Source organism: Harpia harpyja, chromosome 7, assembly GCF_026419915.1.
Source record: "Harpia harpyja isolate bHarHar1 chromosome 7, bHarHar1 primary haplotype, whole genome shotgun sequence".
Classification (NCBI taxonomy): domain Eukaryota; kingdom Metazoa; phylum Chordata; class Aves; order Accipitriformes; family Accipitridae; genus Harpia; species Harpia harpyja.
The window spans coordinates 21,265,061-21,553,418 of record NC_068946.1 but is presented as its reverse complement, the minus strand read 5'-3'; the positions used below and the strand labels follow the sequence as shown (position 1 = coordinate 21,553,418).

Below are 288,358 nucleotides of genomic sequence, written 5' to 3'. Positions count from 1 at the left end.
AATTTACAGTAAACTACTCATTCAGGAAGCTCAAACCCACAAGTAACTTTCTGTAGCTCTCCCCTCTTTACCTTCTTGATGTACACAATTGTCAGCTGTAGGCAACGGAATGACCACATTTATGAATAATTTCATAGTAAGCAACTAGAATTAATAATTCCTCCACATGCCTAATAGGCTCATTTATGCTTCTCTCCCCCTTCCTCTTGTACTGATTGTGGGCTATTCAAACCTTAATCTAGAGCTGCCCACTCTCCAACTCAATTTAACAGAAATAATGCAAAATGCCGATGGAAATGATGCAGAACAATTGTTCCAGTTTCCCTGCTTTGATTTGAATATGCATTTGAATGAGCATATTCAAATAAATTGGTATTATTGCTGTTTGTCCAAATATGTGTGACAAACTATTTTTAAAATGACTTCATGGGTGGACAATATTTGGATTCCTTCCAATTAGTTGAAGTTTTTGTCAATGCATGCCAATTATTCGTCATAAATCAGGTTTGGCCTCATTTTAGGTGAACAAGGAAGTCTGTACTTCAGCAGATGAGAACAAAGCTTTCAAGGACATGCCAAAGAACTGTGTCTGACTTATACATGGAAGGAGGGCTTTATGAAAAGTAACTTTGAAATATACTTGATAATGTATAAAATCCACCAGTTTTAATTCATGTCAGCAATTTTTGACTGATACTTCAGAACAGTTATTCTGACTTTTTTTGACATACTGACTTAGCACATTCTGATGCATTCTGAAAAAAAGAACATTTTCATTTGGCTTTTTCAGAAAGCCTGAGCAAGAAGAATAATAAAAAAGTGAATATGTTTTTCTTTTTTTTTTAGCTGCTGAATGGAAAATGATATGTAAATTAAAACATTCCACAGACATTCTTTGAAATGTTTACACTTTTATTGTTGTGTTCTCAATAACTGAAAAGCTGACAGTTTAGTTAAACATCATAAACAGATTAACTCTAAATATTATCTATAAAAAAGTTTGAATTAGATTAGATAGATAAATTGCTCTTAATCCAGTGATTATATATACATCATGTCTTAAATATGAAAAAGCAAATAAAATCTGTTTGGCTTCTTGTAGGCCAATGTTTTATATATTCCAGTCATATTTCACAAACTTCTTGGGCCTAACAGGTTTTTAAAATGATACTTTAAATACCACTAATTTTCATTCATCAGGATTTTTTTGATATCTGAGGGCTTTATACTAGCCTAACCATTAAGATGCAGCTGAAGTAATAAAAATTAGCTTCTACTTAAATTGAATATTAACATGTACAGAAGTTTTTTTATGCCTAAATCGACATCTCGGCTTACCTGATCATTCTGTTGAACAAATTGTACTATGAATCAAGCTGCTAAACCTGCTGTACTTGATTTCAATTTCTTGAAGTCTAGACCTGGGTATTTCTGGTCTACACAAAAACTGCAATCTGTCCTGTAATTAAAACAAAACAAAACAAAACAAAAAAGCAGTGGTATTGACCTTTGATTTCCTATCACGCTGAGCACAAAACTACAGTAGCATCAGAAACAGTTCAGGGGAAGAAATAGAATAGATACCAGTATTCTGTAAGAAAAAGGAACAGCTTTTCTCCCCTTAGACCAAAGACAACTACCATCTGCACATTGCTTTTGAAGAATCTCACCTATATGTCTGTCTCATACACAGAGCTATCTGTGTCAGGGTAGTTGTGTCAGAGCAAAAAAAAGAGCAGGAATTAACCCCTTAAATTTAAATATGAAGGGAGCCTTGAACTTGCAATTAAGATGGTTACACTTTAGAAACAGAAAATTGACTGAGCAAGGAAACCACTAGTTCTACATAGAGTGCTACCTTACTAAAATCCAGAAAAATCTCAGTTTTAATATTGTAAGCTTTATTTATAGAGGGAGATAGCTAGTTGAAAAATCTTATAATGAAAGAAATTAACTGCGATAGCAACAGGACTAAAATTAAATACAAATTTATTTTAGTGATGGAAGTTCTTTAATGATCCATCAATGATGATTAATTTATGCTTGATTTTCCTGATATTCATCAATTTAAAAAGATTTCCTTTCCAGTCTGCCAATAGTCATGCACACTATGCTCTTTAACTTGCTGAATATATCATCTTGGAATAAAAATAAAGCTTATTTAACAACAAAAATAAAGTTCATCTGTGTCACTTAGAAAGGTTTTGATTTGACAGTATAGTGAGACTGTCTTAGTGAGAGAATTATCCATTTTTACAGTTCTTTATCTTTCTGGAAACATTGTGATGTTGTTACAGAGAACTTTTTTAACTTCAGTTATCCATGACTCTTCTGCTTACTTTAAGAATCACCACACAAACTTTATACCTTTTTTCCCTTTGAGCACTTCAGAAGTATCCAGGGTCTGTCCAATTTTTGAGACAACAGATCAGAAGTCTACACATACCTGTTCAAGTCTCTATTGAATTGGTGGTAACTTTCAGGATCGTGATGCCCTGGTGCAGAAGTGCAATTCAATGCCTGATGCTGGACAGCACATGAATCATGATGTGAGAGGGGTTAGGCACAGAAGATTAAGCACAAGAACTGGGAATACTCTCTTAGAATTAGATCCCTACTGAGAGAATTCATTGGTCTTTAAACTAACACCAACCAAAACCAGCTAGTATCAACCATGCAGCACAGCATGAATGCAGTGGTACCCGTGCAGGTTCCCAAACATGGCTTCTTTCAAGAAAGGTGATGCCAAAACTAAAAATAGGTGCTTTTCAGCAAAGATAATTAGCTTGCAAGCAGCATCACAACCATGCATCTTGATGACTTTTAGTCATCTTCAACCTGGAGATCTCTGCCCAGCTTTCTCTTGTGAACCGTACCCATGAATACACAGCATATAGATTCAACATGGAGTCCATGGAATCAGGGTGTCAGGGGAGGGGAAAAAAAAAAGCAGTAGCTAAAGCTAACATTAAAATGTCCTCATGTCCACCTGATTATGTCTGTCTCGCCACTGCAATGTAATTTAGACAGTTCAAAAGCCTGGGCCATATTTCAGCCTGTGCAAGTGGATTATAGTGCCACTCCAAACATCTGCACTGCAGTAATGCAAAAGCTGTGCTCTTAGCATGTTCCTCCAGCCTTCATCCTTGGCTCCACTCTCCGTTGGTGTGCTGGAGCCTAGAAGGGGTTCTCCAGGGAGCAGTCTGCAGCTGTCTTATGGAGATCCTGTGCCAAGGCAATTTTCTTTCAACAGGAAGCAGGCTTTGAGAATACCTTATGCATCTCTTCAACCTTCTACTCAGCATAAAGACACTGGAACAGACCTGGGGATATTACTCAGCCACTCTAATAGCACTGTTTCCCCTAATACCATTCTAAAGGGTAACATTTTAGTGCTGACTTGGAAAGGCAATTGATATATATTGAACTGCCAATACTATTTCCTCTCCAGTTTTCTCTCTAAATGTCCTTTCCAGGCGTTGCCTCTTGCTATGGGTTGACAGATTGGAAGAGATTATAGCGTTGAGTATAGAGACTGAAGGATATCCCAGATGAATGACATCCTAGATGCAGTATAACTATATATAACTATGAAATTCATTACTGGAAAGTGGATTCTTTTTTTCTTTATTTCTGCTGCAACAGTGGTTATATACACACCGATAATCAAGAAAGGACATAGTATAAATCACAGATTACTTGAACAGCTTCCCTAATATTATTCTATTTTCTCTTCCATGTTAAGACAAAATACTGTAGAGTAAATCAATTATCAAGAGGCTTAAAAACTATCAGTGATATGACTAGACTAGAGTGCAAATTAATAGGTGTACCCATACCACACAACGGAACATTATACAGAGACCCCTGAGTAGGGACAACCAAACTGATTTGACATTTCATTACCTCACTAAAATATTAATGTTCTTGCCTAATAGAATATCTTTAAAGGTACATCTTGCTTTTAAGAATAGACTGATTATCATTTTTGGTTTTGTAGAAAAAGTGTGAAGTGATGGGCTTGGCCTTTTCCTCTCCTCCACAACTTTTAATTCCTGTGTTTTTCCTGTTTCAGTGCCCAAGACTATCCCCTAGCATCTTAAGCCGCTATAGTTGCTAAATTGAAGAGATTACAAGAAAGCATAGATCACTTGCACATACTTAACTGGATATATTTCATGTTATTTAGGAAGCAACAAAAGCATGGACACCTTTTTATAAAACAAAACAAACAAAAAAATCAAAGTACTTCTTTCTAGAGTGACTAACATTGACTTACCCATTATGAATTCCTATGAAAGAAGTATTAGAGATTGGACTTCAGCTTGTTTTGCCACAGTAATATATCACCCTTTTCACTGTGTTTCCCAAAGACTCCTGTTCTGGTGTACTTTTACTGAAAACAGAATAAAATGTTTCCTCCAAATTCCAGTCTTCCCAAGTATGTTTCTCCAGGGCCTTAAACCTCCTTCAGAAAATAAGGCATCCATATACTTCCATCACACAGCAGTGGCAGGGCACAGAAGAAATGTCCATATTTCAGCAGAGCGGCAAGTTGCCTGCATATCCCCCCTGTCCCTGAAGCCAGGTGTTTTCACTGCTATCTGAGGCATTTGATCCAAAATCCACTAATTAATCTGATTAAATAGTAATGATCTTGTTCCCTTTTAATCTAATGCTTGTGAAAAACCCTGCCTTGTTCTAGTTTAGTATTAGTTTCAAGGAAAGGTAGTTTACTAGCTATTCACTGTCTTGAAATGATACACAAATGTGAGGGATTCCTCTGCATATCCCACAAATGAGGGCCAAGAGTAACAGAAGCGTTTCAGTGTATATACTTTTGAAAGTAGTTTTCCACGTTTTTCGTGCTGATAATCCAAGCCAAATATTACATGGCTGTTAGGAGTGATTATTTTTTTCCCTCCTTGCCACCATTGTGGGTATTATTCAAGAAAGTAAAAGCAAAATTCTGCAATGCAGTTCATCTTGCACCTGTCCCCCTTCTATAGCATTTCCTTCTGAGAGAGGAAATGTTATGAGTGCATGGCTTTTGCTTTGAGTCCAGGAGGAAACGTCATGATGCAGCTTTTCTGGAAATCTATTCAGGGTAGACTGAACAAGCTGGGCTAAAAACGTTAGGAAGTATGTTTTTCCTGTCTTAAGAAAATGACCCAAACAGCGCCCTCCCAAATAGTACATCTGGAGGCTGGAACTAGAAGTATTGTTGAATGGGACGTGCTGTGAGTAGCAATATTTAGGCCTGCAGTCTATTTTTGGATATTGGTCACCAATAACAATAGACTGAGAGCTCAAATTGATGCTGCAGGTTGCCAAGTAGCACTCTTCGGTGCCACTAGGCTGTGATGGTTTTTGCATTACACTTAAAAGCACTGCTGGGAGAGACACCACACTGCTGGCTAGTAGCGTGATTTCTGCAAGTACTGGTTCAGAAATGGAGCAAGCTGCAAAATGCCTCCAAGCATGCCAGCACTATAAAGTATTTGATTTCCCTGCCTCTCTGGCTCCCCCATTCCTCCCTGAAATCCTGTTTCACCTCTAATAACAGCAGTATATGCATTTCCCGTATGTATCTGAATTTCCAGCTGCTCCTAGCACATGCTTTCTGTGCAACAGTACTGGATGCCAAGAGATTCTAGGGACAGGGACATAATGCTACTCCTACCCATTCCCAGATCTCTTCCCCATCTTCCTCCCTGCAAACAAGCAAAAGAATGGCCACCCATTTTCAGGGAAGATGGCCCCTGTATCTTTTGTGGAAAGCACTAAAGATAAAAATGCTTTGGCCACAGCGGAGAGAGGAGTGCAGAAGCTGGTGTTGTGCTCCTGCACTACAGACTGCTGTGGCTAGCCAGATTTCTCCCTGTACTATCTTACCTCCTCTTACTCAGAACTTGTACTGGAATATCTCTGATTAGCACAGCACTCTCAGGACAGTCTGGAGAGCATAAATGTTGACTCCCTCCTTTTGAAGTGAGCCTCCAACTAGCAGGGCTTCTCACCAGCTTACCCAGATAAGAAAACTGTTGCTTATCCCCAGCATCCTGAGCTACTTCTTGTAGGTTTATTTTGCCTGTACCCTCCAACAGAGCAGCCTCTTTAAGCTCGGTGGAGATGCTGCACAGCCTCGGAGTTGGGCAGGGGTTTCTAGCCTCCCTGGGCAGCTGCAGTTTTTGGTGGAAGAGCCTGAGTCACGCAGGAAAAGCTGCAGGGTGGTAGTGCAGCTGGCACCGGTGCTTCCTACCCAGGCCAGATGCTGGATGAAAGGCAGCAGCCTCCACACACGGGAGCAGCTTCCCACTCCACACCAGTCAGCACAAGGCAGCATGTCATTTTAGGACACCAGATGCTCATTTTTTAAGACTTATTATCTGACCACCACTCTCATCTACTATTTTTGTGGTGTTTTTTTTTTTTTTCCCTCCTTCATCTGTTTTGGCCACATAATGACTCTACACAGATTTAAATCCAAGGTCAGTTGTCCTCAGTTATTCAGGCAATGAAACAATGAGATTAATTCACAAGAACAAAAAGAGGATCCAATTCACCTCCTGTGAGCAACCCGTGCACCAGGCAGCAACAACGGCTGAGCTCAAATTTAGAGGGCTCATTAACAAAACAGCACGAACACGGCATTCATAGGCTTGGGACATCTTGCCTCCTTCAAGCTGCAGCAATGCACGCACAGGAGGGCAGCTCACGGGCAGCAGGGACCACGCTGCCTCTGGCCGGAGTTGCCGCTGCTGCCCCGTGCCCTGGCTCCCTCACTGCCAGCCCCTGGCAGAGCCTTCTGTGGTAACTCGTACCGAAATCCCTGAAGATTCAGGCTTTACCTGTTGCAGAGGACACACCGGTGCGGGCAGTAGCATTTGCTTTCCAAGAACAGAAAAAAAACTTCAAAGGCCCTGGAACATCCCATGTAAAAGTTAGGTAAATAGTTGTTGGTTTGGGACTTCTTTTATGACATACCATAAAAGAAAATAGCATCAGTGAGAGGTGCTGCAATTTTATATGATGCAACGAAGAGCAATTTATTACTTTGTGAAACATAACATTGCCTTTTTGTCTGAAAGTATGTTCATCACATCAACAGTTGGTCACGGCAACCCCATGCAGCGCTACAGGCTTGGGGAAGAGTGGCTGGAAAGCTGCCCGGCAGAGAAAGACCTGGGCGTGCTGGTTGACAGCCGGCTGAATATGAGCCAGCAGTGTGCCCAGGTGGCCAAGAAAGCCAATCGCATCCTGGCCTGTATCAGGAATAGTGTGGCCAGCAGGAGCAGGGAGGTGGTTGTTCCCCTGTACTCGGCACTGGTGAGGCCGCACCTCGAGTGCTGTGTTCAGTTTTGGGCCCCTCACTACAGGAAAGACATTGAGCTGCTTGAGCGTGTCCAGAGAAGGGCAACCAAGTTGGTGAGGGGCCTTGAGCACAAGTCTTATGAGGAGCGGCTGAGGGATCTGGGGTTGTTCAGTCTAGAAAAGAGGAGGCTGAGGGGAGATCTTATCGCTCTCTACAACTACCTGAAAGGGGGTTGTAGTGAGGAGGGCGTTGGTCTCTTCTGTCAGGTGTCTGGAGATAGGACAAGAGGAAATGGCCTCAAGTTGAGGCAAGGGAGATTTAGGTTAGATATTAGGAAAAATTTTTTACTGAGAGGGTTGTCAAACATTGGAATGGGCTGCCCAGGGAAGTGGTTGAGTCACCATCCCTGGAGGTATTCAAAAAGCGAGTGGATAGGGTACTCCAGGGCATGGTTTAGGGGGCATGGTTAATGGTTGGACTTGATGATCTTGAAGGTCTTTTCCAACCGAAATGATTCTATGATTCTATGATTCTATGATTTTACAAGCATTTTATGGTGACCGTAGAGCTCGTGCTGCTTAGGATAGACACAATTCCTGCCCTCTTGTTGCCTTTCTGTTTTTTCCAACCCTTTTATGGAGGAAGGTAAAGGTATAGTGAAGAGGAGAAACACTATTTCTGCCCATCCTGTCAATTCAAGTCATGTCATTTTCAAAATCTCAGTATTTCCACTGTGTTAAAACTGCTTTTCCTTTTTCTTTTTTTCCTGTTACAGTTTTAACTTCATAAATTCAGAGATATATTTTTAATCTCTGTAATTAATTTTACATATTTCCACCTGTGCAGTTGTGCATAGTTGAAATGCATAAAAGCTTCAAGCCGTAGCTTGTGTGAAAATTATTCCTCACCTGTGTCTTAATTTCTGAGGAATTTGGGATTCCTCCTCCAATAGTTGTTGACATCAAATTCAAACAGTAAATGCTGCTTGAAATCACCTCATCTAGACAATCACAAAGGCCTAGATATGTTATAAATGGTAGAGAAAATAGAAATGATATGAACAAAAGAAGTGTTAGCCTCAATCATTTCTTCATTTTAGCCTGACTTGAGGGAACCGCATAAAGTCCAAACCCAAACAAAATCTTGCATTTATTTTCTATTCCAGGCTTAATATTCTTTCTTAAAAAGCAGGACAAAGTAAATTTATTTTAATCACTGACCTTACATACAATAGAAGGGTATACATTCATTAATAAAACCCATCATGATTATAACCCCATTTTAAAAATTTTAATCAGGGAATTAAGCTTATAACAGGTTTTCTAGCTGGGAAACTTAGAGCTCCTGGTTATTCTGAGACAATGTGCTAGAATAAAGGTACGTGGTGCACATTCCTTGTGGTAAGCTCAGCGTCGCGAAAGGCTGCCAGCCCATTTTGGAAATGGTCTGGCAAATCCATTCTTCTCTTCTGGATTTAGAACAATTTACTCCACTTTTGCTTTTTTTTTTTTTTTATTGTTGTTCTGCATTGTATGAATGCCAGATATGAATGCTGTCTGAAAGGTTAATCTAACTTTACTTGATCCATGTTTTTCTTAAAGTTGCTTTCCTTTCTGTCTGTTTTGGACAGCTAGCAGACATGAGTAAGCAAATACTTCTGCTCATGGAAAAGTGACTTTTATGGCTACTTATAACTTACAGTCTTTGATACAGTGAGTCAAGTATTCAAGACCTGGTAGCACAATATAACTGTTCTGGGATGAACATTCCTCATTTTCTCTGTGTGTCCTGTCTCCTGTAGTGAAGAAGTCATTAAGATAGACAGATATGACTGAATACAGTGGTAGGCTACCTTCTGCATTTAAGAATTGAGTCCTGTTGAATTCTTGTCCTTTCTCTTATGAAATCTTTATTTATAAACACAAGTACAGCATCAAAAGAAAGAAGAAAGAATCTCCCAAACCATGCCCAAAACTCAAGGCCTGACATTAAGTCTCCCTACTGGGTAATAGGAAGCATCATTTCAAATCCCCATATTGGGAGAAAAATTTATGCATAGCTTCATAAGATAGTTTCAAGATGAGAGAAAAACTTTTAGTTATTTAGTTAATTCAAACTCAACTGTAGCTGCATACTTTATGCCATTTTTTTCTAACCCACGTGGAGTAGGAAGGAGAAAATAAATGCCAGTTGTTATTCATCATATGCCTTGCATAGTTTAGTACTTGTTTACTTGTAACTTCAGAGATGATTGGTGATGATTGAAACAGAGCATGTTTGCTCTTGACAGTCATGCTGCTTGCTCTTGACAGTCATGCTGCTTGCTCTTTTTGTCAGCAGAGCTACTAGAAATATCTTTTTAGTTTTACCACCTGGGCAAACCTTACCACAGACGGAAAACAAAACTTATGCAAGAACATTTTTAGTGCTTTATTAGGCCTACTGAGCCAAAAGGCTGTTCTTGGTGTGAAACGGGCAAGTTCAACAAGAGAAGCCCCCTTGGAGCTCAGAAGCATGAATAAAGAGAACAGAGGAGAACTGATGTGTGGGATCAGGGCCCAAGTCTGCAGTGGCACACTGTATTTCATTTCAGTAATTGCTGAAAGCAGGACAACATGGACTGAGTGAATATCTACAGGACAACTTAATTCACTTTTGAACTCTATGAAAAAACTTAACTTGACTTGCATCCATTTACTTGCTTAATTTTGCAATATTGGGCCAGATCCAGCTGAGATCTTGGCACCTTGCATCATGTTGCCGGGATGTAATAAATAAAAAGCATGCAAGTCCTGAGCAAAAACATTTCTCAACATACTCTGTATATGCAAAAAAGCAGAGCTGGAGGCAAAGCCTATGGAAAAAAATACATTTATCTTTTGCTTCCAAACTCCTGCTTCCTTCTGCTACCTTCACTAATGGCTCGAACTTTCAACTTCGGAGAGCTCTGCTAATCTATGAAACCTTTCTGTCAGGTTTTTCCTATTTTCTAGGTATTCTTGAAGTTTTCTTTCTACATTTGCCCACATTTGCTTCAAAAAATGCCATGGGGGGAAGGGATGTTCAAAACAAAGCTTAAGAAAGAAGAGCCCACATTATGAGAAGTGCTGGCTTTCAAAGAACTACATGGCTTAAAATAAGTGGAAAGATCCTGAGCAGAACGTGATCCCAGTATGAGTGCAAGAAACTGGATCATTTGGCACTGATAACCTGTGACTTTGCAAGTTCTAAGCATAAGTCAGGCCATTAAACAGTGCCATAAAATGGTTAAATGTGAAACATCACTGTGAGTAATACAGCATTACAGAGTATAGTATAAAAAAAAAAGTTTTCCAGACCAAAAAAGGAATAGCACGAAAAGTGGCATGTTGTAGACAGTTGGCCGTAAAGCTCTCAGAAGTAGTTGCATAAAGGAAATAGGAATGCAAAGAGAGTCAAGTAGGAAATATTCTTCCTTTGTGGAGGAGACAGTGCTAGCTAGCCACATACATTTTAACACTGAACACTTCAATCAGCTCCAAAACACTATCCTCACTATGAAATAACAAGCTAGACAGGCCTCTGGAAAGCAGCATGGCAAATTTAGCATGTTAGAAAATATGCTTAGGAACTCTGTAGCTAAAACCTGCTGGCAGATCCTTAAAAATGTGAGCCGCTTTGTTAAAAAGGAAGAAAGGTGTGAAGTCTCCTCAAGGACTTGCAGCATTGGGCCTGATAACAAAGCACTGCATTCATAAAGATACCCAAGTCTTTAAAGAGATGCCTCAGAAGTATTTCCAAATCATGCAGCTAACTAACCTCTCAATTTTAGGGCAAATAGGCATTTACTATTACTAGATTCCTTTATGGGATTTTGATTGTCTCCACAGCCCATAACAATATTAGTTTCTTCCAAACCAAAATAATTTCATTTCCATTTCCCTCAAGGCCCTTGGTTCCTTTCTAGAGGAAACACCTTTTTCTGTTTTGGCTTGTCTATGGATATTTATTTATTATTTTAGGGCAGAGGTTTTACTGGAGGCATTGGAGATGGAAAGGACTTAGTCGTTTAGGACTGACTTAGTCACAGGCATGGTCTTGCAGTCCAGCCCATTATCAAGTGACCTTGGTTCTTGCTCTGTTTCCCCATGTTGCTGTCTCCTGGCACTCATAATAGGGAATTTCCCCCAAGATTTACTATGGAGTCTCCTTTCTCATCTTTTTCCTTCTGGCCTTTGACATTGACCGTTTGTACCTTACTCTTTTCTGCATGGTTTCATCTTTGAAAAATGTTATTTTACATATTCAACTTCACTTCTGCTTTTCCTGATAGATGTTTTAACCGTGTAACACTTTCCCTCCATGAACAGATCACTGTTTGGGAAGTAATACTGAATGGTACCCGCTGGTGTTAGTTTTCATGTAGCTGCCTGAGACTCTATTACGCAATGAGGATACCTATGTCTTACAGGGGAAGACTAAGACCTTCGGTACTGTATACGAGAAGTTTCTCCTTATATAAACAGGTAAATTCAGAGGGAATCATTCCAAGATCTCAGTGGTTTTTCTCTTTATTTCTCTTTAAGGAATGCAAAATGCGATCAAGTCCTTAAAATTGGGGTATTAAAGTCTTACAATTATATAATGGTCTGGAATTAGTGGTGTGGAAAGAGACTCATTAACAGACAGTTTGCAAGTTATTGCTGACTGGTGCATGTTTTCCAAAATGTGGGCTACAACTGGCGCTTGACCCTGACTGAGTCATCGGGATAGCACTGAAATGCTAGTGCTAAAAAGCAGTATAATGTACCAGTGAGCAGCAATACAAAATCTGTCTCCACACTGGTGATGTTTACAGACTTAAGAAGTTTTGAAGAGAACTACTTACTGTGAACAGCATGTGGACCTTTCAGTCTGTCTCTTTTGCCTCTTGGTTGCATATTCTGGCAACTCCCGAAGCCTTTATTGATAGATCTGAGAAAGAAAGTCCAAAGTTAATCCAATTCAGAATTGAATTCACAGTGAACAGTAACCTATTGGTCCAGTCAAGCAAACTGTTTGCCTTTTATTTTCTATTGTTTTAGAAAAAGGCTATAGCTTTTTAAAGTGCAATTTGATTTTATTATGGCAGGCTTTGATGATTTTAAAACGTATTTCAGAGACTGAAGAAATGGTCTATGTCAATAGCTTAATTGATTAGCTGAGTGATAACTGAACAGTTTAGTTTCGTGTTTATCAATTAATCTTTTTCTATTAGGTTTTTAAGTGTGGTATGTGTTCAATTTGTTCTTCGTTTTGCACGTATGTTTTAAAAATCCCTGCCATATTTTCCTTCCAAATGACATAATTACTTCAGGATGTCTTTACTTCTCTCTTGTTATTTTTTGCTGGAAACAGTGAAAATATACTTAAACAGCTCCCTGGCAGCCATATATATCATACTGACCCAATTTATAGCATCTGCCTTGCGACAGCGTATACCATCATTTGCCAAACGTTCTGTAACTGCAAAATAATAAGAAAATAGTAGTGGAGCGTTCCTACCCTTTCATGCTCTATATTCTGTATCCCACATGTCCCACAGAGCCTAAATAATGAAATGTTTTGTTTGATAGGTTGTTGAGTCAGCACAGAGAAACAGTGTCAAACCCATGCTGGAAGTATTCATTGAGCAATGCTCATGGCTCCCCAGGCCAAGGTTCCTGCATCAGCTGTTAAACATACAGTGCTGTATCTGTTATTAAAGAAAGCTGTTGAAGAGTAGTGATTAACTAGCAAAGTTTAATGGGAGAACAGAATATCCTTCTGCAGTCATGAAAAACAAAAAAGCAATGGAAAACAAATGTATAAAATGGTTCCTAAATTCTTTGAATTATGTATTGCTTTGAGATATGTATATGTCTCTTTCTTCTGATTTTAGCACACTGCAGTTAACACTAGGGGTTTTTTTGGACTTCTAAACCTGTATTTGTGAACAGCAAGGGTCCAATTCAATTTGGTATACTCAGATTACTATATAGATGGCACTTATGCAGCCTTCTTCTAAGGCCTTACTGTGCATTTTGGAACATTAAAATAATAAATGGGTGAAGTATTCACTGAACTGTAAAATTACCCTTTTCTCTTCTTAGCTCCAACTCTGGAAAATTAACGTCAAATGAATTAGTATGTTTCTTTCTGAGAGCTGTAGGTAGAATACTTCCTTTTCTTCCTCCTCTGTTCCTCTTATACCTTCCCAGAGAGAGGTTGACAAAATTTTATTCTGAGATCTGCAGAACAGAATTGAAGAATTACACCCTATTGGTTTCTGAAAGCTGACCCCTTCATCTTCTCAGCTGTTAGATTTGTTTTGTGCCTTTTTTCTCCTGGTATAGCTTCCTCCTCAATAAGTTTCTGTGATTTTTCCAGTACAAAATGTGTTAGCCAGATTCTCAAGATTTTCTTCATTTCCCTAGACATTCTGCAGCATGGCTATTTTTGCTGGGGCATGTTAAAAATAATGTTCTATATAGCCTCAAACAGGAATGACCTAGTTGAAGCCTCAGATTAGTTCTTTGGAGGGTATCACTTGTCCTTATTTTGAGTCATACTCTCATTGCATAATTAATGAGAACCAGCTATCTGGAAGAAATAGAGAGATGTAAAAACTGTAATAGATAGGAAAAATTCAATAGCAGAAAAAATCTTTTCAAATGGGCAAGCTGTGGGGTAGGCAAGCCTAATGATATCTTAGCTTTCTTATTCAATATACATCTATTTTTTAGAGAGATGAGTTGCAAGAGGAGAAGCAAAGCATGACAGAAGCCCTGAGTCTGCTAGTAGGAAAAGTCTTCAGTTCCAGTGCCAATCTCTTGCATATGTCACACTGTCCTAGTTTTGGCTGGGATAGAGTTAAGTTTAGTTCTAGTAGCTGGTATAGTGTTATGTTTCGGATTCAGTATGAGAAGAATGTTGATAACGCACTGATGTTTTCAGTTGTTGCTAAGTAGTATTTAGACTAAGTCAAGGATTTTTCAGCTTCTTGTGCCCAGCCAGCAAGAAGGCTGGAGGGGCACAAGAAGTTGGGAGGGGACACAGCCAGGGCAGCTGACCCAAACTGGCCAACGGGTTATTCCATACCATGTGATGTCATGTCTAGTATATAAACTGGGGGGAGTTGGCCTCGGGGGGGGAATCGCTGCTCGGGAACCAACTGGGCATCAGTGGGCGAGTGGGGAGCAATTGCATTGTGCATCACTTGTTTTGTATATTTCATTTCTTTTATTATTATTATTGTAATTTTATTATTGTTATTATTATCATTACTACTTTATTCCTTTCTGTTCTGTTAAATTGTTCTTATCCCAACCCATGACTTCTACCTTTTTTTTTCCCGATTCCCTCCCCCATCCCATTGGGTGGGGGGGAAGTGAGTGAGTGGCTGCGTGGTGCTTAGTTGCTGGCTGGGGTTAAACCATGTCACCCACTAACAGCCAAATCATTGAAGAAGGCGCAGAAAACATCCTTGAGGCTGAAGCTGGCTCAAGGCTGCCCCTCTCACCATGACGATGAGTGCCGTCACTTGTGGGCTGTAGAAGCATGGTTAGCCAACACTGCTCTTTGTTCCCCCAGATCTTGCATTCCTCCTTCAAGTGGTGTCACTGTGAAACAAGAGAGGTCAAAGAGCTTTACCCTCCCTGGCTTAGGAAGGTAGTCAACTGGTGTCTCCTACATCCTGCCTCTGATTCACTGGGCACCATGCCAAAGGCACATTGCTCCTTCACCACTGCTGACCAAACTGTTCATACCAGAAGGAATGGCTTCAGGCATAATGCTCAATTTCCCAGATGGCTTGTGTCTGCCTGCCGTTTGCATATGCCCTAAATAAAATCTGTTTTCTTTTCAAGGGGGCCTATATACACCATAGCTTATACAACCATATAAGCATGAATGTTAGACCTACAATTCTCAAATGGATATATCAGATCCCTTACTATTTTATTTAATAGAAAATGTTTTGCCATCCAAACTGTATCAAAGTTTCACAGCACATGTTTAGCAACTTAAACAGTCAAACAGGACATAAAATGTTTGGATAATCTTAATGGTTTTGGTATCCTAAGTAAGCTGAGTCATAACAGGTGTGGAGAGGTCAGACCAGTAGGGCCATTAAATCAAAGTTAAATCATCAGGTTTCCCTGAATACACAGAAAACAACATAACATTTTAAGTCATGGACCTAGGCCTAAATAAATGTACTTTTCTTTTTCTGCATGAGTTGGACCTGCAGCAGACTAGCTTGCCATGGAAGCCAAGATAGGGTGGGAGAAGTTGGCGTCTTGTAGCTCTCCCACCCACACTGCATCTCATCTCTGCCCTAAAATTGTCCTCTCACAATAGTCTGGCACCTCACACAATCTGGAATTGTGAAGTGAAGAAGGACATATATAATCCATTTTCTTATCAGCGTATTTTCCCCCCGTTCTTCAGATTTTGTTTCCATGCACATTTGTGTCTTAGAAGTCCCGGCACTGCACCGGCTCGACTGCTTGCATGGGTGTTGCTTTGTGCCTCCTCAGTCTTTGGAGGAAAGTAAGTAGATCGGTAAAGAATAGGTGAAGGGAGGTAAATAATAAGAGTTTCACACACATAGATACTTGGTCATGTCCATTCAAAGATGCACTATCTCATAACTACTGAGGAAATGGATTTGTCATATGACAATCAGAACAGGGAAACTGATTCCTGCAGTGCTAAGATCCTGAAGTATTTTGAAACCAGTTTTATTCCGTTAAAGCAATTAAGCATTTGAAGCTATAACAGATGACTGAATTCACTCTTTAAAATCATGGCTTTCAAATCACTGCTTACTAGGTGGAACATCATATAACTGCATGGTGAGGATGGATAAAACATGCAGAATGTGCTAGGTGCATTCCCAAAAATAAAAACAGTTAAAAAAATCCACCCTCAATTAAGTAGAAAAATGCTGGTTTAGTACTTAATTTGAAAACCTTTCTAATTAGTTAACCCATAGAAATGCTCCACACTGAGACTACAGAAATAATATAACACTTCTGAAAATGAACAGAACACACAAACTGACATGAATATATCCTACAGCATACAGTAAGTATTATAAAAAAAACTAGTGAAAACTGCTATGAACATTAAGTCATGTTCTGCTATAGTTTTGCTCTGGAAGTAATAAGTACCCATATCTATTAATGCCTTTGCCTTTCAAGCTGAAGACTCACTACTCCCATGTTACATTTACTTTTGCTGTATACTTGTGAGGTTTGAGAGACTGTAAGAAACCCTTGGCTAACATATATCCTTTCATTCTACTGTGCACTGCAGTTGCGTTTAGAGTTGGTATCAGTCATCAAGCATTTAGACACTATACAAACAAAAAGCACATTTTTGGATGTATTTCTGTGAATACCTCTCTAAGCTGCGAGAGTTTGTTTACAGAGTTGCTCAGCAGCTTCACTTTCCATTGACTTCAGTTGCTGGCTCTTCAGGTCCTTAGTTTACAAAGGGAGGAGAGAGAGAAAAGAGAGTATGTATGCTATTTCAAGAGCTATACTGCTAGATTTTTGTAATATTTAGGTCCATTCAGAACAGGTGTTTCAGTTCATTTCTAAACATTTCACTTAAAAAGACTGCTATATTTACTTAGAAAAAGCAAAGAAAGTTATAAGCCTTTTAGGATTTTTCAAAGCAGATGAGCCAGTTTTGTGTCCAGCATCCACTGAAATTTATTAGGATTTGACTGTCTAATTCCGCTAAACTTTACTGAAAATAGCAGCTTTGTGTGCAGCTATGGAAAAACTGAAGTCATTACTATTAGCCCTGCCATCATCTTAACACACAATTAAAATAAAAAAAGGCAGGCCAAATGCCACAAAATTGCTCAGAAATGAAGGGAGCTCTGCATGCAGGGAGCTTACACGGTTGGGAGTAAGGTAAGGAAAAAAGAAGTCAGGTCCTAAGGAAGACGAGTGTATTTTAGCATCATCTGAACCATTTTGCACCAGAATGAAATACAGAAAATTCTAAACTGTTTGATTTTGAGGAATTAGCCTGTATTAGGACCTATTTTGTAATAATCATCTATATGAATTTTCGCAACATTACAATTATTTATCAGCCACACTGATACTTTATGACAAAAATCTTATACACATGAATGGTTCCACTATTATCAGCAGGAGCATTATTCATGCACGTGTCTAAAAATCTTATCATTTACTTCTTCATTTCACTCTCAACAAATTCCTTTTTTACCATAGTGTCATCAAAATGATAAAAGGTTTCATCCCAAATGAAACAGAATAAAATTATAATAGATACCGTAAAAAGTAGTATTTCCCCTCCTTCAAATTTTTCTAAACTCTGACGCTGCAGATAGTTAGGAGTATTCTGGACATCCTTAGGGTTAGAAACTTCATATTAGAAGTGAACCTTAGAAAGTGATATGTTATTTTTTTCTGAAATAAAGAGCCAGAGTTAGTCAATGTTTGGTGAATGTTCTGAGGACATACAAGAGTGAACACAATCAGAAATGCCATAGTAGGAAACATGAAATACATAAGAGTTTACAGGAGCTGACGTGAATTATTTTTTTTTTTAGGCAGAGAGACAGTACCCAAAAACCTGGGTCAAACTGGAATACTTCAGATTCCACTGATTTATGAATTAACATTGCCTAGTTAATATCAACTTTGGCCTTCTTGGATAAACATGAAGATCTACCCCAGCCCCAGCGCTAGAATTATCAGGAACATGTTTTACATGAGTGAGAGAAAGGCCTCAAATTATGTTGCTGCTAATTTAAAGACATTCATGTATTCTTTTAAACTGGGTGTCATAGTAGGGAATCTTTTGCTGCTATCGAAAGTAAGTGTGTGATAATGTAATATTTTACTGTCAGATGTGAAGATTAAATAAAATGGATACAGCAAGGTAATGGTGAGATGCTTGGTGATATTTATGAACCCCAAACTGCACAGCCCTGGTCTCTCAGACCTTACTCAGCAGAAATTCTGAATCTGTGCTTTTCATCATGTGCTTCATAGGAATAATAAGCTTTGCACATGAAGTCACTTACAGATTTATTTACCTACAGGAAAGCCTCCTACTTCCCAGACTCATGCTGAATCATCTAGAATCTAAACAATCTCCAAAATTACTCCTCATTTGGTACTTTAAACCAAGGCATAGCAATTTATAGATTAAGGGTTTCCAGGGTACATAAGCACAGGGAGGCAATAGTCTAACCCTGCCATAAAAGACTTAGAGGACCAGTTACAAACATCTGTCAGGGTAGTTTGGATGAACTGTTGCTCTCTGAAGTCCCTTGAGTCCATTTGATCCAGAACATGAATTATTTGGAGTCTTAAATGCCTACTCTTTCTGTGTATTTGCACATAATATATTGTTTTAAGGAAAAGCAAAGACAGAAAAAAATGAGTCATTTATTTACAAAACATTCATGAATTTGCTTTCACCATTTTTTGGCCAGTTCAACTTTTAAGCTTAGTGGCTATAAAATGTCAGTTTCCCAAGTGTGAAATCATAATAATTACTTAAGAGTACTTGCACCCTTCATCTAAACTTGACCGCTCTTCACAGGGCGAGCTGCAGAATTATGTGAAAATTTTCTGTGGTATAAGAGAATTATTATGATTTATAGTTTTGTTCATTTGGGATAGAAACAAAGTTTGCACTTAAAGAGAGCTGGAAACATATCATAGAAGAAAAGAACATCATTTTTACAGGGTACCATAAAGATTGCTTTTGATTTGACATCCTCTGCTTGCAATCACCTTTACCGAACCATGCAAACTTTACATCTGCCTGCTATTCAGTAACAAAAGTGAGGCTCTCTGTAGGGATGGGACACTCAGGTACCTTTTTTGAAAGTTCTGTTTCAAAATTTGTTTTTAGCTCCAAACATGACACAGAATAGATGAAATGCTATAGCTGTGATTCAACCAGGACCCACAAGATAACAACATAACCGAAAGCGGGCATTTTTTAAGAAATAGAGTTCACGTGCTGGTTACTGAATCATTAATTTAACGTAAGCACAGGCTGGTGATTGTAGCAACTGGATAAGTAGATCTTTTTTGGGCTAATCTCATCCCATCCATTTAAAAAAAAGATAGAAAATATTCTGAATGCTAAGGCAGATGATTGCAAACTGCATCTATTTTCACTAGAGGACTTGAAAGACTTGATCCATACCTAGTTTCAATGCAGCCTACTGTCAATACTTCAGTTAACACACTTCAAGAAAGAGCTGGCATTAAAGAAATCATCTTTATCACCTCTCCCTCCTGACAGGTCTTGTACTGATTAGAATGGAGCAGTATCTGGGCTACTCTACTCTTGGATGCCTAAATGCCTCCGGGTCTCTTTTGATAAAGACAATTTGGACATACCGTAGTTTTTTTCCAAAAGGAATTTAGGCTGCAGGACAAGTACAAAGAGCTCAGAGGTCTCTACTGCAGGTCTGATAATTCCTGTACTCTGGGCATTTTTCAGATAATTTTTAGGATGATTTTTAGACTGTGGAGGACTGCCTTGGGCATGTTCTTGTGGGAACTCATAGTCTGTTTATTGGTGCAAATTTAGCTCATGAAACATGATAACTCTGTTTATTGTGAGAAGATTATGGTGAGAAGTCTTCTGCTGCTGCTTTTTAAATTACGTTGTTTCTCTCTATTCCAGGAATAGGAAGAGGGTATACATCCAAACTTCTTTCTCAAATTTGCTTCCTGAGCCCATGATTCTTCTCATATGGAAGCAAGAGAGTGCTCCATCACCCATCCAACACAGTAATTCTAACACATCCACATAGAGAAACACAGTACCCATGCAGAGAATCTAGGAAAAAACAGAGAAACTTTTGTCCCATGTTAGCACTACACAGTGTAAACCTGCCCCTAATGCTCTGTGTTAATAGATGGTATCTACTCTTAGAACATGATTTAACTCTGTAAAAACTGTAATACTAAAAGTCATACATAATTATTTAATACCACAGAAATTTTTCACATAATATTGCAACTGACCCTGTGAAGACCAGTTACGTTTAAATAAAAATTACAATCACTGCTTTGTGAAGGGAAAATCACATATTCAAACCAGCAATATTTCTAGTGAAAACGCTAGGCACTTTCTTCTAGATTCACTGAAGAAATTATAAAAGTTGGCTACATGCATAAAATGGCAACTTTTGCTAGCCCAGCCTGACACAAATATGCTTGGCCCTCTCAGCACCACTCCTAAATCTCCATTTTCACTAGGACAACATTAACCCATTGCCTAACATTAGGCCCCATCATCCCCTTTACTCCAGTTGAGAGAGACTCTAGATATCTGAGACCAGTGTGAATCACAGAAACTCCCTCCTGCATGAAATCCTCAGTGCTAGCTGCCTAGTATGCAACACTGATTCATAAGCCCTTCTCGGCTACATGCCAGCCTTACCTCTATCCTTGAGCTTAAGATGTCTGGTTAGCCAGAAATGACCAAAAAGAAAAGCCAAGGAGTTATGACTAAGCTTGCATTAAGAACATCTTTTTCGCCCATGCCTAACCCTGTAGCATCAGCCCTTACTGAGACTATGTGTCGACCTACATCCATTACCACTTTAAAACTCATTAGCTACAACACAATGTTGCTAATGCAAAACTTAGTTCTTAGTTCTCCTATCAAGTGAAATTCTGACCCGTAGCTGTTATCCTGTATTTATCCATAAACCAGTTACTCTGTCTGTCATGAGACCCAGTTTCAGCACTGGCTCAAATCCACCTCCAGTGCCTCTCCAAGTCTTTTGCAATACTAGTTAGGTTGTTGCTGTCCTCAGTCTTTAACCGCTGCATTAAACGTAAGCTAGAGAGACTGGATCCACTCAAGGGGTCCTTGCCTGATTTATCTATGTGGAAAGCTTTTCTCTTGTATGGAGTTACAGTTCTGTAGCACTTGACATGTCTGAACCCTAATTTCAACCCAGCAATAAACTGATTTTTCTCTGATCTGAAATTCTTGGCAACTAAAAGAACCTAATTAGGGTGTTTCTGTTGGCACTAGTTCTTTTTCTGCGAGGGTGAAACATATTTCAACTGTATGTAGTTCAAGCTCCTTAAACACCACCAGCTAAAACACAAATTTGATCCTAACTGAGCATCCTCTCTGGGCAATGGAACTAATTTTGAGTCCAACATTTTGACACTGTTAAAACTAGGCAAGCATCTTCATATGGAGCTGCTTAATGGCTCTTATCTGCAGTAAACTTAACCCCAACATTAATCTTAGCCTTAACCTTAATCACAGGACAGCAACTGCTACCACTACAGACAGAATAAACTCATTGGGTCCTAAATGAAAGCTGTAATCTCATCCTGAAAAAAAAATATCTAGCTTTGAGACCTCCATCAGTTCAAGCACTGACCCTGATTTGATCACTAGCCCTAACCTGAAGCTTTTTTTCACTAGTCCTTTACAGGACATAAACTAGAACCAGCCCTACAATTGTCTATTTCCAAACCTATACAATGACCTTATCTTATAATCTCCTGTCATCTGAATCCAAAACTTCAGCCAAATCTCACCCACATTCATTGAACAATGTGTGTTAAACATCTTTACCCTTGGCACCTCATTAAAGCAGCTGAACAAATTGACTCAAATCAAAAGAATTATTTGTTTTGAAGAATCTGCCTTTTAGACTCAAAATCATAAACAACCTAAGCAGAGGGAGTAAAAGAAAATTTGCATTTATCTTACTAATTCCCCTTACCCCAGCAATATTCCACCTCTGACTGAAAGACACGGGTTGTCCTGCTGGAATAAAGTTCTGTCTGTGCATCTCAGCCTGCTGAGACTTCACCGTCAGTCAGCTGACAACACGCTCATTGCTTCTCCTGGCTAAGCCAGCACTGGGAAACGTTCAGATTTGCCTTTTAGCCTTAGGCAGTGCAGCCTTACAAAGAATGAACGATACCAGCCAGTCAGGGTCAAATAGATAACTACATGGCCATTTTGCTTGCTGTGGTGACTTTCTGACTACAGGTGATTTCGCACTGGAATTTTTTCTCCCACTCCTGGTAATTTGGCTAGTGCCAAACACACCAGCTGAGAGACACATGGCTGTATTTTTTTTTTTAAATATAAATACAACTTCTTCATTCTTTATACAAAGTAAAAATCCAAGTTAAAAAAGGTCAAGTGAATCATTAAACAGGAGAACCACAAAATATAATCATTACTGCAAAAAGTATCTATCCTAGCATATGCAGTGCCATTTTGCACGTTTAACAGGAAGCTTTTAGGTATAAGATCTTCCAGGCAGCTGCACTCACTAAAGTAGAATCAACTTCAGGCAAGTATACAAGCACTTTGAAGTGTAAGATCACCTGAGTTCAACAGAGAAAAAATAATTTAAATAGTAACAGTCAAGCCAAGTCAATTTGAAACGTGGTGACTGGGGGAAGGCAGGCTGTATAGATGGGATTACTGTATTTGCCAGGGAGGGATAATGCGAGGCCTGGCAGAAACTACAACAGCATTTAGCTGTCCTTAACTACTGCCCAGCTCCCCATAATCCTAAGGACCCATTTGGATATCTCAAGGTACAGATACATTTAGCTCTATCTCTATTACTCTAGGAACATTTCTGGTTACTGACTATCTCCGGGATAGTTGCATTGTCGTGGGAAACCCCAGAACTGATGGCGTTACAGGTTTCAATGATGCCAGAACAGAACTGTCTAGACAGGGAAGGTGTCAGTACCCTATTTGGTCAATACATGGGACCTATGACCTTTTCATAGGTGGGGTTGTTGCTCTCTGCATCTGATGCCCAGCTGTTTTTTTTGAGGTGTATCATGGTTTCACTTGTGGTAAGGCAAGAGTTGGGAGTTCTTGCCATATTTCCTTTGCTGTAGTTCCTTTTCTTTCATTTGTAACTACTCCAGCCATTGACTCAAAAAATAATAATCATTTTACAGAGATAGTGTTACACACATGGAGAAATGGTTTATTACAATAGCAATACTAAGTTTACTTTGACCTAGTATCATTATTGAGAAATGCCTAAGGACAAATTTCAGTACTGTTTATGACCATCCAACAGAAAGGTGGTAGGGAGCACAAACCTGAAAGTTAAGTAAGACTTGGTAGAACTTTAGGCCATTATGGACAGCCAATCTATTTAATGGGGTGTGTCCTTTTTGGTACTTCTTTCATCTTAGAAGTGGAAACACTTCCCATTTGGATCGAAGGGAAAAATGTTACTGGCATTCACTATATGTACCTAACATCAGCAGAACTTCAGGGTTTAATTACATGAAGAATTTTGTCCACATGAAAAGCCAGTAGTCATCCAAACTATGGTGTGTGTCACAACTGTTTGAAAACTCTCAACAGTTTCCTGGATATTGCTGAGTTCAGTAGCCAAGGCCAAATGCTTAGATAAATACCAGATGCCAGGTGCTTGGTGTCTCTGGACTTAATACAGTCCAACAATATTCACTCATACAGGGCTACTTTTCAGTTTGTGGTTTCTACTCAAGAAGGTCACATTTTAGCTTGCATTAGGCAATACACGAGAGCTGCTTTTAATAAATAACTCCCACTTGGAAAACCACCATCATAAAGCTCAGTTATCTCAGTTTCTCCCTTCTATTGAAAACAAAACTCATAGGATAGGACAATACCTATAAGGTGCCTATTAAGCCAAATCCCAAGCAATGGTTTCTCTTGTGCTACAGTCAGTTCACATCAAATGTTGTGACAGACCCCTTAGACAAAGGAAAGATCATCTCTCTATTGCATTGGAGCAAGCTATGTACCATGAATGCCACATTCCAGTTTTAAGAGGCAACAGATATGCTAGGTCATATGACATGCCCAAGAACACATTCATAATGTTGCTCCTTTTCAAAACTCACGGAGTCACTTCTGACTTATTCCAACACGTCATTAACCACCATTCTGTTAGTGAAGACCTCAAAAGAGATTTTGCATATAATTATTTTTTTTAAAAGAGAGATTATACAAAAGCACTTATAAACTAAATAGACAACAACAAAGAGTGTGTGTGTGAGGGAAGAGGTAACATGGAAGACAGTAGAATAAACGATTTACAAAATATTAGAACAAATTGTTTGAAATTTCTTTCATTTCTTTTACTTATGAGAAAGGAAACCTGGATAAAGAGCTCTGTGAGGAAAAGCAGACATGATGGGCCCAGATTAGGGGGAAGATAGGAAAGGAGTTATGGAAGAGCAATTAGGAAGGGAGGAAATCATTCTCCTGGGAGAAAAAAGAGAGAGTTACAATTAATAGGAGTAATAAAAGACATGAAGGAGAGAAAACAGTGAAAGACACAAATCCGCAATCCTGACGTATCCTGAAAACAAGACACGGCAAATTGGCAGAAAGCTGTCCAAAGTCGAAAAAAATAAGGATCGAATACAACGCTGCTGAGAAGACCCAAAAAGACCTTTACACTGTTAATACTGCTATTGGCCCCAGAGTTTCTGACTCCTGCTAGCACCAAGTGAAGGAACGGGAGGAAAAGGCATCTGACTGCTCCTTGGCCTGGAAGCCAGCCAGCAGCACTGCAGAACTTCTCTTTTTTTAAAAAATTTTTGCTACTGATTAAAAACCTTTCTCGCTGTGTCTTTTCTAGGAGAAAGCCTGGCGTGAGCAACCCACTACTTTTGCTCCATAAATTCTTCCTCTTATACTGATTATGTTTTGGCTTTTCCACTATCAAAAATGCCTTTGCTAATTGTGTCAATCTCTGAGGCACAAATTATTTCACATCACTACACTGGATTTTAGTTAGGAATTTTGTATATAACAAACATTTTGAATTATTAATGTATAAATCACCATCTTATACCTCCACTTTCCTTCATTATATCAAAGACTAGATTCTTTGCTTATTTCTGTAAGTGTTTTTTCTTGTTTGTTTATGACATAAATTCATAAGTGACAAGTCTGTTTCTTCAACTGTTTCTTAATAGGAGTAGAAGATGTCCTAAATCAACTATCAGTGAACATTTTCCTTCTTCCTGAGGATCTGTAATAACTTTGTCAACCTCCAAAATTCTGTTAAAAACCTTATGTGATTTTCATGCTTTCCAGCACTCTGTAAACCACCCCTTTGAGGTCCAATGCATAGCCAGTGTGGTGAGTTTCTTTTTCAAACACATCTCGCCTGAAACTTCAGGATAATTGTAGTTTTTCCAGTTACTCATTTGCAACAACAGAGTAGCTCAGAAGGTCTGTGGGAAACCTGAAATAAACTGGGACAGAGGCCGAGATGGGAATATTTCAACTGAAAATCTGCTCTCAAAATTGAAGAATCAGTTGTAACCAAGTTAGAGATATATCAGTCCATTAGTTCAGTATGATACCTGCTATTTTAAAAATCACAAATGAGCAGATGTTCCCTATCTGAGAGAGTAGGGGTTTTTTTTCCCAAAATATCCTTCCATGACAGCACGAGGTCCAGTGAAATAGCAGCTTCTACTGGTTCTTATAGTAGTCCCTCTAGCTACGCCTGCTCCGGTAAACAAACTTTGTCTGAGAAAGAATGTGTTTGGGCCCTGAGGCCAAGTGGACTGGGATGGACTATGCCAATGCTAGACAATGGCTTTCAGTCCCCAAAAGGAGAGGTTCCAGGAGGTCTGCTTACAGGGAACGGCCACCATGACGGTTAAACTGCCAAAACACCAAAAGGTGCCCAGGAATTGTTGGGGTACAGCATTGTTTGGAAAATGATGAATTCATGCCAGGTTAAAGTTCTGTTTACTAGCACAGACATTCACAGCCCAGTGCTTGGAAATGTTCCCAGTCATGCTTGGATTTACTCATATAGACACAGCTCGTAGGTATAACAGCATTTCAAGGCGGCCCATGCATTACAGATATGTTTTATGGCCCATATTTAATGTAGATCTTCTCTTACTGGTGTCCTAGAATCAACATGGGAGAATTTAAAACTACAACAGCACTGTTCTATCTTTGTGTAACACAGAAAAGAGGGAACAGATGCAAGGCATTTGGGCTTTTTGATAAATCACTAGTTTTCATGAAGCATGTTCTAGCTAAGCCACACAATGGGCACATTAGAGATTTGCAAAGAAAAAAACATGATTGACAGTGGATATTAAACAGGTCTTTTCAATCATTCAAGCAATAAGCTAGTTCCTGCTCACCTTCAAAGCATTTCTAAAATTTATCATCTTATATGTACAAAAGTTTCCTTTTCTGGATCAAGACAATATTGCTAAGCCACTCACGCCACACATAGGCTTACAGGCACACAGCCCAGACTCCATAAATTTTGGGAAAGTGCAAGTTCAGACCCACTCCAGTTGCCAGAAAAACACACCAAAAAAAGAGCAGCAAATATAAACCAGAACAAAAATCTAAATAAAATACTTCAGAAGGTTCTCTTATCCTGTTGTATTCCAATAAATTATGCATGCTTTCCTGTGTGTTTTGGCACTAGAAAAAAATACAAAGCTGTCTCTTAATTCTGCAAACATGAGGAATATACATGTCCTTTACAACAAGTTACTTCAGCTCTGCTATGAATTTTTTTAAGCAATTCATGTCATTCTGACATCCTGTCACTTCAAAGCAAGAATGTAACATTTCATCACAGGAAACCCGATTTGTTGAATTGGGCTTTACAAGGTATAACACAAGCAAAATGCTGTACAGCATCTTTCAGGGTTTACCTTGATTTTTGTTCATAAGTGGAAACACTTCAAAGAAATGCTTTGGCAAATATCTCCTTTATGCAATTCTCAGTATCTTCAAAAAAAATCATAGAAATTTTCTAGTATGAATAAAGACATGTGCATATATATGGTTTGTGCCTGAGTGAGGGACCTATGGGAAGTGGCTGAGGAAGAAACAGGATTTGCTTAGTGGATCATCATACTTAAGCTCATTAACAACAACAACAAAAATTATTTTCTACCTGCAGCCTGGTCAATTTGAATGTTCTGCTAAATGCAATCGTCAGAAAGATTGGCTAATTTTTGAAAAACACAGGCTGTAATCAGTCTGGCTGCCATTCAGATGTATATAATTGTTTCAGAATGAGCAAAGAGCATGATGCAGTCATGTGAGGCCAGCAAAAGGAGAGGTGGGAAAGCTTGGATTAGAGGCTTCCTGTATGGAAAACATCTGCACTGGAGCCGGAGATACTGCGCTTTCACTGTAGTGTGGCTTAGATATTTACAGAATTACACGGCCAATGCACCACCCATTGCTCACCCAGCCTGCCCAGGTATGCTGCTTTGGGTGATCCAGGGATGCAAGAGCATGTTCAGAAACATGTCCCCTTTTCCAAAGGCAGTTGCTCTATTTAGTGCTGGTTACTCAAAGCAAACTTTTGAAACATCTGTATTGTGTCATCAGTTTGAATGTCAGCTTCCCCCTGAAAATAAAATCTTGTAAATTATTCACCTTATATTTCACTCAGAATGGTTGGATGCTTGAGCCATGAAGGTCTGTGTTTTCACAAAATGTAATTATAAACTGAAAAGGAATTTTTTTGGCTAAAAATTGTACCCTGTCGGTTCTAGTGACCTTCTGGGGAAAATGGCGTAATTAAGTCAACGTTTTTAAGAACTTGCTGCATATATGTCACACACCCAAAGTGGATCAGCAAAAGTCAACTCATGTAACTAAAAAGAAACAGCAGCAATAGAGGCCATAAGAGCAGAAGAAAGAGACATACAAATCCAACAGTTTTCCAAATTTCTCTTAAGAAAGTGTTAACTTATTTTAAAAGATAATAGTCCTTATGTTTTTCCATTTCATAGATAACAGATTTCTTTAGTGGTATAAACACTATTTAGTGAGCATGCTTGGGAGGAGCCCAAGTGAAAACTAAAGTGATTATACATTATACCTCACCCTGCTGACATCCTGCAGGAATCTGTCCTCCTAAAGATCATTTTAGTGTTTATCTCTCTATTAAAGCACTTCTCACTCATGCGCTCTCCCCCTTTCACCCCAGCACCTCCTCCCCCCGGCACTCTATACGCAGGCTACTGACGTAACAGGAACAGAAGGCAACTTGTTCAAAGTTATGCAGCACATAATTTCCAGAAGACTATCCTCCAATTACATAATTAAGGATCAACAGGATAGGCAAGACACTCCTATGGTTTAGGAATTACATTAGGAAAAACATGACTCAGAAAGGCTTTTATGGTAATAACAGGAACAGAGGCATAGAAGGGAACACAGAATATCAGGAGAAGCCCTTTCTGTGGCTGGATATGATAGTTTACCACTGTGTTATTACCACTCTGCATGCGGTTCTGGCATTTATCCTACCAAAAGGATCCATAAGAGAATTACAACAATGTTTCAAGAACTGGAAAACCTACCTTACAGGATACTAATGGAGATCCAGTGAGTTGAGGGATCAAAAAATATGCTTAGCTGGAGATTGATCATGGTCTGTAAGAAAGAAAGTAGCAAAGCATTCTTAATATATCAGATAAAGGCAAAACAAGATCTAATAAGTGACTGTTAAAGCATAAAAAAATCAAAATAGAATAAAAATTCATAATAAGAATTAGCTATTAGAACTGTTTTTCATTTTATGAGATATGTTCAGGTCTTTGGAGACTTTCCAACAAGGCTCAATATCTCTTAGAGCTCATAAAGCTCTAGCACGAATCATGGACTTGCTGCTAAGCTCACTCAGAACAGATTGCAAGCCAGAATTATCCCATTATTTACTTCTGACCTTACTCTCTGCATAGACAGTGAATCCCACATAAACAGCAAGATGCAGTCTGTCCAACAGATGGACCATGTGAGCCAGAAGGAACACTACACACATATGGAAGGATAAGGTCACACCATAAAGAACAGCATTAAGAGGGAGCAGGACAGGTCTGGCCATTCCTGCCCTTCTATCCTCCCGAGGTATTAAGAGATGTGGTAAAGAACAGATGCCTATTGCCAGGGGAGAATAAACAAATGGTGAGAGGAGGCTAAAGAAAGGACGTAAACAAGATGTTTCCCCCGAAGCCACAGGGTCACAGTGGAAGGATAGCTGCTTTCTCCTATGCAAGCAGGGTACCGGAGGGCCTCTCCACTCTTTTTTCCCATTGCAGTCAAGTGAGGCAGAAGCCTGTTCTGAGCCAGCTTCTGCTGGCCTCGTGTGACCCTGGTAGGAGAAGATGATGAGAAGGAGCCTAGCTAGACATAGCTTGCCAGTGGGTGCAGTCACTGAGAAATTCCATGTCAGACTCAGTACCTTGACTGTCTGCCAGTGATCCAGCATGCCTGAACGTTGCTTCAGACATGTATATTGCTGAGTGACTTCAGTGTCTTAGGAACTAAGATTGATGCAGCAAGCGATGTTATAGTTCTCTATTATCCAATTTAATTTGCATAGAACAAACACTTTTCTATGAACACTGCTGAATTCTTTCTAGCTGAGACAAACTATTTATATAAGTTGTATTGTTCTGACATAATGCAGTTACTAAAACCTATTCTATTCTATTTTATTTTATTATGTATGACATTTACATACTATACAATTTCTGATTAGTAACATGAAAATAAAATCTAAGATTCATTTCTACTATAAATCTTTATTTCCATTTGCCATTTTGGGTTCATCATTCTACAAAACTGATACACATGCTCTCAGGCTGGAAGCAATTTTGTTTATATGGCATGAATTGTTGTTCTGAATCATAAAATCCTATGAGGAAACCTCAATTTCTGCTACAATTGTTTCCACTTTAAAAACCAGGTCATTTCCAATATATAAACATCCACTCCGACTTTGGTACTGCCTTGTAGGATGAAATAATACCTTGTGTGTTTGGTAAGAAAAACACTTCAATTTCAAATAAAGGACAGAGCACCGTGTTCCCCAAACACTGGCTTACTGGAGACCAAACTGAAATCCCCACTTGAATTACCTTTGCATTTAAATTCAAATTTATCTCCTTAGGAAGACACAATAACAAAGAATGGAAACACAACATTGCATCCAATTTTTACTTTATTAAGAATCGATACACATTGGTTTGTATCTGCCATCTTAAGATCTTTCTTTATGTACCTGAGCACATTACTTCTACAAATCTAGGGACTTTTGATTGCTCTCCTTGTGCACAAATTATAACTCTTGTCTTGAAAAAAAAACAGGAGCAGATGTAAGAGCATTAAAGAGCTGCCTGATGATTCAGTGAAACTTTTATTTGCTCTACAGCTCCTCCATATGCAGCAAGTGTAACTATATGATGAGATTTCCTTTTCTGGCAGTCTCACAAATTGCAACCAAAAAGGAGCAGACAGTTCTTTGCCACCTGTACTCTGCAACATGTCATATGCACTACACAGATTTGATTTGCTCTGACTCTTCTTGATCACATCTGGCCATCTTCTCTGGGGTGAAAAACACAATCCTGGAGAAAACAGATTGGTAAAACTGGAATGGAATATCACATACGATATATAACTGTTTCTGAGTTTAATCATGGTGGGATGAGAGTTGAAATTTCTGCACACTAAGAAAGGACATTATTTCCTTGATCAGAAAGAGGAAGACTAAAGAAATAAGACTGGATAAGTTTTTATAAAAGCATATTCTTTAATTTACGTTAACTATAGAGAGATGCAAATATTCTTTGTTTCTTTCTCTGATAAAAGAGGATAGCCAGCTTCTTTTCTGAAGCTTCTTTATTTACTGGTGTCTCTTGTTTTCCATGACAGGTGTTTCCCTGTCTATTTCTCATGGAAACCCTTATTTTCTGCAGCTTGCTCTGTTTTATGTGGAAGACTGAAGTGGAATTGTCAGTGATCAGCAGACAGCAGCAGGAGGAAGACCTCTACTTGCTCATTCTCCATTTGTAAATCAGACCTATTCATTACAGTTGCAGCCTGGGAGGTGGGACTGAAGAAAATACGGATTCAGAGTCAAACCCAAATATTGTGCAATCTGTCTCAGTCCTTAAAGAAGCAAATTCCTTAAAAACTGTCAATTGTGATGATAAAATTCTTGTAGAGATTACTTCATTGGATTTAGCCTACCAAATCAGTCATTAAAATGCATTGTTCTCTTGGTGAAGCTTTGCTACCTGAAAAAAAACATGCAAGTTGCTAAATAAGGCATACAGAGTAATGAATAGCTGGGTAAACAAGAAAGGTGTTCTAACCATACTGGCAAAGAGGGTATAAATCATTAGCAAGAGGCTATAGGGCTAGCAATTACTCTATATAAGACTACATCACTTACTTAAAGTTGCCCTTAAATAAAAGCAAAGAATGAATACTGGGACACAAAACACACGGCCAATGCTTTCAACCTAATACAGCTTGGGAAAGTGATCTCAGCCTTCTTACAGTAAATGTTTTAACAAAGCAAAGCAATGGCCTCTCCCTGTGCTAAGAAGAGCAGACATAGTGAGTAAGAGAAAGCAAATGCAACACATCAGCAAGATGTTGAAATAACCTTTCCAATGAGGAAAGAATGTGACCTTAGAACAAGTTAATCTGAGCGAACATGTCTGTTGCATTTTCATTCTTGGCAGTGGGCAGTTCAAGCCAAAAGGCTAAAAGCATCCTCGACTCAACAGTAACTCTGGTCGGCAGCAAGCATAAAAGTGCATAAAAGTTGCACAGCCCAGACAAAGCCAAGCCACGTGTCCCACCTGAAGCCCAGCACAAGGCACGAGGCTCACGGCTTCTTTGGATTTAAGCTAGCTCATCCGACACTATTGCGTGACAACTGTCCCAGCTCAGATCAGAAGCAGTACAGCCTAATTCATGCAGTGCTGTGCCCAAACTCTGCCTTTTGGCTGCCTGAGGACAAAGCTGTACTTTGTCCTCCTGCACTTCATTTGCTTGTCTGGAACCACTACACGGGTCACTGCATTCTCACTGAAGCTGCATCTTAAGTCTCTGAAGACCTCTGAAAAACCCTCTCAATGCAAACACGCTAGGCATTTAGGGACCAGGATAGGTGCCTGTCACATGACGATTATTATGCTCAGAGCACTTAGAAATGTCCTTCAGCATTCATTTGGGTTGAGGTGGAAGCTTCTAAACCCTATTACCACAGGAAGACTTGGGAGGCAGGGCAACATCGTTTTTACTACAGAACTGGGCTCCTCCGCACTCCATTGCCTCACTTTCAAATTTTGCAGGCACAGCACGCCTTACGTACCAAAATCTATTAATTTTTTTTCAAATAGAAAAGAGATAGGAGTAAGTGTCTCCATTACAGTGTTGTCTGGCACTGCTTGGGTAGCACAGCCTCAAATTGAAAGCAGAACATTTACATTAACTGTGTGTTTCACTTTTTTCAGAAAACAGGGGCTATGGGAGTTCACATCCTCTGTAGGCTATTGCAGGGAAAGATACCATTAAGTCCAAAACAAAGTCCCATTCACAATACAAAGAGTTATTTTGCTTGTGTTCAGCACTTCTTGTGTTGATATGGACAGTTGGATCATATTAGTTATTTAATAAAATAAAGATGAGTTGGAATTTAATGTGTCTGGAGGGATTTCTAGTTTCCAGGAAGCGTCAACCCTATTCACTCCTCAAAACTGAAAAAAGAATGACATTCATGATCCTATTAGGCTCTGCCTTATTCAACACAAACCAGTATTTTTCTAATAGCACTCCACCTCTTTATCTTGAATTAGTTTATTCTCTACAGCGGTGCTTCATGCTCACGTGTCACTTTAAAGAGTCTACGTGATGTTTTCAGGTTGGAGAGAAGAGAGGTGTATTGCTTGGGTTTGGGATACTCCAGACTGCAGCAGGTAACCATGCATGCCGACAAAGCAGTTGCTTGATCTGTTGAACATCATAATGTGATCTCTCTTCACTGGAAATGTAGAAGCACATTATGGCTGTCCATGCACAAGGGTCAAATCCACCCAGACACTCCTGCTGTGTAGGTGGGTGGGTGGATGCAAGACAGTTTTCCTGAGACCCAGTCATCTTACAGCTGCCACCTCTGCAGCAACACCGTGGAGAAGACGCTGTCTGTACTCTGTGACCCTTCTCCACTGCTTTGCCATTGTTAACAAAGGATGAGCTGTACATGGTACAGAAAAAAAACAAGCCCACCTTCACTAAGTTACCAAGTAAATGTGTGATCAGACCAGGGGAAACACGAAGGCACAGTAAAGACCCAAATGGCTGGAAACTTAATTTAGCTAACAATGGCTATCAGCCCTATGACTATCATGGATGCTTTCCAACAAATGCATGCCTTTTCTTCTTCCTGAGCTACTGTGATTAATTATAAAAGGACTATTAAAACTGGTATCATGATTGAACATCTTTTAAAATAGCATGTGATTTTTCAGTCACACATTATTTCAATAAATGCAAAAAATTGGTTAATAAAGTCTATAGCATTTGTCCTGTAAATTACATGAGATTATTTTAATGCTATCTTAAAGACCTATGACATTTGCATAAACTAATCTACAAATCATGGTATATATGTGTAGGTTGCACTGGTTTTTTGTTCATAGCCCACATGAAATAGCATTAGTGAAAATAGGATAACAGAGTACAATTTAAAAAAGTATATTCCTGGAACATGATTCCTTTTTTCCCTAATTCCACCTCAACTAGTCATCTCTACTTAATCTGTCCTTTTCATGAAAATCCTGGTAATATGTAGGAAGGACTTATGTTTTCCAAAACTTGGACATATACTAGACCATATTCTAGAGAGGACGTGCTCCGTAGTTTTCTGTGTTACTCCCTGACAAATAGACACAAGCTGTATGTATATGTCCAGATTTCTAACATTGCCATGCATTACATTTTTTTCTCCTTTAAAGGACATTTCAGCTAACAAATTGATGTGTTACGTAAGTATTTAGTGCCATCATGTAAATATGAGACTGCCAAATAAGTGATTAAAAAAATAAACTAACACCAAACAATACTTTTTTTTTATCTAAAGATCAGGTATGTTTTTCTGAAATAAAGCAAAGTTCATGTAACTAGATCTTCTGTTCGAGAAAACTGCATCACGAGGATGTTTATGACTTCTGAATGTTGAAAATAGACACAGACACGGACGTGGATAGTTCCCACTTTCACACTGTAGTTATTCTTCTGTTTTGCACATCCAATGGCTATACCTAATTTTGTCTAACAGTCTTCTTTCTTCTGCTCTCAGAAATGGAGATGGTGCTGCTGACTTTTTGATAAAGGAGCTGGAAGGAACTAGCTATTATTCTTTTCATCAATAAGCTTTGTAATTTTCAAGATGCATTATCGAGTCCTTTTGCTGTATCTGCCTACAAATGCCAAAATATGTTCAATGTGCCATTTCATGGAAATAAGTGAAAAAAGAAAAATACTTCTTCCTTGTTTGCATGATTTTGGGGGTCAAATATGCAGCAGCATTCATAATATGCACTGACAACTTTTATAAAAAGATTTAGTTGCATGATAATATTATCAAATAGGTATGGAATTTCTTCATTATCATGAGCAGTTATATGATTCTGTAAATGTGTTTTGGAAAGGCGCTGGAAGCTTCATGAACTATCATGCAACCAGGAAACTAATCTCTAGTTCTACAGAACAAATAGGTAATTAATGTTACTCTTTTGTGCACAGGTGTTCAGTATCTACTCTTGCTTCCATTTGGCCATCTATTGTACATAGTATACTCATGCCATCCACAACAATGTATTGACTTTTCATACTAACAGCTCATTCTGTATACCTGTAATAATGGAAAAATTGTTTGGTTTTATTTTTTAAGTTTCTCTGTGTGCACAAGGACTAACATCAATATGTAAATAGTTTTGTTCTATCTCAAACATGCTTGTACTCCACACATTGTATAAGACAAGTCAGAATTAATAAGGGGCACTTTTACGCTAGAGTGCAGAGAGCATTTTCTCTTTTAAAAAGATATAAGAACCCTAAGCAATTAAAGATACTGCTATAGTGTTTTAAATATTGTAACACAGCCCTGAAGTAGTTGAATAGTGCTGATACCAGGTGCACATTCCCCACATATCTTTTTGATTTTTATTTTGTTAGCCTGGTGCTTTGTCCCCTGGGAAAGCCTATTTTATTATATTAATCAGCGAATAGTTGCCTTAATCAAATAGAGATGCATAGAATGAGTCTCTCATATTTCTCTTTTTGTAGGGAGGAGAGAAACCAAGCAGACACAAGTATGAAGTATGTTTTCATTTTTCCTGACCCTCTCTCTGCTAGTTAACGGGTCTTGTTTTTATGTATGCATAAGGGAAGAGATAAGAGAATTAAAGTTCTGGACCTCACAGCTCTTGACTACAGAGGGTTGGTGGAAAATATATTAAAGAAAAAAAAAAGCTTGGAGTTGCAGGATAACTCAAATCCTTTATAAGAAATTTGACAATGGGGAAATAAATGAAGGACTAGGGAAAAAAAATAAGACATACCTGAAAATAAAAGATGAATATTTGAAATTATGATCTTTCAATGCATCATTCAAAAACTCTATACCAGGAATAACAAAACCTGTGCCACATCATTCACAGAATGCCCAGAGTTAGTAATTAATTCATCTCAAAAAGAATTGCTCTTTGACTTTACTTCTAAAGAGTGCTGGGAAATGCACTCCAGACATAGACTACTTTACTGGATTAAATTAATTTACAATGTATGTCTTTAAGGATTTTTTTCTTCTTTCAGAAGGGGAAGTGATTTATGAAGTATTTATATGTTTTTATGTAATTAACTGAGGTAGTTCTCACTGAAGGTTCATGCAGGGATTCCTTGTGGATATGGAATTTTACCTGATTGTGCTTTAATGGAGGCAGCTTGGTTAATATGCAGAGAGTGCCATTTTCAGTAAAGCTGAGACACAAGGGGAGCAGTACATGTCCAGACCTGAAATATATTTTATATACCATATATATTGCACTTAAAATTGTAACTTCTTAATTTGGCAATTACTTTTCAGGTTTTTAAGGGTGTACCTCTCCTGAATTAGTGTGAAAAGCCTGCTTTACCCTTATTGCTTACTTTTTACTCTTTAATCCTTCACTTTTTATTTTATTATGTCTTAAAATGTACAGCTAAGGATAGCCTCCCAAGCTTTTTCTTCATCACTTACTTATATTAGGATTCGCCTGTCTCACTTAGCAGCACCTCGGAATATAGCTGCAATGCCCCTACAGCAACCCCTGTATGTGACTTCTCATATAGGTTCTCTGTGTTGGGCCCATATGAATGTAGGTTCACTCTTCTACCAGTCAAAGCTGACAGCTCTGAGGTTGTTGGGGCTTAAGTAGTGTCTCTTAGGAGTAATTTGCTTGCTAAAAGCAATCCAGACTGAAAAGTGGTTTTCCCCTTGTTTGCATGACTAAAACTTCCTCACCAGTTGGAAGCTCCTGTGCTATATATAGCCTATAAAAGTACTTAAACCATGTGCATAGTCTTGCATCAAAAAAAAACCCCAAACAAAGCAATGCAAAAAAAATTAGACCATATCTATCTTGCCTATATATTATCCTCTTGGATGGTTTTGATAGATTGTGTCTTGGCTGCCTGGCTATGTTCATACTACTAAGAGCCATGTCATAAGTGTTTATGGGAAGTCACATAGGTACACAGGAAAAGGATTCATGTCTTTTAGCATTTATATTCAGATCACATTTTTCTAGTTCAAAATACAGATGTATCTCAACACATGAGGCAGAGTTAAGTGTTTCTTTGCCAAATCCCTGCTTCTGTGAAGCTTGCCAGACAATCAAGTAAATGAGAACAGTCACACTGAAACAAATTAAATTTTTCTTTTCCTGTGTGGAGGGCTATCATACCATCAGAAGCTTAGCTCAACACAAGCCCAGAGGTGCTTGTCCAGCCAGAAGGATCCCCAGGGCTTGGAAGCACATGCAGGGATGTTAAGGCTAAAGGGAAGCTTATCTGATGAACTGCTCTGATTGTCCAAGAACTATTATTCATCTCACAAAGTTGTGAGATAAATAAAATTGTCCATAAAAGGTAAAAATGAAGAGTAGCCTTAACTCAGATGACAGAACAGAAGGAGAATAAACCATGTAAGCCAAGGGCCATGAATTCTATTTTGGTACCATAATTGATTCAAACAGTTGAACAACACAATTTAGAGAAATTCATAGGATAAGGGTTTTTTTATAGATATAATTGATCTCTGAGATTAATCTCTGATCTCCAAGATCTCTGCTCATTTTAAGAGGAAATTATAGACTGGAGAACCCAATTATCTACCACTAAAGATCTTTGCAAAACAATTTTCTACTGTGGTGGCAGAACAAAGGAGAGAGCAAGTGTTCTCCTAACTGTGAAAAGTTCACAGGGGACAAATAGATCTCGTAAACCACAGCTCATAGACTGAAACTGTTTATTCTTTAATAAGTACACAGTTCGCAGGATTAACACTAGTATAGAACTGTCAACAAATAATAGCCCTGGCACTATTAGATAATGGATTTCACTGTCTCACTCTTATTAGGAAAGAACTGTATTTTAATTAAATTAGCGCTCACTAGCAACTAGAGGATGTCTGGAGAAACTAAAATTGCAATGAAACGTTTTTTAGAGGGGAAACTGCGAGAGTGATCTAGCCAACTGCACATAAAAATGTAACATTTTGGCCCTTCACATGCTCTGGAAATAGGCAGATATGTTCTGCGCTGATTACAGCATTACAGATTACAGAACAATACTGATAAAACTATCACAGATTTACACCAGAGAGTGGAATGAAGCAATTTCACTCATCTAATTAGGCAAGCAAATAGCAAAAAGTACTCGGTAAAATGACTGTATGCAGTGGTGATGGGTGCTCCCACAGAGTGTGATCATATTCCTGGGACAAGGAGTTCACCAACTGAAGCTGCCTTGCGTTTTACCTCTAGCACTGCCGAGAGGATGCTGTGTTAGAGGTACAGGGTAGGAGGCAGCACATTTCTGTCCCAAATAGAAAATTGAAGAACAATCAGCAACTGGTACAACCCCCACTATCCAATATGTCTAATTAGTGCTCTGCGGATGAACAGAGAAGATTCCCATCCTAAGCACTTCTCTGCCGTCTGTCCAGAGCTCCTGCCCCTGTATCCAGTGGATAACTTAGCCATTGCTGCCCGCAGTCTGGCACAGAACTGTTTGCCAGATGCTTTCACACCTACCTGTGTGAGGCTTTGTTGGCTGACTTAAATCAAGAAATTCAGGATGATGAAACTGCCTTCCAGGTGATCATCTTGTTTTAGGGAAAGCAAGAAACTCCCAGCTTCAGGACCTATTCAGTTACATGAGGCAACAGAGTATGCTGATCCACAGTCATCTTTTTGGCCACCAGACACCTGAGAGAAACACAACTGCTGTGAAAAAGTCAAGGATCATGCAGAATTTAGCTGTCCTATGCACGTCTTTGAGCAAAATATCACCCAAATGAAGAATGGATTACCTTTTCAACTAGCAGCCTTGCCGTGCAAGATGTCAAAGACCTCCGATGAAACACTGCTTTACCAAGGAGGCTCTGGAATGGGATTTGTAAAGGTTTAATGTTGTTAAATGTTGCTGGCAGCAATTCAGTATGTAGTGGCCATAATGGAAAAGTAGCATACAGAACAAACTCAGGATCAATGCAGTGATCGGTTCATCCCGTGGGACCTCAGAGGTGGCACAGATATGCGAGACTAAACAGTCCATTTTAAAGCATCACTTCAAGCAGAAAAACATGCACAAGTTTCATAGGTGAAAGCATGACATCTAACCACTAAACAGGGAACCTACAAACACAAGGAACTTAACCATGGCCTCAGACTAGCAGTCACTCTGCTGCAATCCAGAAAATTCAACTGCCCCATTGAGTGACTAGGTGAATAAACCCAAATGACCTCTGTGGCGACCAGGAGCAGACATCTAGCACTGGGGCACCGACAGCTCTGCTAGTCCGTGCTCCATCTCTCATGCTTGCCAAAGCCAGCATCTGCATGGAGCTTCCAATGCACACCTTTAAGGAAATTGTACTTTTATGCCTTATTTTTGTAGCCCCCAAATGGAAAACCTCTGTCACACACAACAGAGAGCTAGAAGTAGCAATAAGCCAAATTTCCTACGAATATGCCAACTGTTGTTCTTTTCTTACACTATTATTCATTCGGGTTGGTAGAGATTATTTGGGGAAGTGGATGACTTTACCACACATTGTTACATACTCAGCACTCAGCAATCTGCTCACTGATGCAGTCAGTCAATCCCATGTTCGCCAATTCCAGGAAAGAAAACTCCCTTGGGTCAGCTTGTAATTCTGGCTATAAAGCTCTGCCTTTCCCGATCCCCTTCTCTCCTAAAAGCCTTGACCTAGATATAAGCTATGGAAGATTTCCTGAAAGGTGGGCCATCGCAGGCCACAGATGGGTCTGTAGATCCATCCTTCATAATAGCTCTTTCTCTCTTAAAGCTTGTTGGATTTTACTGCTGCATGTCACCAATCTGTGACAGGATTCAGTCTGAAATGGAGGTGGAAAAAATGACCAGTTCTATCATCATAATGCTTGAGCAGATCCCACAAGTGCCCTCAATGATCCAGTTAGCCTTTCCTGTGTGTAATGCTGCTTAATCTCTTCTCTGAGTGGGAAAGTGTGTGTGGGGAGGCCAGTAAGTGTATTTGCATGCATCAGTGTTTTGCAGTGTGGTTTAATCACAAGTAATGCACAGGATAAACAAAATGTTATTTTTCATTACCAAAAGCAAACAAATCCTGATGTCCTGCTCTACCATGTGATAGAAGCAATGGCTGGATTATCCATTTTATATCTTTATAGTTTGTCATTCACATTTCTTTGCACTTTTAACAAAACAATGAACAGGAAATGAACATGTGAATTTTGTCATGAATGGAACACAAACATGTAGAGTTTTTCATCGCTACTGAAATCCCCTATACATAAGTGAAGTTAACTAAAGGAGATTCTGATTTAGAGGTTTTAGTGTGTAGCCAAGACTTCTCTCAGCTCTAGGACAGGATTTAAACAAAAGAAGAATCTAATTGGCTCTTACTGCACTAAAGTACTTAGATTTTATAAACAATAATAATCATGTCCCAGATGGCAGGTTTGCTTTTTGTTTTTTAAGTTAAAGAATAAAGCCAAAGTATTCAGTTTATTAGTAGAATACAGTTAAAAGAGAGTATTTTTATATCTAGCAAATTCAATGCATCCACTTAAAATGTGAATTAAGTAACATATAAAAATGAGCATAGATGGAAAAGAAAAAGATGGGATTCACTGCTTCAGGATGTTTTGTTAAAAGGGATCTGTATATATCCTGAGCTTTCAATAGGAGTGTTTTCTAGAAAGCTGTCTGCAGTGAATTGTGACCCTGATATATGCAGGGTTCTGGTGATGAGGAGGATTTTCTACTTATCAGGAGTTGTTGCATTTGGTGCCAGCAACCCCAGTTGGCACCAAGTAACTTGGCTTTCCCGTCACCAGGTCTGGCCTCCTATGCATTGAGGAGAATTATGGGGTTTATTGGTTCAAACTCTTGCCCATTTTCCATAGGACCTGACCCTCTTCCACAAGGCTGGAATGTTGCGGGTGGAACTCCATAAAGAGAAACTTCTTGGATGTTTATACATATCTACTCATAACAAGGTTTAGTGCCAGAAAAGTGTTTTATATTTACTCCATTTGCCAGTTTTCTATAAAACCCCAAAGGATCTGGAGTTAAATGATCTGCATTCAGTACAAGCCATTAACGTATGCAAGCACTGTTGGATGTTGAAACAGAAAATAATAGCTTTGATTGATAAGAACGTCTTTCACAAAATAGACACCTTATTTTACTTAGCTGTGGTTGACAGAAATAATTGCTATTCTCAATATATTTGACTTCTCAGAAACACATTTCCTTTTATCAACCTTTTTGCTTTTATAAAACTTTGAGGAAAAGATTTTCCTGACCAACAATGCTTCCTACCTCTAAGTCCTCCTGTAGCTTAATAAAGTTCATTAAAGGTTTTAATAAAGGTTAATTAAAGTTTTTAATAAAGTTCAAAGCTACAGGCTTAAAACCATGGAATCACTATGTTCAGCACAAGTTCCTTTTTGGTCACAGAATTCTGATTTACAAAAGAGAAATAGACCTTTTAAAATCCTTTACTCACGTGACTAGCATGCACACAAGTGAACGGTCCTTTTGCTTATTCTAGTCTTCAATGGAAAAGCCTCAAAACTTCAAGAATGTGCTTCCAAACTGACCCCTAAGCCAAAAACATTTGCCTTAATCCTCCAAATGGTGTTGATGTGAGTTGTGCCAGTAATAAAGGTTTGGACTAAGCAGGAGACAAAGCTGTAAGTGGCTACAGTTCACTACATGGAATACTATAACTGAAGATAATAAACACTAGCCTATTTTACAAATAGGAACATTTATACCTTTAAAAACTTTTCTGTTCCATTAACAAAGAAAGGAAATAAATTGAGCTGAAGAACTACTCTGGCTTATGAAATGAGAAAAACAAAACATAGGAAAGGAAATCAGTCTTCAAACAAAACAAAATTAAAGAATAAGACACCAAGCCAGGCTGTCAGTAAAGCACTGCAGAGCTCAAAAAGCTTTTTCAATTACAGTCTGGAAGTGATACATGTGTCTTGCAGAGGATGTACACCAGGTCTTTAAACTTGCAAATATGCATGTGTTCTTGAGATGGCCGTGTCAGCTAAGGTTAAACAAAAGCATTCAAAACATACGTCTCACAAGTATTTTCCAGAAAGAAGTATAGTTGAGGGGGAGTAAATAAATAAATAAATAAACAACCCAAACAAAACCTGACTGAGAAACAAAATGGAAGAGGCTCATTACAGATTCTTCTTGATTTTTTTCCTTAAAAAAGTATCTAGATATAGGGCCACAAATTATAAACACACAATTTCTAATACTCTCATCTACCTATTTTTGGTAAACAATAGACTAAATAGCAATGAAATAACTAAATACATTTGTGGCTAGCAGTCTTTGGACACATTAGAAATGCAATGTACACTTCTTTGTCTGTGGACAATTGTCTGTAGATAATTTCTACATCTGCACTTGTATCCAGAGTACACCCAAGATCCTATTTAGGCCTTCCATCAGCAAATGCAGAGATATTGCAACAAGCAACCTGCAGTACAAATACTCGGATTATTTGAACGTTACGAATTTGAAAAAAAAATTTTTTTTTCCTTCATTTTTGCCAAACTAGAACTGGTGACCCTCCCCTCAAAGCTGCCTGCTCCCTATTTGAAACATAACCAGAAACAGAACCAGGTGGTATTTAACTTTGTGAGTTGAAGATAAGGGTGTTTTATTTCTGGTATTGAAAACGCTCTGGGCTACCTGCTACAGTGCTTAATCACTTCAGCTGCGGCTTCATATCCAGCAGGGTTTCCCAAGCTGCAATTTCTGACTTTGACATCTCATTCTTTTGCTTTGCACCTCTGAGAAGAGTCTGGCTCTGTCCTCCCTGCAACATCTACCCCCAAGGGAGCTGAAAGCAACAATGAGATGCTCTCTGCCTTCTGCTCTCTGTGCTGAACAAACCAAACTCCCTCAGCCCCTCCGTACGTGACACGGTCCAATCCCAACCACCTTGGTGGACCTCTGCTGGACCCCCACCATTTGTCAGCATCCCTCTTGTCCTGGGATGCCCAAAATGGGACACGCTACTCCAGGTGTGACTCCACCAGTGCCACATAGAAAGGAATAATCACTTCCCTCAACCTGCGGGCTATGTCTATGCTCCAAACGTTGCCTGTTTATTTTAGGGCCCCTTGAGGATCTGGGAATCAGTGTGGGCCACTGTCCAGCTTCGGTGCTCTCAGCCTTTCTTTCAGACTGTCTTCCAGTGTTTTGAAAAAAAGAAGCTTCTCCCTATCTGCCTCCTGCCTTGGCGTTCCTGTAGGCATTTTTCTTCCTCCAGCCTGACCTCTAGCCTGTCCTTTCTGGAGTCGCTCCCCAACCACACTTGTTTTTTAGATTTCATCTATGTGACCGGGTCCCAGCCCCATCACATACTTCATAGTCATGCTGTGTAGCCCAGAAACTGTAAATTACTGATGTGCTTGCTTTATGGCCACACGGCACGTCTTTGTGCTAATGCATGGAAGAACTTAGTTCAAAATCCAGACATAATACAGGGGGTTCCAGTACAAAAAGACTGTTCATCAACAGCTACCACAGAATCCCCCTGCTTTAGGAATAGGAAACACTGTGGTATCTCAAATATTGCCATACAAAAGACTTTTCTAAGCTCTTAATTTTTATTACTCTTGGACAGTCACCAAGTTGCTATATTCATCCTGGCAGCAAACCACAGAAATTCCCTTAGTCTGGTACATCTGTTTTCTTGTCAATATGGAAAACCTCAGGAAAGATTGACAGAAAATATGTACTGTGCTCCTATGTGTTGATGTTGCTTCAGAAAAGTCTTGCAACAGAAACAGATTAAATGTATTCATATATTACTATGCACAAAGTACATCTCGGTTGTGTAGTAACAGCAGAGAAATGCAATCTTCTTGTAATGCATCCTTGCTATTGGTACTGAGATCTGAACGAAAACCTTCCCTGTTCCACCAGAAAGGCATGTTTCTTTATTAACTAAAACATGCTGCTTCTAAATGCAGAAGCACAGCTATGCAAAGTAATTGTAGTTTTCTTGTTAACAGTAATGTAACAAAAGCAATACCTACATATTCACCCCTGGGCTATGGACAGAAAGGCTAGCCCAGTACCTCGTGAAGCTTCATTTTGTCCTGCACAGGATGGACATGTTAATCATGTTATATGTCTTTCCTTTACCAGGTTTTGCCATTATTTTGCTACAATGCTGGCACCGTAAAGTGCTGCTGATGGAATCTTAAGCCACCAGAGTCTTGGTTTAGTTCAGAAACAGGCATGCATATTTATAAGCATGCTGTTGGGGTGAACTCTTGCAGAGACAATTGTGCTGGCTTCCTCCACAAGATTTGATATATTAAAGCTACTTTTGTCTATCAACTATATCCGATACCTATGCTCCAGTTTGTAAATTGTGACTGTTCTCCTTTGTACTAGCTGCTTTCATGCTGTGTAGAAACATAGATGTGCACTTTTTTTCCTAAATACTCTTTGTTCCCAGACACAAGAGTGCCATCATACAGGTCCATACAGATTAGAGACACACATGATCCAAGCAGGAGCTGCTCGTTCATACCCGAGTGGTTGAGAACTGCCTCCTTTGTCCACATTTCGCCTGTTGTTTTCGAAAAGCAGCCGGTAAGCGAGAGGAACCCAGGCAATTTACTTCTCAGTAATTAAGCCCCGAGAGGTCACATGACTCACTCTCTGCTTTCCCGCAGATGATTTCCATCAGCGGTCGGCAGGGATCTGCCTTTCGGAAGGCTCCCAAACAGATGCTCCGCGCAGACTGTTTCTGCTTCTCTGTCACGTCTTTGCCTGGAAGGGTGTGTTGGGCTACACACGCCTGAAAGGAAAAAAGGGGGCAGGGGGGAGAGAGCTAGGAGAATATATCAAAGCCCCAGTAAACTTCTTTAAACTAACGGCTAGCAGATCTTACACGGAAGGGAGAGGAAATCACAGGTTGGCTTGGAGGGACAATCGGGCTGCTGGTTAGAATCAAAACCCCAGGGATATTAAGACTGTCATGAGAAAACTGGAGAAAAATGAAAGATTTCTTCATCGCATTAGTCAGAGTCAGAAAGCCTGTACTGCAAATTTTACTGTCGTTAATGCCAGGTTTGGTTTTGGCTTAGTTAGAAACAATCATCTCCGCTCATTACATATTTGAGGTGTGATTACATATATAGCAAAATGTTTTTGAAATGTTTTTTGCTTGACCTTTGCTATAAAATGTCAGAACCGTCCCTCAAGCTGCATGTTTTGGCACAACCTGAACAATACAAAAGCATGGATTAGTGCAAGCTGCGCTTCCTCCTAGAAAAGCTTATATATCTATTTTTTAAAACTTGGACTTCTTGCTTTATTTGAACTTGCAACATCTATGAATGAAGCATTTTATAACAGTTTTATAATGAGAATAGGATGCTTCAGTAATGGAATAAATAAATCTACTGCTGCAAATAGATATAATGTGAATTATTTTGCATTTCTGTATTTTATTTAACATTACACTATAGGCTAAGCTTGCTAATTAAGTTCCAATAGTAGTAACACTTTCAAAAAATATGCTACATAATTTAAACACTATTGAAAGGAAATAATGTCAATATGACATTAGCTTTTATGTTCCCATCTACTAATGTTGATTTTTCCCCTATTTTAAGCAAGATTTGCAACTTAAATGGCACAACAGCAAATATTTGCCAACACAAGTTTTTATATTAAGCAAGACCATTTCACTCAGATTTTTTCCCCTCCGATGAGTCTTACTACAATGGTTTTATGTTATAATTGATTGCTTCAGCTTTAACCCTCAGAAAGCAAAAACTGCTGCATCTAAATATAACACCATAAAGTCAACAGAAAAAGTGTCATTGGTATTGAATGATTTAGGATTAGTGCCATTCATACCTTCTTGTAGACATTTGACAGCCTTAAATTTCATTGATCTTGAGTAAGACCACTTACAAGATTTGTTATCTATATGCTATTTTCTTTTCAGGGAGTGAAGAACTGATTTAAGTCTGAATTATTTGAAGGCACTTACTTGCTGCATTTGATTTTGACCACAGTTCTCCTATCTGCCTCACAAAGTAAATTAGAAACTTTCTCATGTCTAATGACCTTACGTAAGGCCAGTTTACAGTGAGTTGCTATCTGCATGACACCACTGTCATAATTCAGTTTATTTGGCAATGCTGGTTTGGACAAGGCCCAGATGAACTCGCCCTTTTTATGTAAAGCAACTACTTTCTTGTAAGAGTTAAAGTTGAAAGATAGGCCAATATGGTCCAGATAATCTCTGTGCTATCACACATGTCATTAATTATGCTTCATCCTTTATCTCATATGTGATATGTTCATTAGGATGAAGCGTGTATTGCTTAATGAGACATTTGACTTTATTATTGTTTCCCAACTGTTCAGGGTAATTTATATTTGTAAGTTTAAAGCACAGCCAAATTGACAGTGATAGACGGTTTGGCATTAGCCACTTTTTTCCAAGATTTAGTCCAACAGTGTCTTATTGAATACAGCTGCAAAATTCAGATCTTACAGACAGTCACCACAATTCTCGGAGACTAAAAAGCCAAGACATTGGTGCCAGCTTATGTAATGACCCTTAAAGTACTGACATGTACAAGAAAATCCACGTGTCTTTACTGTGACTTTTTTCATAAGTAGGCATGGTTGGAAAGGGTACCTTAACTGTGTGATGTTCACAAAGAGGTTGGTATTACCAGAGATGAATGTGAGTGTATATGCTTTGATTTCCTGATTGGAAAGTAACAAAACCAGATTGTTAATGATGGCTTTTTCCCATGGTGGTGGGAAAGAAGGACACCAGACAATCTTTGCTAGCTTAGTTTCTCTCCAGGGCATATTGACTTTCTCACAGCAAATAATGATAATTTTTTTTCATCTGAACAGATAAACACTGCTTTTATTTTGTGGGGGCTGTTCTGCAGGGAAAGGAAAAAAAAAAAAATCAAGCTGCAGTTAGTAAACCAGGATTTTTTTTCCTGCCTTTTTCTGCATGGCTAGCTCCTATGGCTATGAAATGTACTTATATTTCATGGAAGACATAGGTTAGCCTGTAATGGATTGTAACAAGTAAGAGGGGGCGTTGTTCCAAGGCTTCTCGTTTTTGTTCACTACAGTTTGGAATCCATCTTCTCCATTTTAAAGAATTGTCTAAAGCAATTTAACATTACACTATAGGCTAAGCTTGCTAATTAAGTTCCAATAGTAGTAACACTTTCAAAAAATATGCTACATAATTTAATCACCTACTGAAAGGAAATAATAATGTCAACGAGCTCTAAAAGCATTACATAGAGAGCTCTGTCCCTGTTATTTAAATACTTGCCTTCCAGTGCTAGTGGTCCCACTTCTTACTCAGCAACTGACACCTTAACATGCAGTTGATTGCTGATTTTGAAGTCACAAAGCGACAGTTATGGACTGAAATAGAAAGTAAGAACTGAAAATGCACAAACTTTGGTTACAAAAAGCAGATCCTATTCTTACACAAAAATAAGGGTTGCTGAGCATTTGAAAGGGACAGAACTGCCTCCTGTCAAAATATAATGATACTTCTTTGAGGCATCAGCACCTCCCTGAGAAGGAGGAGGAAACTGCATGATATTTTGAAGTTTAGATGATTCAGCAGGCAGTTACACTAAGGGCACAACCCTCTCCTACAACCCCATATAACACTTTGTCAAGATTTTGGCTAAGCGAATTGTATAACTGTAGAATTTATTTCAACATGATAAAATTATATTCCTTTTTTTGCCCAGTTGCAGAGATCACTTGTTACAAAATTCTGAGAACTGAATTTCTTGAAGTGTTTTGCATTGATTAATTATGTGCTTTAAATATGATTAAATAAGATTTGAAGTATTCTGAAAATGTTATATTCTATTTTAATAACTAACAAAAATAAACAATAAAAATGTCAGAATTAAACATGACATGGTCCCTTTCTTCTTAATCTTATCTGGTCTATTAATTGGAAAATATACAATTATATATAACTATATTTTTACAGATTAATGTTTTGATAGCAGGAAGCAGGGCATAGAGATAGTAAGTTCTAGATGCACAGCTAGACCCTGTTTAAAACTCAGTTGAATAAAATAAAACCATGCCAACTTAAATCAGCTGCAAATCTGGCCTGTGACTACGTTATTTTCCATTTGGACAGAGGGATGTGCAATGCATCAACAGGTCATATACAAACAAAAAAAGATCCAGGAATTATTCAGCCAGAGAAATCATTAAGCTGTTTGATTTTGCACTGTGTCCATGAACTTTGCACCCCATTGTGGGTGAAGATACAATTTTTCTTCCCAGAAAGAAAAGAAGAAAACTGGCCTAAATGCTATAGCCTCCTCTTCTGCCCTATTTAAAAGAGGTTAGTAGCATTAAAAAGTCACCACTGAACTAAAAGTCACTACCATGGTGCAAAGCTGAAGGCTTTGAGGAAATGACCGGTGCCTGGAGAAGTGGAGATAGTTTGGGAGGGGAGAAGAAAGGGAGGTGGGAACAGGACCATTCCAGACAAGGGTAACCCAGACAAGGGAAGAGAGACATGAAAGCACTAAAAGACATGAAGGAAGGGAAGGAGGTTAGATGCAGAAGCAACACACTTTTTGTGCATAACAAAAATTAGACCCTAGAAGAATGTGCATTCAAGAAATGTTATACACATTCATATACTGACTATGTTTCTTCTTTTTTTTTTTGTCTGAAGGAAGTTTTCCAGAAGTTCGCCGGAACCTTGAGCGCTTTCTGTTCTGTTCTCATTGCTCTTCCACTTCTCTTCCCCCTTCATCACCTCTAAGCTCGCTGGTTCCACCGGCAGCCACCCGCACTGGGAAGCCTGCCGCACTTTGTCACGCATCCAGTCACCCTGCACCACCTCACAGAAGACGTTGAAAAACAGGAGATGCGTCCACCTGGTTCTTTCCAGTGCCATTCAAAAGGCCCAGATCCCACATGTCCTGGTCCTCGCCAAACATCACCATAAATATTTGGGTTACCAGTGTACCAGAGTCACCACAGTAAACAACCTAAATACTCATACCCACTTGGCTCCGGGCAGCCTCTGCAGGGCCCCTTAGCCTCCCAGCCCCAGGAGCCCTCCAGATGCATCACCATTTCAGGGGTCCGCTCCAATGGCAGCCTTGCAGCTGGCAGGCTAGCCCTTGGGACAAAGCACAACCGCTTCCCACCAGGCTAACGCAGACGACAACTTTCATAAAATACAGAAGAAGCTCCTGGACCTCAGCCTCTTGTGTTTTCTGCTGCCTGATCTGTCTCTCGCTGCTGCACTCCCTGGGGATTGTACAGAGATAGTGCTGGCACTGTGACTCAGTACTAACCAAAATATCCACGTTGCTCTGCCATCTTTTTTTTGGTAAACAATTATTTCAACACCTTTTTCTTACCAACCTGCTGGACTGAAGATAGAAATACTTAGAATTTGCCCCATACTACACAGAAAACTGTTGAGGTGTTCATTAAACTATTGCCATCTGCCAGACACTCACTTGAAATACATCGCATCTAGGAAAAGTGGATTTGATTAAATGAGATCTCACAAATGTATTCTTACTGTCTGAGATTAAGCCAATTACCTCTCTATTTTTTTTTTTCCCCCATCCCTAGCCTAAGCTTATCTGTACTTATTCCAAGGAGCTGATTTTTCTATTTTACTGACATGATCTCCTTTGAGTTTTTTTATAATCTTTGGCACTAGCAAAAGCCTTAATGATTTCCTTGATGTTTGCTGTTTATTTAGGGCCAATGTAAACCACCTATTATATGTCCCAGTCCTTAAATGACCCTTAAATGTCAATTTAAACACATTTTTCTTAGAATGAATACTGTTGATAGCAAAATATCCATCTTGGATTGCTAAGGACTAATATTGTGCTGTAACAACCATGCTACTCTAATAAACTCAATCCATTTTACTGGGTCTCATCCTTCATGGGAGCTCCAGAAATTGCAGATCATACTCTTTTGGAGTCTAGACAGGTTTATATTTTTTGTATAAAGTTGAAATATGTAGTTTCTTGCTCTTCACATCAGTGCATTTTTGCCATAGACCTAGAACAGTGTTTCTTCAGGCATCAGATATCTCATGCTTGTATTCAACTTGAAATTTTCACAATTGCCGCTAAAAAGCAATCTTTTTGAGAGCTGTTTGCCAGGTGCCCATTGCTCACCAGGTCCTGTTTAAAGTCCCTAGTCCCTCTGTTCCACTGCCGCAACTCCCGCCCTGTATCTGAGCATCTTCCGATTGTTGTTGTCCTCTTCCTTTTCATTGTTCACTGCATCACCGACACCACTTTGGGTTGCGAGCCTCTGTTCAGTTTGAAATTAAGAAACTTTCCCTTTTCTCCTGGACTGACAACTCCACCACCCTCTGGAGCTCTGGTGCCCATTGACCCCTGCAGATACTCCCGTTGCGGCGATCCTGGTCCCTCCAGAGATGTGGAGGTGGGTGCAGCCTGCTCACTGCTTGCTGCCCGCCCGGGCAAGTCAGGAGACACGTAGCAAAGGCAGGATGCTGATCCACGGCAAGGTCGCAGTGGGGATAAAGAGAAACTTTTTCCCCTAGGCGACTGAGTAAAATATGCTGCAAAGTAAAAAGCAATAGAAAGTTTCTTGACTGAGAGCGAGAAAAGGGAAAAACATCCTCTCTTTCAAAGACAAAGAGGGCTGGCAAAAGTTGTGTTCAGATCCTTTTATTTTCATCTGCTTTCTTTTGAGTTTTCATAAGTTTCATAAGTTACCTTGTTCCAGATATTATGCAAACAAATCTGAATTTTTTTTTTTTTTGTATGTTTGCTTTGAACAAGGGTGCAGACAGTTCTCAAAATCTTGGCTGACTTGGGATCCTGTCATCCTTCCTAAATTAATAGTGCTCTTATCACCCTTTCTGCCAAGGCACTGATCACTCTTCTGGCACTTTCAAACCAGTGCATGCTTCCTACAGAGGCTGACCACTGTTCTGGTTTGTATATGCTGTGACAAACATGACAACACGATATGCTTTTTGTTGTGTACTCAAGTTTCTTCGACTGAACTGTTTTGGATTCTCTATCATCTCCTGGATGTGAGAAGATAATCTGCTTTCTACACTTTCCATCTGAATTGCACCAACTGGCCAACCTCTAATTATTTTATCAGGGTTTTGTTCTGGTCCTGCAGTAGTCTCCAACAAAGTTTTGTCCTGGATCCCAGTTCCTGTCTTTTATTACATTTTCAGCACCTTCTTCTCACATGGCGTTCAGAAATCTCTGACTGTATTTCATAACTTCCCTCTTCTTCTTTCCCTCCCCCGATCAACATCACTTAATTCTTGCGCAACACACAAAACCCCAATATCAATGTACTTAGGAGAAAGTCTCTAAAAGTAGAGATATTCAAAAAGAAAAATGGGCTGGATTCATTTGTTAAGTAAGGAAGTCCCACTTCTGGAAGATGATCATTGCTTTCATAAGGAATTAGCTTGATGATTTTCATGAACATAATTTGTTAAGAGACAAGAGAAAACTGGAAAAGAAATTATTCAGATTGAACCATGCGAACCAGAGAAGAGAAACCATGACCCAGAAACTGCTGATTTTCTTTATAGCTGTATAAACTTTTCCAAGTATTCAATCTCTAAATGGAGATCTGGATGATGATGAAAGATTATATAGGATCGCTATTATTTTCTGTGGATATCTACAGTAATCTATACAATGCTATGGGGTTTTTCTAGAATTGATCCCCTATGGGAACTTTCTGCAGTTTTATTAAAAAAATGATAAGGTTCAACAGAAATGTTGTAAGAGACTACAGAATTTAATTTAGATAGTCCTAGAGGATTTCATTCTTGCATATTTTTACTGACATATTTGAATACACAATTATGCAGAGTTCCTGTTTTAGTTGTAAGATATTACCTCATAAAATAAATATAGGATAACAAGTACAGAATAGTTTGCTAGAAGCATAGAAATGTAAAGGTCCTTGGAAAAACTGTATTTATTATCTCTTACCTGCAGTTTTATTTACTTGCTATATTTATTTCCAGTACTTACAGTTGCATCTGCTTTCAACTTAAGACCACAATCATTATATATACTTACCTACTTTTGCATCATCTATTTTTTGGTACTTTCTAGGTACCACTCATCATTGCACATGTTTTCTGTTCACATTTCTCCCAGTATGTATACTCTGGTCATCAGAGTCACTCACATGCAATACTGCAGTCGCAGGTACTTTAAAGTGATTTAATGGGACATCAAGTCACATTACTTATGGTTTTCAGACTGTAAAACTGTCCTGGTTTCAGCTGGGATAGAGTTAACTGTCTTCCTAGTAGCTGGTACAGTGCTATGTTTTGAGTTCAGTATGCGAAGAATGTTGATAACACACTGATGTTTTCAGTTGTTGCTAAGTAGTGTTTAGTCTAAAGTCAAGGATTTTTCAGCTTCTCATGCCCAGCCAGCAAGAAGGCTGGAGGGACACAAGAAGTTGGCACAGGACACAGCCAGGGCACCTGACCCAAACTGGCCAAAGGGGTATTCCATACCATGGGACGTCACATCTAGTATAGGAACTGGGGGGAGTGGGGGCAGCGGATCGCCGCTCAGGGACTAACTGGGTGTTGATCGGCGGGTGGTGAGCAATTGCACTGCGCATCATTTGTACATTCCAATCCTTTTATTATTGCTGTTGTCATTTTATTAGTGTTATCATTATCATTATTAGTTTCTTCTTTTCTGTTCTATTAAACCGTTCTTACCTCAACCCAAGGGTTTTACTTCTTTTCCTGATTTTCTCCCCCATCCCACCGGGTGGAGGGGGAGTGAGTGAGTGGCTACGTGGTGCTTAGTTGCTGGCTGGGGTTAAACCACGACAAAAACAAAGTACGGTCATGCAGTAGAGAGCTTTTAAACATAATGATTCATAAGAATGGACTGGGTTAGCAAAGTGACTGCTAGATGGAAATGGAAGGTCAGAGTCCACACACAACCTGATTCTTAATATCCTTTAAAAAGAAACATCAGCTGCACTGCCTCAGCCTCTGCCTCACCTGGACCTTTATTCTTGCAATGGCTTTTATGTAGGTATGAACTCACAAATAATGAAGAAAGCTTTACATTTGAACTAAGTCAGGCTTACAATACAGACTAAGCCTAGACAGGGGAGTGAGCCCAGTGTTATGTATAACCAGTAATGTTTGGCACGAAGTCTAAGAGGCTGGGAAGAGAAAAGGATATTTGTAATAGATTCAAAGGCAGTTCAGAGAAAAAGTAAGATGAAGAGCTTGACACATCAGGTGATGTATACCGAGTCAGGCTATATAGGAAAAAAAGATATATGGAAAACAATGAGAGAACATTTGAATCTTAGTACCTGAGCAAAATTATTATTTAATGGCTATGTCAGGTACTGGTAGACTCATGCATGTGAGTGATATATTGATATAAAAATGGTACAACAAGTTCATTAAGACAATAGTTTACACTGTGAGATTCACAATATATAGGGAAGACAGAATTGCTTGAAGCCTCTGAATAATGATTGAGAAAAGAAATTGGGAATTATCATGGTGGATTTTTCTTCTACAGATCTCCAAATCAAGAAATCCGTGGTTAAGTCTCTCTCAGCATAACATAAGTATTTTATTATTACACTTTTTACTTTTTCTCTTTTTTTTTTTAATGCCATGAGTTGTTGCCTTTAAAAAAGATTTTAAAATCTCTTGTTTAATAGCAAGGTGGTTTAAATTATCTTGTTTACAGTCCTAGTGAGAGGTACAGATGAGTGGGAATACTGTTTTTTGAATTACACTTCAGTAATCTTATTTGTGGCATAATATTCCATCTCTGCTTCATGACAGAGGGAAAATCCACTATTTTCCACAATAGGTGGAAAAAGACCCTTTCCTCAGCATGGGTTAAAAGCAAATAAATAACTAAATAATCCCTTTTTTGGTACAATCAGGAAAACTCAACACTTGGCACCACATGGCCCACAAACGTGTCTCAGAAGACTCGTTATTGCAGGTGCCCATATTCTCTGAAGTTTTCACTCAAAATCAAAAATCTGTGTCCAGTTTTTTCTACTCTCAGTTGTATTCTTTACATGGGAACTAATTTTTGTTTCCAGTGAGAAAGCGTGCATCAGATACAGGAGAGTTTACATCACCTCCAGCAGTTCTAGGGGAGCCTACAGATCCTGAATCTTATAAAGCGACCCTCAAAGCTTTTGTACAAATCAAAGGACACTTCCCTCTGTTCAGGCATGGAGCGAGATGGCCAAAAAGCTTGACTGCGAGCATTTCATTGGAAGGCCTGGCATGGGGTGTGAGCTTGCAGTCAGCACTGGAGAAGAGGATGGTGATTAAATCCCCAGTGCAGAGCACCGAGGGAAAAGACTGAGCATGACGCAGAGGCTGCGCAAGGGCATCTTTGAGTCGGTCAAATTAAATTGAGGGATCAGGCAAGGACTAATAGGGATCAAGTGGCTCAAAGTACCCAGAAGTACTCAGGTCCTTCTTGGCAGACCTCTGACTTGCATCTCTCTCTCTCCGCTGCCACTATCTAAACTTACAGTAGGTTGCATGAGCTGTTATTTTCCACTTAATTTCTGTGGAATTTGGATACTGAATTCCCCCTGAGTCCTGAGAAAATCACTTTAAAAATGTTTGAAAATCAATCTGCATGTAAGTGAGGATATCTAAGCGAGGTTACACCTACACAGGGTATCTTTTAACGCAGTTTTGACGATGTTCAATTCTCAAATGTCTCAGGTTTGTAACACAAGGACTCTTGCAAACAGAAAATTTTCAAAGTAAACCCCATAATGTCAATGATCAAGAAGAAAAGCATTTAGTTGCACTTTCTATTAACAGATGGAAACAGCAGACAAGCCCAGATAATTTAATAATCTCTGGCAATATTAGCTTTAGCTCCAAAACATTTTGAGAAAAAAACATGTTGGATTTTCCCCAAGGACATCAATAAAACCAATATCAACTAACTCCCAAATAAAACAGTCTAATAAGCAAATCACCAAGTTTTTTGCTAATTCTTGCTGTAATTTGGTACAGTGTCACCTTGACACAGAATGCTGTTGCAGGAAAGTAAACCACACAAAGAGAGCCATCTGCATGTAATAATAGAAATTAAATCGACTACACTGTGGTCAGCATTTCACCAGGCAATCATTTGGAAAGACTGTTATGAAACATTGCAGGCTTCTGCTGGGATTGGGTTTCTATAAATATGCAGCCCATGTAATTGTTTAAAATCATAGTTGTGTGATATGCTTTACTGAAGAGAAGTACAGCAATGGAATTAAATGGGCAATACATCCAAAGTAATAAACAGAAACAACTGAAATGAAGAGCCTTGTTCTGTTTAGGATTTAGCAAGCAAACCTGCCAGCAGTCTGATGACTACTCCTTCCACTTCTTTCCCTGCTATCATTCACAGCTGCATAGCCTGTTACTGAGCCTGCAATACCGTTTCAGTGTGCAAATAAGCTGCACTCAGCTCACATATTACGTGGATTTTATACCCATAGTTTAAAGTGGTAGGACAAAGTGGCCTACATATCTTTCAGTGTCTTGAAAGAACCACTGAAATATAGTGGACTCTTCTTATAGAAGATATTTCTTACCAATTCCTGTTCAGTCTGTAGTAAGATAATGACAGGAAACACAGGTGTTTTAAAACTGCATAAAATAGTAAAATATTTTGTTATTACTTTTTCTATTTTCTTTCTTTTTAAAAAAAATTTAACTCCATGAGCTGTTGTCTTTAAAAGGATTTAAAGTCTCTTGTTTAACAGCAAGGTGGTTTAAATCATCTTGTTTACAGTTCTAGCGAGAAGTATAGATGAGTGGGAATGCTAGTTTTTCCAGAGCTGTCTACTAGCTAACTTCTCCAACTCTCATCTTTCATCATTCCTGTCCTCCCTCCCTGTAAAGGAAACATTCCTGCCCAACCATCCTCCCTTCAGACTGCTTCACTCCTAATCCTCTGGGAAGTACTTCCTCCTCATCTGTTCAAACAAACAAACAAAAAACCCCTGAATTCCAAACCAACCAAGCAAACAACCCCCACCCCCCACCCCCCCGAATTAGCAAACCCGAATGACAGACGGCATCACCGTTTCCCAAGGTACCACGAGGCGCTCACAGCAGTCATACTGAACCATGGGACGTCGAAGCCACTTCCTGGGTGACACACTCCATACTGGCGTGCAAAGGTTGGGAGTCACTAAAGCTAACATCTTTCCTCACCCCCCTTCGCTTCCCCTGAACTCCCCTGTGTTTTTGACCACTCTTGCTGTGCTCTGGACTAACACAAAGCTGCCCAGGTTTTTACATGCTTGCCACAGTCCAGTCCTGGGAGGTCTTCTACCCTGTCTCAGCCTGGGAATGCCACACGGAGGGGAGATGAAACACTTCTTGCTCGGCTCAGGCATGGTTATTTCTGTCTTGCAGACATTTGAAGGCACAGATGCTGCAGCACCTATGTGGTTTGGAAGGGTTTCTGTGGGCTGCTCTCTTGGACATAGGTATCTCAGCCCTCTTTAGCCCCCTGCCGTATGCACAGGTAGGGTGGGACATCCCTAAAAGTAACGAATCACTGCTATGGTATGGCCATAGAGTAAATGATTACAAATTCAACATGAGCTTCTCCCTCTCTGCCAAGCTGCTAAAAGAGGATAAAAATGGGACAGGCCTGATTCGACTCCCCTGTTGTGCCAACAGCAGTGAAGCTAGGCCAGTGACTAAAATTAATCTAAGATTTTGGTAAGTAAAATGAAGCAGATGGTTGCCAAGGTTTTCCTAGCAGAGCAGCCCGAGATATGCAAACTGCATGTTCAGACTTAGATCAAAACCACAGAGCATGTTGGAGTTCAGCTTGGATTTGAGCTTTTCCAGAAACAACGGAAACTTGGTATCACTTCAGATCAGGGACAAAACAAAAGAAGTAAACTCTTCATTGCAGAGTTCAGCTTGTGGTCACGTCATGTGAAAGGAGGTCAGGTTACTAGTGACTAGCTTTACTCATAGATGAGTTAAGATATCATGAGAAGTAAAAAACGTTCACTAATATTTGACCTAAAAACATTGCAGCCTATTAGTATTAATGAAATTAACTTTTGTTAAAGTTTGCTAAACGGATAGATAAAGATAGCTAAAACATCAACTCAGAGAACAAAGTAATTCAGCTGAACAGAAAAAGCACCAAGAAACTCTTCCATCGCTTTTAGTAGTTTGGGCTTTTTTTTGCCTTGGAAATGCTGGCTGCATATTCATCTACAAAATTTCATTATGTTGTTCTAAGTGCAATATTTTTTGGCTTAAGAAACACAATATTTGTGAAGAAGAATAATATAACTTATTAATAAACATTTAAACTCATTTTTCCTTATGAAATAAGCAGGACTTTCTATTTCCACTTTCATGTATGCTACCATGGCATTTGTTAAACACATAAAAACTTTCTTTATAATCTGTTCATTTTGATAGTAAGCTGAAGGCCATGAAATTGGCTGAAGCCTGCATCAAGGATTATGGAGTGTCTGTCCTCAGAAGTGTGGCACATTTCTTCAAAAGCCTGCAGCCATTCCTGTGAAATTTGATTGAGGATCTAAGATAAAATCTGACTGAGTGATTATGGCCTAACCTCTGAGCTAGTGCCAGTTTTATCTAGTACAGAACGGACAACCATAGACTGAATCAAAACTTCATATATTAGAAATGTAGTAATATCAGAATGTCTCTTACTATACATTATCCTTCTTTGCCTACTTGTCAGGAGCAAAGCTCTGGGCTTTGTGGATAGATCAAATGTATTGGTAAGCACAGTAAGGATAAAATAAAAATGACGTTAATGTCCTTAGATTAAAAAAAAAAAAAACCAACATAAATATTCTGAACAATTTTTAACCCTTTGTATGGTGGCTTTAGAGGATGTTGCTCTGTACATGTTTGAAGAAAGAATAACAAAATAATCATGTTATTTCCCAGTTTTCATCTCATTTCCCAGAAACACCCCTTCCTCCCTTTTCCACCTCAAAGTTTGCTCTATAAACCTGTCCTTTCAGTGGCAGCCCTGTGTGAATGAGAAAGAACCACCATAGTTAAGGAGGTCTACTGCTTACAACATGGTACCTTTAGAAGATGGTTCTAGCAAATTTAAAAGTCAGTCATTGAAAGCTGTGCTGGGCAAAAGTCTTCCACAGAGAAGATGGTCTTAAACTACGGAGGATCAGCAGATGTGGGGAAGGAATAAGACTGGACTCCTGAGGAGTGTACTCACTCCTCTGTTACACCCCATTGCTTTACCACAATACAGGGTAGCTGAACCATCCAACCCACAGGATGATTTGGGCGAGAGAGAAAATTAACCAAGTAACTCTTTATATTGCTAACAATTTGTTTAATAAAAACCAAGTACTAGGATGTATATATCTGAAAACACAGACATGAAGAGGGAACACATCCTGCACATAATTATAGCTATCTTTGCTTAAGTTGTGAAATGCAGTTATTTTTCTTCTAACAAAACCTCTTCAAAATGTGTTTGACAAAACTGCCCTTCCACTTCAACTCTCTGACATGTTGTAATACTTTTTTTTGTTTCTACATAAGACTGCCTTAGCCATTTTAGAATAATAGCACGTCACACATACCCAGCATCATGAGACGTCTCAAACTGTAGCAAGCCAACATCTTTTTAGTTTAGCAAAAACCTTACATTCTTGATCACTTTTTTTGAAACTCCCCTTTATTCTTCACTGAAAATGCTAGAGCAAATAAAAATATTGCTATTTTCTCCTACTCCTTTCAGATCTCCAAAGCAAAGTTGGCATAAACTATGTATCCTATAAATCGAGAACCATTGGAGCTTGTAGATTGCAGTAAAAGTCTGGGTGGACAATAGTATTTCACAAGATTAATAGCAGCATTAATCATTAATGATGAAGACCACAGCTCTTACACCTAATTCATCTGGTTACTTACTGTGCTATTGTGGGGTCTTCCAGAAGATCTTTGGGGTTTTTTTTTTGTTTGAAGGTATATATAAATATACCTATAAAAACCATTTGCATTTAGACACACACATATATAAATATTCACATGGTTAAAGCCAAGAGCTGGAATTTAATGTGTTTGTTGATAAACCCTCTTGCCATATCCATAAAAAGGCAAAAGGTTTGTATTCTTTTTCAAACTGCAGGTTGATTTCATATAAACATAGATAATTATATTATTATGAACTTTATACTTAAACATTACTCCACAGGGGGAAAACAAGAATTAACTAGATTCCCTAGAAATAGGATTAGAAATAGGTTATGCTAATTATTATAGGGGAGGAACAATGTCTGCCAACACTGGAGGAGATAAGTGCCTACGTCACCTGGCAAGTATTTAGGGGTACCTATGGGACAATCACAGGGAGAACCACTGTCAGCTTGAAATAATTTATTATACTCCGTCAATAAAGGCTATTATGAAACAATACCAATTAAATCAAATGCATAATAATCCATGAAAGGATCACATAAAAGCATACTACCATGCACCAACCTTAATATATATCCCTGCAACCAAGGAATTCTTTGCTGTTCGCAGTTAATAAGTTCCGTGATTTTGAAACATACATTGACTGGAGGAGGACCGCTTTCTCCATGCATTATCATGGGCTCCACACACATTAATCATTGGGTATGAAGTCAGGCAGCAAGTACTTGGGAAGCCAAAGAGAACCCTAAGTGTCATAAAAGATCTAACATACGTGCGCTGTGCACATGTACACTGACACAAAATGTGCTTCATTGCTTCTCTGGCAGCCCCTGAAAATGCTGATGCAAAATAGAAAGAGCGATTGAACAACAGAATTATGCAGCCTCTCTCTCCTGCCTTTCCCAGCACTGTCCTCAATTGCTTAAGGCTCTCCCCTGCCTCTCCCTTTTCATTACACGAACAGGCTGCTAATGTGAAAGCTCGTCATTTTTGTCCCCAACCCAAACCTTCTCTCCCACCAACCTTTGTGCTTATGCTTGTTTGCCCAGCCAGACTGTCCAAACACCAGCTCCAGGCGCAGCTTCCAAAGGAAACTGATAAAGCTGTCATAACCTGGCCTGGCCCAGCCAAAGGCTTGGCCGTCCCTGCACGGACAGACTGCATCCCACAGTTCCCACAGGATGGGCTGCAGCACACACCGCCCTTCTCTCCACCAGAACCATCGCTGATGAGAGTATTCTACCCGCAGCGGGAGTCAGGAAAGCCCCTGGCCACACTGGCAAAAAATCAGAAGAAAAGCTACTTGTATCTAATGAAGAGGAAAGAAGTTTGTGGGAAGACTTTGACCACAAGAACCTTCTAAGAGCCTGCCTTTTCATTGCTGCTTGACGTGTTTCCTCTGCCCGTCAGGGAAAGCCCTCGCACAGGATCCTGACTGTGCCCTGGAGTTCCCAAGGCTTGCGACGGCTAACTACGACAGCCAGAGGCAGTGGCCTGTTTGGGAATTAATCCATCAATCAGTGGTGGAGACGAAGCTGGAAGCTTTACAGCCTGCTTGGATGTGTGGTCTTATCCTGAGTTAATGTACAAATTTGGAGGATGTACTGCCTTGGGTCCCTTTTTTGGAGTTTGTAACAAATAGCACATGGGTCTTCAGCAACACACAGGAGGATGAAAATATTAACAGGAATATTGGTCACAGAGAATTGTGTGGGTGGCAGAGTTTGGATAGCCAAGGCAGCCAAGCCTGTGGAGCAGCGATTCACTTTTCCGTGTGCATTTAATCTGCCACAGACCAGTCCTGAGAGAGCACTGTGGAAATCAAGAGTACATTTGGCTTGGCCCCAACCAGCATCTCCTCACCAAATGAACTGCTGAGGACCAAAGAAAGTAGTTCCAGACAGACTTCAGTGGGAAGCTGGGACTGATTCGTAAGAAATATCTAGTCTGCCTTTCATGAGGTTTAAATACTTATGCTTCAAACAAGTCCTAGAGCAGTGGTACTTGGAAGCCTGGTTTCTCTCTCGGCAGACGCTCCACAGGAAGCAATTAAAGCTTGTGGAGGAAAAACAATTAAGGCCTATCAAGTGAGGTTCAATACAGGATTTCTTTTCAAGAGCAGAAAGGAAAGTCCTCTATAAACTAGTCAAGAGACAAGATTAATTAATGTGGCTGTAACTATGCAAGAACAATTCTGGTGCCTGCACAGGGACTGCCAGGGTGAGGAAGGGGGGAGCTGGAAGAATAAGGAGGACTCCAGAACTGAAACATCAAAGACTCCTTTAATGCCCTTATCCTGAACTTCTGATGTTCTTTCAGTTTAAAGGAATAAGGATCACAGTGGTGGAATGATATAAAAAGATACCATTTATACGTATAATCTTATTTATGTCTACACCTTGATATGCAGATACCTATGAAGAGAAAGGAATGGCCCGCCAGCCAATGACACTAAGAGACAGAAAAAGAGGCAGGGGCATCTTTCTGACTTTATCCCACCACACCAACAATGGTAAAGAAACTGGGAAATGTCCAGTACAGCAGTGCAACTGAAACATAAACACACACTTGCCCTAACAAATCAGCTTGGAAAAGTTAGTATGTAGAAGCCAATCCTGGAGCAGCACATGAGACTTTTGGTCAGAAATTATTTTTATAAAACAAAGGTGTGGCTCTGTTCTCTTCTCCTGCTTTATAAATTTGGCAATCTTTTTCTAGTATATAATCATTATGCATTGTTAGGACATAAACTATAACACCAGAATAAAACTAACAGTCAACAACTGGCTGGATAAAAAAAGGTATGACTGACTACAAGGTGGTAGCAACGTTGCCCTAAGAAGCTGCCCTAAAAAGAGAATTAGAGACATTACTTGGACTACAGAAAAGAGAGGAGGAGAAAAAAAAACAACAAAAAAAGAGGTCTTAGCATATTGTGCAGAATTCAAAACATACTATACAAATAGTTTCAGATGTGGCTGCATCAAGTTGTGGGTTTGCAGTGACATCATCTGCCAGTTTTTACTGTCCTGCCCCAGTCTCCCAAGTGGAAATGCAGCTGTAGGCAACCTGCACAGGTGGTCTCGGCACTGGAAGTTATTGCTTCTGGTATCTTGGGTCAGAAAAAGTGGAGCAGGGCTCGTCAAGCAGTTTGCAAAACTTCAAAACCCTCGAATTGTCCCTGCCTTTCGGCAGGTCTCAGTACACACAGAACTTGCTTTTCTGTACGCTCGCACCTGAATAGGTACAAACTCCCCATTAGCTCGTGCTTAAAACAGTGTTCTCCTGGAAAGCAGCCCCATGTGCTACTTTTCCAGCATGTAACACTGGATCATTTTCAGTCAATGCTGAAGCCCTGTAATGCTGTTGCATAAGGTGTGGAAAATAAAGCATGACCGTAAGGAGATATGGAGCTGGAGATTACAAACTAATTCAGCATTCTTGGAAGACAGCATGCTTCTTGGGGCCAACCATAGTATTTTTTCCAACTTTCCTTGGTAGGCTTGCTTACCCTTTGAAACATCAACAGACAATTTGTGATTCCTAGGAAGAAGACTGGCTATTAAGTTTTAAGAAAGAAAGGTGTCTTGCCGTTATTTCTAGGCAGAAACGTCTGAATATTGAAATATATATACATAGCCTGTGTACTTCACACTTATCCAGAAAGTCCTCTAGGAAAATTAAAATAGTGAAAAAATAAAGATGAATTCATAAAATCTAAGCAATTATAAGAAAAGTAAGTAGTATTCAAACAAACAGAAGCTAGAATGCTCTATGTACAAGTAACTACTCCAAGTTTCAAAAGCTTGCATTTATAAAACATAGGGGTCATCCATTTTTTATATGTACCATTAAACTCTCTCTTGTTTACTGTCTTTTTGCCTTTTAATTAAATATGGGGAGTCAGAATGTGTCCCTACTTAATTTAAATTCTGCCGGAACGCATCTGAAAGTACCTTTTCCCATGAGCTTACTCTCGGGCTACGAAAAAAGAAAACTTCAGATGCTCTCTGCTTTAGAACAGCTGAGAGAGGAGCCAGTGTCTAGAATGCCTTCGACATCTGTCTGTCACTTACTTGGACTGTGCTCGAAATCCTGATGGACATCAACTTGACATTTCCACAAACTCGGTCAGCTCTGGCAATCTGTATTCTCATCCAGAAATAGCGGTGTATGAAGCACGTCCCCATTTAACCACCTCAAACTCCCCTCCTGACTCCAGAGCTACATTTTGAAGCATCAGTCTCTGCAGGAATAGCATTCAGCATACTCGTTTGCATATTACTGTCTGCGTACCACACAATGCCATGTGTACAGCAATAGATACCAGCTTTCCCGTTCTAACGCAAATAGATCAATGAGCAAGTGTCACTTCAGATACTGTACGCAGTTTGTCCACATATTTTTCTGAAAAGCAAAACTTGTCAGTAACACAGTGATACAGTAGTAGTTAGACACTTGATAGATACTGCTCAGTAGCATTTTCTGAATCAGTTAAAAGTTCACAGATGCTCAAAAATTTATCTTTCCAGAGCAGTTAAACGTCACGAGTGTTTTCTGTGGTCTGTGTTGTCACGCAAATTCAGGTTTTTCCTGTTGATAATCTCAGTTACATCGGCTTTCTCATTTTACACCACCTTTCTCATTGCTTCCCAGTACCCTTTGTGACCATAAAGTTTGCTTATGAACACAACAAGAATCCAGGTGATCCCTCCATGCATATTTTAAAATAAGACTGCTAAAGACATAATAATCGTCTCTTACACTTTTTCAGTGGCGAATGCCTTTTACAAGTGATGCTATTATTTCTAAATGGTTGAACTCTCACAATATACAGTCTGCATTACTGCTTGTGATGAACATGTTCCTAGTTCAACCTTGATGTAAACTTATCTACAGCAATACATTGGATCAGAGTCAAATATTGTTTGGAGTATCTTGTGGGATTTTTTTTTTTCCCCTTTGGCATTCAACTTTTAAGGGAGGTCTGTGAGATACTGAAGCTGTGGTCCTGAGAAAACAAATCCATGTTTTCCTAAGTTTCAAGTAAATTCATTACGGCTATATGACTCATGTGGCTTTAGTGGCCTTACTGGTTTATTTACTAGAGTGCCAAGAAGCAATTTATCTTGTTTACTTAGGTCTCTAGTCACATATTTCTGACTGTTAAATAACACTCGGTTCTTTTAAAATACTTACATTTTAAAAGGACTATTAAATAATGGAACCTTCTATGACGTTATATTACTTCAGCTTCATACGTTAATCCATCGTGCTGTTACGACAGCATCCAATTGTGATGACAGAGATCACAGCCTTGTCTAATCTTTTTACAATGTACATTAAATACTATGGCAATCTACAGGTACTATCAAAATACACACAGTGAATGCTAACAATCCTTAAACACGCTGAGGGACAGATTTTAGTGGAGACTCACAACCATAAAGATGAGAAAACAGACATGCAACTTCTAAATTCAAGATTAAAACTTCTGATCATTAGACACTTCCATTGATAATCTGGAAACAGCATCAATCATTTTAATTATTTATTTATTTTTTTGCTTCTCAGAAGCAGTATGTGAGACCATCAGTTAAAACTACATAAATAGTGCCTCACTTGGGAATAGAGCATGGCTAAGCCTGGTCAGACAAGCAAACCCATAGAGTCCTTTCATTCTCATGTAAAATTTCTCACTAACTCTCACTTATCTCGAAAACTCTCATACCTTTCTTTTAAAATGTAGTTGCTCATTTTGCATCCCAGGTTTATCTGTCACAAATTACACATGATCATGTCGTGATTTTACAGGGTTGAAGTGCTCAGAAGTTGAGATCTATTCTGGCTTCTTCATAGTATTTTAATACATGTAAAATTGTAAAAACATGGGGAACTCATTCCTGCATTGTTTAAACTGTAAGTGACTTTGATCTGCCATTATAGAAGCTTTCTTATGCTACAAAAAAATAGCAAAGTATGTATGTGAAGGATAATATTGTTCTAACATACCCTAAAAATTAATGATGAGCATGAAAAAAACAGATTTTTACAGTCTAATCAAGGCCCTTCAAATAGGCTTTGTTGTTGGTTTTTTCTCCCCCCAAGAACCATATCTTCTTTAGCATGTTATCCCAATGCAGCACACAGGCTAAGTACTTTCTCAGTCTTTCCAGTGCCAAGGATCACTTTTTTGGAAAACAATGAAGTTCCTTTAAAAAAGCCAAGAACACCAGAACATTTAAAATGCACAGTAGTTTTCAAAAGCAAACCAGTAAAGATTCCTAGAGAACTCATGTAGTTATTTTCAGTGAAACATGCTCAAAATATTCCAATTCTACTTTTTGTGCAGAAGCTTCAAAAGGCATCTTGTTTTTACTGAATTAAATGCTTACAGAATACAATCATACAAGAAATAAAACTTGCAACAATTCAAATGCACGACATGGTAGAGCCCCAAGGAGCTTTTACAAAAGCTCAGTTGAATAGATTTTCTGAGTTGCTTTTTAGTCAGAAAAGCTCGTGTGTAGGATGAAGCTGCAAAGGAAACGGAATTGATGAAAATTCTTAAGGGTGTATCCCAAGACTCCTGTTTCAGGAAAGCTCTTATCATAAGAATAATTTATATAAACAATTTATTAATTAGCATTTAGAAAACATGAATTATCATTATTCTTATTGTCATGCTTTCCAATCACTATGGGAATAAGGACAATTAGCTAAAGCACTTTTGTAATGGTTCAGTACAGAAGACAGTCCTTCTGGAAGTCTTCATCAGATAAACAACTTAGCTAGGTCTTTAATATGGTACAAACTACCAGAAATTAGGATAAATGGATGGAAACTGGAGCCTGTGACAAGCAGGCGTCTTGGAAGAGGCTCACTGTGAGTTAACCTACTCTGTAAAATGAGGCTATGGCGGCGCAGGGGGAAAGGGCTATAAGGGGGCAGGAAAAACATTCCTTGTTTCTGGCTAGCTCAAATAGCTCCAATAGCAGTTCTTGTGGACAGCAAATATGGCAAATCTGCTTCCTGGCAGCCCTTGCGCAATCCTGAGATAGGCATACAAAGTGATGGGCCAGAACGGGATAAGTTATCAAATCAGATTCTCAAAAAAATTACATCACTAAATTGTGTGATGTTGGCACAAGATGACATTTTTTCCCCCTTTAATTTTCTTCTAGACTACCTTCCTAACCTATTTCTGCTCCTCCTTATTCTTTATTGCACGGCATCAGCTTTGCTGAAATAAATAGTGGAAAATGTGGAGGGGCAAAAACCAAACCAGGCATAAGCTTTGCTGAAATAAACAGTGGAAAATGTGGAGGGGCAAAAACCAAACCAAACCAAAAAACCAAACCAAACCACCAACAAAAAAGAGTCTAAAGGCTCAAATATACTACTTTTGGTTGCTGTCACTCACATGAGCCTTAAAAAAGGTTCAATCCATTCCAGAATTCAATGCAGAAGACCAAACTTGCAGGGTTTATTATCCCAAACCACATATAAATTAGACTCTCAAGAAATTTCTTAAACACATAAGGTAAATTGCATACTCATGTGTTTGGAAACCTTTACCCCATCACACACAAATATTATGTATGCAGTCCATGAAATCCACTGAAAGAGTCTTGCAGTTCCAGGAAGTGTTTTGGTCTCATGAATAAATAGATGTGCAGTTTCTTTAATCTGCACCGACACTCACTGAATGTTGAAGCTTCTGAAGAAGGCTGCATATATTACAAATGTCAGACTTTCATTTTGACAAAATTTTGCCTCATTCTGAAATAACTGAACAAAATGATATATTTGAAATCCTGTCCTCTATTTTGTTGGTGAGAACTGCTATGTACTTTTCACCAACTGACAATGCAACATATGGCTCAGTCTCTCATTAAGAATATGACTTAAAGGGGGGGGGGGGGGGAGGGAATGCAGGCTAATTATGTACCAAAGCTTACTTGCTGTCTTTTAGCTGAAGCTTACAGAACATCTACTAGCAGGCATTTTTGGTTGCACTTTAAAAACATATGGCCAGTTATTGAGATTGCTTTATTTTTCTATAAAGTGTGACGTGACTTCTGCATCCTCTAATTTTAAAAGCAGCAACAAAACCCTAAAGTGTCAAATTTTGTCAGAGTTGAGAGCTTGCCCGGCATTATTAAAACATTTCTTTTCTTAAGAGGGTGTCCAAAGGATGACAATCTCTAATGACGGGCAGGATATAATGAAAATAGGAGCTCTGGATGTTTAACTAGAGATTTCTCAGGCAGTGGCACTCTCTTCCTTTGCAGAGGGGACTCTTTTTGTGAAGCAGAATTGCTCAGTGAGAATGAGACCGTGCTTAGTTCCACAAACTGAAAAATAATCATCATAATGAGGTCTCAGAGCCAGCCCCATTCCTTGGCAAGTGCAATCACCTCCGGGATTACACAACCACACTTCTGCAAGTGTGAGAATTTTCTTTTTCCTTTCTTCCTTTCCATAAGTGAAGCCAAAATGAAATGCAATTCCTTTTGCCACATGAAGGATTTGATCTTTGCCAATTTGAACAATTCAATCAATTATATGTTTAGTGCAAATCACATCTGTCATGTGGAAGGACAAAGAAAGCCACTTACAAACCCATCTGAAGACAATGGGTTAAGCCAAGAACATCCTGCAGCGATGCTCAGTAATTTATCAAAGTTTAAAAAGAGAAAACACACAAGCTTACTACGTATCTGACTTAAGAAAAATTCTACCCCAAGCACCTCAGTTACACAGGCATGCGGTAATAAGCAGGTAGGAAGAGAAAAATAGTCCATATCGTACAAAAAAAAGGAATAGAAAGTGAGGCATCTTGCTTCTAGGCATTAATATAGGTTGGTATCACATGCCAGCGCAGTAGCAAGGCAGCTGACAAGTGGAACTGAAATCTAGTATTACACATCCATAAAGTGATATAGTCACAGTTAGCATGATCAGCAGTGTGATCACAGTTTAAAGACGTTTAAGAAAAGAAAAAAGGGAAAGAGAAGATATGCAAAAGAAAGAAAAAAGTGTGGACAAATCTGATAGTACCCAGTTGCACTGGTGCTTTTATTTTTCTTGGTGGGCAAATTTACAAGTCCAAAAAAAGTCTTGTTCATGACTCATTTAGCACCGTATCTCTAACCTAGTAGATGATGTTACTCTCTTTTTAGAGGCTTCTGTCAAGTGAAATACCTATGGTCACACAATTAGCAGAATCACTTCACATTCTCAGTCCAAACACGCCATCAAGCTTTTTTTTTTTTTTTTTTTTTTTTTTTTGCTTAGAGACTATGCTTTTAATAGATAATTGAAAGGGTAGGAATTAGTAACAAGACAGCTTCCACAGACAAAATTCAGTTCTGAGCAAGAGGAGCACTCCTGTTTACTCTAAATGGAGCAAGAGCAATCACCTACACTCCTTTTACTGCTCTCAAATATACACTTTTAAAGTAATAGTCTGAAGATTTAGCACACAATGTTATTGCACTGTCTGTAAAAGAACACCGATAATAGCGGGAACATGGAGACATGTTCTGAGAAAAAATTGCTCATGTTCATAACTCACAGGAGATCACACATACCCCTTACTTGCTAGCCCTGACAGTGTCCATTACCATGAACTGTTCAAACCCCATTTCCACATATGGAAGAGGTTAGATGGGTTTTCAGTATTAGCCTGAAGAGAAATTTCACAATGGAAGTAATTACCAGGTCGTTTAAGATTAGTTTTCTCTTCTCAAAAGCTTCAACACCATATGCAGCAGCCTGTCCCATTAACATACCTGGTTTACAGAGCTTGCCTTCTAGGATTCAGAAAGACTTCAATTACATCCTTTACTCCTTAAATAACCATTAGGGTAATTTAGTAGCTAAGTATATTGAGCAGCTAAGTATTATTAAAAAAAAAAAAAAAAAAGGCAATAAAGAGTCAATTAAATCCATGAAGCACTGTGGAGAGAGTTAATCCCTAATTATTAGTATTAGGTAGCTGCATATAGAACAAGATTTTTCTCTGCTGATTACAGATTAGACCAAACTCAATAATAAAGGTCAGACATTGGAGTTACTCTATACTGTCTGAGATCAGATTCTTTCCAGCATATAAGATGACTTCGACACATTTAAGCACCCCCCCCCCCGCCCTCCCTTCCACTGGGCATTTTACTGAATGAACATTGTGTTCTAGGAGGCCATTTATTTAAAAACATTTATTTTAAGCAAAATCAAACAGACATTTGAGATTACATAGAAATACAGTTTCCAATTGAATCACATAATCTTTTCATTAAAAATGCACTGTTGTGTTGATTTAAGTATTTTTGTATGGATTGACCAGGTATGTAATATTTAACCACGCCATTTGCAGTCAACTATCATAAAAATCAGTAACGAAAAAGGTTTCTTAAAATGTGCAAATATTATCTTAGTGTTACCATTGATAATAAATGACCACTAAATAGATGCTTATTATGTAAAGCTTTTTAAAGTACAATAAAAATACAAATTCTATTTGTTAAAAAAGGCCATTGCTATGGCTACTAAACATCCTCATTATACAAATTCCAAAATACTATATGACAAACAAAATTATAAAGACTTTTCTTTATGAAACATATACTATTCTATTTGTTAGTGATTTTATATATATTTTTATATATATATATTTATATATAATACTCTATATGAATGTTGAACACAGAATAAGAGAGAGGAAGACTAATGTAATGTAGGACATTAAGGTCCCCATTCAGCAACGTACCTGAGCATATGTCAAACTCAGCAAAGGAATAACCCCATTCATTTCAGTGGACTTCAAAGGTATATGCAGAAGTACTTTGTTGAACAAGGCATCAAGATATGCATGTGATAACAAATTTGCAAAATGCACTTTTGGTGTAAATTATAACCGTTAAGGACAAACCATAAGTATCACAAAAAGCTCTCATGAAAAAGGAAAGAAAATATGAAAAAAAAAAATTCTGAAATTTTGTTTTTTTTCACGTCTGTATGTTTTGAGGGGAAAATATTGGAGTTTTTAAAGTTTTTGAATTGATTTAAGGTGGAGTTTGGGCATCAAAACACTAATAATAGTAATTTTTCTAAGATAGGTTTAGGATGGAGTTTTATTGCTTATGCTAAAAATTAATGTAGAGTATGCATAGACAGGTCGGCATTCAACTCACTAGCAGCTGAAAATTTTGGTGTGCAGTTATTTCTGTAACATAAACAACCAGTGGGTATGAAGGACTTACTAACATATATTGAATTCTTGCAGCAAGCTTCGAAATTATAGTAAGACATGTAACATTAAAGCAGACAGTGAAAAAAATACTCAACAGAGCCTGACTATAAACACTCAGGTCTCAAACGTAACTTACAGAATTGAGGCCAGTAAACAGAGTGCCTGCTTATACACAAAGTTGCATAAATTCCTAAGCAAATGCAAGACCATAATCTTCTTTTTAAGTTATGGTTATCATGTAATGAATTCCAAATTACATAATTTACAGTTCAGCTATAAAATATCAAAACAAAGGGCAGTTAATTTGTTCATTCTACAATTCAGCAGTTCTTCTATGCTCATTAAATGCTAATTAGCACACTAACAATTTGTTAGTTTCTAAAACATGAATTAAGGACCTAAAAATCTTCCAGATTTTATAAACTAATAACAAGATATATACAGCATAGTAACCATACACAGTAATGGAAATTAATTACACGGCATCCAGATTTACCTTTTAAGCATACATTAATGGTTAGTATTTGCTGCTTTTTCACTGCAATTTGAACTTTCTGTACTAGATATTTTACTGCTTGAATATTAAATAATGGCTTAAAAACATAGTTTCAAAATGCTGCCAGGTAAAGTATTACGTAAAAATCATGCTTGCACATCTGCAAACTGAGAGGTATCTGTGAGCTTTCTGAAGAACTTCTCCAGGCTAATAGTCATAAAGCGTAGTAAACTTGGGCCAAAATGTGAGAGAAAAACACAACAGTGTAATTTAATTCATATTTCATAAACAAATACAACTTTTTACATTTGTACAGGGAAAGACTGGCACTAAGTTGGATTTTTATAGAAGCAAACCTCATAAGAGTTTACATGTTGAAAAAAGCAATTTTTGGCACATGAATAATATCTGTGAATACATGTTCAGAAAGAAAAAAAAAACACTGCGTAGGAATTTCACATTTAGTTTCTTGGCATCAGCACCTGCTGTCTAGTGGATCAAGACAAAATACTGTGCCTTCAAGAGTTAATCCCATTTTGAACCCCTCCTGCAATGAAACAAGACATAGTTAATAAAAAGGAAAGTGGTTTCTGGAGGATTAAGCTTGCTTTCCAAAACATCTAAATCTGAGCTTATCTTTAGGCAGATAAACCATAAGGATACTTCAGACATTTACATTATTTGGTCAGCTGGTTTTTAGTAAGTCTTAGTGGTTAACTTATAAAAGGATGTATCTTGTACAACAAAAGAAATACAGTATGTATATATAACGAAGAAAATATTGTAGAATAAAAATATTGAATATTCATATACACAGGCTGACAGAAAAACAAACAAGCTTGACTTGCACGATGTTATTCCTGAGTAAAATTCAACATGATTTATAAGTAGGAAAGATTAGGGCTATATGAGCAAAGAGTTTATTATATTTACACTTTAAAGATTCAGGTAAGTCACGGACATTGTTACTAATACCCAGTGTCTCATACATTCAGTGATCCTGTATCTTAGAAGTAGTCCAACAAAAAGTATAGTACTCAACCACATCTCAGAGGCTTGTTCTGAATCAGTCCCTATGCAGTTCAATTGACAGATGTATGCTTTACAGCCTACTGCCATCTGAGCTTCACTAAAAAGGCAAATAAAGTCATACTTGCTCTATTGCAAATGAACAAACTGTGCATTTCAAAGGCAAGTAACTCAGTGAAATAAAATACAATGGTCTTTAGAAAGTGCAAAGAATTTCTTTAAAAGTTTGGACCAAAATTCCTTTGTTTACTCACATTAGTTTGATTAGTGGAAACACAAAAATGATTATAAGCTAGGTGCTACCACCCCCTCTATTGAAAAGAAATTAATTCTACAAGTACCTGCGTTTGGTTTACAAAAAGTACTTAGCTTGCACCAGTTCTAAAATAACAACAGCATTTTTAATACAGGCAAAGTGCTCTTGTTTCCATTTCTCTTTTTGCTTTAAAAGAAGCTGAATAATTGTGGCTCGACTTTCAAGAGAAAAGTCACCTTTGAGTCAAGAAAATTTCAGTCTGTTAGGTGAAAGTGCCATAAAGCTATAAGCAATTGGAAACAAGGGCTGTGAATAGAAATGCCATGAGAACGTCAAGTCCAGTGGCAGCTGTCAAATGTTCAGTTCCATGTTGTCTTAACATACAGATCACTTACAGAATGTTGATCGTATGCTATGAAATCAATAATATGTGCTTTCATGAAGCAAACATCTTGTAAACAAAATAAATCTTTTTGTAAAGCAATCTGTATTGGGCTTAAGCATAAACTCAAGCCTTTTCTCATAATGCGCAGCAGTACCTCAAGAGCATACCTTCTGGTTTTAAAAGATAAAACCCAAGTCAAACAAGCTTAATTTCAAACAGATTTAAACCACAGGCTAGAATTTTAAAAGCATATGAATATTTAATAACCTCACCAGCTACTGCCGTCAGAAGGGTAATGCTAAGAAATAGAATAAACTTCCTGGCAATAGTGACTAAGTGATCTGAGATTTTCCAAGCAAAATTTGAATTTTTCTAAAGGCAGATCCATACTATGACAGCCAGTAGCAGTACTGTGGTGTAAACATTCTCCAACATTGCTACCCATTTTGCCTTACCTGGGTGACATAGTGCTGCCAAAGCTCACTGGTGTATTCAACTCCCTACCACCCCTCGTATTTTTCAAAGGGCTATCAGGAAGAGCATTCAATGCAAAAGATATTTCAAGCAAACAGTATCTGAAGTTCCAAGTCAAACATGTCTTGTTATAAACAGACTTTGTTCACTTACCCAAAGGATGCTATTAATTGATGTAACTGCAGTCAAAGGAGGACTGCTTACACAGAAGGAGAATTCAGAGAATTAGCCCTACAGTCTAGCCTGTTAAATTGTAAACCCCACAGTTACATGTCTGAAATGCTAATCTTCTAAAGTATTTCAAGGCTGCTTCCAGGTTTGAGGTTGTAAAAGGGATAGTTTGTGCTTCAACCTGAGGATGCTTGATACAGCTGCAATAGTAGAACAGCTACAGCAACTGGTTTAACAAGGACAACCAGCTTCGTTCTTAGCAATCCAGAGAGCCCTTTCACCAAACACGCATCCCATTCATGTCCTGCATGCTCTTGTCTTTCTTCTATACATTTAAGCACCTTTTGTTGGTGTCTTACGTAGCTGCACTTTCAGTGCCCTTTTTCTGGCTAGCTAAGAGCAAATCAGATGACGCATTTTGGAAGGGCACACATCACACTGACCGTGTGGGGTTTTTTAATTTTTGTTTTAGTCCATACAAACTGGTATTTTGTCACTTAGCTTGTGTTTGCTATGACTTTACTTTGAACTATTTCTACTACTTTCTTGAAGAACAGTGGTCTCCTTGACCCTTCCTTCTGCAACTTCACTCCAGACCTGTTTCTCCCCCATTTAGTCCTCCTCCTCTTTTAAGCTGTGATATTTTCCACTTAAAACAATCACATTTTCACATATTTGCAATGTGATCAATGTTAATCCATTAAGAGATTGCTGCACTATATGTTTCATAATTCTTTAAAAAGCCTTTTAACTTTATTACCATAATGAACTATTGTCCTAAAAGAAAATAGTGATGTGGTTGCCAGGTGCTGTTATCAGTTGCATACCTGAGAGCCTGGCTTCTATTACAGGCAAAACTGGTAAGGAAGTAAAACCTCCTACTACAGTGCCAGGAACTGCAGTGTTAACACATGCATACTTTAAAATGGCTCACGCACATAGCTGTCTATAACAGGAATGTGACATTTCAATGTTCACCTGTTAAATCACACAACCCCCACTGTTGTCAAGTGTCAGATACTACAGTTACTAGTAGGCTTAAACTTTCATGCCAACCACAGGGTCAAAAAAGCCCAACAACATAAAGAGGACATCAAGGCAATCTAGACAGCCATCTGGGCATTTTTCAGATTTTAAAAGAATGTAAAATCCAGATTCTTTTTCTTCACTAATATTTAAGTGGAGGACAAGAAGTGCGTAGGAGTATAAGCCAAAACAAGCTGTATTGTCTCAACTGATATTCCCATTAAATTAAGCGCAGCCCTCAAAAGAAAAAAAATCAGAACACCCTCAATCCAGCAGACTCTTTGGCAAAGTGATTGCAATCAAATTGCCGGAAAGCATGGACTTCGGATCTCCCACAGCCATCTCCATTCCTAATCCCTCAAGTTTTGCACAGTAACTCCAAATTCTTAAATAATTTTTGGAATCTCCAAAACTATACTTTGGTAAATATGCGATATAATTAAAAAAAATTCCAATCAGCTGTAAGCAAGCAAGCCGTGGGAAGACACGGTTTTACGAAAAGATTCTTCTTTACGTCCAAACACAGTTGAACTGTGATTGATGCAGATAATAAAGTATCCTATGCTGTAGTTCTCACAGCAATGCAGAACACCGTAAGCTTTACGTCCACTTTCAGGAATACAGTTTATATATACACCTGAACTGCATACATGTCTCAAGTCTTATGGCTCTTACTTGAAGCTATGCCTACTTCCAACTCTCCACTCCAAAACCCAGCATTCGCAGCTGTAATAATAATGAAGTCAGTTGGAATGACCAAGCAGATTACAGATTATGATTTGTTTTTATCTTTTTTCTGATAAACTTGATTAATGTGTTAGGCAGAATATTTTTTCTTTAAAAATGACATATATAGTCAGGACTTCGTACACATTGCATATATATAAAAAATGCATCATTAATTTTAATACACAGTTTAAAATATTTTGCCTTGTGAAATTCAGACATTTCAGCTTCTAATAATGTGTGTTCCTAGCATAACACACTGCCTGTTCATTAAAAAACATGTGTGCTATGGCTTCCTGTACTTTACAGGGTCAGGAAACAGTAGCTCCTCATGTGGTCAGAAAATCTCTCAAATCCGCTGATCTACAGGGAATACAGAAAAAGGCCAAGTCCTGGTACTGGACAAAAGTGGGAACAGGAAGGGCTATGAAGTGTGCATCTATATTGTGCCTTGTTTCTGTGTTCATATGCCCATGATGACAGCGTCATGTAACTATTTTACTTTGGAGGCGATTTAACACAAGGACTGAACATCTTAGTTACCCAGAAGAATAATGGTATTGTACTAAAGGATATGATTGGTCACTTAAAGAAAGGAACAAACCTTGTTTTCACTAGAAAAAGTAACCCGAAAACAACCCCTCTTCCAAAACTCCCACTTTTTTTGTGTCTACAATAGTAAGACATGAGCTATTCTGGTTTAAAACAGTAAACAGTGAAAGACGAAGAACTTCCATTTTATCAGAAGATAAATTTGCTAAAGTCAACCTTACGGCTCTGAGGTTAACTTACTTATCGCTTCACACTAACTTCACTCAATGAGCTTAAGTCAGCACAAACCCAATGAACCAATGATAAATTTACAGGTTTCTGAGAAGGTAATTTAGAGGGCTGAGCATAACTTATTTCAGATGGAAAGATGACAAGCCTACTGACTGCATCAGGGCATGCAGGGAGAATGGCTTGCAGCTCCTGGAAGCTTTATGATATCAACTACCTTGAGATTTTAATAAATTATAGCAGCTGTTGCTGGTACAATTCATGATCCAGGGAAACTTCCCCTCACTGCAAGATTTCTGGGAAAATAGACAGATTCGTGTTATTAATGTCCAGATACAGTGAAAATAGAGAAGATGAAAATATGTTTCAGCATAAGGGTGGGGGGAAACAGGAGGTTGGATAGTCAGAGAGAGGCCTGAGCTGTAAAAGTCACATCTCGGCACATGTTTGAGTTACAAGCTCTCCAAAGAGATCAATAGAGATTGGACTGAGAAATGGAATGGAAAGAGCTTAAGTGTGAAAGTTGGATCCTCACTAAAGTGTAAACATAAAAGTGTTCCCCCGGAGGTCAGGGAACTTTATCTGATCTCATTAGGTTCAGAATATCGGATGCAAAGGAAAGACACCCACTACTTCAGAGTTTATTCTCCAACGCCTCTTCTGCTGTGCTGTGCTCTCCTCTCCCACTTTGCTTATGCATCACCTTCCAACGCATGCATATGCCGCGACAGCTTTTCTGCAGACTGGGGCATGTTTGCCGAGGCATCTGACACAGCTCTATGCGAGAAATAGGAGCAGAGAGTCTGGACTGAGCTGCTCCAACCAGGCTGTCACCGAGGCAGCTTGCCACTCTGAGTGTAGGAGAAGCTGTATTTAACACCCTCTCAGAATAAGTTTGTATTCTGAACTATTAGATGTGTTTGCAAACAACTTACCTTTGTATATTTAATGGAATACATATTTACTGAAACTGAGGCTGTACTTTCATAATGTGAAGATAACAGATTCCTTCAATTTGCATTCCAGAGAAGGAAAGAAGCCTACATTTTTCTTTCATGTTTCTTAATGTTGGATTTCCCAGAGCACATTATATGTTCTGTGCTTTTACCTTTTGTAGCATCCATTTCACCTTCCTTCCTTATAGGCTGTGTATCTAACAAAAGTTTACTTCTAGCACAGCTCTCTTCTGCTCATTGCAAGTTTTTAAATGATTACTTCCAAATAAAAACGTATTCATAAATGTGATTGTACTGACACAAAAATCTATGTATCAAAGGTTTTGCTTAAACCATTTCACTAATGACAATCTGATAATGAAAACTGGAGATTTCACTAGTACACATGGAAAACAAACAGCAATGAAGATGCAGGCTTACTATTAGCAGCTGGTAAGACAGAAGAAAGATAACTAAAATCAGCTGTCCCTACCTTCAAAATTGTAGGCCCCTAAAAATTGAAATGGCCCTGACTTAGAGTTGTATATATAAAATATAAATCTTAAAAGTTTATATATATATATATGTACACACATATACATAAAAATAAAAACACCAGACATGAACACATGCACACTTCAATTGTAAATGCTTTAAATACCATTATTAAAATATGATATACCAACCATCGCTGACGCTAGGCACCCAGGAAAGCACAAGAAAATAAGAGAGATTAGGGAAAACATGTTTCAATCCGTATTTTGCACCAACCACCTAGTAAAATAACTGCACATAGCTTTTGCTTTGGCCAAAGTTAGAATACTATTTTTTTTTCTCATTCTGTCAGCTTTACACTTGTTCTCAATTGGATTATACACGAATAAGTTTTGAGCCTACATAAAGACCCACTAATTAATTTTCAGTGGAAATATCAGGGTATGCTAAGACTGATATGCTAGACTCTCTAATTGTGAGATCAGTTTATAAAGCATACAAAAAAGTTGGAAAAAATACAACCTGTATGTGCAGGGGGGAATACCCGACCAATGGAATATTTTTTGCAACAGGACATAGTAATGCCGTAGGCTTTGAGGGGTTTGTTATTGGTTGTTTGTCTGCTTTTTTAGATCAAGAGAGTACAAACAATTATATGAGTTTTTCATTTTGAGACTTCAAAAATCTTTGATAAAGATTTCTACTGTTCCGTTCACTTACGTTTTATGAGGTGATAGCACTCTGCAGCCTTACATGCTAACAATTAAAAATTTTGTCAAAACATTACCTGTAATAACAACTCTTAGTGTGTGACAGTTAGATATTTTCATAGGATTCCTCCTAGTAGCCACAGATGCTACAGCATACTTTTTCCTAAAATGGGCTACAGACAATGGAAACATTGATATATGTCAACGGGAGATGCTAAAAGATTTGCTTTTTTGTGCCAAGGGGCTTGGTAATAACATTATAGCATTCACAAAACACAAGCATTTTTACTGGAATTGCAAAGAAGCCAGTTTTGGCTTTTAGCTGCTATCTGAAATCATATGGGCCAGAGTACAAGTGAGCAAGAATCTAAATTTCTTCACAGTAGTGGCATTTGCCAGTGGCACCATCCTAAACTGACATGGAAAATAAAGTTTCACAATGAACAGGAAATAGAAATTTTACTCAGGAAAATTAAATGGTATTTAAATCTTATTTCAGCCACTTTGAAATGTTTCTGCTGCTCTTCAGGCAGAAGAGAGGAACTGAAGGAGGCTGAGAGCTAGCTCTCTTGGCCTTTGTGGGCGCTTGAGATACAAGAGGGCTGGAAACCCTGGGAACACTTTCTGCTGAGGATCCTAGAAATTCAAGTTCCCAGTATTTTCAGCCTTCCATTTTGCTGGCAGGCTGCTGAAAACAAAACAGATAAGCAAGCTGGCAAGGAACTAGCAGTCTGGAAAGTCTGACTGAAGAGTGATTTATTCCAAAACTTGAAGGCTTTCTCCTAGAATTGCCTCAAAATTGGGTCAATAACTGAACAGATACTGTTGAGTGTTTCGGAATCAACAAACATCTTCTAATAAAAACACATCAGTTTAGAATTCTTGAATCAATTCTCAACAGTTTAATTGTCCCAGAGTGCCATAGTCAAATACAGCTATTTTTAAAAGCAGCAGAAAATTGCCATGGCCTCCTAAGCACACACTTTGCCTATGCCAATGCTATGAAAAACCAGACTGATGCTCCTGAGGGAAAAATGAAGGTATACTGGGATGGTGGTGATTGCTGGAACTGAGGACTAACAAGATCAGTGTATCTGTAGGGCTCTCGCTTCAGCTCTCTTTCAGGTGTCTCAGTCCCTTCCCAGGCAGGAGTAGCAGTATTCATTTTGATTACACTGCTGAGAAACCCTAAATTAGTGCAGGTGTCCATATTAATACCATGTAAGGATCTTCAGTCAAATTCAAACTCCAACTCAAAGACCTTGAGACATATTTGCAAAAGGAATAGTCAGAAATAGGGGTTTTTCTGTGTATTTGCATGTGCAGTCTGGAATATGTTTTCAGAATACTGTAAACATGTATTGCAAGAATAGTCATAGAGCCATAGAAAACTGCATAATTGATAACTCAGTAGTTACCTGCATCTCATCTAGTTTGGACTGAATGTCTGGAGGGAAATCTCCTGCTCCACAGCTAAAAGGGTCAAAAGGTTCTGCTCCAAAAAGGTCTCTCTCTGGAACAACAGAAAAGTGAGTCACCAAGAGAAAAGGTATGGGCTACAACAATAGCACTTTGAAAAAGTCAGCTTACATCTCCTTACAAGCTGAATAATAGCACCTCCAGATATGCAACTGATTAACCCCAACTTTTAACATCCAAATTTGAAAGCCAGGTCTTGATTAGTTTTCCAAAGTTTAATACTCAAATATTTCTCCAAGAACACCATGAACTTCTGTTTAAGCCTCTATTTAGCTGTCATTAATGCTTGTGCCTTCTAGAGGAATTTTAGGGATCCGAGGAGAAAAATTTGCAATTTGAAGAGGGCATCTCCTACTGAAGTGCACTCTGGAACTGATGTGTAGGAGTTTCATAAGTGAGGGAACAACTGGACATCAGTTGTCAAATGTCATCTTAACATTATGTCAGAAACATATTCTTGCAAACAAACTAGCTTCATATCCCCTGCCTGCCACTTCTCACCATCAGGTTAAAGACGTCTTGGTAAGGACAAGCAACTACTCTTACTCATGGAAGGTAAGGCCTTCATTTGATAGAGTTCCTCAATGCACAGCTGGTAGTAACTAAAACTAATTGTCAGAATTTTAAAATCTTGGATAAGATCAAGTCAAGAACGAAAGAATGAAAAAAGCATAGGACCATGACAGGTCACTTACCCTGAAATTCCACTAAATCTGCATACATAAATAGAATGATTGCAAATTTCTCTCTTCAGATGCAATACTATTTCTCACTTTTTCTTAACTGTAGTATGCTTTCTAGTGGTCACGGGGGTTTTTTTTGTTTGTTTATTTGTTTCTTTTTTGTCTGGACAAGAAGAAACACCTCCAAGAGATTTTTTGTTGTTGTTGTTATTAGAACAGTGTAATGCTAGTTCTTCACATCCGACAGCCCAAATATTTTGGGTTGGGTTTTTTGGGGTTTGGGGTTTTTTTCCTTCTCAGTAGCAGGATTTCTTTTTTTCCTCTACATGTAATGGTGTCATCTATACAGTCTTTTTCTATCCTACACTGGGTTGAACTAAAGCAGTAAGAAAATCATTTTGCTAACCCAACCACATTAATTGCAAAATTTACAGAACCAAGTTAATACTGTCTTGTCATCAGTGGAGAGAAAATTAAAACCATATCCTATATCCTAACTTTCATGGTTGTCCAGCAAGAAACCTGGTAAGCATACTACCAACCTTAAAACAATGTTAGCTTAAGAGCATGAGAGTAAAAGAGGCCATTAGTATCTTTGAAATGACTAGCTAGTTTTCTGGTTAAGCACAAAATATTACCCATAACATCCAAGACATGGAAGCTGACGACTGACTACTTGACACAAAATCCATGTTGCAGTGTTACCAGTCATATTATCAATGCTGAAGCACAGGCATATAGCTAAACAGATGTCTTTATTCTGGCATCCCTGGAGTCAGAATTTTAGACCTGTACTTGTCTAGGCTCTTCAACATTTATTACGCATATCAGTCTCCATGGGTTTTGACCCATGGGATCAATTAGGTGTTATCAGGCTGCACAATAGGCATTTTAAATAATTAGCAGCTACTAGCATTCACTCCCATAATAAAGTACAGAAACAAGCAGGAACTTGATTAATTACATATTTCAAAAACTGTGGCTAAACAGCTACAAACTGTCACATGGGACCAGGAGATGGCCCAGATCAGAGCGCATTATTCCAAAAGCCCATTTGAGCCAAAAAAAAATCTAGTCTTTCCTGGCAGAGGCAGACCACCAGCATGCGAAAGAGACTTTAGCTAGGATAATCTAATGTAAAAATTAGGATCTACCTCATCCCTTGCCTCTTTCACAGCCAAAATGGGTCTGCTCCAGTATAACCAGTGTCCTTACATGCTCCGATGCTCCTATCAAGTAACCTTCAGATGTGTAGGAGCTTTGACTTTCCATCTAACCTCGACTGGGCAAAAAGTGATTATGCTTTTTGCTCCTTGTAAGTTTGCTCATTATGTAAGTCCATTTTCTTTCTTTTTCTCCCCACTGAGGTTCTTTTTACCCTTAAAAGGAGCTGACAGTTTTCTGTGTGGTCAGACAGCTAAAAGCAGCCAATTTCAACACCAAGGCTTAGCAAACATTCAAGGAATGTATTTAGGAAAAAAAAGTAAAGAACACAACTCTTGCATTTCTTAGTACTGAAATATGACTTATCATTATTTTTGAAAGCAAGTATTTTGTACACTATTATGGATATTATCTCATTCATGCCTTATTATTGGTCTTTTATTAATGACAGCACTTCTGAACTCATTAGCAGGAGAATGGCAGAAGCTTTAGCTCCTTTAATGTCACGTGCCTTCAGGTGAAGGATTACTTCATTTATATTGTTAATCAAGGCAGACTTTAAAATTAACCAGAGTGTAACTTATTCCAAGTGACAGAGCCTAATAAACCCTGTACGGAATCAAATTCAAAATAGAGAAGTATCTCCTAGCTGAGTTTCTATGAAAAATAATTGTTTGGGGAACTATCTCTATACTTCCTAACTTCTCTAACTTCCTAACCATTTCAGTAAACCAGCTGAAAAAGTCCATAGTACAACTGCTTTTCTGCATTTAAAATTCCTGTGTTATATGAGAGATTGCACTGCTAAGAGTCAGGGAGGAATAAAAGTTCCATGAAATATTTTCAATAGCATCATCAGTATTTCTCTTTTGAACAGAAGCTGAAGAACATGTGGAAACTGGACAAGGACTAAAATTTAGTCACTGCAGAGCTGCACTATTGCATGGGATCCCCATAAGCTTATCTGTTAGTGTTCACTCCACTGCTCACAGCAGGGCTCCTTTTTAGCAGAGATAGGATAAATCAGTAATTTTTTATTTCAGGCTACAGTATTTGCATGAAGATAACCATAACAAGAATATCTTGCCTGGCATACTCCCCCAAATAATTTTAGCATAAACAGGCATTTCTTTCTCCAATACACAGCAACCAGGAAGCCTTTGAAAACGATCCTTTCAAACAGCTCATATAATTTCCCTTCCCTTTCCCATTCCTTTCTGGATGGAAATAAATTCACAGCTTGGGAAATCAACCAACAAATTCAAAACCATGATGTTTTACATAAACAACTCAAATCACAGAAGGACATGAACATGTAATAAATTCTTGTTGCTGTGACCTTTCTGACATTCAGGACAAGAAACATGCAATGCTGGAGAATAGCAACCTACACTCTGTAATAAACTCAAAGCTAGCAATTACTAAACAAAACTACAAATGTTTGGCTTTTCTGCTGCATTTTGCATCCTAATCTTCTTTACCTTAGCTATCATTCAGGCACAGACTTATGCTGATATATGCTTTGCCCAGATGTCCTGGAGCAGCTGTGATGACAAATAAAAATTAAACTGAAGACAAGGACCCAAGAAAATACTTGGAATAAGCTGAGGTAGTGAAGTCCAGGAAGCCTTTCCCTTAGCTGCTCCATATTTTTTTCTTTTGGAATTATTACAGCATAAAAAAATGGTTCCACCATTATTCTGACAACATACTCTTGAATATCTCTGGAAAGATAGCATTTCAGAGCAGATTTCTACATCTGCCAGTTGTGACCTTGGATTGTTCAAGATGCATTTGAGTAAAATAAACGTTGAACAATTTGATGAAGACTGTTCCTCTCCAGTTCTTTTCTAAGATATAACAATAAGGCTGTGCCAACAGGAAACACATAAATTAATTCCTCCTTTAATTAATTAAAATTAATAAGTTAATGCTGTCCTTTAAGATAACTTACAAGAACGTTTGCAATCCTTTACTCCACAAGGAAGCAGCAGCATGGTCTTTAACACTGCATTTTTGGTTGCGCTTACTATTTTTGGTTGCGCATTGGTCAATTGTTCAATTTGATTGCATTTTTGTTCAATTTGGTTGCATTTTTGGTTGTGCATTGGTCAATTGTTCAAATAAGCAATCACTATACTGGGCTGCAATGTTTATGTTTAGCCTGCAAGCTGGTTACCGCAAACATAGTGTTAAAAGAAGTATTTCTCAGCAACATTTTGAGTAGAAATACAATTCTGGAAAGGGCTTTTGTTTTTGAAAGAATCACTTCTTTGCAAGTATTACCTAAAGAGACACTGCGTACTTGTCCAGTCTACAACTTCCTGTCCAAAAATCATGCAATTGTCTCCTTTAAAATAGGTAAAACCAATCTATTTGCTATCACTGACAGACCCAGTAGTGAGCAGACATTTACTGAGAAACCATATTGGTATATTGCTGAGCAAGAACTCAAAATTTCAAGAATCTTCTCCCTTTTTTAAAGCTTAAATGCTTTGGAGATAACCGCCTTTCCGAGAAAAGGTCAGTGTTGCACTCTTCTAGTGTTAGAATGCTGGGTTTCTTGAACTACATGCTGTGAACTAGTCAATGCAAAAGGTATAATTTATAACCCCCCAATTTTTGCTGGGGAAACTACCCTAAGGAGAGCTGGCAAGCAAAACTCTAACTCTAGGCATTTCTCTTTATGAAAAGCTGAACTGTCATCCTGGTGCCAATTACCATCTGTGAAGCTCTTGGTCTTAGAAGAATCCAAAGTGCTTGGTATTGTTACCAGTTTCCTGCAAATGAGACCTGTCTTTCCTGTGCAGTGTTATTCTTGGGTAATTTGTCAAACTGGCCAGTTGATGAGTAAGATGAACTTTGGCTTTTAAAAGCACATTTTGCTTAAGCAGCACAAGTGCCATCCCTAGGTAACAGGCAGATGAACCTGAGACAAATGAAGCAACTGAGGTTGACACTAGCAAATAGATGGTGCACCCTTATCTTTCTCCTTGTTTACTACTGAACGTGATAAAGGTGGAAGTTATAAAAATTATAAAATCCAACAGAATCACCCTGTAATTTCATCAAAAGGGATGGGAAAAAACCACTCAAGTGCAGTGACAAAGAAAGGAGAGATAAGAACATGAAAAGATGACCTCAGGAAATGGGAGACTCCAAGCATCAGCTCCTCTTGGTTGCCACCTATCTGACTTGTATTAGAGAAAGAAATACCAGCTTGCTTGTACTGGCAGTAATAACATCATATAAAACAACATATTATTGTACATTATTACAGTAATGTAACATTACACAGCTTGAATGAGGTTCTTACGGGATCTGAACTTTCTCATCTATAGACAGTAAGTCCTTGTTTGATTATATAATATTCCTCTTCTGTTTCAAATTACACTTTTGAAATACGCCAAAATGTGTTAATAGCTGACGAATGCAACAATTTTCAACATTTAAAGTACCATGACATACACTGAAAGAGGAGGGATCAAAAGTATAAAGACTATGAGGTACTTCTGTAATCTCTCTCTGAAGCATGGCACAGAGAATTAACAGACACTGACTGCCACGTCTCTGAACTACATCACCTTAATTTAATGTAAATGAATGAAGTGCAGAAGAAACAACTATTTTCAACAGTACATATCACCGAATAAGCAACTTATTTATAGTATTTTCTATATTACAAAACCCACTGATTAAACGACTATGAAACTTACATAGCTGGAATTCTCAAGACCACTCAGCACTGAGTGCTGACTGCTACAAGATTTCTAGCCACAATTTCAACGGAACCAAAGTGGGACAGTAGCTAAAAAACCCTATCTCTTCCTATAATTCAATCAAGTTATTACTTTTGAAGCTGGATATTCACATTGAGATCAACTTTATGGCATGGTCTGTAGTTTCAGAAGAAAAAATTGGAAAAAACAAAATGAGTTCTTGGAGGTCGTGTCTTTGAAATATTTTTTCATTGTTCTTTACAAAGCCATAAAAATTCTCTTAATATAACAGTTCTAATATTCTATTAGAATATTCTAATATTCCTTAAAGTTATTTAATAATAGTTAATATTAACTATTCCTAGTAGAATAGTTTTAAATTCTGTTAATATACTCTTTGAGAAACCCATAGAAATTCATCTAAATTAATTAAAAATCTTCTCTAAAAAAGAACAGATTTTTTTTTTTTAACCAATAGCCTCAACATCTACTTTCTCTTTAGACGGTGACAGTCATTCTGAGCAATGGAACCGAAAGGTGTGTAGGATATGGTATTGGGGAAGACATTCACTGACAATGCATTTTTATAATTGTGCACAGCTCTCATTCATACCTGAAAATTCTACATACTAGCAGCATTCCCCAAAACAGGCAGAAACTCTTCAAATGTGGTTTTACATGGTGGCAGGCAATAACATTAATGTTCCTTATCCATACTAAAATAGACATCAGAAATAGAAGATACTACGCACAGACTGATATTTCTACAACCTCCACCATTGCTTGTGTATGCTCCACTCTCCTCTCCCCCAAGGGATTTCCAAAGCTTTTAAAAATACTTTGTGGACTCCTAAAAGATTTCCAGTGAAGCCAAGAACCTTACCCTAGCTGCTTTCAAGCCTTTGGAAAATAAAATTGCTATTGTTAATCATTTTTTGAAGATCTTTTAGGAGTGGTTCACAGATCTGGAGAGGTTCATCTACTATAACTGAAAAACAAAGCTGTAGATGATATAAAAAGTAGTATTAAAAAAAGCATTCCAAGACAGTCTACATCTTGAGGAATTTCTTCAGCTCTCCGTTCTGCATCATCATCACCATACTTACTCCACCTGCTGTCTTCCCCAGAAATGTAGGCTTTAGATGCTACAACTGTGGCTTGACAAGGAAAGAACTAACAGAAGTAAAAGTATTTCTTGAAGGAAGTACAAAAAAGATACTGTAAAAGAAAAGCCAAGTTAAAATCCCCAGCCAAACTCGTTCAAACTGTGTATTTAATAGTTTCAAGCAAGTAAATAAATTCATTTATAATGTAACTTGGCACAACATCAATGACTTTGGGAAGATGGTGAAATGAAATGGCATTATTGAACGTGATTTACAAAAACTGTATTTGGCTTTTCATGCAAAATGTACGTAAATCTTTAAAGATGCTTCATTAAAAAAAAATATAACGTAAGCAAAAACTAGGTCAGTTGTTACAAAACTTACTGATCTCTGTAGATCTACTGGGTACTGGAGGAGGCTGCGTACCATTGCGAGTAGGTGTTGATGACTGAGGGGATATGGGAGAAAAGGGAACCATATCAAAGATGTCAGTGGAGGGTGATTTAGGTGTCACACTGCCTGCCTACAATAAGGACAATAAACATTAGGGCAATATTTCACATGATAAAGATCACAATACTGAATTCTTCAGCATGCAGGTAAGAGCCACATATTCAAAAAAGTTAAAAATAACCATCAGCATGCAAAAAACAGCTCCTGACACCAAGCAAATGGCATTTGCAGTTCAGAGTCTGAGACATGCTAAAACTCTCCAATACATAAGCAGCATTGTAAATTTTCCATTTTCAGTCCACCTGGTACAGCCAGAAACGTATCACAGTTAAACCTGAAAAAGCTGGTGACAAGCAGTTCTCTATTGCAGATGTATAAATACAGATGTTCAAAAGACCCATTTAAGGTAATACTGCAACAACAATATGCTATGCTCTGGAGTGCACAAAACAAGTAGCTAAAATTAAAAGATACAATCCCAGTATTTCTTGGTTACTAGTTCCTTCCTTACATGATCACTTATTTGACAACCTAAAAAACCTGGTGCATTCAAAGCTTCAAATGTATTTTTCCATAAGAAACAACCTAGACATGCAATACACTGAATATTAATATCCAATATAAAACTCTCACCCTTGAATATGAAACAGAAGAGATTTCATTAGTAAGGCCCAGGAATTTGGAAGTGTTCAAAAAGATACTGGATAAGCAAAGAAATCCCAAACCCAACAATTACCATGGTTCTACAGCCATATTTATTTTTGAATGATTCATTCCTCCTGCCATCAGTCCACTACTTCAAGGACACAAATGAGGCACAGACAAGTCAGAATAAACTGAACATTAAAGACAGATGATGAAATAGATGAAAACTGAGGTTGACAAGCCAAAGGCAGAATATATATGCAAAACTAGTTTGCATGTTAATGTTATTACTTAGACAATACAAAACCCCCTACAGTGTGTGTATTAGAAAGACTATACAGCCAGGCACAGGGAAAGGCTGCTACTTTTAAGTAAGATTCAATTTGACCAATATATTCTCATGAAAATTTTTTAAGCACAAGTTAAATTAGTCACATGGATCCTTTTCTTCAGAATACATTAATACAACAACCTGGTAAGCAGGTGGTCTTTAGCACTCCTGGTCCATGAGTTTCATGGACCTAAATCTTATTTTGGAATGCTACTTTCTTTAGTGCCTCTGCTGCAGCAACCGAAGCTGCCCTCTGACGGCACACGCCACAGATTTCTAAGCCATGTCTACAGGTAGCCCTGAACTACCTCTGTTTCCCTCTGCAGGCTGCAGTGGCTGCTGAGAAGGAAAGGATATTGATCCACAGTCTTCCACTGAATACACTGCTTAAAAAGAAAACTAGACTCTGAAGTCCTATGTTTCCTATTTCTTAGAAGTTTTGAATTTGTATTTTAAATTTGGATTAAGTGAGATCTAGAACTGGTCAATATCTTAAAAACCCTGGGATATTTCTACCTAGGTATACTGAAGTATACCAAGAAAAAAAAAATTCCACATTTAACATGCTGCCTTTTTTTTTTTGGTTCTATTTAAACAAAATGTTCTCTCAGTCATGTTATTCCCTGGTAAGACCACAGCTGAATTAACTTCACAAAATAACTAATTTTTAAGATTTTTACACATACAGAACTCTTACTGACCTCAACATGAGTTAGCATTGCAATTTCAAAGATCATCTGTTGTGAGGACATTTCAGTGCAGTGTTTAGACACAATAGGCTCTTATTACTATGTTCGTGGACCTTGTATTAACCTCCTGGCACCTTTGTGCATACTCAAGAGAACCAGTATAATTTAAGTCAGGGAGATTGCTGGATGTCATCTGCTCCCACTCAAAGCAGGGCAACAGATGTGCTTGACCCAAAGTAAACATATAATGAATCTCATATCCCTTTCCTCATACAAACAAAACTCTCTCTGATTGTCGATAGGTTTTTGTCTGCATCAGGAAGGTGGGATCAAGTTTAATGCATAAGTGCATGCCATGTATTAACCTACATTTCCCATCAACGTTGATGGATAATCCTAGAATGCCTTGGAGACAGTAAATGCTGATGTAGATTCTCCTTATTTGCTAAGTGTTTATGGCTACCTAGAAGCTGGATAAATAAACAAACGGTATTTATGTTTAGTCTTAAATGAGTCTTTTAGGCAAAAAAAGCAAACCCAAACTTTACACTGTCATTTCCTGCCTGTATGCCATTTTGTTGAAGTTACTGGCCATTTTGATACTACCGATACAGATAGTTTAAGTAAAACTATAATTTAGTAATTTTAAGAAATGTATATTTTGAATACATGAGCACAAGAAGCATTTTTATTTCGTGAACACATGCAGAAAGCCAGGATGTTTGCCAAAGTACAGCCAAATGTTACTTGCAAATGGAAGAAAAGTTGAGAGTATAAGCATATTGCTATGAAAAAGCAGGCAATATGCTCATTTCATATTTAAGAATAATTTTCAACCTTCATTTTGCACAGAGTTTTTATAAAGAATGCTAAAACGTATTTAATGGCTGATTGGTTTTCTATTAATTCATGGGGGGGAAAGCCCTTGAAGTTGGACCTTAAGTATTGTTTGTTTTGAATAACTATTCTTAATAATAACACAGAGGTAATTAATTAATGGACTAATTTAAACATGTTGGGAAAATAAGAACTTATGTTTTGGGGGTGGGAGAGAAAAAGCTATGTAGAAGTAAGAGTAAATCTTCACAAATTCCGTATTTTAAGAGCATCCCTAGAGAATGTAAGACACATCTGCTCTGTCCTTTAACCGCTGTACAAAATGCACATTTTTAATACAAGTTAATCACAACAGAGAACAAGGAAAGCCAAAAAAACTGAAAAAGCTTTTGCACAGCAGGATTACACGAGGTCTTGGGCAGCTGTATTCACTGGTTGGCTTTGGAAGACCACTTTTTGAAGGTGGTGGTATTAACAATCCAGATGGTAGTCTAGAGTCAGGAGAACTCCTAGGAGTAAGCGTAATGGAAGAGATATCTAAACAAGGAGGTGAATCCTCACTGTTACACCAGAAAAAAGTAGAGGGTCTTTGAAACATATGTTCATCATTATCACACTTTATGTGCAGCAGCTGAAAAGGAATCAGAGAAAGAGAAAACACTCTGAGGAACCGAACGTGGTAACATCAGGGAAAGAATTGTCAGCAACTTGTGGTTCAGTGCTATAGTTACAAGATACAGAACTTGAAAATATTGTAAACCAAAAATCTAAAAATATACCACAGGAAGAGATAACCCAGTATTAAGTGGAATGAAGACGACTTGCTCCTTGATAAATACACCAAGTAAAATGAAGACAGGCATCTTTCCAAAAGTGAGTGTGTCAGATGCACTGACAAATGTCTAAATCCACCAGCATATCAGCAACATCTCATATCTGCACATGTAAATTAGCAGGTAAGCACATATCTGGGGAGAAGAGTTACTCTGGTGGTTAAAGCACAGGACAGAATTTTCTTTCCCCGAACAAGGAAACATCTACCATTTATATCCCACCAATATTTAAAGAACATTTAATTATTTAACTAAAATCTTCTTACAGTACAAGCTCTCGGTGCACAAATTTTAATGTTTACATTAATACTAGACTTTGTTTCATTTCCCTGTCTATAGAATTTGAGCACCTAAGTATTTATGGACAATAATACCCTTCTGCCATCTTTTCTGTGTGGATAAATAACTAATTGAACTTGGTATTTTCAGTAGGTATCTCAAAAGCTGAGACTCATTGTTGCAAAGCAAAGGAATCCTCATGTCCCTACAACAGCAGCACAGGATGCAGGTCAGAGTAAACCTTTGCTGCTGGGAAAACAAAAAAGTTGAGGATTGTAAGATTCTCTGATCTCTTAACAAATCCACAGAACAGCTTTGAACAGAGACAAATTAGTAAAATCCACACCAGAATACAGATGGTAGAGGCGTTCACCCAAGATGACAAAGTGGTAACTGCAAGGTTCTGGTCTGAATTAGGCAGACAAGAATCTGAAGCTAGCAGCCTCATATGACTGGGGAGTATTTAACTGTATATTCCAGCAAGATTCACTGTGTATCGAGAGTGAAGCTGAGGGCTTTGTGTGCTTTGATAAAAACCAAAATCCCTTTATTTTTTGCCCGAATGGGAAATATCTGCAATCCTGAAAGGTTTCAAAAGAAATGGAGCTTCTCTAGGTGAAATTAGAAACAAAGAGCCTTTAGGACTGATCCTGGAAAGAAAAGCAAAAAGGAAATGTCTTTAAATATTTAAGAAACATGCCCAACCAATGTTTCTGTTGGGGCCAAGTTGTAATTCCTACCTCAAAATCTGAAGAAAATAGCTTTGGACAATTAAGGCTTCAGAGGACAGATTCACCTCTGAATCTTAACAGAAGGGATTGAACTCTTGTACAGACAGTTCTTGGCTAGAGCCAAGAGTTTATACACTGAGAAGGCAGGAATTGGGTCTGTGCTGTAGGCGTCTTGCCTAAAAAATCCTCCGACTTGCCCAGGCTGAAGCAGTGGTAGATAGGCACAGCAAAAATTTTGAAGTTTGTTTTTACTCTTTTCACACAGTGTTACACAATCAATATGACATGATTATTTCATTAGAAGTTTGCGTAACTCCAATAGAGCAGGATTTAATCAATGATTTTAAATCATTTTTTCAGAGTTATGTAGAAAACAGAACATTTCAAATCCTATTAAACTGAGTCTTAGTTCCTTTCTCCACTTTCTTTACAGATGAGCCAGGTTAAGGGTACAGGTATCCAAATGTAGTAAAAATGCCATACTTATGAGAACACCAACGAACACCACAAAACTCTCAATTGAAAATTTGCAATTCATAAGGAAAAAAAAAAAAAAAAGTTGTTTGCAATTGCAAAGAATTTATCTGTTGCCAAGCTGGAATTGTGAAACAGAGAGTTTGGAATGGTAATCAATAAAAATGAAAGCAAAAAATGACAAGACATAAAGTTTTGATTATTATTTCAAGAGTATCACTAGACTACAGGTGGAAGACTTGCAATGCTATCTTGTAATTACTACCACGTAATACCTGCCGCTATACATTTATATGGAAAAAATAGATCTCATAATAGTAAACACTGGAAGATACTAAATACAAACAGTCAAATTAAGGAAGCAAAATATTTCCCTGAAATGCAAAACAGTGAAGGATGAGTAGTTTCCATAGGCAAGCATGTATATCACATGAAAAATCATACAGAAACCAGCCACAGGCATATAGGATGCAAAGCAGCAAAAGTATAAGGATGATGAACATATATCAAATCCAGGCAATGAAAGGTTTCAGTACAAAAACAGAATATACACTATTTGTATCATTCAAGCCCTGAACATTGAGCAGTCATGTTTCCTCCTATTTACCTGAACAGCGATAATCTTAGGACATTTCACACCATATAAGGTGTCGAGCTTTACATGACAGTTTTGGGAACGTGTCTTGATTTTCACTAGTAATTCTTCATTTGCAGGGCAGTACAGAAGCCCACCAGCGGGCGCTGGGACCTGTGCTGTGAGCGCTGTTCCATGTGTTGCATCCCATGACCCAGAAAGACCTGTGAGGCTGACAGTGGCTTTCTGCTTACAGCCCTACATATTCAAGCAGCCCACAGACAGGACAGGTAGAGCAGGTAAGTGTATTCAACAATGGAAAATAATAATTGGAAGGTCACAAAGATAAGGATTGCACAGAAGGCTTTTAAAATGTAGGAAATATCACCAGATTCAGAAAATGCAGGAGGAGAAAGGAACAGACCCTTACTCTAAAGAATAGAACCTAAAAAGGGTATAACTTCTGAAACTTAATACTCTTACACCAAATCATGAAGGAAGAAAATATAGTAAAAATATATTAAATTGCCATTATATGTGGCAATTGTATTTTGTCTGAGCTTCCCACTGCGGAACACCGAACACGTAGTATTGGTCAGGTTGATATATTACTTTCCAATTCGGGCCCCATTTCATCAATGCAAGAAAACAACATGAAATCATTCTTAATGAAATTAACATGCTAGTTCAGTGGACTTGGTCTCTAGTATGATTAGATGTTATTATGTGCCTGTCAAAAGATTTATTTTTGCCTCATTCTACTTAGCATGATGCTGAAGATGCGCTGTTTGGCTGCATCATACTGGAAAATGTAGCATGATTGAGTTTTTGCTAATCAAGAAATCTTTTCAAAATTGTTTGTTTTTACTAGGTGTCTCAAGACATTGATTGCAATCTCTGTGTCATAGCCCCATAGGAATCACGTAAGTGTATTAATGAATAAGAAAATGTTTTTCTTCCTTAGAACGTTCAAGTTGGTAATATACATAACAGTCACAGTGGATGACTGCGGTGAATGTTATAGGGAACTGTGAGTGACCTGAAGTGGAAATTATGCAGTTAGTTACAAACCCACTGATTACAAGCCACCTGAGATTTGGGACTACTAAGGATATATTAATTTACTAATTCATAAAATACTGTATAAGCATTAGCAGTTTCATTAATTAACTGCTACATCTTCGATTCATTTAGTACTTTTTCATTAACATGAAATCTGACATATGCAATTTCAAATTTATTTTTTTAACATCACAAACATAATAGAATTTTAAACCCTCATGAAGAAGTGCTCACTGAACTGAATACAGGGTATTATAAAATTGAAAGAGCAGAAGATAGGCGAAGAAAAAACATGTGCATTTTCCCACTTGGCAGTCTTAATGGAAACATGAATTAAGTGATATGGCTAAACATATTCCAAAACTGTTTTCTGAAATATGCATACAGTTCCAATGTCTATCCTGGGGTTTTCTCATGAGCGTGTTAAAGCTTTTTAATGAGAGTAGTAGGTGCAGGTGGCCTATGCTTCTAGGTCACAATTAAAGATCTTTAAAAAAAGGTCTAATCAATCAGTATCTTTAACACTCCATTTCAAAATGGTGGGTTTTTGCAACACTGCCATGATAGGAATATGTATTACGTACTGCTACTTTGACAATACTTATGGTCAACGGAAGAACACCGTTCCTTTTGGGCCTGTTTTTCCCAATACCTTTTCCTGCTGCCTTTCAATTCTGCTTCCCTCATATTTCATCATCCTCTCTTTTAAGTTATTTTCCTGAATATTCCTGTTTTCTTCTATCTAACCTCATAGTCATGCAGTTGTCACAGTTTCCTTCTCTGCCTTAAACATGTTGCTCAAAGACAAAAACCTTAAAGGCATGCCTGATAAACTTCAGCCAAGCCCCCACAGATTAAAAACCTCTTATCTCAACAGATGTTCCTCAGTGGTTTACTGTTTACAATGGTTTACTGTTCATTCCACTATAAAAACTGAGGGTGCTAACTGTATCTAACTGCTAACCCACAAAGGCTGTGTGTACAGCTAACCCATGCTGCTTTAGGTAACACTAGCAATATAAATAGCAAAAACAGACGTCATGTGAAACACCATTCCCAGGGATGCACTGATCTTTGGAGGTTGGATTTATACATAGCAGTAGCATCCAAAGTCTTATTGTGATACAAACTTGAGCAGTGTCATCACAAGCAAACAACAGAATGAAAATCAGATTGTCCTCATAAAATCAAGACCAAATGCAAAAAAGACCAGTGACTAATGTATTGCCAAGCCACTAAAACAGATGAAAAGTAAACAGCACAGATATAAAAGTAATGGAAACTTTAGCTGTACATGCAAGGGAGCGAGAGACAAAAGAAACATCCCATGCCAACATTTCCCACAGCACATGTAAGTGCAGCTATAAAGGCAAACTACTCTAAGGAAACTCCTAGTTTGGTATAGTATGTCCTTGACAGATCCATTCAGGAAATGGAAAAAAGTGACAGTTTCTATTGCATAACACTTCTGCATTGGCAAATACAGACATTTTAGGGACTAACTTTTTAAACTTTTAGCAAGACTAGCATACTTAAAAACATCAACCCAAAAGTAGAAAAAATGATGACTAACCAGTTTAGTATTTACTGAATGTGCTGAACAAATTTAAATAGTTACAATATCCTGAGAGAAAAAGTGTGCAGATTGATAATTTGAAGTTCAACTTTCGCAATACATTTTATGCATAAGTAATTGATTATACAACCTAGTTTTCTTTTTTTCATTTCCAAGTATGATCTCATTGCTTTTAATGGCTTCTTTTATAGGTTCAGAAAGAAATTTTATCTTTCCCATACAGTTTATGAACTGATAGAAAAAGCACCTAAATTAGATTGATGTTGATTTGGCCATATGGCTAGATTTAGAACAGCCACAGAAAAATTTTGATAGTGACACTAATAACCAAGCAACAAGATAATTTTGACAGCAAATGTATCCTTCAAAAGCAGAAGCCTACTGCTGTCAATGCTGTGCACCCACTTACTCATTGCAAAAATGTAAATGGTACGTAATTGCATTATTCATGGATATCGTTTACACCCATCTCAGTCTGCCAGTATTTTAAAATGAGTCCTCGAATAAACCCTTACATGGGCTGCTAAAAATCTGCAATATAAGCAAGAAGAATCAGGAAGGCAGTTTTAGATTAGATTTCCCTTTGTATTTCCCAAACAAACCTATAACTTGCACTACTTATGAACTGGAGAGAGAAAAGTCATCCCTAATTAGTTTTATTATTATTATTTTCAATTTTCATGTGAGTGGATTTTTCTTAAATAGAGCAATTGAGGGCTCTCAACAAAACCCCTAATACTCCAATTCATTATTACTGCCTAAAAAAGAATTTAATGAAAACAATTAGTAACTGGTGTTTCAGATGGAAAAATATTCTCTTATATATGAAATTAACCAATCATCCAAAATATTTTTAATTCTGTGCTGAAAATGAAGCTTCAGCTTACAATTCGCTGCTTGCATTTTCTTCTCCTAGACCACTGATGGATTTTGGGTAAGTCACCATGTGTAACATTCTTTGTACCCATTTTGATGTCAGAGATGAGCAAATTAAGATGTTTTAGCACAGTGTTTTGCAAATAAAGTGTTCTACATTATTACCCAGGAGTTCAATATGTGAACACATGACTGACTCCTTTTAGAGAAGTAAATCTCTCAGTAAAGTCACATATTGCAGTCCAGCCTGGTATGTCTTATTTGTTCTTGAGGATCACATATATGAAGTACCACCTTTGATAAACTATAGACAAAATATTTTAAAAACATTTTGGAAGTAAAAGTGGATCTGAATTTTAAGCCTTGATACTATTACATTTGATCCTGAGTATGAATTCCAGCAATGGCTTTATGTATGTCTTCATATTTATTTAGCAAGCCCATTTTAAACAAGAGGAAGTTAGAAAAGTTTATTTTAAATGATGATCTCGATGTATCTACTTAGAACTGCAGCACGCTGAGACTAGATTATTTTTTTGTAAATGTGCAATGAGCCAAACATTTAAAACTATATACATATTAAGTTATCCATCCACAGTTTAAAGATGCTCTCAGATTCTATTGTCTTTTTGATACTGAAGTGAGAACAGGAGATGCAATCTGGTCCTGTTCATGGGAAAATGGTCTGGGAATCAGAAGACCCGAGCTTTAGCTTCACTGTCAGAAAAAGCAGCAATGGATTTTTTGGGGTTTTTTTTGTTTTTTTTTTTTAAAAAACCCAACAGTGTCAAGGGTCAGTGAAATAATACAAAAAGAACTGAGCTTCAAATTTCTGAAGTTATTTTCTACCTACTTCATTTCATTTAAAATTAATAGGAAGACTAATGTGTCTAAAATAATTAAAGACAAAAAAATCAATCAACTTCAGAAGGAAGAAGTAGGAGTAAAGAAATTATAGACTGGCGCTGCATACAAATGATGGCAAGGTTTCTCAGTTACTGAGAGTTTCTGTTACTTGTTCCCAAGGGAACAAGTGGGAAAGACATTCTGTCCTAGATCACTATTTTAACAAATAAAGCATGACAGTGAAATCACTTGCTGTCTGTAACAGCACCGTTTCACACTACAGGTACAATAAATACTAAAACCCTTAAGTCTTCTCTCATGGGGAAGGAAAATACACACCCATTGTCAGCTTGAAATTATGCCTGCTTAGACAGCACGGCTTGCAGTCCCCCTTCCATAGGGCTGGGGATTGAAGGAGAAGAGGATGTAGCACACAACGTGATTTCAATGTTTGTATTTGTCATGTTCTGTGAACTGTCATCATAGGCCCTTGCAACATCTTCTGCTTCTTTAAGTATATACTTGTTTAATCAGGTTGCTAGTGTTGTATTCCGAAGTGCTAAATCAATTGCTGATTACCAAGTGTTTCTGTGACCATGCATTAATGACTAAAGGAAAAGCGCAGTCAACAACCTATAAGACAGGAAAGCCATTTCAGCACGTGGCGAACGTGGAGAAAGTACAAACAGCATGCAAACAACCAAATACAAAAAGGAAAGCATAAGACCCCAAAATCCAAGGTACTATTTAAGCATAAACAGAAGCAACTTTATAACCATCTGTAGTTGCCTCCTGTGATGCCAGTTAATGGCACATGTACTTTTATCATATTAGGTATCAAGCATAAGGGCTTAAACTTTCCATTGATCATTAAATGATCCCTCCCTAGACCTCAGTACACAGCATAACATCAAACTGGTCTGACAGATAAGGAGTTATAGCTGTATCAAATTAACTAAATATATATAAATCAAATCACTTATTGTGTCTTAAAAAGCTTCAGAAAGCTCTCCTATGGCACTGGCATCTCTTTATAATTCAATAGCATGGATACGAGAGCTGTGAGAAAACCTAAAATTTATAGTTGAACAAATCTGTTTTAAATCACAAGACTGATTGTGTTATATTCATAGAACATAACAGGAAGAATATCTTCAGAGAAGCAAGTTTCCCCCCATCTAACCAAAAGTGTTTAGGAAGTGATTCAGATGAGGCATTATTCCCCACGTTGGATATTCTGCTTCATTTATGTAAACTATTTTATTTCAGTATTTAACAAAATACTATCAGCAGATTTGAAATTTTTACTCTGAAAAAATGATCACAAGATAGAACTACTATTTTTCTTTTCTAATTCTGAAGACATAGAGCAGCAATAGTACAGAAATTTTAAACAATATGGTACTTTAAAGTTTTAAAATTAAGTTCAGCCAAAAAAAATCTAATAATTTTTTTTGAAACTAAATTGATCTTTTTCATCACAGAAATTATGTGGAAATAGAGGAAAATATTCTTTGCACCACTTCTGCTTTTTTCTAATAGAAGTTCAGACTTTGCAAAGCCATGCTTGAAATGATAGCTGATTTGAATTAAAAGCATATAAAATTAATTGCAAACTAACAGGCAATCGTCTTATGAGTTGTCTGCGATTTCCTTCTTTCATACGTATTTGTCGCTCACATAGTAAAAGAAGATATAGGTATCATCAAATCATAGGCACTGCTATTCCAGGCACTTTGACTCATGACTCCTTTATCAGACTCAAACTATCTTAAAAATATTTATGCTTCCTTCTCCATGCACTGAAGTCACTTCATAACCTCAATATTCCATTCCTTCATTTATTTTCAACCTAACTGTTGCATTTATATATATTACTCTTATGCTAGCACAATTAAGAGCTCTGATTTACCATGTACACAATCTAGTTTAAACCAGACCTACTTCAATGATGTCTCTGGGTAAGGTACAAAAGTTGATAGGGTTTGGTGGATACAGTTATGTTCCCAGATTTGAGAAGGACACTTTTCTAAAAATGTGTTTGGGTTTTTTGTTTGTTTGTTTTACTGTTGGCTGCACAACTGATCGAAGAATTATGTAGGAGGAAAGTGGCTTAATCTAAACTCCTGCCTGAAGCAGGATCCAATTAGCTGAAGCTGCTCAGGAGTATGTCCAGGGAGTACAGATAGCTCCAATCTCTCTGGGCAACCTGTTCCAATATTTATTCATTTATATAAATCTGTTTTGGGGCAGAATCTATATAGGTATTAAATAGGCTGCTAGATGCCCCTTACTGCCATTCTAGTCATGAGGAAACTCAGAAATTTGTGACACGAATTGTTTGCGGTTTTCTTTTTAAAGATTAAGGAGTAAATAAAGCAATAAAATTATACGTGAAAACTGATAGCTGGTAGTGATTTATCAAAATGAATTAATGTTTCCATATGAATAATTATCCATATTATAAAATTCTGTTGTAGCATAAGTGCTATTTAAGCAATATGCATATTCATTGTACCAACAGTAATTAACAATAAAACACCATCTGGGGAGAGAATTTACAAATGGCTGGCAAATTTACAAACTTAGATCTTAACTCTTTAATAAGGAATGAGACACCATTGTCTTAAAAGATAAAACAAATCACAAACTACAGGATATTTTTTGGTCATTATTAGTAATATTCTTTTTTGCTAAATGCAATTACCAAGTTCTTCATTAATTTCAATGAAAGAGAAATGTATCTATCACAAGACTTAAGAGCCTGTTTAACTGAATTAGAAGATACATTTAGTTATTATATTCATAAATAAAACCAAACTAGCTGTCATCCCAATTGAGGAAAACAAAATATTAAAGAATTGACTAAATTGACTTTAAATCTAGCATTAAAGTTGATTAGCTATCACTGAATTCTTTGTAAGTGAGAAGACATCCATAATTTACAATTTTCACTGTGGTAGTTATGCAGTATTTATAATTTATGGTGCTCTCTCCTCTAAACAGATTTTAGTAAAATGAAATGACAGTTCCTCATGGGAACAACCATCTAATCAATATCAAGTGCATAGACACTACTGAAAAATTGTCATCACCATAATAAACATACTTTTACATTGCCCAAATTTCTAAACATCCATTTAAAGTGAAATGGTGCACATCCAGAGCAGGAACAAGGCAGCCCAAAATGCACAGCTTAAAAGCAGTCCATCATTTTCTAAGATTTTGCTATATGTACATTAAGAAATTCTATTTATTTTCACAGTTACCTAATGCTGTAGAGATAGAATACACTCATAAGAAGAGGGGAGTCATTACGATCAGTCTGCAGCGCAACCTGCATTTTTAGAGGTCCTGCCTAGATATAAGTAACTGTCAGTCATTTAAAAATACTTTTGTCGTGATCATCCATAGGAACTGCAGAAAGCATTAGAAATTTCCAATGAAGAAGAACCCGCGCTTGCTCCTTTTTACCTACCCACCCAATGTTAGTTCCGGAGACCTAACGACTCCTTTGAAAGACAGACAAAATTTTTTAAAAGTCATTTAGAAAATGTCAGTTGTAAGTGACAATATGTTTGTGACAGAAAGTTCCTAGAAAAATCCCAATTAGCATTCGTGAACCAGACGCTTTAAGTGCAGAACAGAGTTCTTGATCCTTAGCTGGCACGCTTAGATGTCTACTAGAATGAGTATTTACTGTCTTTATGCAGCAACAAATAGATATGACAAGGGAATTAAAGAACCACAATTTAAGCGACTGCAATTTGCACTTCTGTTGGCCTGTCACAATCTTACTGTTACTTCAATACTGCATTTCAACAGATATGTTACATGATCACTGTATGTTAATCACAATCACTGGAAACACCATGGATGCTAATAATTATCATAGCACAATGATTATAAACTTAGAGTAACTTCAGATATAAGAGTTACGTTCATGTACTTACTGGAGATGCATGTACTTGTGTTATTCTTAACTGGTTTTCCAAATCTTGAACTTTATTTTTCAGTTCTGTGTTTTCAGTTTCTAATTCCTGAATCTACAAAGCAAGTGGTTATTGCAACAGCTATTGAGATATTCATTCATTTCAACAAGGTCCACTGAGAATAAGTTTTATCTGAGATCTGGCGATTTAGAAGCAATGTTTAACTAGTTATCTGATTACAAAAAACAATTAAACTTCTGTATCTTCCATATTTCAACCTTGCTTTTCTCTTTAATGACCATGCAAGATGGCAAAACATAAAATACTCTTTCACAGTTACCAGGTCTTTTTTCAGTTTTCTTTTTTAAGTATCTGCTGCAATTCTTAGCAACCTGAGAATAATGCTAGAAATTATGCTGTCATAGAAAGCAGATAACACAAATAAAGTAACATGTTCTTTTATTTCTTTAAAAAACATAGTTCAGAACTTACTCTTTTCTGTAAACCTGCAATTTGTTTCCTTGTTTCAACGTCTTTTCCTCCAGATTCCAGAAATTTCCTGTAAGCTAAGTCAAATGCTTGACCAATTGTTAAAGTTATCTCTTCTGCCTTTACATAAAAAATAAGATTGAAATTAGTATATTAAGAATATTTTATCTAATTACTTTCATTTCAGATGATCACAAAATACTTCACACCATGTATCAGGTTCAAAGGGTTTGCTTCATCCATCTTGAAGTCAACACTACGAAGGAGCATGGCAAACACTCTTCAGCAAAATACCTTGACAGAAAATGCCATGAAAGCAACTTAAATATACTTTGGATAAAGAAGGGAGACTGAACAGGCAGAACACAATTAGCTAATTTTTAGTATAAATTATGCCTCTAACTTCTGTAAATACAGGTAGTATGCTGCAGTATGTCTTTTCGTGATGATTTCTGAAGCAAATAAAGGCTTTTCAACCATTAAATGAGTTGTTTTAGTTTTAACGGATTAATGTTTTCATGTTAATGGATGTTTTGACCCCTATTGCTTTTAAATTTGGATTTCAACACTTATTTTTACAAGTCCTATAAAATCTCGATCAGCATACTGTAGATAAATGTATTTATCTGCGCAAGTATTTCTGATTACAAAAATCCAACCAAACAGAATTTGCACTTGTATGTGCAAAACAGAGTAATTTAGTAGTTCCATGCTGATTCACGTCATATGTTGTGATATGTATATACAGTCAGTGCAGAAAATCTACTTTAAACATAACAGGGGTAAAAATAAGTGTACAAGAAGTTGATTGAGTGCACCAAGCTTTCAGAAAAGAATGCGGACTTACAAGAGGCACCAATAAAAGGTGAACATACGGATATGCCATTTGCCTTAGAACTTTAGTAGAGAAAGTAAACACAGTAATAACTTTTTTATTTTTTTAAACAATTTGGCAGTGGACCAAAAAAAAATCAGAACTAACATTAATCTGGCTAATGCTTTACTAGAATTTTCTCTTCTTTATTGAAATGAAAACCTGGACTGGTTGTTTCTCATGGAAGCAGAACATTCCGCTTAATGTGAGAACATCTTTCCTTCACTAGCTGTAAGAACATGAAGGGCTGCATGCACAAAAATGGTACAGAATGTGACGCTCCCAGCCTTTTATCCATCAGTGCAACAGTAAAGTCATTCAGTAGAGGTGTGTGAAGACCTGAGTTCTACAGGAATGGGGAATTAACCCCTCTATCTTTTTACTGTGAAAAAAACCCATACAGCCACCTTTATTAAAAAAAAAACAAAACAAAAACAAACCAAACCCAAACCACACACAAGAAATTATTTCAACCAAATTAGACTGAATTAGACCAAGAAAACTGAACTAGGACTGCTTTAAAGAATAACTGTTTATGTTAGTAAAAGAGAAGTGTAATGGACACTGAGAGTTATGTAGTCCTATCTTCTCAGAAGGATGAAGGCTGGCTGAAATGAAAAGTGCCAGCTGAGGTGGGATCCTTTTAAATCTGAGAGTACTAATGAACAAAGAGTGAAACAGAGGAAAAAATGACACAAAGTTAAGTATCAGGTTAGAGAGAAGAAGAAACGGTGCATTGGTCTGGAATAAAAATGGTACTAGTGTGCAGAGACTGCAAGGGCAATTTAAAATCACAGGAATGTGTGGAAAAGAGGCTCAAGATAGAAATTTGAAGAGAAATGAACAGATGTGTATAGCAATTCTGAACAATATCTACTGAAGGCACTGGAGCAATGCAGGTGAACAACAAAATCATCAGAAACACTGTAAAGTAACGCATAATGCTACATAATTGCAAATAAATAGAAGTGAATATGCATCTTTTTCTAAAAAAAAATATTGTTGCCTTAGTACTTCCTTTGTATGATATCTCAGCTTCAGAATAAAACAAAAGAGAGGCTCCAGATTATAAAAAAACCTGAACATCCATTTTTTGTGTTGATTCCAGTGTTTTTATTTGTTAATTACTTTCTGCCAGGGTAAACACATGACCGTGTTTCAGTTAGACCCCATTTTCTTCCTTTCCTGTCCTAAAGTGTTTTTTTTTTTTTCCTGCTATTGCGCATTTTTGAACAGTTGCCTTGTTCTATCTCAGACACAAGAGAATATCAGTGGTTGGTGCAATGAATTCTCTGGTAGTGCATCATGCATTAACAAACTTGATAGACTCGGGGGGGGGGGCAGGCAGAGAAGGGGGAACCTTGCTGTAAAAAAAAAAAAAAAAAAAAAAAAAAAAAAAAAAAAGAAGTCTGAGGCAGACACATCAGCAGAAGAGCCTGTGAGGGTATCTCAGCCACAGGGTTGCAGCAATATCTGCAAAACAGCTGTGCAAACATTTCAAGCTTAGTGGGATGCACTCTGTTCTCTGAGAGTATTGCAGATGCTTGGCCTAGGATATCAAGCTGGGTAGTAAGAAGAATTGTCCCAGAAAACCATCGCAGATCAATAATGAAAAAGGCTCTCCTTTAAATTAATGCATCTAAGTTACAAGACACTATACTGGCATGAAGATTATATCAAAGTGACCTTCCAATTATTAGGGCAGGCTATCTGCCTTTATTAACTATTCCTGTTTTATTTCAAAGCAGACCAATCAAAGTCTGTAACAGTCACCCAAATTCTTTCAAAGCTTCTTGCATACTTACACACTTTTCACTGTCAAATACATAGCACAGATGCTTATTTGATTCTGAGTCTTTGCATATGAAAGTAAATATTCTCTTGTCAGTTTTATCATCAGCACAAAATGATATCCTATGGAGTTGACAGTTATGCTGGACTTCCTGCAAATAAAAAGAAAGATTATTTTCAAGAAATTACAATACTTGCTTAGGATATAGATGCACAAAGTAAATCTCTGGATTTCCTTATGTACCAAAGAGCAGGCAAGTTGCAGTAACATTTTTGAATGTGTCTCATTGTACACAAGAGCGCTCAAAAGTGGACTTGAAAGTCTAACAGAGGCTAGCAAACTCATCTCTTAACAAATGTTCCCATTTTTACTGAATGTAAGCAGGAAGTTTTTATTTGGACAGCATTTATCTGGAAGTGTTTATTTGGACAGTAATTTCTGTTCTAGAAAACTGGTTTTACTGTTGCTTTGCATCCCTGTGCAATTTATTTAGGGACTGATTATGTAAAATAGTCTGTTCTTTTTCCAGGTGCACACCACCTTCAGATTTCATCATCTCCCAGGGTTTGTTAAAACGGTTTTACTGAAATAAGCCTTTCTATCATAAATATAGAAAACAGAAATAAAATGACTGTGTTATCCAAATACAGGGGCACAGAGAAATAAATCAGACATCTAAATAATTGCTTACTTAAGGTGCAACATAAACAGCTTTTAAACACTATTATTTGCATATTTTCAATAATATATTTTACTTTCCATTAAAAAGCATGTTCCAGCTATTTAAAAAGTTGCAGTGGCAATGCTCTTCAGCTGAGAGCACTTGACAAGACTGAAATAAACTATCCCAACTATTTTTTTTGTTGTTGTTTTTCTTCAATAAGTCTCTTCTTGGTATTTTATTTTATTTGGCTTATTACATGGGAAAGCAGTATTTGCTTTAAAGGAAAATATGCAGTTTAGATGTGAACTATTATCTATTAAAAAAAAAGAAAGTTTCTGTGCAGCACTGGGGTTCCCAGATTGCTATAAGCTCATAAACAATGGCGTTCCCTCTCTGCACACAACCATTTATCAAAAAAAAAGTACCATACGGCAATCTTTTCCCCTTGCCCCACCTAGGTCCTTCTCTCAGTCTTTACAGCCATTCTGTGTATCCTACTTCATCCATGTCCCCAAATGTCTCTCACATTTCATCTCTTTCTGTTGTAGCTCTTTAACAGTTACATGTAGTAACACATGCTTGTTCTGGCTCTTTTAGGTTTACAGATCCATATACTCACTTTCTATCATTTAAGGACAGAACCACTTTTCTATAATTCTCCTTTTTTGAGTGCCAAGTACAGAATCAAATCCTGATACATGAGCAGGCCTCCTGTTCCTACCACAATTAATAGTCATCGCATGAATATAAACCAATATTCCTCTGTAACAATACTGAAGTGATTTGTTTCAAAAACACACAGAAGAAATTACTGTCATCAGTGATGATAACATTGAATTTAAGTAATTTCCTAAAGCATCTGTAAATTGTGCAAAAAAAAGGAAAACTTGATTCAAATTTACATTTATATGTAGCTTTAAGAAACGAAGTGGGGGAGATAAAAAGACTACTCATAGCTGATTACCATTTGAGTTGTAATAACAACATTGCTAAGAGATTAGAATGTTCCTATTCCCCCAGGAACTTCAGTCCCACAGCTTTCTGCTAATCTCTGCAGGAAGGGTTAGGAAGACTAACATATTTTGGCATTTAAAACTATTATTTTAAAAGTTTTTGCCCGGATAAGGGGTTTAGTACCCCTTTCTGGCGGCCTATGACATAAGGAAGATGCAAAAACTGCAGTTAAAGTTGACATGGATACTTCTTGCCCCCTCTGCTTATGAACTGTTGAATTGTGGTTGTACCAGGAGTCTGAAATGAAAATGGGTTGCAAGTGGATACAGCCTTGAACTAAAACTACCTTTTCTCAAAAGGCAGTATTGCTGCCTGAATGGTAGCAATTACTCCAAAATTAAGAAGCAGTAACAAACAGTTCATTCAAATCCAACATATGTATAAAAGATTTAAGAGCACTCAGATGTTAAGAATTGCTGACTGTTGAATAAATACTTTTTAGCTTGATTATATTTATCTCATTATTCCTCTTTGAAGTCTGTCAGGAGGATGTTTTGCTTACTATGTAACCCCTTCCAAAATGCCAGAGCAAACAAAGGAACAGAAAACCCATCCGCAGGATGACTCAATGGACTTAACTGCTGAAAAGGCAGGAATTGTCATGCTGTGCCAGATCAAACACCTACAAGAGTGCTTTTGGCCTGCTACATGAAGTTTACAGAGAAATGGGTAACACACCTGAGAAACATAAGCATTCTAGGGAGGGGGCATACCATAAAAAAAAGATTTAAAGACACAAGAAAAGGAGGAAAAAAAATGAACAGGTTAAGGAAAGAGAGGTGCAAGCAGCATGAAGAATGGGTCATTGCAAACAAATTGTCTCCTCATTCACCTGCAAACACCTACAGGTGGGCACACAATGGTGACCATTTGGAAAGGTGTTTATCATATGCAGTGTTAACATTTATTTACCACAGTGTTTTCACCTTCCTTAGAGTTTAAAAGTTCTGCTGTGAAAAGATTAAAAAAATTATATCCCACATTAGCTACAGTCTGTATTTTGGAGTATCACGTACTGGGAAGATGTCACCCGTGTGCTGTAACAAGAAATGGTATTTTAGAAGAATTTTCCATCAACAGAATGGCTTTCATTATAATACTTTTTAAAAACATAAACCAATAAAAACATTAGAAACAGTTAAAACAATATTTAAATACTAGTTTAGCACCATAAACATATACGTCTGTTACCTTTGTTTTTGGATCTAGAATTTTTACACCATAGATTGAGATTTGTAATTCAACTTTGGGTGTCTTCTGGCCTTCGGACTTCTTGATATGTCTTGCAAACTGTAAGATGAAAAATGTAACAGCAATCACATTAATAGTAAGTTTTCTTTATTTACTACTTCTCATTTCCTCTCAACTCCTTCCACTTGAAGTTGTTTCCTTCCTTCTTCAAAAAGCTCTTATAAACAATGCTAACCATTCCCAAAGTCACAGTTGGGCACAGAATAGCATTTCTGACTGCACACTATAGAATATTCCTATAAATCAAGAAAAAATATTTTAAAATTACTTAGCTGGTTGTCTTGAAACTTTTGTCTGCTGTTTATGCACTTAATTTAAGCGTTTGCATGAGATTTCTAGAACAGTAGAAACATGAACATTTTCAGACAGTTTGTCAACCGCTCGGTTGTTGAGCAGTGAACATCATTACATTTTCCACATCCCACTCTATTTCTACGCTCACTTCTGTACATGTGCACAGAGGGTACTTCCCATATGTTCCTCTAAGGAAATCAGTTCTTTTAAACAGGTTCGGTGTGAAAGCACTACAGCTGGCAACACCTAAGAAATACTTGATCTCTTCATCATATTCTCTGGATTTATTTGCTAACAGTTCACTAGATAATGGCTAGACAACACTTTATATGACTGGGTTGGGTAACATGTCCTATTTCAATATACTTTCCATCCTTTTATATCTCCTTTTCTAGCTGTTAGATCTGACTTGTCTTTCTCTCATGAACACTGCATATAAAATAAGCACAGTATCTAAAATTTGCTACTGCATGGCAGTTAAGAAGTGTCATGTATTTTGGTAACTTTCTTAGCAAAGATACAGAACTGCTCTATATTTTGCTCTGTTACAAGCCCTTTTCCTCTCAAGTCTTCGACAGCCTGGAATGGTATTTTCAAATGCATAATTAAGGACGACAACTCACTGAAGGCCAGCGGAGTTGGAGTCTCTGCTTCACAGCTATATGTTTGAACACATCGTCCTCAAACTTGCTCCCACTCAAGTATAACTAAGTGCATAATTCACCATCAGTACAAATAAACTACATAAAAAGTCAGTGAGGACAATGACTTTTAATGGCATAAAGAGTCTAGGATGTCAACAAGGGTGTTAACCTATCTTAAGAAGGGTTAGACCTGGAAGACAGAAGCCTGAATTACCTTGTGACTGTGAAGTACTTGGCTGTAGCCAACTGATACCTCCCCTACAAACACCTAAACCCCTGATTTTAACTGTTTATTTAGGTGATAGTTGAGGGTTTGGGTTTTTGCTCTGTCCCTATTCCTATGCCAACTAGTATTTGGGAAATTTCTCCATGAACAAAACTGCTTTACACGGTATGACTCTCTCCACATATTTTATCTCATTCTGCTTGTAGGCAGTTCTGTTCACAGCAAATTATTAACTAGTTTTAAGAAGCCCCCTAAAAGCATGTAATTAACCTGTTTTTCCCCTCCTCCCAATTTTATTCTTCATTCTGAAAGCACACTTATTGAAAATTTTAGTAGCTAAACATTAATTTATAAACAATCCTATTAACTTCATACAGTAACATGACTGATCCAGTTTATTACTGATTAATCTACCACATTAGCTGATAAGTATCACATGCTTCACAAGTTAGTTAAAAAAACCCAGACAAAACATGAGCAAAAAACCCACCTAAAACTACTCTATGCCATTCTTAAAACCAACTCTTAAATCTCAATACCCATTTTGTATTTCAACAGCTAGGATTGCTACAGTCACTGGCCAAATATTTTATCAAGGTTTGTACATGATGACTTACTAGTGAAAACCAACTAGTCAAAAGTCAAGCGAATCTAACATAACTTCTAGTTCTGTCTCTCTTCAGTATCATGTATATAGCTCCTGCAATATACACATCCTTTTCCTGTCCTCCTATTTATCTTCAAGCCTGTTTCTCGAATAGTTAGAGTATACTTTTAATAGAGTTTAATGACTACCCCATCCCTTTAATTAAGGTGGGTTATCTCATACTCATCCTTTTATTTAAGAAGAAAATAATTTTCTAGAAAATAAAATTAAAAACCCTCTAATCACTGGTTTACAGGCATTTTGGCCAACAACATTTCTTGACTTTCTAGAAAAATTCAAATTTGGTACAGGGAAAAAAAAACCTTTTTCTGTAATAAAAATCACTAATTAACTCCTCCCTCCCCTCCCCCCCAAATCTGACTTAAATTTTATACTACCAATTTAACCGATTTTAAGTCTCTGGTTTAAAAATAGGAAAATGATAGGCCAATCAATGTTTTATTAGCACAGATTTTTTTTTTTTTTGCCAAGACGAGTATTAAATTGTCTTTCAGGTCATTTTCATAGATTTACTCAATAGCCCCACTCCATCAGCCTTCCTTTCTGAGTCATAATTTGATTATGTCCTTTTATTGGATAAAACTTTGAGGACATGTGTGATCCCTTTTCATAGTACTACAGGGTTCTGCACTTGGCTCACTTTGCTATGCATTAAATTGAATGACCACAAAAACCACAGGCCACCTGGACAGTTTGGGTGTCTGAATTTCCAGTGTACTTTACACTGCACAGAAACATACCTATGCAACAGATAATCCTGGGGTGCACCTCGATTTGGAACAGCCTTGAGCTTGAATGAACCCTGGCTTTTTTGAAATGTCCCTTAATAAACAAGATGCGCACAAGTATTTTTGTGCAGTAATGAAGAGGATGCATAAACGATGATTTGATTTTACCAAGTTAAAGCTATAATGTGTGTTGAGCATGATGACGAAATGCTTGTTTTTCCAACTGTAATCATCTCATCGGAGTCCCAAACAACAGCTACAACATGAAAACTTTTTAAAATAAGTAGATCTGAATAACTTGCACGAGTTTTAAAACAGCTGGCCAAAGCTTACTCCAAGTAGTCAAGAAGTCTTACAACACTGAGGAGGTTTCAGAAGATAATTCTGTGCCAATACTAAAAAAAGGTAAACAAAAAGACCCTACTGTATCTCCACTCTCGAAAGGCATAAAACAAGTTCAAGAACTAGAGAATTCAAGTGAAATGAAATTAATGATGATCAATATGGATTTCACAAAAAATGCAGCTTTTCAAAACAGACAAAGCATTTGACTGAGTTTTGCATGCCATTATATTTAGGAAATGAAGCAATACAATGAAAATATTAGTTAAGTTAGTTACATTAGTCTCCAGATGCAGTCATAAACAGGAAATTGTCATTGGGAAGATATGTTTCTAATGTATTCCAGCAGGGTTTATTTCTTAAGCATGACATTATTGAACAATGACCAGGATGAAAATAATTACTGATAAAATCTGCAGGCAGAAAAAATAAGAGGAAAAAACCAGGAGAAAAGTAACTAATTATCTGACTTCTAAAATCATTACAGAGGAAGCTTGCAGATCGTGAAGGCTGACAAATAACACAGAGAATACCTCACCAACCAGAACACCACAGATTGCCTGTATGCAAACAACCCATCTCTGTCGCACTGCCAACTTTGCAAATCATACATATGGGAACAAACTTACTTTCTTGGGAGACTACCCTGTGAAGATGGAACGAAGAATGCCTTGATGTCATGGGAGGCTTTCCGCTAACTGTGGACCTTCTCACAAAACTATAATTCAAAGATTAATGCAATCCTTGGATATTTCAAAAAGACCCCTAAGGAGACAACAACGGCTGCACTGCATCAGCTGCTTGTGAGAAACTACTCAAATTTTATGTTCTGAGGTTTTCAAATGCAGAAGGATGTTGACAAAATGGAGAAAGATCACAGGACATTTGCAAAAGCTAGCAGAGGACTGGAAACCCACTTTGTAAGAAACTCCATCAAATCAAAAACAAGCTAATGGTGAAAGAAAAACACAAAAGAGTCTCTTCAACACAGACATCCAGAAAGACAAACAAGTTTTTTAATCAAAGGTTTACTGGGATACAGTGACTGAAAACTAGTCGCAGATAAATTCAGAAAATCTGGTCCAGTTCCTTTCTTAATGCTTTTCCTGCCCGCTCCGTGTTCTGTGTAATAACAGATAACGTACAGATACCGATCAGTAATTTCTTTCATATCTGACCTTCTCCAGAATGCCAAGTTCAGTCACCTCCTAAACTTGTCCAGGGTTTGAACAGCAGATCCTAACACCAGGTATCAGCCAATTTACCTTTTTTCTTCTATTCTTTCTACTCATTCCTTCTATCTAAAGATGACCTTGAGGGCCCTCTGGACAGGGGAGATTTACAAACATTATTTTCTCCTTTCAGCACACATTTGAAACAAAGTTATATTTGTAGCTCCCACAGTAACAAGATTATTTAAGAGAGTAAAAATCTGTAGCCTCCCATTGGCATCAAAATGGACAATGATATAAAATTATAATGAATCACAGCATGGCTTGGGAAGAGATACAACGGGCCAAATTCTTAAGCTGTTAGTTTATACATGTATTGCTCTCAGGCAAAACACCCAGATTTGGCCCAATAATAATATGTGCAGCTCAGTAGGATGGGCTGGCTTTTAACTGCTTTTGAATTAACATTGTATTTTTCTTGAATATTTCACGGAAAGCAATAGACACAAATAAATCTATTTTCTATGGTTTAATTTAGCTTTAAAAATAAAAAAGAAAAAACTTCCATATATCTTGCCTTTTATTGCAGTAACAGGGAAAATTTGCATACTTTGAGACTCTTATTAAAATTACATTTGAAATGCTTATGCATCAAGTCTTAACAAACCACAATCAGAGGATTAATCAGCAAAAAATAACATGAGGAAAAAAACCAAAAAAATCATGTTTTAAAAACATCCAGAAGCTTTAGTTAAAGAAATAATGGTTAAAACAAATTCTATCAAAATCAATGTAAGTTATGCAAATCAAAACTATGTACTTTAATATTTACACCTCACTGCACAATTCAAGAGTTCATTAAAAAAAATTGAAACATCAAAGGTAGACGTTTCTGTGATTTGGGTGCTAATCTTCAGCCCAGGAAACAGAGGTTCAACTACCTCATTTTATGCAGGATTCCAGTGAGACATCAGACATTGCACTTCATATGGACATCTTAAAAGATGTCTGTTTGAGGGCAACGTAGTTGTCTAAGCTGAGACACAGCTTTATACCTGGCTTTGAGAAAATGCTTTTCATTATAAGGAAAGATGCCTGGGGGAAAAAAAAAAAAAAAAAAAAAAAAAAAAAAAAAAATCGGCCCTATTTCTTTTGCAGTGACTACATATCTTTTTGGTCATATTATGGTCCAAACTCTCATGCCCATTTTATGTGGGTATAATAAAGTTATGACCTCTGAAAAATAGCTGTCAAGAAGAGGAAAAGGATAAAAAGGCCACAGATATGCGAACCTGAATCTCTCGATAATCAGCTGGGTAGGGAAAAAAGCTGTCTCAGAAATCCATTTCTATGGAATAGGTTCTATTTTATTTCCCAAACACACACTAGACTGAGAGGAAGGCTATTGATCTATTAACCACAGTATGGAAGACAATGCAGTACAGTCTTTTTTCCATCTCTCACTCCCTGAAGGTTTGGTTTTTTGTTTTGGGTTTTTGGGGATGGGGTGTTGGGTTTTGTTTGTTTTGGGGGTGGTTTTTTTGGTTGTTATTTTCTTTGGTGGTGTGGGGGTTTGTTAGGTTTTTGGTGGTGGATTTTGGTTAGGTTTTGGTTTGGTTTGGGGGTTTTTTTTTGAGAGAGCGCGCGTGGGTAAACAGGTATTCTCTTCTTCAACTCTTCTCATCTGATCCGCCTTGGTCTTCAGGCTGTCCGCGGCTGGTCCTGAACCACGCATTCTGCTTTCTCCAGTACTTCAAAGAGAACAGACATGACTGTAAGGCTTGACTGGAAACCTCTTTATCCCAATATTAAAAGGTTTTCTGTACTCCACCCTTCTCTGTCCTTTCAACAGCAAATGAAACTCAGCTTTAACACAAAAGGCAGCTCAGAACAATATCCACTGATGGTCCACAAAGGGCAGCAGCAGGACAGCATCACAGCATGTGTGGAGATGCGTGAAAGAGCGTTCTTCACTTTGTGTATCCTTACGGGTCAAGGAGCTGATGAAAAGTATTTCAAGTGGCTTCAAAGTGATTAATTCTATTTACATTATCTCTGGTCATCTCCACTTACAGAAGAACAGAGGAAGAGAAAAAGAGGCTGAGTTGGAAGCTGGGTAAGAGAACAGCCTTAAGTTTGGTCCTCACAAAAACATCCCTTTGAAGACTGTAAAAGGAACAGCCCAAAACTCAAGTGTTCACTTCTGGTTTCTCCCTAACACCCCTCCACGGCATTTTCTTACTAGTGGTCTGGTTATGCTGCCCCTTCCACCTGTTCTCACCTCTGGCAACCCTTCAAGCACTTTTTCAGAAGGACCAAATTCATTGCTACAGTCTGATTTAGAAGTTATATCCTTCATTAATCAAGGAAAGTAATCATTTCACTTTATAAAATAAAGTGTGATTTGACAACATCTACACATTCGAATAATGTGGGCATGTTCTGATACAATGTCTTGGTACCATTTTCCTTAGTTTTTAATTCATTCTAGAAATTAGTTTGACTAGAAAACTGGAAGGAAAAAATTGTTTGTAATAAATTATGAGAACAGTTCACCTTAACTTAGAAATAAAAATAAACATTTTAAAACATTAGTGTCCAACTTTCTTCTTTCTCCTGCAGTACAGCTCCAAGAAATTTGAAAACACAAGGGGAAATCCCAACTAGATAAAACCACTGGACAACCCTCTAGAAAAATTAAATAGAGATGCTTGAAAAAACCGTACAATCAAATTGCAACTGACCCAGCAAAACTGTCAAGTGTTTACAAAATGCAGTAGTAGTATTTGGGATAAAACAAGTACAATGAAGCACCAATAAAAATTTCCTAGTTACTGTATTTTACTGTAGAACATCAGCTCCACCTGCTGGTAAAAGTAAGTTCATGGAATGGACTGCTACAGCTTTGCACAGACCCGTTTGGCCAGTGAAGGTCTTCGTGCTGTATGAGTTAAGAGCTTTTGATTTAAAGAAGTAAAGAGTTGTATATCAAATGTCTATTCTGACACAGTTTGATGACATGATGGCTTAAAAAAAAAATAGTTTACAGTCCCAGTATTTTATGGTCTGTACATCACTGTAAGTACATGACTTCAAAAGGTTATTAGTGCAATGCACGCCAGTTGTAAAAATAGCTCCAAAGATTAAGAAAGTCAGCTGTTTTTCTGCTAGCTGTTAATTTTCATTAAAAACAAATTATGATAAACAACATTATGATTAAAACCAAATCCATATAATAAAAAAATATAAATATAGCATCACAAGCTATACATCTTTTAAAAACTCTCTTACTCCAAAAACCACTATATACATTTTCTTTCAATATAAGACATTAGTTTTCAAGCTGTTTTCACGGGTTTAAAATTTTTAATTAACATTTTCTAAGAACAAGCTAGACAATGTGGTTGATAATAAAATCCAGTACCTCTAGGCTTCTCTTCAAAGATTTCAGATGCACAACATAAATCAATGTTGAACTGAGTATTCAATTAGTTGAGGACTGTTTCAAACATAAAACCTCTTTATTGCTTTCTGAATTCTGTTCCAAGATTTTTCAAGTCTTTCCAAAAGTTGCCTTTAATTACTTTGTGAGTTTTCTAATAAACTTGTGATTATATAAGATCCCATGTAATACTTGGCATCTAAGCTCCAAACTTTCAAGCTTGAAGAAAATAGTGTAATTCTGGCAGCAACAATTCAGACACATATCTCCAAGGCGGTTTATTTAGGGAACACGTGTAAAAAGTTAGAGCAGATATCTACATACTCTAATGACATCACAAGTATATACAAAAAAATTCTACTTTTAAATTTTAGTGCTAGGCTTACAAATGTTTTTTCCCCAAGAAAGGAAAATAGTTCTGGCTCTTCCTACACTTCAGAGAACAGTTATTTGAAATCCTTTTTGGACCTACTTTCAGAGCAAACTATTTGAAGGTACCAAATCATACAATACAACCCACCAAAAGCCTCCAGTGGTCAGTGAGAGCCCAGGTTAGCCTGGACTTCCACCAGTGAGACAGAGACACTTAGCAGCTGCTTTACTTTGGAGGAGTCTGATAAAACATCATTAAAATAGAATCAAAACTTCTCCATAGCAGGATATTATCTTGACAGATTTCTGCACAGAATTAACTTTGCTCAGGGTAATGGAATTTTATAAACATAAAACATCTAACACAGCAGGCTTCACTCCAGTATTAACTGTAAACTGTACGAGGTGCACGCAAAACCATACATTTTGTTTCCACTGGCAGCACGCTGCAATGGTTAAAAAAGGGTCATACTTATATTAGCCTAAACCACTTGAAAACAACTAGGCAATAATGTCTCTGAGGAATGGCAGCAGAGTAAATCTTTTTGGCATAAAACATTCTAAGAATTGACTAAGTGAATCTTTAAAGGCAGCTGTACTATTTTGGTAGACTGAAAATAATGGCAAAGAACTTCTGTTTCAATACCTTAACACAATTACTAATCAATCTTGTGAAGATGGCTGCTTCAAGGGAAACCTCAGTCTTAAAAGCTGAGCTACATGAATAGTGTTTCATGCCTTCTTTCTTTCTTTCTTTTTTATTATAGTAATAACACAGAATCAAATTTTTCAATATTGATTCCCAAAATTTTCTGTCCATTTCCGAGGAAGTTCTGTTTAAATGAATAATGAAGACCATGCAAAAAGTTATGGGAAGTACAACAGTAGGCAGAACAATTTTTACATCTAAAGAAACTAATGCTCCAATAGCTCTAAGCAGCTAAGCATGAAACAGGGCAATTCCACAGCAATGTGAGTTAGCAGACAAATCAAATCAGCATTCCCTACCACAGCTCATAGCATTTGAAGAGCTTTAAGCATATTAGCTGTCACTCCAGCAGTCAAGTCAAAGCCGTGTTATCAGTTAGCAACCCTCAACAAGTCATTTCACTAGGATACTTTTTAATTGTTTACCGAGTCCCTCAGTGCCCAAGGACATATAACGAAGAAGAAATTGTAAAAGTCTGATTTTCTCAGCCATCTACGTGCACCAGCACATAGATGGTGTTTGTGTGCACAGACCTTTTCCAACAAAACATAAAGACCTGGAGGACAAGGCAGTAATGCCCCTTGTCATAAACAGGCTTGGTTTGTAAACCCTAATCTATCACCACAGCTCTATTTCCAGATATATCACCAATTATCACAGCTGGACAGTCAAAGACATTCCAGCTGTGTGCCACAAACCTTCACCTCCAGTCTAACAGTCAGTTTTCGTGGATCAGACATGTGAGCTTTAGATGAAGAGCAGTCAAGGACAGCCAGTACCCACAGAACTATCACAGCCCACTTATGACGTGGTTTGACATTCTTACTTCTGGTCTCTGGTACCAACAGCTTACCTTAAGTGGCTGGGTACTCTGTTTTTTTGCAACAAGAGGCAACTCACCTAACTGGGGCTCACAGGAAGCAACGCAGAGCCCAGAGAAATGCAGGACAGGCATTACTGAAGTCACTACTTTTTGGTCAAGGAAGAGTTCATTTGCTTAAATTCTCTGGCAACACTCTGGAGTGCCACAATTAGAGGCATTTAATAGCCATAAAGTGAGGATGGCAGTTAATACAAATTGTTGCTACCTAAGTTAGTACTAACGAAGCCCTAAAGTTTCCAAAGAACAAGCATTACATGTTGAGGTACTTAAACTTTATACTATAATTAATTGTATAATCTAGGACACAACTAAATATTTGTACAGCAGAACATCTGATAGTACAGGCATAATAGGGAAGGGCCTACACACCAGTGAAGAGATTAGTAAAAGCAACTGCTTCTAGAATGAATGAATTTACCTAGAAACACTTACAAAGTGTCTTAGCTGTGAAAACAGGTTAAGAATACATTCCATTTACATTTCACTAAAGAAATTCTCTTACCTTTAATTTTCTAACAGCATCTCTTACAACTTCTGTACCTTTGGGCTGCTCCACTTCCGTACTGCCAAGAAACTGAAAGGATTGTAATTTGTGAGAAATAAGTTATGCTTTGAAATGCCTAATTAGCTCAAGAAATCTTATTTTCCAATTATTTCCAAATAACATTTTGCAAAGACAACTGTTTCAATAGTTGATAAATAACAAATCTTCATACAGCTATTTCTAATCAAGAGAATAATAAGGACTAAATTCTAATTAGACAAATATAAGAGTTATCAAAAGCAGCTTTTAAAAAAAACATTTTCTTTATCTTGATCCTATACAACTCTGTAAATTAGAGGTTAAGTACCTTTTTCCACTGGGAAATTGTCATTTGGAAAATAATGAAAAAAATGCAAAAAAAATACTGATATAAGATACTTCCCATGAATCAACATGAGCCAATGGTTTGGACTATGTTACTAAAACTTTAATACAGTGATGCAAGATAAATTAAAAAGGCCTGATTTTGCTCTTACAGCTGCTTGGTACAGTAATTTCATAGATTTAAAGGAACTAGGCTCCAACTTACATAAAAAACAAGGCTCATATTCAAAGAATTTCTACTGGAGATCGCATTTTTGCCAAGTAAGGTTTTAATGAAAACCAAACATACACCTGTTAATATACAAAGCATGACACTTCAAAGAGATCTTACCATTTCTTTATTTGTACACTGAAATACCTTTACATTCTTCCGTACAATTTTGCTTGCCTTCTACTATACTGTGATGAAAGGTACAATAAACCTGCCTGAACCGCAGCTGTGTAATAATTAATTTTGAACTGATTTTCACATTGAGGTACCATTGATTTAAGTCACACCATGTACCTGTATATGCCAAAATAATGCTAGCAAGAAAGAACAAAGCTCCTTTTCTCTCTAAAGAACACAATTTTCTGTGTAACATGCCGCACAGAGATATGTATAATTTTTAAGTCTTAGCAGTTTCAAAAGGAACTTAAATTTGCCAAGCTACAGATGCTTTCAACATAGTAACTCTCAAGTGTTTATTAAAACTTCAAAATGTGTTTACTGTAGTCAGTGTGCTCAAGCTATACTCCTGCAAAGAAACTTTGCAGCTCTAGCAATAATTACGTCTCATTAGAAATTTGCTACTGACTCTGAAATATGGTATGTCATCTTGAATACAACAGTGTGTAAATCAAGACACCATGCACATCTGCTGTCAATATTCTCCACTATTACAATTCTCCAGCTAGAAGACCAAGGTTTTGTAATAACAAAGCAGAAACCTCTTATTATTAATTTGATGTCTTTCATGCAACATCTCCGATGACTTTATAAATAGAGGGTGTGTTCTTCCCTGGAAAAGTGACAGTTGCAGAAAATGCATGTAAAGAAAGAAGAATGATACTTGGACATTATGGATACTACATGTGACAGAAAGGGAAAGGTGAGTGAATATATGTGAGCAAATGTATGTGAGTAAAAAAGAAAAAGGAACCACAAGCTTAAATGGACAAGAAAGTAGATAAAGTCAGATGAGAATCTAAGAGGAATGCCAATAATACCAGATACTGTACACAAGCATATTTATACACTACACACTTGGCACAATACAAAACGTGGAAGTATAATTGCTGTAAAGTTTGTGAGCAGGCCAGGGTATGTTGTACAAAGTACAGGAATCCTGCATAAACACAGGAAATAACAGCTGCAAGAGTGGACAAGGCTCAAGGAACAGAGAACCCAGGTCACTGCTGCCCATGGTAAAATGGAAAACATCTGAGCGTACTTCATCCACACGTGCTTCCTATTATTGGTGTACTTTTGAAACTAGCAGCTCCAGAGGCATTGTCAGTATAAGCAGCCTGGTACTTCTTGATACAGATTTAGGGCCAAGCCTTGGGTGGAATCGCGTCGAGTACACTTCTAGATGCCCCGGAGTACGCTGCCTCGCCTGCAGCCACTTCCCCAGAAGGGCACAGGGCTGCCCTATGGTTCTTATTTGCTTACTTCCATCCAGATGGCTGAGATCTGAGATGGCAAAAGACATCTCAAAAGCAATAGAGTCATTTCCCCTCCCCTTCCCTCTCAGCTATCTCGCTCAAAGTGCAAAAAAGATGAAGGTATCTTCACTGTATTCAATAAATCCCAGCAGCAGACCAGTCTTTCCATGAACAATAACTTCCATAAATACTGTTTTCCCAGGGGCTTGTACCTCATGCTAATTGACATTACTGCCTTAGAAAGTGTAAGCAGCAAATTAAGCTTCTGCCACAGCTGGGGAATCAGTTAAATGTCACTGAATTTTTAAGCCCGTAGTAATGTTTCCCAAATCAGAAATTACCATTTCTGATCATGGAGGGGAGGCAGTAGATGACATCTAAATAGAAAGATAAACTGCAGAAAGCACAGGTTTAAATGACTGGCAAAACCTGAAGAAGCACATACTAATCGGGTTTGCTCAACAAGTTACAAAAGAAATAAACAACCAAGGCCCGAAGTATGTGGAAACGTCATGAGCGTTGTATCAGTATTCATGGAACTTAACTTAACCAACCAGAATTCTACCAGTCATTTGCAATGCGTTGTCTTCCAGATGAGTATCTGTTTTGACTTTAAGCATCACTACTGAAATTTTTGTTGCTCTCAGCAGTTTTGAACTGGATGTGGAAATAGAACTCATGCTTAATAAACTATTCAGCACAGGAAAATATAGTGAGATGCATTTAATCCAGAAATACAAAGAAGATTTGTATCTTAAGTGTTAATATCAGAGATGACGAGAACATGCCATGCGTTGCATTGTTTGATATATTTGTATCTCTGTTAACTGCAGTTCTATTTTTTTTCTCAGCTAAGCTCAAATTTTAGTTATAACTGCTTACACATTTCATGCCTGACCTTCATAAGTTTTCTCATTTAATTTATTTTTTGTAAGAGTAATAAAGAGAAAATCAGGAATTAAGAGCAAATATTCTGAATATTTGTATTAATTAGACTGATCTATTTGGGGGCAAAATATTAACAGAATTTTAAATCAAGACAAGTTATTTTCTAATTATAACAAAAGAATAACTATGCAATATAGGTTTAACATATAGCTAACATATTAACTGGAGGCTTTTTATTGCTTGCTTTTTTCATCTGCTCTGTACCGTTTCTGTGTGATCTGCCCTATCATCATATTTTGTTTAATATTAGGTACCAATTACTATGGCATTACTCGTAGTAGTTAAGCTAAGCAAACACATATATATTTGCAAAGCTGAGACTTTAGATGACAAGCTCAATGTGACAAAGGCCTCTATGTTTGTATAATCTCTAACACAATGGATGCGCTGCCACCTCTGGGATTTATAAAGTAAATAACTAACAACTAATTCACCATCCTCATGAAATGGGGAGATGGCCATTTCATTATGGTCTTTTCAGCAGATTTTTCTCACCAAATCGCACACAAACACAGAGAACAAGTATTTGTTATATCAGGAATTCGGTACAGCTGTGGCATGAATAGCATAAATATTCATCATGGAAGAGTTTCTGCAACAAAAATTTCAAAGCAGAAGTGGTAAATATGAAACCTCCCTTTTCAAGAGCAGGCTCCTTTAGAAAGCAATAGTGATGCAGAATTCTAGACGGGAACTTTAAAAGTCAGTGATTGCTTTGATCACTTCAGGTTCCCTCCTGCAGCTATGGTTGTTTTGCAGACCTGGCTGATGAAGAACAACAACAACATGAAATGTAACTGTTCCTGAAAGTCAACAAGCTAATACAACTCCTACACTTAATTGCAGAAGACAGAAACAGAAAATAACGTAGCAGTTCCCCTTCAGATCATTCAGTACTAATCCTATATGCAAATTAATAAATGCATTAAATTCTTAAGTATTCATTAACATCAAATACATAATACAGATGAAAAATGTTTACATAACGATTGTTACATGAATTTACTGTTTGCAACTAGTAAGAGAGCTATTCCTGAAGTTGGTGTACTTCATGCATAATAAGCCAATTCAAACAAAAATGATCAATAAGTTAGGCACACCACTAGACTCATCCTTTTAAATATTTATGTATCGTTAAGTTTAGTGCTAATGAGAAGTTCACCAAAATCATACTGAGTTTCAGCTGGATACTTTAAGAAGTTCAAAGAGGATGACATTTAATATTTTGCATAACATAAAGCAAGCTAAGGCAATGTTTTTCTCATATAAATTACTACACATTTTTCATTGCAGTCTGCGCTTCTTCCAAACACGCTCCCTACAAAATGGATGAAAGGATATTTTTCTAATACATTACTTATTCTGATCTCACTTGCAGCTGTCTATAATCAGAAATAATGTTTTATGAGGTCAACAGATCTTATCACTCAAAACAGTTTAACTGTTCCTTTAAAGTACATTAAAGCTTGTTCTTCCCTCACTGATGTTTGCCATTAAGAAAGTGAGCTGTTGACCAGCCATATATAAGACAAGCACCTCAGATCAAACTATTTATAATCTAATATTAGCAGACGACCAGATGTGCTCACTCCACATGCAAAGATTTGCAAGATAGTGCAGCTGTGGAGGTTAACAGACACTATTTCATCATATTAGAATCAACAGAATTTTTATCATTAACAGCAACTGGGAGAATAATTCAGCCCTGTAATGGCCAGGAGGGCTGTCTTACACAACCAACTAGTAAACAGACCCTTTGTGGGGAATATCTCTTCCTTCAGAATGTAGTTGAAATGAAAATTTTCCTATGCATTAATGTGAGCAAGACACTTTTTGGTCCAATTCCACAGTGAAATTATTAAAAATGCTTTTATAGTTGTACTTTGGCTGGAGAAACTATTAAAATAAAAGGCAAGTCTTTTTTACTTTTATTTTGCTGGCACAATTAAAAGTCAATTCAAACATAGGGCAACTTCAGGCATTCAGAATCCTTTACAGTTTTGACAAGTCTATTACTGTTATCACATGCCCAATAGCTATTAGTAAGGTCAGGTGAATTGTTAACAGTTTACTTTTTTTCCTTGCCATTAACAAGACACTCTCCAATAATTCTTCCCCGTCAGCTTACATTTTGACCCTCAACTTTCTACTTTTTATATATCCAGATGCTCTTCTTCAAAACTTAGGGGAAATACAAAAAAACCTATCCATCCTTCGGGAAAGTTAATTTTACCAGGGTCAAAAAAAAATCATTAAACCTAAAACTTGACTAAGAGGGAGTTTTAGGTGCACTTTTTAATATTTAACGTAGACTTCTACTCTCCCAGTAGAGAGCAGTGTAGGATATTTTAATAATAAAACAACATCTGTTTTCTTTTGTCATCTTATTTCAATCTTTAAAAAAAAAACCTGTCTTTCACAGTGCCACATTTCTTTATTACTCTGAAACCCCTCAATATTAAAAGTTCTTTTATGCAGATTTAAATGTAATTACGTGAAAAAAACACTTACCAATAAAGAAAGGAAAAAAGCAATGCAAAATTACTGCATACCTGCTGCCAAAATTTGACATATTAGCTCCTTCTACAGCAGAAGTTGAAGGGATGTTGATTTAGTGATGAAAGGAAGACAAATGTATCCACATTCTGATAACATCAGAATGACAGTATATAATATAAAATGAGAATGAAAGAGAAGTGGGACCAGTCTTAAAGCTATGCAGAAAACAGATGAACAAATGTCTAAGCTGTTAATCACTTCCTAAGACATGAACAGTTTTTGCTCAGCCTTGCATACGTGAGTCTTCTCTGTCAATTAAACAGCAGAAGTACAATATGGACTATAAAATACACACCTCTTCCTATTTTTGGTTCCTTCTCTTTCCCCACCCTACAGTCCAGTTCTCCACCTGTAACAGCTTCCTTTGTTCTCTACCAATACAGGTTTTTGCCACAGTACATAAATGTGTAGATTTTTCCCTTTTGGGGAGCACTTCTCTAGTGACACCTTAAAAACAACTGCCTCTTTCAAGCATGATTGCTGCTCAAATGAGAGCAGAAATCAAACTCACCACATGAGTATGAAAGAGAAAAGTGCCACAGACATCAGCACATTCCCTGAATATCCCCTGCGTCTGACATGCAATGTTCTGCACAAATGGTGACTCTGACACAGGAAAAAATTCTACGCATTTTTCTACGGGACTGTTAGAGTACTATTTGCAAAAAAAGGAAGGAATGCATGAGTAAAAATATAAAGAAAAAACAGAAGGGTCTTCTAATAGAAATCTAATGGAAATCAAATATTGCCAGGTATTTCATCCCTCAGTAGAATTAAGGCGTTATTAAGAATTAATGTGAGAATATGAGAAAAGAGAAAGGTGAAAATATTACAGTAAGATATAAAGAAAAAAAAATCTATTTGATAAGCTATTGAAATGTTGGGGGGAAAAAGACAGCATTAGAGAAAGGACCATAAAATAATTAGGTAACAGTTAACAAAAGAATCTTCCAGATCTAGTGACGTAAAAAACATACTGTGCTTAATTTTAAGCAACCTCTCAACAAGCCACATTGGTTTAATTTGTACTTTCTTCTATTCTCTATAAGTGCAGTAACTAAGAATGCTTCACTATCAAATGTGTAAGCAATCATCTCAGTCTTTAAATTTGGTGCTAAATAATACAGAACATAATTTGATAACTAAAGCTTAACATATCTTTGAACGGTTGATGCGACACAGACAATATAGACATTTCTTTGCAGCAGTACACCTCACCAGGCTCTGGATGTGGTTCTTGCCAGGAACCCAAATGTCTGGAAGCAGGAATATCTAGAAACACTCTGGTAAAGATGCCTGAGGAACTGAGGACATACAGCAGTCCTAATCCTGCCTACACCTGTCTTCTAACCCATGTTTAGATTTGATGAGCAGAGAAATTATATAGCTGCTCACTGGGAAGAAACCTGAAGTGTGGTCCAAGTAAGATGAATCTAGCTTGGTGTAACTTTAAAGGCAAAAGAATGAGAATAATTACACCAGGTCATATTCTTCCTCAAGTCCCACGGCATTTTAAACCACAGCCAGATGGCAAAAACTAAAGGGCACAGAAAAAGGAAAATACAAGAGGAGCATACATTTATGTTAACATAACCAGTTTGTTTGTAAGTAGAACTTGAGGAGAATTTAGGACACATTTTGTAAATGGTCAAAACTGAGACCTTCTCCAGAGAGATCAGTGTGGTCATATGCCAGGGGGGCTATTGACAAGGATATATTTAAGACCAAATCAGATTGCAACACAGCTATCAAAGCTGTTCTCTGCCTCTAATCCTAAAGGTAAATTAATGTTAAGAAATACAGCTAGTACCTCCACAAAGAAGATATGAGCAGGCTGGAATACAGAAAGCAAGCAGAAAAGGTAAAAAGCTTACCTGGTCAAGACTGTCGCTATAGGAAATACCAGTTGTACAAGAAAAAACATTCAATATTTCGTCAGTCCATCAATCTACACAGCACTTCAGAAGCACATCTCGAAACTGTATCATGCCCTGAAGAGTTGTCAGGCTGAATCTGAAGATTATTATGGAGCTGGGGTGGTGCTGGGAGGGTGTACACTGCTCTCCCATTGCATACACTGTTACCAGCCACCTTACAGCTACCCAGATTTTAGCCACAGGCTGAGAATAAACACAGCTACCTGCAGATTTACTTCCACCTCAAACAACTAGATGAGGACAAAGTGGTTCTTTGGCTCTGCTCTGCAGACTTGTTAGCTGGACCTAACAGTTCACTGCTGGTCTAAGGGAGCTCTACATTCCCATCCAGTGGAAGCACAGAGGCAGCAGCAGGAGGGTAACAGCAATATCCCCTAGGGATACTCCAGCTTGGAGCAAAAGAACCAGCAAGCTCAAGGAATTTTTAGAGAATTCTTTAAAAACTTTTGGGAGAAGGACTTAAAAAGGAAGATTTTAACAATGCACAAATGACAGCGATGCTAATAATAGTAGTATATCATACTGAAGGCCTGTTTTTCTTTCAAGCCCAGGTGCAATTCCCATAGCTTATAAATAAACAAAAAAAATCAGAGATAATATTTGGCATGAAAGAAACAAGGGCAGGGGAAAATGGCAGTGAGAGCAGATTTATCACTGGAGAAAAATAATTTCTTATTATAGATTCTCTGGTTGTGATTGGGACACATGCATTCTTTTGACAGCCTTCTTTCTTCACATGTGCCGCAATGTTCAGTAGCTTTCACATGCAAGAATCCTGTGCTCAGAGATGGGATAAAATGAGGGAGTAAATTAAATAACAACATGCTTCCAAACTTTACCCTCTGGGTTTCAATTTGGACATGCTCAGTGTTTCAGTTTTGGCTTCTACACATGGGAACAGATTTCTCTTTTTTTTTTTTCTTTTTTTTTCCCCTGGCAGAAGCATCTGTCAGCATCTTTTACTGCAACAGGAGATGTCTGTGAGTAATCCAAAAGCACCATCTTAAAGTTATTATAACTCCTTTGCTTCAATACAGAAGCTATTAACACTTAACACAGAGATTCATCTAACATCAAACAATAGCATCAAATTACTATCTTCTGTTTCTCTACTGCTATTCATCAACTGCAGAGCCTCCTGTAGTGTATCATTGTTACTGCCTGGAAGTTTTACGATAACAAACAAGAGATAACTCATCAAATGAGCATACTGTTGACTATGTTCATGGTCTTTACAAGTTGCTTCTGACTTGCCTAGAAAATGACTGAGACACCTAACTACAGATGCTGCATAACATCCTTGCCAGTTCCTGCAATCCTCTATCATTACTCTCATATTAGTTTAGATTTTATTTAGTCTCTGATCTCCAAGAACTAAGAACTAGCAACTCTAAATTCACTGTTGAATCTTAAAATATAGCACCTCTTTATTTCTGTAAGAGTTATCATTATTGAACCAACATTCAGTGAAGGTGATAATTCAAATAGATTATACTTCTGATAATGTGGGTACCCAGGGAAGGCTACCTGTACAGACACAAGGACCATTCTGTAGTCAGACAGGGAAAACAGAACTAATTATCAAAAGTGGCACTTCCTTTACAAAGGTATATTCCAAACATGAAGCATCTCTGATACTCACTCACTGAAGACATGTCATACTCCTTGAATGCCTCAATTCAGAAAATTTGTATTCTTGACTGGATTGTTCCCAGTAAAAAATGTTTACTTTACCTTAACTGAAGAGAGTCCACCTAAAAATAATTCATATTCACTATTTTAAACATCAAATTTTCAGCTTTAGAAGTGCATAATAACAGAGTGGACAGGTTTTTCAGCTTTACAAGTCCATAATTAGACAGCAGACTTAGTTCTGCACCACAGGAATTGGATGCAACCCAAGCATCATTTCTTTATGGAAATAGTAAAGTCAAACTAAGCCTGCAAATTTACTTAAATATTACTTTTCACCATGTCCTAGTTATTTTCAAATATCTTAATATAAGAAAGTTGACATTTTTTTTGCATTTTTTTCATAAACTAGATGCCAATACAGTGATTTAATTTATATTAACTGTAAGACACAACTTCAGCAATTCCTATGTTCCACTCAAACGTACTGAAGTAGTACAAACAGTTCTATGTCTACAGACTCTCTTGCAAAGATGTCAAGTGTACTGTTAGAAGTTTTAGAACACAGAGACCACCTTTGCTTTAATTTCTACTTAATCTCCACAGACGCTAGCTAGCAACACTGGCAAGTCTAGAGGGAACTTCACTGTACTGCAGTGTGAAAAAATGTTTTCATTGTTACTACTTGTATAAACCCACTAGTCTACCCAAATTGAGGTTACAGTTCATTTTCTTTAGCATTCCCATAAAGCTAAGGGACAGACCTTCCCTCACCCCCTCAAAAACCCCCAATCTACTACAATGCTACAATTAAAGGAACAGCAAGGTCAAGATTCCAGGTGCTGGTATTCTCACAACAACTGTCTTAAGAGTTACTACTATAACACCCCGCATAAGACACACAAAACTGTTGTCCTAGTTTTTGGCTCTGTTTTGCCCTGCTGTATCAACCCACTGGTTTTCATAATGCCACTGTTCCTTTAACTATAGCATGTACTGGTCTGCTCTGTATTAGCATTCTGCAGGCTATCTAGCTTTCTTCACAAAATACAGCAAGTTAAAGCTTGAACTCAGTGTTCTCAAGCTCCATCTGTCCTGCTGACTTTTTTTTTCTTCCTGTTGCAAATATTCAGCTTATCAAACAAAACCTCCCCCAAAACAATGAAAACTGAACCAAAATGACAAAAAACCCTTATGAAGAAACAATCTATGTTGTCAAGTATGCAGTAACAAAACCAATTTTAGTTCATAAAACTGGCAAAAACATTCTGTTTTACCAATAAGATGAAGCTTTCTAAAATTTGGAGCACTTTAACTCAGAACTTTTTTAATGGAGTGAAGCTGCTGAATTAGGGGTGCACCCTTGAGCCACTTGAGTAAACAGGCCATGATGTCATTCAGAAGGCGGCTGTTCCTTCAGAGAGATATTTCCCAGATGACTTCATTGTTAGGCATGAATCTGAACGCAGGCTTCAGATTCTTCCTTTCATAACAACATGTACAAGAACAGCCAGGAGTTTCCATGTGCTGTTTCAAGGTGGGATTGTGCAATTCTGAACGTTCAGCTTGCAGTAACTTCTTCAGACTGAAGCTGTACACAAAATCATTAGAGCCTTCCTCTGTTCAGTGTAAGTAAACTCTACAAGTTGTGGAAGAAATTGTGATGGAATTTTATATATATAGTATATATATTAATAAAGAGAACTGGAAAAGTATTGAAGTTACCCTGTCGTACTGGAAAATATTAACCATATCTTCTAAAAGCAGAGATACAATTCCACAGACATTTTCAATTTTGTGAATCAAGTTTATTTTGCTCTAAACTAATTTCTACCTCCTTTGTCCTTGACTAACATGATACTGCTGAACTTGTATCATCACACTCTTTTGCCATGGCAACATGCAATGACATTGTAAACACAGAAACAGGAATTCCCTGTGGGACAAAAAACAGAAGAAGTCACAGTTAGGAACAAAATTCTCATTCAAACAGCCTTAGTAATAGGAACAAATAACTATTGGCCATTACCCTCAGTTTATTAAAGCCCTTTTCCAGTTTAATGTGAAATATGAAATTGCCTATTTTAAGGACATTGCATCTCTTCTGAATCAGGACTTTTAATACTGTGAGCCTTACTGCACCACAGATTAGAATAAATGACTCCTGTTTTAATTCTCGATTCATAGAAACACTTGGCTGTCAAACGGAGGACAAGCAGTGCACCAGAAAATAGTTATTCTGGAGAAACAATCACGAATGTGTGGACCTAGTGCTTTAGCAGCCTGGAAATTTAATACCACTTTTGGTAATTTTTTCATGCAACACAGATTTTGAACATAATCTGAACATTTTCTTTTAAACTAACTTTACCACAGAAGATCACCTGCTCTTTAAATTCTAGTATTATAACTACTTTAGTGTGTAGCAAATAATCTATACATACATTCTATGTACAGACACCTCAGGACAGATGTAGGTCCTGAGGTACATCAAAGGACAGGAGCGTGAAGTGTGAACTACCGTTGTTGGTTTTTTTGGTTTTGTTTTTTGTTGCCTAAACTGTAGAATTCCTATACTGAGAACCACTACATTTGTAAAAAAAGAATAAGCCTAACATTTTCTTAGTAAAGCAACTTCAGTAGGGAAATATGCTGAGTCAGTATGTAAAGCGTAATCCATAATCACATGGATAATCTACAAAAATGTGCTAAAATAAATGCCATATTCACATCAATTAATAGCAGTATTTTGATATAAGTGGCCAAGAAAATGTCTGGTTTCTAACCAAGATTGTCATTTTTCTCTTTGCTCCTGAAAACTACTTCCTAAGCTCCATCTACTACTCTAAATGTATTGTTAATTTTACACAAATGACACCTGTAGACATCTTGCTGAGTTACTGTATTCACAGAATATGCTCAGAAATTTTCAGAGAATATTTGACTGGGGTAGCCAAGTGAAAATCAGATTAGCTGTCTATCTGTGAAAGTTAAAGAGAGAGAAGCTCCATGCAGCAGAGAAGAAAAACACAGAGGACAAAGCACAGTAGTAACTGTGACCCCAAAATTGCATCACGTTTGAATTTTTGAGAAAATATCTTTAAATAAAGTGGATATCTTTTGGGAAAAGAAAAAGGACAGGGAAGCCAGCACTGGTTCTGGGTGCTTTCATTCTTTGAACTGAAAAGAGGTACTAGCATAAAGAAAGCACACCTAGGAGGCAAGCTGAAAGAGCAAATGAAGAACAGTGGCGGGAGTGTACTGGAACATATGGAAGCTTAAGACTAAATGGGTGGCACTTAAACACAGCATTTGGATAGCTTTTTCATCTACTACAGGTTCGTGACCACAATACAAGATCAGCTGGTAAAGAATCTTCAGGAATCACATTTAAGATTTTTATGGAATAACATAAACATATTGGAAATCTTTCAAAGACCAGGAACTTGCCCTTAACATAGCTCTGCCTCATTATCTGTGAATGTCCTGCCTGCATTAAAGTCAAATCCTACTCTGAATCCCTCTTCTTCAACTCCATCAAAGATGCTGGAAGCAAGTACTACTTAGGCAATGAGCCTTAACAAGAAAAGCATTTCTTACATTGGTTTAGCTGTACTGTATCTTTCACTTTTCCTACATATAACTGGAAGTGTCTCCTCTGTGATGATTATTGTTTTATGAACTTGTTTATATTCTTTCTTGTTAATCTCTTTTTTTAGAAGAAACTGTCTTTTCTTCACATAATCTCACATGAAAGCCAGCTATAAAATATATATGATCACCATAATTCAACACTTGGCCTTCAGGCACTTCAAGAACATCACTAACAGAGTTTTTCCAAAAGCTAGCTAGAATGAGAATCATTTATTTTAAAATAATACTTGGAACAGAAAGAAACGCCTCTTTAAGCTACCACTTTGTAGATATTTAAAAAAAATTTGCAGAGCACTACCTAAACATAGGAAACATTTTTCCTTCTAAAAAAAAACAAATTAGGGAACTAGATTTTTTATTAGAAAGATTATTTTAGCAAACTGCAAAAATGTTTAATAGTGACTACTTCAACCTGACAATAACAGATACAAAATGAAACCACTATTATCATGACCTTAAGATCCATCAGCAGATGAGATGGACATCTCAGATGAACTGTTCTAAAAGAACTTAACTGAGTTGGAAAGTAATATATAAATTATTTTACAATGGCAATTAATCCAACACTAACGTTGGCTGTCACTTCTTACTTCATAAAAAAAATTATGCTTTTCAATAAAAGACCTAAATTCTGGTGCTAAAGTAGTAAAATTAATCTAGTCTAGATCATTATAGTGATACTCACATTGTTAGGTGAACACAAGCAAGCAGTGTATTTTAAAATCCTTCATGTAAGGATTTAGAGTCTTCCCTAAACAGCAACATAATCCTTTTTAATACGAGAGCAGGTATTGAGAACACATTTAGTCTTGAGCCCAAGGCACTGAAGTAGAATTCAAAATTTGGGATCTGATTTGAGAACAGAGATTGGGGGCAGATTTGTGGAAAACCTCCAGTATTACCTCAGTTGCGTATCTTGAAACTGAGGATAATAATTCACCCATTTCTTGTCTGCATTATCACTCAATTATTCCAACTGAGAAGAAAGCTCTTGAGAGTCAAGTCCAAAGTCTTCTGTGGCTTACTTATTCTCAACTTTGATCTACGACCATTTGCATCAGGGTAGCACCTAGAGCCTCTGTCTCATTATTCTAGAGGCTGTATAAACATCAAAAAGATAGCCCTTAGCTTCAAAGAATTTATGATCTAATGAACTGTGATAATTCACACTAACCTCTTGGAAAAGCACAGCACAATTTCAGTTAGTACCTCTGAGTGTTACCAATAATCAATATAAAACATTGTCATGTTTTAAGCCCAGCCAGCAATTAAGCATCACAATGCTGCTCGCTCACTCCCTCACTCAGTAGGATGGGGAAGAGAATCAGAAAAAAGAGTAAAACTTGTGGGTTGAGATAAAGACAGTTTAATAGAACAGAAAAGGAACAGGAACAACAACAACAATAATTATTATTATTACTACTATTATATACAAAACAAATTATGCACAACACAATTGCTTTACCACCTGCTGACTGGTGCCCAGCCAATCCCTGAGCCACAGTGCCCCCTGGCCAACTGCCCCGACTTTATATACTGGGCATGGCACCATATGGTATGGAATACCCCTTTGGCTTGTTTGGGTCAGCTGTCCCAGCTGTGTCCCCTCCCAGCTTCTTGTGCACTCCCAGCCTTGGCTGGCAGGGCAGTATGAGAAGCCAAGAAGTCCCTGATTTAGTATAAGCAACAACTAAAAAAATCAGTGTGTTATCAACATTCTTCTCATCCTGAATCCAAAACACAGCACTATACCAGCTACTAGAAAGAAAATTAACTTTATTCCAGCCAAAACCAGGACAAACACTGAACCCCATTCTTCCTTGTACACATCATACTAGCAGCAAAAAATAAAAAGCAAGCGAAGAGGTCCAACTTTCCCACCTCCCTGTCTTCTGGTTACCCAAAGACAAGAGAGGGAAGATGGCAAGCCCCTGAAATACATCACTAAAGGAGTAAGGACGATTCACTTGACCACATACCAAAGAAACACCATTCATACTGTCATTCAGACATCTGTTAAGAAAACAAACAAATAAGCAAACAAAACCCAAACAAAACAAAACTCAAACCCCAAACCTGTACATAGTTTTACAGCTTTTAAAATTGTTTTGAACATTAAGTATGCACATGCAATTTTGGTGAATGCTTTTTCATTTTGAGAATGGATTTGGTTTTAATAGTTGGAGCTCCTCAAAGCCTCAAACTGCAAGTTGGGATATGGCGTCTAAATTCTGACTTGGGAAGACCTACACATTCCTGACTTCAATGGATTTTCAGCAATAATCCAATATTCATGAGTAGACAAGACTTCCCTCCCACCTAATCTTATTAACAGAATGCTCTAATTAATGACATTTGCTGAGTTACTTTTATCTGTCTCCCTAGCACCTCCCTTTCAGAAGCACGTAAGTGCTACAGCAATAGGAAGAGATATGGCTTAGGGACCTTTTTAGTCCATGCTTCAAATTATCTGTGCCTTCAAATGCAACCCTTGGTTCCACACAGATCATTAAGATTTGATGTATATCCCTGTTTCTACATTCTCCCTCTTTTCAGCAATACTACAGCAACAAATTGAAAAACAACTTTTATAACTACAGGAATTGACTAAATGTGATTTCCCTTAAGGATTCAGAATGAAGAAAATATTACTTATGCAAAAGTATACAGTAGGAAAAAAATTTTAAGTTTAGACCAATGTAACCCATCGCTCTCCCCCTTTTAGTGGCCAATAATAATTTCTAGTGAAAATGCAAAACATTTTAACAAAGCTTTACAAATTAGTTTATGCAAATATTTTTCCTTTGCTATGTCCCAAACCAGAAATGATTAGTTCCTCTATTAAGTTACACCTAAAATTCTCAGGTTCAAAGGTCAAAATGCTTTTTAAAATAGGCCAAGGTTAACTTTACACTTTCTGAATCAGAGTAATCTGAAGGAGGCATTTCTGAAAGAAATATTAATTACAGATCAGGTTCCACAACTGACTAGTGTACGTTATTATTTTATTAAAGTTAATAAAGTCAGAGAGTGCAGCTGGTGACTTGTCCAATTGTTTCTTGAGGATCCTCATGGAGATCAGTATATGCGAAACTTCTTTCCTGAATGATGAACAGCCTGGCTGTTGTAGTCCTGTTTTTGTTGGTAAAATTGTATGTCCTTGTAGAAGTTTCTGTTCAAAAAGTTGTGCCATTCTCTTTTTTTTTATCACCCAGTTCTATTTATTTTTTCTAGTTTATTTTGGGAGAGTTTCCTAATTATTTTTGGTGAATAGTAGATGTAAGAAGGCAGCAATAGCTCCATAAACATAGCAAAAGTTGAGCAAACAGAAATACCCAGCTTTGTCGAAAGTAAAAATGGGAGATGAGGAGTTAATTCATCTGAAGGCCTGATTCTAATTTAAAGCAAGAACAATCTATCTGCTGTGGGCCACCTAGCCCACGAGTCCAATAATCCAGATGTTTGAACTCTACAGCCTGTTAGTCCCAGTGTCAGACATGCAACTCGCTTGACACTTAATGGTCCAGAGGCCAAAAAGCCTGCTTAAAGAAACCTCACATTCTCACAGCTGACAGCTCACGTGGAAATATAACTGCGCAGAAAGAATCCCCAGAGGGCATGCTAATGAGGCTAATAGTAGCTTCAAGCACACTTAAAGAGAGGCAAGGGAATAAATATCAGCAACAGAGAAGGAACAGAAAGGGACATGGAGAGCTGAGTAAATCTTTGCTGACCCTAAGGTCTTTGGAAATTCCATCCTTTTTCTTTGCACACTTTTTTTTTGTTTTGTTAATTCTGTTTGGACAAACCTCTGGGTTTTGTTCAGCTGTCTTGAATGAACGTTCATATCACTCACTGCCTATCAGTTAATTGGTGCCTGCTCTTGGCCAATGCTGGAACTCATGACTCTGAGTATCTTTCACAGTAGAGTGAAGATTTATACTCAAATACTAATTTATGCTTTTTCTAAAGAATAAGAAAATAACATTATAAAAGTTGTTACAAAGCTTCTAATGATTGAGTCTTTTGTCTCAACAGTCTCATTGCTCAGCTCTTTTGAGACAGATCCTGGAGAAGGGTAGTAATGCATCTGTTTAAAACTTATTTTAAAACTTTTAGTTAACACAGTATCTTTAGAAATATGCTTTAGATGCTGTGTTCAATACTAAATGCCAAATTATGAAGAACTGCTGTTGAAAGAGAGTTGCTATTACCACTACAGAAAAACTTCTACTTGCCTTTTCTGTATGTCATATATATATATATACACACAAATATATTCTTGTACTTTCAGAACTTGTTTGATTAACAAGTCAACATATGGCTGTCCCACATTCCAAAAAATAGCTCTTCTACACCAAGACTACTGGAAAGAATCATAATTTATACAACCAAAATAATCTAAAGAATGTACCTGGCACAGATGCATCTCAGGTACCATGTTGTTAAACCAGTGTACTCTGTCAATCATGCCACCAACATAAGTCTTCCTAACTACAGACCATGCCAAATAAATCAATACTACAGAATCCCCTGCTGCAGATTTTCAAATTTAATCAAAACAATGCACATACTTAGGAGATCAAATCTTACAGTACACATACATAAACTATGCCTCATAATCCAGAAGTCATATGAATTCCAGAAGTTTCACATTCCAGCCCTTTTGCACCTCTGATTCCAAGATGAAATAGACCAACAATATCCCATTCTTTAAGTAAAACAAAACATAAGGCTTAAAATGTCATCTAGGCCTGATTCCTCCCCATATCTAAAGAAACTGAAAAATCTAGCAACAACCTGTGTTCCAGAAACTTTAGAATCCCAGTTCCAAACACTAGCCACAGCCCTCTACAACCAACAGACCAGCTCTGTAGTAAGCAGAAACGTACAGCATTTTCCTGTATGGGCACACCAACAAGGCTAACTCTTCAGGCCCTGCAGAATAAATTAGGCTTTTGTAGTTTGTTTCCCTTAAATGGCATTCACACTTTGAAGCTTAAACTAAACCTAACTTGAATGTCAAAGACGGCTAGACCAACCACTATGGTAGTAGAAGCCTCTTAGTAAGACAACATCAACTTTCCTCTTAAAGCCATGGGCCATCCAGCAGTTGGCTAGACTGCATAACTCCCGAAAGGATTCCTGCATGCCTTAACAGCTGATTGAGCCATCAGCTGGACTGCACAATGCCTGGTACTTCTCAGATACAAAAGGGAGCCTATGGACAGTGGACATGGGGACAGGCTACTTAGGAAGTATACAGAAACATTTTCCAGGCATGCAGGGATGAACTTAAGAAAGCCAAATCTTAGCTGGAGTTGGAACTGGTGAGGGATGCGACAGGCAACGAGATGGTTAGCAAAATGGACCACAGTGTATGGCTAAGGGAGCTGCATTTGTCCAGCCAGAAGATGACGACGCTGGTGTATGTGTGTGCACGCACGTGTAAGGCTAGGAGTCACAAGCTGCAGCAAAAGAAATTACAACTAGAAATGAGGAAAAAAAAAATCAAAATGACAGGGATTAAGTACGGGAATGGGCTGCCCAGAGGCTGCGAATCTCTACCCTTGCTGGTACTTAAAGCTCGATTGTATGAGGCTCTGTTGTGTCTCGCCAGATTTTGAAGTCAGCCCCATTTTCAGATGGAAATCAACTGGATCATCTCCAGACATCCCTTTCAACCTAAATTGTTCTAGATTCTTACATTCAATTCCCAAAGCAAATCCTAATACAAGCACAATGTAGCCAAAGGACAACTCTAATATTCAAGGAATCATAAGGCATTCCATCTTTCTAAAATTGAGGGTGTTTCAAAGTCTGACAATGAGCTAAATTCTCCTGCAGTTTTGTATTTTCAATCCAGATTACAGTTGTTAGATATTATATATACAGTGCCACATAACTGATTCTAGAACTTTCTACCAAAAAATGTGTCTAAAGCTGTTAGCTGTTTAAAAATAATTTTTCCCTGATGAGAGAACTGAAACTTAGACTACTCAAAGTCAGAGATGAGGAAAAAGACTGTAATTAAGCAGCCAGGTTGCTAAAAAGAGTAGAAGTGAAGGCAATCTATGCAAGAGAAACAAACTGCTTGGATACAAAGGAAACTTAAAATTTGCTCACAACAGGGAGCACTCCAGGGCTGTGGTACGTTACAGACCAACTTCAATGCAGACTAGGGGTTGTGTCCCAATCCTGCTTCACCACACAGTTTTAATATATTCCTTAATACATTACTGAGAAAGGGACTTAAAATACTTCTCAGACCCTATGCTGCACACACTGCCATTAATTGGTGTGATCTATTTTTAGTTCTTGCCATGAAATCATACCTTCCATCTCTTATTTGCATTGCAAATTTGTTTCACACTTGTAACTGAAGTATGTCATCCAGTACTTAGACATTTCAAGCAAAATGGAACTTATGAAGAGACCAAGGGATCAGAAGCAGAACCTGAGAGATGAGAGCTCTGGAGAATAGATCAAAAGCTACTGTTTGGGCTTTCAGCTGCAGTTTATAATGTATTGAAAAACATGACCAATATTTTTTATCTCACTCCCACAATTAAATTCACTGTTTTTTGTTGGTTTTTTTTTTTTTACTAGAATCTACCAAAAATATTTCACTAAAACACATGTGCTCTATTGATTGATTTTCCTGAGAGAGGAAAAGAGGTGAAACATTATACATTATATTAAAGTGCCTTACATTATTTCAGTTTGAAACATAAATTTTTTAAACCCTTTTTGGTTTTTATTAGTGCTGAGTGGTCAAATGATGATGCCATGCCAGGTACAGCTGTAGAGTGGGCGCAGCAACCAGGCTGTTTTCTGTGGTAGCAACCACGCTATTGCAGAGTCTTCCCACACACCTGGGGAGGACCTTGCAATAGTACACTGCAATTGTGCTAGGTGGACAAAACCAAAAAGGGTATCAGCCCTTACACTCATTGTAGTTCATATTTGCCTGAAATTAGCTGTAATATTTGTAAACTAAAAGTTAGGCATTATGTGAAGTACCTTTATGAATCCTGTCTCTGCTTTCAGTACACATATGTACTCATCTACTACACTGCAGAATTAGCAGTATGTGTACCTGTAGCATCCACATATAAACCACTTCTCATCCCTACCCCTCCACTCTGCAAGTGTTTACCACCTTGCCAAATTTTAATTACTTGGATCTAAGCATTCTGTCTCATGTATATGCCTCAAAATTATACACTTTGCATTTATGTGACACTGAGCGCTTCAGTCAGACCTAAAACTCTCTGTGCAGGCTACACACAAATGGAACTCAAGAAAGAAAACCTGATTACTTTCTTGAAGCAGGTCATCTTCTGCAGAATAAGAGTGATCCGTAGAGCCTAAAGTTATGCAGCTGGGTATTTTACACATAATTGACAGAGGGCTATAGACACCTGGAAAGAGACCACACACACATCAAAACCATGCTGTTGCTATTCTGCAAATTCTTCTAAACTTCTCAGCCAGTGTTCAGTCATAAAAGATACAAGTACTCCAATTATAAACAAGTCACATTTTTGAAAGCTTTCAGATAAGCAATAGTAAATGGACATGAAAGACAAAACTTTAGGTGCAGATGCACACAGATACCATAAGCCACATGCCTACTAATTCTTGCAAAATGATCTTGACGTGCTGACATGTAGGGGCCATTGTGGGCTACTTGAGCATGTGCAACATGCATTCATACAGTCTTTGAACTTGTGTGCATTCATATGCAGATGAAATATAAAATTGTCTGCAAATACTATTCAAGTTCCATCACTGTCCAGTGATACACTATTGACGGAAAGTGAGGGGTGGGATTGTGCTCAAAAGACTGGACCAAGACTCAGGAGGTGCAGAGTTAATTCCTGCCCCTTTACAAACTGGCTCTGCAACCTCAGGTGAGACAGACTGACAGCTTTTCAAAAGCACTCAGTACCCCACAGAGCTTTCTGAGGAACTAACAAATGTTCAGATTTTAAGGAAGCTGAAATACTCACCAGTTTTCACAGAGACAAATGACAACAACTGAAACTACTTCATGCTGAACAGTTAAAATGCAGCTCCCCTCCTTCAGCTACTTACATGAGATGATGTTTGCTGCTGTTGAAAGTTTAGATACAATCCTTCTGCATCACAGTCATTTATTTTGTAGGGTATTTGTGGATATAATGCTATCCTCTCCTACCCTTCTCCCATTTTAAGTATGTAATCCTGTAAGCAAGATGGAATAGGTAGGTCCATTTCCCTGAAGCAGGGAAGTCTGTTGATGGTACCCCTTGCAGACTCTAAATATTTTAGGTTTTATTTACATGGTGATTCATCTTTGGTATAATGAGCCCCAAGTTTAATGACTGTAATGTATCAGAAATAACTAAGAAGTTCAGATATGCATTTCCTTGTAAAATTATAATTTTCTGCTTTCATATTTCATTTGGATCTTTTTACAATACTCATTTTTCTTGTGTTTAAACACTAAATTAATTATGATTACATCCAAGATTTTGATACTCTAATAAAAGTTAATTGGAATTAAGTTATTAATTCTAATTATAATAAATTAATTGTAGGAAAATGAATTATTTCTTGTAATGCCCTCTTCTATTTCATTAGTTTCTAATTTTCAACATTTTCACGCTCCGTTTGGAATATCTCGCTATATCTAACTTCACCACATAAATTTAAGTATACTTTTCAATACCGTGCCTTGTATCTCTGTTTACTTGGCAAATCTATACATAATTTTCCCTTTGATATTCTTTCATTAATTATTTTTACTGATACAAACCCATAATCATTCTGTTGTATGCTGACTGGATAGAAAAAGAGAAATTGCTAGTATAGCTATAGCAACAAGAATTTGTAGTAGAAGAGCAGTTTATGCCATGAAAACATGGCTTTGATAATGATAGCGATACACTAATGATAGCGATATGCAGATATTCAAAAGACATAACTGCACCTAAAGCCCTGCTATGGTAGTTATATCAATTAGAAACATCACGGTATTTTTGACCTAAAATTCTTTTCCAAAATGCCTGCTCCAGAAAAGCACGATCTGCCATTCCTCAATGATAAAAAACTTTGATGAGGGAATAAGAAATTACATAAAGTTGAAAACCTAACTAAACTCTGTTTATTGTACTGCAGTGAAGATTAATACTACTAGGTACTGCCAAGTGACGTCTTTTTGCAGGGTATTTATTACTAATGCCTCGCCCCCCCCCCCCCCCCCCCCGCCGCTCCTTGCCTACAGTTGCAATACAGGTCCAAGATATATATTGAATAATTGAAAGGAAAGATCATCCATGAAACTGCACAACAATTTACAATTAATTGTCATCAAAACCCCACAATAATACAAAGTAAGGGATGTTTAACAGTCTTTTTTGGGAAAGCTTTGCTCATTTATCTTCAAAGTTTCAAAATTAAACTTCATCAAGAATCACAGATATGTATATGACAATACAGAAAGTTTTAAAATAAGTCTAAAGTAAACATTAGGACAGTAGCTGTCTCAGCACTAGGAAGCCATCACATCTCTTGGTAAAATAAACTCCCAAGGGTTTAACATGCCATCATGTTATTATGTAAAACAGCAGCTCTTCAGCCTCGTCTAAGGTCAAAGCTACCGACTCCATAGTATACTAGTAGCCAACATAAACACCAGGCTTGCAAAGCAGAACCTCTAATCTGCAAATTGAAAGACGTGCATGTGAAAATTAGATATAAGCCAAGAAATAGCCAGGTGACTATAAAAGGGAATATATATATATATAATTTACTACAACATATTAGACATAGTAAACATTGCTGGTTTGGGCAGTGGCAACTTTTTATTAGCAGAAAGACACCCCTCAGGGTATCAGTTATGCGATGACAATAATCAGTCCATTGTTAAGGTTGCAGTCAAATTCCATTATACAGTCAGACTTTGATCACTTTTCTTCTGGAGAAAGGAAACTGGCCTAAAATCAAGAGAATTAACTTAAGGGCAAAAGAGAACTTTTTTTCCCTACAGTATGGAAAATAACAGAAACATCTGTTCTTCGTTATGGAACATTATAGAAAGAAGATGACACAGAACAGAAATTTCAGTTTGCCTTAGCATTTAATATCCTGGTAACATGAAAACTGCCATGCTACTACATCTAAATGAGTCCTATATCTCCATATTTGATAATATACTACCAAGATTTTAAATTATCTTTTTTGAAAAAAATTACATAACCAATAGCATAGAATCATAGAATAGTTCGGGTTGGAAGGGATTATAAAGATCATCTAGTTCCAACCCCCCTGCCATAGGCAGGAACACCTTCCACTAGACTAGGTTGCTCAAAGCCCCATTCAACCCGGCCTTGAACACTGCCAGGGATGGGGCATCCACAACCTCTCTGGGCAACCTGTTCCAGTGCTTCACCACCCTCACAGTGAAGAACTTCTTCCTCACATCTAATGTAAATCGACCCTCTTTCAGTTTAAAGCCATGACCCCTTGTCCTATCACTACATGCCCTTGTAAAAAGTCCCTCTCCAGCCTCCTGGTAGGCCCCTTTCAGGTACTGGCAGGCTGCTGTAAGGTCTCCCCAGAGCCTTCTCTTCTCCAGGCTAAACAACCCCAACTCTCTCAGCCCGTCTTCATAGGAGAGGTGCTCCAGCCCTCTGGTCATCTTCATGGCCCTGCTCTGGACTCGCTCCAACAGGTCCATGTCTGCCTCATACTGCGGACGCCAGAGCTAAATGCAGTACTCCAGGTAGGGCCTCACAAGAGCAGAGTAGAGGGGGAGAATCACCTCCCTTGACTTGCTGGTCACACTTCTTTTGATGCAGCCCACGATATGGTTGGCACATTGCTGGGTCACGTTGAGCTTCTCAACCAACATCCCCAAGTCCTCTCCTCAGGGCTGCTCTCAATCCACTCATCGCCCAGCCTGTATTTGTTCTTTGGATTGCCCTGACTCACGTGCAGGACCTTGCACTTGGCCTTGTTGAACTTCATGAGGCTTGCATGGGCCCACCTCTCAAGCCTGTCCAGGCCCCTCTGGATGGCATCCCTTCCCTCCAGCATGTCAACTGCACCACTCAGCTTGGTGTCATTGGCAAAATTCCTGAGGGTGCACTCAATCCCACTGTCCATGTTGCCAATATGCTTTCATTTGGAGGGATATATTCAAGAAAAATATAGGATCACAAACTGATGGCAAAATTCTGACTTCAGTAGGCCCAGATTTCACCTACAGAGCATACTGAAATGTGTGGAGTCTTATTATCAGTGCCTTCTGCAAGACCAAGACTGGGGACATCAGAAAGATTTAAAAAACCAAAAAACAAAAAACAAAAAAACAAAACAAACCCAAACCAACAGTAGTAACAACAACAACAACAAAAAACCCCAAAACAACAACAAAACCCACAAAAACCCCAAACCCCAGACCTCGATCAACTTACACCATACACTAAACCACACTAAACCCCAGCAAATTTCAAAATAGCAAGTACCATGGGGACTGGGTATGCTGGAAAGGAGAGAGAAAAATCAAGATGCTTTTACATTTAAGAGCATCCTTATGAGACTAGTGGCTCCTGGATTTTACTTCCAGAAGAAACAACTCTGCTCATATTTTCTTGCAACGAGGATTATTGCCATAAATTATCCTGAGGGTGTCCTAAGAGACACAAGACATTACTAATTCTCTATTAAAAAGTCCTCTCCAGTTTGTAGAAAAAAGGCCAGTTGTCTATATTGTAGGGTTCTTCAAATTTCCAGTTAACTTTGCTAGGATTTTTTTTTTTTTAGTAAGCTAACAGTCAACTCATGAACTGTAATTTATCAACAAGCTTTCTTTAATTCTTAAAGATGTCTTAGGAATCAAGTAAACAAACAAAATCCTATCTTTTCCAGTTGTTCTTAGTAAGCTCTCCTTTTTCTGATCATCTCAGAAGATTAGTGTCAGAGAAACGATTTTTGTGTCTTACAAAGAAGAGAAAACACTATGTTTCATACACAGTAATTTGCATTCAAAAAACTATGTAGCAGAACACAGCTCACTTGCCCATGGAAAAAGAACATCTCTGGTATTGCTTTCCATCAAATTGATTTCATTTTCTGAATATGTCATTCTTCACTCACATAATTACCTTGTGAAATAAATCAGATAAAGTGTTGCCTCTTCCTCCCAACAAATATAAAAGTTACATGAATAGAATGTCACAGAATTGGAAGTGGAACAATATGAACATTTGAAAAAAAAAATCAATGAGTCTTTTTCAATACTTGCTTTATGAATGCTTTCTGAGTTTTTAATCATTATTTCACAATGTAGTTCCAAGATATGAAATCAATGGGATATTTTAGTTAAAAATCAAAACATTACAAAACTCAAATGAGGTACTAATAGATACATGCTTTCCTCTTAAAAAGAAAAATATTGCAAAACTTAATGAAAATGGTACTTGAGAGTTGAGGTGGAAACATCATCTAGATTTAATAATGTTGTTATGTCTGCATATGCCAGCTAAGCTCATAAAACCTATGCAAATTTATGCCAGGTCTCAATAAAAAAAGCAATGTGGAAATCCCACACCCTTTAGACTCCATTTACAGACCAGAACAATTTTTTACTTGCTTTGGAATAATGAATCAAATAATTGACAGTTCTAAATAATAATTTTCTACTGTGATCCAAATAAAAAATGGGTAACTTTTTTTTCTTAAACATATATACTGTAGTACATTGCAGCTTCCTGGAAGCATTCTGATACACTACAGCTTCCTGCAACTATTCTAACAGACCTTAGAGGCAGCAACACCGAGGTCGAGGAGGTCCTGTGAGGTCAGAACCCACATTAAACAGGAGCAGACCTAGACAGGACACTTGGGCATATATTAGCCTAAATAAGAAGAAAGACTTTTTTGGACCAAGAGTCTTTCTAGTAAGACTGAGAACAGACTTCCTTTGAATAGGAATCCCCTATTCCTTTCTTCTCCCCCAGAAGCTGTTGATGTTGTTTCTACAGTTATCACCATCTTATCACCGTCGTCTTTACTCTAAAAAATTTTTCTGTGTATCTGAACTGACACTTATTTATGAGAAATGCTCTTAAAAAAGACAATGAGACATGAAAGATGAGGGAGGTTTCTTTTTTCTCTTCAAGACCACAAACAAATGGACATTGTTCAGTGCATTAACAGAATTCATAGCTTCAGCTTACTCTTAAAACAGATGGCACAGGCACTCCAACAATTATTCCTCCCTCTCAAAAACTGCAATATAAAAGCCAAGGTGTCTGGCAAGGCTATACAGTTAAGTGGTAATACATCCTTTGGTCAAAAATTCAGTCTGAAAGCACACAGAATAAAAACACGTTCACCTGGCAACTAGAAGAATGAGACTGAAATTTCCACTACAAACACTTACTCACTTTGCGGCAATACTAAGCAAAAGAAAATTGCAAAAACAATAGCAGAGAATAGCAGCATAAGAAACCAAGTCCTGAGCTGTGAAATAATAATATTAAAAAATACCAATCATAGGAGAACTTTATCCAGAACAGACAACTATGGAATCTTACTGAATTATTCTCCCAGTTTAGGCAAGCAATAGCCAATTACTCAGTTTACTCTTGAATTATGCTGATTATTGTGTATTCCCTCCTCCTTTTAGCAAACCATTTTCTAAGGTGTTATTTTTAAGACGATGCATTTCCTGTGAACAGATGTCATTAGACTAACTGAAATACTATTGTAGAACTATGTTGTAACTGGGATAAGAAAGCATGAGTAAGACTTCTGTTTTTACTGTGCAAAAATTCCATTATTCTTCCACCATATTTCCAGAGTATTTGACGTTTCAATAGATCCAGCAGATCTCATTGCCTTTGCTGTTGTTCAAAAGAAGTTTGTGCTATTAATTTTAATTTTTATAGCACCATAAGCATGCAGCCTGATGTTATATTCCTTTGCACTCAAAATTTCCATCCCTTTAGCATCCATTAAAAGGAAACAGGGCATCAAGCAGAAGAAGAACACTGGTTTGCTTTCTAGAAAACCATCAAATAATTCAGAACAAGAATCAATTTGCCACTATTTAAGAAACAGAAATTTTTCATCTGCAAAACAGACATTTACCAAGTTTTTCTTCACTACTTCATTTGGCTAATACATGTTTCTGTAGTTTTCAAATAACAAGCAATATAGAACATGGCGTGTTCTAAAGGTAAGAGGACAAAATAACTTCATATTTTCTTACCTTTGCATTATAGGGAATATAATGCTTTGATAAGGCTTCAGGAGTGTGCATCCATGTTTTGTCTACAGAAAAGCAAAACAAAAGCAGCACTGAATAGGTTATTCAATTGTTAATTTAACTATTACAGTATCTATCTGGAAAACATCAACAACCCTCCTTTTACTCAGATAAGTATCTGTCTGAAATAGTTATTGGGGCTGGAGGTAAATGCAGTATATCTCACAACTTCCCAAACATTTACAGGAAAGGACCGGTTACTTCTCTTGGGCACACTTCCCATTTTAACCAACTTGATTTACCATAAGAATTCAAACTCCTCCCCCCAAATATATTTATTGGTCTAAGGCTGCTTGCTGTTTCTGCCTCAGATGGATATTTTCTGTATCCTGCTGTTGTTGTTCAAAGCACTGACCACATGTTGTGCTTCTAATGATGTTTTTTTGATTAATTATGTGCTTTTTTGATGAATTATCAAGAGATTAAAGGGACAAAGGAACTTATTTTGGAAAAATTATCAGAGCGATAACTGATAGAAAAAAGCCCTAATCCTTCTACAAGAAAACAGAAGTAAGTTGGATTGTGGTAACTGATTCAGAAGTTCAGATCTTCTTTAATCTTTCTTTACATATCCTAAATGATTTTGCATATTTTCCTTTTAATGATTTTCACATCACAAGACTGCGCTATTGTCTGTCTTTTCCCACCGTATGTTTCATATGGTGACATGATGAGTTCATTATTTGTGAAATACATCTTCCCTCCTCCTTTTTATGGCCATTTAGTGTTCTACATAATTTAAGGTGGAATTCCAAACATTAGAAAAAAAATCTTTTTATTAGAAGTTTAGAAACCAGTTTTTAAAAGTTTTCTGGTTGGAAAGCATTTATGAAAAAAAAAAAAAAGTAAGATATTCCAAAACACTAAATTGTATTACCAACCGCATGAGGGATTCAGTTACACCAAGTAGTATTTTACACTCCACACATTCAATATTTAGTAGTAGTTTCTAACATGAGACTACTCCTCTTTTAATTAGCATGAATTAAAGTCACAAATCTGGAACTTTATTGAATTAAGTAACAGAATAATAGCTCAAAGCAAAATTCTGCCCTTGGATATTCACAGACAATTCCCTTCGCCTTTAATGGGAGTTGCAGTTATAGCAGCTACTAAGTTTTTTGTTAGTTACACAGAACAACAATAAAACCCTGTTCACTTCAAACTGTGCATGAGCAAAAGCTGTGACATTTGTTGACACTAAACCAATAACTAAATATTTCTGAATATACAGAAGCAAGAAAACAGTTAAACAGGATATTCACCATAGTCACCACAGTAACAGGATGAAAATTGCAAAGATGGAGAGAATTTTTTTCTTTAAGCAAATTTCATTCTAGATGACAGTAATGTTCAGCTCCATTAGTGAAAAGTGATATTATCACTTTTTAATTAAGGAAGCATGATTTGTCCATTCAGCAGCTCCCAAGAGTACGATTATGCACTGAAGTGGCTCTTCCTTTCAATTGTGGCTTGTGATTGGAATACCAGAACAGAGAACCACACTCATTTTCCCAGAATGTTTTAAGACCTGAAACCTGATCTCTATTTTGAGTACAATATCAAAAGCTGATGTTACCCACAAGTAAAAAATAACAATCAATGTCAATTAGGAATGTTAGAATAAAGCCTGACAACCCAAAAGATAACCATAAGCATTCTATTTCAAGTCAGTGCACCGCTGAAGGCCAGGCGAGCAGACTGGTGGTGGGGCTTGACTGCACGTCCCAGACACAGAGGAAGCTGGCACGTAAGGCAGGACTGCTCTCTGTCCCACCATGCTTACTGCAGCAAAGACCTGCACAGTGCAAATTTAACTCCGAAATATGCATTCACATTGTTAATGTCAGTGTTTTATTTCCCCATTTCTTACACATCAACTGTTTACTAGCTTCAGCACGATACTGGCATATTTATAAAGACATAAAGGAAAATCTAATAAAAATGCTCCAAAATAAAACATTGAATCTCTTAAAAAATAACAACAAATAAACCCAAACCAAACAGTTTTCTACTGATTTCAGTGTCCAGTACTAGCACAAACAAGCAATAGGGCTGTAGCTTCTACAGCAATTCTACAGGCAGACAATTGGCTACACAGGTACCAGTAAAACTAACTATTCCTTGCAAATGTTTCCTCCTCCGTTCTTCCCATCCCCAAGCAGGGCAAGTTCAAATCTGAAAAGAAGTGAATTAATTTGGGAGCCAAGTTTGAAATGTTGGTCTTAATTAAGCAGCTGGTAATCTTTCCAATATTATTATTAGGTACAAAGCTTTACTTTAAATGTTTTTGTGAAATCATCCACTTGCCTACCAGCCTCCAACTGTAATGCTATAGGGATTCCAGCAAGGAATAACGCTGCTAGGAAAGTGTTTCTGTAACTGTTGGTACCCCTAGTTAGGGGGAAGATTAGGAAATATGGACAGGCACTCTCAGCTCAAAATGAAATCAGTAACTTAGTAGGGTACCAAAAAGATGCCTGGATTCTATGAGTCTTGTGCCATTGATTAAAACAAGTCAGCAAACAGCATTTCCAACATCCAGATGTAGATCTGCAGACGCTGTGACATAGGTATTAAAGTTTTCCATTGACATTGGAAGCCCATTTCCCACAGGCAGGTAATAATTACAGAGCGCTGGCACTTTTGAAAGAACTCTTAACACTAAACAAAATCAATACAAGGTAAAATTCACATCGATAGCTAAGGTATGCAAAAAATCGTGCAAGCTATTACAGGGAAGTTTGGTACCAGCATTCCCTTCTGAATTGTAAGCTCTGATTTTGGACTTACGCCACTCTCAGCAGCTGCTTGAAATACTGCTTACAGTTAGTTTGATTTCACAGCAGTTGAGAAATACCAAGTATCAGACATTTTGCATCCAATAAACCAGAAAAATACGAAAAAAGAAAACCTATAAAACAGGTATTCGTTTAAATACTTGATGTAGATGTGGCTTGTGGTTTGCGTGATCCTTCACTTTTTAAATTAATTTTAAACGGGTTTTCACAGCTTTGTACTTAATTATTCATTCTAAAGCAACAAAGAAAATATGAAACCCTACAGTGAAAATCACAGTTCATATTATTATTTTATTAGTTACATAGCAGCAAGAGTTCTAGACACTTTATAGATAATTAAAACAGTAAGTCCTAAAGAAAGTACCAAAAGCCTAGATAAAACCAAAACTGACAACTGCATGCATCTAACAGTAGTAGAAAGTGAAAAGAGACTTGTGCTATCATACCACATGAAAACTACAGTTATTTTAGATGTTGTCTGAAGCTCTTAATCGAGGTTGCCTTAATATTTACATTAAAGTTTAAGGAAGTGCCCAATCATTTTTTGAGAATTATGAATCTGAGCCATCCAAAGTCCATTAACACCCAAGTAGAGTTTAGCTTAAATGAAGTATGCGAGATTCTAGGAGGTAAAACCCTGAGTATGTGGTGGTTTTGCCAAACATACTGGCACTGTGTGGGAGAAAAGGTGGGGAAAAGGATCACCATTCAGAATTCAAGGGCACAGGGTAAGCCACAGCCCCGCTTAAACTGAGTCAGTAACCCTGTAGCCTTACAGAACTCCTCCTCACGTGGATGGCATGCTAACTGTGCAGCACAGGCTTTTAGAGAGCCCCTGTAGCACCAGCACAGCATCCCATCTAGTTTTTGAGAGAATTGGACTTGGGTGAGAGCTTCTTAGGTTTTGCTCCCCGCCAGCATGCACTAGTCTGCTAAGGGCACTGGGAAAACTGCATAAAATTAACATTTGGAAGACCCCAGGGTTTGACAGACTGAATTGCAAGGGTAGAGGCAGGGGGTTGGGCACTTTCATGGTCAGAGGATTAACTGCTTGGAATTGCGACTTCATTCTTTTCTAGTCCCCCTTGAATCACACCAGCCCCTTTCCATTATAAAGGAAAGATTCTTTTACAGTCTGCATTTCACATCAAATGCTTGGTCATCACACAATCTAGGAGCACCGGTGTGAGCCATATCAGAGGCCTCAGCGGTGTTGGGGAGAGCTGGGGAAGAGGAACGTGCTGACAAATCACACGCTGAAGTCAATAGACCTGGGGACTTCATAAAGTATCCAGAACAACTGTGCTGCACTTAGTGGAGGATGACACTAGGTTAGATAACAGCACAGCTGACCATTTATCTACCAAAAAAGGAAAGCAATAACAGTGCCAAGAAATTGTTCTCCCTTTGAAATTAATTTCTCCACACATTACTGCCCGCATATATTACAGAATGGATTTAGTAGAGAGGCATTGATGAACTACTTTCTAAATGGCAAAACAATGCTCAACATTGTACAAGTTTAGTTAACTGCTTCCCTAAACCCCACTCTCATTAATTCATGCATGCTAAAAGTGGCTCTACTTAACTATGTTTCCAAAGCGTTTATCAAAGCATATGAGACCTAGTGGCCATTCCATTTAATATGATGAACACAGAAAGACTCTGATTTAACTTTTTTTTTTAGTGCCACAGTGAAAATACAGTCATTTCTAGAAGGTGAAAACTGAAGTCTTTATTCTTTACTGAATCAAAATCTTTTTGACATCAATGGATGTTTTCCTTGCTAACAGAAGAGAAGAAATCTTGGAACTGTCTTTTCTTCCTGCTTTACAAAACTTGCTATGGAAAGAAAGATCTTTTATGACAAGCAGCCTAATAACAGTCACCTGAGGAAGACAGCATCCCACAAGATCAGTGCTACATCTAAGTATAAATGCCTCAGGGAAAATAGCTTATTTGCTTCAGTGTGTGCATATACATATCTATGTCTTTCATTTTTCCTAGATCATCTATTTTTGTATAAATAAAGAAAACCTTCACAATGGGACATACAAGAATTGTCACCCTGTTAAATCATTTCCTTTACCCTGCACTGCAACAGAAACAGGCGTGTTCTCACAAACCTCACTTATGCTAGTCAGACAACAAGCTAGAATCTGTCTTCTTGACTACTGCAGGCAACGAATGAACTGATACGCTGAGCCATAAGACTTAATGCTAGACTTTTCATCTAAATGCAATACCTAAACATCATTAACAAACATAAGTCTACCCATATTCTTCTACAATTCAGCTACAGTTTTGCTCCAACCACCTTCTAGAGGAATGACTGAGTACAATCTGTGTGTCTAATAACAGTAATTTCTTAAACTTATTACCAGGTTACTATGATTAAGCAATTGAAATTATGAGTCAGGTTCTGCCCTAAGCACATATATGAAAATATCCATCAATATACATAATTAAAAAATAATTACTTTTTTTATTTCTTTTTCTTTCTTTTTTTTTTTTTCCAAACATAAAATGTTCTTTGGAGGCATATTTCGCCTTTGCCAAGACAATGGAGCTGTATCTCCCTAGAAGAGAGAGAGCTTTGCAGAACACTGCCTTTCTGTGTTCTTCTCTCATAATATTTAGGACCTTGTGAATGGTTTTAAACAGCTGATTACTAAAATAGCAAAATGATATCATAGAATGCTGGGTTCGCATAGTTACAAAATGAAAAAAAGTCTAGTATTTGCATTTCCTCCAACAGTAACTGCATAACCTACGCATTTTATAGCATATATTTTTAAGATATAGATGCTAGTATGTAGGTTTTGACAGGAAAGGAAAATAGGATCAAAATAACGTATTAGTGCAACTAACCAGTGATTAGCAAACCTTTGCTTTTGCACTTCTAATTTGTTGTTGTTAAGAACTTTTAACAAGTTCAGCTTCCTAAATCAAAGGGAAAAACAAGAGAAAAAAACCCCAAACCTCTGAGCTATTTAGCCAGTACTTCTTACATCTTCTTGCCACAAGAAGAGCTACACTGTGTCTTTGATAAAAGCTTCTAGTTGAAGTTGAAAAAGAGATTACTGATATGGCATAATTTATCTTAAGTGATCACACTTTCACAAGTTTTCACTAAAAATTATGTGCAGATCAAACCTCCAACTCCACCTTTCACTTCTGGAGTCAGAGTCAGTCAACTATTCCAGTAAAACTATAAATAAATTTGGAAAAGTATCAATTAAGCTTGTCAAAAACTGTCAAAAAAGGCAAGTTTTTGAAGAATTTCAAACTGTTAAAGTATGAACATTATGTGTGTCACTTTGGTAGAGCAAAACAAAGGAAAAGGAACAGAAATGTAAATCTCATTACAGTTAAAATAGAATTTTAATTTTCTAATTCAGGATGATTAAAATAATGTAATAGAAAAGTTTAATTGGAACTTTTTTTTAAAATGCCAATAAAGAGGAAAGAGTAGAAAGGAATAGCAGCAACCATTCAGAACAACTACAATATGCATCTCTGTAGCCTTCCCTTGCTTATGTACCTAACGTACACCCTTTTATGTACTAAAGGATTTGATTTCACAAAATAGTATTTTCCTGAGTGACTTATTTTGAATGTTCTTTGCCATTTTCCAACAGTTTTATATGACAAAGGCCTATAAAATGAAGCAGTCATTGTGATTCCTATCAACGTATGGTTGGTACACATCCAAATTTATTTCACACAGAATAATACAACTTGTCTTTAATTAGACATTCAGCCAGTTAACTAGCAACGTACCTATGTAACTCAAGCATTTAGGTTGTAGCTTGGGGAGGTTACTTGTAATAGTACACTTGGACAAGAACTCTACATCGTACACTAGTAACAGCTTCAAGAATTTATTAACTTGTAGATCTCAAAAAGATATGCTTGCCAAAGTACATGTGAATCATTTAACATTCTGTAAATGAGGCTGCATACATTCTAATAAGGTAGAAACCAAAAAAGCTTAAGATACCTTCAATGCTGTTCCCATTCTAAAGTCAGTATTTAGGGCTTTATGGTTAAGCAGTGCACATACTTTCTTGAAAGGAGCTCCTTAGGTTTTGCAGAAGCAACGAATAGTTATTGCGGTAAATACCGTCGTTAACTTGCCTAAAATATTCCTTAAAGGCGGCAATAGATAGATTATTTCTGCAATACCTTTCCGAAGATAATGCAGATAAAATAGCCAACAGGAAATTATCCTCCTGTTCTCATGTTAACAGGAAGAAAAATTAGGCTTATCTGCGCAGACCCAACGTGAATCCTATAGAGAAATTTTCCAAAGGGTACTCCTCATTTGTAGCTATGCAACCTCTAAAGACATACTGTAATAATTTCTTCCATAAACAATTAGATCTGTTCCTTCTGCTTTCAGAATATAAATGAATACATACACAGCTGCATACCAACGCATGCAAACACACACACGCTGCAGGACTGGCCACTTCCTTGTCCCACCACCAGAAGAAACTTTGGTCCTTGCCCAATGAGGGTACCAACCCTTCAACTCTCATTGTTGGCATACTTGAGAGGGTACCTCCACAGCCTTATGACAACAACATAATAGTCAAACAATACTTAAAAAAAATCATATTCAGTTACCAGTCCAAAAAAGGGACATGGTCACTGAATATTGGTTTTCCATATGATCCTGCATTTTGAAACCCAAGGAGCAGTATTTAGAACACACAAAACCTCTTTAAGGGGAGGTATTACAAAAGTATTAAAATAACTGATTTTAGTGTCAAGTGAGACTAACTGAATGCAGAAATATTTGGTATACAAACAAGCGCCCTTTTTTACTCCCAAACTTTGCTCTTGAAAAAATTCTTATTTAAAAAAATCCTACAAACATCAAGCAGCAGCTCTTTTGGGGTGGGGGCAGAGGAGGAGATTTAGACCTAGTTTTGTTTTTTTCCTGGAAAGTGATGAGTGCTTTCATGAAAGGACAAAGTACAATCACAAGAATATCTGAAGACCACAATGAGGAAGATTGTGCCTACTTATATGCCTTTAAAGTCTATGAGTATCTACTCTTTCTTTATATTTTTTATCATTATTGTTGATGTGGAGTCCAGCACACAATAGCCCGTTTAAATAGCTGATGTGAAACACACTCTCTGACAGAATGAAAGTATTTGCTTTAGGACTATACTTATCCCCTTCACCCTTTTGGGGCTTCACCTGTTGTCTACTCATTCAGGAGAAGAAATATAAAATAAAACATTTGTCATCTCTGGAATGCAGCATAAGTTTACAATAAAAATAGAGATCATATTATAGCCAGTCCATTCACATAAAAGAGCATCCTATAATCTTTGATTGCATTTTTTAATATGTCAGACCCTGCCCATCAAAAGCATGTCCTACGCTTTCCTAAATGAGACTCATAAAAAGCCATTGCACAGAAAAGTTATTGCTGAAACTTATGATTTATGACAGGCTATTACTTCAATATATTCCATTTAGCATTATGAATACCATGTACATCTCATGAGCTGATAACGTGGCACCAATTACCAATTTTATGAACTGCTATCGTACGGAGAAAAAACATTAGAAAACTCAGATTCCTGCATACAATAGCAGCTGTGGCATTGAACTTTGTGCCATATGTTAACTAAGGCTGACATTTATTCTGGGATGAAGGAGGACCATTGGGGTGTAATAAAGAACAAACTAAATTCAACTGTGATTTATACCCTCCACAACCTCACAGAAGTCCACTGGATTTCATGCATAATTCAGTACTAAATTTAGCCCGAAGTAGACATACGTACCTACATTTTTGTCAGTATTTTGAGACACTCAACAAGTTTCACTCTTTTACTCCCAGCAGATTTGGGTTACAGTCATTCTATATTTAGAAGTGCCTCTGTCTAGGATGAACAGTAGTTTTCTTTCACACTTCCGATGAGGCAAAAGCCCACAAATACTAGTTAATTTTTGTTTACTTATATGCAACACTTCTTATACTAATGGCTTTGAATGGAAGGCCACAGAATCAGTAAAATGTGCCAAACTCATCCAGGAGAGGCACCTCCATTCACTAAAAAAATAACCAAACGAAAACAAAAACCCCCATAGTTAACGCTTTCTGTTTTACGTATACAAATTACTTGTACACACAATCATGTATAAATTAAGGACAAATAGCTAATTCAGTTTAGATACCAAAACACTTATAATGAGAAAAATTTACATGAAAATACAGCATTTACAAAGATCTCTTACAGGCAAATTACATTAATATCCCTAAGCTACTTAAAAGAGAGACTGAAATTATCAAGATGCAAACATATTTCAAGACGAACAGACTTCGATCTGCCCTACAGACTTTTCGCACTACATTTCAAAGTGAGCATGCTACCACACCTGACATTAAAGGAAAAATTAAGAGGACTCTTCAGAAATCATGACCCAATCCTGGATCACATACAAGAGCAAGCTCCTGATACTATGATAGATACATAAATGTTTTCACTTTTGTGGGAGAAGGAAAGAGATCCTTAGAAAAACTCAAACTATAAAAACTACTTCAACAGAGTATACTGCACTCGTTGATTAATGAACAGAAAACAGAGTATGCTTTTGTACAGTTTGTTCAGTCATATAATATTTCTGCAACAGAGATTTTTCTCCATAACACATGTAATTGGTAGTCCCACCAACCTGTACTTAAGTCAAGAGAAAGGCTATTTTACTTTGAACAGGTACTAAGTTTTTTCATATTAAAACATGCAACTTCAGCAGGTGCTGATATCAGCTTTAAACCAGAAATTACCTTTTTTGTTAATATTGACCCATAAAGTTTATTTCCCTGTTACACAAGTTCATGGTTAACTGAGGAGAATAGATATTGCAACTCAGACTGCTAAAAGATTCCATTTATTTATGATTACTTGTGCAAGTACTTCCTGAAACAAGGTGAATTTGTTTAAACTTCACATTTTCTTCTATTTTTCATTGTTTCATTTTAATTGTCATTATTAGGATGAAAGATGAACAGCTTGATTTCATTCAATTTGAGTTTTAAGCATATCATTTAAGCTTTCAACTAAAATGACTATCAGACAAATAAAAATAATTACAACTAAAATACAAACATAAACTATCTAGGTTAGAAAGTCTGGTTTGTGCTAAATCTCAGGCAGTCAGAGAGGCAATGACTGTACCAGCTGTTTTTAAGGTCAGAGCACTCAGCACACCTTGTCAGTTGAAGTGGCTGTTTCGTGCCCAAACCACGGCCCTCAAAAATAAACTTACACTAAGTACTTGCTCCAGACATGATATCTGTAGTACAAAATTCTCCTGCAAAATGAAGTACTGGTAATATTGAAAATGGAGGTCTGTGCTCTAAAGAGCATTGCTCTGATTTAGGACAAACATGCTGTTCCCATAATACAGACTCTCTCAATACACACAAACACTCATGTCAGACATCCTATCTAGGGGAAACATTTTTCTTTAAAGAATCAGGGTTAACTTAAAAAAATAACTCATTTCCTTTCTCTCCTAGTGACCCACATTCCCTTTGCAATTCTTTTGTGAAAGCACAGGTTGCTATCCAGGCTCCAACAGCTTTAAAAAGAAATAAAAAAAAATAAAATAATAAAAAAAAAAAAAAAATCGAGAAAGCTTGATTTTAATGCTTTCTTCTCACTTTCTCTACCAATGTCTGTCAACGATGAAATCACTTACTGAACACTTAGAAGGAAAGTTTTATTGCTTGAATCAGGTGATGGCACAAGAACAGATCTCTTCAGCAACTACAGCGCAGTCCTAGTCACTCCAGTCACCAGCTTATCCAGTTCAAGAAGATATGGAGCTATGGCACTAGCTACTATCCTCTATATGCATCGTATTAAAAGGCTAGTATAGACTGATCGTGACAATGAGGATTAGGGGACACTTATTCTATAAATCTGCACAATTCAGACAATCTTTGGCTATTATGAAAGTACCACTGACATCTGTTTAAATTCCCCTCACAATCCTATATATTTGAGACCGTTGTTTATGTAGCTCCGAGGTAACAGACTGATGCAAACTTGTGATTAGCACAAACTCCACCAGCACAGCCATCAGGAGACTAATCTGGATTTAGAGAGAACTGCTAGGGAAGTAACGGCACTCACGTAGTTAACTCTTCAAAATATCCATGCTCTTGTGAACACAAGAAACCCACAAACAACCCCACCAAACACAGGCATGGAAATTGTTTTCTCTCTGAGGTCTCGGAGTAAAATCAGGAAATACCATAAAGGAAGTTCAGCAATTGAAAGTGTTTGAACCTGTTCTTAAATGCAGTTATTACACACAAATGCTGATACAGCCAAGCTTTTCTGAACTTCAGTTGGCATGAAAAATATGTATTTTTTACTTATTCTTGATGATTGCTTAACTGAAATCTGCGTTCTTCCTAGGATATGAGAAAGGAAATGTCGTGTGCATTATTATGAGTAAAAAAAACGGATGACAGTATTTAATTCTTCTGGTTGCTCAAGTTCTAAATCATTTTTAAGAATCCACAATAATTGCATTTCATTGTGCCCGACAGCTTCTAGCTTCTTTTATGATACTTTTTTCTTGTTGAGGTAAAGAGAACAGCACACAAAATCAACTGAACAACAAAGCAAATGTCCTTGAATACACTGAAATTCCAAGAATTTAGGTGAGGTCAGTAAAAATTTTCTTATGAAGAAGTGAAAACAGAAAGGAACGAACCCAGACCCCTCAAATGATCCCAGATACCTGAGGATACAACTTCACAATTTGACCATAAAGGCAAGATGCAGACACTGGCAAGGGCAATGAGAATTAGTGAAAGAGCATTTTAGTGCTCTGGGTGCAACTCAAAACACCAAGGAAATATCCCATAAAACACAACTGGTCTGTTTCTGAAACATGGCAGGCCAAGTTTCAAACATCATCAGAAGTCATTAGAAAAAAATGGAAAAAAATTACATGGTCACCTAGACAAAACAAAATCTACAAAACCCAAGCTTCTTTCCCAGTTGTGATAAATTATTCTACAATTAAACAATATTGAAATGGTCTCTCAAATTATTTGCAAGAACCTAGGCAACACCGTTAAGCTCGTAGATACAGATCTCTTGATAGAGGTGTTAGAAATATCTACACAAGAAAATACATCAGTGCTTTAAGAAGAGCACGGGCTATGGATTTTAGCTTATTTCCTCAGCATCCATCATGCTACTGGGGTTTTAAATGATCTTTCATCTGCTTTTGTAGCCTTCGTGAATAAGTGTCTTCCTTTTGCAGCCAAGCTACATGTGCTGATATTCTGGACTACTTACGTTATCTCAATTCATTTGGCTTTAACAAATAAATGCACTAGACGTGCAAGGATGCAGTGATGCTATCATTTCGTGTTGGTATAAGGTATGGCAGATTCCTTTTATTTCCAGCTTTGATACTGATACCAAAAGCAGGAATTCTTGTTACATAAACAAGACACACTTACTCCAATTGAATTTACACCTATTTATTAAAGCAGGAGCTCTAGCTCAGTGTGTATCACACTTCAGGATTGTTAGAAGAAAACATGAAAAATAAAGAAATTGGACTGAATATTTTCTACATTACAAACAAATGGGGAAAAGAGCAACAAAGCTATCAGTTAAAAAAAGCTGCATCTCTAATGCTCCATCTAAAAACTTATGTTTAATCATAAACATACCATGAAAAGCGAATAACCTAGCCATGCCAGAAGAGCTTGAATCACTCTGAATATTTAGCAGTTTGATATTCTTTTGGAAAAAATACCATTTCAGATTACTACAAATTCAGAATAGCATCTTAAAGGTAAGAGATATTCTGCTGCATGAGATATTTCAAGTATATTAAACACGGTTTTCTAAAATAGGTTTTCGAAAAATAAGAACCCAATGAATATATATAATAAATACAGAAGTCACTAACTCTTTAGAAGTTCTAAAACCCTCCAGCACATACTTTGGTGTGTGAAGGGGCGGGGGGGGGGGGGGGGGGGAGGAAGTATGTGTATATTTTATATATATATATATATACACACACACACACTCTCTCTCCAAATAAAGAAAATATTATGAAATTCAACATGAGTCTTACAATCCAGAAAGCTCTATAACTATCAGGCAACAATGTTTTGCTCTGTACATCTTATAGAAAGCTGCCCATTTCTACCTAGTTAATTAGATGTGATTATTTGTAAGTACTTCCTTGTATAATTCTTGATATTCTAAAGAAATTATACAGGATATTTATGTCTGCCATGGAACATAAGCTAAATTACTTACCTTTCTTCCTGCTAAAAGCACGATTCATGTTGAAAAATCTATTCAGGCAATGAAGTTTCAGGGTCTGGTTTTTTTCCCGCACTTCAACCTGCAGAACAATACACATAAGAAAACAGAAGAGTCCATTATTATATTTGAAGTTACGTCATTATCTTCATATTAAAGGCAATGTAAATGATTTTAAGAATTGTGAAATAATTCAGAGAAATGAAAGGGAGATGTGCTTTGCTGAGGAAGAAATTGTAGAATTGCAATTTATGTCCAAATGTCCAGTGGTGCTTAAAACAGAAAGACATTTTAAAGTTTTCTATGAAGCTCTTCTCACTGAGATTTCATAGACACAGAGCAGATGGTATACGTACACATGAAGACAAATACTACACACAAATACGCTGGAAAGAAAGCTTCAAAATGAATGCTGACTACAAGACTCCATAAAAACATACAGTTCACATTTACACTGCCCTGTTTTGTGTCATTTAGGCTGTCAGATTTTTTCAGGCTACGCTTTCATCTTCACCTGGGCTTGACATTGAAAACAAACAAACAAACAAACAAAAATCACAATATAAAGACTCTTTTTCACCCAGGGATTTAATACTGAAAAAATTGCCTTCTATCAGTGCAACTACCTCCGATTACACCTGACTGTAAAGTAATTTCTGTATTTTCGTCACTTAAACATACTGACACGCTCTTAAATTCTTATCTTAATTTTTTATTCACAATATTATTTTAGAATTTTATTCTTTACCAACATTTTGCAGCCAAAAAAATTAACATCCAACTCATCCAACGTTGTTCAAAACCATCCCATTTTGTAGTATAAAGATTTCCCTTTTTCAACTATATGTAAAGATATTCCCACCACTCCTTTCCATTCCGTTCAGATCTCCCAGCCAAGAGCTGCACCAGTGCCCGTTCTCTTTCACTGCTCTCAAAGCAGTCCAGTCAAAGAAAAAAAAAAAAAAGGGAAAAAATTTAAAGAAAAGAAGAAATTTTAAAAAAAGAAAATCAAAGCACTTGGTATCAGATTATCTTTGAAATCAGTTAGAACATTACCTTTGCTTTTGTTAAAAACAAAAGTTAAGCCAGTATTTCAAATATCGGTATCGAGATGACTGACAAATTCATTTAAAATACTATATGCAGCTCATGAACACTTTTTGTGGTGCTTGCCCCTCTTTTTCAAATAATCAAGTTCAAAACAAATTAAAGCAATTATATCCCAATTTCCATGTAAATAGATGATATTTTTCAGATTAGAACATGTGGGCAATTACAGCCAAAAAACACCTCCATTTTCTTTTCAAATAATCAGTGATGTAGGTAGGACTTCTCTTCCGTACAATCCTGTGACAATGAAGGAATAATCTCTGTTTACCTAAACTACAGTGTAGTACCCTAAATGTGCAACCAACCAACACTTGCTCTTCCAAGTACATGTAGCAGATCATTTTTGTTTTACAGATTTTACTGAGTATTTAAGAACGGAGGATGCAATGAAATAAGCAAAGGTAGCAGGATATACTTTCCATCTAGTTATTTCGATACGAAGTCAAGAAACATTTGGTACACTAACACAGTGGCTCTTAACAGCAAAACTGCAGAAGCCTTACACACACCCACGGCCATTCCCGCTGGCCGTCTTCACTATCAGCAGTGCTACACAGAAAACCGTGGATACACAGAGGTCAGTGAAGACAGCCAACACCCATAAGGGCTCTGAAGTCCTAGAAATGATTTCAGCAGCGCCAGTGGAATGGGCGATGGCATTACTTGGGGAATTCCAGTAAGTAATAGCTCAGTCATGAGGGAGTTTCACCAAAAGCTGCCAATGTGCAAGTAGTTCTCTTCACAGGGAAGGCACAGAGTAGGACTTTCAACAGTGTAAATGACGACAATCAATTCAGTTTAAATGAAGAAACAAGCAGTGAAGAACATTAGAATTTCAGCTGTTCAAGCAACTGACAAATTGTTTAGCTTAAAGGTTTACTTTCACAGGGAACGCAGGCAGCCTATTTTATTCACTTAAGATATATAAGCAATGGCAGAACTTTGTTCAGAATGTTCACCTTGTCAGTGAAGAAAACAGTTTTGAGTAAAAAGACAGAGTTATGATTTCGCTCTCACATACCTCTGGCAGTTGTCTTGCACAGCACTAGACCAATCACTTCAGTTCTCCTCCACAATAGAATCATAACATATCCTTTTTTGGAACCCTTTTTTTTTTTTTAAATGGTGTATTCCTGTCCTCATCCAAGAGAATACTAAGTAACATATTTGAGATGGCTTATTGAGTAGAGGATCTCCTAAATAAAGACTATGAACACATATCGTGAGGCTGTTGGCTGGCCACGTTCCTAGACATCACTGTTCAAGTATTTTGTTTAAAACACAGCATAACTCAGTATGTGTTTTTTCCTCATGTACAAGGACATACTACCATCAATCTACACTAATAAAAGCCAAAACCTGTTGACTACTTAACTAAAAATGGTCAGTAGTTTGCCAAAAGTGTGTTCATAATTTCAGTTCCAGCAAAACCTCAATAGAACAAAATATGGAAATGGCTCAGGCAACAACTAGTATTAAAACACTTAATCAGTGTATGTCCATTTAGCACAGAAAATGTTATTAAACAGGGAAAGAAACACACTTAGCTATATGTAACTGCTTTTAAAATTCCTTCAAATTCTAATATGAACAACTTCTTCAACCTCTCAGATGCAGAAAAAGCAGATGGTTAAATGCCCCATAAAATTTTGCTATTTAAAAAAACCAACCCAAACACCACAAGGCTAATATCAAATTCCTCGGTTGGATTTGGGGCAAGAGGCTATTATCAGACTGTCGTAAGCAGCAAAGTTACGGTTAGATCTGTGATATCTTTGCTCACAATATTCCAACAGAGAAAACTATTAGGAGCAAGTGAGCTGTTCTGTGATCACAGATGCTAAACAGGTTTTCTGGTAGAATATGATTTTGTTTCTGACAATGCTTGACACACAAAGCCACTGGAAAAAACTGAATTGCAAAACAGTCTGTTAAAAGCTTGTAATGAAGTCGAAAGAAATGTAAATCAGAAAATCCCATTATGGTACAGGGGACCCTGTGCAGAAGGGAGCAGTCCTTCCTATGAAACCACTTGTTCAGAAAGGGTAAAGCAGTTGTAACAATCAGAGGCATTCAGGAATAGGAATGTGAACCAAACCATTTTGTTACTCATCACTTAGGAAGACACGCCTATATAAAGAATGTTCCTCCACCTTACTCCTAGGACTTTTCTCCAGCTTTGTCCAGAAACCAGACCCTACTAGGAAGTAACAAACCTGCATGTGATTTCACAAAATGGTTAATTGACAAAATATGAAGAGATCTGACAGGTATAAACTAGGGAAATTTTGGGTTATATCAGGTTATTTCCTCTGGGGCAGAGAGAAGAGAGAGACAGAAAGAAAAGAGAGAAAATTCTTAGAAAACCATTGTATTAAACTAACAGTAATAAAAATACAAACAACAACCAAACACCCTAGGCACACAACATTGTCAGTCTGAACAGCAACATGGGCACGTGGCATGCAGAGTTGAGTATTTAAGCTGCTGTATCAAACTTTAAACAGTAACAGGGGAAAGCAAACACCTTCATCTCCTTTTCCCTTTGTCTCCACTGTCATTAACCCCTTACTTTTCATGGCGAGGTGCTTCTCGCTGTGAGGAGAAAACTGCAAAATGGCAGGGGTTGCAAGGAAACAGCAGATTTGGCGACTGAAGCGTTTGCAGGTATTTGGACTGGGGGGTGCAAGGGTGGTAAGATTTGAAGCTGAAATCATCATCTCCATAATTACTTTTTAACACTAACGATAACGTTGGTTGCTGTCTTCTATGCTTTATGCAGCAAAGGAAGCCAAACAAAGGAAGTGGAGTGGCAGGCTTCCGGCTTCCAGCACAAGCAACCGCAGTCCTCCCTTGGCTGCTGAAACAACACCGAAGCTTCCACACAGACATCTTTAAATGCCTGTGGGCTCCTTCAGAAATGTTGTGTTTTGGTATGTTTTCTAAATTTAGAGCCGTCTCAGACAAGCCAAGAGAGGGAGTACTTAGGAAGGGGATGAAACAAACCACCAGTGTAACTGGTCACATTTGTCTCTTCTTTACTCTTAAAAATTGGGTATTCCTCAGGATTTATTTGGGGTTCCCCCCCCCAGCCAGTCCCTTCGAATGGCATGGGCTATAACAATTACCTGGGCTGAACCTTTTTTCACGTACCTCTTTTGCATTCCACAATTAATTCTTCCAACAAAACCTCCCTAAAAGCCCCAACTTGCACCCATCCACTCCCTTTAATAAATAAATAAATAAATCTAACAAAAAAAAAAGTCCAATCTGTCCCTTCCCTCTCAAAACACAGAGTTTCCATACAGAGCCAAATTTAGCTTCAGAGGATCTGAAGATTCAGACTCTTTCCCCTCTCAGACCCCAGCCTTTCAAGCATACTGTATTAACGTTTCTTAAAGAATGAAGCACAACATGTCTTAAACTCTGTTTTCAAAAGGGCCGCAGCACACAGGAATGTGTGATTCATTGACTTGCAATGAAACTTAGGCTTATAAAGTTACTTCTGAAGGTAAGATGAGAAACTTCGGAATATGGTTAACAGCTTTAAAATTCTTTTTCTGAGTCAGACCAAAACACGATGAAAATATTGTCCTGATATGACTTGTTACATAATGAAAGAAAAAATTATGATAAAAGGCTACATTAAGTGATATACAAAACCAAATAAATATCATCATATCATGATGTACTTCCCTTCCTTTTGTATGACAAATAACTGAAACACTAACTTGCCACAACGTTTTCTCCTCTGAAACAGTAACATTGTAAGAAAAAGATGTTGACACCTCAATGGACTGAAATCAGTGCAGACCCAAACCTGCACTCACATGCAGCCTTTCTTAATGTTCAGGAAGCAAGCAGTTCCATTCATGCTTATGAAAATATGTGTGTCCTTTAAGATTGTAAGCGATAATAGAATAGTCTATAGGAATATAAACCACAACTGCATTTAAATAGAATTTTGTGCTAGAAAAAATTGCTGGAAAAATATCTCTTCAAGATCTTCAAAAACAGCACAGCTCTATGGGCTTCACCAAAATTGAATAACTTTGTCGGCTGGGTTCTTAGCCTGTGCTTGGGCTTTTTAATTGCACAAATGGAGTATAAAGGAGAACGTTCAGTCACTGAAAAGTGTTACTTTTAAAGTTTTATTAATCTCCGCATTTTCAAAAACATTCATTAGCCAGAATCAAGTGGCAGGCATACTTTCTGGCTAGAGACAAATCTGCAGAAGTCCAAAGTTAATTTTTGTATTTTTTAACACGTGCAGAGGAGGGGGGAAAACTGGTCAAGAACTGCTCTTCTATCTAACGCTCTCATCTCCCCACTACCAAAGGACACCTTGCTGTTGAGATGATGATATTCTCACTAGGGCAGAGCTCAAACAAGAGCTGTCAGCCTGCAGAGCTGGGCCCTAGAGCCTGCAGCGAGGGAGACACAAGAGTGAAGTGACCAGAGCCATCACCGGGGCTCACCGAGTGCAACTGAAGAGATGACAGAAGTGGTCTGGCAAATACCAAAGCAGCTGGAAACCACATCCCTAAAACATAGCTCACCTTCCAATATGCTCAACCTCCTACTGTGAATGGGATGGGCTGGAACACCCTAATCTGAAGGCTAAAAACGTTCCTCCAGTCTGACAGAGATCACAGCCCCTGTTCTCCGCAAGCTCCTGAAACCAGCTGGAAGGTACAGAAGAATCACACGTGCACTTTTTTTTTTTTCCTCTCTCAACCAGTATAAGCCTAGCACCATTGTGACAAGTGTTTTTCCCCCCACAGCAAGAAGTCCTTCACAGCACAGGTAAAGCATTTCTCAAACAGATCAGCCAAAGCTAGAGGATTATTTGCAGAAACTCTGAGGACAAGCAGACAGTAGTGTTTTGCTATAAATACCAACATCAAAGAGAGGCCAGGAACCATAAAAATCTATATGAAACTCATGCAGTTCATACAAGTTTCCAAAAATTTCAGGTAAGTGGCTTTTTACTCTCCCATTTCCTAAAAATAACTTGCTCCTTTCAACAGGAAAAAAGAAAATACAGATGAGTAACAGGTGACAAGGGGATATCACCAAGACATCTAACAGCAAAAATAACTCCTTAGGCAAGGTTACTACTAACTTTTGTTTTACAGCAGGAAAAAATATCAACATCAAGGAACATAACAAGAATAAATTTCACTGTTAAAGTAGAAATCTGAAGAAAACATGTTTAAAACTGCTGCAAGCACCAAGAAATCCTCAGACAAGTTGCTAATGACACAATCTTAGGGAAAAAAGAGAAATACAAAATTCACTTATTTCACAAAAATATTTCTCCAGATATGGCTTTGAAAGCATCAGAAAAGATATTAAATTTTAAAAATATTTCATTTTTTCAGCATATTTATTTGTAAACAATTATTTTGTATTATGCTTATCAATGATTGTGCTGATATGTATTAGTGGATTACATTAGTCACGGAACAAACTGAAGTTTGTACTGTCCAAACAAAAAGAGTAATTTTAAACACAGCAATATTCCCTTCTTCCCCAACTTGTTATATTTTGCAAGAAAAATCAATACTCGTCTCTTGTTCACTGTGATAAAATAATCGTAACAGGATACAACAGGAGCTTCCTTTTTCCTCAAATCCACAAGCACCAGTGTCCAGTGAAACATGGTAAAGGAATTCAGTCATGTCAGTCTAATTTTTACTCTGCTGTACAAGAACTTACAGACGTCAGACTCTTAGAGCCAGTAGAAAGGCTTTATATATGTTCTCTCTCAAACAACTCAGGCACTTTGATCTGCTTCCAGAAGACAGACAGATGGCAAACATCTTGCTCACTTGCAGACAAAAGAGTCTGTATTTGACATCCCATTAGCCATTTGATCATCTACATGGAATCTGAACAAGATTTTTGCCTGTCCCACTACTTTCAGATGGATGATGGAGAGCCTGGGGAACGTTGTTAGTGTTTTGGTTTCAACCGCAACAGAGTGAGATTCAGCCACGGGGTCCAGCATGAAAAGGTAAACATAGAACAGCTCTTAAAAACAAAACAGTTCTGGTAGAAGGGATACTGGATTCTAGAGCTTTTTGACTTGCAGCATGAATAATTCTCCAAAATTTTACACACAGTTGTTGCTTGGATGGATATATACAGTTACAAGGAAAGATATGTCCCGACACTGAATATGGTTACTTCTGTGTTGGCATCATCCTTTCTGCTCTAATTGCTCCATACACAATCTAAAGAAGCTATTTATTTAATTACTGGCAGATTATTTTCAAACCTTTCATTTCATTTTCTTGGGGGGCTGGGGGGGTGTGTCGATAAAAAAAGTATTTGAAATCTTCAGGTTTCCAAACAATAGCAAATTCTTGTTAACCTTCTGAAATTTTTAAGGTTATGCTTATTGTATTCATTGCATTTTCACAATCACATTGTAAAAAGTGTCACTGACAGAAAAGGCAGAGATGGAAAGACTCATTAGGTATTCTAAAGGTGATCTCCAAAATAAAGCACAACAATTTTAGAAATAACTTAGTTCAGTTCCGCTTACAATGAAAAGCTCATCATATTTAGCACATCCGTTGTAGAGGTACAACAGTTTAACAAAAGGTATTTTACTAATCTACCAAAGTATATTTGGCCAAACTTGAAAAGTGCATTAGACGTACCATGGCGCACACATGCTGAAGAGGTCCCGTAAGGCCACTCTACGTGCTTCCCTCAATGTGCATTAAACTTAACTGAAGTTCAAAAGCTGATTACTGATGTTCAAAAGATGATTAAGAGGAAGTGAAAAACCCAGATGTCTGTTTAGACAGAAGCAACCAGGGAACAACCAGTAAGAGAAGAACAAGGAGAAATGTGCCTGCGTCCCCCCCACCCCCGTATTATCTTTGCTCCTGTACAGGCTTCACAGTACACACTAGATGTTTTCTCTGCTGCAGTCCTCTCTCCAGGAGGTCAACAGGCTCGCTCCCATTTATTATAAATGCAAAATGAAAGAAAGAATCACCCTTTCCCCATGAGCTCTGAACTACGACACTACAAATGGTTTCGTAACTATTTGAAGTCATAGTCGGGGGGGGGGGGGGGGGCAGTTAATTCTTAAAGCTTTTTTGGTTTGGGGTTTGGTTTTGGGGTTTTTTTTGTGTACAAGATCAACACAAAATTAACAGAGATCATCCTCTTATGGAAATGAGGAGTACCTGCTAAAAAGTTAAAATCATGTCAAAAGTGGGGGAAAAAAAAGATGATACCATTATTTAAACCTATTTATCTGCAGGACTTCAAGTCCGTACTTTTATACCTTAAGTAATTTGAGGACACTTGTTCCGCAACTCTCCCTCAAAGGAGAACCAGAACCCTGTATAAATTCTAGGCATATATACTTGCTTTCTCATCTTTCACAGTGCAATTCCTATGATCACTTCCCTCACAGTGCTGAAGGTCACATGTTGAAAAAAATCACTGCCACACAAGTTTCTAGCAACTCATTTTCTCATAACCAATTTGTTCATATATCACATACTTCTGAAGCAATGACATACAAAAGTTTAAAAAGTGTCATTCACTTCACAAAGACTTTTAAAATCTGTGATACTGAACACAACCCCTTACTATTAAAGTCAATATATTTCTCACTACTATTAATTCATTCAGAATCTTTGCTTTAATTGATTAGCCTCAAGGATAGCATTAAGTTGTATTTATACAGATGAGATGGGCTTTATTAAGTGATTTCAACAGTTTTTAAAATTGAGAAAAGTTGGCAATATCCATTTTGTCACTTCTACTAAATGAGTCTCAGAGTGAGTATCTTTAAAACTAGATTATACTGTTTTTTAGGCTTTATCGTATTACATTCCTTTAGCTTGTCTTCTTTAGCCCTTCTGAATACATTATGAAGAATCTGAACATTTTGATGAGGATGTGATATGAAGTTAAAAGCACAGATGTTAAACTGACACAAAAGCATGGGAAACAATATCATATTTATGACAAATTAATCTCCTTATCTCTGTCTTGTAGATCAGGTATGTGTTCAAGTAGGTCACTATAATGTGTATTAAGGAGAAACATTTAGATTTTGCACACTATTACGGTTATTATGAATCTTATTTTGAGACTTTGTCAACTGATCCATCCTAGAGTTAGTAGAAATTACTGAGATACAGACTACTACATAATAGAATTTCCAAGCTAGAAAGACTTGAATTTCTTCAATTTTCCTGGATAGGAGTGCTCTCTATCTTTTAACACAGTTGGGACCAAGGAGAACAAGTAAGTTTTTAAAAGTGTGACAGATCAGCAACTTTAGACTCAAACATTCATCGCATCACACCCAGAATGAGACTGGCTACTTGGGACTGGGAAGACACGATTCCAGTCCCTGCTCCAATTAACTTCCATGTAGTTGAAACATACTGCAAGCCTAACATCATGTTCACAGTTTGTTCAGCTTTCCACAGAAAAACCCTCAGTGAGGCATCTCCAATATCTGGGGATGAAAGAATGTCTTCTCCTGTCCTTTACAAGCATACGATACTTTGACAATGATCCTTAAACCACTACACATAGCAACTCACTCCCCAGGTTGGCACCAATCTGTGCTGAACCTCGCAAACGAGAGGAGAGAAATAAACACAGGTCATCCTCCTAAGTATATGGAGAAAATTCAAACAACTGCTAAGAGCAGATTCAGTGACTGATCCCATAATTCAACGACTGGATGTAAAAGAGGGATGCAAAAAGTAGGTACCAACACCTGCAATGTTTTCAAAGAAAGTAATTTTTAGGTTTTTCTCTCAAAAATTGGAAAAAAAAAAAAAAGAAAAAAGAAAAAGAAAAAAAACAAAGAAAAAAACAATCCCCAAACTTCAGAAGAACAGTGTTTAAAAAACAGAAATAGACCCTTGCCAGAAAGTTTCCTACTGAATGGCTTAAATGCCTATGCCAGGCATTTATTTTCCCTTTCTTTCTATACAGATCTGAGCTACCAACTCTGATCTATGGCTTTGGGTACAGCGACTAGATTTGTAAACACTGAAGCAAAACCACGACAGTTTCACAGCACTTCAGTCCTTTCAGAAATATAAGCTTCACTACCAAGGTTTCAAGAACCCAGCGTATGGATTCACAGTGTATCAAATATGACCTCATTTAAACCAGATTTTCAAATGTATTTGTGCAAGTGAAGACCACAAGTTAATTGCACTTGAACTGTATTCATACATCTTTTACATCTGTCCCTGCCAGTAAGCACCAAGCACCTGAATACCGAGTGCTAACTTCCTTGGAAAGCACAGCTCGCAGGGGCTAACTGTTGTCATCCAGTATGAAGAGCAAAACTCCACCAGCGTGCATATATTCTTTCATGAGATACTTGTAACACGCAGCCATGGAGAATCTTCTCCTAGATAGCTATCAACAGACACCATTTTGAGAGAAGAAACCGCAGCAAAACCACAGAACTTAAAGTGACTCTCTACTGCATTCATGCACTTGAGAAAATGCTGCTTTCAAAAATCAAACCTAGGAGTCAGCTGGTGAGACAAAATCAGAACTATCCACATAAAACTGCACCCTATATCCAACTGTTACACCAAACTACATGCTACTCTCTCCTCCTCCCTCCCCAAACAACATACATTGACATTGCCAATTTTATGAACCATGCATAACTATTCAGATTACTTAAGTTACTTCCAGGACAATCACATACAAATAATACTGGTAGTTGCTAATGAAAATTAAATTACTCGATGGTTTGGATTCATATACAAACACAACTTCATGAACACTTCTTGAATACTGCTTTTCGGAAACACTTTAATGTTGCTATACAAAGAATCAACTATACAAGAGAAAGAGCTGAGCAACATACGAGAATTTCAGTAATAGGGAATAGTCATTATGGCCCAGTGCTATAAAAATCCTACTCAAACATACCGCATCTTTAGCTACAGTTTTCTGCACTTTTCCAAACCCCATTCTGTTTTAATGGAAAACTTATGCAAGAAGACTCAAGCAAAGCTCATTCTTTGGAAATTGCTTGAATATATATGCACATGCATAGAAGTGCACTCTCAACTGGCTCACTGATGGCTTGTGGACAAAACGGACTGTTACTGAATTCTTACGAACCAATTTGATTCTGCCTTTAATACCAAAAACATTTAAGTAGCTGTTGCAGAACAGCAGCATCTAGGTCACTTAAGAAAAATTGTACTTCCCAAAGAAAGAAATCAGTATCTCAACAATACTGATGTAAACCACAACACAAATTTCTACATAAAGAAAAAAAAAATTTAAAAAAATAATTCTGTTATGGTTGAGGGGGACAGAGATGAAAATCAAAATGACTAATTAGCAGTTACCTTGAAAACTGAAAGCATAAAGCATTACTTCAGCTAGGAGAAAATTACATGTGAAATTACTTACATGCCTTGATAAGCTGGAAAGGAACTGAAGAGGAAGCATTGTTGTAAGCTCGGAGTAATGGAGACATTAAGTACTACAGTGTATTTGTGGACAGAAGTTCCCGATCGCTCTGCCAAACCTCTATGCTCCTTTTTCTTCACTTTGTGAGCATGCAAGCTCTAATTTGTTTCTTGTACCTATATTTAAATCTTTTTGGAATTCCACTGCACAAATGATTGCACAAAATTAATCTCACCTTTCTATTTCATCCAAGAATGTGTGTCTCTGCTAACTGGATTTTCAAAAGTGTACCTTGCTGGTCACAACTCAGTGATATTTTTCAAAAAAGGTTTAGCTTTGTGTGTTTAACCTTCCAGAAATTATCCTTTATTATAACCGGACTCTGACTTCTTAAAGAAAGCACAGGAACTACTAATACCACCAATGTTTTTAAACTCCATTAAAATCAGAAGCAACAAGATGAGAGCATATTTACTATAGCAGCCAAATTAAAATATTCTTTTCACTTTGTAGCTCCTTTAAAAGGAGAATATTGCTGAAACTGCAAGTGTAAGAGTTCTTTTCAAGCAGTAAAACCTCAACATGCTGCCACTGAAAACTGAATGGCTTTAACACCCAAACTAGAGTTACACCGGTTAGCAGGTATTAGCTTTTCAAATGTCATTAGAATCAAGCCAATGGGAAACAAAATGTATTTTGCAGTCTTTTAATTTACAATACATGTACACAACCAAACAGCAGCACTTAAGAAGAAGCCAAAAGGAAAAATGTGATTTGAAGGCAACCTTAAACTAAAACAAATGAACCAACCCCTGAACTTCCTTCAAATTCTCTGTAGAGTCTCAGAAGCCACCCCCATGCTCCCTCCCCCAAGGGAAAAAAATAAATAAGTCAGAACTAATAAGCCGAAGCCAAAGTAATGCTACAGCTAAAATTGGTGTAACAACGGAAGGTAGTTGCTTGTGAATGTTGGGAAAGCTGCTTCCTGTCCCATAATGCACTTAGCATTTATGAAATCTTTCAACAAAGGATGTAGAACCATCTACTGACATTATGTAAAGTTTATAAGTACTCCCATGAGATTATTATCATTCCATCTTGGAGATGCATAAATTAAGACAGAGACACAATACATGGCTTGCCAACGTCACTGAAAGAATTGACAGCTGCAGTAAAACCCAGGACTTCTGAATTTCACATTCCTGTTTAAGGATGTCTCTAAACTTAAAATACTTTCTAGTAGTTATTCAGCACATTAAAATGGAGATATTTTCTTCATAAATTTTTTACAGCAATCTTAGACAGTTCCTCTTTAATTTACAGTTAGTGTAACATTACTACAGAACCAGAATGTAACTTTTCAAACAGAAGATCTCCCTACTATTTCATTAACTGATCGCTAAGTGGAGGTTTCAAAGCAGAAATGGAGAAGAAAAGTGGAACCACAAACAGGACAGTGTGCCAACTTCCACAAATTTTATGGCGCCATTCCTCATTTTATGACCAATAACATAGCTAGGATCAACAAAAGGGGATGGATGACACCCCTACCTATTCCCCCCCTGCCCCAAGTAAGGATTACTGTGCCCGTGGTACTACTGTGAATCACTGAATTTGTACATATTCAAGGCACTCACCATGGATTCCAGTGAAGCTCTACAGTAAGCTCACTCTCCTCACTATGCTTTTGGGATCCCTCAGAACAGGAGGTATTCTGTCTCTCAAACGATCCTAGCTGGCCATACAAGCTTAATGAATCCTTTTGATATTGATGGCATCTCATATTCCTTGCTGTTGCTCTGTGAACACAGGATAGTTCACTTGAGCAAGTTCTTTGCCAAATGATACTCTTACTTTTCATTTATGAAATTTATATCCAAAGAGTTTCTCCTCCAACTGCCTGGAATAAAAGGAGGAGTGATTCACCACCATACCTTGAACTCTGCTCAATTATCTGATTTAGGAAATAATCATACATTTACCATACAATTTTCTTCAGCTAGTTGTTGCTATTTGCATTCAATATTGCAAAACTTTGGGTTAATTGTAGTTTTATTGCTATTTCATGACACTAAGGGGTATCTTGTCTTCAAATACTTTGCCACTGTATTATTTAAAATGTTAGCACTCTTAAGATCTTGCAGGACTGGTCTAAATGTATGGTACAAATACAGGTCTGCACCGTTACATAGCTTCCTGTCAAAAGGATGTTATTTACTTTTCAGGGTTTTCTTTTCCCTTTTTTTTTGGTTAAAGCAAAAGGGAGCAAACGTACACACAAAAACCAGTAAAACTTTCCTTTGCATCCTCCCTAGGTTGCTTTGCATGAGATACACATTTTTGCCCTGAATTCTCATCCATGTATCACCTTCAACTCTATCCCCCAACTCACATTAAACAGAGTTCATTTTTTTTTTTTTTTTTTACACATCTGCATTCCGGCACTGTGTCCATAGTCTCCAGCACTGAATAGATTCATTCACATGAAATCAAATCTTTGCTTTGCTCAGGGTGATGAACAACCTCACTTGTGACATTTACATCTATTGATTTGCCTGGTTTGTGAATACTCCATTACAATATGTTGATCAAAATTATACAAACTGATAGTTGACTGCATTAGATGATCTGCACTTTTCATCCCAAAGACAAAATGATTTTTGTTTTTACCCTCTTGATACCTCTTTTTACTAATCTGTATTGTCCCAGTTTCAAATTGGTACTTTTTCAGACTCAGAGTCAATAACCAGATTGTATAGAACTTCATCGGTGATAAATGGAAAGTTGCTAGCAGACATTGCTATTTCCCCCCCTTGAAAAAGTTAATTTTGAGAACTATCTTTATTCAATAGACTGCTAACCATCAGAGATCTGTGCATCTTCCGCTTCAGCAAGAGTTAATAAGCTGCATTTCTGCTATTGAAAAGATACCTACCCAATAGCATCAAAATCTGAGCACAAGATGCCACTGTAAAGGCCAAGAACAGAGCTCAAATGCTCTGTGATACCTACCACTAAACTCTATGCTAGATTTTAGTATGGTCCAAGCTCTATAACAGTACAATCTTGTGATATTTCCAAGTACAAAGTCAGTTTTATCATGTTTTCAATGGGGGGTATTTTTAGGAGCAAGGAGATCCACAACTCCTCAAACCAAAAAAATAAAGAAATATAAACTTACCTTTAAATTTGTAACAAATCATCACTTTCACTCAAGGTTAAAATACTGTGCTTTATCTTGTACTTGTCATGAAGCTGTATCTGTGCAATTAACACGGCTTATCTGATTAACAGAAATTCACTAAACTGCAGTAAATCATTTCTCTAAGCTCAATGGCAATTCAGTTACTAGAAAATCACTTGGCTTAGCTATCTGTTCTTCTTAAATATCCATATAGCTGCCATTATCAAGTATTTGACACCTTCTTTAATGACACAATAAGGGCTTGCCAACCTCATAGGTCAGAGTTGCATTTTATAGATGGGAGAGCAGAGACACAGAGACTGATGTTCAAGAGAACACATTTCTCCCACCATTTAGCAGTAAAGCACAGAACACACTGGAGAGACCATATTTAAAAGCATATATAAAAAATGCACAGAATCAGGTGCTGGGAACCGAACACCTGGAAACATACTCTGTGTTTTGAGAGAATGCTCACAGAGTAAAACAATCAGAGGTGTAGAAGAATATTCAGATGCAAGTTTTAATTTTGAACAACTCAGCAGAGGGAAGAAATAAACTAAGAGTCTTAAGACTGGCAGTTTTAGATGAACACTGTCGTTCAGGAATCTGTTGAAACATTGTTTGAATGGCAGTTCACAAAATATATGGCACCTTAGTGATGAAAAATTCCAAAGCACTGAGCCATGTCATATATTCAAAGGTAAGAGAGTACTCTTCATAGATCATGGTAACACAGCACCCACCCCTTAGGACTGTCACCTCAGCCCTGAGCTGCTGACATGACTATTACCAAAGGCAGAGGGGCAGTCAAGCGTATATGCTTTTTAAGAGTCTTATATATGAATGTCCCAGTACGACAGAGTGAACACATGATAATGGACATGCCTGAGAGTTACTTTTCGGGCAATAAATCTGCAAAAAGGATTAAATTCATCCAGGAAAACAAAACATTCTTAAAGAGGAAGAGATGAAGGCAGCATGTAGAAGAGGACCTGTGAAAGAATCCCTACTTAACACACCACACAACCATGAACCCCAGAACAGCAGAAGTTAAAAAATGAATTTAAAATATGGTGAGTTAATCTTCATGTTTCTGATTTTTTTGAGGTTTATTTAAAAACGCTTTTATTTTAGGTGCTACAAGCTTCACAGGACTTTAATAATTTTTCAAAAAAATGTGCTAGTGTTAAAAACAGTAATAGGACAGGCCTTTATTTTCTGTTATTCTGCATCATTGAAACATGACCTTTTTGGCTAGCCAGGTCTGATTTTCTTTGATTTGATTTTTTTTTTTTTCTAAATAGACCAAAATTTAAGTGTTCATGTCTGTTAAAGTAGATTTTGGTTTAAATTTAGCAAGATTCAATTACATTTATTCAGAAATCTCCTTTGTCTGGATTTTTTGTCTCCATTTCTAACTCTAGTCATTTAAAAATGCAAAAAAGAGGTGTTTTAAATAGTATACATGTCTAGTGGCCAATTAGGTAAGTTTTTATTAATGGCTAAATAATGTATCAAGTTTTTGAGCTGTCAAAGTAGAGACTTAGGTAAAACCCCTCAAAATCTTACGAACGAGGCTGTCATTTACAGCCTAGACAATATTTAGGTGAAGCAACACATGTTTGCTCACATTCAAAACATTTGTAAACCTAGTTGGTCTTTGTACCTCCATTCCAGGAGCAAGTGAAAGTGCCCCAATTACCAAAAAAGTTAATAAAATCAGGAAATAAGGTTACAGAACTGTGGAAACATCACTTCTAATACACTTAGGACCTTGAAAACACTTTGGGTAGCTTCAGTCTTCCCACTTCTGTAGTACAACACAGTTAAAGATGAGGATAAAAAGAAAGTGGCAACTTATTACAAAAAGGATGTAATTCAAATGAGCAGGGAAAGGCACTTTACTGCTTTTATATTCAGGTTATTATTAACCTTTTTAAACTTAGCCACAGTACATTGTGAGTGGGAAGAATCACAAATGCAAGAACAAAATCCATTAATTTGTGTTTGTTTGCTTTTTTTAAACACAGATTACATGTATTCAGACTGTTGACAGCCTTTCTGGAAACCACTTAAGACACAGCTATCTCCACCTGTCATGCTGGAGAGTGATTGGGTAGGACACCATTTCATTCCTTGTGTCATGCATAAAGTGAACCAGGCTATTTTGTTAGATTACAGCAAATTGTAAAGACTGGAGCACTGATACAGCAGGGCATCCAAGAACTTCATCGACTGCATAAAGTAGGTTCTCTGGCTGCTGCTGCTTCTGAATGACAGAGCAGATCTTGGTACTGATGAACCCCTTTCTTCTATAGGCAAGTCCTCAGTTCTTATGGTTATTTAAATTAACAGGGATAAAGCAGCTAGAATTACGTCTCAAACATACCTTAAACTAAAGGGTAATTAGAGTTTGACCTTACACATTATGCCAAAAGGCACTGTAATGCAACCATTTATTTTAATAATACTGCAAAAAGTTTGAGGTAAAAGTGTTTTAAAACGATATAACTGCTTGACTTTCAGAGATGCTAAAGCCTAATGCTGAACTAAAAATAAAAATAATGCAACCTAGAAGCAGGTTAAAAAAAGGATAATTGCCTATAAAGAAGAATTTAATTAGAATTGTGGCTGAATCTTCACCACCTGCAAACTTTCAAAAGTTTAATGGCCCTCTAAAAAGGGGTGACTCTCTCCCAAATGGCAGGATGCCTGTAACAAAGGTGATTGTAAGAAGCTCAAGGTAATACCTTGACACAGACCTGGAAGAAATTTTACATTTTGATCATTTAGCTGCAGCCTTGGTTGACTCCTTGCCAGTACCACAGGCAATAAAGGGAACCAATAAAAAGCAGCGATAAAACCAGTCTAGCTGTTTGGAAAGGGAAGCAGAGATCCAGCAGCAGACAGACAGGAGGTATGATGGCAGCTTGGCAGAAATAGCGAAGGAGAGAAACGGAGCTTTAAATAAGATCATGGTCGACAATACGGAGCACACAAATTTGTACTGGTACACCAAAATTTGTTACATCCCCTAAAAACAGGATCCACTTTTGAATCTAGGAAATCGATACACACAACCAAAAAAAAAACCAAACCACCAAACCCAAACCAACAAACCAACCCAAAAAAACCCCAACCCAATCAGGCAAACACCTTGCAATTAAGACTAGATTTCACTACTTTTGCTGTAGGCTTAAAGATCTATAGCAACAATTTTCAAAATCCAGATTGTGTACATAACAACTCCACATTCCTATTTGAACACCATCTTAGTATATTTTACTCACACTTAGAATACCATACAAATACACTATACAAATACAAAAATGGTTTTAATTGTTTTAAGGGAAAAAAATCTTTTTAATGTATATATTTGTTAGTTATACATGGTTAATATTAAAACATATAGATCCAAACCATGTCCCATAAATTTAGTTATCACCTTATGAGATAATGTTTTGTAGAGTTTTGACTTAATCACATTAAAGTACAGCGACTTAAAAAACCATCTAGACAGTAGTTTCTGATTTTTTTTAGAAACTTTAGTAATGCACTTTAACTACTCACCATCTAGCTGGCTAAAAACCACTTCACAGAAACAGCCATTCAAACACATTTAGCTCTGATGTTACTCTATCATTAGTCATGTAAAGAGTTTCACATTCGATTTAACACACTCTTGGAGCAGTTGTGGTCCTCGCTGCCTTCTGTCCCCAAACACTCCCCCCACTCACGCTACCCTTCTTCTGCACTGGCACAAGCAGTCCTGCACAGACAACTCTGTCAAGGAACTGGGCAGGGGAAAAAACCAAAACAAACTGTGTTGAAGTTTTCTCCTACGTTGTGCCAACAAAAAGTAAGGGCTGACAGTAAGTATTACAAAGCGGAAGAAGAGCAGGACCGTCTCTGCTAATTTCCACACTGGCTTGTACTGTGGTACTGAACTGGAAACCGCAGCATTAATGTACACAGTAAATCTTTCAGGACAATCTTATCTTGGGTGAAGTGACAGCCACACTTCAGTCCAAAGACAGGCTGCACCAAAATAGCCAGAAAAGACACAAATTCAATTCATTTATCCTCAATCTGCTGCCTACAGCAGATGCCTACAGCATTCTGAAACATCAGCTCAGCTTGACAAAACCATTTAGATGCTAACATGGAGACAAATTCTCTGTATCTTAGAAAAATTGTTTTAAGTAACTGAACACAGCTCAGCACTAAACTTACAAGAAATGTAAAACATCAGTAAATGCAAAAGTCAGAGTTCATTAGCTTGCTCTAACCACATGAAGACATCTTTATTATGCTCATTTATTTGAATAGGCCATTAAAATATAAATCCAAATACAAAGTCTGGGCAAACAAATACTATGGCAACTTTGACAAAACAAAGCTTTCCCAATGAAATGTTAAATGGCAATTCTGCGTGAAGTGCAACTGCTTTCTTAATCTTCCTTGAGAATTTAGCTTCACCTGCCTATTGAAAACACACGGGGCATTACGTGTCCCACTGGCCCCTCCTGCAGGTCTCTAAAGAGTACTTAACATAAACACTAATTTATGGTATTACATTTTTGGACTTCAAGTACCTCAAATTCCACTTCAGGGTATTAGGCCAACTGGTGTTAAAATTATGTGTAAATTAGCTGAATCATGACCCTCCACTGGAAAAATCTGCCTTATAGATCATGTCCTTAGGGAGTCGAATGCTGTAATGACAACTTACCACTGAGCTAATCAAGAATGAAGTTAAATTTAACTAAAGCAGAAGCACTGAAAAAAAAAAAAATCAATAGTGTTATCCAGCTGAACCAGGTCACGCATGCTAGAACCTCCCACCATTTACTACTGCAGTACATTACTGCTACAGTAAAAATAAATTCTAACCCTCTGCAAAATAACACAGGGAAGTTGAAACATTTCTTTTAACTTTACTGCAGTGAAATTAGAACACGTTCACCGTTTTGGAGTTTTTAAATACTGTCACTGAACAACTTCTGATTTTGAAAATATCAGTGATTAATCCTGGCCCTAAAGGTTTCTGTGTGCGAGTCTATGCATTTGCCATGTAATTTCTGCCGGAACTTTGCAATGTTACATTCTTCATTTACTCAGTGATGGACACTAAAACTACATACACCTTTAATACACCTTTAAAAGCCCAAGGATTCAATGTTCTTAAAAGAAAGGACTTTGCACATAAAACCAGCTTTGACTTTAAATTCCAGAATTCCAAATACTACATAAGCCTGCTGCAAATCAGCAAAAGAATTTGCACCTAAGCATCTTAAATAAATCTGTTTCAAGTAAGTCTGTATCTACAAAATGACTCTGTGTTTTGGACCGGTAATAAGTCCTATCAACAACATTTTTTGCCAATGGGTCTGGCTTTGCCCCACCCTGTGGAAGGAGAGACCCATTACGTAGTCTTTTCCAAGTGCAGAGATAAAAGAAGAATCTAGTACGTACATGGGAGAGATTTTGAGTTGCTGTTGTCAGAAAGACAGACTCAGTCTCCTTCCATTTGTTCCCAGGCTACAAGATCCTTTTGCAAGTGGCAAGCTTTGATTTTTTAATTATTATTTCTCTCCACCGCTCTCCACTTTGTTTTTTGGTCTCAGCTCCCATCTGCCTCATAAGAAAGACCTTTCAAAAAGAAACTCTTGCCTAAGTAGTGAAAGAGTCTAAGGAAGAAAGCTAAGGACTTGTATACCCATTGTTTTATTTTAGAAGGAAAGTCAAGAAGGACAGCCTTTCATCTCAACCACCCAGGAAGTGAGAACCATAGGACCTGTCTGAGACAGAATTGGGAAGTAATAGCATGAAGTCATACACACACACACTGACTTCCTGAAAACCAGCAGTAACTGAAGTCATCCTTGGTCAACCTACCAGATGATGCTGTAGCAATAATTCAAAATCCAAGAAACTTTTACTTGAAACATAGTATTTGTGTAACACCTATGCTGGAGACATTAGGATACACAAAGGAGATCAGAAGGGAACTGCACACTAGTTACCTGGTTTTGAGAAGTAATAAAATCACGAGTACTTTGAAGAGGCTATAATATCACAGCAATAGCCATCTCAGTGCCAGATTAAAGATAACCTTTGGGAAAGCCAGCAGCATCAACAGACTGACTCAACCTAATCTGACTTTAGCTCTACACTTTCTCAGATGTACTTCAATGGATTTGGGGATTTATAATCAAATGAAGTGATATGCACTTGCTCTAAAGCACATTGCTGCAACTGAAATAAGCAAGCCAAGATAAAGTTTTTGTTAACCACTAGATTGCTAAACAAATGCTTTTGCTTATCCTCACCTCAAAACAATAAAAATTTGCTACATAGTTTTAGCTTACCTTCCTTTCACTGAGCTAAATGAAATATTCAGTTTTCTAGAGTTCTAGAAAACTAGAGTTCTAGTTCCCTACCCACACTCAGAAAACATTTAAATTATTTAATGTTTTTGACAAGTATATCACAACCACTTCCATAAATAAACTCTTACCCATAACATTTTAAGTCCTGCAATTCTGCCTTTTTTTCCAATAAATCAATGGAAACTGACAGCTGCTGCCTTTCCTTTATCCAGACAAACCTTTCTTTCTAGGTTAAAGAGAAGAGAAGCAAGGGGACTGCAGCATCAGTCAACTGTAGCAGTGTTTTCAATCTAAGCACTGAGTTATCAGTTGTGGAGAACACAGGGGCATAAAAAAGGAGAAAAAGAACGGAAGAAAGAATGAAAGAATGAATGAAAAGAGAGAGAAAAAGACAATTTGTAATAGTCATGCCAACAAGCATTATTCTCTCACTCAACAACAGGGTTACTGAAACACAGTTACTTAGACCCTGAGAGCTTTGGGTCAACAGCTTGGTCCTGCCCTACACTCTGCAGCTGACTTCATGTCAAAGGTACTGTTTAATAGGAAAAATGGACAGGATCACCTCTCTAACCCCTAAAGTCTATAAACTTAGGCTTTTGGTTTTGTTACAAGCACTTTAAATGGAAAAGAAACAAAAAATCTAATTTGAATCATTCATTCCACTCTTAAAAAACCACCTCAACCAAGAAAAATTCAAATATTTGCATAATCCTTTTCTGTAAAGCAGTTCATCACAAAACCAGCTTACCCTTCTGCATTCAAATTTCTTGCCAAGGTACAGAGCAGACACTAATTCTCACGTGGAATAGATCACTCATTTGTCAACATTTTTGAACCTTTGTTACTGCTGCTTTAGTTTCTCATGTACTAGAATAAAAAGAAAAAATGACAGTTATTAGTTGTGAACTAGTGTATTATCAAAGCATAGAAATTATTTTCTCATTTTAGAGAAATTTAGTGCGAACAGCTTAATGGAAATATTTAAAACAATTTAATAGAATCCTGCTGGAAAGGACTAAATTAGACTAAAATGCTGGGAGCAATAGAACTGTATTTTCAAATAGGAATTCTGATACAAATATTTTCCCATTATTTCCTTATCCACAACTGCCCTACACCGACAAAACAACCATTTAACACACAGAACAGTACCTTGACCATTTAATAATTTAATTCCACTAAATATAAGATGCACAAGGCATGCAGCATTAGACCAAAATCCCACTCCTTTAAGGAAAAATTGATTGGTAGTCTCACAATTTAAAAAAAAAAAAAATTAAAAAAAGAAAATACTGCACTTCCACAGATGCTAGGAAATGTGTCTGTAGAAATGGCACCACATCTGGTTTTCACATAAGGAAGTTCAATCCACTCTCCTGCAGAACCAGGAGCCAAAGAAATCTGTTCTTGCTCTGTTTCTGGTTTTACCAGAGAGCAGCATGGGACCTGGTCCCTCCTAAGTAACCACCCTGGCCTTCACTCCTTGATGTTCTCCATTTTAAGATATTTACAGAGGATGTAAAAATACTCTTACCCTTGCTGAACATTTGGATAAGCCATACCAATTTAAATCTTGATATTCTGGATGATTCACTCAGAGATGTTTAGTTATACTATTCCCTTCAATCCTCTTGGATCTGTTAACTTTCAGGCATGTAGATAGCAAGACCTAGAATTTTACCCAATCAGCAAGGGAATATTATTTCCCTGATCCATTAAATGAATAAGTAACTCTAAATCTTCTATACATTCCTTTCATTGGTTTATCTTTTGCTGCCTTAGTGTAAAAACTCATCTTTGTGAGGAATATGAATTCATGCTATTTCTTTTCCTTCATTTCTTGTTTCTCTATTTCATTCCTCTTTCCCTGACATGGTTGCTTTTTTCCCCCTTCACTTCAAGAAAAAAACAAAAGAAAACAAAAAACCAAAACTCATCATCTTACCCAGTCCTTCCTCACCTTGTACCATTTCCTCTATTAACTGTCACAGGTTTTTTTCATTAGTTCTCAACTGAGTTTCACCTAAATCAATCCAATTAATTATGTTTTCCCTCTTTCTTATGTCATTAGTCAAGGTGGCAAGTAAAACCAGGTGACTGCACCAACGCCTCTACCACCTTATTTGACAACTCCCTCTGACTTGATTTATCATTACAGTCAGTTGTTATAAAGAACCACAAAGCTCTTGCATTCAAGGATTTTAAAATAATTTTTCAATTACAAATTGGAGAAGCACAAATGTCAAAGGCTTTTCAGCTACAGCACAGAGCCCACCAAAAATAACTGCAGCCCAATACTTACTCCACTACAATGAATAAATAGGTGATACAATTTAAGTACTGCATTCCTTATCAAACACGTAATTCTTACCACTAGATCATGCTTATATCTTCATAGAAACACAAGAAGAAAGAGTAATAAAATAGATGACAAATTTGGTATGAAGTGATTGTCTGAACTATCTTCTTTTATTTTTGTCATCTCTAAGATTTTATACCATCACACATGCACTTGATATTTATGAAAGGGAAATTCTGAAGTTTTCACTGTGGTCTCAATTTGCTATGAAAGTTAAGCTCATATTAAACTTTAACCTCTGAGTGCCTCTACTGAAAGCTAGCCACATGATCAAATATTACTCAAATCTAGACCTAGATTCTTACCTAAAGTTTATTTTAGGTAAAGGCACTTTTTGTTGATTTTGTTTTCCTAGTCAAGAAGTGGAATAGCATCAGAGGGACAGAAAGGCTTCAGGACCTTGTACCAGATGCTTACTTAGTCTATTTATGCTGCTAGGGACTAAAGTCAGACCCACCAAACAAAACTTAAAATCTTTGAATACTAATATTCCAAATAATGTAATCTAGCAAGTTGCTGGTAAGTCTCAGTTATCTACGTACTTCAAAATACTTAACACAGGTTCAGCAAGTTCATTAACTAAATCCTTTAATACTCAACAGGGTATGTCCTTCAGACATGCTGATTTGTACTGTTGCGTGTACCACACATTCATCACTGGCTTTTTATCAACAAATTAGTAGAAAAAAATCCGTTAACTTTCTCTCTCATTTTTCCTATAAAAAGTTAAGAAACAACTGGCAAGTCCTCTAGCAAGCAACCCTTGACAAAAAACCTTGAAAATCTGAAAAGGAATCTCATTTGCTAGTTTGCCTCTCTTTCTGTAATTCTCTCTAATTCTAAAATTCTATAATTGTATTTCTGTAATTCCCCTCCCCTCTGAGGGGAACAGAGGGTCCAGCATACCAGACAGACCCTTCCCTTAGGGAAGTCTGCTGCCTTCCTTAGGCCTGGTTAAGGACAGCACTAGTAAACTTCCTAGCCTGGTACCGGTTACTGCCTTTCCATGTGGGCAGTGATGAAGCCACAATGCATAGTCCGAGGGCAATCAAAAGAGACTTCAGTGCCTTAGGATAGTTGGAAAGGGAACCTGGAGCACAGGTAACCTTTTCCTCTCTCCTCCCAGTTGTGGGCAGTAACACTGGAAGAAACAGATGGGCCCAGTCTATTAATACATGGCTCCGTGGCTGGTGTCACTGCCGCAGTTTTAGTTTTTTCGATAATGGGATGGTCTACACGGCACCAGGCTTGCTGGCATCAGATGGGATTCACCATTCTCAAGGGGGGAAGAGGGTCTTTGCTTACAAGCTAGCAGGGCTGATTGACAGAGCTTTAAACTAGGCTTGAAGGGGGAGGGGGATAATATCAGGCTCACCCGTGACAAGCTGTGGGACGGCACATCAAGGTTAGAGAGATGGGGTGCTAGCAAGGGCCTTCAGCCTGTTGCTCCAAGACGTGCTGGCTACACTGGAGCATGCAAGTCTTACAGAGATAAGCCAGAGGCTCCTGAGGTAATGGGAACCAACAGGGAAACACCAGTAAAATACCTCAAAGGAACTAAGGGGTGTTCCTCTAAGAAGGTGACACAGCCAACAGCTCAGCTGAAGTGCCTCTACACTGATGCACGCAGCACGGGCAACAAACAGGAGGAGTTGGAAGCCACCATGCTGCTAGAAAGCTACGATCTAGCTACCATTACTGAAACTTGGTGGGATGAATCCCATGACTGGGGTGCAGCTATTGGTGGCTACAGGTTGTTCAGAAGGAACAGGCGAGGAAGGAGGGGCAGAGGCACTGCCCTCTACATCAAGAAATGGATAGAGTGTGAAGAACTGTCTTTCAAGAATAGCCATGAGCAGGTTGAAAGCTTATGGGTGAGAATTAGAGACCAAGGCAACAAAGGGAACCTTTTGGCTGGTGTCTACTACAGGTCGCCTAGTCAAGGGGAACCTACTGACAAAGCCTTCTTACTCCAGCTACAGGAGGCATCATGCTCACAGGCTTTCATCCTGCTGGAGGACTTCAACCACCCCGACAACCACCCTACTTTCTGCTGGAAAAGTAGCATGGTGAGCTGCAGGCAATTCAGGAAACTCCTGGAATGCATTGAGGATAACTTCCTAAGCTAGGTAATAGACAGCTGTACCAGAGAGGATATGATACTGGACCTGAAGGTCACCAACGCAAATGAGCTAATTGGGGATGTCAAGATTGGAGGCAGCCTGGGCTGCAGTGATCATGCTGTGATGGAGTTCGCAGTTCTGAGGGGTATGGATCAGGCAAAGAGTAAAGTCAGGACCCTGAATTTTAGGAAAGCAAAATTCCAGCTGTTCAAGGAGTTAGTTAGTAAGACCTCCTGGGAAACTGCCTTCAGGGACAAGGGAGGAGAACAGAGCTGGCAGATCTTTAAGGATGCTTTCCATAGAGCTCAAGAGCTCTCAATCCCCAGGTGTAAGAAATCAGGAAAAGAAGGCAAGAGACAGGCATGGCCGAGTCGAGACCTGCTGGTCAAACTAAAGGGCAAGAAGGAAATGCACAGGTAGTGGAAGCAGAGACAGGTATCCTGGGAAGAGTACAGGGACACTGCTCAGTTGTGTAGGGATGGGGACAGGAAGGCTAAGGCGCAGAAAAGGAAGGTCAAAGAAAGTGTACTGCCCCTGATGAGCAAGACTGGCAAACTGGTAACAATGGATGAGGAGAAGGCTAAGGTACTCAGCAACTCTTTGCCTCAGTCTTCACTGGCAATCTCTCTTCCCACACCTCCAAGTGGATGGACCACAAGGCAGGGACTGGAGGAGCAAAGTCCCTCCCACTGTAAGAAGATCAGGTTCGAGACCACCTGAGGAACCTGAACATACATAAGTTTATGGGACCTGACAAGATGCATCTCGGAGTCCTGAGGGAATTGGCTGATGTATTTGCCAAGCCACTCTCCATGATATCTGAAAAGTCATGGCAGTCAGGTGAAGTCCCTGGTGACCGGAAAAAGGGAAATATTGCACCAATTTTTAAAAAGGTTAGAAAGGGGGGCCCTGGGAACTACCGATCTGTCAGCCTCACCTCTGTGCCTGGGAAGATCATGGAACAGATCCTCCTAGAAGCTATGCTAAGGCACATAGAAGACAAGGAGGTGATTCAAGACAGCCAGCGTGGCTTCCCCAAGGGCAAGTCCTGTCTGACCAACCTAGTGGCCTTCAATGATGGAGTGACTACACCAGTGAACAAGGGAAGAGCTATGGATGTCATCTATCTGGGCTTCTGTAAGGCCTTTGACACAGTCCTCCACAACATCCTACTCTCCAAATTGGAGAGAGATGGATTTGATGGGTGGACTGTTTGGTGGATGAGGAATTGGTTGGATGGTTGCATCTAGAGGGGAGTGGTCAACGACTCAATGTCCAGATGGAGATCGGTGACAAGTTGTGTCCCTCAGGGGTCTGCATTGGGACCAGTACTGTTTAATATCTTCATCAATCACATAGACAGTGGGATTGAGTGCACCCTCAGCAAGTTTGCAGATGACACCAAGCTGAGTGGTGCGGCTGACATGCCTGAGGGCTGGGATGCCATCCAGAGGGACCTGAACAAGCTCAAGAAGTGGTCCCATCCAAACCTCATGAAGTTCAACAAGGCCAAGTACAAGGTCCTAGACCTGGGTCGGGGCAACCCCTGGTATCAATACAGGCTGGGGATGAAGGGATTGAGAGCAGCCCTGCCAAGAAGGACTTGGGTGTAATGGTGAATGAAAAGCTGGACATGAGCCAGCAATGTGCACTTGCAGCCCAGAAGGCCCACTGTATCTGGGGCTGCACCAAAAGAAACGTGGCCAGCAGGTTGAAGGAGGTGATCCTGCCCCTCTACTCTGTTCTGGTGAGACCCCACCTGGAGTACTGTACCCAGCCCTGGAGCCCTCAGCACAGGAAGGACGTGGACCTGTTGGAGCGGGTCCAGAGGAGGGCCACAAAAGTGATCAGAGGGACAGAACACCTCTCCTATGAAGAAAGGCTGAGGGAGTTGGGGCTGTTGAGCCTGGAGAAGAGGAGGCTCTGGGCAGACCTTACTGTGGCCTTTCAGTGCTTAAAGGGGGTTTATAAGAAAGATGGGGACAAACAGGGTCTGTTGTGATAGGACAAGGGGTAATGGTTTTAAACTAAAGGAGGGTAGATTTAGACTACATATAAGGAATATTTTTTTTTATGATGAGGGTGCTGAAACACTGGAACAGGTTGCCCAGAGAGGTGGGAGATGCCCCATCCCTGGAAACATTCAAGGTCAGGCTGGACAGGGCTCTGAGCAACCTGATCTAGTTGAAGATGTCCCTGCTGATTGCAGGAAGGCTGGACTAGATGACCTTTAAAGGTCCCTTCCAACCCACATTACTCTATGATTCTATGAATTAGCAAGAATGTGTTCTGCCTTTCATGCTTTTCCTCTAACTTGGTAAGCTAAGTCCAAAAAAGACCCCCAAAGTATGACTAATGATGTAGTATACTAGTAGAATAAAAGCTGAGTGTTAATACATCAGAAACATTTTCTAACAGGCTGTATACTGCACCACAACATTATAATTTCACTGCCTTGTTATTCTGCCAAACAAAATGTGTGTCAATTTTAGTAATTATGAAATACATCATGCTTACCTATTTCACTTGCTTCTATCATGGCTTTATATGAATACCAAGATAATAAATGCTGAAGGTCATTTGTATAAGAGAATATGTTCTGGAGTTACAACATACAAAGATTTTTTTCCCTTGATCTAATGTGAAATCTATCTTGTACCACGTCATCATCATGACAGTACTGAACTCAACAAGCAAATGCTATACCCTCACACTGATGCTCTATTTCTTAAATTTTTCTTCGAAAAAAATAAATGCAAGAGGTAGAGAAGTAGTAATTTCAGCTTTTGCAATAACATACTTGTGCTTCCAATCCAAATCTATACTATTTAAGAGTTTGATATTCCAGAGAGAAGAAGAAAATCATTAACCTATTCCACATGTAATTACTTTGTGGCTCTACTTGAACCTGTATAGCCAAGCACCTCCTATCTCCCTGAAGACAGCAGAAACTCTAAATCCTCAGTCCCCCCTCTGCAAACTCAGGTTTTAAAGCCAGCATCCACTCTAATGTTTTCTTGTCTACTGACATAGGATCCAAGCCAGAAAACAAGTCTGAACCACATATTTAAGTGTCGTTCACACCTGGATTGACAACTCACTCAGATTCAAACCCTGCTTAACAAAAAAAAGTTAAAACACTTTTACTTGCCTCTCCCTACTTTTTCTTGTAACTATACAGTAACAGTATTCCACCTGTACTTTTCACAGCAAAAGCAGAACAAGAGAAAAGGTCATAGGACACTCTGGAAGGCAACACTCATTAATGCAGCATTCAAGGTTGGATCAGAAGGAGCAATGGAACTGGGAATCGCTGACCCAATGGCTCTACTCTTTTTTGCTTATTTGCAGTTCATCCTTCAGTGCCTGAAGCTGTTAACATAGCTGCCTGCCAGCAAATTGTTATTCAGAAACTCATTCATATTGCACTGTTCACTGTCACTGTAACCAATATTTCAAGAATTACACTTCTAGAGCATCTCTCAGCAAAAGGATTTGGATGTGCAGCAGAAACTTAAGGCAATTCACTGGTTATGTTCAAGGCACAGACATTTCAGAAATCACGCAGAGAGGTTCTTAAACTGGAATTATCAGAGAAAGACATGGAAGCCCCTTTGCTGTGCTCTGTTCTTGTACAGAAGCCAACAATTTGTCTCAGAGTACAGCAGCAGCTCTTCAGCTTTAAGTAGTTGGTAAAATAGTATTTGTAACATTGAGTAGCACTACCTCTCCTCATTTACACCTTCTGTTTATCATAACAGTAAAAATATTTATAAGTGCACTATATATAAAAATTGTAAATAATGTTTTCACTTACACACGCCAAAAGATTTGGCAATCATGCACAGGTCAATACTACCCACATCATATAATAACACACAGGAAGGGAAGCACACATAAGAAACTTGGCTATTGGAGTACATTCCAAATTATAAAAGTCCCAGTACGAAGTGTAAGTTCTTCCTAAATATTCCATTTTTATTCTGCCTCAAGAGAGGGAAGATGCATCTTTATTATTATAGCTTAGTAGGAGCTATGCCAATTTTAGAAGACACCAAATAGCATTTAGTCAAGGCTATAAAATATGTGCGAAGTACAGTATGCTTGACATCATCTCAGAGCAAAATGTTCCAAACCATTTAAACTTTGCTCTTTGAAAACTCCTGGATGAATAACCACACTTGTCCTAGTGGACACACACAGGACATCTGGTGCAAATACACTTATCTTGATTATACTATTTAAAAAAAAATTCCAAACCTTAAATCCACATGAAAGGAAAGTCTCCACAGTCCCCAATAGCCTCAGCTAAACAATCAGTCCTTCCAAAACTCCCCTTTCCAACTTGTACACCCATCCCTGTCTACCTATCTTCTCCAGTTCATAGATGCATCCCCTATTGCATTCTTACAGAATTTAAATGCGATTAATACTCTCCTCTTTCTTTTGCAAAATATTTTACATTCTTCTTCTTTTGCAGGGTCATGTAAATAATAGTTATAGATAATTCCAGTCCAATAGATGTAAAAAAGAATCTGCTACTCTAGAGATAGGATTAAAAGTCCTCTATGTCTCAGCACCTTGGTATCTATGTATTTCATATTACAATTGGCTTTACTGACATACCCATAAAGTAATACTGACAATATAGATTTTTTTAAAAAAAACTTAGACCTGTGGTATAATGTGAAATAATCCTGACTAAATCATAATACTAACATGTAAAGGCCCAAAGTAAATTCTAAGGTGGGCAACAGAAGACAGAAAGCAAAGCTGAAGTACTCAAAAAAATTAAAGCCACCCTGCAAGATAAACATTACAGTAGTTCCATAAAATAATGAGCTACAGCAGATTAAGGAAGGGAGCAGCTAGAACATGGATTCGGTAACAGCAACTGTATTCAAGCCAAAAAGAAACCTCTTGACAAGTCCAGTGGTTGTCTAAACAACCTGTTGGCCATACAGTCTTTAAAAAAACTCGCAGGGGAGCTTTCAGAACTTTTATGTGGTGGTAAGAGCTTTCAGGGAAATAAAAATGAGCAAACCAATTGGTACAAAAAAATCAAAATCCACTAAGCCAAGTTATTCTCTTAAGGTCAATTCAGGGAGCAGGATGTTAGGGTACTTCTCAGGGGAGGAGAGTTCTGATTTTTTACAGTTCAAACTCACGTTGTCCTCTATACAAGGAAAAGATGAGGGGAAAAAAAAAATTATTAAGTTCCCAGATTAGACATAGTCATTTCTCACACTTTAAATAAGAATGTATTTGCAAAGGTGAAACTAAAGATGCAGGCATTCTTAAGCAGGGAAGAAACATCAAAGCAGAATATACCTTAATTCCTCTGTATGAGAGAATTTTATCCCAGGGATATTTTGAAGATCTCTAAGACCAGAGAAACGAGCAATATATACAGCCCTATCACAGGATGCAACAACTATTTCATTCCTATATTTTAATTTATGCCCAAATAACAGTTAGAATATCTCTGACCAGAGCAAGGAAATTCTCCTTACGATTGCTGAGAAGTCCCAAAATCTGACCGTACACTAAAGAACCAAAGGCAAACTGAAGAAATGCAATCTAAAATCCTACTTATCCTACAGCTTCTTGATAGGCAGCAGGTCCAGGTAATGGTACACATGATTTGTTTTAACACATTAATATGAGATGCTTAAAATTGATTCAGAGCACATTATCTTCAGGACATACACTTTCATTGGTCTCGCCAGGTATTCAGGCAGTGCATCACCACTGACAGGTCCGCAGAGATCATTCCTTCACACTCCCCTACAGATACTGGGAAGGAGTACAGGGGCATTTTAGTCAGCTAGCAGAAGTCACTGGCTAATCTGAATTACTCTGCTCAGCACAGATAAGCCAACTATGAACCACTGACTAGCCTTCACCACTGTAACAAGGGTTGATCTAACTGCTAGAATGACCAAAATAGCCAATGAACCCATTTTATTTTCAGACAATACATTTAATGTTTTGTTTTTCTTGATATTGTCATGAATTTGTTTTCTGCTTGTTCTATTATTATTCTCACTAAAAATCAGTAATGTAGAAAACATGACAATGTACATGCTGCAGCAGTGCTGGACAACAGAAATTTTCATAAAAACACAGAAGAACAATGAAGCATAAAAATCAGACAGGCAAGTGACTTGAGAGTTAAGATACAGTTCTATGCTTATTTCTTATCTGACCATTAAATGTCACCTAACTGTGCCTTGATTACTGACCTGGAGAATGGAGACAATGTGAGCACACCAAGCTGCATGAGTAAGCAAAACACTCCTGGAAAAATTAGAAAAAGACTCACAGGAGTTTTCAGCTATTGGTAGCCGGTATTTATTTTGGAGGGCAAATTAAGTAGGGAAAGCTAACAGAAATTAAAATGTTTCATTGTATGGTAAGTAAGTACCATGTATGAATACAAATCTTTTACTACTACACCTCATTTATTAATTTTAACCTCAAAAAATATTTATAAGAAATTGAATCAAAACAGTTATCAAACAAGAATTCCATACAGTTCTACTGTGAAAACTAACATACAGCTGCTTGCCTTACAACGGACACCACCAGCCTGGAGTTCATTATCTAAGAAATGATCACACAATTTTTTCCTCAATACCCAGTCTTTACACACATACAAACCCCTTATTCTCATATAAACTGATTTGCAGATATACATACATATGAGATAGCTGTTTACAAATATAAATACAAAAGCTTGTCATGATACACTTTAATGCATATTGTAAAAGATGCCATAGAAACATGAAATATTCAGTGACCAGCTAATATTTATATTCTGCTAGAAAAGAGTGGGACGAGAAATTTTTAAATGTCTACGACATCGATGAAAAAATCCAAACCAAAATATTTGACTGTCAGAATATTTTAATTCATGTGGAGATTTTAAAAAAAGCTTTTCTGATCTATACCCTCATGCTAGCTCCAAAATACCTACGAGATTAAATAGTTTCAAGCAGACCATGACAGTCTCATGAGATCGAAACAACAGTGATAAACCAGCACACTAATTTACTAAAAAAAAAAAAATAAATGCATAAGGCAGTGAATTACTCTTCCTGATGTCTCTGAGGAATGAATAGAAGGAGTATGTATACATGTAAGCACATACACACTTGCATGTGTGTATATACAGGCATACAGCACAAATATAAAATTTCTCTGCATTTTATAATTCAGTTAGCAGTACGGTTCCCCAGAGAGTCTCAAAAGCAGACAAGCAATCTTTCCTTCAGCTGTTCACCCCTTTCCCCTTTAAGTTTGAGTAGGGATGAGACAGAAAGAGCAATGCAAGGCTCAGAAGCTGTTCTTTTGCAATCAAGAAGCACAGACTTCTTGATTTAGAAGTTGGGATTTGGAACTCTTTCCTCTGTACACTTTTTAATGTAGTTATAATACTCCTTCTTGCTCAGCATGACTTATGCAAGACCACTTTGTTTTCTGTGGACTTGAGCGTGTGAGGACGCCAAGAGTCCGAGTTCCTCGCTGACGGTAAAAACACCTCTGCCTTTAAGAGCAGCTTTGCCCTCTGAAGCTGTTCTGCACTGCACTGAATTTATTCCCACAGGATCCCTCTTCATTGTAAAAAAGGTTTATATTGTAACCCTGTGTAGTGTGGGATTTACTGTTTGGTAAGGATGGTTTCCTCATACAGCTGCTATAGCCTGGCAAGTTCAAAGTATTGGTTGCATCAGCCAGAAATACTGCCCATGCACATCCACTGCAGAATTAATAGAGGCAGATGAAATCAGCCCTGAACATATCACACTTACCATGCAGCAAAAAAGCAGTCTCTACAGCAAGAAACACCAGTGATGCCTTGAGGACATACTGCAAATGCATCTCTCTGACTAGGAAATTTTGTGTGAAGATAGGAAAGTCACATATCACTGTAAAATCATGAGTCAAACATTTAAGAGCTGTCAAATATCTAATGGGAAGCCTCATGAGATATCACTAACAAATGGAGATGAAAAAAATAAAAAAAAAAAACTTAAACAACACTTTAGTTGTACTAAGCCAGATTTCAGTGTGTACTCCAGACATTATTTGTTACCACAGTAAGAAAACAAGATAGTGATTATAAACATTGTCTAAAGACAGATACAAAGCTGGGAATGGAGCTAGAGGAGACAGGGAAGGTGGAGAATAGACACAAACAAGTTAAATTTCATTGCTGGAAGCGGGGCGAGGAATTTATAGTAGATGACTGTACTAAATTGATTCCCCCACCCCACAAAGCCTTGGAAACCATTCCTTTTACATTTCAAAAAGGACAATCTTGTGCTTAATATGTTAAGTAAACAAAGCTGAGAGTTGAGCGCTGGAAAAGTTTTCCAGTTTGCTAAGCTGACAGGCAAAAAGAAATATAAGGCTGTGGTTAGGTTCAACTACCTATCACACTAATTATTCACTCCTGAAAAAGCTGTATTTTTCAGGCTTTACTGAAGTCCAAATAGCAATATACAAATTAAGATTATTTTGAAATAGTCAACACATAAGCCTCATCATGTGTCCCAACTTCTCTTTTTAAAGGGACTTCAGAACTTCTGCACATCAGAGGCAATCCTGTGTTCAAACTCATAGCCCTCCTCAGACATAAAAACATATTCCAACTTTGAGACACCAAGGAGTCATACAGATTAAGCCTGAACTTTTCAGCAAACACTAAACTTTGTTCTCAGACTTACAACAGTCTCACCACTTAAAATCTGTGAAAATCCAGACAACTGATTGACACCTGCTCCTCACCCCTAGAGGAAAAGTCACATCACCGGTGATATTTAAGCAACTGGATACACTGATTTTTCAGTGTAGGTTCTCTAAATCTAGTAGTCCTATAAAAACCCAACCAAAACTAGAATTCAAACCTTTCTTTGTAAGCCTACAGTCTGCTTATCTCAAGCTGATTTAAGGAAGCACATACTCTGCTTTTTTCCTCGTGTTTGGACAGCAATTTTGATTTAAACACTCTGACAAGTTACTCATTTGGGGCCAGTTTTAAAAAAGAAAACATGTTTTTATCCAGTGATAAAAGTTTGATTAGGCTTGTGATTTATAAGAAATTATTTAAATAAGGCCAGGTTCCAGATGACAGCTTGCCTACATCCATGCAGCCCAGACCTGCATACAACAGAGTAACTTGAGCATCACAGCCCTTGAAAACATGATTTATGATGATTTAATCTTTCCACAAATGGGTATAGAAAGAAAACATGCTATGCCTGGAAAACAAAATTGCCACCACAAATATTGTAGCCTAAGTAATTTTCTAAATGGCTGTATTATTTCCCAATAATAAAATACATTTGCCCTGTATCAAATAGTGAGCAAAGGCCTTGAAAATCAAAATGTAATTTAGTTTAACTCTCCAATCCTGGGTTTATTTAGGAAAAGAACCCAAACAATTTGAAGTTTTCCAAATAGTAAATAAAAACAGATTAAGAGCTCCAAATCATACAACACTCAATCCCAACTAACTGATATCTTTTTTAACATAATGTAGATAGTAGCCATATATTAATATAAAGTCACATTTGGAGCAACTGACAGTGACATCACTTATGAGAAAATGCCCTCAGCACAGAAATTATCCAAAGTATAAAATTTATATCTTATGATACATTAGATGTAGCTACTGTAATGGCTGCTGTTATCAAAACTCATGAATAAAAGCAATGTCAACATCTATTGATTCAGTAACATTTGTTGATCAAAAATGCCTCCATTATGAAAGCTAGCGAATTTTGTACATTGACACTCAAGCAACTGCTAAGGATTGGCAGAGTTCAGAGATTAGCCCCTGCCATCTGCACATAAATATGTGTCAAGTGTTCAGTTGATTAATAAAAAAGAAGTTACAGTGATTACAACTAAAACATATAGAGCACCATTTAAAGAAAGACTAAGGAAGTGATTTCAGTCCACAGGATTCCTCTAACAGATACAATGACACCTTCACAACATACACTGACCCTCCAGATATTCTGCAGCACATCATTTCTAATCAAGGCTTCAAACAAAGACACAGAAGTTCATCAAATCAAGATGGACAGGCTGAGACACTGGTAGTTGCCAACATGAAGGACTAACATCAGTGAATCTGTCTGAAGGCAGAAACTCCATCCAGCTTCCAGGAAAAGTTGTAATCTGACCCACTATCTTTGCCTAAAAATCTGAATTTACACGATTCAAACTGGGGAATGATTCCCTCTCTGAACGCTGCTGCCACATACTCCTCACAGAAAGTCTTTACCTGGGCTTTCAGACTGTCTCACACATGAAGTTCCCATGACTAAGTCTCTGCTAGGCTGTAATACTGCATCCCCTTAGATTTTTCTGAAAAGTTTCCTGTTTGTTTCTATTTCACAGACCTACACCTGGAAGCACTGTTGATTATATCACTTTTGCCACCCTGTAATGGCCTAAGCATACCCTTGCAGTGTCCTTCAACCACAGCCTGGATTTTCCTGATACTTTGGAGTTTCTCAGTTGAGATTAGAACACTTGGAGCACATGGGACCCTCTTCCCACAATGCTGAACTTCTCCTGTGGATCAAGGTACAGCGGACAGCATCTAAATCGAAGCCTTTGTCCCCTGCATGCTACCTCCAGCACTCTTTCCATGTGCAGAACTCAATGGTTTAAAAAAAAAAAAAAATTCTCATCCTCTACAATTTCACATTATGACTGCGTCATAACACAAAATTGATAGGTAAAAGAAGAAAAAAAAATAATAAAACGCCAAGCAACTAAGTGGAATCATGAAGAAAATTAAGCTCAAGAATAGGTGGAAAAGAGTGTCAAGTATCTAGTAAATAAGACATTACTTCGGAAATTATAATAGTATTTCTCTACTGTGATCATGGCTTTTAAAGATCCTCCCTGTTACTCCACTTTTGGCTCCACTTCATGCGTTGGTGGCTACACTTCATGAGTTGGACACAATGTTATCATCTACCCTTGGCTGTATCCACTTTGTTCTTAATTACAGGCATGGAGCATCCAACCAAAAGCATGACATGAACCATGACTGCCCTTGTGGATGGAAACAATGAAGAAATGAGGATCATGAGCTTCACTGAAAATCCCAGGTTTATACCAATATTGCAACAGCATCACATACAGAAATTAACAGCCACCTTAAAGAAAATTGTACCAAGTACAATCACCTCTGAGGGTTTCCACAGAACAGGGCAGGAAGGACGGTGATGTGACTGTGATACAGCCACTAGATCTAGACACAGTGAAGCCCCATACAAGGCCAGCTCCAAGGGGCTAATAAGGGAACCAACTCCCGACCCAATGCAAGCTCCCTCCAATGCCTCTGCAGGAATCCTATCTGATCTGAGTTCTGCCTTCTCTGGCTGTATGCACATCTCTAGGAAATAATTACATTAAAAAAAAAAAACCCACCTCATCTCTGTATCCTTCCATTTCGGATTAGAAGCAACCTAAACCTGCAGTTGAGAGAGCAAATATTTACTTTTTAAAACAGCCAGGTATAAAAATGTAATTCATTCTTGTCATATAGTGGAAGAACATGGATAGCATTTTAAAATATATTACGAGATTATATGTATGCACATAGTCCAAGAGTAAAGACACATTTCTTCATAGAGGCCTGGACTACTAGTATTTAACTAAACCCAGTATTTAACTGCAAAAATGAAGCTGGCCTTCTCTTAAGGCACAGTAATGACCATACAGTCAAAGCCAAGAGAAACGTAACCAAACTGGAAAAACATTAAGATATGTATACTCAGCAAAATCCAGGATATGAGATACTTAGTAGAAACTAGCAAAATGTAGAATCAGCATTTTGTAACAGTGAAGTCTCTGGTCAAGTAAACTTCAGTGTCTCATAGTAGATTTTGCACTTACTTTTTACTTTACTGGCTATTGAGTTAAGTCAAACTTCCATCAGTAGGGAAGAGGCTAGTCCAGCAGAGAAAGAAGTGCAAAAACTACAAGAGTTGATATCAAGACATTAATGATACCAATATGGTGTGCTAAATAAAGGAAAGATACCCTACCCTCATTTCACCTGATTATTTTCTATAATAAAACACTAACTGCTAACTGTAGCTCTTAAAACTCAAGAGCACAAACACACCCATACCCAAGCCCCTAATTACCGAAGGCAACAGAGAAGGTTTTTCATCATTTCCTACAGAACTCCTAACAGAGTACTCCTAGTCCTAAAACAGACTGTTGAGTGAAGAAAGAAAGACTCTTTGATTTATCACAGTAAGGTGGAATGAGACATGAAAACCTCTTGCCAGCTCATATCAAAGGCTCTGCAGGTTATCGGTTTCCCTAAGTGAGAAATGCCCTGGATGTCATCTGAAATCATTAAAAATGCTGGTTAATATTTAAGCTCCCCTGACAGGTAGCTGGGGTGTGGGGGGAAGTTGATGGGACCCTTTCCCTCTAGCTGAGTATCATGTGAATCGGACTTCTATGCACTGAACTGAATACACTGAAGCCCAAGAATTTTTTTTTTCTTATTAACTAACAAAATGATTATTAACAAAACTTTAGTGATTAACACCATACATGTTGATAATCACTACAGCTGTCTTCACCTGAAGTGTACTTTTCATTTGCTTATCTGTAGAATGAAATTATCACAGCTTTTCCAATTACTGGCCACGTGTCAAACTGGGTTTTCTATAACCAGACTTGTAAACAGACCAGAATCCTAAGGACACCCTCGTGTATCAAATCTATACCACTACCACAAATAATCACACTAAAGCAGGATAGTCTTTGTGGATGAAAACATAAACAAAACTGTGAACGACAGATTTATTGCAAGAAACATTGACTTGTGATCATATAAAAAGACAGACAGATGTCAGAACTGCCACTGTGAAAATTCAACTCACTTAAGCGGTAACAGTTAAATCAGGCAGTGACTTGTATTGTGCTGGAAAAGCTGGAAGTACAGCATTAAAAAAATTCCGCATGGTAAATTTCTGAAGGCATTCTTCCTATATTATACATGAAGTTGTATCAGTACAACCATTCTGAGCAAGATTTCTAAAATCAAGGGATTTTTAGTTACTCCTTTTGTATATTGCCTATGATATCCAACCCCCTCTCCCTTCCCACAGCTACTACATCAACTGTGAAAGATGTATCAATAACACACACTTCCTAAGTATTTTTTTTTGTCTTCTTTCTGGATACTTGCCAGCAGCACAATGTCTAACCTTGGCATTTGCTAATAAATTATATTCAAACCTTCCTTTTCTGTACGGTATATGCTACCTAAGACTTTTAGATATTCCTGCTCACATATCAACCAACTTCCAAAACTATGCTGCAAGCCAATTTCCCTCCTCCCTCATTTTTGCAAAAATCTCCCCGTACAAACCAGAACATGTAAGTTTTGCACTTTTTCCTGGAGCACATATACTCTATCTTTTCAGTGTTAGAATTTTGGGGGCTTCATTTGTAGGATAACTAAATTTACTGAAAACAGTAAGCCAATCTTGGATGTAATACCAATATTCCAAAAGCCAAGTAAGGTATGACCTTCTTGAGTTTATATAAGCAAAACCTCTGCATTCAGAGGTCCAGTTCAAACTTATATTTACATAAAATATGAGAGACTGATAGGTATCAAAATGATTTCTAGCAACGATTTATTTCAAAAAAACACAACCGCAAAGTTCATGAGCTAGTTCTATATATTTTGCGTGCCACCCCCTGCATTTTCCTACAAAGACATTGTGTATATTTTACAAAATCAAGTACAACTGTTCATTTTTCATGGTGCACAAAACTGGAAAAAAAGAATAGATGACTGCTTTGATTTTTAATTAAAAGCTGAACAGGTACTACAATACCTCTGTTCTCTCACAATTCAGTTATTCACTAGATTTCCTATCCAATGGAATTACATTCCATTTACATTACTGTGCTCAACTTCCTTTTGAGAAGTTCCTTCAAAGGCCTTCCTACACCAGCCTCTCATTTTTCTGGAAGCAACATACCATTTAACTATGCGTGTAAGTAGTGAGATTTTGGAGTCTCTTCCCCTGCCTCACATCAATGATTTAACAGGAACACGGTTTAGGATTAAAAAATGAAGCAACATTTTTCAAAGCAAGCTCTGAAGAACATATGGCTAGGACCATCTATTAACTAATTACTTCCACTGGTAAGGTAAATTTTCAACAGACCTCCACTAATCAGGTAGATGGCTCCTGAGAAATCACCAAAATACACTCAAAGCCCCTTAAGCAATCTATTTAAATCCACATGCTGAAACAAACAGCCTGGTACTGATGTTTGGCAACTGTATCAATACTATTATAATAACAAGTTCCCCCTGTGTATTCAATAAATATGCACACAGAGTTTTTAACTTGGACACTGATAAAAGCTTATGCTTTTTGCATGCTCCAAACTTTCAAGTATTCCGAAAGTGTCTGGGCAAACCTATGGGGATAAAATGTCCATGGAGTTCCCTTAAGCACAAAAGATATCATCTTCGATCCAAGTTGTCCTTGACTTACAGATCACTAAGAAGGCAGCTCTGTGTGCTACTTTATTCTTACACTCTTCCCCAATAAATGATAAGGAAGAAAAGTAGTACACAAACAGGATAGCACGAAGACAGGGTATTAATCTGCTTCCACACAGGCATTCTTAAAATTTCTTCTAACTCCTGCCATAGGTATATTCCACAGCAACTACAGCTTTTGTTGTCCAAGCCATCCAATACTGAAGCCCACTGCTTCTACTTAACTGCTGTATGATGCTCTCCTAGGACTCGAAGCTGGCCTGAGCCAGAAGTGAATTTATCCAGTGAATCTGTCCTACAACAAGCTGCCAAAAACAATCCAGGGGTTTTTAAAACTGAAAAGACAAGTTTTATCAAAACATTTGTGATAATACATCAGCTGAGAAAAGAAAACCCAGTGTGATTGGTCCAACAAAAGGCAGAGCCTTTTCCCTGCCAATGAATCCTCCTCCTGGGCTCCGCTTGAGCCAAGTCAGTAGGTTTGTCAGCCTATAAACTAGCTTAGTCACTTCTAGACCTTATGGTGGACTAGTCCATAGTCTGCAGGGCTTTGCTAGCGCTCTCTGCTCCTCACTGCAGCTTCTGACACTTCATGCCAGCTGTGACTTTCTGCAGCACTTGCCAGGTGTCTTGCTGTCTCTAGAAACTCCTCTCCCATAAACAGACTCATTTGCCCCAAGGAAAGAAGTTGCCTCCCTTCTTCCAGTTGGTACCTCTGATCTACACACTCTTAAAAAGGAACGCAAGCATACAACAGAAAGTAAAATGGAAAGAAAACTGAAACAGTCTTTCAAGGACAATTCAGTATTAATTATCACAGAGATCATTCTGTATCAAGGAAAGGCCACAACCAAAAAGGCACCTGATCACAGCTACCATGCCTGCCCTGCTCATTCTGCTGTTAAGGCTAAACCATGCTAATTTAAACAACACTTCAGAACATTTCAGATCAACGTTTTACTACAAAAAAAAAAAAAAATACACACAGTGGGTAATCAAACGGACCCACTATGCAAAAAATGATGAGTAAGATGTTCCATCCCCTCAATTTCCTAGGTCTTGTGTAAAGAACATAGTTGTGTTTTCAACCTCAGAAGAATGAGAAGAACCCACAATACTAAAAAAACAATGCTACAGAGCACTCTTCTAGAGAGAGGTTCGGGCCAATGCATTGGTGAAGGCACCAAAATACTTCTGAGTACAGCCTGAAACCATAAATAATAAAAAGTCAAAATACCACTAAGTTAAAGACCAAGCCTTTCTTGCGACATGGCTTATTACAAGAAAAAGGACAAAGTGAGTCTGTTGTTGTCACAATCCTAAGAAATGGCTCTTCTCAAATAGCATCACAGGAAGCTACTGAATTTTGAACAATATGACAAAAGTAAGAAGCACAAATCAAAAAGAAGCTACCTTTTAAAGACATTGAGTAAGATGGCAGAAGCTTCCACAATGCCAATAGGTGAGCAGTTTAAAAACTGTTTTGGGAGCTTATCTCTGGACCCTAAGATCACATCACATTTTAGCAAAAAACACTAAGCAAAGGAGACTGTTCCATATGCAGCAGCCAACAAGACATCAGAGTGCGAAGCTAGGAAGCAAGAGCATTCCTAAATTTAAGGACTGAAATTACCCGTTGTACCTGTCACAGGCCATTAAATTTCATCTAGGAAAGATTTCCACCTCTGAAAAGCTAAAGCAAAAACTTTAGGTTTCAATTTAAACATTACAAAGGATGGCTACAATGTTGTTCCCAAATAGCAGTTTGTTCAAAAGATTAATCATCTTCATTGTCAAAAACATATGCTTCACCTCCGAAGTGAGTTATCCAGCATCTGGTTTAGTGATTGATTCCTGTTATGTGTCTCCCTCCAAATGAACACATGCATTACTACCTGCTGTTTTCCAATATAGCAAAGGCATTTCTCATTTCTGTTTCTGGTAAGTATTGTCTCTAATTGCCAGTCTTTTACTCATTTTTATGGATCTTTTCCACAGTCACCCAGTTTCTCAAGAACTTTGTCTGCAAGCAGACATCATGGTCATGGCTGTATTTTGGAATCAAACTTCATTAAGATATAGACAAAGCAAAAATCACCTACTCTATCATTTACATTTCAGCTCATTCTCTCTACCAGTGCTATATCCTTCAACATCTTGCACTAATATGCGAGAACAACAAGGCACATGCAGTTCAGACTCACAGGTGTCACACAACAGAGCCTCCTCAGAGATCCATTATTTCGGACATCGGTGATTGGTAAGGCCTCAAAACTCTAATTCAGATAATCACTAATATAACCAGACACATCAGAATATTTCACAGTCACATATGGGCCTGAAGAAGTTCCAGTAGCATCTGGAGGACACCAAGCAACAACAACAAAAAAACTCACATAAACATAGTTTAAGAAGTAGCTGGCCCAGCTGAGACTTCTGGAGCAGGAACAGGTATCTTCTGAATGTCAGTACAGTCAGGGATGCCATCTGCTATAGCTCACCTGTTTTATTTAACACCTCTTACATAAGGGTGACAGAAACAGAACCTGTATTTTGAGAGAAACATGCAACGCATTAAATATAATTCCAGTTCCCTTGCTTCCAACATTGTCAAAGACACCATAATATACATGCCAGAAACAAAGTGGCTGCAGTATCTGCTTACCATCAAGAAAATCTACCATTCCATTATACCATAAAACCACTACCACTTCTCTGCCTAAAAAACAAGAGAAACACTTTGGAATATATACTTCACTTTTTTTTGGCAGAACACAAAGATCTTGCAACTAAACAGCATGAAACACAGGCCACCTAGGAGGCTTCAAATAAAAATTCCCTCACACAAGCAGCTGCCAGTATTCATTTCACCTTGATGATACTGGACCCTAATAAACTTCGTTCAAGCAAACCACATAAGATGCGTGTACTGTTTACAAAAATGGAAACAAACATACTGTGACTGCAACCGTCAGGCTGCTGCTTACTTTTAACAACAGAGGGCTATTGCTAATGCTAGAGAGGTATGAAAGTTCACTAAGCCTTCATGGCTGTAGCAGTGCTCCGTTGCTTCACCTCTCCTCCCACTATTCCTGATCTTTTTCAGAACAGTTTTCTAAGTGATAAAAGCTACTAGGTTTGGAAGCATGATGTTTCTTAGAGTGCAAAAATCTCAGAAGAGTTGTTCCATGGTTGTTATTAAAGTCTTAGTGTGTATCAAGGGGAAGAATAACTGATGAGTCAAAGTAATTGCTGCTACAGGGAGCTTCTAAATAACTTTGCTTCACGTAGAGCTGTTCCACTTTGTATTAACACCAGATAGATTTTCCGCTCCAATTTACCCCCAGGCAACTCTAATCACACAAGCACAAACCTTTTGCCTAAACCTTTAGCCTTTAAAGAAGTTCCAAAAGAGATGTCAAACTGCAACTGCAGTCCTTTTTTTGTTGTTGTTGTTGTTGTTGTTGTTGTTATCAAGCCTAGAATTTCATGTTTCATAACGCATGGAGTTCTTTTATTATGCTGAGTACGCAGCCTTCAGAAAGAGAGGAACTGTTTTACATGGGTCCTCTTAACTGCAGCTAATAGCTGTATTTCCCAATACAGCAGCATGGGGTTTCTAAGAAAAGTGCATGTTTTCTTGCATGTTGGGCAAGCCCTTTTTGGACACTTAAGTCCCTCACAATCTATGTCTACAAAATTCAGTTAACAAAGTACTATTGAAACTACAATTCTGTCTTCTCTCTATAAAAATGAAAAGCAAATCCAACCCTTTATTTCCATGAAGGCTGAGTATCTCTAGCAGTAAAACAAAACAGTTTTAACTTTGAAAGGGAAGGCAAGAAGTTTGGGAGATGCAAGTGCCAAATTTAAGCAACCTTACCTAGTGAAGTTAGAGAAACAGTTACTTAGTACTTACTGTTATAAGACCAGTAAAATAAAGAGATTTTTTTCAGGTTCCTCCCATTATTCCTACTACTACGTGAGGAGAGATCTATGATAATCAGCAGAAATACAGCATTAAGTGGCGTCTGTTCCAGGTGTGTCCAAAAACCAGACAATATGTCAGTATATACAAAAATATAATGTAGACACCAAGTCAGCATGGTTATTTGGAAGACAAGTATAACTCTGTAGCTTCTTCTGATTCTTCTTTATACACTGGGAAAGAAAACAAGATCAGCTACTTTTTCCTCTGTCCTTACCAAAATAGTTTCAGGCATCATTGTGATTTGGTGATCAGGGTCCGTGTTGTATAGTAATAGTCTTCTGTAACCTTGTCTTGCAAAAGTATGCACCTTTGCTACCTGGGATACATTTGTCCCATACAGTATTTCAAGCCATCCACCACTTCTTTGCTGTAGGCCAGTCCAGTAAAGCTGGCCATGGGGGTCTGTCTACATCTTTACCAAGCTCTCCTTGACTTGAAGTCCATCCTACCCACCAGTTTTCTCACCAAGCTCTCTGACAGGCTGAACACTGCGTGCAGTCCTTCTATTAAGGAGTCCAGCCAATCTAGAATTAGCAGCCCTTATTTCAGGTGGTTGAAAACATCAGTAAAAGGAAATCCCTCCACAGTTAGCAGCTTACGTAGCTACTCTGTGGGAATCATCTTTAATTTCAGGCTCCTTTTGCCAAAATCATGCATACCTCCTCAGCCATCTAATAGATTTTCAGCTGCTGCTACCACCACAGAGCACTTTACTGTGTTAACAGCAATGAAAGAAAAACTAGCAGGCAGTCTAACAAATTAAATGACTTGTCATTTATACCTACCTACAACTACAACATCATCAGGTAACTGTAGAAACCATAGCAGAGATTACACTGAGCTTAAAAAAATTAGTATAATATCAAGCATGTTCTTGCCATTCAACAACAATGACGAAAACCACACAAAAAACCCAAACTAAACAAACAAACACACCCCACCCCCATCCCCCAAACCAGGAGCAGTCGTCTTCCAGATTTAAAGAATAATGAGCTACTTCACGGGCATAACCAGGAATACTCGTTAAGATATTGTCAGCTAACTACAGTGTTTCCAATGGGGGAAAGTAAGGTCTCCTTCAACTTCAAACAGCTTATCCGTCTGAAAGGTTCTGTGCAATGAAGTATTTTGGCTAATGTCAAGTATTTTGATTTGAAGAAATCCAAAATCTCTTTATGATACAGACAAGTACTTTGCTCAATAAAAACTTTCTTTTTCTGCCCCTCCCAAGACAGCTGTTAGATTATACTAGTCTAACAAAAAGTAATAGAGACAGTCTAGGTTAGTATTTTTTTTGTCCGTACTGACATCTCAGAAAGCAACTTATTACAACTAAGCTGCTGCTTCACTGTAGGCATACTAACTTACAGCTTTCCGTTCATTTGAACTCTGTTAGGCATGAATGTTTTTTTCCATAGAACTAGATAGAAATGGGCATGCCTTCTAAGAAAAAGTCTGCATAAGGCACTCTCACCCTCTTCTGCTACTAGTCAGTATGGTTTTCCCATATGCTTTACTGCACAGTGGGACAAGTGTCCCTCTTCCACAAGAGGCACGGGATGACCGATTGTCCGTGCCACTGTCTGCGAGTAGGGCAGCTTTTGAAAGTCCCAGAAAAGAAATTTGTTAAAAGCCATCCTATTCCTTCCTCATAACTTTCCAGGAAGATTCACAATTAAGGCTGGTGAAAAAATAGGGGCTTCGCCATGAAAAAAACTTGCAGAAAAAATGGCTTGGGACTACCAAATTCAGAATGCAGGCACACACAGCCACATCTAGGAAAAATGCCAGCCATACCGAGACACTGCAGAAGAAAAATGAGGACTATTTCCAAACAATATTCATGCTCATACAGCTTCTTACCCGAGTCATACCTAGTATCTGAAACAACATTAAACATCTGCAGAAAGCATCGGGTACAAACGCAAAACAAAACGCTTTAGTTATTTTCATAATCCTTAGCTAATATCTGGCTAAGTCACAACTTCTCAGAAGTTGGTAGCCAGCATCCTTTTAAGTTATAAAAACAAGGAAGCATTGGTAAACCAAATCACACTAAGTAATGGTATGGCAATGCCACATGCACTAATGCATGTCTTATTCCACTTTATTGCTTCATCAGGTAATAAAGTTTTGCATTAACTGCCTGATAAGAAAAATGTATCACTATATTGGCACAACATCAGTCAAAGTCTGGAGCATCAATTTACCAAAAGGTATAATTATGAAAACGCAGTAGAAACATTCCATATTCCTTTCTCCTTGTATTGGGTTTGTTATCTCTCTAAAAATCAAGAAAAATTCTAATGAATATTGTAAAATTGAATCAAGCCGAAATTACGTATAGCATCATTCATCTGTTGCTCTAGCTCTTGCTTAAAACTAGGTAGCATCACTATGTCTGTCTTTCACATGCAGAAGGAAAGAAAAAAGATTTTGCCAAGGGTCACCCTGAACTGGGTGAATACATTTGAGATAAAGGGTCACTAAAGGGTCACTCTGAACTGGGTGAATACATTTTAGATGTCTATTTTTACAAATTTTAAGAGAGAACACAATATTTTGCATATAAAATATGAATATATTTATTATTTCTACATTCTGAAGAGACTGACATCCATGTTGTAAGCAACCTACTGTCTGTTCAACAATTTATTTCCTATAAATCAATTAAAAGTGTCCAGAGTTGATAACTTCCCATCACAGGCATACCAGATCTACACAAAAAGTATTCATACCTACATTTTCTTTCTGATCTCTCCTACAGAGATCAGTTATTTAGTTATTTTTTGAATGTCTAACGTGTCCATATGGTCAACTTACTTCTAATGATAAGAACAACCAAGGCCCCAATAAATAAGGTTGCCAGTCCCCTGATTTGGGGGGCATAGTTTCAGCATTAATTGAATTAAATCACACCAGCACATTCAACCACTAACTGGATGTTTTGAATAAGGTGCAGTCAGCACCTTACACCATATCCAGCATTACATTAAATTGGCCCTTGGAGGCTAAATGATGTGAGCTACTGTTCTCCAAATTCTTGTGAACATAAATATTTGAGGGGAAAAAAAAATTTCTTTCTTCTGTATGCAGACACGCTAGTCTTATCACATGATTTTATAAGCTCATAATTACAACAGGATACAAATACCTTGCAACATTTTCTTAGTTGTCCTCATAACATCACGATATGGTGAGAAGAGAAGCAGGACCGCATTTTGTAAATTCAGAATTAAGATCCAGAAAAAGAACTACTTCCCAGGACCACAGAAGTACTTCACTCCTGTTGGGACTTCAGGAACTGCCCAATATCACATAAAAGTAGCATGAGGAATTTGAAACAGATTCTCACCCTCTACTGAACTAATGTGCTAATTGGTAAGCACCATATTCTGTTTTCATTTAATTGAAACTGTAAGGAGAGTTCCTTCTGCAAGAATACAATGGATCTTCCTGGCTGTAAAGAGTTTAGTTTCCTACTTCACCTGAGTGCTTTATTAAGGCCCACTGCTAATCTGAAATATTCTTAGGAAAACTGCATTGAGTGCACATGCATGTGTATCAAGATGCACACGTCTGTGTCCTGAAGAATACTTTTAAATATTGGATATTAAAACTTTTATTGCAATAAAGATGCAAAGTGCATTCATAATTACTGTGTCAATACATTCTTGTAAAACCGAACTCCAGCTTTGTGATTAACAAATCAAATGAAGCAACACAGATGATAATTGGTAAACACAGGGAGTTTCAGATACTAAAATAAATGTACTTATTGTCAAGATGCTGCTGCTTAAAGAATACAATCTCACAAAGTGTATTTATGCAGTCAATATGTTTTGAATAATACATTACATTGTCGTAGGGAGAACAGTTCTCAAAACCTAATCCTTTAAACAGAAGCAAGTACAGCACTTAACATTACCCCAAGCAGTTTAAAGATTAGAATTTCCTATATTCACGGAACAGTAGAAGACAGGTGTGCTAGTGACTAAGTCTCACAGTTTTATCTTGTAGTTGAAAAATCCAAATTTTATAATGGTTTTGGACATTCTTGTTTATATAGATACTTTATCATTTATTGGACATTCAACATAAAAATCTCTTCATCCATCTTACTTCTCAAACTCCAAATAGAAGCAGCTGTTCAAAGTTTAGATCTCTTCAAGAGACAGCTCTGAAACTCAGGGGGTAAACTGGGTATTTAGGTATTTACCAGGAAGCTTCTTTCTCCTCAAGCAGTGTTCAAGACAGTATTCTTCTTTCACCAAATCAGAGGTAAATATGTCAATACAAACTGTCCAATTGCTAAGAGTGTTGCCAGTCAAATTAGACTAGAAGTGTCTCTAACAACTGTTATCCTATATGAATGTAGCTCCACTCCACTGTAGATTTTCCTGTCAAATCTCACTGTCGCTACTCCATGACCATTTCTTTGATAGCAACACACAAAGATGCTCTGTCCCAGGTAGCTGTCATTTGCTCCACAGAAAAATGAGGGACCAATATTTTAACACCTGCTCAGCTGTGGTAATAAGCTGAAATATGGTAGCATTACGCAGCAGTTAAATAGAATCACTCTTTAGATATTAGAGCAATTTACTATATTTAGGAACAAAAATGTATTTCCTTAGTAATTGAGTCTTCTTTAAGGTATTTCTGAACTCAGAAACAATCATCATGCAATTAGGAAAATCTTAATATTACTAGATGTTACAATGCACCAAAAAGCACCCCCAAAACCCACACAACCCACACACATTCCCAGGAACTAAAATAGAATCATTTGCAGCTTGTCAGGCATAACCTGCCAAGCTATTAGCTTGCACTTTGAAGGCTTGCGTTTGCTCAATGGCTGACCTGCACACGGCAGAGTCTTAGCATGAGAAACGGCTTTCAAGCTCAGCTGCTTTCTAAGTGCCATCCATCAGGAGTAGAAACAGATTATTCCCTTTACAGTCGGCTACTTTGCCAAATTCTTCTGGCTTTGTTCCATCAGTCACACCCACGCCACCCTGGGGAAAAGCAAACCCTAGCTCTGTATCACACTCCTTCTGAAGTGGGGAATGAAAAGCAATTACCGTTTGATGCCATTTATAAGGAAACTGAGGCGGAAAGACAGCTCTATCATTTACCAGCCTCCCTCTCGCTGCACCAGTCAGTAGTTCACAGGGGGCAGATAAAAGCAGACTGTGAACTGAAAACAGGAGGAGAGTTGAGCTGGGAATATACCATGTTGTGCATAACACACAACCATAAACAAACCAACACACAGCAGGCTGCCCTTTGGAAGCCCTTCTAAAAATACACGTACACACACACTTGTCACTGATACAAAACACCATAAGGGTTATTACTTGCTGTCCCAGAACTCAGTCTTACAAGATGGTCTAATAAGGCTGGTTTGGTTTCCAATAAGGCTTCCTCCCTGCAGTTTGTTTATACTCAGGAATTATAAATAAGATTCCCTTTTCAAATCAAAACATCCGCTTTCATTCACAGTACAATGAATAAATTGTGGAGGAGATTTATTTGCAACTAGACAAACCCAAAATGCCTCCAAACATAGCCTTTGTCTATCCATTACTGCCCTGCAGACCTTGCAAAAGGGCCTGTCGGGTTAAACCTTCACCCACAGTGTCCTGCAAGGAGAGTTCATAATGCTGTAGGATGCTGCTACAAAACAAACCACGAACACAGCAGGATTCTGCACCACAACCAACAGGCACTAAAACCTAGATGCATCCCAAGGATGTTAGTTCCTTCCCCTCCTTCTTCCCCTCCAAGGAAAAGGGAGAGTAAGAGAGAGAGCTCATAGGATTATCAGCTCATTGTTCAAATCCAGCCCAGAAGCCTTTATTACCTTTTCTAACCAGACATGTAAGAGGCTAAGGAGGAAGATTATGGTCACTGCTTCCCTGTTTGCAGTCCGTGTTCAAAACGGTGCAGTCACTTTCTGAGGAGAAACACAGCCAGCTGGGCTTGGTTCTTCCCACCTTCCCTTTACATTCCAACTTAATTCTTGTAGCCACCAGCATGCAAAGGGTTTCATAAGTTAAGAATGACTAGATCTCTGGGTCTGTTTGCTGTTTTGCCACAATGTGGCTGTCTGAGTGACACATACCATTAATCTCCTTCAAGAAAACTTGGCAAGAGAAATTTGAAAAGATTATCTGTAAACTGAATAATTTTTTTTAAATGGTCTATCACTGGAAATGCACACATCTGAACTTGTGTTCCTCCTTTTAAAATCCATGCCCAAACCACATTCCACAGACATAACTGACTACATCTTACAATGTTATTACTCTTTATTGCCAAACGCAAACCTAGCATGCCAGCCGAAATCGGAGAAGTCCCACACGTTCAAGGGATTCTTGAGACCTTGACACAGCAACGTGCTTTGAAACCTAAAGCAACCACTGGAGATACAATGCGCTACACTTCACAGTCAAATAGCCAAAAGCAACTACAGCAGCACTGAGGGTTTTTTTGAGGGAGGAAGGGACTACACTTAATCCTCCCTTATCCCCAAAACAAAGCGTTTTCAGCAAGCAATTTCTTATCTGGAAGTCAGGCAATGGACAAGCAATCAGCTGGTGTACATCCTAACACAGTCCTTCAGCCTCCCCTCCTCACTGATAAATCAGAGAGGGAACACCCCACTCTGTCCATCAGCCCTACACCTCCAGCAGCTGCAACAGCAGCCACTGCCAACATTTTACTTGTATGTGTAGGAGGAGCTCAAGGCATTGAAGAACTTGTATGTGGCTGCTCTAGAAAACCTTTCCCCAAACAGTGGGTACAGACATCACCAAAAAGCTGCAGCCAGGGCAAACGGGCAGCATTGGACGGGCCCTTTCTCACCAAAGTCCTCTGCTGCAGAATTGATCTCAACCTTCACCTTGTCTACAACAAGCACCACTTTTTCTCCAATACTGTCCTCACTTTTCCACTGCAGAAAGGATGGTAGTACCAGACCACTAAGTCTTCGGTTCCTCCATTCCCATCCTTTTTTAAAGCAAAAAAGTCCAGCAGCTCCAACACAAAGTGGACCTCTTCTTGCCAGGTGCCTTCCTGACACTTCTGTGGCTCCACCAGTAGCGGTCTTGGGTGTGTCTGCCTTTAACCATGGTGGCAGATCCATCCACGTGCCACAAGTGCTTCCCCCGCCCCCCACCATGACAAATGGATATCGTGCATTCTGTGAATCTTGACTCAAATCAAGAGTGGGAAAATGGCTCAATCCCTCCCTTAATCCCAGAAAAACTTATTCCTTGGCAACTGTGCACCAGTATCGGCAAATCCTAGGTAGTAAAGGGGAAGAAAAAAAGCTGGGGGAGAGGGGGAGAAGCAGAGAGACAGAAATCTCAAGTCTAATAAAGGAGGGGATGTTGTCCTATCTGCCTGGCCATTACTGACCAGGAACCAAAGTTCAAGCCAGGCAGGTGGTTGGTTTTTTTCTACCAAGAACGGCTATTTCATTTACAGAAAACTAGTTGTCTTTGAACCGATGACAAATTGCAAGATGAAAGTTATGTTAAATTATAAAGTTCAGTTATCCACAAGCAGAGAGAGTGCACGAACTACTGGATTTTGACACAAAACCCTATTCCCAACCCTCCCCCAAGCTCAGCAGAGTCAGTCTATGTTAATTTAATTGCTTCCAAATAATTAAATTCCGCTCTAAGTGGGGCTAATCTATGCTCCTTCAGACTAATTACTACCTTGGTTCCAAAGGTTCTTTTTTTTTTTTTTTTTCCAAAAAAGATTAAAACTGAGAATTTATTCTTTAACAATTTGAGTCCCCAGCCGTCTGGCAGGCCTACTGAATGAACCCTTCTATCACAGTAATACGGTCACAACAAAAAATTCAAGGCTAAGTCAGTCTTGCTTTTCCTGCATTTGTTCTGCATTTTGTATGTTATGCTAATTGAGGCTGTTAGCTAATGACTTCAGTGCACTGGTTAGCAGAGTTATTTGTGTTTTTCCTTTGTGAAAACTAAACTGAATCTTCTCTAAATCTAAAGGAAGAATATACAGTAACATGTAAAGGGATATTTACATTCAAAATACAGGTGTATCAACACTCATATGCTCATTGTGTCAGGGAATATTGCCCACTCCAGAGTTTTGTACAATTAAAAAAAAAAAAAAAAAAAAATCAGGTGATCGCATCTATTAAGCTAGTCAGATGTTTATCACCTTGTCCTTAAGCATGCTATAGTACACCAAGACAACCCAATGGATGAACATAACTCATGTAAAACTAAATCTGGTACAGTGAAAGCTTCTCTTGTGGTAAGAGCATCTGGATCTGCAGCAGGAACAGGAAAATTATTTCCTTTTTCATTCCATACAGGCTCCACTATTTCTGCTTCTCACCTTAGATAAATGCTACCACCAATTTGTAAATATAAAAAATAAAAATAAAAAAGCTTGGCTTCATTATACCCTAAGTAACAGGTGTTTTCCTTTCCGATTTGACTATAATAAGCATTCAGTATTCCCGTGTAAATTAATACTAAGGACAGAAGGGAAAAGGGGAAGCAAACAAAATCTTGCATTAATCCCATAGGTGGAGTTAAAGATGCCAAGACAGAGCTTCAAATTAATGCCATTTATAGTATATTAGTCTAGCATTATGGAACCGTAAGATCACATCAGCAGACCAGGCTTTGTTCAATAAATAAATAAATAAACAAACAATTCACAAGGCAGTTTTTCATTAGATATTTGGCATGCTAGTGAGAGTAATCAGGGAATATTGTTATAAACAACAGTTTTCTATTCATCCCCTTTCTTCTTTCCCAATAAACAAGACACTGGAAGAGTGCTCATTGTAACTAAACAAATCTAACAGTTTTCACAATGCAAGTATTAAAACTTGGGGTTTTATTCTTAGGCAGAAAGGCAAAGGAAAAAAATTGACAAATAAGTGAAGCTCATACAGACTCTTTTACACAAAGGCTGACTGTCCCATGTGACAAGCGCAAGCAGAAAGGGCCCATTTATATTTCTCCATCACTAACAATCGCAGCTGAAATGTATCTTTAGGAGCCTGATCTGAAGTTCAGAAGACTTCCAATACACTGCTCATTCTGCAGAACTCAAATTTCTGGGTTCTTTTTTATGTCTCCCAATTTATGCAATAGACCAACTTAATCTGATGCTAGAGAACACCAGAGTGAGGGCTGGAGACACACTGAATGCTGCCTTGAAACACCACTTCTTTACAGACAAGAATTAGCTTTATAGAAAAAAAAAAAAAAAACCACAAAAAACCCAAACAAGCCCCAAACAACTTGCGCAATCCCAGCAACTCCTGTTTACAGAAGACTTCCATTAAGCTAAGAGGCCAAAGCTCACAATTTGTGGCATATCATCACAGCATCTAGCTATTTTTACTTTATTTCTCAGAAATATTTTAACTGAGAAACTTCAGCATCACCTATGATACTTTACATGTGCCAGAGCATCATCTGTTACACAGTGTAAGTCCCCACTCAGATTCTGACAGCATGGCTGATGCTGTTTAATATTGCTTATGATATATTACATGTATACATGTCCTCCCACCCTACACTCCTTTATTTAATCACAAGCCTCGTATCTAAAATGCAACTATATTCTTACAACATAAACCATAGAGATTAAAATCCATTTAATCTTGAGAGAGAATGATTAAAGGGGTTTGTAAGCAAGTCAGCTAATCAAACAAAAATATCATGGTACTTTATTTCATGGCTAACTCTTGCTATGTCTTCATCAGCAACAAATCTACAGTTACCCACTTGCATATCTTTAGCACATAAAGTGCTTGTCGAGCTCTAAAAGGGATTTCCCCTGCCAAAACCCCTGTATCACACCTGAAGTTTAAACCAGTAACCCAAATCATACAGCAGATCTTAACCACAGAGCCCTACTAATTTCAAAATCCATCTGACCAGGCCACTAATACCAGCTCCTTATATCAGTATGCAACAACTTGAATGGAAAAGAAACAAGCTGAATAAGTACAACAGAATTTCAGAAGTTTTTAAGCACTATACTTTCCTAAGAAACTGCCACAGCAAAATAGCTAGATTTCTGTTCTCTCTCAAAGCACTAATGACATCACTCTCAACAGACATATCATCTAAAGCACTGACAACTACCTCTGTACATTCTGTGATCTAACCCAGTTGAGCATTGAAATAAAAGTAAAGCAACAGATAAAATAAGCAGCATGTGAAAGTGAGATAAAGAATATCCAAGAAGAAAAGTCAAATCAACGAATCATAAATTAGTATTAAAAGTTGACATAAGTGTGAAGACATGTACTGGTTAGAAAGATTTTAAGCACACTGGTCTAGGATAAAGATTAGCTTCCTCTATTCCACAATTATTATGGTTTCGGCTGCCCTGAACTGACAACAGAAAGCATTCAGATGGCAAAAGGACTATGAGTGTTTATAGACTTTCTCCTGTTTAAATAGCATCCTAAAACCTCATGTCATATTTCCGATCCAGCAACAAATACAAATTAACTCTATCTACATCAGGTAACCAATACAACTAATTACCTGTGTTAATAAGCACATTTATATGATCAGGCATACATATTCAGTAAACCAAATACAGATGGCAGCAAAAAAGGGTTACTACTGAACCTGGTCTAATGGTTCCCTTCTTTCCACCTGTCTCACATCTCACCTCAAAGGTATCTATCAAAAAGCTCATAAACCACAATCATTGGATCAAACTCTTCATAACTCATGACTTCAAAATCTTCAATCCATGCTTGCATATATTACTAATACTTTGGACATCAGATTTATCTAGCCTAACACTTGGTCAGACATGAACCAAGAGATGATTTGTAGTACAGCTGATCCTTTGCATTTAAGCCTCCAGAAGAAAAATTTGCCCGTGCCAAGGACTAATTAACTCCCAAGGGTTGAATGCATGTAAGAATTTTGGTGATGTATGCGATATCTGGGACACAAATCCACTACAACTCTCCCAAGAATTTAACAGGCTCTTTCAAGCTCTTATTATGAATCACTGAAATGCCTTCTTTGAGCAATTTAAACATGTCTAGTACAGGGGCTTTACATATGTCTACCATCTGAACAATGTGTTGAATAATCTCATCAAGTGCATTAACAATCTATTTTCCCAAATATTACCTATTAAAAAATAAGTTCTAATAAGCAGAGGCATCTCCTCTGAAGATATCAAATGTGGAGAAATAAAACAGAAAAGACAATTTTCAGTAGCCTGGAGAAGTCCATATTGAAAAAACATATCAGCATCCACAGGCATGTGTAAAACTAAATGCTTTCCAATGCAAAAAGTGGCTTGCCCTCCACAGAACTGTGGGCACAGAACAGCTCAGCAGTCCTTGCCCCACAGGCTTACACACCTGGGATAAGGTCCAGAGGTCATTTTTCAGACTTGCCACAGGAATTTGTAGACTCTGCCACCTGAACTCAACATCTGAGAGAAGCCCTTCATCTTTTCCACCACTGTGAAAAATCAGTACTTCTGGGATCCAGCCAGTGAAGTCATGCAAAGACATAATACTGACAATTAATTATTTGCTAATCACGCCTTGGTTTCAGGATGAATACCACCAGAAATATTTCATTTATTCTTTTAATTCACATTAGACATTCATTGTTACAATTACAAAAATTTAACACCAACAATTCCAGAAGACTGCCTCCAACTGACAAAGACTTTAAAACAAGCTCCATTTTGTATCTGCAACTTTAACAGATCATTCCACAATCACCATGTAATTCAGAGCTGATCTGCAAATGAGAAAGAAGTTCTGAATTTGAGAGAAGCCATATGGCAAAAGTTAAATATTTTGGCATCTGAATACCCATCATAGCTTAATTCAAACTTAACACATTCTTCCCATTTTAGAGAAGTTAGATCCAGAGACCATTCATAACTGCAGAATTTTTCCACTGATTTCTATGGACGATGATTAGTGACAACAGCATGACATTTCAAAGATGCCTTTCACCACAGAGCTGCCTGTATTTTCGGAATAGGCAAAGAGACTGTATATTTCATTTATACATGCACTCAGGCAATCAGAAAACATTCCAAAATATTTCAGAATTAATAAGACAAGTTTTATGTAGGCATCAGTATCATTTGATTTCCAGGCTTGCTTATGTTTAAAGAGTCCTAGAACTTGAATATGCTGAATATAAGAAGTTAAACATTCACATCCCAGTTGACAATGACATGTTAAATTATTAAGGAACAACAGAATAGCTGATGTTCCTATCAGCATGGGTTAGGACTGGATATGCTACCAAATACACGTAGCTAGTTTTTTTCTGGGCCATAACTAATGATCACTGCCATACGCTATACTTTATGTCTCCATAACACTGGCTGTCACCAACATCTATTAGTAGAAAGCTGCAATATAAACATTTGTAAAGCAGACATAATACACTAGCTTAACCACTAATGCATGTAACTGCTAATACAGAGCCATATGCTGAAATTTCATCTCTCTTCACATTTAACTTTTACAACCTAGGCAAATCAGACAATTGCATAGCCCACAGTCTTCCAGAATTGCTTACTGAACAGAAAACTGGAATCAGCTGCCAGTCCAATTGTTTTTACAACGTTCTAAATAAAACAAAGGAGGCCTATTGCCCTGACTTGTGAAAGAGCTCTAATGAATGCCAATTATAAGAACAATTACAGAATCAAATCTAACATCAGAGGTTTCTCTGTAAGATATTAGCTCAATAACTGGGGGGGGGTATAAGCTAATTAGTCATGGACATTGAACATGAAACAGATGATCCAGAAACAATGATTCTGCAAAAATGTTTGCTGTCAAATTCCATTAATAATTTAATCCCTATAAACTATTTTTTAAAAAAATCACCAATAAGGGCAATAACCCTAGCTTTACAATAAGAATTCTGTCTGTGACTGTCAAATCCTTCCACTGTATTAACAGTAACAACTTATGAACAAGAACATACGAAGTATTCCAAGCAAGACAAGCTTCTGCATAGCTCTTACACGTCCAGTATTTACCAGTATTCCCTCTGGCAGAAGCAATGTTGTTAATCAGATATAAGATAAATCTGCAGGGACTGAACAACAGGAAGACAAAAGGAACTCCTCCATAAGATAGTGAAGTTGTCTCTTCCTAAAAGACCAGAAAACACAGCAGTCGGAAGTGGATGCTTCTGCTGAAAATTCCCTTTTCCAATGAGGCAAGCCTGGTCACCAGTACAGCCCAAGAGAAAAAAAGGACTTTCAGTATTTCTGACAACTGACCCAGAAGTCCTCTATCACACAAATTCAGTTTAAGGCCCTATCCTCTTAAAAATCTGAATGACTGATTATGCTAGGCTCCCACATTGTAGATGAAGTACTACATGCAAGGTTTGAGCAACGGAAGTAATCGCTCAGAAGTTGTAAAATGGCAAAATAATGTTGTTTATGTGATCCTAACTGGGATTCCTTACATGCAGGAATAATGACAGCATGTGGTTGTGTAATGAAAGATTTTTTCTATAGGCTATTGCCTCATTCAGTACACAAAATGGATGCTGTTCACAGAATGGGCAACTTGTTCGAGGGTCCATTGTAAAGCCTGGTGCATTATATACTGCAAACTCCTCAAAGCAGAGTCTGAAGACAGAGGACGCTCACAAGAGAAAGCTCTATGGCAGTTCTCACCAGAGCACTTTAAAGCCCACAAACTTCAATGTATTTCAAATCTCAATTTCAAAAATAGTACTGTCCTCTTTTTACATTTAGTCACTGTGGCTATTCAATGTTGTCAAAGAATTGGATGTCCCAATCTGAAGTTATCATCATCATCAAACATTTAGCTGCATACTCTAGTAAGAGTTAGTTTAAACTCGGCTACGCTCAAACACTCCATTCTACTGATTTGCTGCAGGTGCAGTAAACCCTGGCAGAAACTACAGAAGCTATCTGCCAAGGAAACGCGTGTCTAAGCCCTCAGGTGTTATTTCCTGAAGAGCTATAAAATGTGGAGTATTTATGTTCAAAGCAAGCTGCCCTTGATTTCGGGTATGAGAGTCAGCACTTCCTCAAATCAGAGCCAAGAGCTAAAGTCAAGTATTCCTAACATCAGCAAAAAGCCTACTACAGCATCTTGACCAGTATCGAGTAGGAAAAACGGGGAGAAAAATCACATTCTCCAGAATAGTATTTCACTGGTTAAGTTCCATTTCAGGCTCTGGAGAGGGCAATAAGTTCTCAAGGACAAAGTTCTGCCTTCCCCATCATATGCAAGACTAACCCTTTCTGTTCAAATCCCTTCCAGCATCTTTAGGGCTTGTTCTCCAGTTTGGCTACATAAATTCCTTCCCTCTTATGCACCATGATTATCCTGATTCCCAGTCTCCTCACTTACAGAAAATCCATACAAAGGCTCCTTGGCCATTTTTAGTATCACCTCAGTTCATGGTCTCTGCCTTTTTATCCAAGAAGTCTAAATTTTGCCTTAACTACCAGCTCCTCACATTACATCTACCTCCTCTGAACAAGTACTCTGTCTTCCCAATGCACCTTGCTTTTCTGTTCCCCTCAAAATTACTATCTGATCTAGTACTGGCTCCTAGTCTTAAGTTCTTTTTTCCTCCCAGCTCCAGGCTCTCTTCCTTAAGATCTTAATCCAAGTTATCATAGAATCATTTAGGTCGGAAAAGACCTTTAAGATCATCGAGTCCAACCGTTTGATCTCTTTTTGACTAGAGGCCCAGTTTCTCCACTTTGGTATGGAAGAGAGGGGCAAACAGGTGACCTCTAGCAGCCCCTTCCAAATTATACTGTATATTTACTCCAGATACAAAGCTGAAGAAAATGTTGGTATATACAGATGAATTCTGCAAATTTCCTAAAATCAACAGTAGAAAGCATATCCCGATAAAGAATTGCTAAGAGAAAAACAATACTACATGTCACTAATTCCTTATAAGTTTTCAGATTAGGCATTTCTAAGATTTTACAACGAGAAGCAAACCAATTTAAAGTTTTACAGGCTTCTACTTTTTTTACTTTTCTGAATAGTTTTTTTTTTTTTTCCCTTTAGTAATATAACTCAAGTAACAGACTAGAAAAGAGTTTAGTAAAAAAGGTCATGTTAAAAGCAGCATCCTGTACTGGAAAGTGTTTGGCAATCTTAGTAACTGTCATCTGCATTGATGATGTGCATATGCGTACCACTTCTAGTAGAGAGAATTCATAGCTAAAATTATTATCTAGTCTTGGTCTATTTTGCAGACCAGCTATATTCACTGGAAGGTGCTTCTAGAATAACAAGTATATATTCAGTCAGAACAAACAGTCATACAGTTCAATGAAAAAGCAGTTTCCGAAAGCTGCAAACAAAGTGACAGAGAATGAAAATTCATTCTTGAGAAGCCATAGCATGAGACAAGTAATGCTGCGATCATATATTACTGTTCCATCAGCAATAGATCTGATTTAAGAGCTTACTGCTCCTGCTAAGGCACTCCAGTCACTACCTTCCCGCACTGTAGGTATTAGCTGACCCTTTAGGTACACCAATTCCAATGTTTTTATAGCCATATTCTTATCCAGCTTTAAAAAAAAATATTAAAAATACGGAAGTGCAGTGTGATAATTTGACCAATTTCCCAAGGTAAACGAGAGACCAATGTGCACAGATTACAAGTGTTTTTTTCAATATTCCATTTGAGGTAGTTAAAAGAAACAAACAAAAACATTGTTTGCTTTCTGTTACAAAGTAAATAATTTAAGTAAATTACTCTTTAGCATTTTCATGTATTTGAAGGATAGTATATCTGTGCTTTGTAGAAGTATCTATTCTTAACAATATTACAGCTGTGTTTGTCTGCAAATCGCAGCCTAACTACCTGAAATATACCAATAATCATGGCTAGACCTCCCTCACATCTCTGCTCTCCCGTCTCCCAAATCGATCTTTTCCTTCCATTTTGCACACACTGCAAGTTCAAACTGTTCAGTTCAATTCAACTATTTAATTCAAAGAGTCTGGGAGCATGTTTACTTACACATGTACACAGACCCTTAAAAAAAAAAAAAAACTACCCCATAGAGAAGCCACCTCAAATCCTGAGGCTACTGCTTACACAGAGGGAGTCCAAAGCAAGCATCAGGTAATACAGATAGAAGTTTTTACATGAACCTACAGCCTTCCTGAGCCTAACACACAACCTCTTTTTTCTTCATTAAAATTACAGCCTAGTAGCTAATATGAAAATGAACCTATAAAGGCCTCTCTCAACATGTTACTCCGAACAGCTTATGACTAAGTTACTCCAAACAGAAAATCTAGCACAACTCTAACAGTAATACCTGTCAAGAAGCTACATAGAGATTCTGACCACACTCACGTACTAGGAACAAGTGATATAGAGACAGCCAGACACTGCACCAAGAAATTCAGAAATATAAATGGAATAAACAGAGGGGCAGTAATAAACAGGCACAACATGGAAATTAGAGATTTCCACAGGCTGCCTTTCAACATCCCATTTGGGGCTGATGCCATGAATCTCTGAATCCTAACCAACCCACGCGACCTCTGAAACTTCACACTGTTTATGACCACCACTGTTTATGTTAAATACTCTCCTGCTCCGGAATTGTGTTAGAGTGTATTGAAGCATGATAACATGACTATAGAGGTATACATGCAGTATTTCTGGAATGGACCTGTCTCCCATATGGTTTGCTTAAATCAGAAGCTGCTGTGCTTGGACTTGTCTGCACTCATCGGTGTGTATGATCCATAAGCAAGTTCATAACCCCAAGCACAGGACTGTACAATTTTTCTTAATTTAGAAGACTCTTAACAGAATCATAAAAATTGTCATTACATGTATTTCTATTTTTTCCTACTTCTTTACTCCTATTACACCTCTGCTATCCATGTTATACTGCTGCAATGAGTGTCAGGGTTCAACAAACAGACTTAAAAATAGGCACATGAAACAAAGCACCACATACACTATTAAAAAATCTTGCAGCGACTTAAAGATATTAATTCCAGCAAAAATCTTTTGTGTAGTGTAACTATATGTTCTCCAACAAACCTTAGGCCTATGGCTATGAACAAACAATTCAAGAAGCAGTAAAAAAAGACAGTAAAACAAAATTATATTGGCTCTGCTACTTTGCAAACGAAAATCTTTGCAAGATACACCCCACACACAGCCATCCAACTTCATGAAACTGCAAACTACTCAGATGTATCTTAACAAAAGCAACTCTTTAAATGAATCACAACCACTTAAGAATTATGTTAGTCTGTTCATTATTGTGGACTGTACACAATAACGTACTTCCTAGCTAGCATGGGAAGATACTTCTCTTACACCTGGATTATATAGAATAGGACTGCCAATTATGGATTTATAAAAACCAAGTCTTCTCCTTTTGGGGAACTGAATGTTTTTTACTGAAGCTTATGAATGTGACAAGGCACTTTGGGTCTGTACCAAAATTAACATGTCTAATATTAAGTGAGAGGAGTTTTCAGTGTTCTTTGGAATCAGGCTCCTTTGGGCTGGTTCAAATTAAGTGACTAAAACACACTACTTTTCGTAACTAACAAATAATTTTTAGAAGTAGCCAGCATCAAGGTGATCAAGTATTAAGTCAATATCAAGTAGAAGTATTGAAATGTAAGTAAGAATAGACATTTTGCATAACTTTAAAAGTATCTACATTTTAATTGAAATGTTTTTGACAGTAATACACAATTCAGCTAGCCATACTGATAAAAGATATCTAGAATCCTTCATTTAAGCTAGTTAAAGAGTTAGAGTTGAAACACCAATAAAGCACAAACACATGCCATTACGTTGGGAAAGTGGGGAGATGTTGTACTAAATGGAGTGAAACATGGTAGTCCTTCATGTCAAGTGTCCTGGGGGTGCTGAATAGATTTGGATCCTATCCAGAGAAGGAGGCAAGTCAGTCTTTTTAAAGCAAAGATAATCCTGAAATGTAAAAAAAGCCCTGGGTATATATTAATGGTAATCACTAAATTGTGTCATCTGCCCATATAGGATATAAAATATTTTCTGTTTCCAAGCAATAAATATAAACTCAAGCTTTGTCAACAGCTTAACCTATGGACTAAACGGATGCAGGTGCATGAATCTTTACTTCTCTGCCACCGATTTTCCAGTTTGCCTCATCTCATTTGTTCACTAATGCAGTTTAAGCTAGGGGTTGTTTTAAAATCCTTCTTGCACCATGAGGAGATCTTTCATCATGTTCTTTACATTTTCAATCCAGAGTTCTCTACAATTCCATGCTTTCTCCTTTCACAGATATCACCACACTCGATGTGTATTTTAGGACTGAAAAAGCAGCAGGACACTGCACTGCTAGTTGCGACACCAGTAGTATGATACTATTATTTCAAAGTCCAGGACATCACAATTAACATACTGCATTCACTCTACAAAAAAAAACTCTACGATTATTGCTATGACAGAATCCTACACCACAGATTTATTTTTACTTGAATGGTTGTTTTCTCTTTGAACTTGAAAAATAGAAAAAAAATACTTTAAGCATATTGGCCCTAGTAGTTACCATAAATCTCCAAAAAAGGCTTGCTGAAACTTGTGATATTATCACACTTCCATCTTAGAGTCCTACTCATTATTTAGATCAGCAGTGTATGCCAGCTAAAATTATACATAGCATTTTCTTCAGGACATTTGTATTTCTCATCACAGAAGACAAGAGAACAATAATAGGAAAAGCCTCCTTTGTAAGACATATTAACTATGAAAAAAATCACAGGAGATTAAAAACGTCCTGTTACATGACATCATTGCAATGCAGCAGATGAAGGGAAAACAATTTTGAACTGGGTTCATCTTTTGATCCAGAGGAGAACACCAGATCGTATTTAACCCAAGAGGTTTTGGTACATTTTTATTTTTATCATCTACGATCTGTATCAGGTCTTAAAAACAAGTTTAGAAATCTGGGATGTGGAAAGTCACAGAATGATCATGGGAAAAGAGTATTTATGAAACACAGAGATTGAAATTGCATCCTTGGTTAAAATAGCAGAGTCAGACCAGCAATGGCAACGCAGTAGCATTTCTATCAAAAAAGCCATAAAAGAGAGATACATGAAAGTAATCCAATGTTTATGAGTCACACCTATTCCTTGTTTTCTCCTGAGGAATCACAGATAGGGATCAGACATAATGACCAAATGCGGCTGATATTCCTTCAAATTTTGAATTCTTGCTTTCATCAATTAAGTTATCACTAACTTCTGTCAATGAACTGGGAGATGCAGAAAGACATACACATACAGTTTCAATGCAAGAAGAAAAACACTAAAGTGATACTGAGCTGTAGAAATTAGCAAATGGGATTGCAAGAATCAGTGCCCAAGTCCTGTATTGCAAGATTAACAAAAATGTGGTGGAGAAATAGAGGTATAAAGGGAATAATGGAGAATATATTAAAAAAAAAAAATCAGCAGCTGAAACAGGCAACTGAAGAAAACACATGAAAACAAAATTTAATGTTTTAAAATTTTATCCAATTCAAACGAATCGCAAGAAGGAAAAAAAAACCTCTCCAAGCATAAACAAAAAAATAAGCAGCAAACAATAAGCAACAAAAGTAATATATAAAAAAAGCTACCAATCGAACAAGCACAGTTGATGAAGCAACCCTAGGAAGCTTCCCAGTAAAAGACAGAAGATCCTAAAATTCTTTCATGTAATAAAGCCTCTAGACAGACATTATTATATAGCTGCTTACAGGGGGAGGACAGCAGAGACAACACACAAGACCTCCAACTCCATTAGGTTTTGTTTTAATTTATAGAGCATGCTAAAGCATACCAAGCCATTAAAAAAACCACAAAAGTAAATACAAGAAAAAAACCTGGCAAGTCTGAATCTTGTGCACATAGATAAAAGGGTCATTTAGAACACTGCTGAACAAAGAATATTGAAATGACATCTGAAAAATAACAAGCCCAACTGGGATCATAAGCTTTTCCTTAAAAAAAAAAAAAAAAAAAAAAAAAAATACACAGAACACAACCAAACATACTATCCAGTTTTAAAGCCATCCAGGCTTCTGAAGGAATTTGCAAGAAAAAAATTAACTGCAAATTCTGAGAGCATACAGAATGCATAGAAGTTCTTCAAGCCAGTAGAAGACATCCATAGCAAACTGAGAATTCCCACAGAAAAATAGGCAAGCTCTTTGTTTTACACCCCACCCCCAAAAATCTGGAACACTGAAGAAACTTTGGCAAAAAAAAAAAAGTTCATGCATACTGTACATATATTGGATGTGTCATGCCAATTCTGCTAAAGCACAATTAACTATGAGTAAAAGATTGTGTCTACTGAGAAAGCAGACTGAAGAAGGCTAAAATGAAAGTTCAAGAAAACTGAATGTGACAAAATGTGATAAAAATAGAAAAGAAATAATAAATAATAGAGATGACTGACTGAACTGCATGAGTATGATAAAGAACGACATTAAATTTTACCATGTTGTGCACCTGTAAGGCCACTCCAAAATAAAGTGCTAGAAGGGTTTCATCCATTGTGACAGGGCTTAATGGATAAATTTTTAAGAGCAAGAAAAAAAACTTTTTATCAGGGGTTTTACTGCAGGAAACTGTCACTAAAAATCAGCAGACTTCAGGCGATGAGCAAGAATCCATTGTTTCTGCCCCATCATTCTCCAGTCAGCTACACGTCTTCTACAGGGACACTAATGTCAATCTCTCTTTTCTAACCATTCATCAGATTTTGTGAAACACGTAAAAATTTTACCGGAGCAGGCCAACAAGTTCCAAAATCACTGCCAGCAAAAGAGGCAAAAGGAAAATGGGATTACTCTGCTGTAGCCCAATTTTACTAGAGACTAGTTTGAAAAAAAATCAGTTTAAATGGTTTGCCTTCATTTTCAAGCTCAACCAACCTGTTAAGCACCAGAATCCTTCTCTACTCAAGCAGCAGCAACACCATCAACTGTAAAAAGATCCTCCAAAAGGCAATTAAGTACTGGCATGTTCTGTTCTATATTACGATAAAACTTACAATAGCGGAGATTCAAAGTCAAAATTGTGTCTTTAGCAATAACATATTTAAATTAGGGGTGAGCAGGGGAGCCACCGCAACAGTCACTGGAGAAGCCAGAACCACCACATTGTTTGCTCTGGCCTGAAAAGCTATCAGCCTATGAATCTCATCTACACCTATGAATCTAGTCTACGTGGTAATAGTCTACATAATGATATTCAACCTCAACTGATCTATTAAACAGTGATAAGAAGAATATTAGCTCCCGTTCTACAGAGATCAGATTCCAATTTAATACCATGAAACAGTAGTCTTAAATAAACACCTTTCTTAATCTCTTATAAACACATGAAATCTGGGATGAAAATTCTGCAAATTAACTTCAGACACTTCCGAATAGTTCTGATGAAGGACAGGCATAAGCACACAGAGAATGAAATTAAAACTACAGCTATAATTGGAGTGCCACAGAAACATGCGGTTTTTGCCATGAAATTCAATCTACACAATGGACAGTCAGCTTGATGGTTAACATGATGCAACGTACACCACCGTAAAGGTTAGATTAAGACATTCTTGGTCATTCGCCACGGAAAGAGCACTGAATATACAATACATTTTCTGTTAAGTGATAGAAGAATATTATGTTAGTAACAAAAATATGGAAAGAAAACCATCAACCTCACTTCTTTAAGTGGCTACCAGGGCCAATCAAGGAAGTCTGCATTTAAAAAAAGAACAAAAAATCAAAACACAAAGAAAACAACCTAAAAAGATTCTCAATTTCTGTTTCTTTTCTATTATTATTTAGTGGATAAAATAAGCCTTCTGTTGTATTCAGAAGTCAATGCATTCTCCATTTTTAGAGAAAGGTAAGAGCCAAGAAAAAAAAGCTTTTGTGTTTTTTCCTGATAGAGCTTAGCAGGAAAACAAAACAAACCTCCTTAATACACATGCCTAGGAACCTGAATTTATGACAAAGCTAAATAAACTGGATATAGTAACAACAAGCTTAATGTTTTTCCACAATACAGCACTGTTTACCCTCACTTGTTAAAGTGGTTGTGCCTTGAAGAGTATAAAACTACATCAATGAAGGCCAGATAGAGACTATGTTTGTATCGATGAATCTGTTCTGGTCAGGTCAGTGATGAACTGCACTGCAAGCAGTGAAAAAACCTGTGTATGTTGAACCAAGGCTTACAGCTTAGCTTCTATCTACTTGAAAAAGCAACTGTATTGCATCTTACACTGTTGCTCCACAGTCAGACTGAATGAGTATAAATGGACCTATTCTGCCCACTTCCCAGTTCTTGGTCATACTCAATCCAGTTCCCAACTTGGAACTTGGGAGTTCAAGTACCTGAGCCAGTACCCAAAGAAAGGCACATTAGGCAGGAAAAGTGTGGCAAGGGATAGAGAAAGACTTCAACCACCATTTCGGCAGCATCATTGCTGACTCAAACAACTTACAGAACTATGGTGTGAATGTCCAAACCATGCATACTCTGAGAAATCAAAGCACAGACACCAGCAGAATTCATACATCCATAACAAAACAGAGCTAGTAACCATGTAATTGCAGTCATTCACAATGCGGGTTTTCACATATCAGCTGTTGCACTAGCCAATACTTTGCCACATATACCTATAGGTCTTTCTAATATCCACGTGCCAGGGCAGACTCAAACAAACAATTGACACATTTCCAGATAAGTGACAAGATAAGACATAGCAGAGAGCTCTCTCTCCACTGTTCACCCCCCCACCATGTAAGAGGCTGAGAGTACAGTTAATAAGTCTACCTTCTCAAGACATGTTACAAATATGTCTTTGAGCTGCAACATCTCTTTAAAGATCTTACCATGTAAAATGTTACTAGGTACATAGTGAAATGCAAGTTTCAGAAGTCTGTCAAGGTATGTCAGGATTTGAAAGAAGTTTGCTAGCTAAGAAGAAATACACTTCATTCTACCTTACACAAACACTGCCTAGGACTTACATTTGCGTCGCGTCTTCTAAAAAGCAGCTAGGCATAATACACAATTGAATACTGCTAGGGGAGGGGTGGGAGTATTTAGACCATAAACAAACAGGATCAAATTGCCCAGGAGTACACATGCCTTGCAGCAAGCACAAGAAACACCACAGTAAATACCATACACAAATATTCTTCAACAGCATCTGGCAAAATTCACCATAATGAATTCAAAATATTCAAAGCAATTATTTCCAGCCAACCACTTACTACTTTCAGAACTGAGATCTTTAGCATTTTATTATGTTCTTTACTGTCAAGGCGTATTTCTTCAGTAGTTTGACATTTTTTCCCCCTGCCATTTGGCTAAGCAACTAAGAACTTTATTCAGCAAAAGTAACTTCCAGATGACCTAGCAAATGGAATTGATTTGGATTAAATTGCAACAGATTATTTCAGTGTTTAAGCAGTCATGGGTATGCCAGTAACATAACACATCTCAAGTATATTCCACTAATCTTATTAAGTATGGTTTTATTTATCTTTCACTAAACATCTATTTTATGGTCCATTTCTTCCTACGTTTTAATCACTGCTCAGTTACAATGTCAAAAAACTTGAAGTCCCAAATTGAAAAGCACATAGAGTCACAACATAGATAATTCTCTGAGTAGGAAGTACATAAAGGATTGCTGTGGAATCGTTAGGGTTTATGACTATATGCATATTTACTGTTTTGCATATTTTACACAACAGATTTGTTAGAGTTGAAAGCTTTCCCTTAAGGCTCTTTTAAAGTAGCACACCTAGGCATACACCACAAAGTTGTCCAAGGAAGGCATAACAGAACTGTCCTCAATGATCTTTTTGAGGGTGCGAGGGCAAGAGAAGGGAAGGGACAAGGAAAAAGGAAGGAAAAGGTGCGCACGCACAGGAGAGAAACTATACTGTTAGTTTAGAGCTGAAAGGATTTGAACTACACTTAAACCAAAAATCTCTTCCATTCCTCAGCTTTTGCTTGCTCAGCTTCTGTTTATTTTTCTGACTCACTACTCAAAAAGTTCCTAGATCCTAATCAAGCCTAACAATGCTACAGAGGAAACGCAACTCCAAAATGGGAAGGAGAAGAAAATCTTATTTAGGAATTCTTCTCAAGCCGTAAAATTATAAAAACTCAGGATATCCTCCAAGAACGGTAAGAAAAATGCTACATAATAAAGTACAATATCCTTAAGTCATCAAAATATGACCTCGTTCTGTATTCTGGATGTCAAGAGCTTAGATGATGACTATTTGTTCTAATACTGAACTTCTGTTTGAGGTATCCCAGACCTCTCCAGGAGTGGGGTTTGGAAAGAAATTAAGCTTCAGGCAACAAGAATCACAGATGAGGAAATTCTTAAAAATATCAGAGAATCAGTACCCAGCAAGATATCTGGACACATGGAGCATATGAAACACACAATGTCTTCTCAAAAAGTCTCTGCTGTCAGTGAGCCTCCGTAGGAAGAAGCTTTCTACTCCACCTTAAATGATCACCTTGGCCAGCAAAAGGAGCTACACATGTTCCGCTTCATCAAAAGCCTCATCTCTTAGCACTTCAAAATTACTCACTTTCCCCACACAATACCATCTCTCATCTGTATTAGCTCTCTGTCATTTTCTTCATCTGGCTTTGAATAAAATATGTAAATACATGACGTTGCATCTATTTTTATCAGTTTTTAGTGACTACATTGCATTCTTTAGAGATCTAAAAGTAAATACTACATCGCTGCTTTATTTATGAAATCTGGGAATTTAAAAGTAAACAAAACAGACTAATATGGGAGTAAAATTCAACTAAAGACAGACATTTTGTAAATGCATTCTAGTTCAACAAAATAATGTTTTCTCTTAGGATATCCTTTATCCTATTAGGCTCAAGCTTGGGACAAACAAACTTAAACCTTAAGCCACTGCAAATTGTTCACTAAAGCATGTCAATCTTTTCCGAATCTGAGGCTGGGTTTAGAATTCATAGAGCAAATTATTCTACATTTTGAAGACAGGAAAGATTGAAGGCCATCAGTTATATTGGGAGCAAGTTGAAGTATGTGTATTAGTGTGTACATGTTATGCTTGCCATCAAATACAAAATGCTCATACAGAATAGTCTATATGATATACACTGCCTTATTTCTTAATTATCTATTTTAAATGCATAGCTACATGAAGCATGGTACCATGGCATCATATTGTTGCTAAGTAGTCACCCCCTCCTCCTTCCCCTCAGAAAACGCAACAACAAAAGAGAAAATCCAAAACAACATGACAATTTTACATTGACTGCTTTGGATAATGACTAGCCATTCCTTGCTGCATTTGTGCAAGACTGCAAAGTAAACATACATAATACAGAACACTGTGCATTAAAGTAGTTACTCAGAAGTATAGCATACTATCCTTGCCTACTGTGATATAGATATCCTCCTTCCTTGCAGCAGCAATGTCACTTCTACAGTAAAATCATTTTTGCTTTGCCAATCGGTACAAAAGCAAAGCAAATACTAGCACTTTTCTAAGAGAAACAATCAACAGTGCTGTCAACTGCACTTCAGTTTCCTGACAGATTACTATGATACCTATGTAGACTCTGCTTGCTCTGTGAATTTTCCATGCCAGCAGACTTGCTATGTCTGTAGCCATCAGCTGTCTCGTGTCATCCCAGTCAAAACCAGTAAAAAAGAGCCGCTGGCCACAGCCAGCATAACTGCACTGACAGTTGTGGATATTACCAATACAAGCACATTATACAGTACTGCATGGCTGAAATGCCAGCTAATGATTTGGATTCAAGAGTTACTCTTCATATTGGAGAAAATTACTAATACAAAATCAGTCTAGCAGTTTAATAGCTACATTCAATACCGTCAGACATAAAGCATGGGGAATGAAACTGAGACCTCTGGGAGAAGTTATTTAATTTTGAAAGAGAACAATAAAAAGCTCATATGCTCTTCTAGTTTACATTTGCTGTTAATGACAGACTACTTGTGACAAATTTACGAGATTGCAACTTAGTATGGACAGGTTAAAACGCAGCTTGCAGTTTCTGCCACTTTTCAGTGCAGAAGCAATAGGCTTTGAGAGAACTGAAGCTGGGAACTATAAAGTTCCCAAGTGCCCTCTCCCAGACTGACTGGTTTCTTAAGAAGTATGATTTCAAACCTGTGGGGACTAAGCCAGAAATAGAGCTCCCATCACAGTATAGGATGGTAGGGGAGGTTGTAGAATCATTTTTACAAGTTGGAATGCTTCTAGGTGAGTTCTTTTGGTCTCCAAAAAAACCCTAATTGCTTCTATTAAAAAAGTAGACTCAACTTTGGAGAGTTGCACTAAACTGTAAGGATAGCAAGCAATTTAATGAGAATCCCACCATTTTTAACTGGCTAAGAAAAATGTTACTTACTTTACATCCTGCTTTCCCAGCCATGGACTTTGGCCCAGCCGCATTCGTATATTGCCTTTTAGCCTACCAGTACAAGACACTACACAAAAACATGTGTGAAGACAAAACCAACCTGTTACTGAGAAAAAAACAACTACAAACTTTCATTACAAGATGTGTAAAGCACTGCATTGGTACTTACACGAGCTGTTTCATCCAGTTAGGTGAAATCTGGAAATTATCTCTTTCAAGAACATTAGCATTATACACACTAATGTTGCAGTTTATCAGTGTTGACATACTGCATTTCACACCACAAAACACAGCAGAAGCAAACAATTAAGTGCAATTACTGTATGGCACAGAAAGATAAGAGAATTAGTAACAGCTCCAGCTGCAAAATTTGTTGGAAAAGTATTTCGTCCATCCTAAGCCTATTTGCACAACAGGATAAATTGAATATTAATATAACATATAACTTACAAAATTAGCAATGCAATTTTTAGGCTGCTTGAATCAAGAAGATTGTACTAATCTCAGATGTTAAAGACCTTTGTGTTTACAAATCCACAGTACACTCTGCTTTAAAGCTTACACATGTGAAATAGATTAAGGGGCACAATGGTGGGGGTTAGTCTCTCAAACTACTTTCTGCTGTCTACATAGGCCCCTGCTACTATTTTCTGTCCCAAGTAAAGATTCAGCATCATATTATACCATGTACACTTCACCTCTCACTGTTGCTTATTACTTTGTTTTAACAAGTTTCCTCATGTTATTTTAATGACAGTTACTCTAAAATAGGTATGACTTGTGAATACCATACCCCACAATATGAAACCACCATTTAGCTGGAACCCCAGCTGTCCACTGCTTTGGAAGTGATGGTTCTGTCACCTTATCAACTGGGAAGCAGAAGAAAAAGGTATGGTATCAGCTAGTATTTTCAGCTCTAGCATTGAATCTCCTTTGACTTCAGCGCATGAACAAGCAGTTAGAATCATCAGCAGAGGCCTCTTTGTTATATCTGAATATAAACACGGCTGAAAATGAACCCTTCTGACTAATATTTCTCTCATTTAAGACTGAAGCGTGTATCGGCAGAAGCTCAGACACTGTGGTGCCATCATTCATCATTTTAGGGCAAGTCTCATAAGATCTGTTTTTCTTAAAGATCCAAGTCCTGAAATTTTGAGCTTGCGTTAAAAAAAAAAAAAAAAAAACAAAACCTGTTTTCAATATAAAATAAACTTCAGATCTACATAGTTGCAAAAAAAAAAAGCTTTAAAGAAGGAAAACAATGCTAAATGTTCAAACAAGACAAAGCCTATATTATTTTTAATCTCATTATTTTATGATTTTTTTGCTAGAGAACCTGACTCATGATCTCTGAATGCGTACGGCTGCCAACACAGCATGTAGGAAGAAAGCATTAGAGACAGCACGTATCTGCACAGCAAGGCATTTGGAAAGATGGTCTGGACAAACGTTAAGAAAATAGGTTTGAGGACGCACCAAACTTTTTTAAACAACTCCTAATGTAATTGGCATGCAAAGATGACTGCTGTTCCAAACAGCATTTTGAGATGGGATTGCAGGAAAAATAATTTTTATTGGGAACACAGTCCTTTATCTAGGCTCATTACCTCACTTCTGTTCTACCTTCCAGAAGATTTCACAACAGATTAAGAAAGAAATGCTGTTGTTTCAAGAGATATCTTCTTTAAAAGATGTACACACACACACAAAATAAAAGCTCTGAATCTGACAAAAGAGAAAATATATTGATTAATGTTAGGAGTACCTTTATGCATAGGAAAAACAATAGTTACACAGGGCAGCAGACAGAAATCGCCAGCACTAGCAAAATAGCTACTTGCCAAAGCCCAGACGGCACAGACTGCGGCTGCGAAGAAACCAGCTCTCCCGGGGGTCCCCCTGCCACAAGCAGTGCTGCAAGGCTGAGGTGAGAATGGGCAACCACCTCCCTTCCAGCCACCTTTCCCCACTGCAGCATCAGCCTTATCCCAGCCTTTATTCTAGTGGAAACAAAGTTTGGTTTGACATAGGCTGCTGAGAACTCGGAAAAAAACTGTTAAGGGCTACACAGACTTAGAGTGTCCTAGATCACTTGGAAAGTTTAAGCACAATGTTTAAGTTCCTAATGGCCCATCCTGCCTAGAAGGAACTGAAGATCTAACATCTGCATTTAAAAGGACAAAAATGAAAATAGAATAGACTATTAAATGTCGCAGCAGGTACAAGTCAGGATTCTGTTTTCCACATCGTGTTACTACTGCATTTTGCCTTTGTCCAAGATTGCCCCCATTAAAACTAGGGACATAGAAAGAGCACAGGACGAATGAAAAAAATCACATGAAAGATCTTGAATAGTTTCAGAGAACCAGCAGTCCTCAAAAACCGATCTCATTTTCTCTAAAAATAGTAAGTAGGAATTTGAATGCAGTTTTAAAGTTTTCATGTTATTTTAGGGATTATGAGAAGATCAAAGCACCTTGGAGATTAGGCTCCTCTATCCATATCTATTCCCAAATACGGGAGTACCCACATACCCTGCTCCACTAAAGCAATACAGCATGCTAGAAACAGCCATCAGACACTTTTGAATGCCAGAAGATTTGCCTTAAAAGTCATACATTTTTCAAAATGAAAGTATTCTTTACTTGCACTGGTCAAGATCTCTCTACACAGGAGAATAGCACAGGAATAACCAGAACGTCTAAAGAATTTCCACAGATCGTGGTTCTACTTACTGGTGACAAAAAACTGCAAATTTTAGCAACTTCTTAGTTTCAAAGAGCTAAAAAAAGTAAGATTGAGTCAACCACAGTCTCTGCTCCAACTAGTGTGTTATTAAGAGAACTGTTGACCAAGTTACACTTGTGCAAACTAATGCAAAGCCATGGTGTTCATCAGATATTGCTGACAGAATAAACTGAAAACCATTTGGCAGCACAGATGTTTCTGAATCTTTATAACTGCAAGTGAGATAGAAAATGGAGAAAACCCAGCTCAGAGTTAGACGTAAAATATATGCAGTACTAACAAAGTGAGTAGAATATACAGCATATACTAATAAGCTGAGTAGGTCAGACTCTGGAATTAAAATAACAGAATTTCTCAATGCCTGCCCTTCATAATAGAAAAGAATTTTGCAGAAGTTAAAGAAATCCAGTATGTTAATCTAAGGGGCTTTCCGGTACTACTTTGCCACATTATCAAGTAGCCTGTGTGAAACTGTAGGTGTTACAAAGCCTGAGTTCTGCTTCTTGCTCCAGTGAAAGCTTACTACTTATATGGCTGTTGGAAACTCAGGTCTCATCTCTTCTACAGAAATGTTTGTTTCATTAAGCTACAAAATTCTACATTCTTTCTTTCTTTGCCTAATATGTTATTACACCCCCAAAAGTAAGTCATTTCAACCTAGGAAATGATAATGTTTTAATTCAGAACACCCTCTTAGTTTGGTGGTAAGAACATCTGCTTAACTGGCAGAGGGGAAGAGGAATGACAGTGTAAATTCCTTCCTGGGAATTCACGATGAGTTTCCAGCTAGATAAATTCTCTATTGAAATCCTGGATAAAATCTATGTGGTAACATCACTTCCTTCTCTTGATGTTCAGTTTAGTGTAACGAATGTGTTTTGAAACCATTTCAGATGACCTTCTGCTTATTGGATGGGGTGGAGCTGCAGCCTCGGTAGAAAGCATTTTTAAGACTGAAGAGCTACTACTGGCCATTCCCAGAGTTCTTCCAGTGCCCCTGGGCAAATGAAATGGCACAGACAGGTCTACACTTGCATATCTACAACTAAAAGGGTGGGCAATAACTCACTGTAATGCTGCTACTGCATTCTGCCATTCCTGCTAGGTCACAGGTACATGCCTTGAGGATAGGCCACAAAATGACAAGTAATTGAGTAAATGTAATACCTCCTTCCTCCTGCCCCTAACCACCACAGGCCATGAGTGTAAACCCAGGTTAAGGGTATGTATTAAATGGTAATAGTTGGCTATTCCACAACAGCAAGTCCACAAAACAGTTTGATGTAGCATTTAAGTCATGGGGCATCTTCGGCAAAGAACTGATAGTGGGGTAGTGAGACTAACTGCATGAAAAAAGCCAGGGTTCTGATTTCTGGAATGTAGGAGATACTAGGAAGGAACTGACTTCCACTGGGAACAAGAATATTAACAAATATATCTATATGAAAAGTTACATATTGAAGGTAAGAGAACTCAAGAGAACATCGTTGGGTAGCTATGCAGAGGCACTATGTGTGGTAACAGGGACAGTACTGTTTGTTCCTTTCTGGGATACAACCTGATACTCTCAAGGCACTTGACGCTTTAAAAATCAGAATACACTAAGGCAAAAAAGGGGATGGGGAAAATGTTTATTTGTGGCCAATTAGCATATTCTTATGTAACAACTCTATTAAGTCATTAATTCAGGATTTTTTGTCTCGAGAGCCGATTTACTTGAAACACAACTTCAACCTCTGCCACGCGCTTCACCATTGACAATAACTGAAAATTCTAAGGGTGCAGCGATTTTTGTGAAGTGAACCTGGTGGACTTTTCAGCTCTCAGTGCTCTACTCCCTCTCTTGAAAAAACTGACAGAATTAGAATCCTGCCACAAATCATATTAGGTATGTCAACAATTCAAGGATAAAGCAGTTCATTTTTTTGTTCTCTTTCAAGCTACATTAGTCCCCCAGTTCAAGCTGAAGTTGGCCTTTCATTATTTCATGTGGTAGTTCTAATTATTTTCTTACGACATGTTCAAGCAATATGCTCTTAAGGAATTATCTCAAGAGAAAAACTAATTCTATCATCATAATACAAATGCTAGTTTATTGTATTTGACCTCTCAAGTTCTTCATAAAAGTCTTTTGATCACAATTTTTAGAGCGTCCAGTAATATTTACAAATGTTGTATGAACACACCCACGCAGACAGACTGCTATTGAACCATGAGATGTAACCTTGTCCACATGCAAGGGACTAACAAATTATTTTAATGAGCTTGTAAAAGAAACTCTGAAATGTCACATTAGGTGAATATTTTGCAGAGCAGTAGATGCACAATCTTTGAACTCTAAAAACACCTTGAAAAGATTACAAAGTTGTCACCAAAGACTAAGGAGGCAGTACCAACCATTAGTTTGTGTAATAACCACTCTCATTGTCCGCTCTTGTTAATTACATCTTCCTCCTTTCTGGTCCTCTAGTATCAGTTTTGTATTTTCCCTTGTGATTTAAAATGCTTTACACAGAACATGATAGTGTAGTTCGCTGTTACCATCTAGCATTTTCTCCTGGTTTTTTTTTTCTGGCATCAAAATCATTTTAATTTCTGTACTCATCACTCGCAAGACAGGCCCAGTGCTAGCTGGATCACATTTAAGACTGTCTTCCTTACTTCTAAGGCAACCTGATTTGTACTTGCTTCTGCTTATTTCCAGTCTCTTATCACTGATATCCCTGCCACTGTAGCTCTGTTAAAAACACAAACCAAACTGCTCCCTTGCATCCTTTAACACTGTGCCGTAATTCCTAGGCTTTTAATCCACAAATCACTCTATTCAACCTCTTTGCATAAATATATGACTTTAAGGAGGCCTATAATCACTAACACGTCCACACACTTAAAAATAAAATGCATACTAAGGCTAATAATCATCAAATTATTGTTCTTTTTTCCCCACTATTTTGTTGTTCCTCTCCCTGAGTGCACGTGGATAATCTCCAAATATCAGAGGTTGTCCCTGACATACTACTACACAACAAATTGATCAAGCATATCTATTATTAGGAGGCAAACTTTTCCACTCATTTTGAAATTGCCATAAAAATAAAAGCTTGACCTTCAGAAAGGCGGGGTTTTTTTCCCTCCGGTGATTTAATTTGTCTTATTTTGATTACCATCCTAACTGGCAAAGGTTTGAAGCTCTGAAGTATTGTTTATCACTACAACAATTGAAAGGTATGACTAAAGTTGTAAGTTAGTCCAACATGCAGGGGAAGAAAATCACAGAAAAGAGAACGGTATTTCTAAAAGGACAGGTTCATAGTTATTCACATAAAATGTAAAAATGGATACTTATATTTATACTGAGTAGACCAAATATATTGCTAAGACATTTTATGTGTATCTATACACATTCAAAGCACCTTCATAATCACCTTCACGTACGGCTTGCTTTCCAGCTTATTAGGTTTTTTTAACATCTGTTTAGTTAGATCTACAAAAAGATGACTTTTTAAAAACTTGCAATGCAACTGTAGGAACTGGCAATTTAAGAAGGGAGAGTTACATGGTATTTAAATTAGAAACGTAATGACTGTCTGAAGTCCAAAAAAGACCCCAGAAATCTAGTTCTTTGTATGAAGAATACAATTAACCTTTACGGGCCTTTGATTGACCCTCGGTGCCTTTCAATAAATGATAAGGATGATGAAATTAAATGAGCAACATACTTTTCCATATTCCTCCAGAGAACTACCATACAACTTTCAGACCCCCTCAAACTGAGAATTTCTCCCCAAATCTCCCTCTCCCGACTTCAAGCCAGTGGCTGCAGTCCTTGCTCGTATTCCAGTTTGCTATTCACATGACGATCCGACACACTACTCCAGTACTCCACCCTCCCAACACCCGGGTACTCCACGGAGTTAAAATTAACTTGGTGGTTTGGGTTTGTCTAAGACTGGAAGATCCTCCCTTGTAAAACAATTGTGCGTTCATCAGGCTCAGCGGCGAGCTCGGCTCGCCTCCCAACACCGCCGAGCTGCCACGGCTAAGCCCTCAGAAGAAAAACAAAACCTTGTCTCAGATAATGGCTTTACTGTACTTGCTAAGAACAAAAAAGAAAAAAAAACACCAAACACCAAAACACAACAGAATGAAAGCCATTTGACTCTTTTCAGCTACTTGAAATTCAGAAAACCCTAAACCACGGCAGATCGCATGCCTAAAATCCCCGAGTCCTTGCGGGTTTGAAGTTCGAGGAGAAAACCGCTGCAAAGCTGCGCCCGCCGCAACTTTCGCACCGCGAGCCTGCCGAGCGCCGGCAGGGAGGGAGGCAGGCAGGGAGGCGGCCGACAGGTACCGCCCGCCCCGCCAACCTCCCGCGGGCAACGCCGCTTCCGCAGGTCAGACCTGCGAAACAGACGAGCCCCGACAGGCGGCCGCGGCTGGCCCGCCGCCGGGGAACGAACCCCGTTACTCACGCCGCTCCCCCCCACCCCGCGCCTCCGCCGGCTGCGAAGTTTCCAGCCAAGGGCAGCGGCTGGGTGGCTAAGCCCGGGTCGGCGCGGCCGCCGCGGCGATCAACAGGCGCCCGGACCTCCCTCCCCGCTGCCGCTCGCCGACCGCACCTCGGGACCCGCGGGGAACGGGCGGCTGCGCCCGACCCCGGCTGCCCTCGTCCGCGGGAGGGGCGGCGAGGAGCCCGCGCTACCACCTCAGGACCCTAACGCGCACGCAAGCTGCCCCCCAGCCCGGGGGCCGGGGCTCCGCGCCGCCCCTCAGAGAGGAGCGCCGCGTACCTGGCGAGGTGATGGAGGCCGGCCCGCTGCCTCGCCTTGCCGCGCCGGCACACGGCACCCGCTCCGGCCCGCTCCCGCTTCAGCCGCGGAGAAAGTTTCCTGACGTCAGCGCGGGAGGGCGGGCGGGGGACCCCGCCTGCCTGCCTGCCTGCCTGCCTGCCTGCCTGCCGGGCTCGCTGCCCGCTGGGCCGGGCCGCCGCTGCTCCCGGGCTCCCCCTGCCTCCCGCCGCCGGCCGCCAGGCAGGGAGGGAGGGAGGGAGGGAGGAGAAGGAGAAAGGGAAGAGGGAGGCGGCGCCGCCGGCACCGGCGCCCCGCGGCGGCGGAAGGGGCGCGCCCCGCGGCGCTCGGCAGGGGGCGCCGTCGCGGCCGCGCGCGAGGCTTGGCCATTGGGGCCGTTGGCGGGCAGCGGCGGCGCGCGACCTCGCCTCGCCGGGGTCCGCTGTGAGGCGCCGGGCACCACAGACTTTGGGGTGGGCGCAGCCGTGAAGTCACAGAGTGGCCCTCGGTGACGCCATCGCCGGGTGCAGCCTCACACCCCGCAGGGGCTGCCCCGACCTGGCTCCCGGCGAGCGGCCGGCAGCTGAGTCAGACCCAGGCCTCCAAGGGGCGGGAGGCGCCGGGACCCCAGCGCGGGGTCTGGGATGTGCCGCTACCCCGGGGCCGGTCCAGGGAGGGCGAGCGCTGGTTCAGCCTCCCTTGCCGTCGAGGCAAGGGGCAGACTGGGAGCGTGGGTGCCCCTCAGCTGAAGGCCCGCGGCGAGCGGTTTCGCTGTCAGCCCCCGAAGGTGGGCTCACGTTCACGTGTCTGAGCAGAGGGGAACAGGCCCCTCGGGGCAGTACAGAACTTAAGGATGTGCGCACCTCACCTGGCATCATAGCTTATTTTAATTAAGCTCTGCCTCAAGGAAAGTCTGATGAAGCAAAGAGCTGTGAGGAAAAAAAAAAATCACGAAGAGAAGGCAGTAGCTGAGAAAGTGGGGAATGCAAGGTAGTACCTCTGCATTCCTCAAAGAAACATCTTTTGAGGAAAAAAAAAGTTTGTAGAGACACTTCCACAAATCTTGGTTAAATCTACAATGAAGAATATGGCTATTGTGATAGGGTACAGATATGTAACGTTCTGACTTTGAAGATACTGTCTGAGATGTACAACCCCAATTAAAATGAGTTTTAGAAACACCAGAACACAGTAGATCAATGTATTTTTATGTCAGTCACAGGAAATGCAAGTTAGGGATAACAAATTTCTTGTAGAAGTGAAAGGAATTAATGTCTGCCATATTTCTTTTATTCCTGGTGGCCTTCTGCCATGATACTGCCAGGAAGGGGGCACGTAGTGTCTTTGGAAAGGCAGGAAACTCATCTGTCATTCCTCTGCCTGAGTTTTTTCCAAAGCACAGTGAAAGATGCCTTTCGTTTTTCATTAATCAATAGACAAACCTCAAGAATAGCCATTTAGCAGAACAAAAGATGTCACTGAAATCAAAGTAAAGGTGTTTTGTCTGCAGTAGGCGTTTTCTTTTTTTGAAGGCAAGAAGGAAAACACTTCAGGGTGGCAATTTACAGTTAAGAGTGGAAAGATCATGACAGAAAAAAACATGAAGGGTAGAAGTCAAGAGCAGGCAGCTTTTTAAATCAGTAAGCCCTAGATAATTCCATGCGTACATGTGAATTATGTAAAAAGTTAATTAGTATGGCTGCCTTTTCCATTCACTACTAAAGTCCAAAATACATACACATAACCAAAGCAAATTAGTAGTAAGTTTGTCTGCTCCAGAGATTATTATAAAGCTGCTGAAATTTTCCTTCAGTTCATTCTGTCCCACAAAGGAAAGAAATGCTAACTTATTACATGGTTTCAAAGTTATTTATGAACTTTACTATCAAACTAACAGGCTATGAAGAGTTGCAAACAATCACTGTGTGGAAAGTTGTGACTGTGGAAGAATCATACCAGCTGAATTACAAGAGATAAATAAAAGTGAAATTCTGAGAAGGAAAGAAAGTGGAAAACACTTTTGGGGAAGTTGTATGGGAATTATATTCTAAATAACAACACAGCCAGGAGTTGCTTTCAGCATCCAGATACTAAACCTTAAAATATTTTTCTAGGAAAAAAAAAACAAAAACCACACACAAAACCAGGAAAACCCCAACCAACCAACCAAAACCCACTCTAACAAACCTGTCTTTACTGCAATATAAAGACAGTTGAAGGAATATCTAATGAATTTGAGCAAAACACTCTTCTTTCATTCACAGCTGGTCCATGACTGGTCAATACATAAACAAATTTTTTTTTTTTTTTGCTCTTTTTGTTACTGACAGCTATTCCCGTACACACTTCCGCAGCATCTTCTTGGAGCCGACAACTGCATTGCATGCATCTCCTTAGCCATTTGTGCCTGTCAAAAACAGTGAGAGGAAGGATGGGAAGAGAGATGATCTATGCAATCATGGAAGAAAAGTAAATTGCTACCAAGAACCTTGTTTTTAGTAATTACTCACAAATAAAAAACACAATCCAGTCTATCGAAGTTTGAACTGTTAATTGTGTTAAACATTTAGAATTATTTTTCATGTTTGTATGATTGGTTTTTCAAGCAAAAAGGCAGTTTGTGTACTGCTTGCTTAGGCAAAACTGCAGTTCCTTTCAGTGCCAGGAAGCATGTTCATGTATCTGGCATTTCATAACATACATCCAAAGTTGGTCTTTGTTATATGTCATAAACAAGTACTCAAACTTGTTCAGTAAGTGTACTGTTTTTATTTTGATTAGACAAGCTCAGCTACACTCTGGTTAGTAGGTGGAGTCTCAAAGTTTTGATCTACCTATTAAAAAAAATATATATTTATTTGTAAAGTTATGGACTCCCTTACATGTTTTATCTTTCCCAAAACTAAGCCTCAGTAGAATTTTACTAAAACTCTAATAGTCACAACAGCAAAGCAGAGCACATGCTAGACAAACAGAAAACATTTTGGCTGTTGAAGTACATGTTATCTTCAGTTTTTCAAAGGTGATTTAGAAAGCAAGTAAAATTAAGGGCACTTTAAAATTCTTTTATGTTACCATAGCAGATTCTTCATCAGAGAAAGTTAAAAATAAAATACAATACAGGGGTGTTTTTTTCATTACCAGGTTTTTCTGAAGTCAAGTATATTTGATGAAGTCAAGATAGATTTTGTCCAAAATCAAGTTATACTATTTTAAATGCAATAAAAATGTAAGTACAGAGTATATTACTCAGGAAAGGACATTTTTCAAAATCCCTTCTGCATGCAATTTTTCTTTAAAAAAGTGAGACTTTATAATACAAGAAAAAATACTCAGTACATAGGAAGCTTCATATTTCTTCTGAGATATATTTTTGACATAATCTGTATTGCAATGCTTAAATAAAAGGAATGTAGAGCAAACCTATTTTCAACTTAAATTTGATGCATATTATTTGAAGGGAATAGAAGAAGATGATTTCTTTCTTCTACTGTCATTTTTTACCATTAACAGTGGCAACCGAGGGGTGGAATGAGAAAATTATTTGAAAGGAAAAGTAGAGCAAAAATATATGAACTCCAGCATTAGTACCTCTTCATCTTAATTGTTAATTGGTGTCATCCAGAAGCAAAAGGCTAGGAGCAAAAAGAATAAAACAACAACTTCCTCTGTGGTCTAGGTCCCCCAACGCCTGAAGTGGACGAAGTCAGGTCGTTACTGGGGCTATCATTCTCGAGCATTGCAGCGAAGTTGAGCAAAGAACCAGGCACACAAGAAATGGAAAGAGTATACTCAAGAGAGAACAAAATCACATTTCATAAACACATGCTTGCACCTTGGCTCCTTACATGAATGGATTGGTTTTATTGTTCTCATGAGGTTGTAAATGTCAGTCATGTAAACAGATGGTGAAGACTGAGTGGAGATAAGAGGATGAGCAAAAGCCATGGAATCAGTATTCATTTAGATCTGGAGCTATGACAAGATCAAAGAGTAAATATTAATCACTTGGACTGATTTACCAGAAAATAGTTACTAGAAAGAACAAAGACTAAAGGATTGCACCAATTACAAAACCTGAGAAGTTTTACCTCCCTACTGAGCACTGTCTCACCTCTCACATAGACCAAAAGCTACCACTAGTCTACGAGGATGTTGAATAAATAAGAAACCAAAGCAACTCCCATTCAGTCTAATGAAGAAACACTGCCAGGGAAAATTTTGCTCCTGATTTCCTATTTCACTTCTAGGCCTTTTAAAATATTGTCATGGTGGTGTAACGTACATCCCCATTTCAAATTTTCCTCACTTTGCCAGAGAACTGTAAATTGCCACATTGTAAACAAAAATCACATCCCCACATTGATCTTAATGATCTTAGGAGGATGTAAAAAAAGCTCTGTATTTCAATCAAGGGAAGGACATCATTAGCAGTGTGATCAGTTCCTGTATCAGAGATGACAAAGGCCAAGAAGACCTGGGTACCTAGACAACTAGCTGCCTTACCTTCTGCAAACTTAACCAACCAGGTAACAGGGTAACTGTTGGACAGCTCATCAGAGCAGATGTTGATCTCGAAAGCAACTATATAACATCACGTTACCTGAATTTTCACTTTCATTTGACAGTTGACCAAAAACTCTTTTGAGACAGGATTTACTGAGAATGCATGACAGAGGCTTATATACATTAGGAGACCTGATATGGAACAGGTTGGGAGAGAGGAAAGAACAGGAGAAAGGTATCTTTTCTAGCTTGATTAACTGGGAATGTGCAGTCATGTTTCAAAGATGTGAAGGGTTATTGACTCAAAATCACAGTATTTCTTGTATTCCTCTTATGTTCTCATTTATGAAAGGATTCTTGCTGGATATTGGATACTGTCTTTCCTCATTATTATGTTGTTACTGAGGGTTCTTCATCGTTGTAAAAATTTAAGTACGGAAAGAACTATTACATTACTTTGATTTGGTAGGTGTCATAGGCTACTCAATTTTACCCAGGTGTCTTAATTATTGAGTTGTTAAACTCCATTCAGGGCCTGAGGAAAATAGTGTCAGACAGATGAGAAAAACAGGGTGTCAACAATGCTCAAGTGTGGATGGTGGTGGAGGTGACTGATTTACTGTTGATCATTGTAAACCTGAGCATGAGATCGGTATCAACTAGCAATATATCTAAAGAGGAAGGTCCTCTATGCCATTACTGTCAGAATTTCCTTCCCAAAGGGGGTCAGTGTCTGTATCCCTGAAGCTTTTTGTGGAATTATGTAACATTAAAAGTACTGTAGCCACCATTACAAAATATTTCCAAAATAGAAAAGCAATTTTTCATGTAGAACTTGCAGACTAATATTGATTATATACCTCACCTCACATCTACAAAGCCAAGAGAAAGAAACAGACTTTGGGCATTTCATTTAAAGTTTTGAGAAAAGAAAGCAGCAATAGAGAATTTTCATTAAAAACAAAAGGCTAATATGTAGTATTCTTTGCAGAGAACAAGAGTGCAAAATGCGTAATACCATTGCTTTTTTTTCTGAGCCAGTTATCCTTTGAAGTGTGGCAGAATGTCTACTTATGAAATTCTTTGAAATGGTCTAAGTTGCTCACTCCATGACAAAAATCTAGAACAATATGACAACCTAAAAAATAACCATGCCATTACCTTAAGACAGAAAGAATAAAACAAATCATTACTCTATTATTTGTACTACACATGGATGTCAGTTTTTAAAACTGTTCAGTATTTGAAAACAATGCAACAAAAATGTACTCAAGGGTGCTTAAACCAAAGTAAAATTTCAAGCTGGCTCTCATTGAACTCGCAAGGATTTTTCCTGTGGATTTCAGAGAGAGTAATGTTATAATATAGTAATAAAATACTTACACAAGAATAAAACCTCTAAATAGAAAAAAATAATCTGTTTCAAAGCCTTTGCTTTTAGGGCTTCTCTTAGATCAAATGTTAGGAAGGAGATAGAGCTCTGGAAGAATCTCTAGTCCCTTGACATAAACGTTACAGCATCTATCAACAGGTAAATTGGAAACTAAAATCTTCAAAGCTAGTAAAATAGCCTAGGCAAGGCCTCACAAAAGCCAAGAATTATTTGAGGCCTTGATCAAGGCCAAATCAATATTTTATATGCATGTGTCATACTCAGACTTTCATCTATGTTCCTTTGCTTCTTTTCCATATGTAATACTTCATTCTACTTTATGCAAGGTTGGATGTAGATGCATGTGCAGTTAAGGATGAGTTTCACTTATTCACATTAGATACATTTCACCAAGACTGTGATTTATATCTCCAAGACAATATAAGTGATGCATGCATTTAATATCCATGTTAAAAACCCTTGGATTATTTTCCACATATAATGTAAAACTGAAAAGTTACAAAAGAGAAGAAATTTGGTAATACTAGTAGAAGGCTAGAGGAAGGATATGAAAGCTAAGACAGCACAGGGTTAATCTTGAAACAAAGAACCTAATACTGGAAAAGAAATAAAGCTATGTTATACAATATGCATTTGTTATCTATAGGAAAGGGAATAAACATCCAATTACAACTGCACTGTAATTTCAAGTCTGAAGTGTAATTAATTATCTACATTACTTGTGTTCTGCAGAAATGAACTCTATTCTCTAGCAGTCAGCTGTACCATCTTTTTTAAAACCACTTGTCTCCATCATGGGTCATTAATATTAGCAAAATCATGACACATTTCATGCTTACTCATTTTTCATAGAAAAAACATGGGTTTTTTACAGAAGTTTGACACTGTAAATATTTTTATATACACCCTCTGTCCTGGAATATACATGTCTGGAAAGCAGAAAGAGCCGTTAATCTCTTCCAGTGGCTGTTCCATCTAAGAATAAGAATCCTCAGTAAATTCCAGACAATGAATTTATCTTTTTAGGTAAAACAATAGGACTAAGCAGCACTTTGGAGTTTGGCGTTGATGGTTGCCAGATTCTGGTGCAGACTTCTTCAGAGCTGGCATAAACAGGTACCTTCAAGCAAGGAGAACAGGACACCACCTTTTAATTGAAAACAAACTCCTGAGTTAGCATCTGCAAATAGAGACTTTGAACAGACTTGTTCAGATACTTGAATTAACTTCCATGTTTTCCTGTAAGTTTCTTAGGTACTCTTCTTGAATTACAGGAGTGAGAAATGAACTACAGAATTATTTCTTAGTTGACAATTGATATATGTGATTTATGAACACATTCATAAGTCTTAAGTGTTTTCACTGGACACAAGTTCACACATTTCCAGACCATGAGACTTATCCATTATTCTCTGCCAAAAATTTCAAACTCAGACTTTGTTTTTTTCCATTTTCTTGGTAGATATCTTACATCATTATTACTGGGTTTGTCCTTTCATGGTAGTCCTTTTTTATGCTTTAGGTTGAAAAACAGCTCAGCCTGCAGACAGCTTGTAAATGGACTTTGATGTTGCAGGTGAAATTCAACTCTCGTATAAAAGGTAATAGTGCACTATATAAAATAACGTAACAAGTGCAAGGAACTTGTACAATCTCAAGAACACTAAAACATGTCTAAAAATTCATCTATGACTGATACCATAGTGAACTCTCTCAAGTAAATATGTCTGTCTTGGAATTGTAACTCACAGAACTAAACTGTGGTCTTTCATGCTGTCGTGGTTTAACCCCAGCCAGCAACTAAACACCATGCAGCCGCTCACTCACTCCCCCCCACCCAGTGGGATGGGGGAGAAAATCAGGAAAAGAAGCAAAACCCGTGGGTTGAGATAAGAACGGTTTAATAGAACAGAAAAAGAAGAAACTAATAATGATAATGATAACACTAATAAAATGACAACAGCAATAATGAAAGGATTGGAATGTACAAATGATGCACAGTGCAATTGCTCACCACCCGCTGACCGACACCCCGCCAGTCCCCGAGCGGCCAATCCCTGCCCCCACTTCCCCGTTCCTATACTGGATGGGACGTCACATGGTATGGAATACACCGTTGGCCAGTTTGGGTCAGGTGCCCTGGCTGTGTCCTGTGCCAACTTCTTGTGCCCCTCCAGCTTTCTCACTGGCTGGGCATGAGAAGCTGAAAAATCCTTGACATTGGTCTAAACACTACTGAGCAACAACTGAAAACATCAGTGTTATCAACATTCTTCACATACTGAACTCAAAACATAGCACTGTACCAGCTACTAGGAAGACAGTTAACTCTATCCCAGCTGAAACCAGGACACATGCTCATGCCTTCAGTAGTCCCATAGATCTGCCTTTAGCTATGGACAAGGCAATCCCTTGGTCAGTGATGTCCATCTGCCACAGGTTAAGGTTAAAAACTGGCTTCCCCTTACCAGATGCAGTTAGCATTGCTGTTAAAGTTCTGTTTGTGACAATGATCTTCATATGCTTTTCATGAAAACAAAGAACAATAATTTGAAGGAGTAAACATTTCCCCAAAATTTGGACCATATGTGGGACTCTCCGAAATAGCTGTTGTGTAAAACTAACCTGAAACTGGTCAGGCAAAAAGCCCAGCTGAGCTTTCAAAAGAAATGCCATAGAGAGTGCATTTTAAGTTTATATATAATTACATGGAGTACAATACTTTACCTGAGAATTCAAAAATTTCTACTGATGAAGCAGCATTTTAATACTGTGATAAAAACTCAGTCAAGATGAACCCTAACTCTATCCAGAATTCCTACATCCCCCTGGTGACTATTTAACATTCAGCACATCTCAAAATGGAGCCTAAGCATCCCTTTGAAAGTAATAACTGTTCTAATTTGTGATGGTTGATGTTATTATTATATTACTCTCAAAAAAGTCATGGGTGATTATCCATTGAATAAAGAGCAAACAGTTCAGAGAACTACGCTAATGCAACACGTCACTGGGCAAAACACAGCAGTATGTTATAGCCGTACCAAAGACAACAGGTATTTGTTTTTCTGGGTGCTGGACCTTGTAGCTTCCCTTCATATAAGGACATGAAGGGATAAAATTTGACTTCGTTTAACTTTGATTTTGATAATGGCATTAGTAATGACTAATCAGTCATTAGCCTTCTGTAATTACAAGGTATTTCTCCAACCACCTGTTTCTTGCTAGTTAAGACCTAGCAAGTAAATTTATTTTTGCATGCTAATACTTCCTGATATTAGCTCACAAATTGATCCTTACAGCTGAGTAACAAACACACACTTTCACACTCCCACACGTGGGTGGAGTGAGTTTCTGGTATTCATTGCTTATTTGGATCCCTACCTCTGTGTAGCCCACCCTATCCATGTCAATAAACAAGAAAGAAAACATCATATTTGTTCTACCAAACACAAGATTGTCTCAATTACAAAACTGGAAATAAAGTTACTAAAGAAAACATCAAAACAATAAAATGCCCATCTGCTATCAATCTCCTTTCCTGCCTGTCACTTAAAATTTCTAAGGCATGTCTTAGCTGTGGAAACAAAATGAAAAATTCAGCACTATGTTTCCCTTCCTTTGTTCCCCACCTAATAATCAGGATTGTCTTCAAAATTAGCGTGAGAAAAAGGAAAACTACAACTAACACTGGATTAAGATGGTGATAATACTCTACAAATATTTTCAGAAAAATTGTGCATACTCTTTGTCAATTGTGCATACTTCTTAGCAATCTCAAAGTCAGTCTGAAGTTTTCATAGAGACTGTACACAAAATAAACAAAGATGACTGAAATATGGCATTTAAAATGGTTTTTCTAAATTAGTTTAATATTGTCTTCCCATTTTCCAAAAGAAATGCCAGATTGTTTTCCCTACTTAATATATTTGTCCTTTCCTTGGAAGGATTTTTTTCTACTGACTTTTCATTCTCTTTTTCTGGAGTAGAGCTGTCGTACTCTCTACTTGGCACTCACTGCTGTGTGTTTTCTCCCCTAAGTTTTGCATGTGATGTAGCAGTTGCGTGGCTTCAGGTGAGTCTCTGCTTTCCTCCCCACTCCAATTGTTCAGGCTTTATAACAGGAGGGAACGCCCCAGGGGTGTCCCCACCAATTGAGATGGATGCAACATGAGACCACAGTCCTAAAGACATAATATTTTTTGTTTACTGCTGAATCTTTCCTAATTTTTATCTCTAGTCTTTAAAAACGTCAGCTCTGAAGCTAGTCATACTATTAAATAAGGGAAATGTGAGTGCATATGTTCTCATATTTCCAACAGTCTACAAATAAACTTCTATGTTGCTATTGTAGCATCTTGCATGAACCTGCAACTCCTTATGTTGTGATAACCCAGCCATGCTTTATTCATAACAACTAACTTGAAGCCAAACATGTTGCTTGTCATGGTTTAACCCCAGCCAGCAACTAAGCACCACGCAGCTGCTCACTCACTCCCCCACCCACCCAGTGGGATGGGGGAGAAAATCAGGAAAAGAAGTAAAACTCATGGGTTGAGATAAGAACGGTTTAATAGAACAGAAAAAGAAGAAACTAATAATGATAATGATAACACTAATAAAATGACAACAGCAATAATGAAAGGATTGGAATGTACAAATGATGCACAGTGCAATTGCTCACCACCCGCTGACCGACACCCCGCCAGTCCCCGAGCGGCCAATCCCTGCCCCCACTTCCCCGTTCCTATACTGGATGGGACGTCACATGGTATGGAATACACCGTTGGCCAGTTTGGGTCAGGTGCCCTGGCTGTGTCCTGTGCCAACTTCTTGTGCCCCTCCAGCTTTCTTGGTGGCTGGGCATCAGAAGCTAAAAAATCCTTGACTTTAGACTAAACATTACTTAGCAACAACTGAAAACATCAGCGTTATCAACAGTCTTCCCATACTGAACTCAAAACATAGCACCGTACCAGCTACTAGGAAGACAGTTAACTCTATTCCAACTGAAACCAGGACATTGCTACATGAGGTTTTTTTGCTCTAAGAACTCTCTATTCTTCTTCCCACCTTACTCCTTCCAATGAATCATCTAGAACCTCCTACTCCATTTATCCTAAGCTCTCTAGTCCCTGTAAATATTTCCACTTCCTAGGAAGTGGACTCATCCTGTCCTACTTAAAAAATACTCTTCCAAAAGTAATTTTGCATGTTGTGCTTAAAAGAACATGAAGAACCTTACATAATCTTCCTAAACTTACAATTTTTGTTCCTGTTGTACCGTAAGCTCCTTAGTTCACCCTAACGGAAGACATCCTTTCAGAGCCTTTCAGCTTTTGATATTTAGAATGGCAAAGCTTTTGATACTCAGGAAAAACTAGTGTACCGATATGGCAAGTAATTTTACATTAGTATCTGGCCAATATTAATAATACAAAGCAATAATGCCCCTGGAAAAACCTCCTACCACCCCATTGCAATCTCTCTTCTCTAGCTTAGTGAGGCTAAAGGATGTCTGCTAGAGCAATAAAATCATATTTACCAATGTCAGCATATAAATTTAACTTCCCTAAAAGTGTATTTTCTTCATATTTACTCGTAGACTATTTCTCTCTAATCATTTCTTTCTGCTTCTGTCTCTAACTTAAAATAATTCTGAATCATTCCTTTTGTGTCAATGACTTATATAAAAGTTGTTTTTCTTTTGTTCATTTAATGTCTTCGTTTTGCTAATTGTTCATCTCAGAACAGTTCTGTATCTTTTTGCTTTTGTTTGTTGCTTCTCACTTTTTAAAATGATCACAAATTGTTTTATTTATTTTACTCTCTATTCTTCTATTAGATATCATTAAATATTGACCGTTCTTTCATTAGTCCTTTCTGATATCTTGTTTGTTTGTTAGGGGTTCTTCTTCCCCCCCCGCATCTTGTGCTTGCACAGCACAATCCAACTTCTAAGTGTCCAACATTGCATAGAGCTAACCTCTGGGTGAAGATCATAGCACCAAACTGCCTCATGCATGGTCAGATGACAAGTAGTAGTAGAGACAAAAAGATAACTGTCACTCGGTACTTATTTATTTCAAGTAGAGATGCGTACACCCACTTCTCAATTTGCTCTAGAAGACTACCATATGCTAAGCATCATGCCTGAGTTAAAACAGTAGAGAGATGGGCTGGGACTTTTGCTGTGCAAGTGTTGCAATGGAAGAGCTCATCTGGTTCTGAAGTTAAACTTGTCAGCTCACTTCCCCAGTTTTTCAAGTATCATGGTTTTGTCCAAAATCAGACTCCTGGTGATTTGCAGCCTCAAGTGGCTTCTGGACAATCAGACATCCTCATGTTCTCTGCTCATGCATGAAACACCGATGAACACTACCAGTTTCCATTTTCAATGTCTGAAGGGCACGAGGTGGAGTCCTCTTTTTTTATTTAAACTACAACAGAAGAGAACTACAACTATTTGACAACCAACATACCAAGAAGTAAACATAGAGCACAGATTAAACATGTTGCTATGAGATGAATGCCAACTTTATAGTTACAGCAAACATCTGCCTTTAATCTATATTGCTCATTAGCTGGAAGTATTGCACACTTGGGATTAGTTATAGTAAATAATGCTGAAATGGATACCACATGGATACATTTTTCCTGTATTAATGTGAGCACTGAAAGGAAACAAAACAAAGTGAAACTCCCCCAGTAAAGGCTGTTTGGCTGTAGTTTAAGTTATGCACAAAGGGCAACAAAAATTATGTGATTCCTATGATAATTTCTGATTGCAAAAGCATTTGAAAGGATTACGGCCCTTCTTCACGCTTAAACACTTGCTCCCTCACTTTTAATTATGCTGGGATGTTTTGTGTGGCAATGTATGGGCTTTGTGTGGCAAGGTTTTGGTAGCGGGGGGGCTACAGGGGTGGCTTCCATGAGAAGCTGCTGGAAGCTTCCCCTGTGTTCGAGAGAGCCCATACCAGCCAGCTCTGAGACGGATCCACCGCTGGCCAAGGCCGAGCCAATCAGCAATAGTGGTAACGCCTCTGTGATAACATTTTTAAGAAGGAAAAAAAAGTTGGGACAGACGTAAACGGCAGCCGGAGAGAGGAGTGAAAACATGTAAGAGAAACAACCCTGCGGACACCAAGGTCAGTGAAGAAGGAGGGCGAGGAGGTGCTCCAGGGGCTGGAGCAGAGATTCCCCTGCAGCCCGTGGGGAAGACCATGGTGAGGCAGGCTGTCCCCCTGCAGTCCATGGAGGTCCACGGTGGAGCAGATATCCACCTGCAGCCTGTGGAGGACCCCACGCCGGAGCAGGTGGGTGCCCGAAGGAGGCTGTGACCCCATGGGAAGCCCACGCTGGAGCAGGCTCCTGGCAGGACCTGCAGATCTGTGGAGAGAGGAGCCCACAGAGCAGGTTTTCTGGCAGGACTTGTGACCCCATGGGGGACCCACGCTGGAGCAGTCTGTGCCTGAAGGACTGCACACTGTGGAAAGGACCCATGCTGGAGCAATTCGTGAAGAACTGCAGCCCATGGGAAGGACCCACGTCGGAGAAGTTCGTGGAGGACTGTCTCCCGTGGGTGGGACCCCACGCTGGCCCAGGGGAAGAGCGTGATGAGTCCTCCCCCTGAGGAGGATGAAGCGGCAGAAAATAACGTGTGATAAACTGACCATAAACCCCATCCCCATCCCCCTGCACCACTGGGGGGGGTTGGTAGAGAATCCAGGAGTGAAGTTGTGCCCGGGAAGAAGGGAGGAGTGGAGGGAAGGTGTTCTGAGATTTGGTTTTATTTCTCATTACCCTACTCTGGTTGATTTGTAATAATTTGAGTTAATTTTCCCCAAGCTGAGTCTGTTTTGCCCGTGATGGTAATTGGTGAGTGATCTCTCCTGTCCTTATCTTGACCCACAAGCTCTTTGTTATATTTTCTCTCCCCTGTCCAGCTGAGGAGGAGGAGTGATAGAACAGCTTTGGTGGGCACCTGGCATCCAGCCAGGGTTAACCCACCACAGGCCTCTTTACAAGTTTATATATAGATTTTCTGTGTTGAAAAGAAAAACCTAGAAATAGAGGGTTCATTTTTTCTTTTTCATTTACCTATTTGAGAGCAGGGTCTTAAAAATGACTGATTAAGACAACTAAAGAGAGCAAACTGCAACTGGGAGAGACTGAGGGAGAGGCAAGAAACAGACTAAGATTGCAGGAGCTGCTTAAATCAGCAGCAGGTTGACAGAAATCATAGGGTGGAATCACACCATACAGTGGGATATTTATTTACGTCTTTCAGAAAAAGGAAATTACTCCAATTTTGGCATTATCCTTGGTCTGATACCACCCTTTGGTCAACAGATGCCTAAGGAATGCAGGATTGGCTTCTCTACATGAAAGGCAAATGAACAGTTTTCTTAGTATTAGCTTCAATGTCAATGATGTAAGTTGTTCTATTCAAACGAGTGGGACTTAAAGATTATTTTTAGGTTTAGAACCATAAATTAAGGTATGAAGAGCTCACTTTCAAACTTCTGCCTTTGTTCTTTTCAGCCAAAAATCTCTTCTAATCATTCATATGACATTTTGGAGGATTTAATTAGATGCTGTCTCCTTAGAATTACTGTTTGTCAGTGTACACTCCCATTTAGTTATGTTTATTTTAGAGAACTCATAGCATATACATTTTACTTTTAAAGCAAATTTTAACATTCTTTATAAACTCCTAGAAATCCAGCAAGCACATACTCTTACTTCAAAAGAACTATTCAGCATCTCCAAAGAAAAGTTTGGGATTTCAATCTATAACTCCTTTCTCAGATCAAATGCACATCAACAGAAAAATTGTAAGCATTTTAGGTACATAATTTTACAGTTCTCTACAAGAGCAACAAGAGTTAACTAACCAGATTAACTCAAGAATTAACTCGTGTACTTGAAAATTAATTACTTTGAGTTTAAAAAGCCCAAAGACACAAAGAACAAAACTGCAAAATACATTGAGATCTGAGGAACCAATAAGCGAAGAGTAATAAAAATTAAAATCCTTGTTCTTGGTGAAATAGCAGCAGAAAGTAAATCAACATTCTTTTCTTTCAGCCACCTGTTGCTGTGTTTGGTTGCAAACACAAGATAAAGGAAGCCTCTTGCCTTTATTAACAGCTGATGAGGATAAAAATGAAAGCAAAAGACTAAAACAATACAATCAGCAATAAATGGAGCCTAGCAACTCCACATATCCACAAGCTTCGGGTGGATAGAAAGGAATTCTTATGAAAGTATGTATATAAAAAACCAGAGAGTGTAGAGAGGACTCTGAAAAAAAGGAAACTGGTAGGAAAGGAAGAGAAAATTATGACAACTGGGGTAACAGATGACCCAAAGAAGGGAGGAGACAATAAAACCAACTGGATTTACAAGCTGTGAGACATACTTTACTTACAGTTTATGCATTGACTGTTTACTGTCTGAGCTTACTAGAGGAAAGATCTCAACTTCAGCAGCAAAATGAATTTATATTTCCCTCCCTGACAATCTTTAATCCATCTCATTAAAAAAAAGTATTTGAGATGAGAACATTAACCTACCTTCATAGTTTTCCTTGTACTAATCCTGGTTTTTATGCTGTACCCTAACATAGTTTATTATGTTAAGCTAGGTCTGGAATCAGATACTGAAAAGACCCAAAAGATCACTTACCATGTACCCCGCTATTTCATTATTGTTTCCTACAGTTGTTTCTCATACTTAATCTAGCCTGAATTTTTGAAATTGTGACCTTACAAAATAATAAAGGAGAGCAAGAGAGAAGAAACATTATAGGTTAGTATGATTTCCCCCCCCAAAACTTATACTAGTGTATGTGAAGCTAAATCTTCAATGTACTATTATATGAGAGCTTTTTATCAGTGGGCATCCCATATCACCGAATCTGTCTCTTCATCGTGAATCTTGCTATGCTACACAATGCCAAAGAACGTTCAATTGGTGGAAGTTTATGCATTTCAAAAATGCATTTATAAAGGCCCAACTATTTTTGCCATGTTATTAGTTTCATTGTTTTGGAGGCATCTTCAGTATCAATACAATTGGGAGTGTTCTTCTGCAATTTTATTAAAGAGAAAGGATGGTTGATTAATGTCTCCTTATTGAAATCAACACCAGCTGGATTTTATGTCCAAGTCATAATGCATAAAGACTGTATGTGTTCAGCATATGAGCAACAGAACAGAGAGATTCTGTTGCCTGTTCATTTTTCTTATATGGTAAAGAGGAAAAAGCATTATAAGAATAATAATAGGGGAAAAGGGAACATGAGAAACAGAGTGGCTTTAAAGATTCAATTCTGAAGCAAGTTAACATCAATAGCAGTTAAAAATACTGCTTAGGTCTGTGTATTCACTTCCAAAAGAAACTTTTAACATTTAACCAAAGTATAGCAAAACATACACAAAGTGCACAGAATCACAAGTTTAGACAGCTGTTTTCAGAAAGAGATTTACTTTGCTGCAAAAATATTTTTGTTAGAAAAAAAGTAAAAATTCCAGAATAAAGAAGACCACAGTTGCAAGTCAGCAGTTTAAGTTAGAGGCACTTTGATGTCCTTGATTAAGAAATATTAATAAAAACATCTAGAAAGAAATAAGTAGCCTGTATTGATCTCCATTGATGGATAAGACCTTTTCAAACTGGCTTGTTGTATCAAACAAAAATAGTCTTCTGCCAGCTCTGCTGAAGGAACAGCTGATATGAACAGAAGTGGAAGCATTCTGCTAAAAAAAACCCACAAAAAACTTAGACTTCTGTTAGAAACATGAATCTGAAAAAATATGCATTCCCTCCTCGAAGTGTAGGGTGTACATTTAGAAAAGATAAGATAGAATTCTCTATTTTATCAAAATAGATTATCATTGTTTTATTTTTTTCCCCTATAAAACCTGTCTTGCATTAAAACAACAGAAATAGGAAGGTGTTTGATAATCTGTGCAAGGATACTCATGATCAGAAAAAAAATTGCAAGAGGGCATAATCTCCCTCGTTTAATTCATAGCACAAAAATTCATAGGAAAGGAAGTAGTAACAGAGCCATTTGGTAGAAAAAAAAAAATCCAGCTTTCATATATTTAAAAATATTGGAAGCGTTTGAAGGTTGATAGACTCAGTTGCAGTGAATTTTTAATTGAACTTGCTGTGTAATACTACTTACTTCTAAGAGTTAGGAAAGCTAACTGCTATAGGAGGCTGACCTTTAAGACCAAAGCTGATTTAAGAGTACAGGTAACAGTAAATTAAATAGTAGCATTCTATCATATTATCTTAGCATTTGTTACTAACTAGGACAAAATGTATTGCTGGACATGTATTCCCATTTTAACTGAGTGTGATTTTGTGTCCTGCAACAAACTTTAGATAATGAGGCTGTCATTCAAAGTAGCGTTCAATTGTGGGGTTACAGAGGAAGCAAGAGAAGAATCCTTAGGATAATAAAATGTGAGCACACTGACGAGTAAAGGTCTTTGGATCTTCAGCTGAATGTATTGAAAGCACTACAGATTAGATAAGGGTATGCTAGAAACATCTGGCAATTCTCTCTGAACATGTATATGACTGCCCAAATGCAAGTTGCTCTGTACCTTTTTGCATTTGATTTAGGATTAAAACTAAAAAAAGTCCAATGAAATTCCTAATAATTTAAAAAACAGGACATTGGTAGAATAAAATTACGAATTTCACCTTTTTATAAAGCCTGGTGATCAATATATCCTAATAGAAAAGTTTTTCTTGGCATTTAAAAAATAATCAAGTAAACAGCATTTACACAATTGCGTGCATTATTCACAGTTCAAATACTGCAAGGTTATGTTAACGCAATAGAACTTTGACCCTTAATTTTGTTGACAGCAGTAATGAATCCTAAAATCAGTATTTTTTAGAAGGACACTGATTGGACTTTATTCCTCATTCCAAATGCATTTGCAGACTGAAAATAAAACAACCCTCCCCTTCCCAGTCCTATGAGAGGTAAAGAATGTAAACACTGCTATTTAAAAAACCTTTAAAAGCTGATTAAAAATAAACTTGAATAAACAAGAACATCAGAAAGTTCTGTGTATGGACAACTTGCATAGGGGTTCAATCATTTTCTAGTAAAGCAAATGCTTTGTGAAAAAGAAAATAATCTAATTATAAAGAAATATTAATTAGTATTATTGAGTATTTGTACAACTCAACTAATCACTTGGTTATATTCTATAACTAAAGATTCTGTAACTTTAAAGTGCACCTTTTTACATGATTATATTTGCATGTTCTGACTATCAAAACAGAAACAATAAGTTGTTTTTCTTATGTTACAAAATGGAAACCAGGTAAACACTTGCCTTAAGGGAGGCCCTAGGGAAAAAATGCCTGCAGAAGAAGGTCTCTCCACTCCAGCCTGGCAACAGGAGAAAGTCAGCACGTTTAATGGTATTAGAATCTTGTACTTCACCTCAGAGTACAAAGCATCTTAAAATCATCAGAAGGTCCAAAGCACCGTTGAGGTCATGGCCCTTTTCATTACATGATTGCAGAATAGACTGGATATTCCTTGTAAGCCAACTGCACCATGTATAAACTCTAATCTGAATGATACTTCCACCACTGTGAAACTGATTAAAGCCACACTTAACTTCAACAGAGACATGTGCTGTAAATTTGCATACAAAATGCATTCACTATTAGGCATTTCTTGAAGTATGTCTTCCTATTTTCCCTAAATTTCAAGCAAATAGGAGGCTATGTGTTAATTTTAGATCATTGTTGCGCAGGCTGCAAAATATGTCTTAATATTTTATCATTTGAATGATTCACTTCCTAGTGTCCTAGTCTTAAAATAGATTATTTTTTTCCCACTGCTCAAGTTATGATCACCAGTTGCAGTATTAGCACAGCTTCCAGAGATCAAGAAATGGGGAATGAGGGAGAAAGTTTGCACATTCCAATATACACTGTGAAAACATCAAATATATTTCTGAAATGCAGAATTGCAGACTATTTTTACAATGCAAAAAAGTCCCACATGACTCTTACTGTTATGATACACAGCTAGTGTAATAATTTCTAATTATTTCTTAGACCAATAGCTGTCTTTCAAACAAGTGAACTCCAAAAAGTCAAAGTCCTATTGCAAGTAACTTCCAAAACGCACACACCAAATGTTATTGAGAGTTAAAATACTGACTCCTCTCTTATCTGAGCTCCTTTTCAAGCCCATGTAGCTTATTTTTAAGTCACGGGCAGTTGTTATAGCACTTCTGCTTCAGGAAGTCCACAGAGGAACTTAAATACGGTGAAGTACAGATGAATTTTCAAGAAGACGTTCAGCAGGATGATGGTGTGGTATAAAGACAGCAGAAGATGAGCAAATTGGATTATCTGCTCAGTGAACCTGCCTGTAGATATACTTCACAGCCTTTTCTGACTTGTTTGATGGGCTTTTACCAGGGAAAGTTCATATTCCATATCACATTGGTAATCTCCTGAAAGCCTGAGGAATGACAGTTGCTCTGGATAATGGCTTGCTTGCTTTCTGTCTAGGCAAGAGAACTGAAGCAAGCAGTCTACACAGTGTCAAGTAAGTGAAAACCCTGCATGTAAAATGACTGTCATTAACTTGATTAATACATGGAAACAACACTCATTCATCTGTTTATTCTAGGAGGTAACATCTCCCAACTGCTAATCAATTTGTATACAAGTTGTTTACCTGTCTTTGGGAGTTGGCAGAATACGTTCAATAAAAATTCACAGCAAAGGAGTAGCAAGCCTTTTTTAAGATAATTACTAAGCTACTGTTGCACCTTGCTGTGAATTAACCTCATTAGTCTCTCAAGGGTAGTCTTAGTAGGCACATGACAGCAAAACAAGAGAGTTCCCATGCCTCTCCTAAATTTATCTCACCTCATATCTAATCTGATGATAGTAAAATAAAACCCATCAATCAGGCATGATACAACAATAAGTAACTGGTGTCTGGATAATGTGATTTTTCTACATTACTAAGTTCTTAATGGGAATGCATATTGTGCTGTCATGCATTAATCTAAATTATGTTTGTTATTCATGGTTGGAACTCTTGCTTGTAACACTACATCCTGTTGTTGGAAACAAGATTTGGAGCCAGTAAAATGCTGCTTTCCTCAGATATTATGGACCTGTCCCTTTTGGAACAAACATTAGACTTGTTCAAACCTCTCTGTCCCAGTAGAAAGAGAAAGCCTATGTCCAATACCAGAGGAAAAGAAAGCAAACAAGAAACCACCTCTGCTTTGAAGGACATTGCTGGAAAAGACAATAAAACAACGTATTGACTTCTCTTAAGTTACAAGGAAAATATTCATGCCTCTGTACTGCGTCTAATATTCCCTAATATATCAAGTTGTGGTTTGGATTCTTTCCCCCCATTGCTTGGCACATGTTACTATACTGGACTCTGAAAAGTCAAGGTTACTGTGGAGCAGAGACGGAATATCTCTGCTTCAGTGCAAAACTGAACTGAATACAGACAATTCTTTCTGAGTACGGTCATGATCCCTGCTCAGATTTCTGAAAGTGCTTCTGTATAACTTGAAACAAATAGAGATGGGATTAATTTTTTTTAGGTCTTTAAATGAGTAATGTGAACTAGCTGGCGGAGATGCCAAGATACTTTTCCTTTAAACCTGAAACAAACCAACCCCATATTCCTCCCTGCTCTCCAGGTTATTTCCTTGACAGCTGTAATCCCAAGCAAGAGCCCAGGGGAAAAATACTGGGGGGAATTTGAGAAGATTGATCAAACTGCCATGGTGTTGTAGTTCCAAATGGAATCCTGAGTTTTTCAGAGTACCAGAGTACATGAAGATACCATGTAAACAACACCCAGATCATGAATATCTAATTAACTGGAGGGAAGGGAAAAAAGTAAAACTAACTATAGAGAGAAATAAGTATATTTCCTAGGGCAGATTTTTCTTACAAATATAGTAACTTTTCCTCTTGTCTCTTGAAAAAATTCATACATATGATATGAAGAAATAAAAGGCAGCTGTCTTTGATAATTCTTCTGTGGAAGGAAATGATAGAATTTCAATAAAACAGATCTGCTAGCTACATGATAATGGATTCAGAAACATCTAAATTCACTTTACCCAAAATTTTTCAGCCAATGAAATATACTAGCTAATCCAGTCAAAATACAGATACTGTTCAGTTGCATGTAGTCCTTCCAGGGCACTTCATTGCATGCTTTTTATTTTATTTTTTTTTTTTAAGTAGAAGAGAAAGCGGTAGGTTTGGGGTTTTTTTTGCAATTGGTATTGTCCTTCCTGAAGCAAAACTTCTCCTTGAAGAGCTTGTAAAAACCACATGGTCAATGAAAGCAGGTAGGTGGAATGTCTTTCTCATTTGACATTTTTTGTCGACTATCAAGGAAACCTTGGTACCTATTACAGTCACTCCTGAAAAGGAAGAAAACACAGACTGAAAAGCAGAGTTGCTTGCAGGAATGTGACTGGACCCTCATATTGGTACACAGTTATTGTGTCCTCTAAGGAAGACAGCTCTTTTTCAAAATGCAGTATTTTGCTGAAGGAAAAGCATTCGTCACTGCCCACATGACTCATTTAGTGTTTATCCTAGAGAAGCCTGATCTATACTCTTTCCTTCTGTACATCATCAGCCACTCACATTTCTGCTATGGTCTAAGTTACAATTAGTTTAGATAAAATAGTATGTGAGCAGTGCAAGTCTTGAAACCTGACATACCATATGGCTATCACATGCCATCTCCTCAATGCTTTTTCTTGCATTGTGGTTAAACTCACAGCTTTCCCTGTACCTAAGGTTTCTGCCATCTGTCTCCTCAGACATTTGTTTTAGCAAAGCTTATAACAGCTAAATAGTATTTCAATTCTTGTCAAATTTGGTTAGAACTGGCCCAAGGCTCAAGTAAGAAGGAAAGGATAAGGTGGGAGAACTGGAAAGGTCAAACGATGAAGATTTCTTCGATAACTAGCCCAAAATATTTAAACCAACTGAAACTACAAACATCTTAACTCAATTCAGACTGTAAAAGATTTCACTTGCTTGTGAGAAATAATTCTTTTCAAAATAGTGTGAAAAATAAGTTAGTAGTGGTATACCTTTTTCCTGGAATGATTAAAACTTTTGTTGGGTCGAATCCTGACCCCAGCAGGATTAAGTGAACCAAGTGCTGAGAAGTTAGATAGGCAACAAGTATTGAAGACCCTCCTTTGCTCCATGACAATAGCCCTTAATTGTACCAATTCATACAAAGATAAATTGTGACTTGACCAATTCCTGTGACACTTCTGGGTTTGCCTTAAAATTATAATTGGCAGAGACTCAACTGCTGAAGAACTCTTCCCCACATCTTTCCTAACCCAATCAGCCTGCCCCAGCTATTATACCTTCCATCATGTGCTGGGTCGTAAACAGTATTTATCCACTCATCAGTATTCCTCTTCCTCTGGGAGGCTCTGAACTATTCCCTCTATTTTTTCCTTTGTGATTGCTGGGAAGCAGGATTTTTCTCTCCCTAATTCCTAAGAATTGTTCTTATAGGGTATCATGCTCTCTGCTTAATAACTTGGCTTTATGGCTGGCTACCTGCTGTCATGTTGACAAGAGCCTCTAGCTTCAGGTTGTTCCTTTTTATTTAAGGATCCAGATGATAAACATGACTTTCATGTTTGGTATTCTGAACTATTCCCTATCATCAGCTCTTTGTTATCACTGGCAAACTTCTCAAACACTTTAACAAAGTTTTCATTAAGTCTGTGCATACAGACACTTTAAAAACATCTCTAGAAACTTGAAAAAATGCAGAATGTAGTTCTATAGTAATTTATTTCTAGTCCAGTTATCTAAACACTGTACAATAGAAAGCAGTGATACTTTACAGTGATAAGTATCAATTCAAGATACAAGGTAAGGCCTAATTAGGACTGATTTTTTTTTTTTTTTTTTTTTTTACACAGGGAGAAAAGTCATATCTAGTCTTTCTTGCCAAATAAATACTTTCCAAATATTTTATATTAATTTGAGTATATTAGCCCCAGAATGAATTCTAGAAACCTAACTTCTTAGCTTCATTTGTCAAGCTGTGATTGCAATTTGTGAGAGTATGTCACAGGCCAGGGTCTTTATTGCTTTAGAAAATTGAAAAATTTAAAAAGTTGAATTTTGTTACATAGATTCTATATTCAGAAAAAGAAAGAGTACTTAAAGTAACCAAATAATAGAAACTTGGAATCATTTTGGGGGTTGTTTTATGATGGCGGTCTTATTCTGAAAATGAAAATATTACAGGAGTTTTAGTTTTAGGATATTGTACCCTTCCAAAATGTTGCAGAGCTGAAAAGAATCTGCTAGAGAAGCCTAAAAGACAGATTAACAATAAGTACCTGCACTCCTGGCCAGTGTGGATGGTAATGCTTTGTCCTCATATACTGTTAAACTACAGAGATTGACTGATGCCAGAAGAAAGTGAACTGTCTTTCTCAGTATAACCTTAGTGTAATAGGCAGTAGGTGTTACAGAGGATATTGACATTAAACTCATTTCTTGCTAGCTCAAAATACATTAAAAGAATTGTTCATCAGTAACAATGAGACAAATAGTACAAAAATCAAGGAAGTTGAAGTGGAAAGCTTCAGTCCTAAAGGTCCATAGACCTTGTGTTCAGACAGCAGGGTGATGTATGAAAACTCAATATAAACATCTAAGGACTAGAACAACTGTGAACTACAAACTTCCTGACTTTTTCACCTTTCTTTATAGAAATGCTGTTTTTTAGACCTACAACAGAATCTACAAAAAATGTTTTCCTCAGCTGAAGTTCAGTGAATGGATGTAGTAGCCTGAATAGTAATGAGGGGGCTGTCAGAAGACAAAACATGAGAAGTACAGAGCGCAGTGTTTTTCCACAATGCAATGGGAAGTGAAATGTTTTTCACACACCAAAAGTACACCCAGTTTACAATGCACTAACTACTATGCCCTCTACTCCATTATTTTTCACCTGCATATACAGTTCTTAGATGGAAGTAAAAATACAAAGCTCTTCCCTACATTTGTTTTGTTCCTATGAAAGTGAAAATCCCTCTTTCCTTCCTAAAATGTTACCGTATTGTGTTTCAGGGTAAAAGTACAGATTTTTCAACTTTATCATCTCATTAACAGAACATAGAATTCCTCCAAAACTGAGCAAAAGAGTTAGAACATTTTTGAATACTTTCATACAATTTTTAAATCTATACAATTTTAAATGCAAAATATTAACTGCTTAACAGCTTCTCTAGATTTGGGTTGTAAAATTTTTTTTTTTTAATAGCTTACTGCAAGGTAGCATTACAACTATGTTACAAATGTACAAATCTTTTCCACTTCAATTTGCTTTGACTGCTACAGGTCATTGCAAGGAAGCCAAGTAATGCAAAGGAATTAAACTGTTTAATTTTTCTGTTTAAAATAGCTTAAGAAAACAGTTTTGAACATAATTACCTCATTCTTTTGCCTTCATTTTGTAAGACATGCAAAGGAACATACTCTAGTCTTTGAAACAAGGGAAATACTGCAAGCAAAAGTGTTTAAATAACATTCCGAATGACACATATCACAAAGTCAAGGAAATTCAAACTGGAAAGCTTCAGATTCTTAAACCATGGCCTATGAACATCCAATACAAATATTTCAGTAGGCTTTATACAAGAACAATTATCATCTCCAGAGATCCCCAAACTAAAAGTTAACATTGCTACATGTAAAACATTCCACTACACAGAGAAAATTAGAAAGATACATCTGTCTTTTGTAAATGATTTCTTGCTCTTTTCAGTTTGGTATAACCTTCATGGCGTTTATGTCTCATTACTTTTGTTCATGTTGGATGAAACAGTCATCAGAACAGATATTCATAACATACAGTGGTAGTAGACTAACTGAAGTAACATTTCTCACACACCACAGCCTCAGACATTGTGAAGGCCAGGCTTCAAATACCTACTCTCTTCCTCTTCTAAATTAAGAGCTTTATGGGGTTTAGAATATATGGGAAGTTATACATGCTTCTTTCTTAGTGAGAGTGTATTGCTTTGCTTTTATTCCTTGTATTTTGTCAATTTTACATAGCAGAGATTGTGAAGAATCGGCAAATAAACATGATTAGCTTAAGAATAATCAGGCAGTTAAACAGGTAATTCAGTATTTAGAACCTCTGTTGGGAATTGAAATGCAGTTCCCTCATACATTTCTTACACATAGCTGCTCCTCCTGTACCTGTCTTTATGGTTGCTAATATCTTATTGAATGAGTTTACCTTATTTAAAGGTATTGGGTTTTGGTCAATTCAGCTACACCTGTTGTTGGTACATGGGCAATACGCTATGCTGGTCCAGACCACACCCTCCAGTGACCACCTGGCTGCGGGAAAGGTATGCTTAGCACTGCATGTCACAGTCCAAGGCCTTGGATCATCCAGAGCAGGGGCCCTGCTGGCACAGACCACAGTCCTCTCCCTGCCTCCACATGGGACATCCATTGAAAGAACGCCTGACTCTTGCACTGGGGCATAGGGGGGTAAGGAATTAACCTTTGTGACAGCAGCAGCCATAACTGAACACAATTGGGCCAACCCTCTGAAATGGATCTGGCAAGATGGCCTGCTATAACAACCTAACCAACATCAAAAGGCTTTGAATATCTAAAAAGCTGGACTATACTTCTGTGTCGTCTAGGATAATTAACTTATTACTTAGAAAAACATTTAATGAACCACAGAAGATAGTATAGAAATAAAAGTGTTAACAAAGAACTGTTTTCCAGCCATTGCCTTTACAGCGCAGCTCCTTGCTCCCAACCTTTGTTTCAATTAACTGACTGAGCTGCAGCAAACTCCAGCTAAGTGCCCTTGGGTCTCTAGGCGGTTCCTTTTGTTCTTTAGATTCCTGTCCAGCTGCTCATCCTCTGCATGCTGCAGCTATGAGCTACGAGCTGCAGCTCACCAGTCTAAGCCCCCTTTCAACCTCTGTACCCTTCTTCCTCAAACCTGCCTCAGGGCCTCTCTCCTACCACACTTTACCCCCTCCTACCCCAGGGTATATACCTGGCATATAGCTGTTAGAGATGTCAAGTTCTTGCAGGGGGGGTGCTAGGGGGAAGAGTATTGTTGCTGCTGTCAGGACTACAGAAGTTATCAAGCATAACAACTTCTTGCTGATAGAAGCCTTTAAATATTTGGCAAAGAAATAGCAATGAAATCTTAATCTACATTCATATTGTGATACCCGACTGAACTGAGAATCGGGTAGTAGAATCCGGACAGGGATATGCCTGATGGAGACTATGCAATTCCTGAACTCCCTGGTGTAGGCAGTCTGAAGGGGAACTGGAGAGGTACTGCAGGCTCAAGGTAGAAAGATATAGGGCTTTCCAAGTGAGTCACCCCACAACACGTCTGCTTCCTGATGTGACTCTTTGTCATTAATTTCTATATCAAGATACTTAATTTGTCACTTTGTCATAGTACCTTTACACTGTCTTTAACCAAGCCTTTCAATATCCTTCCAATTTTTGCATTTCTGAAGAGATAAGAGCCCTATTAAGGCCTTAAAGTCAGAAGCAAAGGAGCTTACTAGACCAAATTTGCCAAACCAAAGCCAGAATTAAAAGAAAACCTGCATAAAAATGGATATTGTTTTACTTAAACACTCTGAAAAAACACCATTTCCTGTAACATGCCAACTTTCATACGAAATCAATGTTTGAAGGCAGAGATGCGAATAGTAAAGCATCAGTTATTGTCTAATGCACTATTTCACCAAAATCATCCATTTCGCATATTTCCAATCTAAAGAGCTTCCTTCATGTACAATTAAAGGTATTTAATCTGAGGCTTAGATTTCACAGTCAATAGCCAACAGCTTCTTGTAGTCTGTCCAAGTCTGTTTACACACAAAAAAGCAGTTTCCCTGCTCCACCTGTGAGGGAATGGGCATGACATCCTTTTCTGGGCAAAATAACCCATAGCCATCCTCCTGTTATCATTTAACACTCAAGTATTTAACATACTTGAATTTTCTAGACTAGCATACCTTTTTCAGAGAAATTGGTTTGATCAAGTAGTTGTAGAAATCAAGATAGTAATCACATTTGGTATCTGAGCCAGGGCACTGAAATTAAGTTTTCGGTTTTTACTTCTTTTCCCTGAGAAGCTATTAGATAAGAATTACATTTATCAAAGTTATCTTTCTTTATTGTAACCTATCCTTCAATGAATATAAGCTTTAGTATATATCAGACTATTCTAATTTAACACTAGAAATAGCATAAGAAAACCTTTTAATATCTTCTGAAGGAAATATAAGTAGTATTAAGTTACTGACTATGTCTCCCATCATCCCGGAAAAAGTTAGTTTAGTCCTTAGAAGCAGGGTAAAAACCTGCTTTTTTCATCTGCTCATTTACACACTCTCTTGTACCCAATAGCCCACAGCAAACAACTGTAAAACTTATGCATAAGTTACATTAAACTTCATAGCAACTATTACTATCTTTTCTGATGCATGCTAAATTATTTTTCCATTCCTTCCAGAAGATATGTAAAGCCTCTCATTTTATAGGCTTGATTGCCTGATAGAAAGCTGCTATTCTCTCTGCACTTCATATAGGGAACTTGCTAAAAGAAAAGCAACTTTTGCCATATGGCTTCTAGAGTCTTTGGACATTGGGTCAATTCACACCCCCCCAAATACTGCACTCCATATACATTTAAAAAAAAACCACCACAAGGTTAAAGTACCGTTTATACATGAGGAAGTAGCAAGAGCACAGCTGTTCCCTCAGGTAATGCAAGCTGGGAGCTGAAGAGAGCTGCAACACAGGCCAGCAGCCTCACTAACACGGCACCACCCCACAGCACGGGACAAGCAGAGAAAGCGGGTCTTACTAACAGTCTGGTGACCACCAGTCACGGCAGCCGAGCCCACCAGGAACACCACACAGCTCCTCAAGAGCACAGCTCAAGGAGGCCCCAGCCTGAGTTTATACGGAGTCCCCATTCAGAGGAGGCCCCAGGTAAGGCTGCTCAGGGCAGTTAAGGCCTGTTAGTGCACTCCGGGCTTTGACATTGTTTACCAAAAACCTTTTTTCTTTAAGGAGCTGTATTTTTGTTACATTACAGCATGCCGGGCTGCATGCGAGTATTTTACTGTAAATGATGCGGGTGGCTGTTGTACCCATTTAGTACGAACATCCCGGCTCCTTGCAGAGTCACTTATGGCTTTTCAGGTGTGTTTTGCATTAGAGTGGTATATTTTTTACTAGAAGCTGCTTTATTATGCAATCATTCTTTAAGTATATTTTGGGGACATTTTTGAGGTGCTTTATCGTTATGAGTTTCACAATATTTTCAGCACATCAGTGCATATGTCTATGGGTATGTGAGTCAGAAAAATACTTGTACAAGTATCATTTTAAATTTACTTCTGCAGTGGCTTAAACTCCAGTGACTTCTTCCACACAAGGAGCTACATTAATTCTCACAAGAAAGATCCTGTCGCTGACATAGTGCAAATATTATAGTAGTTGAAATACATGGACTCTGTAGTTTTCCTGCATTTTAATGAACATAAGGTTGATGTTTTGGGTTTGAGTTTATTTTAAACAAAAGTTTAGCAATGTTTCTTTTTGAAAATCAGAGGGATTTTTTGAAAACTGTTCCTTTCCCCACACTTTCTCCAGAGGAATTGGGTCTATTGGAACATACTGTTTCACTTCTGGTAAGATCACTGCTATTATTGGAAAGTTGGCAGTGGATTATAAATAAAACAAAAAAAATCTCTTTCCAGCTCGTACAATACTCTCAAAAAGTCACCAGCAGATTATATATAATACCATATATATGGTCTTCCAAATCTGATACCTATATTGTTTTTGTAGTTAGAAAATCTTGTTAGAACATGTCTATGGTTTTACTTAATAAATATACTCAATAGCTCTAGTAGACAAACAGTATATGCTTTCCTCCCAATACCTTTGAAAGCCTAGCTTAATACTGAATTAACAAAAATGTTGAAATAGCAATGACAGAGACTTTTATGCTTTTGTGCCGCCAGAAGGGAAGTCACATGGTGATCCCAGCAGCTCTAAGGGACCTCAGGTTTAATTCCTAATTAAGGTTCAGAAACAGATTGGAGACATGCTAAAAAGCTTTGAACACATTGATCAGAAACAAGCACGTGCAGAAAATGTTTAGGCCTTATCTAAGTAACAACATGACATGATGGTATGTATGGTTTAGCTCTGGCATGCTTGTGCTACCAGCTGTGAACTGGCCAGCATCTATAACCACAGCTGTGACTACAGAGATTGAGCTGGACTAGCAGCTAAATACTTTTCAGGTGATTTACTGGATCCTCAGCAGAGCTATCCTAGAGGCGATGCTCCATGCAGAGGGCCCTCCTGCAATATCTGGGTTTTTACTGCTAGATTAATATTAGTACAAATGTGCTCACATGTGCTACAGTCACGCTTCATTTGGCTGTGCAGAGATACTCCTTCAGAGGGATGTGCTACTCTCAGAGCGGGAAGGAAAGACAGAGATGTTCCTGTTGTGTTGATCAGAGATGGAGCATTGTTAAAAACACCGAACCTGCCCGAAATGACTTCTTCTTTTGATTTTGTCAAATCAGCTTTACATCAGATAAAGGCCTCACTAACAGTCCTATTTGGAAAGAATGATGTGTGTGTGTAAACATAGTCCACAGCTCTCTGTCACAAGCGCTGCAAACTCATATCTAAGGTGATTTACACAGGCCTAAACGTAATCTTGTTCTGAACAGACACAAAGACAGCCTGGCTCCTCAAACTCTCAGCTTAAGCTACATAGTGCTTGCTTTGAGCAGCAATCTGATTTCCCTGAAGAAAACTGGATTTATCAAATCCAGTGGGAAATATCAGTGCAAAAGGCATAAAATATGTTACCAGCCTTGACAATGCTCTCCTACTTTACCCACAGAAAAGTTTGTTGAAATCCCTTGGAGAAAGCCTTGCAAAATGTACCTATGTTCTTACTACCTAGAGAAAATCTAGTAATAGCTGTGATAACCCTAGTAAAAATAATTAGTGCCTTTGTCAGGGAAGACATTAGCCAGCTGTGTCAAAACATGCAGGTTAGCTAATTATTCTCAGCTTCAAGGAATCATGTCAATCTCAGCTAACTAGTTTTCAGGGCCCTGAGTGTACCAATAGGCTTTAATTGCCCAGATGAGATTCTCCTGGGATCTCTACCCACACACCCTCTGCATAAAGCTATTTAAGATCCATCTTTGCAGCTAGTGCTGTTTTTTTGCCTGTTAATGGTATTTTTGCACTGTGACATCAGACCTGATGTAGCGATTGTCTCATAATTTCTGGTCTAGTGATGTTACAATGGATGTTCCTGGTCTGTGGGACTGTATCCTTGTTGGTGAGGACACTGCTCCTGTTTGCGTTGTGGTTAGTCTTGTTTGTTTGTTTGCTTTCCCTGTGAACCTGCTCTGTTCTTGCTTTTTTCTGACACTAGTCTACCTGTAAGTCTTTTGAACTCAGTGCATAGAAATTACTCTAGATTTCATTTAATGTTCTGTATCAGCTTTTGTTTCTCTGCTGATTCTAAAGGAAGGCTTCTGAGAAGCTGTTATGCTCAGATAGGATGAATGGTTCTTATCATTGGTGTTCTGGTTCTTTGTTCCTTCGTTGTTCATAACCAAATTTTGGCTAGGAAAGGCACTTTTTACTAGCTTGCCGCATTTTAGAAGTCCTACTGCATATTCTTAGTTCTTTTACTCAGCTTTATTGGGAAGCTTAGAGAAATGAATATGCTTAACTAGAGTAATACTAATGCTTGCTTCATTTGATTTAACAGAAAGAATTTATTAGGTTAAGCATACTGGAAGGTGAACAAGAAGGTTATGCAGTAATCCAGGAATGACTGAAGCGATGCTGTTAAAGCATAGGAAAGACAGGTAAGGAAGAGGTAGAGTTTGTACTCTACAAAAATGGTGAGTAGGCTCTTTTGCCTGTCATATTGTTAAGTTAATGGGGAAGCTGGACATCCTGATTATAAATACTGCTGTAATTCCTTCTGTCTTTGATAAGGAGGAAAACTAAATGTTTCCTATAACTAAAGATTTAGCTAGGGGAAAAAAAACATTCCTTAGTCTTATATGACCTAATAGACTCCCTGAGGATGAAGCTGTAATTGTGAGCAGCTCCCTTCCAAGGAGATAAAGGTGGGGGGCGGAATAAGACACTGTAATAGTATTCATTTAATTACTGAATTTAGGCAAACTTTTCGATGTCTCAAGCCTCAGATTTGTGCTACCTAAATAATTATCCTCACTGCGTAAATATCATAAAGGTTTATAGTGCAGGAAGGGTTCTAGCTAGGGTAGTAACTCTTCAACTTATTTAATCTTACTCAAACACAAGTAGAATATTTATCAGTCATTCTATATCTTTATGTATAAGCTGAAAAGATTTGTTTAGATATGTTTGGCCTTTTTCTACCAAAAAAACTATATAAAGTATTACTCTGTTCAAAATCAGGTAAACAAGAGCAACAGGATGTACAATATCGCTTTTTATTGATGATTACAGTAGTGTTAAAGATTTGGCCAGAAACACCATCCTTCTCATGACCAAGAAAGTCTGCCTGCTGTTAACTATTTATCTAATGCTGATTTCAGAAACTGTATGTATAAACTGCTAGAATTGCTTGTCTTCTAAGATGAATGCAGATAGGGACCCAGTGAGCAAACTAGCATATTGTTTTGTTCATTTGCCTCATTGAGGAGACTTTAAACTGATTGAGGATTCTCCAGCCTTACTGTGTAAAAAAATAACTGGCATATCTTGGATCTTAATCTGTGAATTAAGACTACTTAAACTTTGCTGTGCTACTACTACAAACCAGAAGACTTGAAATCCTAAAAGCTCATGTAGAGTTGTATCAAGTAATTTAATGTGACTTATTTTTAGCTTGTACTTCTAGCTTTGTAGCTAAAAAGATTACAAGATTAAAATACCACCAGATTTTGTTTTCCATGTCAACAAAGAATTTGTGTTACCACTGGGGAGTAACACTTTCTTGTTATCACACTCTTCAAAGTAACCAGAATAGAATAGTGTGCTTTTCTAGTCTTTCTTGGTCTTCTCTCGTACTGAGTGGAAGGTCTTGTCTTATGCATTTGTTATTAGAAAATTGGTCTCTTTCCATTATTACTGTACTCTTGAGTTGCTGCTACTGCTGCTGACCCAACACATTTTATGAACTCTGACATTATCTATAATACTCCTTCCTATCCAAAAACTTGAGTAATATATTGTGCTTTGACTGTCAGTTTTACCTGTTTGTAGCTTTAAACTTCCTGATCCCAAGGAATTCTGCTTAATCATTATTTATCTCTTCATATAACTTCCATAAATTACCTGTGGAATGCTGAAGTATTATCCTTGATGGGGATAGAGCAGGTGCTCTGAGGATGTATGCAGGGAAGAAGAGAGTTTGAGTGATTAGCTGTCCTGTATGTATTCCTATTGAAAGAGTTGTGAATTTCTGAATTTTGAGTGGACCATGCTGTAGTAGATACTGATTTGTGTATTAAGAACAAACATTCTGGTTGCATTTGCCTCGGCTGCTTGTTCTGAAGGTTTTATTTTGTAAAGGCTGTTGGATTTCCTGATTAAATGATTAAAGCAAGTATATTTTTTATAAGTCTTCACTTTGTTGCAGCTAGGAAAACACTTCAAGATTTGCATTCCCAGTGCTTTGCAAACACAGAACAAAGTTTGTTCTAATCATAAATATTTGTAAACTGAGATTTCACTCTGCTGAATGTAAATGGCTCTAATGACTTTTATTGGATTCTCCCATAAATAGGGTTGTGTGTGGCCACAAGCTAATGGAGGACTAGAGTATAAATATTCATTACCTCTTCCTTTAAAATCAAGGAATATTGTGGACACATATTTAGCTAATGGTCGCAAGAGCATTCCAGATGCCTTTAGGAGGCCTTGAACAGAATAAACAAGACAAAAAAAGAAAGATGCCAATTAGAAGAACACAGGTGCGCATTCCACAATAAAGGGAACTTGGCACAAAGAACCTCAATTTGGCAGTTTATCTTGACCAATTAGACTGAGACAAGTTTCGCATATTTTAGTTGGTATAACCAATTGTGTCCTATGTTTATGCACATGTACAGAGTTAGTATAACCAATTATATTTTAGCTTATGGCGCGTGGACAGCTGATGTTTAGCTTGACAAGGTATATAAGCACGCTATTTGGGCAATAAGGGGAGAACAACTTTAACCGTATCGGTGTCCTGTTGTTACTCGGCTCGCGTCTCCAGATGGTTCCCTGCTACAAAGGAATGTGTTTACTTCTGTGGTTGTGGGTTCATGGTGATGGATCCATTTATTTGACTTTCTAGAACTGTAAGATGAGATTTTATATACTTGGTAGCACCTGAAATCAGTATTTGGGAAGAAAGCTGTCAAACAATTTCTTTGCATTGAGTAGGTAACACAATCAAAAAACTTTAGTTATTGATTGTTGATAAATTACAAGCAACAGGGACTGGAAAGAAAGCCCATTACTTACTTTATATGTTCTCATTTACAATCTAAAATTTTCATTCTGAATGATCTTATCTTTACTAAACCTCAGCCTTAAGAGAAATTTATCTTAAACTAAAAATACAAAACCAACCATTCCTTAAAAGGAATGCAAAGGAATCACATAACTGGCATTGCAGCCTTATTCTGGAATTAACAGAGAAAAATCTAAAAAAAAAAAAATTATAAAGAGGGGAAATCAGGAACTTTAAGCACACTTTAAAGTGGGCTTTTCAAATACTAAACTGTCGAAATCAAAACTTCTCAGAAGAATGTGTCGGGCTTTATGGGGTGTTTCCACCTTCCCACCCCGACTTCCCCAGGAAGTGCTGGGAAGAATCCAGGGCTGATGAAGTCTTTCCTGAGAAGTCAAAGATGATGTGTGAAGCTGCTTCTGCTCCAGACTGAGGCTAGCAAGCCTCATACAAATATCTCCATGTTGTGAATAAGAACACTCTATTCTCAGAAAAATAGTGAATCTTTAGTGATATTTCTCATTGAACAGGAAGGCTGTTTTCTCCTGAGAAATACTGAGGTGAAAAGTGATCAAGTGAGAACAGCACAACAAGCTAATGACTTGAGTATGGATTGGCTACAAAAATGTTTTTATTAATCTTTCTTATGTCAGAGGAGGTCTAGCTCATGATATAATTGGGATGTAGTTAGGAAGTTTAGTGTAGCAGAGAAAGAAGAGACAGTCTAAGATTTTAGTGATTTATAAACCTCTTATTTTCTAACTTCTATACTTTCAGACTTAATTCTAAGTCATAGTTTCCTTATCTACCTGATTTTAAAATACTGTATAAATAAAAATGGAGAAATGAGTCCTGTGAGTACTATACTTCTAGATTTTGTTTGTAAGCATCCTGGAGCAAACTATTCCAAAAAAAGTAAATTGTAGAAGAAAATTATAATTTTAATTGATCTTGGGCCATTTGGGTAATGTGCAGAATGTTACACTTGAACCCTCAAGTAATTTGTGAAGGCAGAACTGGTTGAAGAAATCAGTCAAAAAAGGACATGAAGGATAAGACAGTAGGTTAAAAGCATTTTATCACACAGAAGTTGGCTATACAGGGTAATAAAAAGAAAAAATTTGCATTGGTCTCATTCTCTCTGGTATTTTGTACTATATTTTCCTATTATTTTCAGAAGTAATTGTCTCTGGTTTTATATACATCTGGCATGAGTTATGAATCTTACCTGGAGGATTGAGAGTGTCAAGGGCAGGGAAGGCAAGTTGTTGTATAAATCTAGGCATGTGTACAGATCTTTCTAGGAACAGGGTCTGGCTTTTGACATGATATCATTCAAATTAATAAAGGAAGAAAGTTTAGCATATGAAATGTGAAAAATGAAAGACTGCAGAAAAGTTTAAAACAAAAAGTGTTTAAATATATAAATTGAAGATGTCTGATGGGGAGGCCTGGATCTTAAATGAACCATTTATCCTCATCTTGATGAATTACCTGAATTATATTACTGAATCTGTTCCTCTATCTCAACTGGTGAAACTGAGTGAAATCAGAGCTCCTGCAAGCTATGGTTTTGTAGTGAAGAGTCAGCATAAAAGGAAATTGTCATGAATCTGAAACAAAGGGGACTGATGGAAGACTCCCTGGATATAATTGCACTTAACTACAGTAAAGAGTTTTACACAATATTATACAAAAGACTAATCTATGAAGTCAATCAGTAGTGTACACTGAGCAATGAATAAAGCATTAGTTTGAACACCAAAGACAAATGACACTTATGTGAAATAGAAACAATTTAAGAAAGGAATATTGAACCTGTAATACTTGAATTGTCAGTATTGCAGATAAAAAACAATAATTAACACTGATTACTTGGGGTTTTGTCATTAAAACTGTACAATTAAAAAACCCACTTATCTGCAAGGTAATTCATGGTTTTTAAAGTTATTAGAGTCTTGCATGTGAAAATATATTTGGTAAGGGGGAAAGGCATTGTCATTATTCTCGATTCATTTTGATTCAGGACAGAAGATTACAGCTGTATCCTAATGCTGTTCATGGTGAACATGTTTTTTACTGCTGCAGAAGTCTGAAAATAAAAGGACTCAATTGTGTAGGAAAATGTCTTCTAGTTTGTTTAAAGATTTTTTTTTTTACCATTGCTTTTGGTACTACTTCAAGATAAAAATCTAGTCGCTTATATTTTTCCAACATGTAACCTCCTTCAGTGAAGATTAAAGTGGGGAGAAAGACGGTAAGAAATGCAGCTTGTTGGAGTGCCCAAAGTAGTCACCATTTCTTATTGGTTAGTGTTTAAATTTAGTGAAGAATAATCAGATCAGTCACAGGGAATACCTGTTTTGAGATTCCTGTTTGTCTGTTTTAATGATGAAGTATTATCTAGCTCACACTGACAGTGAGTGTAAGGTATTGTCAGGTAGAAATTCAGACCCCCTTAGGGGAAATTTTCTCAGACTGTATATAGGTTTTATTTGGCACTGTATGTTTTGCAGGAAAATGCAACATGTGTTTTAAGTTAAAAACGTTGATGTCCATTGTGGTTGATGGTCCATGTATGCTCCTAGTCCTTAGGCAGCACCACCAAGCAAGTAAGAGATTGTAGATTGTTTAATGCTTCAGTCTTCTAAATGGAAGTCAAAATGGATTATAGAAAGCCTCTGCTCTAATATCAACATTTCATGGATTCAGTGCATGTAGATAATGTTTTCCTCTGAGGGAACACAAAGAAAAGTATGGCTGGAGTACTTGGTGAATTTTGAAAGATTCAAAGCAGCGTGTCTAGCTCTAATTATGAAAAAAAGTGATAACTATTGTAGAAGACAACAAATCAGTTACCAGGAAAAAAGGTAACAGCAAGAAAGAGGTATCACAACAAGGGTAGAGCTGTTATCAAGCAGTTGTCAGGAGAAGCAAATATCAAAGCATACAAAAACCTGAAGAATTGAAGTAAATCCAGGCTTGGGGACCTAGAATAGTTTCTACAAAATTGAGGAAAACTTAGTGGTTTATTATCACCTTACAGCAGTCTAATCAAATATGAAGACTGTAGCTTATTCATCTTGAGTACTACAAAAACCTGGATGTTGGCATACTTGAGCAGAAAGCTCTGCCTTTGGTCTGGGTGTAGAACACTCACTATGTAGAAGGGTGCCTGTAAACTACTTGGTGCAATTGCTAGTGCTCCTGGCAAATGTCTGACTGAGAAAACAGACTTTTGTGAGGGAATGGTGGTGATAGGATGACAAAATTAGAGCCATGGACCATTATTTACACTGCTTACGTTAAAAAAAAATAAAAAAAAATAAAAATTTCAGTAACAACCCTGTTGTACAGCAATGCCAAAACTCCTTTCTTTGCTTATTGTGGTTTGTTTCCTTGCTTTCCTGAAATTGCTTTACCAGAAGGTGTTATAATTAAAGCAGATGCAATTCCTTCTGTACTAAATGTTATGCTGCCTGAGAGGAAGATGATTTAGGGGCATGAACTTGTGAAGTGGGGATGTATATTGCTGCTAGTACTCAATGTTGCCATATCCTAATTCAGGTGGAAAAAGATGTCCAAATAATAAGTCCTATTAAAAAGGCACACTCATTGGCTCATGATTAAGAGGTGGCATGGTTTTGCTACAGAATAGCACTGGGAAAACAAGTCAGCTGCAGAGGTAGACAGAAAATGGAACACATGGATGGTAGCACACTTTGGAGTTGTGTCATGGTCAATGGAGATTGTGTCTGTATATATTTCCGATCAAATGGTAAGAACTTGGTATTAAGCATTTGAAGTGCTGTCACCTGGCAATGGATTTATCATGGGGGGGGAAAGTAGTTGCAGCAGGAGAGCTTGGTCCTTGCTTGAGCAGAATTACCAGCTCACCTGGCCTGGAAAAGTAGGTACTGTCTTGTCAGTAGTGGCTAGTCCTTTTGCCAGAAAGGAAGCAGAATATACAGCTGAACCCTAGACCTGTGTTCGATGGTCTTAAATTTTGTGCTTGTTGAGACAGGTTTTTTTGTTTGGCTGAAGTAAGATGTACCTTTAAGTAGTAGTCACTGGGGACAGCTGGAGTTTATTGTCATGTAAAGACTGAGTGACACATCTGCACTTCGGGAACCACAAGGCACTCCTTTTGCCTTTTATGTGCAATAAAGTCTCTAATGGCCAGTATGAAGTCTGTATAACTAGCTCAGGCATGCAGAGCAGTAGAGTCACCCTCAGGAGCTGAGCCTGCAGTAGGTGACTTGAGTTAGCTCATTAGGGCTGGAGGGTGCAGTGGAAGAGTGTCTACAGCTAAGGAAGTGACGTGGTGCAGATAGATGGGGAGCAGGGCCTTGACTTCTGTTATAGAGGAAGAATGGAACTGCTGATAACTGAAGGTAAGATGAAGGTTGGTAGGTAAAAGCCCAGACTCTGAACTGTCTTAAAAGATGCTTGGTTTGTGGGTGTGGGGCCAAAACATTGAGCCAAGAAAAAATACAGCTTGGAAGATGGTAACAGAACAGTCTTTGCACATTGAGCTACAGGAACAGCGAGGAAGGTGTATACAAGCTCTTAAAGAGATTAGCTCTATATTGATGTTATGTTGAGCTTTTAAAACAAAGCTACTTAATGCTTATTTTGCTTCAGCTGGAATCAGAGGAAAGACCTGTGGAGCAGGCAAGGTCTGTGTGACTCACAGGCATTCATAGAGCTTTCAGCTTGAAGTTTAGTCACAATAAAATGTTAAGTGTAGTGTTTACTGTAATCTGTGCTAGCTGACAACAAAGGCCGAATGCTTTCAGGAAAGCTAAAGATTTTTTTCCAAGGTGAAAACTCTGAGACTTTCTTGAAGAAAGCTAGTAGTAAGCTGTGTCTGAAAGATTAATCACTGGATTTAATGTATATACACATGCTTCAAAATTGTTTCAGTGAACTGCCTGATCAGTTTTGAAGAAGCATATTCTGGTAGAACTGCAAATTAAGGGATGTCTTAATATTCCAGTCAGATTATGAATAAAGCAGATGAGCAGAAGTGTTCTTTTGAACTTTCTGATTAATTATTATGCTGAATGATAGATAATTACTAGAAGATGTAGACTCCTGCCAGTTCCAGGTTTGTGTAAATGGAAACTCAATGACAGAGAATAGAGTCTTAAGTGATATGCATTAAGTTCATTAACTTCTCCCTGTGCAGACAAAAAATGCAATCAGACATATCCTTGTCTCCAGATTCAAGGCTGCAAGCCTAGAAAGTGTTTATGCTTGTACTCTGCCCCAAATGTAGCAATAGCATTAAGGTTTGTGGGCTGTTAATTCAGAAATGACATGTAGCATCTAGCTGGACTAATGGTCCTATTTCATTTGTATTGGGACCTATATGGGATCATGCCACTGAAATGTTGAATATGTGGGACTGTGGTATGCAAACATTTAGACCCACCCTTTATTCCTATGGGCTAGGTTAACTGTAAAGTATCTGGGTCAATTCAGACCTTGAGGCATTTCAAAGTGCTTCACAAGTGGCATAATCCTAATGAAGAGAGTACAGGTAACAGTTGTCGTCTGTGGTTTAGCAGCAAGTTTGTACTTATTAGATGAGGACATTGAAGTAGATGGACGCCTGTAAAGTTGAAAGCAGACAACAGACGACCCTTTATTGCTAAAACACACACATACTTATAGTCACATATTCTGCAAAGTCACTGTACACGCGCACAAGCATAAAATATGATTGGTTATATCAACACTGTACATGCGCATAAACATAAGATATAATTCGTTATACTAACACTGTACACGCACATAAACATAGGACATAATTGGTTATACCAACTAAAACATGCGAAACTTGTCTCAGTCTAATTGGTCAAGATAAACTGCCAAATTGAGGTTCTTTGTGCCAAGTTCCCTTTATTGTGGAATGCGCACCTGTGGTGTTCTGACTGGCATCTTTCTTTTTTTGTTGTCTTGTTTATTCTGTTCAAGGCCTCCTAAAGGCATCTGGAATGCTCTTGTGACCGTTAGCTAAATATGTGTCTACAATTAGACTCTTCCAGACAGAGGCATAGAAGACATAGAACCAAGAATAAGGAAAATATGTGAAATGTGGCTCTCTTAGATAAACCAGCTCCAAAGTTAAGTCTGCTTACAGGCTCTGTTATTTTGAGAGACTAATCAAATCATATAGAAACTAACAGCAAGGTGTGATTCTATTGTGCATGTAAAGTTTAAGCTTCAGGCTAAGACTGTCTTGCACAGGTATCTTCAGAAGCCAGTTTAGACTGAAATAGATTCCACTTCTCCCAAAGTAATTCTGCAGAATTTCTTTTTCCATGCATTTTATGCAACAGAGGAATGGGATGTAAACTAGATGTGTATCCTTGTTATTTCTGTAGACTTGGGTTTTTTTCCTTCTTAAACGTGCTGCTTTGTCCTTGGAAGTTAGGAAATGGTCCTGCATAGCAGAGTAAAATAAATTCTTAAGAAAATATCTATTTTTGTATGGGCTGCTACAGTGTTTGTAAGTTCAGGTATGTTTGCAAGACTTCCAGTGATCCTTAATTTTACGTACTTGATTATCCGAACTTAGTGTTGGGTTAAATTCATTTTCGAAAACATTGTTTCTTTGTTTTCAACATGAAAACCTTTCCTTTGTGTTAGACTTGAATTGGGAAACAGAGCAATCTGATTTTGTCTGTTATCTGCCTCTAGGCTTGCTGGATAGGTCAGTCTGGATCAGATGTTTTGGTATCAGCAACATTATAGCATTTAGCCTGGTACAGTAGAGCTTTCTAAAATTATTCAAAAATGTCATGGTATAACTGTTAAGTCCTCATAGCTGATCAGTTTTCTTGCCTGCTTACTGATGAATTGCACTTCTAGAGCTTGTACATCAAGAGTTAAGAACACTATGGGAACTTCAGTATAGGACTAGGCATGAACAATCTGTCTTTCTCTTTCTGCCCTCAAAGAAAGGGGGAGGGAAATGTTCTGGCTTTCAGGCTTTCTCTCTAGCAGACTTGGCACATTGTTTATTTGCACTCAGTTGATGTTTGAAAGGTTTCCTTTGCAGAATATGTCTGGAAGCTTTGCTTCCCTTCGAAGCTTAGACTTTGTAAATGCTAATTATTCTCATGTGAGAGAAGGGGTTGCTATATGTCTTGTCCCTTCTCATTCCAATTTGCCAGTGAGAAAGTAAGCCACTTTGAGTTCTTTGAGTTTTCTTCCTGAAGATTTGCTTGATAAGGGTTTTACCATTTTAACTCATTTAATTAGCTGCAATAAGCTCAGCTACTTGGGTTTTTTCCTTTCCTGGAGCAGCCACAAAAGAATACAAGCTGTGTCTTGTGGAAAAAGTATGTTTTAAAAAAAAATAAAAACCCAAAAAAGAAAAAACCAACCCCCCCCCAAAAAAACCCAAAACAAAAAACCCAACAAAGCTACCTTAAAATGTGATTAGAGAAACTCCATTCTTAGCTCATTTACTGCACTGATTGACATGAATGCTTCACCAGATTTATGCATGGTCAAGACTAATATGAATTTAGCTTTCTAAAGTGTGCAAAGGAACCAAAAGTCTGCAAAGATCCTAAAAATTCAGGAAAGAATAGGAGGGTTCAAACAATTCCTGCTTTCTTAATTAAATGCATTTGAATAATATTTCATTTGAATGATACTTTTGGGAAGGTTTATAATATAGCTCTAGCCAATGCCTCAAATTTTTAGACTTTAGACTGTGTTTTTTCTATACTAAAAATTTCATTTTATTCCTTTTATTTTTCACATAACTTACAAAATCAAAGAGACTTTTAGTCTATTGCATAGGATATTGGTTAAAAGGTCTACAGAGACAATGTGAATATTAGGAGAAGCATGATAAAATAGATTCAAAATGCTCATTTCCTCAAAAGAAACAAGCTGAAACTAGAAATGATTAGAAGATGCTTTGAAGTTGATGCTCAATCTTTTTTTTCTTAATGCTATTAGAAACAATACCATGCAAGATATGGACGAATATTAAAAGTAATGGTTGCAAAGTAACAAAAATTTCCAAGTAATTAATTTGGTTCTACAAATATTTGTTTGTAAGTAGTCTCTGATCAGTTCTACATGGCTAGGATACCAGATGAGCATCTGACACGATGAGAACTCTTGAGCATTTCCAAAGAAATGCTCTAGCTGTGGGTTTGAGATGAGAAGGCTCTGTTAGGGAGTATAGAGAAGGGGATTTCAAACCTTCTAGTGTACTTCATCATGTTTTTTTTAACATAAGACAAAGGTTTTTTGATGGTGAAAAGCAGTATGTAGGTCAGTATAAAATTCTAGTTTGGCCCTTTGGAATCAGTATTTTAGTTCCTCTGGTTAAGAAGTGTACCATGAACACCAAGATTTGACATGTTGGTCGGTGAAGCAACAGTTTAAGCTATGGATTGTTCTTCCCTTTTTAAAGGGGTTGAGAAAATAAAACCAGGTTCCCTATTGGTGTATTCCTCATAGAAATGAAGAATCCACAGTAAATACAAAGCTAGATATTTAGTTAAACTTAATGATATCTGAACTCATTCAATTTGTTTTGATTTCAGTTTCTTCAGACTGATTCATGAAGTAATGAGATAGGGTGTATTAGGATTTCAGTTTACTGGATTGGTATGTTCATTGTGCAGGTGTTCAAGTGCAAAAGTGTCATGCAGAGCCTTCTATTTCCCATTCCATGTTTTAAGCCAACACTTGAAATGTGGTAATTCATTCATTGTAAAATTAGAGGGTGGTTTTACGATCCAGTGCAAACATCTAGCATAATAATTTCAATTCTACCTTCATGTTTGTGTGTTTCTATAAAAGAAGCTTTGACTGATGTTTTGGACAACCAACTCTGCCAGCAGAGTGGTTTGCTACTATATTCATGAAAATCAAGTGAAGAGCTGTGAGAAAATAATCATACCACAGTTACACAAGAATATTCTAACATAAATGAGGTAGAAATTGCTAGTAGTAAGTTCAAATCAACCTAATTATTTGTAGTGCATTTGCAAACTTCTTGCACAGTGTTTACTCTTCCAAGAAACAGACTATTAAGCCACAGCCTTATCAGAAATGGATGAAATAAACTCAAAACAAAACACAGCTGCTATTTGTTGGAGAAGCTTATTGTTATATCTGAAATGAAGCAAAAAGTGAGCAAAAGATTTCAGATGTTACTCATCTTCAAACAAATGCCTGTTGAACTGATACCAGCTTAAAAATTATTGGTATGCAATGCATGGCCTACTGTTGTCTCACCAACATGCTAAATGTTGGTGCTTATTGTACAGTGCTTAAGCTGAGAAACTGAAATACTGATTCCAAAGGGCTGGACTAGAATTTTATACTGACCTACATACTGCTTTTCACCATCAGTGTCTGTTGTGCTGAAGTTTATGTAACTGTACCCAGATGGAAGTGTATAATTCTCTGCATATGGACCAGTGATGCCATGTCTGAAATAAGGAAAGGGAATGCTTTCACTTCTCTTGTTGCTGAAGATCTTAAGCAGAATATACTTGTGCTGTAACTAGTCATGTGCCAAGTAAAATGTATATTCAAAGTAAACTTTCTGTAACAGTGCAGTAAATCAGTGAGCATTTGCCAGTTCCTTCCTGACTGAAAATTTGAAAGCAAGAAGCTCAAACAGTGGGTGGCAAATTTCTTAAAATACTGAAATGTTATAGAATATCTGGGAATAAGTTTTGTAAAAGTAGAAACAGCAATGGATGAGCACTCAAAGTATAAGCATTTGACCTGGAACATGGGGTTGTTTCTTCAGAGTCCTGAAATAGTGTGTGGGGGGGCGGGGGTGTCCATTTTTAATTCTTTATGTCAGTACCTGTCCCAAGAATAGGTATATATTAGAAAATATAGTTTGTGTGTGTGTTTAGGCACTGATTTGAGGGGGTTGCTTTGTTTTTAATTCCCTGGTGGTAAATGGAAGAACAGTGGTGTTTAGTCTTCTGCTGTTTTTATTGATGACCTGGTAAAAACATGTCTGAACATCTGATGTCACTTGCTCAATCTACTACTTTTATGCTATGCAGTCTTTCCTCTGAACAACTGTCACTTTTCTTTTGAAATGTAGGAATTGTATAGCTGTATGCAAAACATGTTGAAGAATACTAACTTTGGAAGTACTAATTGTCTTAGCAGTATGAAGACCCCTTTGCTTATCGTAGATTTTGCTACAGAGTTTATCTTCAGAAGTTAGCTACAATGTGCCTGTGGATTACACTTTTTGATATTAACATTTCAGAGGACTTTTACTAATAAATTGCCTCTCTTTCAAGTCTCCCTCTCAATTCAGTATGTCTCATTAAGCCTTACAAAAAAATATGACATTTTTCTCTTGAGGAATTATTTGATGGGCATAAGTAACTCTCTTCTGCTTACAGCAATGTTTTGTGACAAGGTAACTCTTCCTGTTCTGTTGAAAATAATCCTTAGGGTCAGAGAAAAATGCTAATAAGTCTAGGTACTACCTCAGGAAAAACTAATGTATTTGCAGAATTTAAGGACTGATTGAGTGATGTATATCTCTAGTCTAGTGGAGGAGGATCACAAAATTGAGACATTTAAGAGAATATTTGAGAAAAGTATGCCAGTCAGATGACATTACTTGTGTTACAGCTCCTGCATTTGCTGGTAAGATTATGGCTGTCTTTCTGCCTGTCAAAATCCCATCATTCTTTAGTGATGAAAATAAATGCTTTAAGCAGTTATCGTGAACTGTTAGAGATTTTCATAAGACTTATCAGATCTGGGGAAATAATGGTCTTACCTATCCTTTCAACATTGCCTTTCTCAGTGACTGGTTTGAATAAATTACTTGCTGTGCTTAAGTCACTCGGTTTAGTTGTAAGTCCAAGAAGTACCTTAAAATTGATGTACAGATTATGCAACTGATAAAATTAGGAAAAATTAATCAGGGGAACAGAGCCTGATGAGCAACAACAGTCTTACTATTGACTGAAATGACCTTTTAATTGCTTAACCTGTGTTGTAGTTCTTTATTTTGTAATTTAACAAGTGATGGAACATTCTTGTGTTAGATGAAAACAGAAATTCTTCTGTATTGCAGTATTAGTGATATCTTGAACTTCTCAAAGGCACTACTTCTAGGAGACTTCCAATTAATTTGCTTTTGCCAAAATCAAGAGAACAGTTTTAAACACAAAACTTGAAGCCTCTGAGGTAGCTTTTTTTAATATTCCATGTCCATCAATGTTCATAATGAAGTCTCACTGTTGGGTGAGTTCCTGACTAAATGAATTTGCTTTTGAATTCAGTCTACATTTATTAAACTATTTAGCTGCCGCAGAAAGACCCATTACAGTCTGAATCAAAGTTTGGACTACCTTGTTATTTCAAGGTATGTTTTACAAATCTCCTGGACTACTTTAAAAGGAACGATGATCCTGTGATAGAGATTTCTTTGGAAAAAGACTTGATTCCTGTATGAATTTCAACCAGTAACTAAGCTTCTCTGTTCCTGTTGCCTGCCTAGAGGGGATAATGCTTCCTTTCCTCCCTCTTGTCTAGTTAGCTCTTTGAATAAAAAGAACAGGAAAGCATTATGTGGTTGGAATAGTATGTTAGATTATTTAAGAGTGTTTATAGTAAAGTAATGCAGATGCTATGCAAATTTAGCTTCCAGTGTACTTTTACATAGTGATAACTTATATTCACTTCTTGATGTGCAAAAGAGTAAACCTTGCAAGATTAAAGAAAAAGAATTATAATATTGTGCTTTCTCTCAGTCCAAAACTCATTTTATGGCAATGTTCTGGAGGCTTACCTTATAAAGATCACATATTGCAACAGATTAGTTACTAAATACTATGTAGAAAATGATTATTTAAGACTTAAGGCTCTGCAGTAAAATATTTTAGCTTGCTTATAAATCAGTCAAAACTTCAGTTGTGGTTTACAGCTGCTTAAACAACTTGTTCTCATTTCATTAAAATGAACATGAAGTACAAAAGAAGGGCTCTAGGAGGAAAATAGTCATGATTTTAAGGGAATATATTAAGTGAAAATTACCTGCTACCATTAAACCTAGAAGCCAGGGAGTCTGAAATTGTATTTACTAAAGATATTTATACTGGAAAGCAACTAAAATATTTGTGGGGATTGAACATATGGCCATCCTGCTGAAAAATGGAATACAGTATGGTATCTGGAATTACCAGCAGAAATAATTTTACAATGTGTATGGGGAAAATATGTTAACTTCTGGAGAGCTGGCTTTGTGCATCTGATGCTGGTCCACATTTGACATGTAACACATATGCGGTAGTCACTATCTCTTGATGAGGATGGAGGGATGCAGTCTACTGGCTTGAGTTGGGTACAAAGCACAGGTGAAGTTACAACTGTAACCATTTTGCAAAACAGAAGTAGAAAGGTTACTTTTTTTTAACCTTGTTCCTTTCTTCCAATTGCATTGTTCAACAGATTGAATAACTGCCTCAACTCAAAAAGAAAAAAAAACAAAACTAAACCTCTTGTCATCAGTGGTGATTTATTATTCCCATCTTTAAATATACCCTGCACAACACATTTCTGTTTGGACTTCCCAAAAGCTGTGATTTCTTAATAGTAGCTGTATGTGCGGTATCTTTACTACTTTGGCAATAAGATATAGCGTAGAAATAAAGCTGCTTCTGCTGCTGGGGTAGAACAGGAAGCCTGTTTGCTTATTCCTTGAACCATCTCAATTCTAGAGAGACTTGGACACTGTTTGCTGTCTTTGTTCTAGCCTCTAATTTAATGGCTTAATCCACAACAGAGATTTTAGATGCTTAATGATTTAGTATGTCACATTGCATATTTGGTCTTTAGTTTCTGTGGTTGTATCAAAAACCTTAGCTTGATTTTTGTTAGGCAGGATAGTTGAAAACTTTGGCAGAGTCTGGTGGTTTACATAGGAAATGCATTGTCCTTAAAATTCTCTAGCTTTCTTCCAAAAAAATTAATAAACTATAAATAAGCTTTTAATTTTTCTAGATTGGTTCTGATTATAAGTTAAGCACTGCTTATTTTGAGCTTGTTCCTTTGTAAGTTATCATAACTGTCTTTGAATACATCATTATGTTTATAGAGTAGTCTCTGCAAAGTAACTTCTGTTTAGTTGTAGTTTCTTTGCAGTCAGGGTTGGTTTTGCTTGTTTAGATTTCCTTACAGAATGAGGCAAAGAATTGGATCCCATAGTTTCCTGTTTAGTTGGCATCATGCCATTGTCCAAGAAGAATATGCTTATCACTTAATCATAAACTTGTCAATGTAGTGATATTGCAAAAAAGTCTTAAATGGTACATGTAAATGCCCCTTAGGAAATGTTCTTTCTGTATTTAACAATTTTAAAATGTAGTTCATGTTACCTATATTGGACAGAAGCATGCAACTTCTCTAATAATAATTTTTGTGTATTGTGGAATCACATTTTTAACAAAACACTATATCATTTCAACCTGGCTGGAGATCAGAAGTTAACTTCTAGTCAAGAATTCTCGGAAGAGGTAATTCAAACAGTTATTAAATCTGTGCTCTATGGCAGGTCTCCAGACCGGGTAGTTTCCCCTAGTTTCATGAAATATTTAATCAGTAACTCAACTTTTGAACCAATCTTGCAATTAAGTAGACTAAAAATTTTTAACAACTTGGTCTGCATTTCTCTTGAAATCACAACAAGCTTCTGATGAAAAGATGACTGTTTTCTTTATACAACAGACAAAAAAAGATTTTTGTAGTGGAGAGCCTGTAAGTACAACTTCTGTTTCTTCAGAAATACAGATTTGTGATACAGGCCAGACTTTCTGAATGACAATGGAGTGGCCAGCACCCTAAAAGGCTCTTTTCTTAATGTTTCATCCATCAAACTCTGAAAATGCCAGCTGTGTTAACCAAGAGCCCACTTTAGAACAACATTGTGTTTTCCTTATTGAGAAGTCCAAACTAACTGTGAAAGAGGGAACTTCCAGATCTCGAAGTTTTGCCATAGGTTTATGAAAATCAGCGGTTATAATTGTATTGCTGCCCTAAAAAAGATATTGTAGGGCATGGCTTAGTAGACAACCTCAGTTTATAACCTTAAATATAATCTTTATGGTTGACTCATTTTGGTTAAAAATTGTATTTTTGCCTCAATGTTGTGACACAACTGTGTAAAATAGAAAATAATTTAGTGCAATGTATCAACTGAAATACTGCCTGGAAACCAACTTTTTCATTCTATGAAGTGCTTGAGAGAAGTTAAAAAAAAAAAAAAGTCTTTAAATATTCTTTGAGGTTCTTAGAACATCAGGGTCAGAAACAAAACAAGTCTGACAATATCATAATTATATCACTAACATCAAAGTGAACTTAAGCATCATGAACTGTTGTACTGTAAGTGATAAGCAGCTAATTAATGACACTTGGGGCTAATCAGCTTGGAGCTAGACAACATATTCAATGCATATTCAATTTTTGCTAGTATTTGAGGAAATAGTGATGTAACTAATAACCAACACATCTGTTGCTTCATGTTGTAAAATAAATGAATATGAAGGGAAACAGTTTACTCTTCCAGAATAGTAAGGTTTGAAGTTATCTTGCACACATGGGTAGCGTATACTCAAAATGCTGTTACAGCAGTCTTTCCACAATTTTTTTTCCTGTTTAGACACTTGAAAATTGGTTTAAGGCAAGCTCTTTGGAAATAAAATTACTCTTAATTTCTTCCCCTCTAGATTTACATGTACTATGTATCATGCTGTGGTGCTGATAGTTACTGTCAAGCACCATGGTTTTAAATATCATGGATCATCAAAATGTAACTTTTTCTAATTTGAATTATTTCAGTTGTGATTTATTATGATGGTAGCCCACTTCTCAGGCAGGCATTGGTTGGTTATGATACTTATTCATGAGAAGAGCATAAACAGTATAGTAAAGGCTGCCTTGTTTGTAGCAAGTAATATACTATTTGTCATGCAACAGCTCTGCTTTAAACCAGTGAACACTTGTCTTCAGAGTACTTGCTAAAGTAATTATAAAATCAGCATAAAAATTTCAAAACCAATTTTTGACTGGTTGGCTTTACTGTTTACTTAGTGTTAATGTGATATTTCTGCATTTTAGTTGATCTTGGTGCATATAGACCTTTGATACTAGAAGCACTTAGGAAAAGCACTCTTATGAAACCTATTTTGAGAAATGATTTTCAATAGTTATAAGAAAAAAACAAGCAATCTAGGCTTTTATCATTGGTTTTCAGTTGAGGCATGCTTTGAGCATACTAGTTTGTATTCACAGAGGAAGCTTTTTATTGTGTGCATCAAAGAGCAAGTTTATTTTAGTCTGCCCTTGACAAATTAATGTTTGTTTTAAAGGAAAGATTCTTGCAGGAAGTTAGTGGCTCTACAAATAATGATTCTGGAAACAAATGAAACCTCTCTAGATTTGAGGCATTATTGGATTTTTACAGACTAAGAAGGGAAAAAAGGTCTAGTAAACATAACCTTTCCTTGGCTTTGCAAGAGGCTAAATAATCATCTAGCATTTTCTGTGTAACTCAAAAAGCTGTTCAGTAATTTCTATATTACATTTAAAACATAGCCTAATGTTAGGAGTTTCAAAAACTAGATTAATCATTATTGCCTCATTTTTTTCCAAAAATTAAGCACTAAACCTTAGTTCATCACTTAATACAAACTTAAGGTTCTATTAAGTCTTCTAACTTAATTCCCTGGCCCTCTAGTGATCAGAAAAGGATCTTTGGTTATGCCCAATTAGAACTTCACTTGATGCATGCAAAGCTTGAAATGAAAAAAAATTCAAGAAAACTGTTTCTTTCCAAGTAAAATCATATCTTCAGCTGGTTTTAGGAACATATTCTTCTTCCTACAGCTTTGAGATGGGTATATATATATAGATGATGCAATTTCTTGTGTATGTTGTATATACTTAGTTGTGTTTTATAGTTCAGTACTTCAAGACATAAAAATAATGCAATAGAAATGGAAACTGTGTTCCTGGTACTTTCCAGTACTTTAAGCTGAATTAGCATTTCTTCATGGTTTCCTAGAAGTTAGGTTACTGACTACATTGTTTCTGTGCATAGTGATGCTAAACCATTATGAAGTATACATTTGTAATCCTGAGATATGTAGGACATATATTAAATGAAGACATGAATGTTTAATAGAAACATTTTTGAAAGAAATGCAAGAAATATTGAACTTCCTAAATCTGTTTGGTTTTTTTTTCAGTAGCATTCTTTTTGGACAGCAGTGAGTTTTTTCAAGTTATATGTTCAAATTGTAAGCAAGTCTGTGCCTTTGGGGTAATGAGCAAGGCATGACTAATTTCTAGCAATTTGGTCTCTGGACCATGTCCTGGAGGGCTGAAATACTTGGATGAAAATGTTGATTTTAATCAGCCTGTCCATTGCCTGATGTTGCAATTATAGCAAAAGTCTTGGGCTTAGCACTGTTACTCCTTCATCTGTTTTATTTTTGTCAGCTAGCCAACAATTTCCAACTCTGTTCACTCTTAAACAAAAACAAAGCCACAAACAATCCCCGAAACAAACTTAAGCAAGTCTTGCTACAAAGCCTGTGGAGATCTTATTGTAGCTGACTCTGTTCATTGTTGTTAAATGTGGTTGGGGCATAATAAATAGCCTCTGTGTGTGCATCACTGAAGCCTGTACCTGTGGGCGTGCTGAAACTGGCTGACTTCTGTCACTTCTACATGTGTCATGTATTTTACCACTTCCTCAAATCAAATTAATAGTACAAGTGTGTGTGGAGCAGAAATATGAAACTAGCTTGATTTTTTGTTGTTGTTGTTGTTGTTGTTCTTGTAGTATTAATATGTATATAAACTATGTTACATCAAGTTTTTAAATTGCATTTAGCTATAGAGAAATAGTAACTCCATTGTGGACAGTTTCCTTGAATTTTCTGGATTGAAAGCCCTTGGGTATTGTCAGACTTCTGAAATATATCTTGTCGAGGGGACTGTGGTTCTAACTGGGAAGTGATTTCCAGATCACTTCCTCAGAAGCTCTGGACTGTTGTTCAGCTGCCTACTAGCTCCATGTTAGGAGGTCAGTGAGCAAATGAAAGGAGAAAAATAGTCATTTTTAACAGGGTTTGGCAAGGTTGTTCTGAAGCATAGTTCAGAACTTGATATCAAATGCATCTCTATTCCCAAATGCAGCCTCTGAAATTGCAACAACCTGATGGATGGGTTTGTCAAACATCAACTTTTAAAGAAACCCTTTTTTAAAGTGCCATACTTTCATTCATGTATGAAAGCTGTAGCAGGTATGTGAGAAAACAAGTTAAAATAGAATCGTAGAAATAACAATAGTATGTCAAACAGATCATGCCTTTTAAATGACTGGCTGACCTCTGTCACACATTGTTCACTATTTACTGATAATACCAATAACTATTATGTCTGAAGGAACAGTTTGGAACATGCATCTCTTAAATGGGAATTGTGGCAGCTTAATTTGACTTTATGCATTATTTCTAGAAGAGATGGATAAAACCTTTTAGAGTAATTGGGTTGCTCAATCTGTTTCATATCTGATATGTGATAGTAAGCTACAGAACACTGCCTGGCACTCTTTTGCACTAGCTTAAAGTATTCTGAATCATTCCACATTCTTCGTTCCCTGTAACCCCTGTGTAATTATCCTTAATTCTTCAACCTTCTTGTTTTTCATATGTATATATATTTATAGATAGGAACACAGATAATCGTTTGTATTCACTTATTGTTTTATCTTGGTATCTTGTCTACATATTGAGAAGGTAATCTTCAGTTGTCCTCATATTAATCACTGCTTAACCTGATTCATTTTGTTCAGCTCCCTTTCCTTCTCTGTTGAAGCCAGTAAGTGGGAGGTATTAATGTCTTTTCAATAGTTTGTGTCTGAGTGTACTTCAGATGTTGCATTCAAATATGTTGGCTAATGAGCGATTTCAATGCTAGATAGCTTGTATGTTATGGTCAGTGTTAACTTGGTTAGTAATAGTTTTGTTCTGGGTAGTCAGGATGAAGGATGGTTATAAAGAAGTGGGCGGGATCAGAGTAGTGTGGCAATGGAGTGATCCCATGTTGTGATATCTCTTGGTACTGATAGCTGAAAGAAAACATTGTAATTGTTTGTCACTTCTGTAGATTGGCTATCTTGTTATATGATTCCTGTAGCAACTACTTAAATTCATATAACTTTATCAGAGTTCTCCCTGTCCTTAACTTTATCTGCTGAACCTGATTTTCTAGCTCTGGCTTGTGTTTATGCAAGCTGGATTTCAGTTGTTGGCCAGGTGTTTTGAGTTTCTGCAACCACTTAATTTCTAATGTCAGGCATGTGAATAGTTTCTATGGCTATTAGTTATTGAAAATTATTCTGTAGGTCCCAAACTTCATAAACTTAAGCTGTACTTTGAAGTACACTGACTTTTTTTTTATATTTCTACATTTAATTCAAATGGACACTTTCCTTGTTAGAACTGGAGACTGTGAAGAAAAAACAAAGGTCACAAGTGGGAGTAGAGCATTTTTTTTTTTTTTTTGGTGCTGTCGGAGTCTGCCTGAAAACCTAGAGGTGATACATAGACCAACATACAGAGACTTACTGAAGTGGTTTTGAGATTCCTCCCTGGTTACAAATGACTGAAGGATTCCCACCCACCTATTCATGATACTTAACATTTCCGGATGAAACCTTCATCACTATTGTGATGGAGGGAACAGGCCTTTGGAAGGAAATAAATATGAAAATCAAGGGGTGGGGGGAATGTGGTGCATCTCCCTCTCCAAAACAGATTTTTTCATGTTCTTTGCTGTCCCCTTGGTTTTTGCTATTTTTCTCTCACTTTCTGTGAATGCTTTAATCCCCTCTTTGAAGACAGGAGTGGAAGCTTTATTATTCTCAGAGGAGAAAGTGAGCTAATGAGTCATTAAAAGAAAAATGCACTTTTTGCCAGACTTCAGGTGCAGTTATCTTCCACAGATGAGTCTCAAAGTAAATTGTTCTTAATGCTGGCAGGCAGATGGCTTTCTGAATCATCCAAAAGTAATTTGATACCTGGAATTATTTTCCGTTGTTCTGAGGTCTTTAGTCTCTCTCATTCTCTGCCAGTGAAAACATTTGTGATAATGAACATTGTGATAATGTCATGCAGACCTAAGTAGGCCTATCCTCTCATTTCAGCTTTCACAATGGAGGAAGAGTCAAAGAACTAAGCTCTCCCCTTGCTGAGCTTCCCTTTGTGTTACTGTTTTGTGTATCAGCTATACTTGATACTTCATTCTAGAATCAAATTGTCTCATGTCAATGTGTTGTTTTACATCTGCCAGATCAGATAATTGATCCAGTTCTGTCAAGGATCACCCACTTAAAATATATTGTCTAAATGCTATGTTGACTGCAGAAGAAACTTCTGTTGGCTTTGGACAATGTAGTGAACTTAAACAGCCTTCAGGTTTGAAGTCACTGTGTTGATTGATATTTTTATGGAGCGGAGTATTTAGAAAACAAGCTTTCTACCTTAAACCATGTTGCTGTATTTACTGTGTACATTTCTTTTTGGTAGTGGGAGGATTTTCTTTCTAGTCTTCTCAAAAATTTATGAAAGAGTACATAAAGTGGTTTTGAACAAATTCATCCCTTGAACAGGTATAAAGTTTGACTCAGTTTCAACAGAAGTTGAAACCTCTCAAAACATGAGTAAGGGGAAGATGGGGTTGGAATACAAATGTTCTGGCAAAGGAGCTGTTGGAGGTAGTAGGATGCTAGTGACAGATTATTTCTTGAGTTCTATTTTGATGTTCTCATTGCTATGGTAAAATTAACATTTCTCTATCCAGTAGTTTAATAATTTTGCATAGAATCAGTGGATGCAGGCTTAAGTTTTTATTATTAATCAAGTTAAATATTGCAAAAATCAAAAGGTGATAAAATCTGGGCCGTGTTTTTATCATTACAATTAAACCTGTTACACCTAAATTCAAAAAAAACCCCACTGTTTGAGCCTTTTTGTATCTACACTTCTCACCTGCAACAGATTATCTCCAATCTTGCTTCAAGCACTTTGATATTGCTTTATTTGTTAGAAACTGGCAATATGCTA

The 288,358-nt window shown here is 37.7% G+C and overlaps 1 protein-coding gene and 1 long non-coding RNA gene across 9 annotated transcripts; both read right to left on the bottom strand.

Moving 5' to 3' along the window:
* Positions 1 to 9,066: 9,066 nt before the first annotated feature.
* Positions 9,067 to 28,760, bottom strand: LOC128144572 (uncharacterized). Its single transcript, XR_008236118.1, has 4 exons — positions 28,714 to 28,760; positions 14,835 to 14,934; positions 12,183 to 12,268; positions 9,067 to 9,110 (listed from the first exon to the last, which is right to left on the bottom strand). It is a non-coding gene; the product is annotated as an uncharacterized LOC128144572 (long non-coding RNA).
* Positions 28,761 to 69,262: 40,502 nt separating this feature from the next.
* GULP1 (GULP PTB domain containing engulfment adaptor 1) lies at positions 69,263 to 234,797 on the bottom strand. Of its 8 annotated transcripts, none has more exons than XM_052792407.1 (14): positions 234,631 to 234,797; positions 178,236 to 178,354; positions 156,347 to 156,434; positions 143,158 to 143,219; positions 116,149 to 116,220; positions 106,108 to 106,206; positions 103,252 to 103,389; positions 100,576 to 100,692; positions 100,105 to 100,197; positions 89,307 to 89,531; positions 86,330 to 86,468; positions 79,213 to 79,307; positions 77,251 to 77,286; positions 69,263 to 71,354 (listed from the first exon to the last, which is right to left on the bottom strand). In XM_052792407.1, the coding sequence occupies exons 3-14, from the start codon at positions 156,372 to 156,374 to the stop codon at positions 71,283 to 71,285; spliced, it is 1,176 nt and encodes a 391-aa protein (XP_052648367.1). In that variant the 5' UTR covers positions 156,375 to 156,434; positions 178,236 to 178,354; positions 234,631 to 234,797; the 3' UTR covers positions 69,263 to 71,282. The 8 variants fall into 8 exon arrangements, with proteins under 8 accessions (XP_052648367.1, XP_052648370.1, XP_052648371.1 ...); XM_052792410.1 differs by having other exon boundaries at positions 77,276 to 77,286; XM_052792411.1 differs by lacking the exon at positions 77,251 to 77,286 and having other exon boundaries at positions 79,202 to 79,307.
* Between the last annotated feature and the right edge of the window lie 53,561 nt (positions 234,798 to 288,358).

Coding starts and splice junctions, on each gene's coding strand:
- GULP1 (XM_052792407.1), bottom strand. CDS start 156,374: ATGAATCGTGCTTTTAGCAGGAAGAAAG. Junction 106,207..116,148: donor ATGCTGTTAGAAAATTAAAG/GTAAGAGAATTT, acceptor TTCATCTTACAG/TTTGCAAGACATATCAAGAA. Junction 77,287..79,212: donor CCAAACTAGATGAGATGCAG/GTAACTACTGAG, acceptor CTGGGTGCCTAG/CGTCAGCGATGGTTGGTATA.